The sequence below is a fragment of the Plectropomus leopardus genome, chromosome 16 (genome assembly GCF_008729295.1).
Source record: "Plectropomus leopardus isolate mb chromosome 16, YSFRI_Pleo_2.0, whole genome shotgun sequence".
Classification (NCBI taxonomy): Eukaryota; Metazoa; Chordata; class Actinopteri; order Perciformes; family Serranidae; genus Plectropomus; species Plectropomus leopardus.
This window is the reverse complement of record NC_056478.1, coordinates 27,570,305-27,814,343: the sequence shown is the minus strand read 5'-3', so window position 1 is coordinate 27,814,343 and position 244,039 is coordinate 27,570,305. Positions and strand designations below refer to the sequence as shown.

Sequence of the window (244,039 nt, the reverse complement as noted above, 5' to 3'; positions counted from 1 at the left end):
TCCCCAACAATGAACTTAAATTACTTTTAATTTCATAGACAACAAATACAGTACATTCAGCAAAGGTAATGACCTCTGTATCACAGAGAATCATGTATTTTCTTACTTATTATCACTGTTAAATGGACTAAAATACACAACATACTGTCATGATGCATAAAACCCTGACATGACTTGTTGCGGTTCAGCTGCTATAGAAGTCAGTTAAAGCTATAACGCAGTTACTTGTAAGAATTGTGAAGATGCTTGCTCTTTAAATCCAGCACTAAATACACTTGTCAATGAACAGAACTGTATCTGCAGAATAATAAGTTAAACATTCAAAATGAATATTATTAGCATTTTCTGGCTTTCCAGAAATACTGTATGAACTAGAAAAATATATATTTAAATATAACCTTGAAACCAAATACCTTCAAAGAATACTTTAGATTAGAATAAATACATTCAGAGACTTGCTTAATCCTGCAAGAAAATGTTCGGCAGCAAAAATGGTGTCAATATATTGCAGTAATTTTAAGAAAAACTACAGTATGTGCATGTATGACATTTTAAAAACATAAGTGTAATAGTCCATTAGCATAGTTTATCACTAATGCCATGTGTCTGCCTGAGGCTGACATTTCCAGCATTTGATATGTAAGACACACCTCCTACATACAGGATATATTTATATATTTAAGTTTTTTATTATTCATTTTTTATTCAAGTGCACGATCAGTCGTTGTGCATGTGGTCAGTCCCAGCATTAGAAATGCTGCAACAAAGTGCCTGTGTTTCTTTCGTGAATGTTAACAAGATCTAATAATCAAGATAAATCAGTTAGCTTTACCAGACAGTTTTTGGTCTTCTTGGTCTCATCTGGAATACCTGATTTAACAAGAATGCTTGTAGCATCAATACAAGCTGCTGTCTCCTCCTCGATTTACTGCATCTCATTCTCAGTTCCCCTAAGCCTTTACAGAGTCACAGTCAGCTTATGATGAGCTTGTTTTCAAAGTCTTTGACTTGAGGCTTGTTACTTCTTCTTGGCTGTTTATTTCAGTGTCAGAATCTTCAATATCTGCATAAGTGCCGTCCTCAGATTCTGCCTTCACTTTATTTAAAGTATCAAGTGTGATTAACGACCTTTTCTCAGCAGCTTTTTTAGCCACCTCTGGATTATGTGTCTTGCAGCAAAATCTCGCTCACCTTGATCAGTTTCCTCCTCTGCTTTGTCTGAATCTTCCTCTGCTCCATCTTCGCCATCAGCTGAGTCTCCGTCGTGTTCTCTATAGTCATCATTGGTTGTCTCAGTCCACTCCTCCTCTTTTTCGTGTCCACATCTTCATCGTTATCGTGGCTTCCATTTGTGATGTTAATGGGCTCACATTAACAGGCTCACAAGCCTCATCTGCCATTTCATGTTCTTCACTCTCATCTCCTGTCGTTGCTGCCCCTGTGCAATCTTCACCTGTTGCTCCACACTCCCGAGCACTTTCATTTTCAGCGGATTCCTCCTCTTCATTTTCAGCCTCTCCTGATTCCCCGCCAGTTTGTTCACCTTATTCCTGTTCCTCATTGTCATCTTCCTTACCTTTTTCTTCTTCTTGAACTAATTCTTCAGCAGCACTGCTCTCTGTGATTTTTTCAGACGATTCTGTGCCATGAATCTCTTCCCCTTATGTTTCTTCAACAGGTTCTGCCTCACTTGAGGTTTCACTTTCATCTTTAGCCACTTTATCATCTTGTGCATTTTCCTCTGAGAACCACTTAGTATAGCCTGTAGAGGCATGTAATAGTATACATTGTTGAAAAAACATCCCAAAACTGCCCCGATCCCTTAAAAATAGCATGTTGAAAAAGTGACCAAAAAATGTCCAAATTTGACATGTCCAAAAAACAGCTGAAAACCACTTAGTATAGCCTGTAGAGGCATGTAATAGTATACAGTGTTGATATAGCATCCCAAAATGGCCTACAAACCCAAAAGACAGCATATTGCAAAAATGACCAAAAAAGCAAGGCTATAGTATGGCGAAAATGTCCAAATTTGACATGTCCAGAAAACAGCAGAAAACCACTTAGTATAGCCTGTAGAAGCATGTTATAGTATACTGTGTTGAAAAAACATCTGAAAACAACCAAAAAAAACCATGAAATAACATGTTGAAAAAATGACCAAAAAACAAAGGCTATAGTATGGCAAAAATGTTAAAATTTGATATGTCCAAAAAACAGCTGAAAACCACTTGCTATTGCCTCTATAGGCATGTTATAGTATACAGTGTTGAAAAAACATCCAAAAGTGGCCTACAAACCCATAAAATAGCATGTTGAAAAAATGACCAAAAAAAGCAGGGCTATAGTATGGCGAAAATGTAAAAATTTGTCATGTTGAAAAAATAGCTGAAAACCACTTAGTATAGCCTGTAGAGGCATGTTATAGTATACAGTGTTGAAAAAACATCCCAAAACCGCCAAAAGACCCATAAAATAGCACATTGAAAAAATGACCAAAAGGCTCAAAAATGTCCAAATCTGACATGTCCAAAAAACAGCTGAAAACACCTTAGCATAGCCTGTCGAGGCATGTTATAGTATACAGTGTTGAAAAAATACTGGACGCTGGCTGCAGGAATATGCTGCTAATCGTAGACTCTGTGCAGGCCAGTCAAGTTCCTTTGTGCCAAACTGGTAAAACCCATTTCTTTATGGACTCAGTTTGGTTAATGTTGGCATAGTCATGTTATAATAGGAAAGGGGTTTTCTAAAACCACTGCTGGAAGCACACTATTATGTAGACCAGGGACACTCAACTTGCTTTGCTTGGGGGCCACTTTTGTAAAATAATAGGAGGCCAGGGGCCAGTCGCAGCAACCCCATACATGTTTTTAGGATTGTAGGACATTTTTAGGATTTTAGGACATTTCAAGGACTTTCGGATGTTTCCAGGATTTTTTAGAACATTTCCACGACTTAAGCATGTTTCTAGGATTTCAGGATGTTTCTAGGATTTTAGGACATTTCTAGGACTTGGGACATTTCTTGGATTTAAGGATGTTTCTAGGATTTTAGGACATTTCTCGGCTTTGTTTACTGTGAATTAAAAAATGGGGGGTTAAACAAAACAACTGTCATAACAAGTGACAGTTACATGACATCTTTTAGCTTTAGGTTTGCTTTTCTTTTCTGAAACTTTAAAAGAGCAAATCTATGATTCAGAGTCTGAGCCAGTATTGTCTGCACATGGTTCTAGTGCCACCATAAAAAAACTGAGAGGAAGCATGTTTTCATTCACTGCTCAAGCCAACATTACCCCACTAAATATTTACATTGCAAATAATTGTGCGTTTCAGTATTAATGTTCTAAATATCAGCTCCTTTCATGTTTAAATGAATTAAGTGATCAAGCTTGTCTTTTTCTGTCGAGAGGTAATCTCTTAAAATTCTATGAAATCCCCTGACCAGCTTCACTTGGCGACATTATAGATGGAGGACTTAGCTAAAGGTTGTCAGAATTATAAATATTCTCCTCACTAAATTATGAACTGAGCTGGTGTCTTTCTCCCGTGGATTTCTCACGTTTTAAACTCAATATCCTTCCATAAAGTGGAGCCTGACATGTGACTGCACCATGTGCCTTGTGGAGGCAGACACACTGTCTGCATCCTGGCAGAAGAAGAGGCTGGTGAGGAGAATATGCATGTGTGAGGTCATCATACACACAAGCACATGCTCCACATTGCCATGGAAACAAGCATCTCCTCACAGAGGCCGCATTCTTTTTTCTTTCTTTTTGCTTGCTGTTTTCCACCGAGGCCTCCGGGTTTGGCAAGTGAGAGATGTCAAATGAGGAATTTAATTCTAAAATGAGAGATTCAAAAACAGAGCCTCCTACTCTCAGAATATGATTCATACTGACACAAAACACTGATGCAAAATTTAAACCAATCAGACTATAGAAAAATAGACAAACAGAGAACATACATAGCTCCGTGTTCTTTTTCCAAAATAGCATATACATATACCAACAAGTCCTCCAACACATACAGTCTCATATGTTGCTTTGTCCAACCCTGTACGATTCACAGGGGCAAATTAGTGCCATTAGAGAAAACACTCATAGGTGGACATCATCACTTTATGTATTTAACATAATGTGAAATACTTCACATACTGTAAAATAACTGTGTTGACTTTTGGTTTCACATGGGACACACAGCAGTCTCCTGTGAGAAAGTCCTGCATGTTTTACCATTGTCACATTACTTAACGTAACTTCACGTACCTAATAACGTGGCAACTGGATTCAACATTAAGTGACATTTAATGTGACGTTACCAACATACATAAAATAACTCAACATTGACCATTGGTCTGCACCTGACAAAAACAGCAGTCTCCAGGGAGAAAGTCCTGTCTGTTTTGTCATGATCTTTATACTTATTTAATGTAACATTATGTACTTAACGTAACTTGGCTGTATAATGTGACACTGTGTTACCTTTAGTACATAATGTAAAGTCACTTAGGTTTATAGCTAAATAACGGTGACCACAGGACACAAACTCACGAACTTTTACCCAGTCTCCTGGGTAAAAGTTCTGTGTTTTCTCATTCTCACACTTTTCTTAACATAATATTGCATACTTACCATAATGTGGCAACTAGATTTGATCGTAAGTGGCATTTAGTACATTATGTAACATGACATTACTTATGTGAGCAAGTTAAAATAACTCAGTGTTGACTTATGGTTTTACACGGGACACAATCTGTTTCATGGGTCAAAGTCCTGTGTGTTTTGTCACTTATTTGTTACTTATTTAACATAAAATGACCTGCTTAACGTAACATTTCATACTTAGCATAATGTGTCTGTATGATGTGACTCCTGACATTAAGTTACCTATGTACAAAACTTAAAACAGCGTTGACCTCTGGTCTGCAAGGGACAAGGACAGCTGTCTCCTGGGTGAAAGACCTGTGTGTTTTCTCATCCACAGATAATCTGATTAATCTGATGTTATTTACTTAATGTAACGTGGCAACTGGACTTGACATAAAGTGATATTTAGTGCATTAAGTATGTGACGTTACCTATGTGTGGAACTAAAAATGTTGACTTTTGATTTTATATGGGACACAAACAGTTGTCTCCTAAGTAAAACATCTGTGTTTTTGACCCATTCATCACCTGACCTCCTCCGTACACAGGCTTTATTGCTCTGACTCTCTTCTTTCTATGTCGCTTACTTCCTCCTTTGCTTCTATCATAACCTAATTACTACACACACTGGAGGTCACCTGCTACACTAAACATAAATATTAATAAGCTGCTTGTATAAGTGACATATGGTGGTTTAAGTGGGTCAAGAAGACCCAATACTGCTGTGTATGAAAATCTGACAGCTGGTAAATACCAGGAGTGTATCAGGCTGATGATGCCACAGGCCACAGCTGTTTCAAGCATGGTGGAGGCATTTAAACTATACATATTAAAGATTATCAGCGTCAGTAGGAACCACTAGGCTTGGGGCTGAGAGACACAGACAGGGTCAGGCAGTCAGAAGATACTGAGGGACAGGCCTACACATCATTGCTTTTGGTCTTTTCATGAGATTTTAATGACAAAAACGGGGAAAAAAAGAATATCACCAGCACATCTCTGAAAATAGAAATGCTCAAATATATAAATGAAATATTGTATACATTTAAGAGTAAATCATTATGTTACCTCTGTATAGAGATGGTTGCTTTAGTGAGAACATGTTAGAATACCACAAATGGGTCCATTTTAATCACATTTGGCCCCCAGTGGGAATCAGCCATTAACGCTAGCATTGTTCATACAGGACCGGGTAAGTGGCTCATACAGGCAATATAATCCATGTTTATCCAGTCAATATAATTGATGTTGTTTATGTGAAAGCCCCTTTTAAAGTCACCTTTGTACACCAGGTACTAGGGATGGTGCATAGCAACAACATTATGTATACAAGTATTTTTAAAATGTTTGTCTTGACAAGCACAGTCCTTCTATTGATTCAAGAGCTAATAGACTATTGTTCAAGCAGTGCAATCTTACATTTTTCTTGACCTCTCAGTACTGCCCTTGCAATTCAGTTTTGAAACTGCATGACTGTCACTACGGGCAACAAGAAGATGCCTCTCCAAACTGATAATATATTCCAAAGCATCTATATTTCATGGCATAAGGACATGAACCCACACTGAGGTTTAAAGATTCCCAAAAGCTACGCTTAAGGTTACCATCACATGCCAGTACTAGTTTCCATTAGAATTCAGAGGACATCAGTTTCACAGCACAGCAGGTGTGAAAGCGACAATCAGCTGCTTTTTGTGACACATCACAGCCTCAAGGGTTTGTTGTTATGTCTCATGTCATGTGGTTAAATTGGCTGTGTGATGGGGGGGGGGGGGGGCAAGAGTCTCAGAAGGACATGAATTCTCTTTGAATGCCTGACTGTTTCTTGTAGAAAAAAAAAGAAAATATTCAGCAGGTAAAGCATATATTTTCTGGTAACAAAGTAATTATACTGTGACATTATTATGACACACAAAATTAAAAAAAATTATAATATATTTTACAATGACTATTTTGTGTGATACTATACTGGGAGTTTTTATATCGTACTGTGCTAACTTTCTTTGATATATTATACTATGGCTTTTTTGTGACAAAATGTGACTTTCCTATTTTAAACTATACTTTGACTTTTTTTTATAGTATACTGTATTTTGACTTTGTTATTGCATTATAGGCTATGACTTTTTTATTGAAATATTATACTGTGAATTTTCTGTTTCATACTTAGCTTTGACATTTAAGTAACATAATGAATTTTATTATGAATTTTTTATGACTTCTTATACTGTGATTTTTTATGACATACTATACTATAACTTTTTGTATAACATGTTATATTATGAGCACTATTAAAAAACTATATTATTACATTATATTACAGATTTTGTATGATGTACTATTGTGTGACTTGATTTATGCTATTTTGGACGAAAAAAAAAAAAAAATTAAGCTGTTTTGAATGACATGCTATACTATGACATTTCTATGCTATTTTGGATGTCAAACTATAGTATGACTTTTTTCTGCAGTAATGGACAGCATGCTATAGTATGATTTTTTTATGCTGTTTTGAACATCATACTATAGTATAAATCTTTATGAGCTGTTTTGGATGACATATTGTAAAATAATGTTTTTATGCTATTTTGAACAACATACCATAGCGTGACTTTTTCACGCAGTTTTGGACCAAATACCATATATGTCGAAATACAGCAAATTTTGACATGTCATATAAATGGCTGAAAACAAAATGTTATAGCATCTAGAGATGCGTCACAGTATGCAAAAATAGGCCAATACATGCCAAAAACCTTGTAATTTAGCCACTTTGGTAAAATGCCAATAGTGAAACACTGTATTCTAGCTGCAAGATCATTTTGCGGGTGACAAAATCGACATCCATTGTGGGAGAAGTAGTTTATGGTCATTGTACACTGTCTTAAAATAAAAGTCTATGCTGTTTTACAGTCATATGCCATTTAAGCTCTGGACCACATACTATACTATGACTTTTTCATGCTATTTTGAACGACACACTATAGTACAACATTTTATGCTATTTTGAACGACCTACTATAGTATGACTTTTTTATGTTATTTTTAGCGACATCCTACAGAAAATTTTTATCTATTTTGAACGACATACTATAGAAGGACTTTTTTATGCAATTTTGGATGACATACTTTTTATCCAGTTCCAGACCACATACTATAGTATGACTTTTTCATGCTTTTTTCAATGACATACTATAATATGACTTTTTTATGCGGTTTTGTATGACATACTGTAGTATGACTTTTGGACAACATTCTATGTTGTGAATTTTTTATGCTATTTTGGACAACATACTATGAAATGACTTTTTTATGCAGTTCTGGAGACATACCATAGTCTGACTTTTTTGCTGTTTTAAACAACATACTACAATATGACTTTTTTATGCAGTTTTGGACAACATACTTTAGTATGACTTCTTTTAGCAGTTTTAGAAGACATACTATGGTATGACTTTAGTATGTCGTCCAAAACGTCATAGTATATAGTATGACTTTTTTATGCTATTTTGGATGTTAAACTATAGTATGATTTTTGTATGCTATTTTGAATGACATACTATTTTGGATCATCCTGGATTTTTTTTTTTTTTTTTTAACATTTTAAGACTTACTGCACTATGACCTTTTTATGGCAGATTCTTTTTTATTCAAACATACCATACTATGATACTTTTACAACATCTTGACTGTGGCATTTTGTAGTTTTTTTGTACATACTATATTATGACTTTTTTAGGACAAAATATACTATATATTTTATATTTTTTTATATTTTCACTCAAAGCAACATAACATAACAACATGATATACATAGCATATTTAGCATACATTCTATAGTGACAGTTGCACTATTTTTTCACTTCATTTGACACACTATACTATGACTTTTTTATGACATACTTATGTATTACATATTTTTTCACTTTTTTCCCCAGTTTTTCCAAAATGCTATACTATGACTTTTTATGATACAGTTTACTGACATTTTTCTCACTTTTTTAAACAACATACTATAGTATTTTTTTCTTCCTTTTTCATGGCATACTATACGATTAGTTTTTTTTATGACATTGTACACAGTCGCATTTTTTTTCACTATTTATGTCATACAACACTGTCTTTTTTTACTTTTTACTAATTACTGTATTTTTATTTTACTTTTCATTTAAAAAAAATACTTTGACTTTTTTTTTTTTACTTTTTTGATATATTACACTATGACTATTTTATTTTAAATGAATGATATTCACATGAATATTAACGATTCATGAGTGGTACACACAGTTGAATAACCACAAGTGCCTCTTTGACTTTGTCTCACCTCCTTAGGTGAACATCACTCCACCCACTGTCACCACACACCCTTCTGAGACATCTGCAAGTTCCTGTTGCTTAGTAATAGTCTTCAGTGCCATGATTAAAGTGAGCTTCAAAGCTCTGGGTACACTCATTACTCAGTGCTGGCTGCATAATGAATCCCAGGGAGGAATCTGATTAAGAACGCCATCCTTAATAATCACTAGTCTGGAGCGAATCAAACTAGACTTGTCATTGGGAGTATCTGTAACTGACCAGCTGCTGAGTGTCACAGAGGTCACTGAAGGTCTCACCAGTCAAAAACCTACTTGAAAAACAACCTGCTGACCTTTTCTGGATGGGCGGTGTTTTCCACATGATGCTACAAGCTGCCAGCAACCTCATTTGCTCCTTTCATGTGTCACAGTCCACGCAGATTAGCGTCTCTTTGATGTGTCTGACATTAAAGGTGGGCTGCTTTGAAAGCTGCTTTACTTCAAATTAAATGTTGACTTACAAATATATTCATTACTCATGCAACATGAGCAGGTAGCTGTGTCTGCAGGTAACCTATTAGACTATGGCACATTTACATTTGTAATTTATAGAGATCAAGTTTTGAAATTTTCATTATATTAAGAATATTTTGACAGCTTTACATTAGACAGCAATTTTAGAAGGTGCACTGAAGCCGTCATATCACTCTTTTCGAAACCAAACAAAAACAGTGATTTACCATCGCAATAACACAAATGAACGAACTGATTGAAGCAGTGGGAGACAAGCAGCTCCCATGTTCACCAATGTAAAATTACTGATTTTGTCAATGGAGTCTGGTGGTTTTGACCAGAGCACAAATGGGAACTAAAGCTATAAGTGGCTTCGTTGTTGGAACAGTCTAACTGTAAAGTGGTGAAAATATTCTCAATATAGTGCACACCAAAACTTTAATATATAAGGTGGGACTTTTTTAAGTGGCTATGGTATGTTTTGTTGCTGGCCCTCATCCACAGCAGTACATTGCTTAGCTTCTGTGTCAGTATTCCAGCCTGCTTCTCCAAACAGGGGGCATGCCAATTGATATGTACTGTAGGTAATACACTGACTATGAATAAATAACCCATTCAACCTCACTTCAAAAATTCCAAACTATCCCTTTAATTATATTATTTTAATATACGTATAAATACATTCAAGGTTTTTTTTTCTTTCCTTTTCTACAAATATCAGTGGATACCAGCTGTGACATTTGCCTCCTGAAACGTTCTAACAAACAAAAGAAAAATTGTGTTTGCTAATGAAGATGCTTTTCTCATTTTTAAAATTAGACTGCACTTTTATTTGAACAAAGAGTGTTTTTTGTGTAGTTCTCCAAGGTTAACTAGAATGTATGTGTACCAGAGTCAAACTCAATGAAGTGAACAGCCATCAATGCCGAATGTAGAGCTCAGTCACAAAGCCTCTGATTGTAGCTTGTGGGTCTGTGGATTATTCACATAGTAACAGGCACAGTGTTTCTGGAAGCACACACTGTTGTTTCAAATGTTGTTTTCAAGGCCTTGAGCTCCACACATAGACTTCCATTTACAATCATCAAACTGAGGCACAAATCTTAGACAGTTTCATTCTCAGTCTAAACAAAAACTAACCTGCACGCCATGGGTACATGATATTAAGGGATGTGTTCTTTTTTTCACAATTACAGTGAACTTACCCTATATACATATACATACATATAAACATACATACACACACACACACACACACACACACACACACACATATATATATATATATATACTGTATATATACTGTATATATAGACATACCTGGTGGCCTTGCACCCATGGGTTCACTTTGCCTGGCTGAAAAAAATATAATACACCTTTAATTTGATTCAATTCTAACTCGGTGATGCAAGACATCGCAAACAAAAATCCAAGCAAACAGAACAGTGAGACTGTAAACAGAGCTGAGGCTGGTTGTCAGGCACAGCAGCTGATACAGCTCCCTGGCATTTCTGTTATCGGCTACATTGCACAACACACCGTTGACTGAAGCATAAGACTGGCAGGCCTGTTCAAAATCAAAGCAGGCTTGGGAAAAAAAAAAAATAAAATAATCGTATGGAAAGAGGAGCAATGCATGAATGCACAACAGGTTTACGTCGCCCCCGCGAATGTACTCAGTAGAGACTATGACAGGAAGTGGAGTCCCTGAGTGGAAAGAATAGACACAGGTGACGCAGTGGAAGAAGGATAATTAACGCAGATCTCGCACCGAGGCATCACATACACACACTGCGCTCCCACACGTGACACTGTACACATCAAATAATGTATTTACATGCACAGAGCATCGCTATTATACCCCAGTCATCATCATAAGCAATGGTATGTTAATGGTATGTGAATCCAACGGTCTCATGTCTTACTGTAACTATGAATTATAAACAGGATGAAGTGTTAGCATGCTTCAGAATCCCTGCTTATAAGCACTAAGTTGCCCACAGATTTACGTATCCAGGATAACGTGATATTGACATTTAGGTAAACACATCCACTGCTGTATGGAAGATGCACTGAGGACACACGCTTATGCAAGATAAACATTTGCCTGTTACATAGTTTGGGTTATGGGTTATTATACTAGCTGAAGGTAGTAGACATTCTTTGTCCTGACCTTGAGGAGCTTTTTCAGCGCTATTATTCACCTGAAAAACCACCACTTCATTCAAGCAAGCTGTAAAAGAAGGTACACAATGTCTATTTAACACAATGAATTGGTGGTAAAAAATATATTAAGTTTTACTTTCTATAAATGTCATATCACAAGATTCTTTGGAAGTAGAAGTCACTGACATATGACGTAAGAAAAGCACAGGTATGAATAATCAAATAAATATATTATTAACTATTACTAATATTTTTAGACAGCAGAGAAAAAACAGAAAAGTTTGCAAGATTACAGAAGGCAATACAAGACATAGAGGGTAGATATGTGTAAGAGAGAAATCAACAATTACAATGACTTGAGAGTTGTAGATTTCTGTAGGCTAAAATGTAATTGTTGCTTAACTTTGTAGAAATGCTAATAGCAAGGGCTGTACATATTCAAGAATCTGAGAAAATGGGTAGTAAACCACAGATCAATGGGTCATTATTTTGGGGGAAAAAAAACAAAACAACAACTCAATTGCATTGAGTGAGTAAAGCTAGTGGAACGGCACCCAACCTTCACCCCATTACCTCAACAAAGAATGACTGATTGATCCACGAACAGATGCACCAAGAAAAGACCCACTTAAGACAGTTTACCAAGGTAAGAAATGTCTATTCCTTTATTACATTCAACAGTACAGTACACTGAAATTGCACATTTTCACCAGATATAGCAGCATTCTGACTGGCAAATGGACTAATTAATAGGCACATCCAAAACATTTAAATAGAAATACACACGTCCAAAATGTGTCCTGGCCACTTTCTGACCATATTCAATTTCCATTTAAGCTATTAATTTACATGCCTCATAAAACAAATTCTACGTAGCTAAAACATACCATCCTTTCCCCGTGACTTGTGATTCCAGTGGCAAGAAAAGACGTACGGTCAAGTCAAACCCAGCAGCGCCTGTCTTTAAAGTACAATATTAAAGGAAAAATTCACCCGTTTATACTCTCACACAGTGTGTGCCATTCAGTGCTTTCCAGGAGTTACAAAAGTGTTGTAAATTCCTTCAGTCAACTACTTCACTTTACTTACTTTTACTTTTTTACCCAGAATGGCATTGCATCACCCTCAAAGAAGTTTGTACTTGTACTGGGTTGAGTAGGTGGACAAAGAGACAGAGCTATAGTGATAGGATAAAAGCAACACACTCCATTTATCCAAGGTTGTACTCTCAGCTAGAAATGTCTCGTTGCTGCACTGCATTCTGGTCGACTGAGTAGAGCCAGTTATCAAATTTAAATACCTTTTTCGAACAAAAGCAATGTCTTTGTAGAACCAGGTATTAAAAAGGATCAAGTATCAAAAGCTGGCACCAGATATTTGGACAGATTTGTATTGTTGTTGACTTGGACCAGATAGTTCCTGACTTCAGTAATAATTTTACCAATTTTTCAGCCCAGTCACCAGAATAAAATGTTGGCATGGGACGTTACATATGTATGTTTCATATGTATCAAACTACCCCATATGTATCATATCAACATTTCTTAAGTGACAAGTCCACCACAACAATCGGTTACGTGTATATGAGCTAACGGCGTAACAGATGGCCAACGGCTGCAACAGAAAGACCACCTTTTGAGACAATCAAACAACAGAAGTGAGTATTATTTAACAACCCTATGGAAAATTTCCAACCCTGCTTGTTACAACAAAACTGGGTATTTTTTAACTACAGGGTGGGACATTTCCAGTTAAGCTTGTTGTAAGAAAACTGGCTATATTTTAACGACATGTCAGAACATTTTCAGCTATGCTTGTTATGACAAAACTGGGTATCTTTTAAATAAATTTTAGGACATTTCCAGCTGTGCTTGTGACGCAACCGGGTATTTCTGAACGACACATTGAGACTTTTTCAGCCATGCTTGTGACAAAATCTGGCATTTTTTGAACGATATCTCCGGACATTTTAATCCAAATTTGTTGCGACAAAACAGGGTTATTTCCAGCCATTTTTGTTGCAGCATCTTTTTTTTGACAAGATAGTGTGGGGGGGGCGACATGCAGAAGAAGGCTACAGGTTGGACTTTAACCCAGGCTGTGCTGCTGCTAAGGACTCAGCCGACATGGGGCACGGGCTTTACCAGGTAAGCTATCAAAATGGCCCAAAACCAGATATTTTTAATGACAAATTTTAAGCCATGTTTGTGGCAACAAAACCGGGTATTTTTAGTCAAATCATGTTTATTTCCCTAAATCTAACTAAGCAGTTTTTGTGCTTAAACCAAACACGCTAACCATAGTGTTGTCAAAACATAGAACAGAAAAATTAAATGTGACGACGGGTTATGTTTCAACATACAGTATATGCCACATAGAAGACTGACAAATTTAACATTTCAAACATACAAATGTAGCATATCCCTGGTTTGCAGAAATGTACAATGCCAACATTTATACTGGCAGCTGGGTTGCAGTTTTTTATTTTATTTGAGCAAAAAACTTGTATGGTTGGTTCTGTTTAGACAACAATTAACATTAAATAATGTTGGTATTAAAAATAAAACATACTTCTAAAGCTGTTGTTGGTGGAGATGAGTGTCTCTGCCTCTTCTGTAAAAAGTGTTTTTTTTTTCTGTATGCTTATTTATCTACAATACCTAAATCAAAGACAAGTGTACCTGTTGTTAAGTCGGTCTGCTATTTGAGACTGAGACACCTCAGCCAACACAGCCTTCCTTCACTTGGTACTTCTTTATATACGATGACCTGAAAAATCTCCAAACACTCGAGGTCAACTGGACTTTCAGTGTAGATACAAGCTCAACATCTGCATCAGAATTCAAGTCTTAAACATATAAACTAACTTTCTAAATGACCTGCTGCCAACTAGAACTCAAATTATATAAAGCATGGTACTTTCGGTACAGCCACTATGTTTTTCCCCTTCAAAATGGGAAGCAAATGCTTATTACAGCTGATCACAATGAGAGAAATGAAAATTGAAGGTTTTAACAGTGATAAAGCCTAACTGATTGGATGCAAAAACATCTTACACACGATGAGTCCAGTTGCCTTGACTTATTTGATATCCCATACCCCGACTGCTGACAAACCTCAGAGCAACTGATAAGTCAGCCAGACATCAGCACTGCATTAAAACACTGCAGGGGCTTCAATGCACAGGAAATACCACCACATCGTGCAAAAAGTATACCTCAACTCAACTCTTCCAATGTCGTCTAGCAATGCACAGGCGAAATCAAGTATGTCACACACTCTGGTAGATTATTCTGTTACGAGAGCAATTTACCATTTACCTCACAGTTGCCAACATAGAGGAAAAAAACTATGGATAAATAAAATTTCCAGAGTAGGGCTAGGTACTTAACTTAAATGCCTTTTAGTACAGACTATACTGTGACTGCCGTACCTTTCTGTCAAGTACCAACAGCTGACACTGAATGACTGGTCAGCCGCCCCAAAAAAATGTAATTTAGAATATCAAAAACATACCAATATACATCATCATTTTGCCAATTTAATGTTGTATTTTACTAACATTTGAGAAATTTGGCTTCTTTTATGAAAAATATTTAAAAAAGGGATGGTAAGAAATCATGTTTATATTCCTAAAGTAAGGTGTCGAGAACATACTTGTTTAGCACTGAAACTCATGTAATGTATCTGTTCATTTTAAACAATAGTGTCGTCAAAAATATTAATTTAGCAATATTGATTCTGCGTATTTGTAGCAGTCCCAAGAACCCAAGAAAAGTTGTTGTTGTCATACCCTAAGTATACTTAACTTATTATTGAAAGATTTATTTGGATGCCCTAAATTTGAATTTTTCTCCTTATGGTGTAAAGAAAGGCATCAAATGGATATTTTTTAAGGAATTTTATAAAAGTTAGAAACTCCAGTAAACTATAAGCAATACAGAGCCCTATTCCAGTTGTTAAATAAGTTATAAAATCCTATCTCATGATATAATTTACTGTGATGCACAGGTGTTTTGTACTGCTGAGCCTTTAAACTCATAGATGTTTAACACAAAGTGGACTTCCTGGTTTACATTTCATTTTTTCACTGGTAACTGTAGCAACACACCCCCGCCACTGCAGCCCCTTTTCTTTTTTTAATGCAGTGCTGTTTTCGTTCTGCCAAGAGAAGTGCACCATCAGACAACCAAGCAGACCCAGAACTGCAAGGTACATTATGTGAAGATGTGTTTCTAACAGTGTTGAAGTGTCTGAGACTTTTACTTCAGACCACAGAGCGATGCTCTCCACACACATACACCGCACTTGGCTGTATGCGCCTCTTAGTGTTGCCTGGCAGCTGAGGAAGAAACTTGAAGTACTTGGGCATCAGATCAAGGCAGGCGTCGCGGAACTTCTTGATCCGCCAGTAGTAAATGAGAGGGTTGAGGGCTGACTTGAGGTAGCACAACCACAGGACCCACGTGCTGATTTGAAAAAAGCTGTCTTTGTGGTAGAAGCCGTCGCTGAAGGTAGCTACCAGACTGTAGGCAGTGAAGGGTGCCCAGCACACTGTAAACACAGAGAAGAGGATGAGGATGGTGGTGAAGGCACGGGTCTTGAAGCTCATGTCTATGTTCATTTGAAAGGGCCTCTGAAGGCTCAGCAGGCCCAGTTTGCTGGCCTGGCTCAGACAGATGCTGTCTGGGTGGCTATGGATGCGGATGGCATTGTGACGAATGGTGTTCAGGATCCCCATAAATGTGTACAGCATGACCATGAAAGGTAGGAAGAAGAAGACTAGCAATAGTATCAATACATAGGTGTGGTATCCAGGCTCAACGCTGTAGCCAAATACGCACTGAGGGGCCCTAGGAGGGATCTGGAGGGGAGGGGAACCAACAGCCAAGGGAAAAGAAAAAATGAAAGAGAGTCCCCACGTGACCACAATGAGCACTTTAGCTCTTTGTGGGCTCAGCTTATCTTGCTTCTGGACGATGATAAGAAAGCGGTCTATGCTTATTATAAGCAGTATAGCCACACCCTCCATCACAAAGAACCAAAAGAGCATGGCCGAAACACGACAGAAAACGTCTCCGAAAATCCAGTGGGTGGTCACGACAGTAACCAGAGCGAAGGGCATGTTCAGGATGGCCAGCATCATATCTGCAAAAGCAAGGCTCGCCAACAGGATGTTGATGGCTGAGCGCATGGCTGATCTCTGGTAGACCATCAGGCACACCACTACATTTCCCAGAAGAGCGAGAAGAAGGATGGCGACCATGACGAAGCAGAAGAAGATCTGCAGAGGTAGGCTGACGCCTTGCGGGCTGTCTGGGGCCTCAGCTGTCGGCGTAACCGGCTCTGAGGGCGACCGGGAGCCCATGGAGATGTTCTCCATCGACGGCCTCTCGGAAAGGTTCAGCAGCCCCGTAACGAGGCAGCAGAGACTGGCGTTAATGTCCCCTGCCACTGGAAGGGGAACTGTAGTGGAGTGAACCATTCTTCCCCAGGGTGAACAGGCATCGTTGCTGGTGAGCTCACGCTGAACATGATGCCACAAGTGCAGATGCTCCAAGCTCGACGCGACATGGCAGCGTCTTCATGGTTGCCAGAACCTAAAATGTACACAAAAATGTAATGAATTCCAAGTAAATCAAAACGGGCACCTTAAACTCAGACTACCCTCCACAGTGGGCACCAAAGATAGGTCTCACCACTTCAGTATCTGACCAAATGTCTCCTCTTCTGTTCCTGAAATATGGCTTTGAGTAATGGCCAGAAAGCTGTTTTTTTTTTTTTTGCTGAACATCGTTGATGTCACAGTAAAGTTGACCTCAGACTTTTTGGAAATGTCATCATCATTTTATCCTATTAGACATCTGTGTGAAATTCTGGAATTTAGCGTACAAATGGTTGAGTTATGGCCAATAACACAGTACGTAAGGTAACAGTGATCTGGACCTTTGACCACAAAATTCTTATCAGTTCATCATTGAGTCCACGTGGGTGTTTGTGCCAAATATAAGGAAATTCTCGCAATGCTTTCTTGTGTTCATGAGAATTAGATTGGTCAGATCACAGTGACCTTGACCTTTGACTTTTGACTACCAAAAGTTCATCCTTGACTCCATATTTATATTTTATTATATTCAATACTTTTTGGGCATTTTTTCACCTTTATTGACAGGACAGCTATAGACAGACAGGAAATGTGGATGACAAGAAAAAGGAATGACATGCAGCAAAGGGGCGCAGGTTGGAATCGAACCCCTGCTGCTGTAGAGACTTCAGCCTATATTGGCCACACACAGTTCTTAAGATCACATGCGAGTGAGAGTCTTCAAAGTGAGAGTCTGTGCAAAATTTGAAAAAAAATGAAAAAATGACAAAATTTGGACAGATGGACAGATGGAGAACCTGAAAACATAATACCTCCTGTCTCGGCTGTTGCTGGCGTGGAGGCATAAAAGTGATTTCCATAGAATTTCCCATGGAGTAGTAATGACAGTAAGCCTGTAATCCATTCAGGGTTCTATGCCTGCATCTTCCCAATTAATTCACACCACCGTGATCACTCTTTAACCTGCAGAGTCTACCAGAAGGAGACAAATTATTCATACTGAAACTAAAAGCAGTATTTGGATGCGAACATAGTTTCAAGGTGTTTGGATTTGCATTACAGCAATTTCCAGCTGATTTATATGCAAACTACTTTCCTTCCTATAACAGAGGCCAATCAAAATTTGTTCAACTTCCAATTTTGTACGACTCACTGCATGACGGATTCAATTACAATGTTGTGATTAAAAATAAAATGAACCGTGGAACTTGCACACCAAAGTCTTCCTTCCTTTCTGCCGAATTCTCCACGAACCCTACATCAGAAAATGTGTGTCGGCTGATATTTTATGACCTTAAAAGTTATACCATGCAGGATTTTCCTACACAAAACAATGTATAGACTCATAGAAAAGTATTCTCTCTCAGCTGTCTCCCTGCACTCAGCCTGTATTTTCTTATTTTGCTGTGTTCTGGATGTTCCTACACACAGTCCTCACCCGAGGCCGGGACTTTATAAAAAGGTGTCGATTAGGTGCTAGACTGTCAATAGCATGCATCCAAGAGGAGATAATGAAAATCTAGGACAAAGCAAGGCCAAATGCTGAGCGAACAAAGCTGGAGTTGGCTTTCACTTTTACTGGCAATACCGTTTATAAACAGCAGCTAGCAATTCCTGCAAAGTATGTCTTTAAATAAAGTTAATCTAAGATTTGGAAATTAATTTAAATGCTACAGTAATGCTAAGAAATAGTTCAACATTGTTGGATACTTTGTAATTGAGTGAGAGTGATAACAATTAGTCCAATCTTATGTCTGTGAACACAAAGATGAACCACAATAAATCATTTTAGAGGGAATTTGTGCAGTGGAACTATTTCTTGGCAAACAACAGCCAGGTCCAACGTCTGTGCATCGCTTCTTGTCATCACTGTGAGGTTGCCAGTTTTGCTACCATGGCGCCTGAACAGAGACCTAATGAGAACCTGTGTTCCCTAGCTATATTGACCCAGAACAGAAATGCTGGTCGGATGAAGACACTGCAGTTCATCAAGAAATAATAACATTCCTGTTTATGTAAATTACTGAGGTACAATGTGATCTTTCGAGGTGTTGGTAACATATTTTTTTACAGCTGAGTATCATTACTCAATGCCTCAAGGTATCGACGCCCAGTACCAACTAGTACTGAAACTTCTCCAGTCAAACTATTCAATACATTTTGTACCAAGATCTAAAAAAAAAAATTAGCATTTTATAGTTCTGTCAGCATTTTGTGATTTTAGATACAACTAGGGCTTGGTACTAGCCCTCAATACCTTTAATGAGGATCACAATGGAAATACCTCAGTGCCAAGTAGTATCAAATATAAATATTATAAATAATAAGTATAAATATTTGATCCTGTTCAAACCTAGATCTGAAAAAAAAGTATTCGTATGGATTTGTTTGCAGCCAGTCCCATGTCCACTAACGCAGGAGCTACAACCCATACAATCTGTGGTGTGGTGACGTCGAGAGGGGTGTATTTCATGGAATTGGAAATTCCAATGGGAATTATGGGTGCCGAGATGCCACCAAAAAGGTAACAAATGAAGAATTCTATTGGTAACAGTATAATTTAAGGGCATTTGTCCTGGTGCTGGGATCATAATTTAAACAATACCCAACTAAACTAGGGCTGGGTATTAGTACTTGATACGTAAGATGTCTACCAAAGTAATCTAGTAAGAGTAGTATTAAACTTCTATGGTCAAACAGCACCTGCTGATCATTTTCTCATTTCTCATTGCTCTTTCTCCCTCCTCCGTTCCAGTCTTTATACAAAGCCAGGCTAACCTTGCCCTGGCAACAGCTCTGTGCTAAACACCCAGATATGACAGTGCTATAAATCTCCATCTCAGAAAGAAAGAGAATAGTGTTTTTTTTTCCCAAAATGCAAACAAACCCTGTTAAAGTGCTTTTTTTTAAACGGTTGCCAGTAACCACCAGCCAGTGTTCAACTGGGGACAAATCAAATACTGCAATAAAAGGCCCTTATCACTTGTATAAACATTGGACGCTGTTATGTCAGACTGCCTGGTATCATTTACAATGGCTAAGCCGCAAGTGTGCTAACGAAAAGAGTCAGTTTGTAAAAAGTAAATTATTCGTTTGCACATAAACTAAGGTTTTTTTCATTCATTTGTAGTCCCGTGCGGGTGTAAACATCAAGCAATTACAGGCAATTACAATGAGAACAGTGCAAGCCTGCCTTTTATGTATCCACATTAAGTTGCTGCATTGATACTGAATATGTGGCCATTCAGCAGAAAGCGTTATCTTATGACAGCAAGACAGTCACAAGAGAAAAGGCTGTAGTACCTTAAAGTAGTAGTTAAACAGGCTTGCGGCAGTGAAGCCGGGAATACTTTGCTTTATTCATATGATGATGACAAGGGCATTATCTGCTGCAATTACCCACCGCTCCATCACAATGAAGACCTGGTGAATGAGGGTGAACAAGAAAGTGATTCAATTTTGGCCTACTTCCTGCTACAATTCACCTCCCAACAATACACAGCATATTTTCTAAAAGGATCTTGTGGATCACAATGCTCAACATCTGCTGCAGCAGTCTACCTCTACAAAGGAAGGTAATATATCATCTCTTTCCCTTCCTTTAGGAGTGTACTGACCTAAAATGTTAAAATAGCCACTTCAGCCTCAAAGCAATCAAGTAAACCTGCAGTAAAAAAACGGATGATCAGGTGCTTGACGTTCATCTAAAAGATATAGAAGTTGTTCAAATATTGTATGTGGCAATTACGTAACGGAGCATTGCAGCGAGTGTGCGCTGAGAGCTTTTCAGCCACATCTTGTTACCTTGAATTGCAAAAGTACAATCAGCAGACAAAAGGTGTGCTGGAAACCTGCCTTGTAAGTCTAAAGTGGTAAGACTTACTAGTTTATGTCAATAACAACCTCTCAGATTATACATTATTATACATTATTATTATGGAAGCAAATAAAGGTCGAGATGAATGGAATTTATAAACAACTACATACCTAATTGTGAATCTAGGAAGACCCCTTTTTTTCACAATTTAATGTATTTCATGAAAAGAAAAGAAAGTCTTGTTTGTCTCTGCCTTAACAATGAACTAGATTACTGATGTTCTGTTGACTAATGCAAAACAGGCAAAACTAAGAGACTGAGCAAAATATCAAATTTAATGCCTTAACCTTTGATACCCGTGCCAACTGGCTTGATGTATCTCAAAAATATAAATAAAAGGCAATGTAGAATGACCCAAAAATTAGCAAAAAAATTGCATAGAATTTGTGAAAAAAGATTATAAGAAAATGACTTGAAGAAAAAGAAAGTAAAATGAAGAAGAAAAAAAAACAAATAAGATAACAGATAATAACAAATAATAATAATTCAGTAAATAATGTTAAATATATTATTATAAATATAGTTTTTGGACATTTTTTTGGACCCCTAGCTTCTCAGAAAAAGATTTTCCAAATCAACTAATATCTTGCGATTTGAGGAGCAGTTCTTGGAAAGTCGCCCGTTGCCTTTTTTCCCGTGTTTTTTTTTTTTTTTTTAAAGGTTTTAGTAGTTGGGAACATGTGGGAAAGCAGGACAAGAAAAATAATGTCAATCGAGGTTTCAAAGGGTTAAAGAAAGGTTAGCTATTCACTCCAGCGAGGCAAGTGAGGCCCTGCGAATGAACAGAATAACGTCATCCCTACAGTCTGGTTTAAGACAGGCTTTATCCATTGTGTTGGAATTTATTTCAACGAATTGCATTAGAATTGCATGTTAGATCAGATTCCTTCACAGATCTTTTTCTCTCAAAGAGTGACAGCCCTTGACTGAATATTTAAAGTTTTACTCATTTAAAATAATACGTTTTCATTCAACTTAATATTTGAAATTGCGCTCTTGATTTTTGCTTTCAGATTTTTAATGAATCAAATATCACTTGAACATTTCAATTCTCTGCTTCACGTGGCTTTTTAGATAGCATCCTAATCATCAGAATAATGTACATTTTCTGCAAACCACAAATATTTTATTATGTAATGGAACATGTTGAACTTTACATTTCAAAAATGCTGTGGTTAACATGTGGCTAGGCTTAGGCACAAAGCCCACTTCCTTCTGGTTAGGAAAACATCATGTTTTGGCTAAAAATGCCCAGTTTTGGGGGCGCAGCCCCCCTATAAGAGCAGTGATGTCTCTGTTTAATCAACTGCTTTTCGTGGCAACTAAAACAGCCGCAAAAAAACAACCCCAAAACATCAACACCAGCGTGGCCTAAAAGTTGCTGGCAATGCAGCCACTGGTCACTTAAAAAAACACTCACATCTGGGAAAAATAAACAAACACTGGAAACACATTAACAAACTATCTTTATAAAATCCAAATTTGGGGACTAAAAAGTTGGAACAAAATGGTGATGGGTCTCTAAAAACACACATCTGGGGGCTAAAGGCCACAAAAAATACAGCCACAAGATGCTTAAATGTACCCACATTTGGGAGCTAAAAAAGCTGTTGCTACAACAAGCTGTTTTGTTGTTTGCTTGTCCGGAAAAGTGGCCTGCAGCATCCCCTCCACCTCCTCATTAAAAAAGGCGGCTCATATTTTACATCACTTTAGAAACATTGACACGATAAGTGGGAAACGTGCAAATGCAACATATTCATGGTGTGCAGAAATGTACAATACCAACATTTTCTTCTGGCAACTTGGACCAAAAATCATCAAATGAATTTGAGCTACTTTTTTCCCGCGAATACTAAACACTCAAAGTACTGAATTTCTGTTAAGATTTACTTAAAGCCGCGTTTTTCCGACTGCAAAACTGCAAAACATTCTGGAAATTTCAAACCAGGTAAATTTAGGGAGAAGATTTTTAAAGTAAATTAAACTTTGAATTTGGTATATAGATGCTATAAGATTCTGATTATAAGATGTGGCAATTAAATGATATTTTGGATAAAACAAGTAACGTAAAACTCCATGTAGGGAAATTTGTTATAAATTGTTATCATTACATTTATTTTGTTGTAATTTGCGTTTGCGCCAAGCTTGGCATTTGTTTGCTTTTTGTACTAAGTTTGGTTTGTATTGTTATTCATAAAACATATAAATCAGTGCATTTTTTTCTGCGTGTAAGAGATTGTCCAGCAAGCGGCCATTTGTTAGACTCATGATGGTGGTGTCACAAGGGGAGAGTTTCAGATTGTATTATATTCACAAGGCAAATCGCACCGAAACATTTCCAACAACTGATCTGTGAGAAAAACTCAAAGCTGTCTGCAAAATTGACTCAGATGTTGGGAAAATCAATGCACCTCATCCACACCAGGGCTTTCACTTCATCGACCTCCAATCAGAGCAATTCAGGCTAACCCCAGCAGCCCGCTGCTCGCCGTTTACAATGAGTGCAATCGCGTATTTTGAAGCGATTCAGGAATTTATACAGCCTCCGCTGTTCCGTTGTTATGCCACCAAAATGGTTGAGACGACAAACAGTGATTCATGGAGAGAGTCCATGGAGAGTTGCATCTCTATGGAGGACGAGAGCAGTGGGTGTTTGTAGCAGAGAGACAACATTTACGCCTTAATTTCGGGATTTAGCCAACACATGTGATGAATAATATATCATTATGTTGTTGACAGACACTGTCTGGTATTACCTGCTTCATTCTCCCATGTTGAAGCTCAGCAGCGGTGAAGTGATCAGCTCAGACCTCCAAATGGTGCATCTCGCCGCCCAAAACGCTTTCTCCTCCGCGCAGAAGACAACACTTTTAACAGCTTTCTGCCAAACGAGTAAGCAAGAGGTGCTTTTTGGGGGGGAAAAAAATATAGGCCCTTTGGCCGTGTTCTTGTTTTTTAGCAAACAGTGCGACAGCCTGTGATGAACGTTTACCTACACAACTGGAGTTCAGAGTAAAATCCGCATTTGGTCAGTCTCGCTTTGTTTGCAGAGGCGCACGAGCGACACCGCATTGACTATCCACGTTTTTATCGCGCGAGGACGTGCGACGCTTCTTTTTTCATCCTTTTTCTTTCATACAGATGTGAGATGTTCGCGGCCCCTCCTCCGGCACCGAGAGTATCAGGCTATGTACTGTATGTAGCCCGAATTATCACCACACTGTTAACAAACTACACTGTCTGCTACATGCGGAAAGACACCGGGAGTAAACAAACACCACTTCCTGTCTGAACTTCCAAAATAAGAAAGCGATATGGTACAACATTTATGTGTAAAATTGCTCTCAAAAAACGTAAATTTGCAATTTCTGCAATTTTTTAAGGCTATAATGTCATTTAAAAAGGTACTAGATATACTTTTACAAGGGCAAGAAACAGGAAAGCAGCCTACTGAAAAGTTGGGATTTAAAGGTCTTGTGTGTTGAATTTAGTGGCATCTAGTGGTGCAGATGCAGAACTGACACTTCCCGCCGTATGCCAGGCATATATGTTAAATGTAATAGATAAATATTTCATTAAATGTTTAATACTCTCCATAGGAATCAGGCTACATATCAGTGTTGAAAAGGGTTTAGCAACATAATGTAGAAAGATTTGTTTCTAATTATTGAAAATGTAGTATATGTATATCATAGGTATCATAGGTATGCATTAGCATTGTGTGTGTGTATATATATATATATATGTTTGTAAAATTCTTGCTACAGTCCTAGCGTGAATCGTTGGCAACGTAATGGTTACTTAAATTAAAGCATTAAGTAGAGTTAAGTATTAGAGTACAAAAACGTCTTCTCAGAGTAACAGTTGCATATGTTCAAAACGAAAGGGACAGTGTAGCAAGGATTTAATACTTCTGACGAAAAGTGCCATTAAAGACTAGACTGGATTATTATCATCATCATCATCATCATCATCATTATTATTATTATTATCTCTTAGAGTGAGAGTGAACATAATTTAGGTTAAATACACTGAAAAAAATAAAACTAAAAATGTACAGCAGAAAGGAGTTCAATCACACTTAAATACTTCTAGCTTTTATTTTTAGAAGTTCTCAACACACACACAACACATTTTTTAAATTATTTGTATCTTTGTTTGTAATTATCTATACGCTGTAGTTTCAGCTTAATTTTGTATTATATGAACTGCCATGATTTCACTCGGCATGTAATTCAGCATTCAAAGCAGTCTTATTTTGAAGACACAGCAGCACAGCTTCCGGTAGCGTTCGTGCCCTCAATAGTTACATTAACGCACTATTGCATGCAGTGATAATTGACACTCACAGAAGCCAGTTGCATGGGCAGAAGTGGACTTTTTTTTATAGTAACGCCCCATTTTTGGCGTCGTCCAATAGAAATATCAAACTATTGAAAATGGGCGCGGCCTGAGTGGTGGAAGTGATTTTTTTGGGCACGTGCGGGTGTGTGTGGTGGGTGGTAGGATGACAAACGGAGGCTGTTACAGCAGAAGTAAGCTGAGTGTTATCAACATTTCAGTTACTGTGTTGACAGTGCGGCTGAGCTCCGACAATTATTGTAATAAGACTTCAAAACTGCACTGACGGTTAGCGGTTACAGCGCAGAAATACGTGGGACTTAACTGCAGTGAAGCTGAGATGTATTGCTAATTCATAACCACTTAAATTAGGGTGAAACACTTGAAATAAACAAATCTTTTATTGTCAAAAGTGTGCGCATTTGCAGCGAATTAGTGCAGTTTCTGACGTCCTAAGGTATACTACATGCTGTTGATACACATTACCTCCTAAGTATGTGTGTATGTTGACACCTGGATCAATCTTTTGTGTGTGCGTGTGTATGTGTGTGCTGCATTCAGATGCTTTCCCCTTGTATTTAAACTTCTGAAATATGAGAAAAGTCGTTTGAGTTCTTTAAAAAAATCGGAAAGGGGAAAAAAGAAAAAAACGGGAACAAAATTAAAGGCAAACTTGGCAACATGTCCTGCAAAAAAAAAAAAAGGCTAATTTTGGGGCCTTTTCGTGTTTAGTTACTTGCCCTCCCATGTTTTTGAAAAAAACAAAACAAAACAAGAAAACAAGAAAACAAAATCAAGTCAGCTCAGGTTTTAAAGGGTTAACTTAAAGTTCCTGCTATTCCAGCACTGGCTGCTATTTGAAACCAATAATAAAATCATTACCAAACATCCTCGTAAATGGCATGAAAACAGTACTATGGGATGCATTTCTTTCTGGCAGCGGTTTGAATGTATGTGTTGTTCTCAGAAACGTGCAGAGCCAATATTTATTTTGGCAACTAAGCTGAAATCTGCCATTGGAAGCCACAGTGGAGCAACAATAACGTCTGTGTCCGCCTTAAAAAGACGTCTCTGCTGGAATGTTGTGTGGGATGGACAGGATGGATGGACATAAACACCTTCCCTCCGCTGGATTCTCATAAATGCCTCGCAAGCGACAGTTTTTTTTTTAGTTTCGGACATACACTCACACACATGGCAAACACCAAAATATTAAAATGGACTGGATCAAACATTTGACAAACCTAACGGATAAACAGCATGCTGATGTTAACTGCTTCAGACAACTGAAATGAATGGCTATGCATTATGCAAAATACTGTTACTATACTGTTAATACAGAACATTTTGGGAAGTAAGCTTATTTTGTTTTGCAACAGTAGAGCTGGAGTTTGGATACAGTTAGCTTAGCTTAGCATAAAGACTTAACCCTCTGAAATCTGGATTGACATCAGTTTTCTAAAAAAAAACAATTCCAGTTCCCTCACATTCATAAAAATAAGATGGATGCAACCTTGTCCTTCGACCTTGAAAATCCAAGTGTACACTTGTGCCAAAACTAAAGAAACTCCCTCGAGGCGTTGTTAAGACATCACGTTCATGATAATGAGGCAGACGCAAAGTCACAATGACCTTGACCTTTGACAACCAGTCTAATCAGGTCATTGTTGAATCCAAATGAACGTTTGTGCCAAATCTGAAAAAAATCCCTTAAGGCGTTCTTGAGATATTGCGTTCACGACAAAGGGACTAACAGACTGGCGACCTAAAAACATAGCGCCTCCAGCCAAGGCATAAAAGAATTATTTTTGGAGGGGAAGTTCTGTGCTGGAATGATTTTTTCCTTACAGTCTTTATGCTAAGCTAGGCTAACCGCATCCTGGCTTCAGCTCCGTACTTAAAAAATCAACATTAGATTTTTTTTCTTGTCACACTCTCAAAAGGAAACTCATAAGTGAATTTTCCCAAATTGAACTGTTTCTTTAAACCAGGGTTTCTCAACCTTTTTTTGGACCTCTTGACAAATTAAAGATCCTTAAAACCTCATGAGAATTTGAGTATGAATAATGTTGTATTCTTTTAAATAAAGAGGAATCTTCCAATGGATTATAAAGACACAATTCTTACAATTAAACATTTTGCATTTATTTATTTTATTTTTTTCCTTTTTCTTTTTTTGCTATATATGTATCAATATATCGACCTCAGACATATCCCATAATTCCAGCCCACACTGGGTCCAAACCCCAAGCTTGAGAAACTCATCGGTTCCACTCCCAATTCAATGTCCTGACGTACATAAATAAATCAGGTCATATTTTGTCTAATGCCTACCATTTAACTACAGTCCAGTCCTAAGAAGCCTTAATCTGCTTGGCCTTTTCAGTCTTGGGTGGTATGATGTGAACCTGGAAGGGGACGAAGAATTCCATGAGAGCTTTTGTGTCTTTCAAGTCTAGAGAATATTCCTGAGCGATCTTTTCTGGCGTCCATGTCTGAGGCTGCCGCTGGTGGCTGCTCAGGGCCTTCAGGGCCTCAGCGATGGTCAGTTTGCCTTTAGGGACGTCTGTGAGCTCCACCAGGCCGTAAGCGTCACCCGGTAAACTGAACTTTAGCGGCCGCCGCGCTGCTTCTTCACCCGCGGGCACTTCCTGTGGTGCCTGTGGGAAGCAGAAATGAGTCTAAAATGTTGCAAACCCGTAGTGTGTTGTGTAGCATGACATTTCTCTATGACCAAAACAAGTCATCTCAAAAACTTTATTATCCATAAAAGTCGGATATTTGTGGTTCCTTCTAACCATTAGGTCAGGTTTAAGCCTTTAAAACCTGGGAAAATTGCCTTGATTTCTTTCAAAATCATGTGAAGGAAGCAAGGAGCAACTTAAAAAGAAATTACACAAAAAATTAGCAAGAAATTAGGGGAAAAAAGAAATAACCTGAAAATTAGCAACAAAAAAAAAAAGAAAAAAAACAGTAAAGTCAAAACACAATCGAGGAACTGACCTGAAAAAAAAAAGTGCTTAAAAATTCAAATAAGTCTGTAAAATAATTTTTAATGCGCAAATATGTTAACTGGAAAAACAGTTTATAGCATTCTGTATAATCTATTTTCAATTAGTCCTGTTTGATAATTGAAAAACCAATAAAAAAATGTTTAAAAAAAAAGAAAAGAAAAAATAAAGTTTCATGGACATTTTTCTAAAGCATTTTAAAAAAATCTTTCTAAATATACTACTTTTTTGTAATATGCGGAACATTTCACGCCAAGTTGCTTTGCCTTTTTACCCCCTATGTTTCTGAAAGAAATCAAAATGATTTGTTTGAGATTCAAAGGTTTACAAACTTGTGGAAGGTTTCTAAATGCAGCACAAGAGAACCAATGTCGATTCCAGGTTTCAAAGGGTTAAATACTGAGTGTGCCAAGCTTTAAGTAAAAGCTTTAAAGCTGCACTTAGCCAGTATTTTTAGATGCACAGAGGGTGAAAAAACAATTTGTAATGTGCTCATAGTGACAAATCCACAGAAAATTATCAGCCAACTTTGCACCTTTTAGCTCATTTCAGCTCCTTGTTTTGGTTTTCTGGCCGACAACTGAACTGTTTTGTTTCATTCTCAACGCTCTCACAATCCTTGTTTCTACCAGACCAGCTGTATCAGTTTTATAAGGTTATATTCCGTCAAATGACTGATTTGAAGCTTAATGTGGAGTTCTGCCCCAAAGTTATTATCACAGCTTTTAATAACATTGTTCGTTACTTATTGCCAAATGTGAGGGTACTGATGTGTTTGCCTCGTCTCTCTCTCTCACACTCACACACTCACACACACACACACACACAGTTAATATCAATGCCTTTAGTTCTAGCATATAGTCACTTTTTCTTTTTATCATTCAAAATGTTTGTCAGTAACCACTTACAGATACAATTAGTCATTATTTTTGACAAAGTATTTCAAAACTAATGAAGAGCTTTGTCAAAAGAATGAATTCTCAAAACAATGACAAAATATCTCAAAATAATTTCAAAGTATCTAAAAACTTTAAGTTATTACATCATAATGCGAAACTCACTCAAAACAAATATTGACCTATCTCGACATAACTACTTGATATGTTTAAAAAAAATTAGACGCTTTCCTTTAATAATAACTCTCAAAATCACAAGTTATATAAAAGTCATTATTTTGAGACACTAACTCATTATTTGGAGAGAGATATTCATTATGAATATGTCAATCTTTTTTTCTTTATCACATTGGCATGAATGGGCTTCCATACAATGGTGTGGCCTATATAATCATACAATTTATTGATCTGTTTACTTCTTACTAATGTAACGGCCATGTCTTGTTAAACTGCTCATCCCCCTCTTCCAATGTTTTTTCTTTCCTTTTTTTTTTTTCTTTTTTATAATCTTTTTGGAAGCTCAGGTAGTCGATGGGGGTACTCACATCGACACAAGTGAAAGAGGTGAGCGACGACACTACACGACACTACACATGACGATGTGCTTGATGTCACTGTAGCCTAATAATCAGACTTATATTGTGATCAGCCTTGGATGAAATCTAGAAAACACCGTCCATCATCATCCGAGTTGTTATCATTGTGTGCACAGTGAGTGTCCCAGCCTGACCTCTGCCGCTGCTGCCGGGTCCTTTGACTCCACATACACGGACTTGAGCAGGTTGAGCAGAGGGTCGTTCTTCTTGTTCACCGAGTCCGCCGCTGAAACACACAACATGCGCGTCAACAACACAGAGTCTGTCCTCCGCCGTCAGCCTGAAGCTTAACGAGCGACGCAACGTCTGAGGCTGGCCGATAAACCGGGCATGTCCCCGGAGGAGACAGAGACACATGTTAGCACCGCGGACGGGTCACGCACTCACCGTCAGAGACGTCGGCCGAGGGCGCGAGCTTGGTCTCGTGCCGGGGTGCAGCTCGCGGCTTTTCCTTGGTCAGTTCTCGGTGTACCCGGTTTTCTAGGTTGATGTTTCGGAACATACGCGCGACCCGCGCACCCATGTTTGACAAGTTACCAAACACTGCTTACAATAAAGGTTATTCAAACTGTCGACGGTGAGCGAGAAAGGTCATTTCACAAAAGAAAGGCGAACACAGAAATCAACAGCGACACCATGTTGTTGGAAGATTTAAAAAATTAAATACATAAATGGATAAAGGTTTTATGTGTCTTGTTTAGAAATGTTAGAAATTATATATATATATATATATATATATATATAGGCATTTTTTGTGGGTTTTTTTCCTGTAATTTTTGGATCTTAATTTGTTAAATTACACACACACACACACACACATATTATCAATATGATTTGAGAAATTATTATTAAATTCCATCACACGGTTTTCAAATTTAAATATTTGTATGCTATAAAATTAGTATTGTTTAAATTTCAATATTAAGAATTCAGTGGCTGCTATAATTCTAATAATTATGTCTCTTATTTGCCTTCCTAATGCAATACTATTTTGTTTTTTGTTGGGTTTTTTTTTTTGTCTGAATTTCTTTGGATTTACTTGATTGTAGAGAAACTGTGATATTAAATAAATGGTATGAACATGTATTTAATTCAGATTTTAAAAGGATAATTACTTAAGAGGTACAAATGGAAACCTTTAAAGTAATACATGATTATTCCTTTGAGTGTTTGACAGTTTCAAAAAAGGATTGGACTTTGCACAGCCAGCAGATGTCAGCATTTCATATCCTAACATACTCATGATGACCCCATCATAAAAAAAAAAAAAAAACAAGAAAAAAAAAACATTTGGCCTCTTTGTGAGGTTCATGTTTTATCAGTACCGGTCTCAAACACAAACCAAACCTCTGCCTGTTTGTCACAATGAGGTTTGATGTGTTTGTGGGACAAAGTAAATAAATCAGCTATCATTTGCGCGCACCCCCCCCCCCCCCCCCCCCCCCCCCCCCCATGTGTTTAAACCAGCTGGACGGCAGAGGTCACTTTTTCTATAAGGGAAGCCATATGGAGCACATCTGGAAGTGATTATCTGCTCAATCATAACAAAACAACCCACAGCATTTTTGTGAGCAGAGGAATGGAAAGAAATTCTTTCATTTCACTCACTATGGTGTACTTCTGACTCCGGAGCTAGGAGAGCTGATGAAAGTCAACAAAAGGCCAGAGCCTCTCAGCCAATGATGCTTCTCAGTTACACCGGAGCTCTGCAGCAGCTTTATATTCTTTTTATACAAAAGAACAAAGGAAAAGTGCTGTGAGAGTGAAGTTTTATCACTGCTGACGATACACAGTCAAGATTCTCAATTGGTTCTTTGCACAGGGGTGTTTTTGATTACTGTTTGTCAACTTTATCTGGTCTTATTTACTGCTTGGATTTACTATGGATTCAGCAACACTTGAATAAGACAGCTCCGAGGCACGTTGATGCACGTGAGGCTTCCAGGGTGAGGAGGAGTCAAGTGTCTAGACTGTGTTGACTTATAGTGTTACAACAAATGTGCATCAGCATCGTCATTAAATAAAGAAAACCATGCACTCTTCAGAAATCCATCGCTGCTCATACAGGCTCAGTGAATTAGTCTGTCAGAAAATAGATTTTATACATTTGGATATCAAATTTTTTTATTCTGCCCTTTAAATCCTGATCAAATGGTTGGATATCTTTCTAAAACATGGGGAGAAGGTGAAGAGCAACAGGAGAAAAATGATCCAAAAAATAGCAAAAAATTAGAAAAAACTACGAGAAAATTACATAAAAATTAACAAAAAAGTAGCTCTTTCCTTCCTCTAGCCATTAGTCCAGGTTTAACCTTTTTAAACCTAGGTAAATTGGCTTGATTTCTTCCAAATTCAAATAAATGACCTAAAAAAATAGCGAGAAATTTGTTTGTTTGTTTGTTTGTTTTTTAAAAAAAATGAAGATGAGCACAAAAAAAAAGTCGGAAAGTCAAAACAAAAACAAGGAAGTGACCTGGAAAAAAAAGCTTAAAATTTGAAATAATTCTGTACAACAATTTAAATATGTAAATATTTTTATATGTGTATATATATATATATATATATATATATATATATGAGGGGGTTAAAGGGACATCTCACCACATAATCAAAAAAATACATATTTCTCTTCTTTGCAAGCTCAGTGGTGCTAGGTAAGCTATCAGTCGATGCACACTTCCTTGTTTGTGGCGGTACAGTTGGCAGGTGTAATTTGGTAGAAGAAAATAGATCCTTCTGCAGTAAGGGGGAGCTTAGTATTTTACCCACATTTTTGAGTTCACACACTTGAAACATTCATTGAAACGACACACAGTGAAAGCATACCAATGCACGTAGTAATTTTATTTACAAATGGTAAAAAAAAAAACACGCCATAAAAATATATCTTGCTTTCACATATATACATTTAAATGCATTACTACGAACTATGTAGACAAGCCAAATGTCAAGTACAGATGTGGCGACTGTATCATAGTGGCGAACCTTGAGATCTTTGATACAAGGCAGGACCTCTGAATACGACAAAGGAAAAAAAACTTCACACAGACTAAAGCTCCACAGAAGCTTATTACATCAGAGGTGGTCTGGTTTCATCTTGGCAATTCATCAATTCCTATTTGGAATCAGTTGTTTTTCCTGAACACCCATTAGGTAGATCTTACAAGTATTTAGGCCAGAGTTTAAATTATAAAAATTAAAAAAATCTGAGATTTCAAGAACACACTCTGGGGCGAAATTCAGTCGTTACAATAATTCTCGAAAAAGTTACAATATTACGAGAATAAAAGTTGTAATTTATAGATTACTATTATTATGCGCTCTGAGGCAAATTTGTAATTTGGGGGTATGAAAATAAAATACAAAAAGTCCTATTAAAAGTGTATATCTAGAAAAAAATCTATTTCTCGAAAAAAAAGATCATATTATAAAATAAAAAAGTCTAAAAAACTATGAATAGTCTAATAAACTAATAATTAATAATAATAATAATAATAATAAATAGTAATAATAAAAGTTAAAATACATTATTTAAAAAATCATATTCAGAAAATCATAATATTTGTATCAAGTCAGAATTTTAAGAAAAAAGTCAGAATATTATTAGAATAAAACCCAGCTGGCCACAAGTGTCATTAGATTATGCTATTTGGTCGAATTTAGGTTGTGCTATCAGGTGACCAGGTACAAACTGCCGCTGAGGAAAAAAGAGAGCTTGTGAAAAGTTCGACTCCACGTTCGCGGGCCCGCAAAAATGCCAGAATTCAGACAGAGGACACAAAATGATAAAAAAAAGGGACACATAAAAACTGTCAGCTACTGCCACACATAGATTACGCTAATAATTTGACATTGGGACAGTATGAAAGCCCAACAGCTTTCTGACATCTGGTGCCAGCTGGAAAAGCCATAATACTGAGTTAATAAAATGCATAATATTATGACAATAAAGACAAATCATAATATTATGAGATAAGATTGTCATTTTAAAATACAAAAATGTAACATCCCGTTATAAGATTCAATTGTTTTTACTTCATTTACTATTCTTCACAGGTGAAACCTAAAACTTCAGCTCACTGGAATCCCTCATTTGACAAGTAAAAGCTGACAGACTGCTTATGACTCCAATATTAAGCAGACTTAAGCATTTAAATAAGTATCTTATAACATTCCAACTTTATTGTTACAATATTGTGACTTTTTCCAGTAAAACTACAACTTCATTCTTACACTGGAATGTTTTTCCAAAAGAAAAAGAAAGAAAATCTTGAAATCTCAGATTTTTTATTTTTCAAAAGTGGCCCCTGGCACTGTGTGATAAGATCTGGCTCAGACTGAGGTGTGGGGTGCATTTAGGTCACCATGAACGACAGGTCGTTGGATCTGCAGTTGGACGACTCCTTGCACACTCATGACGTTAACACTGTGTGTGAGAGCAGGAGGAGTAGAGGTACAGTAAGATGAAGCAGTCTATCAGGAGGATGGTGTAGAAACACCTCTGCGTGTGCAAACTCCGCCCTCTCTGGAAGCGTGTCAGTAACACGGCCAGCAGCAAAAAGAAGGTGGCAGTGTTCAGGAGGAGGAAGACTCTGATGTAGGAGGCAGTGCTGGAGAGACCCTCGCTCCCTGCTGTGGCCACCATGTGAACCTCCTTGAATTTGCGGCCCTTAACAAAGGCCCCCTTTTTACTTTTACGGCCGTCTGTATAATCCATGAAGGCTCGCGTGTCTCCCTCTCCCTCCTCCGGACTGTCCTCATATGTCCTCTTTGAAGTCCTCTGCCTCACCTTTTTCTCATTCACCTCAATCTGTGCAAAAATGTCAGGTAGACTCTCCGAAAGCTTCTCCCCAAGGCTCAGTCTCTTCCCCCCTTTACCCTTGCCCTGTTTCTTCGACATCGCGAACATCTTCTCGATGGCCTCCTCCGTCTTCTTCTTGTCAGAGAACTGGAGGAGACGCTCTGCAGTCTTGCGGAAACTGGCAGTGTTGAGAACCCGTCCCAGGATGTGTCGCTCCATCTGCTGGAAGACGGGCTTGACGTGCTGGAGGTTGTCCTCCATCACGTTGACGTATTCCTCTACTTCCTCTGGTGAGCTGTCCTCCGTGGCGGCGGCTGCCTTCTCGAATACGATCTTCTTGTGGTCCAGCAACACCATGGCGAACAGAGGCTTGCTGGTGACCTCTCCGGTCAGCAGGTAGATGGTATAGGTGTGATCCTTGGTGGCCAGGTAGATATCCACTCTCTGGTCATCGCCACGCAGGCTGAAGCTCTGCACGTCCACGCCTGGGCCAAAGAAAATGTAAGCCACCCTGGTGTGAGGGTACCTCAATGGCATTGTGACGTTCACATAGTTCGAGCCATTATAGGGGTACCCCCGAGGGTAATTCCAGTACCCTACCACTCCTCTGTTACTGTAGCCTGTGTCATCCATCCAGAACATCTTATATTTATCCTCACCGTGTGATACAAATGCTCCGTGAACGCCGTCTATCTTTGTACCCTGGAATGGAAGTTCCGTGTTGTGAAAGAAGGCGCTCATGGACCTGGTTGGGCTGTCCTCCTCCAGATGGATGTGGTCCACGAGGAGCAAGAGCTGTGGGTGAAGAAGAAGCAGGTTTCTTTGGAAGTTCCTAATCTTCAGTTCTGGATTGTAAGCTGAATGCCCCTCGCCACGGATGAAGACCATTCCTTGTCTCTCCATAGCAGCTTCAACTCTACCCTGGGCATCGGCCGCCAGTCCCACCTTGTACTTTAACCATTTGGAATCGCAGGCTTCTGTAACCTGTCCAGCCCACGGCTTAAAGCAACTCCCTGAGAGTACAGAGCCAAACAACACGGCGTTGTTCAACAAAGTGTACTTGGGTCCGTACAGTGCCTCTGTGATGAATGGGACGCCGTTGGGCGCAAAAGTGAAAGTGTTCTGATCAGGGTGCTCGTGGCCGGCGTTAAAGTTCCTCCACCCTTTGATCCACTCTTTGTACTTGTTCTTGTGGACAATGTCGAAGATGGCACGTCCCCCCAGCTTCCCTGACTTGAAGGAGAGAAAGGTACGGTTGGTGTCTGCAGGTAAAGCGCTGCCATACGTCACCACGCCCCAGTCCTCAAAGTAGTGGAGTTGGGATGTTCCAAAATCTGATGGAGGCTTGGAAATTAGTCCCGGGTCATACCTGCAGGACACCAAGAGAGGACGGATATCAGAGGGACATCACTGCAAAACAACAACTGATGGAAATTCTTATCAGTTTAAAGGTTTTCAAGGAGTTACTTTCTAATGACATGTTGCAATTAACATTTTTTGGTGTATTCACTTATTATCAACTGGCCTCATTTACAAACAAGACGTGTTTATTAATGAGCTCTAAATTTGTTGGTAGGAGGATTCTTTTAACTTTGAACGGAGCCATGCTAGCTGTATTCTTCTGCTTTCAAGCCATCAGTTTGTAATTTCAAGAAAAATGCCAAACATTGCTTGGTTTGCTGCTTTTTATCCTCTTTTTTTGCATAAAATGAAGACCTTTGGGTTTTTGACTGTTGAACAGAAGAAATTTCTTTAGTCTCTGGGAAATTGTGATTTCATTTATTTCTGACATTTTCTAGATTAATCAAGATAAATGATCCTCAAATCAATTAATCATAAATTATTTATTAGGTGCAGCCCTAGTTTCAAAGATCATGATCATGATAAATTACCCAATATATTATATGTAGCATAAAATGCAAAACAGAAAAAAACTGTAGCCATACAGTATATTTCCCATCATCCAACAAATTCAGCAGCTCACCAGATGAACTCGGTGTGGAGGGTACACCATCGCTGTCCTTTTCCAGCCTGCCCCGGCCCCTCCATCACCCTGTTTTGATGAATCAGATCTGCCAGCCAGTTTCCACTGCCATTACGTAACACATAGCGGTCCAAGAAGACCAGCTGGCTCTCCGGACCGTAGAACCAGTTGTAGTTGGAATCTGCAATGGCTACAGTCCGCTGAAATCCTAGTGACAGTAAAAAACACAGAGAGAGGACAACTTCAGTGGTGGCTGTTGACAAAATGCTGATGTATTGACTTATGTTGAAGTTTGTTGTGTGGATTCTTAGTAAATTCTAACACCGTACTAAAATAGTGTGCTAGGGCCACTGTAGGTTAAAAAAAAAAAAAATGACTATGGAGCAGGAGCAGCATTAAGTTGGTTAAAGTTGTAAATTTACAAGATAAAAGCTCTATGAGGTTATAAAGTAAAAAAATTGCGAGATGTGACTCAAAAATTCTCTGAAATAAAAGTCACGAATTTACAAGTAAAAAGTCAGAAAAGGTTGGTTTTTTTTGTTGAAACCCTCCAAGCATGAATCTCAGTCCCCTCTGCTGTGACCCAGCTGAGTTCCAAACCAAGTGCAAAGTGTTCACACTGTTTGTCGTCTGTAATTATGAAAGGAAAACCACGCATTCAGGCGGTGAGAAGCGTTCTTAGAAACCAGCTATAGTAACTACAGCATGTAATCACAGTCAATCATTTGTCGACCAAAAACAATCATAAAACAAAAACTGCAACAGTGAAATCTCTCTGCACTATCGTTGTGAGTATGGAACAAATTCTTTAAGATATCTATTACAGGAACTGAGATAATGCTATTGAAGGTTAGCATGGATTATTAGCAAGTCAAAATGAACAGTGCTCCTGATTTTCAATACTGGCTTAGAGCTTTGTTAGATGTACGTATTTCAGCATTTTTAAACTGTATCTAAACACACAAAGACACATGCAGTGAGAGGACAGCAAACATATAACTGACACTTTCACAACATGAGATCAATTTGCTTTCTGATGATGCTTATAATGAGTTATTTCTTTATGAGATCTTTGTGACAGCAAAGAATAAACAAAAACACATCAGAAGTGTTAAAGTGCTGCATAAACTTCTGTCAGTCAGTGGAATTTAAGTTCTTATGATTCAGGAGAGAATCACCTTTCAAGTCAAGAGATACCTGTCAATCTGTATATCTTCATGTTTCCGCATCTTGGTTTGTTAATAAGTCCGCAACACAGTCAGTGAGAAAAGACATGAAAAAAATGCAACAATGTATAATTTTTTCTCCCTTGGCCTGGACCAAATGATCTGAACTACAGGTGTGAAAGCACTCATAAGTGTCACAGTCTGCTCTGCCTCTCTCCTGCTGCTGTGGGATTTTTTCTATTTACTCCCACCCCACCTCTCTCTCCACCCAGCCACTCCCCCTCATCAGCCTCATCACCTCCACCTGGTCTTCCCAGGTGCTCCTCATCTCCAAACAAGCCAGTATTTAAGCAGCCTCACTCCCCTCACTCTTTCGCTTCCATGCCTGACCTTCCAACACTTGCTCTCAAGACTGTTTTACTGGTTTCGACTCAGCTCGCCTCTGACTACCTCTCTACTGCTTCGGCTTCGTCGAGAGAGATCGCCATTCTTCCTGCTGTCTTCAGATCCTCCCGCCAGTAAAACACTTCTGTGTGAGTGCCTCTGGTGTTTATTGTTTTGATGGTACATCAATTCCCTGCCTGTCCTTGTTGATCCCGCTGCCTGCTCCTACTGGATTTGTCTGCTCTGCTGCCTGCCTCACGCCAACTCTGCTTCCACCTGAACCACGAGCCCTGCCTGCCCCTCTCTGGAGTCCCTGCTTTTCCCACAAGCTCCCTGCTGTAAGTTTTCCTTCAATTTACCTGATACATTCACCTGCCAGTCCGCTCCACATTCACAATTTCCCCTCTCGAACTCTGAACTATCTCTGAACTAAACATGAGCTCACCCCAGTCCCTCTATGAACTCTGCTCAACCCATGAACTCTGCTCCACCCCAGAACTGATAACTGTCCCTACTTACCTGTAACCTGATTATACTCACCTTTGCGCCATTCAACCTGCCAAAAGATTTAATCAAGGTCATTACCAACTACTTGCCTTCTCTGTTGTGCTGCAGTTGGGTCCTACCACACCCTGTTACAATTAAGCCTCCTTCCACTGGACAAAAAGCATGCACAATCATCTGGCTTATGTATTTAACACCTGGATCGACATCAGTTTTATTGAGCTAGACACCTTTCTCGAGCATTTAAATCTCTGAAATCTGAGAATATTGGTTTGATTTCTTTCAAAAAACAGCGAAAAAACAGAAATTCCCAAAAGGTGTTTTGGGGGGATAAAAAACAAGCAACCACTGTGGAATTTTCACTTGGCACATACTCCTTTCTACCGATAACTAACCTGTTTTTGGCGCATCTGTGACGCCTAACGTGCCACAGCAGGAAAAAAAACAATAACAAAAAGGCATACTAACCAACCACAGTCATAAGCACAGCTCTGGTCTACTGAGAATGGGAAAGAAGTTAATCAACTATTTTTAGAGGAATTTCCCACATTTAAAAAAACTTGCATTCGTGCGCTAATTTGAATGGAAAACTTGTATTGCTGCCATCTGTATAAAAACACACAGCAACACACGCACGGGCAGTGAGAGGAAACCCTCCAACTGACACTTCAGCTCGTTTAAGTGCTTACTTATCCACTCACATTTTAACTGATTTTAGGGCGGAGGCTTAAACAGTCATTCCAAACTCCTTTTGGGACTTCCATGGCCATTTTCAGTTTCTTTTATCTCTGACACATCAACTGACAGGTGGTTGGTGAACACCCTTATTAGTTTTATCAGTATTGCAAAAACACATGCACATTCACACTCAGGTAATGGAATGAGAGCAATCATCTAATTGATAGTCACCTTCACAAGCAAGACTCCTTCACTTCTTGAAATGCTTGAAAGTCAACTGACATTTTTGTTGTTTGAATTTATTCAATGGGCATTGTGACATCTTTCAGCTCTTAGACTTCAAGCGACACTTCCACTGCTTTCACTTGAGCTGACAGTTACTACTTTAAGAACTTCTACAGAAACTTCCAACTCCTTTTATTACTTACAGCAACTGACGTTTCAGCTTCTTTCAGAACTTAGACTTTAACTGACCCTATATTACACTACGCTGATATTTTACTTTTTTTTTGGTAGTTATGAGGGCATTTTTTAAACTACCTTTTTATCAATTTCTTGCAAGTTTTTGGGCTGTTTCTTCTTAAGTTGCTCATTGCCAAAAAGCCAATTTGCTCAGGTTTTAAAGGGTTAACTTGATCTGATTTAAAACTCTTTCAAACTCGTGTCAGAAGTTCTAGGTACAGATGCAGCACCCTGTCCACTCCCTGCCATTTTTGGAGAGTCCCAATCTGCATGTGAGACTTCACTATTTGAATTCCCATCATGACGAGTTTAAGAAAAGGAATTAAAAATATTTAACATTGATTTAATGAATTTAATGCCTCAAAGACTTCTTAAGAATGTGTGGGAACCCTGATCTCAACATTTGTGTAGCAGTGTCATATACTTAAATTCTTAAAAATGCAAAAAAATGTCTGATTATGGGGGGCATGCGCTGTAACCATTTGGCTACCAAGGCGCTCTGTTTAACTGATGTTAACTTCTTTCAGTAAAGCTTTCACTTGAGACTTTAGCCTCTCTCAGCACATTCATGCTGCTATTGTGACTCGAATCCAAGGCTCTGCCAACTGATGTAATTAGAGGTGTTTTTTTTGAGTGCAGCAGTGCCGCTAAGACACAATACAGAAACTGTTAGCAGGGGGCTGTGAAATGTCCGAGCCTGACCTGGGGGGCCCCTCCTCCGCCGCTGCCCTCCCCCTGACCTTCAGACGAAACTTCCAGGACACCACATTTCCCTGCAGGTCTCAGCTTTGAAAAGCATCCAGGAAGGTAATAACTACACGCATGCATACCCCATATCAGCTCAGAGGAGGGACTACTCTCTGATGTGGCAGCCTGAGGTTATTTTCATGTCTAATCTAATATATCCAACTTTTGGGATGGAGCATTCTGGTAAACTGGATGTGTCAGCCATTCATAGCTAAGTAAACCCTTACTTACGGGTAGTTGACGTGCTTTGTGTTTGGTTGCCTTCATGTATCCAGTGCAGTGAAAAGTGTGTCAATCAATTTCAGCTTTTGAAAAAAAAGTCAAACTGGTCAGAACAGGTTGAGAGACAGTTACCGGGCAAGATGGTCCTGTACAGGAAGGCGAAGTGTTTAAGGAGCCAGGGGTGATCGAAGTGGCTGATGGAGAAGTGGCGCTGCACCAGGAACATGTACTGAAACAGAGAGCGGGTGGTGTAAGTCCCGTAGGCCACGCCTTCATACAGAGAGCCGTCCGTCACATCCTGCAGAAGGACCATGGACTTCTCCATGATGGACAGGACCTGCTTGGTCCACAGGTAGGCCTCCTGGAGGTAACCTGCAACACAGGAAGTTAAGATGATGTGGCAGGTTAAATACAGTCTTGAGATCCACTGCTCTGTTGTTCAGAGGGTTACTCAAGCATTTTTGCATGTTTTTGGTCAGTTTTTGCCCATATACTGCAATCATTGCTGACCAGCATTTTCAAACACATACTAACATGGTTTGGTTGTGGTGTAAAAATGAAGTTCCAGAGAGCAGCATAGGTGTTGGCATGACATTGAGTATGAACTATCCGCCGGGCTGATTATTGGGGTGGATATTTGGCATTTTGACGATTATCTGTATCAGCATGTTATTTTAATGATCGCTGATAAAATTAAATATTAAAAAGTTCAAAGACAATGTCAGCACGGGAGGAACTTTGACTTTGTAAAATCTCAGGGAGCTATTTTTACTTTTTATTTTTTTAAATTTTTCACTTGACTTTATAAAAAAGAAAGTTGCTGGGAACTTTCTGTATATGATGTAGAACGTTTAAATTTTGATGAAACATTTGCTGAAGACATTTTAACAAAGTTTTGGAGTTTGTTATATTCCATATTCTAAATATATTTTCAAAAAGATTTTCTTTTTATTGAAAGTGCATATCGGTTCCAAATAACAGTCATCGCTGTCATTAACTAGTGATAATCGCTATTGGCCCTGAAAAAACAATATTGGTCGACTCCTAGAATGAACAGATTTATATTTTCAAATCAATTATCTAACCGGGTAAATCTTAGCTAAACATCTTTTTTTTTTTGAAGAGAAACATCTTCAGAGCTCTCTGGTGGCAGATTTCTATCAAATTTGACACATTTTTTTAACATCCATGTCTGCACAATATTTTTTCCAGACAGACCTCAGTAACCTTGTGAAATACATTTTGAGGATGATTGTTTGGTTGCCTTTTTTTTAGAATATTTTCACCACTTAACTTTGCCGTAAGACGGCGATTTACGACGGGGAACTGAAGCTGTTAAATCGCTTTCTTAATGTCACAGACTTCACAGAGAAGAACAATTATTTGACACTGTTGAACACAGGAGCTGCTGGTCTACCACTGCCTCGATCATCAGTTCTGATTTATCATTGATTTTGTTCAACACAGAGACATGTCCATGCTGGTGAGGAGAATTCAAGTTTTGTCACAAAGGGGAACCAAACTCATTCTATATGGATACATTTAAATTCATTAAGGAAGCTGTTTTTTACATTTACAAATGTAAATTAAATGTAAATTTGAAATGTTTTGGATGATTTGCTCATCCAAAGTGACCTGGCCATTAATCAGAAAAGCTGCATACCTGACCAATTATAATAGATCTTTAGTGGGGTTTTTTTTTCATTTTTTTACAGAATGTGAGAGCAGTAACCCTCTGTCAAAAACTCTGTGAAAGTGCTTTTCTTATTGAGAGTTGGTGAACACTAAGACGTGTCACAAAATGTGAAATCCTGCATTACAAAGTGACTAAGGCCCTGTGTTTTAAAGTACACGAGTGTGTGTGTTGTGTCACCAGTGGAATTTATGAAAAACAACATTCCAGCCAACAACGTCTCCTCAGTCTGTTACCTAAAGAAACCTTCCACACACAGATTTTTGCTGTGGCTGTGGAAAGCATGACACCACTATGCCACACTCTACACCATGTATACTCTCACACACATACACACATACACACACACACACACACACACACACACACACACACACACACACACACACACACACACAAACAAACACTCACAGGATCACACACATAGACTTTACTATGAGAACAAGCGACCGCATAAACGCCGCGGCCACAGGTCATTGAGGAATCCCGAGGCCATCGGCGGTGTAACCAGCCAGCATCCGCCCCGTAGGCAGGTCCGCCCACTGGAGCCGTCCCCAGCAGTGTTTGGTTTGGGCTTGGGGACCGCTGGCCTACACAGAGCAGGTATTTACCATCAAACAGGAACTCTTGGCACGCACAAAGGCCGTATTTACACAAACAGAGCTTCACCAGCGTCGCACTTCAGAGCAGCTCAGGCTCTGAGCCTCTTCAGTAGTTTCCTCAAAAGTGAAAACATCACAATAAATTCAACTCCCATGACACCTTCCTGGGGAAAAAAAAACATATAAAGGACTTCCATATCCTGAGAAATGCAAACAGTCTAATGCAAATTAATTAAATCATCCATATATATAAAGCTCCACTTATAGTTTTTTTGATAACTTAAAATCAAAGACAGAAATTGAATAAAAAAATTATATTTGCCCCAAGAAGTTTTGGCTTCTTAATTTGGATGACAACAGAAAACAGCAGTGTTAGGAGAGTTACTTTAACATTAACTTTTAACATTAGCCACATTACAAGGTTAAGTTTGATATTCAGTGGTGCCCCAAAGGGGCCTAGGGAAGGTCGTGGCCCCTCTGATATGATTACTGGTGCTTGCATTTTTTTTTTTTGGTTCACTTTGTCATGTTGGGTTTTTTTTCTTTGTTTGTTTTTTGGTTTGGGTTTTTTTTTTTTTTTTTATTTTGTTGTCAAATATTTTAGGTAATTTTCTTGTACTTTTCACAGATTTCTTGCTAACCTCTGGGTCATTTCTTCTTTTGTAGCTCATTACCTTCTTTCCCATGTTTTGTAAAAAATCTGCCCAGGTCTCAAAAAGTGAATAATTTTACTGCATTTCCATCTTGGCTGAGCACGTTTTGTGTGAAAGGAATTAATAGCCCGTCCCATATAGACGCCTTTCCCAAATATAAACCTGCTAAGTTCAGTGATTTCAGCAAATAATAACCTCCGCTTTTAAGTGAAATGTCACTGTAAATGAAAAACAGAAGAGAAACTGGCTGGTAAGCAGAAGTATTAATAGTCACCATGACTGAACAAAGAAAAAGAAGTGCCACGTAATGAAAACCCAACGTCATAAACCCAAAATCCAAGCAAACCGATGACACAGTGCTTATCATACAATTACACCACAGCAATTACTGAAATACCAAAGACGTCAACAAAAAAGGAGGAATTAAAAAAAGTGAATCATCCCGTGAACCCACATTAAACAGAAAACACATACCAGACAAACTACATCACATGCACATCGTGTACAGTGATTCTCTGGGTTCAGCTCTAATTTCCCCTGTTTTCCCACAGTCTAATAATGTGGCTTGCCTAATGACTAGCAGAGGGGATAATGCTGCTGTCAGGCTGAGGGCTTAGGCCTGACCGTCTCCCATGCTGTTAGCCAGGGTGCTCGGTCTGGACACCCAGATCCCTCCCTCAGCGCACATTATGTCCACAGGAATGTGAAAGGTCAAAGGATTTGTTATTTCCAACAACGCTTACTGACTTACTCTCTGCTCCTTCAGTTTGTCAGAACATCACACACAATTAATGGAGAGCAACAGCAAAAGATCAGGAGCTGGTAATTTGTTTTTGGAAGTTATTTTATATTAGAGGCAGGACAGAGCCAGTAATGAAATATAATCTTTCCCACAGTCGGTTGTGGGGGAGGTGCATTCATGTGAGGTGGTATAGGTGGGTAGTCTCCCTTTAAATTAAAAGCACTAATAGAGGAAAGGAAAGGAGCCAAGCGTTTTTGGGGAGGCAATGTTGGTGGCAAAGTGTAGCTGTTGAAGCTAAATGCTACTCTTCACTAGAAGGAGTCACACTACACTTCTGTTCTCTGCCTGTGCTCTTGATCTTATTGCTACCACCTCTTTAAACGTTTCTTCTTTAACTTCTTAACTGTTTTTCAGAGGAAGTCAATCTCCAACCCATTCTGATTAAGAGTTTAGAAAAACATTGTTTTTTTAACAGCGGCATGGTTTTTTTTGTACATATTGCGTATTAGGGCCACTGTAGATTACAAAAAGGGGGGGGGGGGTTCTGAGGGAAAAAAATCAGAATATCTGTGATTCATGTTGTGAATTTCTGAGAAAAAAAGTTGGATGTTCTCTGAGTTTATAAAGGTGCTAATTTGTGAGAAAAAGCCAACACATTTCTGAGAAAAAAAGTTGAAGATTCTCTGAATTTACAAAGTCACAAATTTGTGCAAAAAAATAAAAAATCACAAAATCCTGAGGAAAAACAACAAATATTCTCTGAGTTTATACAGTTGCAAATTTGTGAGAAAAAAAAACCCTCACAAATTCCTGAGGAGTGCTCAGTTTGTTTACATGAAACTGGCCCTGCGTCACACGCATATCAGGTGCATCTATTGATGCAATGACGCTCATAAAATTCCAGAATAGTGAGTGAGCGAGTGAGTGATGCTATGTTCAGGATGCCATTATTCCACTATTTCTTTACATAACAAATTATATGTTAATACAGGATTCCAAGCTGTTTTATGATACACACCTAAGCCCACAGCAGGGACTGCTACATTCATAGTCAGTTAATACATTAGTCTGGCAGACATTAAAGTGTGAGCGGTCAAGGATGTGACACACAGGGGAGTCCGGGTTCACTAAACATGAACTGTGGCCAAACTGTGCACATTTCTAACAAACTAAACATTTGGCTTCAAGGCAGCAGCAAGCAAACACCTGTATCTGGAATGTGCTGCTGCCTTCTTATGTGGTTATCCAAACCAAAGTCTGTCGCGTCCCAAGAACTAAACTCACGGACGGCGTGCATATCTCCAGTTTCACTGAGTGGCACATGAACTGTTCATTGTAAGAGCATGTCGTTTCAGGGAACAAAATAATGAAAAAATAATAACGTAGACCTATATGTCAGCAATGGGCTTACAGCTGTCAGATAACCAATGAAGAAGAAGAGTTTGATCTTCTTTTCTGGTCGAGCTTATTGGAAACTTTCCATCGATTCACAACCATCTTGGCGGAATAATATTTGGATGTAATGTCATCCCTCTGCACAGGAAATGAATGATACATGTACGATAGTGGAATGCAGTCAAACTTCTGTACAATGTTAGAAACACTTCAGCTAAAAGAGTTTTTTTCTAGATCATATCATGTGTTTGCAGTCTTTTAAGAAGCTGTTTTCTCACCCCTGCTAGGTATACAACTCTCATCTCCACATGGAGTCTGCTTTAAAGCACACTTAACAAATACTTTTTCTCATAAACAGAGCATCCAAGCAGCGGCAGAGCTGCACAATCTCTTCCCCAGGTAACAGGCAGGCAGAGCTGCTGGAGCAAACTCACTTTTTCCTCGACGCAAAATAAAGTGAAGCAAAAACAGGTCGCGCTGTAACTCTCCTGAGTGTTCACAGAGCTTTGCGCCTGTTGTTGCTCTCTACAAAAAAGAAAGCCTCAAATAAAACCACTGTGACCACAGCGGCTCTCTGTAAGCCAGCTGTCATTTAGTTCACATCAGGACTGCATCTTTTGTACCAGAAATCAAATCCCTGTAAGCAAAGCAAGCTGCACTGCAGGCGTTTACCTTCCGATGGCCTTTCTCTGCTGCTAAGCTAAGTATTCGGTGCAGGATATTAAGGCAAAAAGATACATTTTAATCATGCCAGCTCTCACAAAGAGAATAAGGACCGAGCCATATTGCACAATGTGGCAGAGTTATGCGGAGAGCCTCATCTGGAGAACAATTACAGAGGATTAAGTGCAGCCATGGCAGATAACCTCGGGCTGACTTGACTGAAATTCCAGTCAAAGTTTCTCTCACAAGCAAACTGAGGTTGGCAAGTCTCACCATGCAAATTAAAAGAAATGAGCCATACCATATAACGTACGTATGTATATGTACTTTAAGTCTGAAAACCAGCTGCTGTGCTGTCATTGAGTATTAAAGCCATTATATAAGAAACGAAGCTTGAAAACAAAGCTAGTATTGCAATTGGGCTTTAAGGGATTACTTAAATTAAGGGGTTTTCTTTTGTCCGTCTATTTACACATCTGCAAAGCTGTAATAATCAGTTTATCTACTGATTAGTTGACAGAAAGTTAATCAACTATTTCGATAAACAATGAATAATTTTAGTAATTTTCCAATTTCCAGCTTCTCAAATTCGAGATTTACTCATCTGACAAAAACACTGATGGCTCTATTAAGAAAAATATTGACAAATTATCGTTAGTTGCAGCATACTAAGCGTAACTGACTCTAACTCTGTGTGTGTTTGTATTTGTCTGTCCACAGCAAATCTCACAAACTACTGAACCCATCAGGCAAACATTTTCCGTTCACTTTCGTGACCGCGTGCTCAACAACCTCTTGTGGCTGTGGTGACTCACAACTATTGAAAACCGTGTTTTATTGATTGTTTTATATCTGCTGACTCATCACTTTTCAATGGCCCCTTCCCTACTTCCTGCCCCCAAAGTTCAGGCCCCTTACTCTAACCGCACCCAACTTCAAACTCAGCCTTCATGGTGATCTCAATTACACACCTGTTAAGTTTTGTGACTGCATCTTGCACGGTTATGACACTATAACATTGACAAAATATGTCAACAGACAGACAGACAGTGAAATAAACACCTGGCAAAATACTCAAAGTGACTTCTGTTGTAGTCCCCACTACTATTGCTGTTACCAGGACCACATTTTGTCACGATCACACACACATATATAGATTAATGAGGTGAAAATAATACCAGTCATCACAAAATTGGTAAAAATAGCAATTAAACATAAATAAGATTGTTAAAAAAGCTACAGTGAGCAAGTATGACTCCACATTTACTGAGCAGTATTAGCAACCCTCTTGAAGGGATACTAATTAATGTGGCCAAAAAAGGCTGCTACATCTGCCACGAAACCACTTTAAATTGTTAAAAATAAATTTGCTAAAGGAATTGTAAAATCTGCTAAAAGAAATCTGATCTCACTGTAACTTGGAGGTACAGTACATGTGATGTGTATTTCTAAAAATAAAGCTCAAAATGATTCTTGTAAACTAATATTCCTACATTCAATATCTCAAAATCTGGTGTTATCTGCTATATCTTTTTTTTTTTTTTTTTTTTTACTGTAATCCTTCTATAGCTGCATCCTTCGCAGGGCTTATACTCTGAATCAGCCTTTAGATCATGTGACTGAACCTCTACAGTGAAAACCCGACTAATGAAATTCCTTAAATCGAGTTGAAGCTTCTTAGTGCTGAGCGAGGCAGGTTTCTAACCCTTAAGCTCCCACACAGAGCAGGAATGAGCTCGCTGGCTGAGTGAACGAGGTCAAAAATCTTAAGTCATATCATATCAGAGACAGCTGAAAGCAGCTACAGTTTAAGGAAGGGGCATACAGAAAAATATCAGAAAACACTGGGAACTTTCCTATGAATATTACAGCCTGCCAAAGGTATGTAAATATGCAATTATGCAGTTATCTTTCAAATACTGTTATCAGCTACTCATGGCAAAGATAACGTGATGAATTCAGGATATTTTATACTTCAACTACCACTGCCTAAACTTTTATTGTCCAAAATTAAATCAGCACACTGAAACAGAAAACTTCACTGGAAATTTGATCATCCTAAATTACTGTAAGCATCTTTTTCTGCATCATGTTCTGTTAAAAATAAACTTTCCAAATCACGCATATCACACAACATTTAAGCCAATGCGCCAAAATATCGGCCGATAACATCCGCTGACCGACACATCGGTCGGGATCTAATGAATATTTGTACCAAACTTCATGACAATCTTAGCCACTGGTTGTGAAGGTTTTGGGCATATTGGACATACTGTACATACTGACCAATGTGATCATCTTTAGGTCCTGCCGCCACAAAAACACACATGACAAACACATGAAGCCTGATCCACTAACCTTGGGTCATGTAAACCAGGCTTCCAGTGAGCAGAGCCACACAGTTGGTGGGCTGGTGGTTGTGCAGGTACTGGAACCCCCAGCCTCGGACGTATGACTTCTCGTACATCAGGCGTGACGCGTTGCCGATCACCTGGAGGAAACGCTCCTGCTGGCCCTTGTTCAAGTACTCATACAGGAAGTCGTAAGCGGTGGCAAAACCAACCAAAGAGTGCGCCAAAGGAACTTCATCCCAGGGGGCATCTTTAACCAACCTGCAACACAAACACCAAACACGAGGCTAAAGGCGAGGCACATGTGGAAAATAAACATTCACTGATAATCAGGTGTGAAATTTTCACTCTTTAACTGAAGCCTTGGCAAATGTTTGACTTTTTTCTCTGCAAATCCTTTTAATTATACTCACCACAGCTGTAAAACGTCAATTCACTTTGAAAGCAAAAATAAAGATGCTAGGTAGCATTTTGCACCGCAACTGCAGCACCATTGCCTGGCAATAAAAAGACTTATAAAGAGACGTTAAAAGTGTAGTGTGTGCAAATTTTCTGCTAGTTAACAGCCGCTAGGATCTAAGAATGCTGACTTCTGTGAGTTTTAGAGGTGCAAAGTGCTGTAAAAGAGTAAAAGGTGTTCTGTAATCATCTTGCCCACTTTAAAGAGAAGGGAACCTTTTATGCTTTTCCTTATTTTCTGTCATATTTAAACATGAACAAAGTTTCATCATGATGCAAACATATGTAAAAGTAATCACTGTGAGCAAAAACCTCAGGCTTCAGATCATTCGGTATACTTTCCCCAACAAGCCAGCAACAACTTGTGATGGATTTCTTGATATGACCATCAGCTCCAAGCACGCTACTGCAAATGTTGACACTGCTACATGCAAACATCAAGTAGTTTTTACTGTCGATGTTCATTTCTCCTTGATTTGTCCGATTGTGAAGATTTTGGTTTAGTGGCTTTTATTGGCAATTTTTTTTTACAGTAGAAGGTGCCGCTATAAGTCCCTTACAATCACTTGCTGCTGCAAATACGCTGCTACAAGTAGCTACATGCTACCATCAGGGAAAAATGAAATCTTGTTTGACAATGTTGTAAATTTTTCCCTGAGTTTAGATCATACTCCTGAAAGAACATGTCTGGTTCTAGAGCTTTTCACTTAGGTTTTTATTGATGATTTTTCCCAATGTAAAGTGCCATTGTACTCTGTAAGAGTCATTCCCTGCTGCAGGTACACGGCTACATGTAGCTACATGCTAACATGAGGGAAACATGTATTCTTGGTTGCAAATGTCTTTACTTTCTCCTTGATTTTGGATCATATTCCTGCTGGAATATGTGAAGTTTTGAGGAGTTTAGTTTAGAAGCTTTTACTGATCAATCAGAGCAGACTGGGCTTTTTTGGAAAGGGGACTTAAGAAAAAAGGAGCATCTTGGGTGAATACAGGTGTCCCAGCACAGACAGTATGAGGAAAATTAAGTGTTTTTTAAAAATAAAAGCATCCAAGCATCTACCAGTAGAAAACCAAAATACAAGAATGAACCCAAGAATGAGCATAACAGTTCCTCTTTAAGCTGTCATGAGTAAACTCAATGAATCATGCTGAGATACTCACATGGATTCTGTTGAAATATAACAGAACACCAAGGTCATGATGTCACCTCTGGTCATTGAGGCTTTCTTCCAAAGAAGTTCATGAAACAGTGACACAAAAACCAGATTGAAAATTATTTTTGAATATGCATCAGCACTTGTTGGCAGTTGAAACCTCCAGGGTTTTTTGAAATTATTTTAGGCTGAGATTCATGGATATACAGTTTTTTGAATTTGACCTGTTCGAGGAGTTTGCCTTTGACATCCCATAAACACATGTTAACATGTTAACAATGACATTTAATGTCATGTTCCTTTACTTAAAGAGCACCACTTTGATGTGCAATACGTGGTTTCCACATGTTAAGTGGCAGCTGAGATTTATTTGAAAATTACTTCCTGCCTGGTCTCACAAATGAACACCAACTGGATTGTTTCTTTATGTTGAAATTTGCCCATATGGCAAAAAAGGAGGACTATCAAAACCATGGATGCTAAGTCACAGTTGGACTGTATACTAAATTATGCCAAAGCACACACAATCTCACTTCTGTATGTTTGCACAGACTGTGTGAAAAGGGGGAAAAAAGGAGCAGGCACCAGTATGCCACAAAGTAGAAGTTCCCTGACGGAACATGGTTCCTGGAGGAGTTGGAGACATAATTGAAGGTCATGAATACCACAGCTGACTGATTCCTGGAGCCACTCTGCACAGGCTCTTCAGAGGTTCAGTGACCATAATAAAAGTGCGGCCAAGGAGAAAACTCGCAGTGTGTTCTTAAGATGTGAAAACACATGCTCAGTGGCTTCTCGTTTCTGCACTGTGGCACACATACTGATATCGTGAAAAATGTCCTGCAAATTGCATTATTACCACACCGTCTAACACCCCCTCCTCCCAGAAACGAACTGAGGGAAAATCCCCTTCCACCTGCTCAATGGCTGGAGGCAACACAGCAGCCATGCAGCAAAATGAGAGGGATTAAGCTGCTGCAGCCCCCCCTGCACACATGCGGGAGGAGGGGGTGCACCTGAAGGAGTTCTGCCAAAAAAGTCAAGTTTAAAGCAATCCTCACCCCCGAAATTATCATTTAGAAACCAGTTATCAACCTTGTGTTAAACTGAAATGGTGACGAAAACTCTATTTTTCTAACATGCCTCTAAGGAGAATGAAGAATCCAAAAACAAAGAAAATTCTTGATGAATTGCAGTAAATGGGGTCCACGTTTAACAACAGCAAAACTTTATCAAAACATCCATTTAAAAACGCTCACACGACCCATGCAGTACAATTCAAGAGCCATAGTTCTATGTCCAGTGCTTCCAAAATGCATGAATTTTCACTAAAACCTTACTATTTATAAAGATTTTGCATAAACAGTCTTAACTAATACACAAGTAAAGCACCTTAGTATTCCAGTGAAATTCCACCTCTTGCATTATACTGCACAACTTGTGTGAGAGTTGATTTGTTACACTTTTGCTGTTGGTAAACCAGGTACCCTTTTACTACAATTTAGGATTTCCTCCCTTTTTTGGATTCTTCATTCAATGCGGAGGCATGACAGAAAAGTTTTTTTTAGCAAATTCAGTGTTACACAGATTGAGTGACTGACAAATGATCATTTTGTACATGCAGTGTTCCTTTTCTTTCTTCAAGATTAACATGGTCATCTACCCAAGTTCAACATTAGAAAAAAATAATGTGTGTTCTGACCAAAATGTGTCATAACAGTAGCACAAGTAAAGACATGTAAAGGCAAGAGCCATAGCTATGTAAAGTCTAATGCTAATCTTAGCTTTTAACAGTCACCATGAGCTATTAGTCACACTAGACTAAGTGAGACTGAGGGGGCAAAACTTGAGTCTACTGAATTTAACATGGTGTGTTACTGTGCCTACAAATTCAACTTTTTATGTGTGAGATGGGAACCATTTAATGTATGAATTGAAGTCTATAGGGCTTTCTGGAGATGCAGTTTTGTCTGTTCTGGGGTTTTTGTCAACTTGTTCTTGTCTGCACTGGTGTTTTTGTGAAATTGTGAAATGTCATTAGTCATAACCCAACTACTGTTCCAATTCAAAGTCCACATCGAGCAAATTACAGTCCAATTCAGAAGTGTTGCTGCTCCACCTGTTTATCCAAGATACTTTGACAGATGACATCTGTGGCCTCAGGGTAGCCAAGTATCCCCGAATGAAATTTCCAACAGTGGCAGAGAAACTAAGCCAAGCTCATAACTGTTATAATTTCTGTCCAACAATGATTACTGAGTCAATATAAATGTGTGTATATGACTCTTTATACTTGGAATATGAGGTCTATTAATCCAAATATTTCACATTTGAAACTTTAGTCCAAGATCAGGGAGAACAGTCTCATCTTGGATAGCCCTTGGTAAATATTTGTTGGTCTTGATGTCTTGGTTGTCTTTTGAATGTACACTGAGATATAACTCCTTTTGGATAAAAACTGCAGATCTGAAATCTAATATCTATTCCTGCCACAACAGTTTGTTTGAAGGTAAAGTCAAGGTTCATGTTTTTATTGGAAAGCTAATTTGAAACTGTCTTTGTGAACCTTTGGCTCCATATCTTAGCAAACTGCAGTAAAAATAACCAACTTATATAAATGAGAATGAACGGAGGCAGTGTGATGTATTGTAATTTTACATTAGTGGAAAGTTACATGTAATTTACAGCATGTATAAGCTTTTTTGTGATTGGATAATTTTGGTTTTGAACTTATAAAAAAAATGGTGAATGTCAATAAATCACCATGGCTACCTACCGAGCACTAATTGCGTGAGATTTTGTGAATGAATGAACAGTAGGTTACCATGGAACCAAACAGTGGCTGCAACCACCTTCTCCAAGCGTCATTTTCAGACCTTCATTCCTTTAGTCTTTGGAATAAAAGCTGTGGAGAGCTGGGAAGTCGTGAATGGCTGTAATCCACTTCTCAGCCACTTTGCACTTTGCTGGCAGAACTAATGTTCATTGAACTTAATCAAATTGTTAGGGAAATAAGGAAGCACTGTGGATGGCTGATGGCTGCGTGACATTCAGCCATTGCTGACTCTGAAAAGCCCGAGGATTGTCCAAAAACAGCTGAATGGATGGATTCAGCTGACTTATCGATTGCACCTCTCACGGTATGAAGTATGGATGGAGGTTTCTTTGCTTCAGGCTCCCGCAAAATCGTATATTTTGTATATATATCAGTGATCACATCCATGGAACTGTTGTGTCTAAACATACTATATTCTTTGCTGTTGACTTTGCAGTCTGTTAAAACAAAATCTGTTTACTTATGTAACAGAATGATCCTTAGTCTGGTAGGTTTGGTATCAGTGATTTCAGAGCTGTTCTTGGTTTAACAGAAGAGGAATTACTCTGACAAAAAGGTCTATCTCTGTAGGGATCCTTTCCATAATGTTGTCTGACACTTAGAATGATAATCTGAGCCTGTCAGTGGCAAAAACAAGAACTTTTCATGGACAAAAGGTGCACGATTGCCACAAGTAGTTATACATCAGCATGTTTTGCCGCTGCCGTCTGCAGCCCTCTCACCCAATAGTGGACCATTTTTTGAATAGGGTCCGAATATAAAGATACCAAACTGACTCTGTATGCTGGGATCTGTTTTTTTTTTTCCAACCTTGATGCCCTGTCTAATGTATCATTATCTCGCTTTAAGATTTTCCTTATTTTAGCACATTTTCTGCTTACATTGTGCACTCTTTCTAAATTAATGTGTGTTTAATTAGATTACCACATACCAGCAATTCTAGGGCCATTCAATTTTGCATCATATTCATACTGTAAACCGTTGGTCCAAAGGCGAACAAAGGTCACTGTTAAGTTTTTTAATTCTAAATCAATTTCAGCTTATTTGATCCTAGCTAAATCTAATGCCTCCCTTGCAAAAAAAAAAAAAAAAAAAAAAAACACCCAGACAACACAGCAGCGTAGAGTCACTCCCTGTCTGCTCACCTGCACCCTGAGCTTCAGCCCCGGCCCCTGCAGTGGCCCATTCAGCTCACATCTGAACATTTCATTTCCTTTCATGTTCGGCAAACAGCTGCTAAACATATTTCCTGGACCACAGACTTTATCGGACCACAATGCATCTTTACCAGATCTCTGCCCACAGAGGAAAATGAGAACACTCTGGAGACGGCGCTGAATAAAAAGCCTCTAAAGGGGGAGGACTTAGCATTAATACCCGCTTGATGCACACATGGGGGCGGAAAGCGATATCAGGTAGCATCTGTAGGAGGGTGGCTCAAATTTCGCAGAATATGTCACAAATAAACACACTGTCGGCCTCACTGTGCCAAATTATAGAGATGATATAATATAAAAAAAAGACAGAAAATCTACCAACTAGGCTGAGCCGCCATCCTCTCCATGTAGTCCTTGGCGAGGTCGAGGGCGCCGGCCCTGTGCGGGTACAGCACACAGAACATGGACAGCACACCCAGGTTGTTTCCGTACACCTCGTTCCAGCGGGCGCTGAACTCTGCAGGGCTCCAGGGGGGCAGGTACATCTCCGGATGCTCCAGCATGGTTTCTCCAGCCTCGCGGATCCTCCTCGCCATATCCTGATGAGTCCCCGCCGCCGCATACTGCAGCTCCTCCACATCCCCGCGGTTGAAGTACAGCATGGGATGACCATTGTAGTTGCCTCCCATGAAGGGGATTCCTCCGCTGGGATCCACCTCCGCCGCCACTAACACCAGGGCGAGCAGGGGCCACAGCAGACTTATGAAAAAGACTGTGGGGGCCCCGCGGGTGTGGGTTCTCATCGTCTCATCCGAGAGGGGACTTGGGCATTGCCGAAGGAGCTCAGCTGAGAGGGAAAAAGTAGGGGGAAGAGAAGGATTTGAGAAAGCCAGCCCATATTCTTCACAAAAGCCCTGCATTCCTTGAATAATTAGATACAGCTGTAGTCCTGATGATGCAGGCTTTCCATAGTAATGTAGACCATTATTGAGGCACAGCTTAGAGCGTATCACACTACTGTCGGACAATGTAGGAGTCATTGTTGTTAAAACTTTTACAAATCCTCCAAATTCCATTTCTTTATAGTGCTCAGTAATACAGTGACACCCCTTTACTTCCAATATCCAAGTTAAAGTCAAATCTGGGAGTCGTATTTCACCTCTGCACACTGTTACCTAATATTCACTTCCCAAGATTTATTCCTGAGTTGGTATGGTCAGACAAGTCTAGCCCTGCACACCCAGATGGCCAGACTAACAGGCCTGGAGGTCATAAAAGCCCCATTACTGCAGTGCTCTGGTCTACCGAAACAACCTCTAAACCCCAACTGCTGTGCTTTACAGAAAGACCAGAGTTGGCCCGGCGTCTCTGCTCCGAACATGAGAGTAAATTCCATGACCTTAGTGGAGCTCTTGGCAAAGGCCTGCTGGAAAACCCTTTGCAAGTGATTTCAACATCGTCTAGACTGTTTGAATGCAGCGAGCTGTCCGCGGTGTGCATGTATTTTGTGTTTGATAAACACGTTGGCAAATAAGAAATGCGGCCTCTCTTGCAGTTAATTTTGACATTTGACCTTATGAGGCATCACATTCCTCTGGGGTGCGCATGAAGATGGTCGAGTTGCAGCCAAGACAAAACCATCAAGACATCTTTGGACTAATTTATCACACTAAAACTGTAACTGAGTCAGGAGCCAGGGACCTATTTTATAAGGAACGCCTGTAAAACTAAATTAGACTGATCTCAAACTTACTTTCTTTGGGCTGTTTCACTAAATTAAATGGATAGTATTTTGGTGGGAGCTGATAGTAGGTCCAGTCTACTTAATAATGATTCTGAAGACACCTCATGCCACTATAAGACATTCTTATCTGCCATAGCACCACTGTAATGTATTAAATAGGTACTTACATTTAAGGTTGTAGCTAGACTTACTGAGGGTCTAAACCCATATTTTTTTATACAGGTATAAGACATTTAAATTGAATGCTTTTTTGAAAACCTTTCCAAGACGATTTTCAACCAAATTAAAGAAATAAATGACTTTTTTCTTTCTTTGTCGAGCAGTGCAGCTAAGTAGTAAGCTATGTAGTATATAAATGGCATTAACGTGAACTTTTCAAGCAGAAGAGCTTGACTCATGTTGATAAAAAAGACATAAAAGATGGATTAATGAAATAGGATAATTGTGCGATTAGCATCCGACAATTCAAATTTAGAATAGTTTAATGACTTTCAAGACCTAACGTTTATCAAATTGATTTTTAGACATTTTAAGACTTTTTAAGGACCTATAGGCACTCTGTGTTTGGCGCTGAAACAAAAATATTTTAATATGCAGTTTCAAGCTTTTCAAATGTGAAATTTGTTGCTATTTGTTGTGTTTCATAACATTGCAAATTAAAAATCTCTGGGTTTCAGACTGTCGATTCAACAAAGAGACAATTTAAGAAATACCCTTGGGCTGTGGAAAGTCGTGATAGTGTCCACCCCTGTTCCCCACCCCCCATTAAAGTATGTTGAGTATATATAAACTAACAGGGTTTCAACACGCTTATGACCAAAATTTCAAAACTTTTCCATGACTTTCCAAAGTGCCATATAATATGCCCCTTACCATTCACAATGTATGATACAAACATTGTTCAATCTCAAAAATGCAGTAGTGGGGCATATTGTAGGTATGGAAACTTTGGGATTCATGGGGTTAAATAACACTGTCACATTATCCTTCTCTTATTAAATCATTTTAGATTCAAACTTTATTCTAACATAAGTTCAGTTAGCTGCCAATGAAGGAGGGGGAGGTGGAACGTGGGAGAAAATAAGAAAGCATACATGATGGTAAACAAAACATCACACCTTGGCAAAAATTGAAATCACGTTCCATCAACAGCAAGAGAACATAAATTTGCTGTTATGTTACATAATATGTAAAGTTTCCACACAAGTTAACAAAAACAATTAATTTTATTACACACGACAAAATTCCCTGACTTATTAAATTCCCTGACTTATTAAAATTCCATGACTTTTCCATGTCTGCGGGATCCGTGGTGGAATCAGCCACGAAAATACCTGATGTAATTTTTTTAATCATTAAATATAAATTCCTCAACTGTTGCTAACACCCCCCGAATCTAAGAAAATATACAGGGCATTAGCTACGGCCCTGCTGAAAGCGTCTGAAGGCATTATTTTTTAAGTTATGGTACTTTGAGTCATTTTGGCAGCATTTGCTAGTTTCTAATTTTGCTGTAATATGTGCCTATAGACGGTACTCTTCTTGAATGAATTGGGTTATCAATAGGTAAGTATGAAAAACATAAAAAAGAAGCTGTGCTATCACTGTAAAAATAGTCCAAATATGCTAAAGGTAACTTCAGTCAAAATGTGTATCTTACAACAGGCCATAGGCTACTAACATTAGCTATTTCCACGTTCAAAGTCACTTATTTTAAAAATGAAGAGATATTCAATATAGTAAATGGTTACGTTAGCTTGAAATCTGTCACCCAACATTATTTTACAGTTGTAAAAAGGTAGAATAGCAGAGGAAAATGAATTGTCAACCACCAGAAAGTGTTTCCCATAAAAAGTAGTCCTCCCTCCCCTGATACTGATGCCTCTTCATAGGGTCCTACTTTTCACTTTTTCAACCTTTTAAGCTAACTTCGTTTCAGTCTTTCAGTTTTGTTTTTAAAAAATCCACCATCGCACGACTGCAAGTAGTCTTTTCTATTGATAGAAATGTCTCTCTGTCAAATAATTAAGTGAATTTTCCCAGTTTTATCAGTTATCGATGGTATCGATAACCCAAATCTACGCACAAAAGTAGCCTTGTTCTGGTCGGCCGCGGTGGAAAGACGGGGCAGCGCTGAAGGAAAAAAGCCGTTTACGTTACCTGTCAGAAGCGGTGCTCACAAAGCCGTGTTCCCGTCGTCATAACACTCATTTCTTCTCGCTACAGCTGACGTGATTTCGTAAAGGTTATCAATATGGGTGAAAAGTTTGTTTTTAGGGACGAAACAGAGTCAGAGAGGGGAGGGAAAGAGAGTGTGAGTGCGGAGGGAGCGTCATGCTAGCGAGTGAGGAGGGGCAGCAGGGGAGAGAGGCTTAAAGGAGACCTAATGAACCAACTGGCTGCTGCCCTCCTCCCTCCAGCTTATGTTGACAGGTACCGGATGAAAAGTGCGATACTAAATGTTGACAATATGATACTACAGTCTGTTTTTTTAATTACACAACTGCTTTTATTGGTTAGATTTTAAGACAGCGTCATAAATTCCCTGGCATTAATATTGGACATGTGGCTGTATGAATAAAAGTTCTTTGCTGGCTGCAGTTTGAGGTGAAATCAGGTAAAGTGGGTCATCAGGTAAAATGGGACAAATAAGGTTTTTACATCTTGCAGGGCTCCCACAGTCATGAAGAACATGGAAAAGTTATGATATATCACGTTTCCAAAAATGCTTGAAAAATGCATGGAATTTGTAAAAATCATTGAAAGTTTGAGAAAAGGCATAAAGGTGTACTGATATCTGTCGCTACTGACGGATAGTAGCTCTAATGTGTCAATGTGTGATGTTTTGTTAACGTCACATTTCTTTATTTTCTCTCTGAAACATCTTCAGCTGAAATTATGTTGGGAAAAAGTTGGAGTCTGATTTGAAAAAGGGGCAAGGAAAAAAAATGTTATTGTAAGTCCTTGAAAAGTCATGGAAAAGTTTTTAACTTTTGTCCATGAAAATGTTAGCAGTTAACCACCTGTCACGTTATTGTTACTATAAATGTAGCGCAGTATAATAAGTAGCGTAAGAGATTTCTAAATAGAAGTAAACACCGTTAAGTTTTCACAGACCTCTGTCCATGCTTCTGTCTACATTTTACCTGTTCTCCAGCCAGTCTGTGAGGTCAGACACACTAAAACAATCCCCCCACACACATGCTTGTCTCTTCCAGAGCAGTATACACAGCTCTGCTTTACCAGCAATGGAAAGGCAATCTATAGCCGAATTTAGCAGGTTTGCCCATGATTAAAAAACCTGCGTGCACACCCTAATTTTGGTCAATTGGAGGTTTTAAGATTAAGACTTGAAGTCAGCAGAGAAACAATTATTTTCATTCAATAAAACTGACCCTCTAACGGGATTTGCTGCTACAGCCAACTGACTGTATAATACAGATATAGAGGCAATAAAAAGTGTAGCTTATAATTAATCTTTAGAGGAAGATGCCCCGGAACCAGCTCACTTTAAGAAGCAAAATTGCTGAAGTTTGCAAAGAAAAGTCAAAAAGAGAGATCTTTATGTAAGAAAATTGTAGAACATTTTATTTAATTGACAGTACTTCAACACTTGAACACAGAAATGAACTTTCCCTGTGTTTTCAAGAACTTAAGACCACAAATGAATCCAACATAAGGCAAATGTGCATGTCAAATTTTCCAGGTTGGATGAGAAAATAAAAATACAATCACCACAGCTGTATGCATAAAACACCTGCACACACAGCAAAAGTAATACTTCACTTTGGATGACCAATCTCACACACATGCTGACAGCTATGTGCTGCTTATTGTCAAAATAATCTCTCTACATTTGTGAGATGATGGTCATCTAAAAGGACATTTGGGAAATCCTCTTGTTTGATGAGCCACTCAAAGCCAGATGGATAGATTGAAAACAGTCTTATCTCGGTGTGATTAATTTAGAGATTGGTGCAGGATGTTTAGCCCTGCTTAGCACAAAGGCTAAAATAAGCTAGCTGAAAAACAAGCTAGCAGCTAGCCAAGAAAAGAAAGTCCATTGTGGTTTTATGAATTTAGAAATAGCGAATTTATTACTAACAACAGCTAGCTGAAATCTTATCTATATTTAAGACATGGAGTAAATGTAGGAATTTGGAATGTGATGATCTCTCTGAAACTAAAATTCACAGTTTATAAGCACAACAGGCCTATCTTGTAATCTGGTGGGGAGTGTTTCTGAATTGCACGGTCACCTGCCGCTTAGCAAACTAGGTTATTGTTCTTCACTAATGCAAAATTTAGCGAACTAGCTAAGTTATCAAGCCATCTGAGACTTTAAGACACGCGTAAACAAGAATTCACGTACAAATTCAAAGCTGACTTTGTTCAAATTATTCAAAATAATTACATATTATTCGTTCAGACTTGACTTTTTGAAAAAATGACAGCCCCAGCATGTAGCATCTCAAATGTTATCTGCCTATCTTGTTACCAGGTTTACACCAGAATCTTGACAACAATTTTGGATCCAATACGAAGCAGAAAACCTACCCAAACTTGATGTGTATGAATGAACTTTCACAATAAGAGAAAAGACATTGCCCAAATGAGTTCAGACTTGATCAGAATAACCCATTTTGAATGTTATCAATTAATTATATGGGTTTTATTGGTGGTTATCAGCCAGCAGGCTGAGAAGCCCATCAGGGTAAATAGGCCTGAGTCTTCTTGGGTCCAATTAGATATTAAAAATAAAGACATGCAGACCCAAGACAAGTAAGTGGGATGTGACTGCACCCAATTTGAACCCAGAATAAAATGTAGACCCTGCACAGCTGGGTTTCTGGCTCCTCTTGACTTTTGCAATGTTGTCAGACCGAATGGATCAAATCCCAATACCAAAACAAGTAATTTCGCGAGGGTAGTGACAATGGGAAAAAGTCAGATTGGGCCCAATAGCATCACATGATGGACCCGAATTTGTAATTCCACAGTATGGCCACTGCAGCCTATTAAATTGGCTTAAATCCCAGTGCTGTTTTTTTTTTCAGCCTTGAGTGCTATGCGAGGCTAACTACCTCCCAGATACCGAGATAAATCTGAAATCAGTCTCCGATGACGTGAGAGAAACAAGCAAACTTAAGAGGATTTTTCCCAAAATTAGTGTTTCTTAAATATTATGGCACAACTTGTCTATGCACACCGACAAAATCACCATTCAGAAGTCGGTAAAGCATATCTCAATGTGGTACTGCATATGAATGAAGCACAAGTAGTCCACGTTTTTACACAATCACTCAAAGAGCACATGTCACTGTTGCACCAAAATAATACAGAGAACATCTAGCATAGTCTTCATCATCCATTATTATTATTATTATTATTATTATTATTTAGTGTTTCTCAAAGTTGTGTTTTTTTGACACAGCCAACATAAAGGACAGCATTGTGCCAGATCTGTAGCAACAATGACCTGAAGATTAACACCGTCTACAAAACTGACACAGGGGAAACAGTAGACCTTAAATCTAATGTTAAGGTTACTTAAATGCATACAGTAAAACTATATTTTTTAAAAAAGAGGACATCACAATAACAGTGTTGTACAGAAATACTGACACAAAGGATTTTTAGGGACAAACACACTGTGTCCATCTGGGTTCTGCTTACAGTAGGTAACGTTCTTGAGGTAATCACTGAGGGGATAAAGATACACTAAAATGTTCACTTTATTTTGGAAAAGTTCAAAGAAGTCAGATTTTTAAACAATCTATACCACTGAAAATAATAAGGGGCAACAATAAAAACACTACATTTCCTATTATTACTGTATGCAGACACACACACGCACACTTATTTTGTCGTATTTCCACGTGTACGGTACACTAAACCACGAAACGACGTTCAAATGTTGGCGTTATTACAGAGAGATACTGTGGCTTACATTCACATGGTTTCTCTGAATGGGTGAGGAGTGTATGCTTCCTGTGCTCCACAGATGGCGGCGGGGTCAGGTGGGAAACTACAGGCAAAAATGGAGGCACATTCCTCTCCTGAGGCAGAGGGGTAAGGGAGGACTTTTTCTTTTTTTTTAAACTTTTTCCCTTTTATTTTTTTTACGAGAGATTTTCGCACCTCTTCAACAAGGAATCCGGGGGCCTGGGGTAGTAGCCCGTGGTGCAGGGCTTGTCCGGAGAAAACCTTGGGAACTTGTAATCCAGAGGGAGATCTACAAAAAGAAAACCAAACAGGAAAGTCATCTTGCAGGTTATCCAGTACATGTGCAGGCCGCCTGTACGTTTAATACAACACTGCTGCTGAAAAGCAACAACAAATGTTGAAAAGCAAGGATTCATTATTCAGTGGAAAAGCACACTTTGTTCTAAACAGCAGGTAGTAATCACTCAGGCCAGAAAAAGCTGGAGTCATTCGTGTTTGATCGTTTGCCTCCCAAGAGACAACTCTGGCTGAAAACAATCATAAATTACAGGCCTGAAAACTCCAGTCGGATGAAAAAGTGACAGGCTGAAATGCAGCCACCCAGGACATGTTTGCACTTTTGATCTATGTCCACTGAAAGTGTTTTTTTTTGCCACTGAAAGGTTTAGATTATTTTAAGTGAGTGATAACATTATGGAAAGGATTTCTACAGAGACAGACCTTTTTGTTATTGGATTAAGATCCTTATAGTTTCATCTAAAAACATCCCTGAAATTACAATCACCAAACACTAGACTCCATTGATATAAACAGTAATTTTAACGTGAACAGTGCCATCTAACTGGGTGAATTAAGAGTTTATTTCAACCAAACCAGTGATTTCTGGAAGAGTGGAAAGATGAACCAAGAACGTTTTTATGAGTTTCATTTTTATTCTATTGCCTTGATTTGCTAGCAGTAGATGCACGCCTCCTTATGCATGTGCATAGTGAATAGTGGGTGTAGTTTGGTAGTACAAAGATAGTTTCTAAAAGAAACTGTTCCCAACAAGGTCTGTGGATTATCTTGAGTAGCCACAACATGATTTCTGGAAAGAGACATTGCTTATGAGTTTTCCAAAAGTATTTTTTTTGGTGCTTTGAGCACCACATGCCAAGTGCCATCTAGTTCCAATATATTGGAAAGAGAGCAGACATCTCTAAGGCCAATAACTGCAACACTCTCCAACTCACGCCAAAATGATCTGGACGGACAAGTAGCACCACTGGTAAGAGGAAAAATATGTATTTTTGAATTTGGAGAGAACTTTCCCTTTAACCCTATCTGTTAAGTGACAGAAGAAGTCAATGTAAGTATGTAGGCAAATGTTTAATGACTTGTTGTGTTGCAGTTGTTTAACACTGAGTTGTGTGATTTTTTTGCATTCCTGCTGACTATTTTTATGATAAAATACTACAATCTTTTTTATATTGGCAGGGCTTTTGGCTGACTTTTGCATAGTGTAAACACTTCTACCTTAAAACTAGTTTGTTTGACGCATAGTCAACCCACAAAGCTGTCTGACAAGAGTTCCTGTTAAACTGCGGTGTGGTTTGTGTGCAGTTAATGCACTCTGTACCCTGCAAGAAGATCATGCGCGCCTGTCATGAAAACATAAATAGTCACAGTTACCAAGAAATCCATCACATCAAAATTGAGGTTGAGGTCATGGCGACCGCGACGTAAACACCTGCAAACAGGGGAGCACAGGGCAAACAGATTGCAACGACTGTTCACAAGCTGGTACCATTTTCCAAAAAATGCTCTGTGGTTGAGGTAGTTCATACTTGCTTCGGGTTTACATCTGCGTCTTTTCAGTCCTTTTTCGATTCTTGTAAATGTTTCTTTCTTAAAATGATGGGGAGGATGTTTGATGTGGCTATAGAGATTTTTTAACCACTTTCACACCAGATTGTTGTTTTCCTGTTTTTAAAACCAAGATTTGATTCTCAGTCGTGTTCCGTCTGTGCACCATATGGAGGCATTTACAGGAAAGCACTGGCAAACATGTTCACTTTGACTGGGAAAGGGAAATAAGTCATGAGTTCTGTTTTTTGGCGTGTTGACTAGCTGAGAAATATCAGTATATGGGAAAGTGTCCTTTATTTACTGAACTGTATTGGAAACTTGACCCTATGAAAGAGCGAGATCTTTATTCCTGATTGGCCCTCTTTTGTAAGTACATTTCTTCAGATGAAAACTTAATTTGCTGTGGGAGCGTCTCTCAATACGTCACTGTCAAATAATTAAGGAGGGACACTCCCACAGGAGATTAATTGTCCCACACTTGTGCACACAAAAATGGGCGGAGGACTAAATAATAAAAATCAGTTATTTAAAAAAAATTGCATACAAATGACAAAAGTTGAATTAAAAGACTAAATTATGATTCTGAGCAAGAGCAGGGTCTGGGATTTTATTTTCATTTAAATTGACAAGAAAGATATTATTAGTCCTGACCCTCGGCCTGTTTCTGCAGAACTATTAAGTCCATTTTAGCCATTACATGATCTGAAATCCGCGGCAATTGCCTCTCAGACACCCGAGAGTCACGCTAAGGACCGGAGGACCAAACCTTTTCTCTCAGGGCCCTTAAACTCTGGAACAATCTCCCTGAGAAGATATGCTCAGCTTAGTCAGTGTTCACTTTTATGATATAGCTCACCCAGTTTTGTAAGGATTACTTCACCCCCAAAATGATTATTTGTATATCAATTGCTCACCCTGTGTTATGTTAAATTTGGGAAAAAAAAATTGTTTTTCTTGCATGCCTTTACTGTGAACGAAGATTCCAAAAACTGAGAAAAATCTTGATGAACTGAAGTAAATGGGGGGCCACATTAAACAACAGCAAAACTACATCAAAACATGTGTTTACAAACTCTCACACAACCAGTGCAGTATAATCCAAGTTTAATTTATCAAGTCTTAAACTCAGTAATTCCCACGTGCATGTTCGCTAACACGTCACTATTTAAAATACTTCAGCATATACAGAATCATGTACGGATGAGTAGCGAGCTGAGAATATGACTGAATAAATAAGATGGGTTGTACTGCACAGGTTGTGTTTTGTAAATGGATGTTTTGTTTTTGTTAAACGTGGACCCCATTTACTTCAGCTCATCAAGATTTTTTTTTCAGTTTTTGGATTCCTTGTTTATCGTGGAGGCTCGTGAGAAAAACAAAGTTTTCTCCAGGAATTCAACATAGCATGTGGTGAGAAATTGATATGCCAACAGTCATTCTGGGGGCGAAGTATTCCTTTAAATTGATTTTATTTTCTCTTATTTTATGATTTGTTAAATTGTAGTTTAAAATGTCATTCGCCTTGATTTAATTTGCCCATTTTTTTCTGTACTCTTACATACATTTTATGTTGTCTCTTTTTTGTCTTGTAAATTGTGAAGCACCTTGTATCATTTGTTTAGACGAGTGCTCTTTGCTGTTAATATTTGAACCTTGTTTTTTTGCTTTCCTGTCTCCATCAAATCACTGCAGAAGTGTAACATTTGCCATAATTTCCACCAGCGCTTTGTCTCCTGCCACATACCTGCTATGTGCTCAACACTAGGGATGGCCATGGTGCTGTATTTGTGAATGCAGTGGCAGCACCAGGTCAGTTTCTGGCACTCCTCGTCGCCTCCTCCGCTTTTATGTACGTCGACAAAATAGGAGCCCCACTGCTTGGACACATCAGAGGGTGACTTCATGCCCTGCTCCTGTTGAGACACAAAGCAAACTATGTAACTGTGTGTATTCGGTTTCAGACGTGTGCAGACCTGATTAAAAGAGGTGGGAATTCCACCCTCAGCACAGGGAATATAGGGAGCCTTTAAGCCTTTGAAACCTGAGCGAAGTGGCTTGATTTCTCCCAAAAACAAAGGAAGGTGATGAGCGACTGAGGAAGAAATTATCTAAACATTTGCAAAAAAAAAGAGATATACCTAAAAATTAACAGAAAAAAACAAATAAATCAAAAAATAAAATCAAAAGGTAAAATAAGTAAATATATAGTTAGTAAAAATATAGTAAATATATAACGGAGACTATTATAAATCTAGGGGGTTTTTTATGGACATTTTTTCCTGGCTTTTGAAAAAACAGATTTCTAATTTGACACTTTCTTTGCAATTTGCAGAAAAAAAACTTTTTCCCAAGCTGCTCATTTCCTCTTTTTTGTTCTGCTTTCAAAAGAAAGAAAGCTAATTTGCTCAGGGCTCAAAGGAATGAAGAACGCAGCTAAACTTAAAGAAAAAAAAAGTCATGTCAATCCAGGTTTCAAAGGGTTACACTGGCTTTAACCCAAGCAGCTTTGAGGGTTATTTTAACTACTATGTGAATCACATTTCTGAGAAATCCCCCGCTCTGTTCATCTTAATCACTCAAACATCAATCCATTTTAACTGATGAACAGCAATCGCCATGACAACAGGATGTGGTGTTTAAAAGGAGTATTTAAAACCGACAAACCAGAGTAATGAATTAGTGCTTTGCGCAATATTAGCAAAGGAAGTTGTTATATAATATTCAGAGAGTTTAAAAAGAAGAGTTCACATTGTCATGGAGATCTGTAGCAAACATTTCTAAATATAATACTTGAGGAGGAACCAAAAAACAGAACAAAGTCAGATTGCCTGGGGTATTTCTGAGGATGGGGGAATTCTGGAGCAAAATCCTCTGACCTAATTTAACACAGATGAGAGGGATCAAGCTCATCAGAAAATATACTGCTGATGTGTCGCTCTACCTGCACCGCTTTCTTTTCAGTATCACAGTGAGAGCGTGCACGGGGATTCGAGCGCTGCAGTGTTATTGCCATGCACTGTCAGATTGGTTTTTGAGATAATTCTGATAAATGGAACTGTGGCCACAGGAAAAGGAAGTCTGTAAATACTTTCATCTTTCATCAGCAAGATTTCATCTGTGTCAATAATGTTGTTCTCATCCGGCTCTATCGACTAAAATAACGTCCAAACTTACACTGTAAAAAGAGACTATTTATTCTAACTTAAAAAAGTGTCTGGGCAGCATTAAAATGTTTTAAGTTGACTGAATTTGAGAAGAAAAGTTGAGATCATTTTGTAATTTTTTAACTTGTCTTCTTATATTTTGTCAACTGAAGAAGCTGTCAGCAGTCCAGACACAAATTCTTAAGCCAAAACAAATAAATTATTTTTATAATGCAGGGGGACTTATTTGCAACATGGCTATCGAGAGCTTTCTTCTTTTGATTAACATCAGCTATATTCAGCGTCAACAATATTTGTATTTCTCGTCTTTTTAACGATTTAAAACCTGACAAATCTGAGTTAAAATCTTCCGAAAACACAGGAAGAAAGGCAGTGAGCAACTTGACAAGACACGCCCCCAGAACTGTAAGAAATTAGTAAAAGGTGACAAGAAAATTACCTGAAAGTTACTTTAAGAAAAGGGAAAATAATAATGTCCAGAAAACCATATTTAGGATTATTATAATTACATATTTAAAATTATGTTACAGAAAAAAACGATTATCATATGAGTCCTTGAGTTTGGCCAAAATCTTTTGACAAATTTTCTCAAGCTGTTGTCGAGCTGTTGTTGAGATATTGCGTTCACAAGAATGAGAAAAAAGAAGTCACAGGAACCTTGACCTTTGACCACCAAAATCTAATCTGTTCATGGTTGTGTACAAGTAGATCGCCAAAACATGATCAGTTCATTCTTGTGTCCATGTGGATGTTTGTGAGATTTGAAGAAAAAAATCCCTCAAGGTGTTCTTAAATTACACAAGAATACTACAGACATGACCTCTGGCCTTTGACCACCAAAATTTAATTAGCTTATTCTGGAGTTCAACTGGATGTTTGTGCCAAATTTGAAGAAGTTCCCTCGAGGTGTTCTTGAGATATAAAAATAAGAAAAATAAGAAAGACGAGGTCACAGTGACCTTGATCTTTGACTACTAAAATCTAATCAGTTCATTCTTGGGTCCAAGTGGATGTTTGTGCCACATTTGAAGAAATCCCCTCAAGGCGTTCCTGAGATATTGGCTTAATAAAAAGACAAGGGCTGGACAAGCCAAAAAAACATAATGCCTCCGGTCACAGCTATCAAAGATTCAGAGGCATAAAGAGGCTCAAAATTGATGCAGCAAAACCAGCGATATCACCTTTTTTTATTTCATACTTTCTTCTTCTTCGTCAAAACCTGGCAGCTAAATAACCCACAATGCAACTTGAGCGCGGACAGTTGGGCTGGAGACTCGGTTTTGTTAGCAGAAATGATGAGCAGGCGTCAGAGATCTGCAAAGCTCACAGCTAAACAGAAACAGCTGCTTCAGTGAACTCACCTCAAACTTTCCCTTTTTCTCCAGCGGCTCCACTTGGGCCTCATTGGACATCGCTGCATCACTTTTCGGGACACCCTCCCCCTCCATTTCCTCCACGATCATCACTGTCTCCCACTTCCCAAAGCTGCTGGCAGGGAACATGTCCGACCTCATGCTGTCTCCAAAATACACTACCTGCAGGGTAAAAAAGAGGGTGACAGAGAGGACAGTTTATTTACTTTCAGTAGTTTAAGTGTTGTGGCAAAGCTGCACTTTAGATAAATTCCTCTCTTTAGCAGGAGTCAAAGTCGGATGGCATATGTCTTACGGCCCCCCAGGGCGCACTAGACCAGACACGACGAGTCTGCAAAACTCATCACAGCCTTCTCTGACCATCACATGTCTTTTGTCCTTCACGTCTGGAAAGAGAAGCAGGCCGAGGCAGGCTTTACAGAGACGCATTCCAGCAGTGAAGTGCAGGCGCACACCGCTCGACGCTTTAAATCCCATTTCAACAGCCATTTATTTCTATTCCCTTTTAAACGGGAGAGGAAATGGAGTGAGGAGTGGGGAACGCTGGAGATTAAAATGACAAGACACAGAGGTCTGCTGACACTCTGAACACAGGAAAAAGGATTTATACGTAGAGAGAAGAAAGTGCAAAGTGAAAGAACAGAGGACAGTTCACAGGAGTACTGAACAATGAAGCCTCGGTTTAGATTTTATAGAGAATGCTAAGAGATGATTCTTTGTGTAAGTGCAACGGATTAGTGAATGAGTTGACTATTGACATACACAATTGCTTTTTCTACCGTATGAATGCGATTAAAGGAACAAGTTTTTGCAAACTTTCCATTCAAAACCCTTTGAAACCTGGACAGACATCACTTTTCATTCACCTTTCACACGTACTTAAACCTTGATTTCTTTCAAAAACATGCGAAAAAAAGGCAATGAGCCACTTGGCAAGAAATGTCCTGCAAATGGCAAAAAATGAGTGATTTAGAAACTTTTTTTTGTTAAAGCTAGGGAGAAAATAATATATTTACAGTTATCATCAAATATATATTTTAATGTATTTTTATAGAATTATTATAAATTTCAAGCAGCTTTTTCAGATCATTTCCTTTTCTTGTTTTCTTTTTTTAACTATCCCTTTTAGTTTGTTGTTTATTTATGTGCTAATTATCTGGTAATTTTGATGTGTTTTTAAAATTTAACCTATTTTAAAAACTTTTTAAAACATTTTTTAAGAAAATTCTTGCTAATTTCTTGGTCAGCTGCTCATTAACCTCTTCTCGATCATTTGAAAGAAATCAAGCCAAAGTTTCAGAGGGTTAAAGCTGCACTTATCTATGATTCATCATGCAACTCTCTCTAACCATCACAAACACACATATACCTGTTTGTGTGTGTATGTGTGTGTGAGATCTCCCTTAATCAGACCTCTCGACGGGTGTCAGAAGGCCGTAAAGAGGATGTGAGGCATTCCAGTAGTTGCGTCTCGTCCCTCCCCCTCACAGAGCAGAGCTGCGTCTGAGGCTGGCCTTTCCACATGTAAACAAACAGACGGGCTAATCGGGGCTGCTGCAGGACGAGGCTGCACGGAGGAGCAGGGGGAAGCTGCAGGAATCACATTTCCAGCAAACTTTCCCAGAACTGCCCACAGCTGGTCTTCGTACCCCCGAAACGCCCTGCGCTCCTCATTGCTCAGCAGTGCTGCTGCCAGAGTCATGGGGTCACTATGATAAATATTTACAGAGGCTGAGGATTCCAGCACAGAGGCTACGTATGATAAAAGAGACTCACTGTGTAATGATACAGTTACATTAGCCTGAGCAGACTGAGCTCTGCATGAGCGAGAGAAGCATGACTGCAGGCTGCGGTTCATCGGCCGCGCAGACGATTCTCTTCCAAACACGTCAACACAATATGACACTGATCACTGGTTGTAAACTCAGCCTTTAACTGAGCATCCAAGCATCATCTGCTGTGCCACGGTGTAGCTTCTACTGGCTTAGACCAAGATGCATAATATCAAAACTTTCCTGAGCAGCTCCATTGCAAAGTGTTATCCATGGATTCCAATCAGTTCCACGAGAACACCCAGTTTAGGGCTTTGATGCACACTAATAAATAATGCATGTAGTGGTAGTTGGTCTATTTAAGCTGCTTCTGCTGTCTTGAATTTCTACTGACAGAGTTGGTGAGTTCGACATCTTCCCAGCACTGATTTATGGCTTTATGGATCATTTTTGGAACTAAGGAGAGTATCTTGGATTAGAGTCACTCAATCTTTTTTCCAAGATTTCTACATTTGATGTATTTCAGGGTTAATTCAAATGATCCAAAAAGGTGTGATAGTTTTCTTTAAGTTAATGCCAGAGCTGTTGATTTTATAAGTCCCCAAAATGGCGTCTATCCACTGCATGGTAAGGTGCACCTCTACTCAACCCGACTTGCTCTTTTTTTGGTTTTCCATTTGCAAAAGTTGTGGATAATACCTGGTACGTTTTTTGCTACCACCTCCATCGCTGCCTTGTGGTCCAGTTGCTGGAGGACTGCTGCATCAGCTCCCCTGTTGTAGCAATGCAGCGGTCTCATTAAATAAATGGTGGCGTTTGTTACACGGTGCTAATGTCGGTGTGAACGCAGCCTTAAGGTCCAAACTAAAGATTTTTCAAATCTTAACAGATGCTGGAAATGAGAGAGACCTGACATCAACACGATGTGATAGATTCAACAGTGTTGTTCCTATTGTGTGTGGAGGGACACAATTTGGTCAAAACAGCAAACAGATTCCATTCACGAACAACCAGAGTCCAAACTCTCACAAACGGAAATCGGTGTGGCCAGGATACAAAAAAGCAAAGGAATGGGTCATCTAACTCTCGGCTTGGCTTACCCCGACATTCTTACCCTAACCAGTCTCACTCCTCTTGCCTAAAACAAACCAATCCCACCAACAAAGCCAACAAGTACTAGCCAGTCAGAGGGAGAGGAGGGCTATTCTGGAATTTGCAAATTTGGGGACAGGGTGGACTTCTGAATACATGGATGTAAGACTATTCATAACATACCTCACACCATGGGAAAATCGAGATGATCTGTCGAACCATCATAAAAATGGGGACTTTGTTGACGATTGTTGGGAGTTGGGGGATGAGGCCTAATATTGGCGTGATTCTCATGTACAGAGCATTAGTCAGTATGGGTGAGTCACAAAGGGTGTCACTGATTCCTCAGTGATATAATGATGAATGGATGGTGAGGACAGTCCAACATCTGGAAAGCCAAATCAGGGATTATTAGTTTAACAGTGAAGAGGACTACAGAGGTACGCCCCCATGCCTCAGTGTGTGATGCATTTCTATGTGGTGATATCTAAGCTCACTGCTCTGAGTGTGTTTGAGTCTCTTTTCCGTCGTCTCGCTGTCAGAAGCAGCAGTCTGCAGCTTTAAGATGACCTGCGGTCAGGGCCCGTGGCCTCGTCTCTTATCAGATCATCACTCAGAGGAGCAGTTAAAGCTGAAGCCAGGCCCAGGTAAACAGAGCTGCAGGCATGCAGAGGGGCCTTACTGAAGCCCATTGTGCTGCACACTGTGTGGGGCCCGGAGCACAGGGAGAGGAGGGGGCCAACAAGACAGCACGGCAAAACCACATTTTGTTATTTAGGCCACGTTTATACGAGAACGGCCAAACTAAAAACGGAAAAGTCTTTCCTTTGTCTTTAAAAAAAAACACATTCATATAATAACATTGTGAAAACAATCCTCGTATACACTGATCTGCAAAAACAACACGGACCGCTGTTGTATGCATGCCAGGCCAGTGGTGTCACTTTATAACGACAGAACACAGAAGAACACCATGTAATTCATGCATCTTAGCTGATCACAGAAGTGGTGCACAAAATCTACACTTTACTGGAGGAGTGTTAATAAACTCAATAGTCAGCAGCACAAACACAGCTTTGTAGAGCGCTGTTGTTGTTATTGTTGTCCTTCTACTGACACCCGGCTATTTGTCTTAAACGTAATTCACGAAGTGCGGCTGTGATGTCACTGTCACAGCATCCAGGCATTGCCAGTTTACACAGCGGCAGAAGGGGCGGTGTTTTCAAAAAAATAAACACAGTTGTTGTGTGAACGAAAGGCCAAACCGCAACAAAAGTATAACATGTAGTTTTAAGAATATAATCTCAATTTTTTTCATTATTATTGAAGTTGTTTGCAATGAAAACAGGAACAAGTAGGTCATCAATTAAATCCAGACTAAAAACAGCACAGACACCTCAGACTGATCCATAGTCAGGCCTGAATCTCCATGACAGTGTCCCATCGGCTCCACCATGACCCCATCTGTGTCAGCACTGCGCTGAGAGGGACTTGTAATCTTTCCTGAATGCTTCCATTCAGCCCACCTGCATTAAGTCCTGTCAGGTGAAAGTGGAGAGAAGTGAAAACACAGAGTGCCTCAGGTCACCCCGAGGAGTGTTTAAAGCAACTATAAGTGCAGGTTGACACTGAATTCCACGAGAGCTTTCTCCACGTGGCGGGGGAACAGAGGGGGCATTGAGCAGAGGGGCTGGGAGGAGGGGGAGAGAAGGTGGGACGTGGACGATGACGAGTGCTGTGGGGGGAACTCTGACGCAGCTCTGCCTGAGCCTCGTCTGTACTGTAGCTGTCTGTAGCCTCATTGCTAGATCATGTACAATATATAGAGAAAGTATATATCATTTAAATTATTAAAAATAACACCAGTCAGAAAAAAGGTTTAGTGAAGAAAAATGGAGGGGAGGGAGAGAATTATGTCTACTTCTCTCTGATATTTGAGAAGTATTATTCCAAAAATCTGTTATCATTTCTGTGGAAAATCTTTCACTTATGTTGAAAAGGCCACATTAACATGCATGTTGTGAAAGCCTGACAGGCGTAACAACAGTGACTAAGGGGGGCTAAGTGAAAGGCCTAATTTCGTTCTCATTTCATAATAAGGGGCTTTGATAAAAGATTTCCAAAACTTATGAAATTATAAAAGCCATGGTTTCAGTACTTGACAGGCAACACATAGAAATGTAGTGCATTTGAAGTCCTACCTTCAAAACAGAGACTGTCTTTATCTATTATTAGCGATACATCGGCGGAGTTCTGCAAGGATCAATTCTCGGACCTCTGAATTTTTATCTTTATATACTCAACTGAAATTACGAAAAAGTTTAATGTTTTATCTCTGACACATGCAGATGATACACAAAAATATATAGCTGTGTCACCAAAAGACAACAGTTAAATTAGAATACCTAGGTCAATGCATTACACAAGTAAGTAGCTTCCAAAAATGTCTCCAGTTAAATGAGGACAAAACTGAACTCATTGTTTTTTGGGCCAATGAAGACAGAGTCACCTCAGCAGTCTGTCTTTGAAGAGTAAAACTCAAGGTAGAGACTTCAGTTATTTGATTGATTTCACATTAATCAATAACAAAATCTGCTTTCTACCACATTAAAAATATTGCAAGAATCAGAGATTTGATGTCAAAACAGAATCTTTAGAAATTTGTACATGCTGTTACCTCTAGCATGTTGGACTACTACTATGGACTTTTCACAGGTCTGTCAATGGCAGCAGCTGATCCAAAATGCAGCTGCCAGCTTTGTAACAAGGACCAGAAAGGCTCAGCATGTAATTCCAGCTCTTAGATTACTACTTTGGCTACCAGTTTCTCACAGAATCAACTTCAAAGTTCTATTGCTTGCCCATATATCATTGAATGGTTTAGGTCCAAGACACTTGTCAGATCTCCTGACCCAGAATGAACCTTGCAGAACTCTTAGATTGGCTAATTTTGGAATACTGATTATTCCCAGAGTCAAAACTACACATGGCCAAACTGCTTTTAGCTTCTGTGCTGCTCAAATGCGGAACAATTTACAAAAAGAGCTCAGACTTTAGACAAGTGAGCACTTTTAAATTCAAATTAAAGCCCTTATTACTATTTCTTTAATTCAATATAATGCAATTTTATTTTATTGTTTTTTATTATATGTACATTTAATTGCTTTGTTTTATTAATTTTATCAGTTGTTTCTTGTGTTTTTGCCTGTTTTTTGGGGTTTTCTTTAGTAATGAAATTTGCAAAACACATAAATTTGCCTCACCCTGCCTAGTAATTCATGTACCTAGAACTTGTGCAATGCAGAAATCTGTTTTATAGAGCCACAGATCAATGGAATAAGCTACCACTTTACCTTAAAATGAAAATGAAACGAAAAGCTTGTTTTAAAAAAAACAACAAAAATTGATTGATTCTTTTATGACAGGTAAAGAAACTGTTATCTGGTATATGTCGCTAGGTCCTTTTGTTAACTTACTGTGAGCCTTTTGCATTTTTTGGTTGCTTTTTTGTGTCTTTTTTAAGTCTATTCTGTTCTGTTTGTTTTATTATGCACTTCTAAGTGCCTTCCTTTTTGCTGGAAATAGAAACCAATTCATTCTATTCTATTTTTTCTCTTTGCAGTTTTCTCCGTTTATTGTATGAGTTTTTAACATTGACATTGTGGGTGTGATTTTCTTGTTCTGCAGAGTTATGGGGGGTGCTTCGGGTGCTGAGTGGGTGTAAGAGAAATCTAAGTGGTTTTCGGAGTTGAGTGTTCATGTGCATTGTACAAATATGTTGGTGTTGTGTTTTTGTGTGGACTCCAGGAACAATAATTGCTACCCTGGTCCCAACCATGTGAATTTTTAACACACATGAACATACAGTAGAGTACTATTACTCTGGACCTCTGCACCATTTGATAGATTTTCCCAAGAGATGAGGCATTCCAGTGAGGGACAGTAAGTCTCCTCTCCCAGAAATAAACCATAAGCCAAAAAGCTTTCACTAGACTGTCTAATGTGAGTTTTTTTGGCTGGCTCAAATTCAGTGCGCAGAGGGATCAGATGACTCAGCATTTTTTCACTATGACATTGTTTGTCCTTCTATTTCTACTCTACTGTTGTGCCCTGTTGCTGCCTGAATAGTTCATTTTATTTGTCTATAAGCAGAAGTTCTCAGGAACTGCCAAGGTTTTTGTGACTTTTTAAGTACTGAATATTACATTTTTTATTATTGTTGTTGCTATATTGGACTGCCATGAACATGAACGATGATGAAACCTAAGCAAATTGCCTTGATTTCTTTTTAAAAACATGGAAAGAGAAAGATGAGCAACTTCACAAATGAGGCCCAAAATTTGCAAGAAATTGCTGAAAAAGTAAAATAAAATAAAATAAAACAAAATAAAATAAAATAAAATAAAAACAAGAATTAAAATGATCTAAAAAAATTGCAATTTTTTTTATTCTGTCACATAATTTCAAATATATAATTAAGAGAATTGTAAATATAATTTTTCTGGACATTTTCCCTCTTCTTGGATAATATCTACTAATCCATCTCCCCAGCTAATTTTCAGATAATTACTTTGTCACCTTTTATTAATCTTTTTTGCAATTTGAGGGATGGTTGCTCCTTATTTTGTGCGTTTTTGAAAGAAATCAAACCAATTTTTTTGAAGTTACAGAGGTTTAAATGTTAAAGTGAAGAAAACTGATGCTGATCCAGGTGTTAGAGGGTTAATAAATTTTATCTTTTGTACTGGTGTGTCTCAAAATAAAAACATGTTAATTTAAAACTTAGCTGCTCATATTATATTTGAACCGGGTAAAAACAAGAGCGAGAAGTACTGAATCAGAACACCGCCGTATGCAAACATAACTGCTGCATCGGGACTCTAGAAAAAGTGAATCCTGCTTTTATGAAGCTGAGTTTTGTGCCATACCTGAGAGGTAAAAAAACCTCTCTGATCTGTATAGAAACTGTCACTAAGAATGGGCAGCATTGTATAGTATGAGAAGAATGAAGGGCTGCACTGTTTGTCCTGTTTCATCAGTGAACTCCCAGCATGCTGGCACACAGCGGCCCTGTCGACAGTCATGCCAAGGGCCACGTTCCTGCCCTCCATCACACCAGTGTGAATCTCCCTGAGCTGATTTATCATGCAGCCCTCATCTCTTTCAGCTTCTGCCAAAACCAAAGTTGGAGTCAATCTCAAAGCGAGCCTGAGATGTTGTTCAGCCAGAGGTCTGACTGCTCTCTCCTGTGATGTACGGTATGAGGTGGCTGGCATACCTTGGGCTCCGCTTTGCCCGTCATGGTCTTGACAAGCTCGTGGAGGTGCGGCCAGTTGCCCTGCGAGTACCAGCCGGGTTTGTCCAGTGACGGCAGCCCCTCGCTCTCCTCCACGTCATTCACTGCAGGAGAGGGAAGAAGATGAGATGCCACAGTTTGACCAGACAGCCAGCTGTAACATGACCGCACCAAACCTCGTCAGCTAAACCTCACCACAGCGCTCAGCAGCAGGCCCACAGGGAGACAGAGTAGCACTGGTGGAGTGTGAATTATACTGTGAGACTGCACCCAATAGTCCCAGTAAAGCAGCGCTTCCCAGTACAGGTCAGGGCCTCACTGTAGGTAAAGCTCAGTGGTTGTGAAGATTAACAAGACAGTGCATTATATATTCAGGTTAAGGGGGTACTTCATATGGACTTTGTGTCATATTTAATTTAAATTGTAGTACTTTTTTTACCATGTATTTTGTTGTTGTCTATTTTTATTTTATTACATGTACTATATGTTTTCTGATTTATACTTTTTCTTTCAAAACATGGGAAGAAAGCAATCAGCAACAAAAAAGATATGACCCAAAAATTAGCAAGGAAGAACCGGGAAAAAAAGTAAAAAAAAAAAAAAAATTAAAATTGATTAAAAATAAATTTTAAAAAAACATTGCAACATAATTTCAGTTATGTTATAGTTATGTTGCTTTTTTTCTTTTTTCCCCAGACATTATTCCCTAGCTTTTTAAAACTTTTCTTATCTACTAATTCCTTTTTTTCCTGCATTTTCAGGATTTCTCACCAAGTTGCTCTCATTTTCACAAAGTTGCAAAATGTCTGAATTAAGACAGGGGACACAATAATAAAGAAGGTACACACGTAAATTAAAAAGAGAGGGGTGTTTGTTGACCACCCTCTTTGATTACATGATTACTATAAGCTTTCAAACATCTAATTCTTTATCGACATGTTTACTTAAAAAATATTACCACATTAAATGTTAACAATGTTTAAGTTCAAAAGACTCTGTGGAATAAAGTTTAAATAAAAAATTACAAACTACATTCATATATGAGAAAATATTAAAATTAAACAGAAAAAATATCAGGTGAAACTGAAGTGACACTGATTCATCTCTTGCGTAATTTTCAGTAGTCATTTTCCGTGCAGATATCTGATATGTTGTGGATGCATACTGTATTCCAGCAGCATCAGCTCAGCTCAGCAGTGGAGAGGGGAGCCATAGTTTAAGTGGAAGCAGAGCAGTGACTAGCGCGTCTCATTCCAAGCCCACAACACACCACGTGTCACACAGGAACACTTCCAAAACCTCAAAATTACCCACAGAAAATGTCGGAGCCATGCGTTCAGCCATGCAAAACACCCAGTCATTCTGAGCTCACAGAGCTCATGAATAATGACTGAGGATTTTCCACTAGTTGGCTTCAGGTTGTATGTTTGCTTAGAAGAAAAAGTGATTCAGTGGAATGAGTCCTTAAAAAGTCCAACTGAGAGTAAAAGTGCAGTTTCTATAAGTCCAACTGCAATTAATGTACAGTGGTAAAACCGCCATATAGTATGATAAAACTCCCGTTTTATCATTTTGCAGCTTGATTTAAAATGGACTTATTTAAATTCACAGTTAAACAAAAGACCCCAAATTACAGAGTTTAAAGATGTCTTCTTGGCAAATAATTTCTATATATTTTTCTATTTAATCTCAATATTCTCCCTCTTTTTAGCTGTAATTTTGGTCTCTAGAAACTCCTGAATTGTTCCACTATGTTCACCAGCTAGTCTCTGACTTTATATGTCTGCCTATACTGGGCAGTTAATAAAGGCTATACTTTCGAAAATGACCTGAATCCACATTAATATTTCTTGGATGTTTTAGTAGCTTGAGACTGTTTACATAAAGGTGTTTCAAATAAAGTTCTAGCATGTGTTCTGGGAAGTTCTGAGCATGCAACTGGATGAAAAAGACATATTATTATTATACTGCAAGAGTATTATGATTATACTGCAAGAGTTGTGCGAGAATTTGTAAATAGATGTTTTGACTTGTTGCTGTGTTGCTGTCCTAACACTTGGACCCCATTCTCTCCAAGTCATTAAAGATTGTATGCATTTTTGGATTCTTCGTTCACTGTGGACACATGCTAGAAACACAAAGTTTTTTTCATTAACTCAACATAACTCGGAGTAAATAATAAATACACAAATTACTGTCTGTGGGTGGAGTCTTCCTTTAAAATAAAGAATCACACAGGAAGTTAGAGGCGACTGACTGTCATGCAAACTTGGTGCTGATTATCTGTAATGAGAAGTGAGCATTTTTACATAACACACCATCGCTTGAAGCATTAGCCACCTTACAAGTATAAGGTTCTATGTGATATTTTTGTAAAATAAAATAATGATATTCTTAATCTGTGACAACTTATTATGTGAGTTTTTTTTTCTTTTAATAAATGCATTTTTGCACTTTTTATGTAGAAAACAAAAGATTCATGCCATTTATGCTATTTGGAAAACAAAACTTTAATAGCTAAATTTTAATTTCTGTGTATGATTCACAATGCATTAACAAAAATACATTCATATTGCCATTGCATGACTTCAGGAAAGTACATGTGTGTACATGAGGAGTGGGTGAAAGATTTAGTGTGAAGTCTGCAGACATCTGTCATCTGTGGTGTGCTGATTCTGTCATACATCAAGAGCAAACAGAGAAGCTGTGAGTAGGATGACTCACCCTTACAGGGAAAAAAAAAGTAGTCAATGCTGAACAGGATGCAGTCAGTTTTCCCTCCCCCTGACCACATGGGACACTCAATATGAATTATTGCAGCTCAAATCCAGAGTTATACAGTCGGCATTGTATTCGCACAACCATGACTTTATATGGCCTCAAATGTCTAAACAGAGAGAGAGAGCCGAGCTGCGTTCTGTCAGGATCTTGATAGGAAAAAAAGCTAATTTATTAACATCCTTCGCCAGGATTATATTAGGCTGTTCAAACAGTGGGTGTGTTTATTTCAATATGATCAAATGGGACACTCCAATATTTATCTGTTTTAATTCAGCTGTTTTAGTTTGTCTTCTCATTTATCTTTTATTTATTGGTTTATTCTGTCTTGATTGTATTTAATTCTATCAATAGTACTATTATTTTCTGGCCATAATTCTGCATAATAGTTTGGCTCTTATTGTTATGTACCCTTTGCAACAAAAAAACCCTCTTGCTTCTGCTTAGCCTTGTTTGTCAAAGCACCTTGTAAACGCTGCTTTTAAAGGTGCTAAATAAAGTTGTTTTTATTATTATCATTATTTTGTACATGAGATAACGACTAAAAAAAAATGCAAAAAGCAAGCTTATCACCGCCTTCAAAAAACAAAATTAATTCCAATAAAATAATTGGAATTTAAAATAACTGGAAAGTCTTTCTGTCATTTTTATTTTTGTTTAAAATTTGTTTATTATGTTTTTAATTTTATGTTTTTAGGGCATGTCTTTTATGTATTGTATGATACAACTGAAGGCAAATTTTCACATTTGTGGACGATAAGGTTTTGTCGTTCGTAATTACAATTACGCTATTAGTCACTCGTGGCTGCACCTCCACTCTTTAATTCCACTCTTTAAATGTTGAAACAAACATTTTGTGGTTATTTTTCCAAACTTCAGGTGAGTCAAGTGATTAAAACCACGCACATGAATGAGTTTCCTGCGAGGCTGGCACAGACATGTCTGCAGGCGCTCCTTATTGTCTGTATTACGACAGTCTTGTTTGCTTTCAGCTTTAACTACAGCTTATTGTAAAGGGCATGTCAAAGAACATTGAGATAAGACAAACACTGACAGTCTGTGATGCATTTACACGTGTAATTACTGTAATTACAGTGGAAACTGTTGACAGAATTTGGTTATGACTTAGCTGGAGCATCGCTTCCAAAAACATAGTGCCTCTATCTTTGTCACTGTGTGAATATGGCTTTATATTGAGTATTTAAAGAGATAAAAGACTCAAATTAAAGGGATAGTTTTGATTTTTAGTTTTGATGCTTTTTGGGAACCGTGAACCGTCCCTTTAAGATCAGGGGCAACAAATAATAAACACAAAGCCTATGCTACCATGCTGAGTTTCAAACATGTGGGCCTATACTGAGCATGGAGGGTCTAACTGGGTACACTTTTAACATACTAGAGCAATGCTATAACCTCCTCTGCAGCTTCCTCTGTGTTTTAATCTATGTCTTGAGAGTTCCCCAAGTTTATGGCATTGTAATACTAAACTGCTGGAATGTCCCTTTAATTCCCCTTTAATTTGGTACTGTGCCTCTATTTCACCCAGTGGTCTCAACAGCAAGAAATTTTTTCTTTTTGAAAGATGATGCTTGTAGATTGAACTGTCTGACGAATAATGACAAACCCCATTTTTAATTGGGCTAAACAGGAAATATAAATATAGTCAACGTTGCCTGCATTTCGCAAGATTATTTATCATCTAAAAACAATGTGGCATCATGACAAAAACCTGGCATTTTAAGAGTTCAGATTCACAAAATAAATGAATATTTGATATTTATGATTAGGACTGATGCAAAAAATAACTTGATGAAAGCAGAAAACAATAATAAAGAATCATTTTTTAAAACTTGATTTTGAAAAGTGCATTTTGTGCGCGGAGCTATACAAATGTGTGTAATATTAAAGTGGGCCCTCAGGGTTAATTAAACTAATGAACAGTATTTTAAATGTAGCAAGCTTTCCTTGGTTGTTATCTGGGGATCAATAGACCAGTCTCTTTGAAGCAGATAATTGCTCCTGTGGGTCAGACTGGTATTTAAGAGCAGCAGCAGGTTCAAAGCAGATCCTCACTCTCACTGTCAAGAAAACAGGGTGTTCCACAGAGTATCAGCCACCACAGGTTCAAACTGAGGTTAAATATGCTATAAATATTGTGACAGGAGAGAGTGAAAGAACAGGGATGAGCACCTGCACATGTGGAACTACACACACACACACACACACACACACACACACACACACACACACACACACACACACACACACACACACTCGTGGTAACAGCTGTGAGGACACTGGACTTTGGGAGAAAAAGGAATGAGTGGTATGTGGTCTGGCGCAAAGTGTGCAGCGGCTTAAAAGACGAGTTGTGGCATTTGACTTAAATAAAGGACGATGATGTAAAGCAGCTCGTTAGAGCCTGAGGTCGTCAGGTGATTTATGTCACACCTCTCTTTGACATGTTATTGGCTGATTGCAGCACATTACAAATAACAGTCTTCAAGGTTTTTCCACAGCTATATTTCTGAGCTCTGAGCTAATCTAAACACCAGGATAAAGAGAGTCAGTGACAAGTTTAAGCTTGATTTACTTTTGCATTTACGCATTGTCTAACGTGCATCAAACGTAGGGGTTAATTTTTCACAATGCATATTTGTAAAGATTTAATTGCACACAGTACATTCTGTTACTTCATCTTTTACCTCGATTTGCTACTTAATCTAAATCTTTGTTTTTTTTAAGGCTGGACTTGCATAACATGCTTCCCATTTTTTGTCCACAAGCCATAAACAGACACCGTCCTGAGACATAAGAGTTTTGTATATTGTGTGTCCAAAATAATGCTGTAATAATACTCTTAATTCTTTGACTTCCTCCCACAGTCCTAAAACATGCACATTGGCTTGATTGCTGACTCTCAACGTCCATAGGTGTTAATGTGACATGAGTGGTTTTCATAACCATTTTTCAAATGCACAAAAAACCTCGCTAACACCCGCTAATCTGGCTTTTTCACGTACATGGATGTTTTAATGTTAAATTTTTAATGGTTAGAAGTAACCTCCGTTTTCACCTCTGGCCTTTCTATGACACACACACACACACAAAAAAAGGCCCCACACACAGAAAGGCATACTCATTTGCTGCAGAGCCATGTACACACCTCTGCTCTACTGGAAATGGGAGAGCAGTCTACAGCCTATTTTTAGCAGGTTTAGACGTTACACGCACGAAAGGTATGTCAAGAACTTATGTTGACACTTAATAGTTTGTAAAGTTCAGAAGCTCGAACAGTTAGTCAATATAATAATATGTGCCCATTATTTCAAAATGCTTTTTTGATTTTTGTTGTGCGCTTGAAATGATAAGCATCCTCAGTGTGAAAGATGTTAAACTCAAAACACATGCGGGAAATTTTTAGCCACCTAACCTACACGTCCTTGGCACGTGGAAGCAGAGAGAGATCATGCAAAGGCTCCAGATAATCATTAAGTGAATCTAAGAAGAGTGAGTAAATGTTATGAGCTGTAGCCTGTCATCGCAACAAATACTTGGGAAGTGTTTAATCCTTTGAAACCTGGATTGTTATCACTTTTCTTGTGTTGCGCTCGGACACCTTCCACTAGGATTTAAACCTCTGGAACCCGAGCAGATTGGTTTGATCTATTTTTGAAAGCATGGCAAAAACGGCAATGAATAACTGTAACTGAATAAGTGCAGGAAATGTCCCACAAAATGCAAGAAATCAATAAAAGGAAAGTTACCTGGAAAAAAATTAAGAAAATTATTAGAAAATTTAGATTTAGAAAAAAAATGTAAAAAAAAAAAATTATTGAAAACAGTATATTATTTTCAAATTGTGTTATGGAGGGAAAAAAATCTTTATTTGGTGCTTCTTTAGGGTCATTTCTTTGTTTTTTTTATTAATATTTCTTTTGTTTTGCAAATTCTCAGGTTTCGAAGGGTTAATCATGAGTCTTAAAACAATAAACTCTCTGTGTCAGATCCCTCTAAATAAACTTTTTTTTCGCTAACAAATAAAAATAAAAATAAAAAAAATTTCAGAGCGCAGAATAACAAGTGATGTTCCCGACTAAAGAAGGAGAGGCCAGTGTGTGCAGAGGCCAGAGGAAGAGCAGATGCTGATGTTTTTTTCTGCCAACGTGGCAAAACGCAGGAAGAGCGAGGGAGAGAGAGAGAGAGAAAAGAGAGAGAGAATATTTCACTGAGTGGATCATCCTGTCTTCACACATAATGCATCCCCAGTGTTATTGCTGGCAGAGAGACAATCCAGATGAGGGGGAGCATTCCAACAGGCTGCCCCTGTCAGTGCACACCTTTTAACATGAGCATCCAGCATCACATGCACGGGCTAATGACAAAAAGGGGGAGACTGCCGAGGAAGGCGACTGGAGTCACGTGGATGGCTGATGATGAGGATCTGAGCCAGCGAAATGTTGGCGAGTGATTTTAATCTCACTAACACAACTTACATCTGTTTGAGATCTTCGCTCTGATTTAGAGTTTGAGGAGGTTACAGCTGGACCGACCTCCGATTCTCTGTGATCTGCTTATAAAATAATACAAAGGATGTATGATATTGCAGCTGTCCAAGAAGCACTGCTATATTAAAGGGACATTTTACCCAATTTATAATAAAATATTGTATTATCTACCTGAAGTGGTATCTAGCTTTGAAGAAAGTTTTGATTTAGTGTCTGCAGGTTTTAACCTTCTCATTTAAAAAAATAAATAAATAGAAGGCAATAAGATACATCAAGAATAATGATGCAAATATTACCAAGAAATTACTAAAAAACAAGAAAATGACCAGAAAATGGGTAAAAAAAAAAGGTCTGCAGTTTATACAAACTGTTTGACTGGAAAGATAATTTTGATGATGGATTAATGGTTTGAGCCTTTTATTAAACAAAATACCAAACATCTTTCTCAAATATGATCTGGTGTGTTTATCTGTCTCAACTGGATATTTTGGAGGTTTTGGACTGTTAGTTGGACAAAACAAGTGATTTGAAGTTGTTTTTTTTGCTTGAGCTGTGGGAACTTGTGATGGGAGGTTTTGTTTAAATGTTGGAGTCTACATGATTTATCAAATGCAGATAATGAAAGCAGCAATTCCAGTACTCACCAAGGGTCCTAAAGGGCCTTTGCTGGGGCACCAGGGAGAAGAAACCGGGCTTCAGGGCGTTTGTGATGATGACGTCAAACAGCTCTTCGAAATCCTTCCTGTAACAGCCGGAGAAACAACATTAACCCCTGTGATAGGGCGCCTGAACGCCGTGTGAGGGACAATGCCTGGACAGCATCCAAATACACTGAGTTACACAAGCACAAACAGCTCAGAGAAGCTAAACAGGCTGTACAGATGATGGAAGACATGGAGCGGTAAACAGCGTTCACATACGGGGGCTGAGGAGGGAATACTGAGATTAATAAACACTCCCACAGAGCCAGTCATGAAGTGATAGTGAGCATGTTGAGAGCTGGACGGTGTCTCCAAGGAGACCCTACAGCACAGAGCTGTATGTAAATGTGCAGTTTATATAACAAGGATATCTATAAAATCTTCCATTTATGGAGGAAAGTCTTAGGAACAGGAAGGACCTCTCACTGGGAATCTAAAAACATGTAAACCAGTCAGTTTGATAGATGGAAGTATGTATATGCAGTGAGCTGTTTTATTATATATATTTATCATATGATTAAACAGTTTGCCGTGCATACTCAGTATCAGAAGTTGACCGATACTGTTTTTTTATGGCCAATACCAATACCGATTTTTAGTCGTTAATGAGACCGATAACCGATTTTTGGAACTGATATGAATTTAAAATAAAAATGTAAATCATTCTGTCAATATTTAGAATTTGGAAAATATTAAAATTCAACACAACACTTTGTTAAAATGCCTTTAACAAATGTTTAATCAAAACAGAAACTTTAAAAAACATATAATGCAACTTCCTTGCAACTTTTTTTAAAATATAAAATCAAGTGAAAATTTAAATTAAAAAAATCAGTAAATAGATATAGCTCCCTGAGGTTTTACAAAGCTAAAAGCTCCTCCCATGCTGACATGTTTTTCACTCATTTTTCAATCATTTAAAAAAAAAAATGCAGATAACGATAAATTGGGAAAATGCCACATATCGGCCACAATAATCAGCCAGCCACGATAATCTATCGACCCCTAACTGAGTACACCTTATATAGGCCACTATTACAATTATTACATCATTAAATGATGCATATTGAACAGCAACTTGTGTAAAAAATATTTAAATAGCCAGGCATCACATATTTACAAGTACCAGCACACTGGAGACCAGCATATGTGAAATACAGGGTGCAGTCATATTTGTATAGATATGCTTTTAGAAACTAGACATAAAAGGTCCTATATTGTAAACACACAGATTTCAGTGTCTTTTTTAATCACAAAGCAAGCACATGACATGGGTTTGAAAATATCTTAAACTTCGGAACGTGAGCAAATTGGTTTCTTTTGCCTTTTGAAAACAACATAGGCATTGAGCAACTTGGCAAGAGATGTCCCACCAATTGTCAGAAATTGGGAAATAAAAAGACCTGAAAATTAGTTTTAAAAGAAAGGAGAGAGAGAAAGTGAGAGAAAAAATATTGTAAGATAATAATAAATAACTAGGGATAAATGTCCAGAAATATAATAATAATTATTATCATTATCATTCATTTTATTATTATTTCATTTTTCATTTTTCCTTACCTTTTTTTATTTATTTTTGTGTTCTTTATGTTTAATATCTTTTTTTTTTATTTCAGGTAATTTTCTTGTTACTCGTCACTTAAAACTTTCCATGTTTTTAAAAGAAATTAAGCCACTTCGCCCTGGTTTTAAAGGGTTGAAACCAATTTTACACTTCAGATTGCAAATGCTGTCATGTTGTGGCTAATTTCACACAGTTGACGATCCTCGGCTCTGTCTGCAGAGTTTTCACTTTATTTCAGCCCGAAAAAAGCAGCTTAAAACACATCAGAGGACTTCACAACAACCAAGAAATCAATTAAGCATGCAGCGCTTCAGCCATAAATGCCTGGATCTGGTCGTGCCAAACAGTGGCAGCAGCCTCTCTGGACCGCTTGTTGGGTGCTGGCCAGCAGCCTCCTGTCAGACAGCTCTGGTCTTGTTGTGCTACATCTGACAGCTGAGTGTCACTGGCCTCCAGCCGGCTCACCACGCTGCAGCGGCTAGAGGCCTGCGGCGGTTTTCTCTACAGAAAGAGGTGCTGCCTTTCACAATAAAGTGCTTACTCCACAGTGAAGTGTTTACACTTACAAGCAATAAGACATAAACGAAAAGAGTTTTTGATGTGTGAATTTTATCTGGATGATTGTGCTTACTTTGTACATTCACATGTACAAACTAAGCACAATCATCCACCATCAAACCTGAAGCTGGCTCAACTTCCTCTTTTTTTCCTAATCACAACATAAATCTGCACCCCCAGACCTTGTAAAGCAAAGATTTGAGCATGATTTTGAACACACACACACACACACACACACACACACACACACATACACACACACACACACTTGTTCACAGCTGGAGCTCTGACTGCTCTCCTCGGGAGGGCGGCACATGCTGCGTGCTGGAGGTCACAGGCACAGGAGAGAAAGGGAGGAGGGGAAGGGGGGGACAGGGAAGCAGCAAAGGAGAAAGGGAGAGAGGTGAGGAACAACAGGAATGACCGGGCTGCTCGCTGCCTTACAGGAAATGGTGAGAGGGGGGAGGGGCACTTTGGCCACAGAGGCCCCTGTGAGACACACTGCTTTACCTCGACCTGCTTTTTTTTGCCTCCGCCGGACTACACAGAACAATCGGCTCTGAGCAGAAGTGAAAAAGCAGACCACCTGAGCAGGCGAGTGCGGCGTAAGATAACAACACCTCACAAAGAACAAGGAGGGCTTATGTTTGTTAAAGCCCAGCAGTGGCGTGGATATTGTGTTTTCTCAAGGCTCTCATGCTGCTAGATCGAGTGTATAACAGGGCTTAGGCTACACAAATAAGCAGAAACCGCACAGTTGTGCACTGAAAACAGAGGGAGGCCAGAAATGCACAGAGCCAGTGTTGAACTTCAAAGAGTCTGCCACAACAAATGATCTCTTTTTCCTGCACGCATTCAATTATGAAATGAAGTCCTGGATGTTAATTGTAGACTGGTAAGTAATAGCTAACTGTGCAAGCATACAGACTCCAGTGATCATAAGCCTTCCCAAATAAGAACATTTGACAGTCGGAGTGGGGAGGCACAAGTTAAAGGTTTTTCATTTTTTTATTTTGCACAATGAATATTTATTGCGTACACTGAGAAGCGTTGTATTTTTCATCTTTATCTGCTGGTGGGCCATTATGATAAGAGTGTGCATAATATGATGCCAATTCCACTACAGGAGATGGCTGATGAGCACTGGAATCAGGTGGGGAAAAAATGTGGTAATATCGATATCGGTATTGGTTATTGGCCAAATGAGTTATTATATATCGGCATATTGGATATCGGCAAAAAAAAAAAAAAAAAAATCAACTATGGTGAATTCTTTATTCAGAGCATTAATATGGCAATTATATCTGGTTTGGCATAGATGGCAATTTTTACATTACATATATGAATCTGATCCATTATATATTATGAACTCATAGTATATATATATATATATATTATATATATATTTAATTATTTAAGTTGTTTCATTAATTATTTTGCAAATAATTATGAAGGTTTTGTTGACTTTGAGGTGACCATACCACAAATTGAGCACTATATTTTTGGATTTTGAGTTCAGTATTGACAGAGAAAATATAAAACTCTGGTTAACATGGTGTCTTTCCTGCTTCTTCCTCCTAAGAATCTACATTTGAGTGATAAACAGTCTTGTTGATGAGAATTTTTTGTACTTTTTGAGAAAGTATAAAAAAACAAAAGAAAAAAAACAAGAAAAGCTTAATGCTGAGGGCTGGCTGCTGGGAGATGTGTGAGGGTAGCACATGTGTGTGATGATGATGATGGAGAGTTCAGGCACGTGAGCCGGCGCAGACTAAAGGAATGACTGATGGCATGTGAGAGCTGTAAGGAATGTGGAGTGGAAACCAAAAACTGCCAGTTCGGACTGAACAGGGGCTTTCAGGTTATTAATCCTGTGGGGGCTGTTAAGGTAAGCACTGCAGACCAGGTCCTGGTCTTGTTAATGAGGGGGCCAGTCTGTGGTCCCTGTGCAGGAAGTCTTACCCCAGGATGTGTTCACAGATGAGCCTGCAGTAGTCGCTATGGGAGCTGGTGATGAGGAGGAGGATTTTCCCGGCATTCTTCATGCTGCGCAGCCAGGTCTTGACGGAGTCGGAGCAGGGCTGCAGGTACCGGCCCGGGTCCCTCTTCACACTGGGGAAGTATGTCCCTGCATCATCTGTACAGAGACACAGACACTGTCAGCCATCCGGCTTTGATTTTAAAAACACAATACAGATGGGACTATCATGGTTAATAACATGTATATCAATAAATCATATCATATGATCCACAGAGTTACCAGATTTCAAACCACTTGAATTATGGGAGATTTTAGACACTCTTCACGACCATCATCAAAACACCAAAGGTTGACTTGAACTGATAATAATAAGATAATAAGATAATAATCTTGATTAATATTGTTGTTGTTGTTGTTGTTGTTATTATTATTATTATAGAAGTAGAAGAATGGAATCTATGAGTCTGCAGTACATAAACTAATAAGATGTTTGTGTTATAGTACATACCATAATTCAAAGCACTGGGAGAAAATTCTCAGAGTCAGAGAAACGCTGTCTAACCAACATTCTTAAGTCATGGGAGGTTTTTCTTTTCTTCCCGTTATGTTTACATTAATAGGAATTATTGATTTATTTGCCAGTTAAAACACAAGTTTTTATCAGTCTCTTTGACAGTTTACACGGGCAAAGGATGAGGGTAACATCCTGAAATATGCAAATAGCATCTGATGTCATCTAGAGATTCATAATTGGGCCTTTTAAAGCCTTTCTGTTAGGTCGGCCCTTTTAGATTAGAATTCTAGATGTTTTTGGATGTTTTTGAAGTTTGTATTGATTGTCCATTAATGAACTTTACTTTAAAAGCCCTGCGATGTTAACCAATCACAGAGAAACTGAATGGTGATTGTGTCTTTTTTTTTACTTACTGGATGTGAGCACAATGCCCTCACATCCTTTGACTTTATCAGCACTGACTTCTTTGGAATTGCAAAATAACAAGCACTCAGTTCCTGTGGATGTGCCAAAAATGTGGAAAAATAAAGCAGCACATGAAGTAGTGAGGGTTATAAAAGTTTGGACATGCTGCCCTCCTGTGGCAGAACACAGGACTAATTTGAGGGAGAAAAAAGGTTAATTTAGGTTCTAAGAATGCAGTACAGGGTTCTAACCAGAAGATGGCGACAAACACAGACAAGCTAAAGCTGAGATCCCAAACCGGGAGCCCAACATTCACACCTTTGAACATGTCTCAGATGTAAACATTCGGTTCTGATTTTCACCAAAGTGTCTCAGAAGAGGAGAGAGGAGACATTTTGATTGTATCCACAGACCATTTCAGCTTTAGTTAAACAGAAAAACCAAATGTCTGACCCTCACAAAGTGGGGCTGTTCCTCTGGGACCCTTCGGTTCAAAGCCTGTCCTGCCTCATTACCCACGGCCAGGAAGGTCAGCTGAGGGAGGTTAGGAGAGCTCCCCTGCCAGCAGAATACCATGTCTCAGTTATGTGTATGAGAGGATAAACAACTGACCTCACCGCAATCTTTAGAGTTATGATCAACAAGTACACTGCAGAGATACAGAGCAGAATTTCCAATGGGAAATGTACCACCCAAGTACACAGACGAAACAAGTTCCTAGGAAAGGGTCCACACATGTTGAACAGCATCAACGCTGAAAGTAGATTTCTAGTAAAATTGCCAAAATACCCAGCCAATGAAGACAAGAAGGATATAGGTTGCACCTTAAAGGGAACCATAGTGTTCAGTCTACTAAAAATCCCACCTAGTCTTTTTAGGTTTTTTGCACTGTGTGTCTTCATGGGAGAACGTGAGTTGGAGAAAACTACTGAGAAGTCAGAAGAGCTCAAATGGCAGGTAACTGAACAACTAGCGTCGGTTAAATACTAAATGGAGCCCACCGACAAGGAAAATGGCGTTTTGCAAGCTAATGTTAGCAGGGAAGATGTTTCTTTGCTTTAAAGAGGATATAAAGAAAGACTCGAAGGAACAGCTATCTGAGGTTGGAGCGACACCCCAACCTTGCCAGGCAATCGACATGGAAGCAAGCAGCACTGTGACTAATGTGTGTTGAAAGAAAAAGGCAGACAAAGTATCCTCCAGCATCTGCTGTTGATGTTTCAGGATGCCACTACTGATGCCAGGATGTCAACAAAAGCACAAGTTTAGGATTTGGAAACAAGGACAAAAATGGTTAGGTTTAGGCAAAAAAAGGGTACATAAGTAGCTGTAGATTAAACAAACAAATCACATTCATACGAGAAGTAAACACCAGACTCACACATTTAAGTCCGGGGTTTGTTGGATCTACTACCACCACTCCCATCCGCCCTATAGGCACCCTCACACCCCTCATATTATGTCTTTACTGGCAGTGTTTTAACCTGACACCATCCAGGGGCGTATCATGCAGACACGACAGGTTTCATCTAGCTGCATTATCAGCTAATGCCACCTGTTGGCGTATCATGCTGCCATGGCAGATGCTGTTTAATGGCATATCATTACACCCTGAGCAGTTCTGCCCAGCCATGTTCTGAGCTGACACTGCCCAGTGGCGAATCATACAGCCGTGAAAGGTGGCTTTTGACTGCAGGATCTTAATCACTTTAAAGGCGGCTATATTTGATGACTTCAGAATGAGAACAGGGCTAAGATAACCCATGTTACGGGGCAAAACATGAAAAACGAGAAGAAAAGACAAGGATTTAAACATGAATTTAACTCTTCGAATGGATCAAAATATACAAGAGGGGTGGGTATACTGACTTCCGGAAGAGTCAGGCGAAGAGACGTGTTAAGAATATTATCAGCCAACTTGATCTTGTTTTGTCTTGTAGGTTCACAGTGATGCCTTCTGGCCGCCGCTATCATGTATCTTCAAGGAGAACTAATAGATACTCCAATTCTTTCATTCCTTCTACTATCAGGTTAGTAAATTCTGACAGTAGTCATTCTAAATGACATTTTTAATGCTATTTATTTTAGTTATTTTCATCTTGTTGTCCCTCATCGACCTCCGCTTGTCTGTTTATTTGTTTGTTGATTTGAGTTTTTGACATGTAACATATTGTGTTGTGTGATTGTGGACGGGGTATGCTGCAAATTAATTGCCCTCTTTGGGACCGATAAAGTTGTCTGAATCTGAATCTGAATTTGAACAAGTCAGCATACATCTACTGTTAAGGATAAAGAAGGCAGATTCATATTGATAAAGGGAAAAGTTGATGAAAATTTGTTTACCATCTTCAATGTATATAATCCTACCAGCTCGAATTTAACATACAAATACCAGTGTGACAAACTGATCCCGTTGTACCCTGCAAATTTTTGTTTTTCTGAAAATAAGGTCCATGGTGGTCTATGGGATGAGGAGGGATTTCACCTCTCTATGGCTGAGTGCATTAAGGTCAGGCTTATACTGTGTGATGGCGCTACATGTGATCAATCTGCAAGTCCTACAGAGGAAGAGTCTATTTAAAGCTCTGCTTGGACCATCACCAGCGCCTGCTTACTACAGCATGTGTGTGCAGCAGAATAAAATATGCCTGTGTAGACTCTGGCTGTGAATGTAGGGCTGAAGTGCCCCGAGGGCCCGCAGGCATGTGGCTGGGCACCGGGCCTGCTCGGCTGGAGAGTTGCCCAACGTCAAGAGAGAGAAAGAACCGCAACCGGCAGCAGCTCAATCTCTCACACACATCAAAGGAGCCTGACAGGATACACAAATCAACAGTTGCAGTGCAAATTAGGGGCCGAGCACGGGAGCGTTACACAAACAGCCACACTAAATGTGATGAGGGGGCAGAATCTAGAGGCACGTTCGTTTTCTTAATGAGCGAGGAAGATACACATAACATATATGAAGGAGATAAACTTACCAATTTTCTCATTATATTTGGGGGTAATCATGCTCTGTATATATAAAACACATGGAGGTGATATCTAAAGGGAAGCTATAATCTCAAGCGTTTTCTCTCAAAAAAGGCATCCAGACAAACTGTGTTTTCCAGCACCTGTTGGAACCACATGGAAAACACTGCCGGGCCATTTTGTCTGTGGACTTTCCATTTTTAGCAGAGTGACCACAAATTGCTGCATCATGTCCCTCGTGGTTCACACAGCTTTTTTTAAGGTCTTTGCTCCGTGACAGAGGACGAGAATCTTGAGATAACAAAAAATGCAATAAAACCAAATATAACTGTGACCAAAGGGGACATTCGAAGTCTATAAACTCCTCATCCTTTGTATATATCCTGTATATATAGTATAGTATATTAATGCGTGTTAAATATATGTAAGATTTGCTTATTCCTTCAACACTGCATAGGTAGAATGTAACATTAAAGTGCGACATCAAGTGTTTAAGGCTAAATTCACATTATGGTCTAGTGTATTTCTGTTTAAGTTGACATTAACCACCAGTACTGAGCTGTGTTGGGAAAGTTATTTTAACCCTTTGAAACCTGAGCAAATTGGCTTGATGTCTTTTAAAAACATAGGAAGAAGGCAATAGCAACTTGAGAAGACATATGCCAAAATTAGCAATAAACTATAGGAAAAAGTGCTTCTGTAGATCTTGATGACTGAAACTGTAGTCTCATTGCCTGTCATATCCCTGCCAAAATGTTTCCAAAGGGATTATTTCTGCCCAGCTGGACAGAAAAAAACCACCATCTACAAAGTGTGCATAATATCTTGCACATTTCAGCTTATCAAAAGCAAAATATCTCAGAATGATGGCTTCGTTTGCTGCAAAATACATGACAACGAAATATATCAACTGAAGAAGCAGGTCCTCATCCAAGAAGCACACCAATTTGCACCGCCATGTTACCACAGTGAATGGACAAACTCATAGAACTGTTCATATTCTTTGTATATATGTTATAGTCTATGCACGTGTTATGTTATGTGTGATTCAAACTTGATTAAGGTAAATATTGGTGCATAAGATCATACAACAGACCGCACACAAACCTGCTGTGTAGAAACTGTATGGCAATAATGGCAAAAACAATTATTGTTCCCCAAAAATTCCTAAAGTTAGCATGTTTCACGGTTAGCATGTTTCAAAATACTTAAATGAACCCAAACAAACTGATAACAAAGATTTTTAAACAGTTAAGTGACAAACCTCCCTCAGTCACACAGTAGTATCACAAAACTTGGGATGATGGGTCCATTTAAACTTGGTCACCTTTCTTTATGTATCTGCCTTTTTTGGTATAAATGGTGTTTTTTCCTGTTTATTTTCCCTTTATTTTAATTATCATTTTATTTCTTGTTTGTTTTTAATCTGATATATCTTTGAGAATGTGGAGAGCACCGTGCTGTTAAGTAAAAAAAAAAAAAAAAACAACAAACAATGAAAATCTATTGAAGAAAAAAAAGCTATACAAGAGACATTTAAGAGACAATTAAATGTCTCTTAGGACCACCTCAGTAAGTGACTCTAAAAACTTTGATTAGTTCACTAATGGCCAGTTTTGTCTAAATGATTTCTAATTCCAAAGGTTTCCTTCCATGAGAAGAAATGCTACTGAGGCAGAACGAAAAGGCGACACATAGGACAAAGGCAGCTGAGAAAAAAAGGGACGGCGGTTTTTGGACATCCGTGTGCACATCACTGTGGGGGACAGTGACGCCAGCCGCACAGTCACCCTCCCCTCAGAGCGAACGTGAGGGACACTGCGATCTGTCATTATACCAAACCAGAGCTATATTTAGACAGAGCTATCTTAAGAAAACCGTGAGGATTCACACATCAAGGTTTGATCTCAGGAGGATTATCTTAAATTATAAATCCTCACATAGCACTCTGCATTTACGTCTGCACCTAAAAGGGACAATTCACTCAAAAAACAAAACAATATATTTTTCCCCTTATTTGTAGTGCTGTTTATCTGTCTAGATTGTTTTGGCGAAGTAGCAAAGTGCCATCTAGTTCCATCATGTTGGAGAGACGGCAACACCAGCGATAACTATAATTGTTGCACTATGTTAATTTGCATTGTCCCAGTCAAATAAACTATATATATATTAATAAATAAATAAATAAATGAGTGTCTTATGGGTGCAAAAGTATCCAAAACATATAGAAAGATTTTTTTTTAAAAACTATCCATGTATATCTGAAACAAAACGTAGATCCAGAAGTTCAATTCTCCTACAGCATCTATATATTTAAGTGTATCCCTCTCGGCTGACTCGTGCTGACTCACAGAAGAACAATAAAAAAAAAAAAAAAGCACAGAAAGCGAAATGTGGAAAACCCAGAGCAAGTCCAGCCAGGTTCCTTTTAATCATAGGGGGGGTTTATGGCACCTCAGTGATGAATGATCCTCTCATCACACAGTGCAATCTCCATAAACAATAGCTTCGGGCCACCAGGAGCATGCTGGGAGTTATCTTTATACAGGACTCTCGGCACTTGGCTCTTGAAACAAGGATTATATTTCTACATCCTGACAGTCCTGTTTTGTTCTTTTTAGCCAGGCTATGTTGGTTAATTCATAATCCCACATTTTCTTTCTTTATCTTGCTTTTTTCATCATTTCTCTGTCCCATTTTTTAGTGTGTGAGTCAAATATATATTTTGGAAAAATGGCTTTGCAAAATAGCACACAAAAACATCCAGATGTACAGTTTTTAGCTCTTGCGTCTCTTTGTGACGTAGCTGTCAGACGTGATGAATGGAGGGTGTGCTCTCATATGTTGACGTGGAGTCACTTATAGAAATTTGAAAAGCCTTATTTATGGTATTGCATTGGTTTGAAGCTGCCACTCCGTGACAGCTAAGGTAAACTGTTTATTTAAAGCTTTTGTTGTATTTCAGCAGCTGTTCAGTAAAGTGACACAGCTTTCATGCTGCATATCCATGTTTTTATAAAGCCAAAACCAAATAGATATCATTATTATTATTGAGTAGGGATGTCCGTATCAAGATTTTTGGCTTTCATCCCAAGCTAAGTCTGTTAAAACGTGGGCAAAATGGCTCGATTTCTCTAAAAATCATGGGACGAACACAATGAGCAACTTAAAGAGAAATGACATGAAAATTAAACAGAAATTAGTCAAACTATTAAAAAGAAATATATGAAAATTTAAAAAAGAAAAAAGAAAAAAGAAAAAAGAAAAAGAGAAAAATGGGATAGAAAAAATGGATTTACCTGAAAAAATGTTTTAAAAATTATAACAATTGTGTAAAAATAATTGTATGTAATTTCATTAATCGAAAGTCTAGTTCTCTGGACGTTTTTCCCCACCTTTTAAAAAACCCCACCTTCCCCCACCTTCTAAATCTACTAATTCCTTGCAATATTCAGGACACTTCATGCTGAGTATCTCATTGCTTTTTATTGCATGTTTCTGAAAGAAAGCAAACCTGAACGAAATCTGGATGCAGCACCAAAAAACTATATTTATCGTTACTAAAATTTTGGTATGGAACAAATATGTACACGTATATTTTTAAAAATTTTATTGCATTTAATGGGTAATTTTCTTTTTTTTTCTTTCAGTTTTTTTTTGTTTGTTTTGGGGGGTTTTTCCACCTATATCTTACTTATTTTATTTATTTATTTATTTATTTTACTTTTTTTGTGGGACAATACATCATTAAACAAAAGTAGTTATTATGACAGACCTTCCTACATTGAATACTTTTTAACACCAGTCTAGAAAAAAGACTATTTGTACGGTTGCAAGCATTCTTTGGTTTTATAAGACATGTGATTGGCCCACTTCTGCAACAGCAATGAACCATAACCCTCTATGATGGGTCAGATTCAGTGTATTTGATGGATTTGGCAGTTGAGCGTGCAGAGATGCCACCAAAAAATGTATAAGTATGGCTATACCGAACACCACTCCATATGACAGCTATCAACTAAGGTACTCTATTGGTATCACGCTAAGGGTACTGGTATTGAAATTTTTTAAACAATACAGAATCCTAGTCATGACACAGTTTTAATGATCAAAGCAGTTTTACTGAAATGAGCTGATTTCAGCCTAAAAGTTTATTGCTATAAATGCTGGTGTGAGCACCTTTAGGGGGCCGAGTCACAAGTGGAGAATGGAAAAAAAGACGGGGAGAATACGACCTTGTTCTTTGGGTTATTTGAGTTTATGTCCTTGGCCTGAATCCATGCGCATCCTTACAGCACAATGTTGCCACGATAGAGTTTAACATGACAACGGCATTAAAAAAAAATCATTGCCTTGTTCACAGCCACAAAACAGTGAGGCGGGCCATTAAATGGCGAATTAAACGGACTGCGACCATTGTCGTCTCAGAATACAAGCACATTAAATTCGGTCTTTGTGTTTCCAGCTTTCATCAGACTCCAAGTGTTACTGCACACAACTCTATGGCAGGGAGATTCCCTGTTGTTGTTATCAGATGACATAATGTCAAAAGTAAAGTTTCAGTCAGTTTTTGCATCTCCCTCTGTAGCCCTAGTTTTTACTCCACATGCAAACCTGATGTAATTTAACCTACCAGTTCATTAGTGTGTTTGTTTACTAGATACTATACACAATGTGCTGTTATTGTTGCATGCAAAACAGGAATTTAGCTTATCTGAGGGCAAACATGGGTCAGATCAAAGCACAAGCATTGCCACGACATAATTTAGCAAGTAAGACATAACAGTATACATCCCCACCCTGATGTGTGACGTCTTCCCATGGAACAGATGTACACATTGGACACTCCAATGCCAAACAGATCATTTTATACATGAAAACAGGTCAAAAACAGCAGAGAACTGGCATTTAATGTCACTTTGTGGATCTGTGGTGTTTACATGTCGCCCTGTCCTCTGAGACACGAGGCCGAGACAGGAGGGGTGAAAGTAAATGTTGCCTTTCCTGAACACTCATACAGTAAACAGACAAACATCTTAACTCTGTCATGTCCCGGCGTTTGTAAAACAGATGGATGGTGTACAAACCGAGGCCTGAGCTGCACTGCTTTTGTTTTACACGTCTCATTTGAGGTACGGAAGCTAAGAAGGCTGTTTATGACTTAAAAAAAGGTTTTGCAAGACTAATCTTTTCATTTCCTACAAAACAATTCAATAAGTCTAACAAAGAAAGTAACAGTGCTATGTATAGCAGTTGAAACCTCCACTCTGGCAGAACTTTGAAAATGTAGCTTATTTCTTGATATATCTTTTGTTATTGTTTTTTTTTTTTTATTTTATTTATTTTTATTTCATCCTAATTTATGATTACTTATTTTATTTTAAATGTCCCTATCCCCCTTTCTTTCCCCTTTTCTTTTCCCTTTATTTTAATTTAACTTTCGTCAGTCACTTTTCTTAGCACTAACTGATATGTGTTATTATGCGGCTGTCATTGGTTGTTATTCCTCAACCTCAGACGAGAAGGGCGGTGGGTGGGGGTAGGTTGGTGCGGGTTCATTGTTGGAATAACAATTAATAACAATTCTTTAAATGTTAATAAAATATGCTCACAAAAGAAAATAACAGTTCTTTCCTATAAAGGATTTTTTCTACAAGTCTGTTATAAATACTTTTCTCTCCCGTGTTTTTGACTTGAAGAGCAGGTGTAATAATCTTGCTGAATTCCTTTTATTTCCATCCATCTGTGTAGACTGCCGTTTCATTGATTTTTGTTCCTCATTAAGAGAAAACTTATCTGATTTCAAAGTCATTGGTGTGAGCATTTCAAAATGACATCAAATTAGCTCAACTGGCACTTTCCAGACCACATAAGGACCAACGACTTGTGGCATGGATGACTTCACCGTCTAACTTAAACCTTTATGAAGCTGTAAAAACATGGATACGGTTGCTAAGTCAACATACGAGTGATGCATGTACATGCTCCCTTTTGACAAGGTCATTTAAGACCACTGTGTGTTTAATGTAGAGAAAAACACTGGCTGTGACAAAAGTAGAATCACTGTAGAGATGTTTCAAAGTAATTAAGCTGAAATAACTGTGACTGGTTTCAATAAAGGACCATAAGGGTATATAATAGTGCAGACTGCTGGTTGGTAACTTGTCTCTCGAAAGAAAAGTTGCCAATTAGACAGAGATTTGAGGAAAACGTTGCAAAATTACAAATGGGATTTTACTGTACAGAATCAAACAACAAACCACAGCTGTGTAGTTAAAAGGAGTCTTCACTGCATCCACAAAGCAGCCGGGCTATCAGACAGGAAGGGCAGGACAATTACTGCGCAGAGCTAAACAAATTCTGCAGTCAATTTAGCAGTGGACGCTGAGGTGAATGAGTGGTCGGAGACGTGGTGGATTTGATGAGAGCATTTTGGTATTTTTTGCAGCTTAATGCCATGTTTGAAACAAAACTGCTGACTTTAAAGCCGTCTTATTTTGGATTCGCTGGATTACCATAAAAACCAGTGCACATGTCCCTTCACCAAGGTTGTCCCCTAGTTTACTGAGAAAATGAGGCATTACTTTTCCTCACTTGCTCCACCTTCAAAGTAACCGCTGAATCACACATGTGCACGTTCCAAAAAAAGAGAGAGAAAATTATAAAAAAAACATTTTATTAGCAAATAAAATGTGGTTATACTTTTAATTTTTTTGCAAAACCAAAACCAAATCCAGCTAAATGTTCAGAATAAAAATCAGTTCCTATTCCATATCACTCCCAGCAGCGGCGGCTACTTCATGTTTTTTCTTCAGGCGTGCGTCACGTTAAATGTGTTGTTGTCCACATTCAAGAAAACCGACAGCCCCAAAAATTCGTTCAGATTTTCTTTCTCAAAAGAGAATGTGGCTTTAATGTCCTCCCAGTAATTACAGTGTAAATGGAGGGTTGGTTTAGGACACCTAACCAGAGGTCATTACTGTTCTGCAGGCAGCCCCCTGTGTGATACATGGGACTCAAAGCCTCCATTTGGGACTGACCAGCTATTCTCCAAATGATGCAGGAATTTTTTTTTCATAAGTGGTAGTTGAATGACCTCTATATCTACTAAAGAAAGTTTTTAAGAATGACAACTTGGCCTGGTCACACAAGCAAAACTCACCTGCATATCCCCGCAAAATACGTTTAGCTGGAAGCTTCTTGACATAATGACTACTGTGGTGAGCTACAGTGCAGGGCTGCTGGATTTTGGGAAACAGATATTGTTCAAATAGTAAAAAAAAAAAAAAAAAAAAATCAAACTAATACAATGCTTAAAATACTACTTGAGTGTTGTTGGGGGTTTTTTCACATATCAGTATCTACGTATCTATTGCTAGCTAGCTGGTAACAGGCTAGCTAGCTGGTAACAGGCTAGCACCAGCCAGTCATAATACCCTGTCAAGCTAGCTGGCTTGCTAGCTGCCAATAAGCAAGCTTGTATGTAAGTTGTACTAGCAAGCTAGTAAGTTGTACGTTGATTTAATGCACTCAAAAGCTCTCTTTTGTCATTCTTCATATAACTTCTTCCATCACTTTTCAGTTAACCAGTTTAAGATCACGAGTGCCTCTGAAGAGTAACTGAAAATGTGCTACCTTACTGTGTTGTGTTTGGGCAGTATCATGGTATTATGGTAAATAAGGGTATTTCAAAATTTCCTTTCAATGCACTTGATGTTCTACTGTGCCATCTCTGCCCTAAGTGTGCTATAAATAACCAAATGGTTAAATATTCCAATAGCGTCTCTAATTAACAGTCCAGCTCCCAAAATGTATTTGTTGTAGCAGATGATTTATTTGTAGCGGCCAGCCACAAATAAATGAATGTGTGGGAAACCCTGATAATAGTGGAGCAGGCCGAGCTGGGGAAGATGGTGATTGTGAATAGAGGGGATAACTTCAGGACTGCAGGACCAGTAAAAGGCCAACCTGCTGCGGCGAGTTCTTGAAGAGAGATTGGAGAGGCAGTGTGATGGAGCCAGGAGGAAGATGTGATGGCTAGCTTTTTGTCTCACCTTGATATGTGGCCATTCTGAAGAGATAAACACCCCCCGCCTCTAGACGTGGTCAGATGACACGTCATACACCCTAGTATGTCTCAGACATACTGAAGCCTTAGTCTACAGCGCCTGTCTCAATTATGCGGCTTGAAAAGTGTCCACTGTTTCGCCTTTTTTTCTCAATCAATCCGTTCTTGCCCTTTTCATCTTGGTTCTTTTTTTAATGTTTTCCACAGAAGCAGCACATAGAATATTGGTGGATTCAGACACAATACCCTGTAAATTACACCACTCAGTGCTGGTGTCGACAGCAGAAGATTTAAGGCCATAAAACTACCCAGAAGTAACTTTTGGAAATATGAAGCCCCCATTTTGGGAAGAGCAGGAACATTGTTGTTTACATGTCTCAGCACAGCTAAAAGACTGCGGTGCCTGAGCTTTGTGTCATTCTTCCACAGCCTCACAGTGTTCTTTCTCAAGTACCACTATAAACAACACACGCTTTGATGTTTTTTCGTTTCTGAACAGATTAACTGACTGCAGCCAAAAGCTACAGAGGGCGTGTGGGACTATTTAAAATATTGCACAACAGTGCTGATAAAATATATCAATCTAGATGTTGATCTAAATCCAAATGTTGCCTTCTTTGTGACGCACAAACTTAAACATAACAAAAAATACTATTCAGCAAATTTTGCACTATGCATATTTACTCCAGGACTGCACATTAAGTCTTATTTAAGCTACTCTAATGGGTATAATAGCTTTTACTACATCCACATTCCTGCCCATTTATACTATCTATTCATCAGCTGTGGTAAAAATCAGACCAGAGATATTTATACTGCTTGTGAGATAAATGCTATTCGTGACTTGCTCCTTATTCATTTCCACTGAGGGATGCAGGGTTTCTTTGGATTGAAGGGGAGAAAAAGAGCCAAGGGCTTCTGAACTTCCTTACGCATTCTTCCCACCGTACTAAGAATGGTTCTCAGGGATCCTTCCCAGCCCAACACCTAAAATAAAATCAAACCGACAAAAACAACAACAGACCTGAGCTAAGAGAGCAACCCGGCGAGGAAAGTCCACACAGATTCCAGTATATTTAGGATGCAGGCCACCGGGGCTGATAAGCACTGGGTTCACAATGCCATAAAGACCTCAAAAAGTAAATACTCGAATGCCAGGACCTGAGTTCATTGGAAGCACATTAATTCAAAACAAACATCCAACAGGTGAAGAGTCCGAGTGAGACTATTTTTGGCTGTGAAAAGGGTCAGTCCTTGCTGCAACGATAAGTGTAATAAGTCAATTTTAGTGAACAAAATCCATGATTATTCTGGGCCTTAAAACCTATGACACCCTGTATCCCTACAACCTACGGCACTCTGTACCCCTACAACCTATGACACAATGTACCCCATCAACCTACAAGCTGAACCCATTTAACCTACAACACCCTGTATGCCTTGAACCTACAACACCCTTAACTCCTACAACCTACGACCCCCGTACCCCTTCAACCTACGACACCCTGAACCCCTACAACCTACGACCCCCGTACCCCTTCAACCTACGACACCCTGTTCCCCTTCACTCTTCATCATCCTGAACCCCTTAAACCCACAACATCCTGTACCACTTCAGCCTACAACATCCTGTACCCCTACAACCAATGACACCTTCTACCCCTCCAACGCATAACACTGTTCTCACTCCCTACGACCTATGACACTCTGTACCCCTACAACCTCCAACACCCTGTACCCCTACAACCTATTACAACCCGTACCCCTTCAACCCTTCAACACTCAGTCCCCCTACAAACCCATGACACCCTTTGCCCCCTCAATCTACAACACTAAGTACCCCTACAACCTTTGACACCCTGTACACCTTAATCTACGACACTCTGTACCCCCTTACCCTAAATTTGTGTGGACAGTGTAAAATTAATATTTTTCAGGCTTTCAATACGTCACCTTGTGCATTGCTACTTGTGCAGATTGGAGGTATAATGTATAGTATAATGTATACAGTTCCCCCACAATCTAGAATCAGATACTATTAACACTCATCTCTGCATAAGTTTACAAAGACGTATAATTCAAGTGTTAAAAGAAACTGACTTGAGACCAAAAAAAACCAAAAAACTTTGGGTCACAGTTATGGGCCTAAAATGCAAGTGAAGTGCAAGCCATTGTACTGCCATTGTAAACTGAATATAATTAAAATGATCTGTTCAGTGATCAGACAGAAATATGACCAAAGAGTGAAAAACATGCTGTCGACAGGGCATGGAAGAGCTTTGTGTACCTACACCTAAACCTATACCTAAACCTTTGGCTTTGCCTCAAAAGACATTAGAAGACCACTAATGTTGATGAAATTAAGTTCATATGTACATTAAAGCTTTCACCAGACGAACATGGCATGACTAAACGTGTCTCTCTGACTTCTGGTCCCACAGTCTCTTCAAAGCATTCTATTTCTGAATGCTCTCAGTGGTTTTACACAATTTTAATCACAACTGTGTCAACTTGCTCCTAAATGATGAGATGGCATTTGTATCTCAGTCTGCATGGAGAAGAAAGCAGAACAAACACTCAGAACTTCTTTGAGCAGAAAAAACCCAATCGGCATATCTGGCCAACAGGTAATCACTAGGTTTGAGACAGTTTGTGAAGTTCATGATATCTTATCTCTGAGTATGGTTGGTGATTTTGTTAGAAACAGTTGGATGCTGAACAAGATATCCATATCTGTTCATTCGGCTTTGATATAAATGGTTTTGATTCTTTCTGAAAAGATGCATGCTCCCATTAGAAAACCAAGAAGCACTTACAGAGAATTATTTTGAAATAGATTTGTGTATTTCAGTGACAGGCTAATGATCTATTGACCTTTAAGTTTCAAAAAGGTTCATGATAGCATTATTTGAGGTTGAATACAGCAGTGGTTTGTGGTTTGTTGTTTGGCCTTTTAGAATCAGTGACAACTGCAGCAAAACATATTATAGGACATTGTGGACCACATAAGCCTGGTTCATGTACCAATCTGTGCATGGATGCACAGATCAGTCGCATCTCATAAAACAAATGTCTTGTCAACTACTCTACTTGCTTCAAAGTTTGAAAAGTACAGATTCCCTCAAAAAAGGGTACGGTTTAGGTTTTTCTTGGAAGAAGAGTAGATCAAATGGGCTTAACCTCCACTTTCTATGTTTTGAAGTTCGGCATATTCCTCCTTCACAAATTCAACAAAAGGGATGTTTCCAATAATGAAAGTCAAATTAAATCAATTTTGAACTGATTTTGTCCTTCAGAGTTAACAATTGCTGTAACTAATACAGCTGCTGCGACATCTGTGATTTCAGTTGCAAGCCATATACACATACAGTACACTGTGGTTGACATTCTTATATGCAATATGGATGTCATAAGTACAACACTTAGGAACCAAGTGCTTGGGAAAATTCCAAAAACGTGGCAGTACTTGTTTTTCTCCAGTGCTGTACGTACTGCAGATGCAGTGGAGAAGAAATATGTTAATGTAGCCTGTATAATTATATGGTTCTTTGCCCCCCAAATCTTATGAACCCACACAGGCTAGTACTTAACATTTGAGGTGTATCATCATGAATTATTATAATTTAAATTCAATTTTAATGTTTTTAATAAAAGACTGTATGTTTCTGTACTTCGGATTTGTTGTTTCCTTTGGGGGGTTACCGTGGTTTTGAATTGGATTTTGAAAATGATGGAATTTCACTATTATAGGTATTGTTGACTAAATTCTGGTACCATGACATGCCTGCAGTAGAGTATATGTGTCTGTTTACATACATTTTGCATTGATTTCCATGAGGTGGGCATATTTGTGGTACATAGCTGATGATCCATTGTCATGTCTGAAGCTGACAACATGTTTTGTAGTTGACAACTCAGATTCAGTCAAAAGAATCAAGGAGGAGTGTGAAAGGAATGTAAAAGGAATTCAAAAACAACAACAGCAATGTCATATGACGATCCCTTCGGTGATGGGTCAGTACTGCTCCACCAGAAACTGGCTACCATCAGATATTCCTCTTCCATGTCTCACTTCAAGTTTCCATAGTGTCATAAAAAAATCAATAAAAACAGTTGTACAGATTACTCCGAAATATGTTTGCCTATGAAGTCTGCAGGAGCTGCCAGCATCCTTCTTTCCATTTTTGTCTTTGTGCACCATAATTATTTTGAGCTCTGCGTAATTTGGTAAGCACCGCCGCTCCTTCCAGAAAAACATAAACATAATAGCACTGGAGCTGTTTAAGACGCTGGGTTTGGCCTCCAACACCTTTCCTCACCACTAACACCACCTCCACAGCCAGTCAGCAGGCCTGACTGAAGGACCAGGGGAAGAAATGTGAAGAAGGACATACTGCGACAACTTCAAATGTCTGATGCAACGGACACAACGGAGTCTAAGAGCAATATCTGAATCCCTGCAGCAGCAAGTAGAGGATGGAATTCCGTACATTGGGTGAGTTCCGAGTATAGAAAGCAAAGAAGCAGATGGTGAAGGCATTACAGTGTCCGTTAACGGATGGTGTGGGCTCTTTCACATAAAGCATGTAGAATACACATTGTAACACAAACTTGTTTCCAATCCCGGAGCAGGCCAACGGGATGCAGCGATTAGCAACCCTTCAGTTTGTGAACGTGTCACTTCTCATTGTAAAACTGCAAGAATATCATAGAGGAAATGTGCCAGTCATCTCAGAATACACAAGCAGGTGTTTTCTGTTGTGGAACCCTAAAACAGCCACACGTAGTAAAAGTACTGCTTCTGTCATTTTATGTTTTAACTTATCCTTAAATGTTCTATTTTTGGGGTGTTTGCACACAGTCTTTTTGTTTTCTGCCCTTTTACCCCATGTAACAGTTGCTTTTCCTCACCACATTACTAATTTTCCAAACACTAATAACAAGATGAGCATGTCAGTTTATGTCCAGGGCAATGACTAAATCAAGCAGCAGAAGTTTTGAATCCACAAATTCTCTATGAAATCGTTGACTATCACCTTCTAGAAATCTCTCATAAGTGGCTGCTCCCTGCATATTACGGGCTTGCCTTTCCATTATCGCTCTCATACCACAGCTATGTCGCCTTTAATTAGAAATAATGACGGCTAGTGCGGTGGCCGCAAAAGAAATAAACCTAATAATGTGTTGATCACCCATCGCCATGCTTTTTTTTTAAAAATAAGCCAAACAGTCCCTAAGGGTTAAAGTGCCCTTTCTCATTATGTTAAAGACACTGAACTCAAAACTCGTAAGTTGCATTAGCTAGCTAAATTTGTTCACATAAGCTTGCTGGCTAAAAGACGTTTTTTTTTTTTTTTTTTTTCGCTTTTTTCATCCAACTTATTAGAGGTTCAAGGAAAAGTATACAGTTTTGTGTGTGTAAGTAATTTTAATTGATGATTTTGAAGACTGAAGTTTTTTATGTATGTAAACAGTTCTATTTTCAACTCATCTAATATTTTGTCACTGCATTTTTTGTAGATTTGCCCTCCACACCATCACCCCTAGGACAAGAACAAACATATGTGCAACACATCACAATGTATCAAAGAGTAAGGTGTGTCAGAGCATTAGAGATCTTTAGCTGCTGGATAGACAGATTGCAACAGCAGCCCTGTAAAAGCTGCTAATTATGAGCTGGTTTGGGAGGTACAGTCAAAATGAAAAGTGCTGGTCATTATAGCACTTACTCAGCTTTGATTAAGATAACTGGCTTTAAAGGAAACCATTACCTGCTACTAAAATAAATCCTGTGAAATCTGATTTGGTAACCAAGAAATTTAGCGTCTCTGGCTTTAATTCCTTTTTCTCATGAGACCAACATTGCCATAATTTCATAATGACTCAGGAAAGACTTTGTCAAGTTAAAACAAAAACAAAAAAGGAGGAAAATCCAAAAGGATGCAGTGAGGGCTTTCAGTTGCTATTCTGAATTACAGTTAGCCTCAGGTTGGTCAAACTTCCAACCATGATTTTTGTCTCTGGGTTTCTGTAATTGTAGCCAACACTAAGCCAGGAGGTCCAGCTTCAGTCCTTCCATTCATAAAGCTCTAAGTGCCTCTTAGTGGCATTTGGTTTATTAAAACGTTAAATCTGAACCACTGTCACTTCCCAGCTCTATCTTTAACTTCAAGTTTCCACTCTTCCCTGCTGGCATAGGCATATCAACCTGTAATTACTTTCTCCTTTCACTCAGGCACAACGGCATCCTCAAATCTCTGGGACCAAATAGGAACAGCCAAGAATACTGAAAGGTGTAAAAAACACAGTTAAGAAAATCTATATCATACATTCCTGCTACAAACAAACCTATGATTGATGATTCTTGGACACCTAATCTTTTAGGGGCTTCTTTAATTATGTTGTAATATAGGTACAATTCAAGTATGGATTCCTAGTTGTATTTAATTAGGAGTTTGTTCCACCATGTGAAGCATGGGCAACAAACAGTAGAGACTTAGAGCCTTAGCCGGGCCCCCTTTGTAGTGAGGAAGCAGTAGAAAGCTGATTGATACTATATAGCAGAGCACTGGGTGCAGGCTGGGATGTATGGTTTGACCATGTCCTTGATCTACAATGGGACTATTTTTTTGAAAATATTCTGCTTCAGTGGATATTTGTTGGCATATAACCTTTCAAAAACATTTTCACTGCTGTCACAAAGCTTTTGGCTTGAATACAGGGAACGCACCTGTATTAACAGAGCAGTTGTAACTGCAGTCTAACAGCACCATAACTAACATTAATTCATTAGAGAAATTTGATTTAACAGCAAACGTTTTATTCATTTATTGTGATGAACCACTTTATTCAATTTATTTTTTTTAGTTCAAGGATTTTAATTTTTTTTTTACGGTGATGACATAATAAAATATGACAATAGACATCAAAGGTTCATTCTGACCCAGTCTCACTCTCATCTTGTCAAATAATGACACTTGGTTAGTGGCCCTTGGAGTTAGATACAAACACACAGAGGCACCCTTTAGCGGCAGTATGAGAAGCATACTGCATTATTTTTTAATGTAATGAGCTGTCATAGGGCAAGAGAGTTCGGATAGAGTGGGTGGGAGGATAGGTGGATGAGTCAAACAAACTCTGGACTTTCAGCCGGGACACCTTTATTCGTTTCCAGACTGAAACCAAAAGTGAGTCAGTGTGTTCTGAACCTTATCATGTACTTTCCCAAAACCTTAGAAAGTAAACCTAAAAACAAGTTTTTTTTGGTTTTTTTTGAAAGGCACTGTATGTTATGAGCATAAACTGACATGCCATCCTTGAATGTCCAAAACCAAAGCTAAAAGGGTACCTGGAGTGTCCTATAGTTTGACGTGTATGGCAACTGATCAAGTGTCGTTATTTGACAAGTTGGGAGTAAAAATGTGTTGTTCATTTGAAAACTTGAAAACCATATCCAGTACAGACCTCAATATTAACCGTTAACGAAAATTTGAAAAATAAAATAATAAAATGCAGTTGAGTTAAAAAAAAACAGTGTGAAAATCAGAAAATAAAAGGTCATGCTTGATTTGTGCATGGATGACCGGGGTGCAAAACACATTTCTTCAGGATCATTTATACACAGAAATATGACAAAATATGACTTAGGTATACGCATTGTTTCAGGATAATGTGGAAAACAGAGGCTGTGCATGTTGGGGGACAACCCCTGTCATCAGCAGAGTTAATTAAAGCCACTGAAGGAGCATTAAGTCACGTCTGGAGTGCAGAGGCACCGTGTTAGGATGTTTGGTGGGGCAAAACAATGGTTACTGCAGACCCTTCCCAGAAATAAAGTACCACCCACCCTGCTGTCAGGAGGTGTCTGAAAACCAGAGTAATGCTCAGTGTGTACTGCTTTCTATACAGTACATCTCCGAGTATAATTACATGTTTATGTACTGTGACTGCTTTTTTGCTATGCATAGCACGAGCTTAACCAGAAATCTAAGTAGCCATTTACATTAAACCTCACGGTGGCTAAATTTAGATAGAGAGGCATTAATTCTGACACACCAAAAAGAAAATAAAAGAGATCCAAATGAAATACAAAAGCAGCCACTTTCATGATGAGATGCAGTGGCATATCTGCAGCTCAGAAAGTTGTTAAATGTCAACTCCACCCCGCCCACACTACTCTGTCATTTAATTCTAAGAGTTTACCAAAGATGCCCACGGCTCACTGAGTGCTCATCTGCGGCCGCTGAGACACTGGCAGTTTAAATGATACGGGGCAGAGGGAAGAAAGGCTTTTCCAAACCCAGAGATATATTACGCTGTGGCTTGACCAATGAGGACTGTTTTGGGGTTGATGGCGATCACCATGTTAAATTTTTTTTTCAGTGCAGCTAACATATGATCTCACAATCACTCTTTAAGACATTTCAGACTACTTTCAACATTCATAGCTTCAAACATTTTTCTTATTTCTTTAATTATTAACTGTTGCTTTGTCTCTGTCTTCTACTGCTGTTAATTCATTTTAGAAATGTAGGATATTCTCATTCTATTAATAGATTTGTTTTTACTTATAGAAAAAGTTAGAATTATTGCCTAGTGCTTGTATGCCTCCGCCAACCAGTCAAGTTGCAGTTACAGTTCACATCCATACCTGTTCAGATTTATATCTAGCTATGACAGTAGACAAAGCTTCAAATATGGATGTTGCTGCTAAGAAGCTGCATATTCTATAACACAGATGCTTGACGCACATTTCCAACCTTCAACCTTCGACAGCACAGACGATCTACATAATCAGCAGAGTTTCAAGGCTGACACCCAAAATTAGTGTCACCAACTCAGTGTCTGAGTTACTGTCTTGATTTATGGTCAGAAAAATGTTTTTGCATAAAGTTATTATGTGACAGTGAAGCTTACCTTTGACTTTTTGAACATAAGCAGCATTTTCTTTATTGGGAATTTGTGTAAAATCCTGTCATAATAAGCATTTGAATTATTGGGTTATGGCCATGTTTGTGCCTTTTACTATCAAAATGTAATCAGTCATTGTTGACATCTGACTTTTGACCACTAACTTCTAAACAGTTCATCATTGAGTACGAGTGGACGTCTGTGCCAAATTTTTGGAAATTCCCTTGTGGCTTTCTTGAGATATTGTTTAAAAGAATGAGAGCTACATGAGCTTACACTCACCTTGACCTTTGACTTCGGACCATCAAAACGTAATCAGTCCTTTGCTGAGTCCAGTAGACGTTTGTGCCAAATTTGAGGAAATTCCCTCAAGGCTGTCTTGAGATATTGTTTACGATAATGAGACGGATGGGATTTCACATGGATCTTACCTTTGACAAATAAAAACTTAGGAGTTCATCCTTGAGTCCATGTAGACGTTTGTGCCAATTTTTGGGAAATTCCCTTATGACCTTTTTGAGACATTGCTCATGAGAATGAGAGTGACGTGAGTTCACATCAACTTTGACCTTTAACTATCAAAATAAACACAAATTCACATTGACCTTTACCTAACTAGTTCTTGTTGAGTCCAAGTAGACATTTATGCCAAATTTGAGGAAATTCCCTCAAGGCTTTCTTGAAATATTAGCCCATAATTTAGGCAATTGTACTTGTGTCACCATTTGGGATGAACACTGAAATAATACACAACCGTGAATGGACAAAAAGATAAAAACAATGTAATTGTGAATTCAGCATAGACCTTTCTAACAAAGCTTGACAAATATCTGGCTCTGCTGCCATGCGACTAGCAGAGATCCTAGAAAGTCACTACTCCCAGCCAAGAAATAGTGGTGGTTTCCCTCGCTTTCCAGTTTTTGTGCTAAGCTAACCAGCTGCTGGCTATGGCCATGTACACTTCACTGCATGTGGGTGAAGCATATGTTCGAATGGTTGTTGGTGGTTTTATGTTACTCCTCTGATTGTCAGTTGGTTGTTATAGCATGCCAAGAAATTCAGCAATATGCCAACAAGGCAAAGAAGAAGAGGACTGCAAGCAAGGAACCATGGAAGTCATGCAGGATCCAAAATGCTCCAAAAGTCCATCCATTCATCCATTTTCTTCCGCTTATCTGGGGTTGGGTTGCGGGGCCAGCAGCCTAAGCAGGGAAGCCCAGCCTCCTACCAGTGGGACGTGCCCTGAACACCTCACCAGGGAGGCATCAGGGAGGCATCCTAATTAGATGCCCAAGCCACCTCATCTGGCTCTTCTCAATGTGGAGGAGCAGCGGCTCTACTCCGAGCTCCTCCCGGATGACTGAGCTTCTCACCCTATCTCTAAGGGAGAGCCCAGCCACCCTACGGAGGTAGCTTATTTCAACCGCTTGTACCCACGATCTTGTTTTTTCGGTCACTACCCAAAGCTCGTGACCATAGGTGAGGGTAGGAATGAAGATCGACCGGTAAATCGAAAGCTTTGCCTTTCAGCTCTGCTCCCTCTTCACCACGACAGATCAGTGCAGAGTCCGCATTACTGCAGACGCTGCACCAATCCGCCTGTCTTCTCACAAAACTTTCTATATGGAGGAAAAAAACATTTCGGATACCCACAAGGATACACAATGTATTTTGCTGAGAAGCTCCACTGGATTAGCAATAAATTAATAGTGTCATAGCTTGTTGCCAAAGTCTGGTAATTAGGCATAAAAGGGGTGCAACAATTAGTCCATAAAATCACTTAAAATCAATTACAAAAACAGTTGGCATGAATGTCATTGATTAGTTGGGTCTATGTTACGATGTGCAGCACACGCCCACGTCTGTTAAGGAGGGGACAGCAAGCCAGCCACTGCCATGCCTTGTGCAGCTCATGATAAATTACAGAAAATGATGCCATGTCTTTTGTATTTTGAGGAAGTTTCTGTTGTAAAGACATAAAGGATTCACTTCAGACTGTAACTAATTTTCATTTAACCTGTGATTGTGCATTCATCCATGAAAACAGACACACATAGCTGGATACAGCAAATATAGCTAATGCTTATTAGCTAAAATTAGGTCAGAGAGCCAGACAGTATATTGTAACATAATTATTAGAATATCAAATGCCTTTAGTCAGAGACAGTTAGAAAATATCCTTTATTTTTTCACAACACAAACTGATCAAGTATTAGTTACAAATATTAGATATATTTATTCATAGCTGCATCCTAACTGTCCATTTATCTAATTTAATTTCTTTTATTTTAGTGGTTTATCTACTTACTCTTAATGTAGCTTTGTTTCCTTTTTAAATTGGCAAGTTGAGAGAGTGGTACAAGAAGACAAAATAGTGTTATTTTTTAATAAAATACAGATTAACTGATTGTCAAAATAGTTGTCAGCTTTAGCCCTATTAGGTATGACACTGAAAGTTGAAAACAGTATGTATTATGATGTGATTTTACTGAAAGACAGTAAATTCTGGTATTGATATCTGAATGTCACAGAGCAATGTCTGTGTCCCATGTAAATACAGTACTATATTTCATTTTTAAATCACAGCTTTATTTACTACTTCAGTGTAACAAGAAATATTTTCTGGAGACTTTTAAAACCCAACCAGTACAACTACAGCTATATTCTAAGTTCCTCAACTGCTGCAGCTCAATGAATCTGAACTACAAAACACAGGCTCCTCGGAGGATGAAGCAGGTAGCAACTCACAGCAAAACCTCACTTCTGCCCCCATGTGTCTTATAGCTGCACTGTGGATCTCTGCAGCAAACCACATTCCTGTTTGTACGAGGCCCAAAGACGATACACAGACATACACCAGCCAGGATCATGCTTCTTGCTTTTGCAGTGGTTAGTTAAATGCATCTAAATTAACACACGAACACAGACTGCTGTCTGTCAAACCCAGAAATTTCTATTAAAAAGAAACCTAAGACTTTCAAACATCCATTAAAAGTTGGGTGCAATTTTAGACTTAAAAAGACAGAAAAAAAGCTGTCTGGTACATGTAGTCTACCACAGCCTCACCAATATAGTGTTCAGACGGGAGGAAAATATTGTCAAACTTGCACAGTCTTTACTTTTCCAGAAAAACACCTTGTCACAAGCCACTTAGTCAATAATACTGTATTTTTAGCACCTGTGTTTGTGCAGTTAAAACTGCAAATCTTGGCTCAAAAAAAGACATCAAGACAGGGAGTTTACCACTCCTGACTCATCTGTCAAAAAGGGCAAACACAGTGATTAATGTTTGACTGAACGAGGATAAGTTCCACACCACCACAAATTTAACTGCAGATCACCCGAGCGAGATAAATCAAGAACTTATGAAAATGTCACCCAAAGGGAATCTGAAAGAACGCTGCTGCTGCTGCTCTGCACGGTCAGAGGGATGGAGAGAGGAGATGGAGGAGAGAGAGAGAGAGGGAGGCCTGTCACTTTGAAGTGACGGTCCTCCCTCCCAGGACATGGCACCCGTCATTAAAGATGACATCAGAGCAGGGAGGGAACTTCCACGCGAGGTAGATCTTCCACGATGCTGGAGACCGGCTCGGTATAAATACCTTGAGCCCAGTGCTGTGGAAAGCAGCAGCCGCCACTCAAGACTGACAGACTCCACAACTAAGGATATAAACAGAGAAGTGCCGGGACAGCAGCCTCCCGACGCCCCCCCCCCCCCCTACTGTTTCACTGGAGCGTAAACCTTCCCGGTAAGGTGGCTTTTATTTTTTTCTGATTTCAGCTTTGTGCACGGTTGTGATTTCTAACTGCAGCTGGGCTCTCACTGAGGAGAGGACGGCTGCTGGAGCGCTGATGGCAAGTGTAATGAGCCATGTGCTGTGGCCAGGAGACAGATTTTGTGCATGTGATGCAACAAGTTTTGATGACATAGTAAAAAAAAAAAGGTTAAAATCAGCCACTTTTCAGTTGCTGCTGACTTTGGGAAAACAAAACTGATAGAAAAGTATCATATGGTTGATTTAGAAAGGAACATTTTGACATTTATTTGCATCCATCTCCTCATTGCAACTGGTAAAGTTGATGCTGAGACAACAAGTGCAGCAACACAGGTGCTGCTCTAAGCTATAGTTAGGGTTAGGGTTATGGTCCATTGTCTTTTGCTAGCTAGTTTTCATTCAACACATACAATTTGATTTCGCTTTTTCTCATCAATGCATTCTGTCTTTCGCAGGTTTAGCTTCCCAAGATGGACCTGAGGGTAACAAGCGTTCTCCTCGTCCTCCTCGCTTTGGTTGAGGCCACTCCTGAGAGGTACTACAGTGTGCCAAAAGTGAGCAAGACTCCTTACCCCGTCAAAAGTCATGGTGAGGAACTCATTTCTATTTTTTTTTTTTTTTTACCTCGGTTGCTCAAAATTTTTACTATAATAACAATCAAGTCAATATAGTGTTAAGGGGATGTGCTGAAATTTACTGTTCGACTGTTAGAACTGTAACTGTTAATAAATATAGAAATAAGCAGGAACAGCATCTATTTGTGTTTAGCATGTTAATTAAACTCCAGTCGAGCCTATTGTTCATTTCAAATCACTGCAGGCTGCGCAGTAAAACTGCCTTCTGACTGAATCAGCTCCATTAGCCAACCGTTTTTATCCAACAATTAAAACGAATGTAGACGAATCTGCAAAACAGATGACACTTCAAGTTACACTTGTGGTGGAATTTATAGGACATATGCTTACAGGCTTTTAATTAAAATTTGAGATGCTAAAAAACAAAAGAGGCAGGCATCAAGAAAGACATTTTACAGCAATCCACACATGAAATGTAGAGTTAGAGAATATGATTGCATGTAACTGCACTTTTGAGCCTAAACCCTACTCTTAATCCTAACCTTAAAACTAGCTCCGCTGTCAAATCCAATCAAGGCTCAACTGAAAGCACTGATCATGATAACCTGATCAGCTTAACCACAGAATCAAGTCATTATGCCAATCATCATTCTCATCAGCACTACTGACCTTTCAGTAAGATCTTCCCTTGTGCAACCTGGCAAACACATGAGTAAATGAAGCTGTAGCCCTCCATCATTAACTATCAAGGTGCACACCCTGCCGCTCCAGGGCAACGTCTCATTGGCTGAGAGCAGAAGGCCGTGGTTGAACTGACTGAACTGCTGTGAATGTGTATAACTGTATCTAACTGTGAGGTGGGGTGTAGCTGTAAAAAGAGCGCTTGTGCTCTGGATAAATAAAAGGTTAAAGAAGGAGAAAGTTGCCTTTTGCATAACAAAAATCAAAGCAGTGGTCATGATGTCACTGCCAGGATGATGTATACCACTATGTTTTATATCCTGACTAAACAATGAATCAAATTCAGCGTTCCGCAGTTTAGAATTTATTTCTCCAGTTTTTGTTTTTTGACGAGGTTCTGATGTGGTTCTAAAGTGCGCCTCCACGTAAAAATAGAACAGAAAGTTGACAATAAGAGCGTAAATTCTGACAAATCTCCAAAACAGATGTTGTTACCACGTTGCAGGCACACCCTAACAAAGTGCTTTGTGGCATGAAATTCACGCCACATAATTGGAGAAAAAAAGAAACACAGACTGTGGACAAATGCTCTCACAAGTTCAAACAGTAAATCTAACAAACCACCAAGGCAATTTTACTCTGCAGCTGAGATTATACATCAAGTTTTTCCAGTATAATGGACCAAAAACTTACAGAATTCCAACTCTGACTAAGATGTTTTTTGAAGGCAACCAAATTGAGAATGTATACAGGTATTCCACTGAATATTTATACTTTGCAGTGTTAACAGGTCATACATGGTTCAGCTACTGTGGCCAGTGTCATCACCTCCAGTTTGTGGTGGCTCTGGCCGCCAAAAAGTCCACTTCTGGCACAAATATCATCTGTGGGGTTTCAGGCACGGACTCATGTGGCTTGAAAATGACAGCCCTGTCAACCATTTCAAAAGAGAAGCCAACACTATTGGATTTGGCTCTTTGACAGGCAATGATGCATCCTGAATTATGGCGTCTAAAGGAATGCAGCTGTATAAGAGATGCTCATGCCTTTTATATTTAAGGCCCTGGATAAGCAATTTTATAATGATTGGAAAAATTACCTTTACAAACCTGAAAGATTTAAGCATAACTGAAATAAAATTCACTTATATGACTTTAAAATTGTAATTGTTTTGAACCATTGTAAAATAACCTCAACTTGTCAATTTAAGTTCAGTTAACTCAGCCGGGACACTAACTTTTCTTTCTTTTCTTTAAAACAAATAGTTTATTTTTACAGTGTCCGTGTAAACCTTGTGGAGATTATGTATATATTTAGATATATTTTTAACTCTTCAGTGTCTCCATTGTGACTTCAATAAGAAATCAAAATTTAAGACATGTTTAACTGGGCTACGCAAATTAGCTTTAAGCTATATGCTTTGTCGATTAGCTTTAAATTTACTAGTTCAATCCATCAATTGCTTTTTTTTGGTTAGCCATTCCTCACATTCAATATAAGATCATATAAAATCCTGAAACAATTTAAAAAGGAGAACAGCTGGGAGCCCTGTTGACAGGAGCTAAGGCACAAGGAGTTCCCTGGAGTCCAGCCAGGGAACTTTGTGGCATCCCAATCTGTCTTTCCCATCATTTTATGTCATCTCTGATTACTGTCAGATTAAATTAAAATAAAAAAACTCGAGAGAAAAACAATGCCATCACTGCCACGATATAGGCGTATTCTTATTCCGTCAGGACATATAAACCAGTGAGCAGTAACCTCCAGTAAAATAACAAACTGACCTAGACCAATATAGTGTATATACATGCACTCAACTGACCTTGCCCATAACCTCTATGCTATGCGGCAGGAAGTGCATCAAGGTGATGTCGACAAGTTGCATACCACTAACTATACATTCACAGCCATGGGCAGTGCAGGAAATTAAGGGGTTGCAGTATAGTGCTGGCAAATTAAACTTAAATGCACAGAAATGGGTGTGTTGGGTCCCATGCCAGCAGACACATGATGAGAACATCACCTCAGACCAGTGGTGCTATAAAGACTATCCTGGGGGAAAAAGAAGGATTGCGTTTCCCACAACCCGCCCTTAAATCATAGGGAGGAGTGTTTTAAGTCAGGTTGTGGTCTTTTGGGGTAGAATGCCAAACCTGGGCTTACTCAATGACTAAGACGGCATCTTACGTAATGCACAGCAAAGGCAAACAATGCTTCAAAATAAAGCCATTTCTTGATCGTATTCACTCTCTTTCAGTGTTTCAGTTTCTTGGGCAAAACTAAGGGTGCTTTTTATGTCTGTATCAACGATTATGTGCTTGTATGTGTATTTTATATCTTCAGCTGCACCATTATGTACAATACTGCTCAGTAGCCCTTTTTATACTGTATTTAAGACCATGACATAGAGCAACAGACCAACAGTACATTAAATCCAGTTATATACATCAAACTGAACCAAACTGATCTAAGAAAGATGCCTGAGACTTCATGATGTGTGGATCAAATCACCTGAACGATTATATCACATGTATCTGTATTTGTGTATTCCCCAGCCGTTGCAGGCCAGCCAGGTCCTCCAGGTCCTCCAGGTGAGCCTGGAGCAATGGGACCAATGGGACCTCCTGGAAAGAGTGGTGTAGGACATACTGGACCACAAGGCCCAGCTGGACCTCCCGGACCCCCTGGCTACTCTGCGCAAGGTAAACCCGGTACCCCAGGTGGCCCTGGAAAACCAGGTACCCCTGGCATCCCTGGTGAGAGAGGTGCAACTGGCGCAACAGGACCAATGGGTCCCAGAGGTGCACCTGGTTCACCTGGTACACCTGGACCTCCTGGAATTCATTCTGTTGGAAAACCTGGACCAGCTGGCATCCATGGAGCAATGGGACCAAGAGGAGAGCCTGGTTTGAAGGGACACCCTGGTATTCCTGGCCTTCCTGGCACTAAAGGAGAGAGAGGTGTTGGAGTTCCTGGGGTTCAAGGACCTCCAGGAGCAGTTGGACCAATGGGCCCAGCTGGAATGCCTGGAAAACCTGGAACTGGTATACCTGGTGCTACTGGCTATCCTGGAGAACCTGGCAAGTCTGGTGCCCCAGGAAGAGATGGTGCTCCTGGGCCAATGGGTATGCCAGGACCAAAGGGTCACACTGGGGCTCCAGGCACAGGAGCGGCAGGGAAACCAGGCCAGAATGGTACCCCGGGTCTGCCTGGACCTATGGGTGCTAAAGGTCCACAGGGTCCAGCAGGTCAGCCAGGCTCCCCTGGCATGCCAGGTGTTGGCAAAACAGGCGAACCTGGAATCCCAGGTAGCAGAGGAGCCCCCGGTACTCCAGGAACCACTGGTCAGAAAGGAGAGCCAGGCCCAACTGGTTATACTGGTCAGCCAGGTGCTCCTGGTCCTATTGGCCCAGCTGGTCCACAGGGTGCAAGAGGATTCCAAGGTGAGGGAGGCCCATCAGGACCCAAAGGCGATATTGGTATGGTAGGTGCACCAGGCCCAAGGGGAACCAAGGGTGAACCAGGAGCTCATGGTCTCACTGGAAAACCAGGTGTCCCAGGGGCAGTAGGTCCTGCAGGACTCCCAGGCCATAATGGTCCTCAGGGTCAGAAGGGTGCACAAGGCCATACCGGTGCCCCTGGAATCCCAGGTGCAAATGGTGCCCCGGGACTAAAAGGGCACACAGGCCCCGCAGGAGGACCAGGGAAAAGTGGTGAGAATGGAAGACCAGGACCCATGGGACCAGCTGGCCCCCCTGGCCCACCAGGTCCTGCTGGATTTAAGGGCCATCCAGGTCTTCCAGGTCCACCTGGCCCAGCTGGCTTGACAGCCAAGGGAGTTTCTGGTCCAATGGGTGCACCTGGAATTCCAGGTGCCAGAGGTAACGATGGTCCACAAGGACCTATGGGTCCTCCTGGTCCACCTGGCCCACCAGGAGAGGTAGTCTACCACCATGAGAAGAGCATGCCAATCAAGACCCATGAGCTTGTGATGTCTCAAGAGATGGTTAAGGCCCCCATGTCCGCCTTCAGTGCTGTGCTGACCAGAGCCTACCCCCCAGCTGCAACCCCTATTCAGTTCAACCAGGTTCTATACAATGGAGAGGGCCACTATGATGAACACCATGGTGTGTTTACCTGCCAGATCCCAGGCCTCTACTATTTCAGCTATCACATGCACGTCAATGGCGCCAATGCATTGGTGGCCCTCTACAAAAACGAGGAGCCAGTTCTCTTCAGCTATGATGAGTACAACAAGGGCTTCCTGGATCAGATGTCAGGCAGTACTGTACTTATGCTGCATTCCGGTGACAGAGTCTATGTCCAGGTCCCTGATGAGGAGAGCAATGGCATATTTGCAGCAGATAATGTTCACTGTGCTTTCTCTGGGTTTTTGATTGTCGCAACGTGATTTCACAAATCCAAATAAACCTCAAAATCTTGCAATCATTGAACTACTCAGAGAAGTACTCAGTTAAAATTCCAAATTGTGATTGTGGATTAGAAAATATAAGGTTGAAATTTTAAAAATATTCAAATCTTTACAAAAAATAAAAAGTCTTTACTTTGCTGACAAATGACTCAACTGACAAAGGTATTAATGCTGAGAAAAATATTAAGTGGGTGGTTCAAATTAGTCCCCTTCCCCAGTTTACCATGTGTGTGCCTTTGCAATTTTAAAAAACATGAAACATTGGAAGATATCTTAAGTGGTGCTTTACAACTACCTGTAACATTTACAGCACGTCTTTTATTTGTGTTTGTTTTTATTAATGTCTGTTGTTTAAGAATTTTCCTGTAATATAGATACAAAAGACACGTAAAACTGTTGTACTATATGTTATTAGAGATCATTCTCACAAGCACTGTGATTAGGAAAACCACACAGAATGAGAAATTCAAAGTGCATTATTTTTTTCAAAATAACTATGTCCCATTGGATGTGTAAGTTATCTACCACTTTCTGACCAAAACACAGAATAAAAGTTCTAGTTTGAAAAAGAAAAGAATGCTGTGTATTGTGTGTGTATGTGTTCTTGCTGTATATACAGTATCATACTGTCAATACCCAAACCATGGGTCATTAACAAGAAGAAGACATTAAAAATAAGCAATAAACTAAATTGTGTGCTGCTATGGAAAAAAAGGCCTACCTTTAAATGCAGATGTGTTGTAATTGTGGTCGATGGCAGCAACCATGTCTTTCCAAAAGTCGGAATTCACCTCATTTCCTCGCTTCACAAAAACACAAAGTTACAATTTAGTGTTTTTCTAAACAATAATCTCAAAAATTAATTTGAAACCAATTAAATATTACCTTGCGCAACATGTCCACAACTCTTCCGCAGAGGAGAGCCCCAGGTAGATCAAAGTAGTTGTCATAGAAATAGTATTTTGCTGCAAAGACCAAAACTAAAGTCAATGAAATCTAGTGACAGTTGAGGTCAAAGAATCCCAGATAATGCACAAGAGCCGATGGCATACAGCTTTGAGGTAATAAGAATAAAAATAAGCATCATACCAGATCTTGTGAAGGATGTATTGAGGCTGTTAAAGTGCTTCCACTCCCTTTTCGGACCATAATGTCTGATGATCTCTTCTGTGCTGAGGTCATTGGTTCCATGTGTCGCTCTAATCAGATAAGAAATAAAACATGTCTATAATAACAAGCCAAAGGTCAGTGAAAGCAGCTTTGACAAACAAACTCAAAGAGGTGTTTTGGGAGGTAGATCGGATAAATCTATCCGATCTACCAAGAGCAACAAGAGCATACCGTAAGACAGTTCCATCTTCAGCCAACTTCACAAGGTTTCCATCCTCCAGATCCACCACAAGTCCTTTAAAACTGGATGCAGAATTCAGCATATTAGCAATTACATATAAAGACAGGAATCCAGATCATCACTGCTGTCCTGAACTCAGTATGAATAACAGTCACAGTTTTAACACAGAGTGCATGTAACAAAGGTCCTGGTGGAACTCTACTGACACTAAATTATCAAAAAATAGAGGCAGCAGGAACACCTCTGGTGTCCCTCAAACCACCGGTGCTCATGGGAGGAAATACTTAAAAAAAAAAAAAAAAGTGTTGTAAAAGGTAGAGATCCAGGCGCTCAGGATGGTTTAAAAAAAGCATAAAGAGCCTTCAAATCATAGGGCTAGAAACATCAATTAATGTTAATAAATTAATGTTTCTAGACCTATGAATTGAAGGCCTTTTATGCTTTTCAAATCATCCTGAGTGCCTGGACTTGGATCTTTTAGACTACAGTTCCTTTGTTTTTTACAAAATTATCAAATTTGTTTCTTTTTGTTGGAAATTCTAGAGAGCTATTTGCCTATATCTTACACATCAAACAATCTGAGAGGCAAAAAAATAGTCTTTATTTGAACTTCTCACAACTCATGTCCTCACGCAGACATTAAACTGGAGCAAGGGAATGGTCAGAATTGATATTGCTTGATTTTACGTGGTCACAAGCCAAAAAGGTTGGGAACCACTGGACCATAAGGTACAGGCGAAGAACAATTTAAGTTAAAAAAACTGAATATAAGAGTGTGAAGAAACATCAAATGCAAATGCCTCTGTGAACCAGGGATCGCCGAATGGTTGGGTGAGTATGAAAATGATGTGAATAAAATGCTTATGCCTTTACAGTCACTACATCTCAACCACGTTTCACACCTACAGAAGATTCTGGACTAATGTTTAAGACAATGCTCTCCACTACCACCTCTGTAAAACCACATCGTACAATATAAACTTTCATATATTTAAATCAAGAGAATACCTGCTTAAATAAAGGTCATTTAGGAGAAAATAATTCAGCTGAATATAAATATGAACTTTATTATTAAATGAAATTGACCATGGGTTCCAAACTTTTGCATGTGAATGTCATTCTGAATTGTTATGTATTAAATGATAATTTGTGGTGATTTATTGAATAGTTACGAAAGGGTTCACTACCGAAATATGTTTATTCATTACCAATATGCTATTTTTCATTACAGTAATGTAGAGTATTTGATGATTTATTGACCCTACATGAATTTCCATAAATGTTTAATCTCTTAATAAAACGTGTCAGACCCTTTATACTGTGTTGAAACAGTGTCAGTTTTTTTTTAAATAATGCTTTAAAACAAAATCACAATAAACATGGATTTGAAAAATGATTCACATGCTATGGTGATGAAATAATTGTTTGCATTAAAATGTATGTATATGTTTGAAAATGCACATTTTGGGTGATACCTACTACCCTTTAGCATATTAATGTGCTTTGAGACTTTTTTGTTGCTTCATATTTTAAATTGAAAACGTGTTACGGTACTGAGTTTATTTACTCACAATATCTCTAAAAATGTCTGAAAACACCTTAAAATGTGCACAAGGATTAGAATTTCAAATTGAATGGTGAAATTGGATTCTATTCTGTATAACAGGAAAAAATAATGTGTTTATATAATGATCTTTGAATGAACTTTTGTTATGAGTTGTACCGTATTCATGAGGGATCTTGTAGAGATATTTTGTGGTCTTCATCCCTCCATTAGAGTTCTGCCAGTTTTTCTGATCAGAGTCTTGTAGATACAGTGTGGTGTGTTTTATGTGTGCATCCAAAGTCGCTATCTGATCAGCTCAGTAAAGTGTGTCTGGCCACTAAAAGCTTTTAAGCAAATAGAGGGAGAAATTTCATGAATGCTGTCAACAGTTTGGATCTGGCAGAGTGACAAATAAAATGTGCATATTGACTTTGCTTTGACTTCGGTTTGGTAGAAACTAGGAGAGAGGAGCAATGGAGTGCAATATCACCGACTGAATCTTGTTTCAGCCATAGTTATTTGATAAATGTCAATGATAAACAGGTGGTTGTTTTACTTGATTATCTACAGTTTCCGTAGAAACTGAGACAACTGCTGCTGTTGCCGACTCACCAGAAATCCCAGGTAGCAGGGGTCAGGTTCAGCAGGTCCTTGTCATAGCCTTTATGCTCCACCAGATACCTGGCGAAGCTCTCATAGATCAGCTGCAAAAACAAAGAGAAATCACTAAATACTTTCGTCACTCACAAAAACTAGAAGCACAGTCATCATGCAAATGACAGCAGCAATGAAATGCAATGTGCCAAAAATAATAAATGAATAGGTTATTATTTTAACTACAGACTGCATGTCTCTGGTTAAAGATGTGATGATCAATGAAAACTTTCCTTCCAACTAACTTGTGTTTTGACACTTGACAGTTCACAATTTCAAGACATAAACTAAATATGCTGTGAGGAAATATGGAAAAACTTTCATTTTTTTGTTTTCTTCTCTGTACAAGACAACACTGGCCTAATATGATTTTATAAACTTGTTATGACACAAAGAATTATTCATTTTGAATCAAGTTTTTGTACATATAATAAATTTAAGTCCAACATTCACTCTTCTATGTAGCTCCGTTTCACCCTTTCGAACTCCCAGGAAAATGTTCTGTTTTTCTGTTTGCTGTCCATTAGATGCTGAACAGGTAGCACATAGTGGGTTTATTAGAAAATTTACACTAAAAAAATGCTGCCTCGGGCTGCTGAACATAGCTTATATGAGACTGTAGGGCCTGGAAAACCAAAAACAATGGGCTAAGGAGCTCCACACGTCTGAGAGTAACTACAGAGTTGTGTGTTAAAGGAATACTTCACCTGCAAAATTTTGATTTGTATAAAAATTACTCATCCCATATTACACTGAATGATCAAAAAAAACCCTTTGTTTTTCTTGCATGCGTCCACAGTGAACAGAGAAACAAAAAAGGCAAAACATTCTTCATGAGTTGAAGGAAATGGGGTCCACGTTAAGCAACAGCAAAACTATATCGAAACATCAGTTTAAAAATTCTTATACAACTTGTGCAGTATAATCCAAGTCACTGTGTAATTCACTGTGGGTTTGTCATAAGTGACATCTTCGATATTATGCATAGTTATTTAATCCACTGTTAGTATCAAAATGATGAATGGAACTTCATGCATCTCATTGCTAAACATTTAGTGTCATGGAAATAATGTATATATTATGCAACATGAATCTATCGTCAATAAACGCTGGACTTAAAGAGACATCAATTACATTTTTTTGGGGGGTGGCAACCCTTTAAAGCCTGGATCGTCATAACTTTTCTTGTGTTGCCCTCGGACACCTTTCACAAGCTTTTAAACCTTTGGAACCCGAGCAGATTGGTTTGATTTATTTTTAAAAACCTGGCAAAAAGGCAATGAAAAACTTGGTAAGTAATGTCCCACAGAAAGCAAAAACATAATTCAAAGGTGAAAAGAAAAATGAGCTGGAAAAAAGTAAGATACAGAGAGAGAAAATTGTTTGAAAATATAAATTAATTTAAGAAAAGAGGGAAAAAATCTCTGAAAACTGTTTTTTTGTGCTTCTTTAGAGGTCAAGTCTTTGTTATTTTACAAATTCCAAGGTAACTTTAGGTAATTTGTTGGCAGTATTTTAGGTCATTTCTTTTTTCCCTCTTCTCACATTCTTGAGAGTAATCAGGTTGATTTTCTAAAATTTTAAAGGGTTACAATTTCCTTTCCATGAGCTAACAGCACTGAAAGGATCAGAAGACACACGTGTGACATAAATGGGGACATGAGAAAGCATTATGGTCTGATAAACCAGGCCATAATGATTGGCTGGCATTCAACAGTCATTTTAGGTTTTGCCTCTCTGTGTCACAGAATCCAGCTGCACTGAGAGGCTGCAGTGATCGTGGCTTCTCATAACAACAAATGCCCCATGATGTGAGAATATGCAACTGCCAATAGGCCTCACAGGGGATTTAAAGACATGTATGAGGATGATCACCGCCGACGTTCAACCTGTGAGTCACGCAGAGTGACTGCAGCATCAGGAGCATCGCATCACCTTCCACACATCTCTCCATCCAACCACAAACAGCACCAACGGGCATTTCCAACACTATGTATCAACACGGGAAAGACAGAATTGATAGGTGGCGGTCACAGAGTGTATTGACGACCCCGTGCTATTTTTAATCCAGATGTGTGTTGCGGATCGAAGCGTCACGGCCACCGTATGGTTATGCGCTGGAGCTAGCTGCACGCGCTGCACACACACACACACACACACACACACACACATACACACACACACACTCACCCTGGAGGTCTCCTTCAGATGGTAGCGACACAGCGTGTGGTCCAGGTCGAAGCCGATAACGTCGCTGTCCGCCAGGCTGAAGTATTCGCTCATGGTGGCAGAAGCTTGCGGGGGGACAAACTGCGGGGAAAAGCGCTCCGGAGCCGAACCTCAGCGAACACACATTAACTTGTGCACAGCAGCACAACACTGCTGATGAGTCAATGTCACTGACTGACGGCGGACACACACACACTGCGGTCCGGGCTCGCGCTGCTCACTCTTCGTGTACGGTACCGCGAAAAATAATTCACCGAAACTGTTTTCCTGGAGCCGACTGGATTACCAGTAAACGGTTAACGTCAGTAAGTTAACCGTATGAAGGCAGGAGTTAAACTCCTGTGAGCCAGAAGAAGGCGGCAGAGAGGCGAGTGCGGGAGACGGCGGGAGAGTGCACTGCTTCCGGGTGTGGGACGTAACCGTAATACACGGTGTGTATGCGCAACATGAATTTGGAAAGCGCATTCATTTATGCAGGGCTGGATAAATCTACTCAGAGACCCTGGGTCAGCATTAGCTGCTGGGCCCCTTTCGACCCCCGTCCAAAGACCTCCACACAAAATGCATCACAACATGCAGGAATTTTAATGCACCCTTGATGCACAATCATTAACTAGGTTACTTTGATGGAAATGTTTTATTTTTGAGGTAGAGCACCCAGTTTATTTCTCGAGAGCACCCACATTTTCTGTGTGTGTGTGTGTGTGTGTGTGTGCTTTTTGTAATTATGACCTTGGTGTCTAATAAATGTGATAATATCATAATGATAATCATAAACAATGATAATAATGATATGAAAGCCCATTTGTGTCAGCAGAAATTGAAAAAAAACGGTACAAATTCTAAAATTTAAAAAATAAAACTGAAGGAGCCAAAATTATGTTGTTTATAAAATACTAACTTACAGAGTTGCAGCCATGGCTACCTTACTAAATGGCCAAAGTGGGTAACTGATATAGAGCCCAAGACACTCACTGTTCCCAAAAGTCCCTCAGGTTGACTGAGCATACCTTTGTCTTTGATAATATGATTAATTGCTAATTAAAGTCACACACTAACACAAACAAACCACAGATTTATGCTGTGGTACAGGCAATGGTAGACCAGAAACTTCCATCTCCAGCGAGGTAAAATTAGTATTTTTGTCATTGAAGTCTGGCATTGATAAGTTTAATTTTTTGCTGAGTTTTAAGGTTTAAGCAAAAATGCACATATTTTGGAAGTACTAAGCAACAAATGAAAATGAGGATAAATGAGACTTGGATTATGCAACATGAGTTGTTTGACATTTGTCAATTTGACGTTTGTAAAGACCTCTTTTGATATAGTTTTGCTGTTGTTAAACATGGACCCCTTTGAAGTCTTCTTTCGGGGGGGGGGGGGGCATGTGAGAAAAACAAAGTTTGCCTCATAAAATCAAAGAAACACAGGGCGAGTGAATAATACAAAAATGATCATTTGGGGGATGAAGCGCCCCTTTAATAAAAAAAAAATGTACTTGCTGTGGCATAATTTTATTAACTATCACATAACTTTTACCCATGATCACATACAATTACCATGATAACTGAAATTTGTGTCAGTTCCTATAATCAATATATATTTTTCCTGGGAGGTGACCTCATATTCATACATCATCATAAAAAGATATAATAATGGAAAATGATGACGCATTTCTTCCGGGTACTAGTCCTCGTGGCCACCAGGGGGGCGCATGACGTCACTCCAGGTGAGCCGCTCCCCATTCCTCAGCAGGTGCAGATCCTGAATCATGAACTCTCTACCAGGAAACTTCATATTTAAGTGGCAGTAACCTCCCTCTCGGTGTTGTGTCAGCTGGGTGCGTGCTGAGGTCAAAGACTGCTGCTGCTGCTGCGATTGGGATTATTAACATGTATTTTATGGAGAAAGGATTCCCCAAACTATTTCCGCTCCTTGCTGCCACAGAATGACTCGCTGTGATTGACGGACCATGGAGATCCAAAAGAGGCTTTCCTCGTGCTGGCAGAGTTTTTTGGCGTGCTTTAAAAAACCGAACCAGTCTGGAGATAATACCAGGCGTGTGGAGAAACCTGCTACGGTTATTTCAAATCCCGGTGCTGTTTTAAACACACAGCCGCACGTTCCTTCCAAGAAACCCTTACCGCGGTCTCCAGCGGGGAAAACAGGAGTTTATTACATCGCCAAGTATGACTACTCCGCTCGGACTGAGGAGGACCTGAGCTTTCACACCGGGGACACTTTAGAGGCTCTGGATAAAAGTGCGGGGGAGTGGTGGTTTGCTAAAGCCCTCACCGGGGTCTCTGCTAATCAGCAGGGGTACATCCCGGCTAATTATGTGGCACCTCTGGAGAGTATCGATGCAGAACCGTGAGTATCATTTTGTCATCAACCTTGCTGTCATAGAGACACCTTTTTTTCGTTTTCATAACAGAATTCTAATCTGTAATGTCTTCATTTGTTATTATTTTTTTTACAATCTGGCGAAGGACCAGGGCCGTAGAACCAAATTCTAGACCCTATGCTGAAGCAGTCTCTGTGCCCCCCACCCCCCACCCCATCACAGACCATTTAAGATCTTTCTTTTTTTCTTGTTTTAATAGAGTCATCTTTCTTTCTTTCTTAACTTTGTTTTTCTTGGAACCTCAATTTTCATTTTGTTGTGTGTGTGTGTGTGGGGGGGGGGGGGGGGGGGCTGTTATATCCCATATTTTATTTGAAATGCCTTATTTGAATTGACACTATAACTATGTAATTTTTATGTCATTCCACTGAGGTAAAACTTTTTTTGTCCTTCTTTAGTGCTGAATAATGTCTCCAGACTAAAGTCTTGTGGTTAACTAGTTAATGATTGGCTGTGACCAGGAAATGTGAGTTTACTGGTTAATAATTGAAGGTCAGTGTCAAAAACACAAGAGCATCAAGGGTGCATTAAAATTCCTTTCCAGACATTTCATGGACAGCTGTATGTCCTGTTGAACAGCCACAGCATCCTGGATAGTTATAGAAACTGGCCTGCAATAAACTTATTTTTGGCTGTGTCTTTAATATGGCACAAAAGGCTATGAACAGTTATTAGGTATCTATTGTTTTCTCAAGTAAAACAAAGGAGTGTGTTTTCCTTGTTGCTGTAGCTGAATTGTTGCACTCATGTCACAGAAACCTGTGTTTGTAATGTGTTCGCGGCCTATTCACCGTCTCACTGAAACCAGTTTCCTCTCAGCTGTATTCTGGTTTGTCCTGTTTTATACATAGATAAAAATAGTTTTGTTTCCCTCCCTTATCAGTCTAGGCATTAGTCAGGTCTTAGTTTCACTAAATAACTTGAAACTAGAAGAATGTGTTCATAGCACATACATATTTTAGGACAGTAACAAGCCCCGGTCAGAGTGAGTGTAGTGTGAGTAATAGATTCTGGTTAAATGTCATTGGCGTCTTTTCTTTGTTTTAATCGGTGCCAGATTAACCTGATACGGAAGCTTAATGCCTTCACAAAAGAAAAAAATACTTCTCCATTTTTTAAATTATATTTATTTATTTATTTTTTACAGTATTATTTTATTTTCAGAATTCCAAGAGAAGTTTTCACAGAAAAAAAAATTGTTCTGATATCTGAAATATTAAAATTATTTTCTATCATCTCAAAATCATTACGTTTTTATGAAAAGAAATTGCTCTTGTTTTTCTAAATTAATAAAATAATAATCTTGTTCATTCAGATAAAGGCTGGTCTTATTCTGTATCTTTTGTGTTGTCAACACATCTCATGAAAAGAACAAACCAACAATCATTAGTTTCTCCACTCTCCGAATTTTCCACCCTGTCTGTGACTCTTAGTCCCAAAACCATAAGTTCTCACCAAAAGTATGGGTCTTCAAAAATGTATCATGAATATAGACAGTTATTTGACAAAAGTAAAGCATTTCTTAATACAGCTGGGCGCTGTAGTTTTTAAAGATTCTCGCTTAAACAGGAGGGACGGTTGGATTTGTTTGGGACTATTTTCAGTAGTGGATTAATCTACATTTTGTGCTCCATTGAGTATTTTGGGCAGCAAGACAGCATATTTAGGATTGAGTCAAGTAAACCACAAAGTGGGCGTTCATTGTGGCTCATTGATGTGTTTTTAATAGTTTTTAAACCAAAGTTGAGTTTTGGCATGGATAACAAAGATATATCAGGCTTTGATACAGATAAAAGACTTGATAGTGGGATCGATATATTGTTCGTTTGGGATATTCATGGGATTTGTTACATTCAAAAATGGCCATAATGTTTTACCAGCTCTGTGTCTTTGCCTAAATTCTTATTTACAGATGGTATTTCCCCAAGACCAAGAGGCTGGATGCAGAGAAGATGCTGTTGGCAGGAGGGAACCAGCACGGCGCCTTCCTCATCAGAAACTGTGAAAGTCAGGAAGGGGAGCTCTCCCTCTCAGGTAAGCTGACATAAAATGTTACAGTAGCAACTCACTCAAGCTTTTAAAGGGCTTCCTCTGTGATACCAAACGAGTCAAGTGAATTATTTACCTTTTGCATATTTGCTTGAAGAACCAGTGCACATTGATATAAATATGAAAGAGGTATTGAAGAATTTTTGGAAAATGAAATTACACAATCATCTTTAAAAAAAAAAAAACATTCAGATTCAAAAGTAAGAAACAACAACCCAGTTGCCAGAAAAATTTTTGGCATTGTATTTTTGTACATTTGGACATTATTGTTTTACCTAGCAGGTACGTTAACACTTAGCATTTCAGCTACACTTTGGTTAACATGTTGTTGGGTATAGGCACAAAAGCCACTTGGTTATGGTTCGGAAAATAATCATGTTTTGTTTTGGTTTTGGGGGCATAATCCCAGCTGGAAAAAACAACTGTTTTTTGTGCCATCATCCTGGTAGGAACAGCAGAGATGTCTTGGTAAAGAACAACTGCTTTTTGTGGCAAATGCTGCTGAAAACTTAGTGATGAGTAGGTACAAAACACCTGCGTTTGATGCCTAAAAAGCTGCGGGAAAACCACAACAGCTCGCTTTAAAGCACCCATGTTTGGGGCAACAAAGCCACTGGAAACACAGCGACTGGTAGCTACAAAACAATCATATTTGGTTTTTAAGCAAACACCAGATAAACAGCAATGAGTCGCAATGTTTAGTGTAAAAAAGCCACTGTAAAAAAAGTGATAGGTCGCCACAAAAACCTCATGTTTGGTGCTTAAAAGCTGATGGTAAAAAATAGCAATGGGCCGCCGCAAAATACTCACCTTTAGTGCTTAAAACAGTAAAAAAAACAGTGATGGGTTACCACAAAACACCCATGTTTAGTGCATAAAAGCAAGTGGAAACACAGCAGCAGGTTGATGCAAAACACCCATGTTTGGTGCCTAAAAAGCCGCTGGGAACACAACCATGACTCGCTAACTGACCACCAGCTATGTTCGAACAGTAGTTTGCAGCCCACCCCCTAAACTCCTTGACTCCTCCCATGACAAAGTCAGCTCATATGCTGTAATCTTATGCCATCACCTTAGAGTTGTTGGTATAATTATGGCAACATTTTCTTCTGGCGATTGGTCTGGAAAGAAAACAATTCACAATTTAACAGTTCAGTTCAGTTCAGCAGCAACATGTAAGGGGTTTAATGGCTTAGGGGGCCCAACATTAGCAAGTTTTATGTAGATAGTAATTGAAAACTAACTTAGCCTGCCACAATATTTGCTGCATATTGCTAGATGAATGTGTATCAGTAGCAATATCTCAAAATGTGTTTTTAGTTTGGACTATGTACTGAAGGAGAGGTCCAGACTCCCAGAAATCCACGCTTTTAGCATTTAACTTATGATGAACATGGTAAATTTAATTCATAAGTAATAAAATACACCCTTGTTAAATACACTCAGGGCTTTTACTGCTACAGGCATGCAAATAAAACACAACTTTGTGGTTTTATAGATCAGAATATTTATTAACCTGTAATGACTTGAGAACCCGTTTGTGCCTCAATGTCTGAATATCATTATTATAACAATCAGACTGCCAACAAGTCTAAATCGCACCAGTGTTATTCCACTGGATAACTGTTATTTGTCAAATGAAGTCATGCTAGTTAGCATTCAGCTGCCTGTGTACTTCTCTGCCGCTAAACACACATTCCCGAACACCTGTAGCATTGTTCAGCGACTGGCTCTGATCCTCAATTGACTGAGATGATTAATGGTTTCAAGGTCCTCAAGTTAAATAAATAGTCTGTGCTCCCATAAAGCAGCATGATAACTTTATCTCTCTTTGCTCTAATCTGTCTTTTCACTCTGGCCTTGCTCTTTCCATTATGATCACATTCTTTCCATGTTCATTCATTGAAGCCGGTTGATGACCTAATTCACTGCCACTAACCCCAGGAGGAGTGTGTGTGAATCAGGTGAATATATAATCAGCCCATGAAAAGTTTTACTCGTCTAATTAGTTGAAATCGAAGGAACAGATGAGAGCAATCTTTGCTTTTTTTTTAGTGTGTGCGCTAACAGAGCAATTATTAGTTTTCTAATGTTGGCTTCTATTCAACAGCTGCCTTTGAATCTGTCTCTGATTAACACATGATAACCCCTGATAGGAACAAAGGTTTAAACAGGTGTGAAAAGAGTTTTAGATTGTAATTAAAGGTTATGGACAATTTTGTCTCCATAAAATATGTGGTATCATCTTTATTCATACTGAAGCACATTTACAGAAACCGTTTCCCTGTAATATATTTTAATGCCTCCAAATATTTTAGAATATTTCATAGCAACAATATACTTCATGACCTCCGTCATATGTGAAAATATAGGAAGGTGCCAACTTTCCCTGTCATATATCTTTATGGATTTATGCATGGGAACTAAATAAACTTTTTATTTGTGATTAACATTCATGGTCAAGGTACTACAAAGAATTATCACTCAACTCTGCTGTTTCCTTCAACTCTTCAAAGCTTTTTAGACTCAGAGGAAGTCCCATAGAGTGCCCTGTGACATTTTTCTATAGGCTGGCACGAAAGCTAACTTCCTCCTGGTTCCCTCATCCAAAAGGCCTATGGGATTTTTCCATTGGATTACTGCAGAAAATAAGTTCTATGGCAAACAAACATTTGTGATACTTACACACTTTATTTGACAAAAAACTTTTATGATTTTGAAGCCGAAATGTAATCACCAGAAGTAAAAAGCTAACATTAGGCTATAAAAAAACTACACCACTGCATGATTTAACATCAGGGCTGTGCAGAGACCTTTGAAGGGGCAGGTGCTCAAAGTTTAAACGGGGCACATGGAGCACGTATTTGAAGCACCAAAGAGAAACATACCTTACAGTATAGCTGGTTAAATGGTAGCAACCTATATTCGTAAAGAATGTAACATGGACTCAACATACATCACTGTCCACACCTCATATTATAGTGTACTGATATGTTTAAACAAGAGGTTGAGGAAATCAAAATTCAAATTCTTCTAATTATTACTATTGTTATTGTTGTATATGTAGGCTACATTGCATAGTTTTACTGAAATAACATACAGTATAGCCTATGCCTCATTGCCTCTACAAACACAGGAAAACCACTGCAACTGACAGTAAAATTATACATCTCTCTAATGCACTCGGCCAAAGACAAAAGAAACATATAGAAACAAAAAGAAGCCTGACTCAGCATGTGTCATTAACTCGGCTATCATTCATGAGAGGTGAGTGTGTGCAGACTCAGTTGCACACACTCACTTGCTCATGCTCACTTTACTTCGTCAGTCATCTTTCAATGAAAGAATACACCAGATGTGCACAAACAAATATCGCTGCACATCCTACTCACCGGAGTCATTGGGCTATCAGCTGTTAAATAATTAGCAGCGCGAAGGAACAGGGCTCCACTGGACACGTCCGGGCACGTCTGGGCGGTGAGTGACGAAGTGTGGGCACGTTTACGTGGATCATGTGACCGACCGAGGGCAACCACATACACACACACATACTCGACAAAAGGGCACTTTGGGCATCGAGAGGAAAAGGGGCAGGTGCTCCAGCACCCTCCGCCCCCCCCCTCTGCACGTGCCAGTTTAACATCCCTACCAAAGCCAGACTGTAAAGGCATTTTCAACTGCCTTTTTTAAGACGCATAAAAGCTTCAGATTTCACGGGGGGATTTACTAACGTATTTTATGTTGTAGAACAAAACTTGAAAGTCACTTAAGCCTGTGGTTCCAAAAAACAAGATTGCAAAGGCTGACATGAAACGTCTCAGTGGCTATGTCCACTTTTTTCCATGTGGCCAAAAAAACATAAACACTGCTTTACCTACAGTTAATGCAGTTATTGCAAACACACTTCTGTCATAATGACATGCTACATCAACAATAGCAAGTCCAAGGAAAATGAAAAATATGATAAACATGCGTTGGGTTGCTTTGAGTAGAGTCCTTATGCCTATGTGCCACAGGGAAACCTTACTTTTACAGTTCTTGACTTGGGTTTATCAGTGATGTTGACTTGTCTTTCAGTGCTGGACGGTGGGAGGGTGAAGCATTACAAGCTGAAAAAACTGGAGAATGGCGACTACTACGTGTCCAGGACCAGAACTTTTCAAACATTGATGGAGTTGGTGGAACATTACTCCAAACAGGCCGATGGCCTCTGTGTCCGTCTGGGTGAACCATGCAAAAAGGTAACTAAACGTATCCTGTGTCATGGATTCCATTATTGCCTTGTTTCTATTCCTTAGGTTAACTTTTTTTTTTTACAGAGTATAAAGTCACATTGTCATTTCAGTAAACAGTGACTCTTTCTGTCCATGTAGATGGAGGCTCCCCAGACTCACGGACTCTCCTACAACACTGTGGACCAATGGGAGATTGACCGAAGCTCCATCAGGTTGCTGAGGAAGCTTGGAGCCGGTCAGTTTGGAGAAGTGTATGAGGGCCTGTGGAACGAAACCACAGCAGTGGCAGTGAAGACCCTCAAACCCGGTAGGCTCAACTAACGCATCCCTCTCTCTCACTACAGGTGCTGAATCAGAAACATACTATGTAGAAATGAGTTAAAACTAGTGAAGTGCAAGTTGATTTGATCATGTCAAAAGCAGATCTTGGTATCAGAGATATCCGAAAACAAATTCGATATCTGAGTAGCATGGTATAGTCTCTATGCCATAGTTAGACTGTAGCTGCAGCATTCTAAACAGTTTTAATTTGAAAGAAACATGTTGAATTGCACTTACTCAGCAATAAAAAGGTGATTTAAAAAAATAATAATTTCTAAGCATAATAACACAAGATTGTACTATTCTCTTGACCTGTTTGACTCAAGCTTTCTGCACACTGGTCAGAGGTTTAGTTTCAGAAGCCAAACTATACAGGTCATTCCTGAGTGACACAAAAAGAAACAGAGATAGTAATTCTGAATTTGATTATTAGTTGGAAATGTTGTGGGAATTGGTCTGTACGATACCTTCCAGAGCTTTTTAAAGGAGAAGACAATTGGACCTACATTAGAGCCCTGAGGGACCTCAGTTACAATTTCCTATTGCCTTTAATAGTGATGTGTTATTAAGATAGGACCTAAACTAACTAAGCACATGTCCCAGGATACCCACCTACTGTTGTGGGCTACCAATTAAACCCAGCCAACATACAACCATAGTCACTAATAATTACAAAACCATTAGCCTATGCTTGTATGTCATAGTTACCACTCCTGATATACCATCATTGAATAAATTCTGGCAGGTACTATGGATGCCGAAGATTTCCTGAGAGAAGCTCAGATTATGAAGCGGCTACGGCATGCCAAACTGATCCAGCTGTACGCTGTGTGCACCATGGAGGAGCCCATTTACATCATCACAGAGCTGATGAAGAACGGCAGCCTGCTGGAATACCTCACGAGTAAGACAACCTCACTTTTGTTACCCATGTGATGAGCTACTGCTATTTTATGACACTTTATGGTCAGAGTCCGCTGCAAGTGTGCAAGGGTCAGGGGACAGTTGAGATTTATCTTAGAGCAGGAGAACCATTTTAGATAATACAGTTTGTAAATCAAAACTAAGGCTGGGTAGTGGTACTCAATACCTTTAAGGTATTGAAAGATAGAACCCAGTGTCTTGTGTCTTTACTTACTTTTACTTGCATTCAATCCTCTGTTCACTAGAAGTCTGATCCTTAACCATCTCAATCCCTGCCAGATCAGCATACATACTGTTGCTGCCATCTCTGAGTTACTCTCCCGGCAAATTGTCAATTTAACATCTGCCTGGTTACAATGAGCTAACACAGTAGCAGCAGCTAACGTCCAAGACCGACCCATTTCACAGTCCTAACAAACTGACATTAAGACAGAAACAGCTAGACTTTGTAGTCAGATCAACTAATAACCATTAGATAACTTTAGCCGGTCGATGCAAACAGTTAGTTAACAATGTGTGTGTAGCCAGGAGGACTCTTCAAACTGTCCCTGGCTGCAGGCTCACACAAAATACAACCAATATAGAACTTAAGTCCCTAAAAAAATGCAATTTTTCTGATTCTCTTGCTAAAAAAGAAATTTCCTAGCCAATGTCTGTCTTTATACTTTAAAGTGCATTAATACGATGTTGCATCCCATACTGTTCATCTTTTTCATCTTTACTTGTGCCAAAGCAGTGGTGAACTGGTTTGCAACATGATGCCAAAATATCTCTTTGCTTTAAGTGTTCTTTTTGATATTATATGTTGAGCTGAAATAATTGGCCAGTTAATCAAATAGTAGATCAAGCAACCATGCTTTGATTTAAATTGATTAATCGATCAATTTATCAATGAAAATCACGAGTTGCGGCACTGTGCCATCAGGAGAGTATAGACATTTATGGATGGACAAACTTAGGGAGGTGGTAGAATTTTCAAATACTGGCCCACTGGACCTCGTTCTCTTTGCAGCATAAACACCTGTAGCAGACAGAGAGTGACCCGAATGCTGATTACTTTGACAAAAGACCTCTGATTTGCTTCTGATTGGACCTTGTACTTGGTTGGACATGTTTAGTGCTCCTGTCTCAGACAGACATGCTGTGCTGTCCTGTGAAAGATGTAGTGTCACTTTTATTTAGGGTGAGTGTCACTCTGAGGAGCGCTCATGTGGAATTGATGTCCGCAGCCCTGAGACAGTCTGTGTGGTGACCCACATCAACCATAACTCACCACACACCCTACTACTGCAATTTGTCACAGCTAGGACATGTTAAAAGTCAAGTTTGAAAGGTGGACAGGTGGACAATGTGTTTGGGCACTTTAAGTATAAAAGGTAAAGCCATGCTCATGAACAGACAAAATAAAAAAAAAAACATTTTGCCAGGATTAGTAATAAACAAAAAAACAAACAAAAAAAGATTTTAATAAGACGCTTGAAACTGGAACTTATATAAAGAATGGGTTGGGAAAAAAAGCATTTTTAGATGTTTATTTTGAGTCAGACTTGAGGCTGAGCAATTTAAGAAAGACAAATATTTGCAATTTTCCTGATTTATATTGGTCTCTCAATTTGAATTGCAACAATAAGAATTCGAGTTATGGTGTGCCAAAGTACTCAATATTAGTTTAATAAAAATAAAACCAGCATGGAATTATCCCCTCATTAAGGCTGAGTTTTTATTAAAAGTGGTGTTCGACTTGATACATTAAGTTGTTTCTGTTATTTAGTCTACCCTCATTGAGTGGGCAAAATAATAAAACACTAGTCAGTGTAACGCAACACAATGAACATGGTTTAATTAACACCTCTCTAAAACCTCTTCAGTTAAAAAATGGAAATAATATAAAGTGATGTTACATTTTCATAGTGCAGACACCTGCATGCAACAACCAAGAGTTGCATTTAATATTGTTACCAGAAGTCAGAATCCTGGTTGATTTGCTACAGTTGAGTATATTTGCTGTTAATGTTGTCATTTTATTTGAAAAAGCTGATTGTTGCTGAATAATTATTTCACCTTTTGCTTGTTAAAGGAATACTTCGACCCCCCATATGATAATTTGTATATCATTTACTTACCCTGTGTTATGTTGAATTCTTGTGTAAAACTTTATTTTTCACACATGCCTCCACAGTGAATGAATAATCCACCCATGGAGAAAATATTGGATGAATTGTTGTAAATAGGGTCCACATTAACAACTGTGAAAATTCTAAAAACATCAGTTTACAAACTCTCACACAGCTCATGCAGTATAATATGAGTCTCATTTATCTAGTTGTATGCTCAGTACTTCCCAAACACATGCATATTTGCTAAAAACCTTCCTAATTAAAACACCAATTTATAAACAGCCTTACAGACAGTTAAAAGCGGACCCAATTTACTCCAGTTCATCAAGCGTTTTCTCCATTTTTGGATCCTCATTCACCGTGGAGAGAAAAATCAAGTGTTCTTAACAAATTCATTGTAACACTGGGTGTTACAACAGTATTTTTTAAAGTGATGAATATGAGTTATTGCCTATCATGCAGTTTAAAAGAATAGAATCTGTTTATATATGTAACTTAATTTGTTAAAGTTCCATGTTTGGGACAAAGAGTCGAAATCACATGCAGGTTAAAATAGCGAGCAAGGTTAAAATACATTTTTTGTGCACAAATGTTGTTAACCACCATGTAATGCAAATTAGGGATTTTACAGTTAAAAAATGTAGCCAGATTAAAATTTAAAAAGCAGAAAAACTTGATTACATTGATTTCCTTGCTAACCATGATACCTTAAATACGGTAGAAATACAACTGATTGTCATCTTGGTTACAGAGGATAAGGGTATCACGCTGGGGATCTCTGACCAGATCGAGATGGCTGCTCAAGTCGCATCCGGAATGGCGTTCCTGGAGTTACAGAACTACATCCACAGAGACCTTGCAGCCAGGAACGTCCTGGTGGGCGAGAACAACATCTGCAAGGTGGCCGACTTTGGCCTTGCCAGGGTCTTCATGGTGGGTTTAAAGTGGTGTTGTATACTGTTTGTTGCAAGTGTCGTTGCTCTATTCATCAAAATAAAAATGTACGCTACACTAAATAATAATCATTATAATGATATAAATAACTTTATTTATATAGCACTTTACAAAGCGCTTTGACTTTTTTTTGCAGAGGCAATATAACTACTACTAGTAAATAAAATTCAAAGAATATTAGAAGTGAACACAGTAATAATAGTACTAATAATAGAATTTCACACAAGGAAGACAGTATAAAAAGTTTAAAAGACAAACTAAAATAGATTACATAAAAGCAAATCTATAAAAATGGGTTCTAAAAAATAATTCAAATGAAGTCATTGATTCTGCCAGCCTATCTCCTACAGAGATACTTTAGTTATGTAACATTTTAGATCAACCTTCTGTGCAGTGAAGTTTGGCAGGTGTTGGATCTGTAGTCATGGTGTGTTTTAAACTGCGTCCTGGAAGTGAAACTAAAGCAAGTTGCATTCTTCACTGATTACACACACTGCCCTCACTGACTGCCATTCATTATACAGCCTCATAAATACTCCACAATCTGGACCACACAGTTTGTTTCACATTAGGTATTGTCACGTCAAGCTTTTGAGTTGACAGTGATTTATTAAACACCCGTCCAAAATCCAGTTTTGTCTGTTCATGTTGTTAAAATAAAGACGGTCTTGTGTCCCCTCTTTTTGTTTCCAGAAAGAGAATGAAAATGTGTACGAAGCCAAAGAAGGAACTAAATTCCCTGTGAAGTGGACCGCTCCGGAGGCCATTCACGACAACAAGTTCAGCATCAAATCAGATGTTTGGTCCTTTGGAATTCTGCTGTATGAGATCATGACGTTTGGACAGATGCCTTACCCAGGTGAGACTTTCATCAACCTCGTCATAAATCATTTCTAACAGGAAGTGCGAGTAATGTATTCAGAATTGTCCGAAAAGTCAAAGGAGTTAAGATTGTTATATGGTTTTAAAAGAGCAGCGTGTAAGATTTTGGGGGGATTTAGTTGCATCTAGTGGTGAAGATTGCAGATTGCAACCAGTTGAAACTTCTCCCTGTTAGAATTCCTTCAGGGTTCAGGAAGTTTTTACCAAGAGCCGAATTATCTGCAGAGGTCTCTTCTGCTCCAAAAAGAAACAGTCCAGGAGATTTAAAACGGTCAAAACAATGAATCAAGCAGATTCACGTTACTAAGTGTTTCTCTGATGCAGTTTGGCGTCTCGGAGACCAGCTGCGAGCCCAGCACCTGCTAAAGTGTGCTTGCATTTTCAGGTTATCCATCCCCATTCTCATAAACATGAAATCTCAAGAACTCTGTCAGGAAACGTTTTTTTTTTAAAAAATGTGGCATGAACGTCCACTTGCATACACTAATAAACTGATCAGATTTTTGTGGTCAAAGGTCAGGGTCACGGTGACCTTGCATCCTACTCTTTCTTGTGAATGTGATATCTCAAGAACACCCTAAGGAAGTTTTCAATTTTGGCACAAACATCCACTTTGACTCAACGATGAGCCGATTACATTTTGGTGGCCAAAGGTCAAGGTAAATGTGACCTTGCATTTGTGTCATTCTTGTGAATACGATATCTCAGTAACACTTGGAGGAAGTGTCCTCAAATGTGGCACTAATGTCCACTTGGACTCGAAGTTTAATGGATTAGGATTTGGTGGTCAAAAGCCAAGGTCACTGTGACCTCACAAAATAGGTTTTTGTCCATAACTCAAGAATTCATATGTAATTTTTAAAAAGTTTCACACAAATGTCAACTAGTATAGTATAGTGTATTAAATAATAGTGTATTATATCGTAGTATATTACATTATTGTGTAGTGTGGTATAGTGTAGTATAGTATATATACACTGAACATTAAATTATTTAAAGTCTCGAAATCTTCCAGGTAAAAATTTGATTAAGACAAGTTATAATGTCCTTCTGTGATTCTTCCAGGCATGACAAACTACCAGGTGGTTCAGAGGGTTCCCCAGGGCTACAGGATGACGAGCCCTCCCAACTGCCCCAAAGTCATGTACGACATTATGATGGACTGCTGGAAGGCGAACGAACAGGACCGGCCCACATTCGAGACCCTGCAGTGGAAGCTGGAGGACTTCTTCGATCTGGACGTGACGTCTTACGACGACGCCGGCCGTTATTAGCACGCTGACCAGGCTGTGAAAGAAAGAGACAAAAAAAAGCTGTCTGCATTGAAGCTAAATCACAATCACCTGCATCCAAACGTTAACATATAACAAGGTTTTATAAAGTAATGCATTGAAATGTGATTTATAATTCCACTCATTGCAGTCAAATGAAGGATCTGAAATGTTTGATCTGCATGACTGTATCTGACATGCAGTGAGGAAGCTTTTTCTGCAGCAACAGTTGCGAGACCCCCGGTCTCGCTTTGTTCGACAACTGAATGCACTTTCAGACAAGCTTTATACGTGTCTTGCTCAACTCCTTCAACGTACTTGACTGGAAGAGGCCTCTCTCAGCAGAGACAGAAAGCTGCTATCTGTCCATCTTGACAAACCGGTTCTTCTGTCTCTCAGCATAGCACACATTCTTTCCATTAGCAGAAGGTACCTGAGAGGATTTATGAGTCACTCACAAGCTCAGTCTGTTTGGCTTTGTCATTCGGAAGACAGAGCGAGTGGCAGGTGCCATCACCTCCGCCCATTCCTGATTGAGTATGTACCCAGTTTTTCAAAGTTTTAACGTTGTTCAAAGGTAGGTGACTGTGTTTGGCTCGAGCAGCCAGACGAACCCACTAAAAGAAAGAACAGTATATTCCCTTGAACAAAATGCTTGCATCAAAATTGTTTCACTCTTAAGTCCACACCCTTTTCCCATTGTGCCACTGTAATGTTTGCTACAAAAGATCTAAAAACAAACACTCACGGTCTGGTATGTGTGGAGGCTCCCAGGTGTCCAGGAAACAAATTTGAAAAATCAGGTTCTCAAATTGCCCAATTTGTGCTTGAAAATGAATGCACATAAATGGCTGGAACAAAACATTAAATTATAATAACATTTTCAACAAATGTGTATTTTTCAAATGATATTTTATTGCATTTTACATTTATTTCACACCCAAAAATGCATGTATTTCAAATAATTAACAAAGTAATAAAATAAGATTTAAAAAGAGAGAATAAAAAACCTCAGATAAGAGAGAAAACAACAATTCAACCAAACGGTGCATCAGTTAAAAACAAGCATGTGTGGTTGAAATAAGTCAGTGTTTGTTTTTGGTTTTGAATGGTACACAAACTCTGCTTTCCAGGGGGAACGTTCCGTTTGTGTTTGATAGCGTTTTAAACCATATCTGTGACTACTGATAATAGCCATATAATGGCTGATAACAGCCAAATAAGTAGGTTTTTTGGGCAACTGCCTGTTGCATCTGAAAGTGGCACTGGTAAAACTGATGAGTTAACCTGTAACGCTGTTTTGATTTTGAACGGAGAATTTTTTTTTTTTTTTAACGCCCATAAAAATATGTTAGTAATTGTATTATCAATGATATCCCTTAAATGTGAGTGTTAATTTGAGCATACAAATGAAGTTGTTTGACAGCACAAGTGATTTTAGGTATTTTTCCATTAGCCTATCCCTGCTGGCCCAATCCTTTTTTTCCCCCAAGGGTCCCAAAATCATCTGGTCTGTCCTTGGTGGCTGCAGTGAATCACATAGAAATCTGCAGTGCGCTCACGTCTTAACAGTGTGCTACATTTACACTAGCTGAATGCATTTTTTGTGTTAGTCTTACTCTTTTGGGACTTACATACAATGGCTTAATGACTGAACAATGTGACAATGGACTAAATTCCTCAATATTTAATTTTTTTTTTAAATGCTGTGGAACTGATCTCAGATCTGTGGCCATATTCTTTCTTATCAGCAACAAAAACATAAAAGAAACGACCCATTCAGATGCTTGACACATACTCAAGTAATCTGAACCTGATGACCCATGAATCTCGATTCTCATGATTTTGTATTAAGTTTTTAGTGTCATGAGCAAAATCTTGTTAATTGTACATTATAACCATGACAGTGTTTATATAATCCAACTGTATTTTAACATAATTATTCTTTATATATGACTTAATTAAATGACGTATATTTACTATGATCTTGTTTTTGTTATTGACTGTTACTCAAGACATTACTGTTCACTCCTGTGTCAATCATGCGTCTCCAGCTTATTACACCACACACGTTCAGATTTCGTTATTGCCTATTGCACTTATTTTTACACTTAACACTGAACTTGGCGTGTACTTTTTTAAGTTTAGTTTTTAGTTTGGCTTAATGTCTCATTTGCTAACATGGAGGGGCGGGCTTTATGACCTATACTGCAGACAGACACCAGGGGGCGATCCAGATTGAAAAGCTTCACTTTGGGGGGACTTTCATGTTGTCCATCCTTCTGTAGGTGAAACAATGGATGATCACGCAACACTTTGTCCAAAGTGTCGTAAAATGCCAAGTTGTCAGCAAAACACCCACCATGTTCTGTATTGATTGTATTTGTTAGGGATGCATCAGGACGCATTGGCGTTTACAAAACATAAGTGGTAAAATATGTCCCAGACCTATTTGGCAAGTTGAGTAATTGCAAATTTAGCACTGTCAACTTAAGAATCAAAGTCTAGGTCAGTCATGCCAAGGAGAGTATCAGCTGCTTTCTGAACAACATTGAATCTATCTGTTTGAGCATGAAGGGCCAATTAGTGTGCCTACCTCTTTCTGTCTTTCTCTCCCTTCTCAATGACTTTTGTCTTTGTCCTCATCCTTGTATGGCATGTCCTCTGTCCATGTCTTTGTGGTACTGGGGAAGTTTTAAAGATCCTGTCCCACCAGTTCTAAGGGGGACCTGAAGGTTGCTCAGTGATTCACAGTCTTTGCACATGTCTAATATTATCACTCCTCCTCACCAAAACTGTGATTACAATTTTTTTCTAGTATTTCCTGTTTTCTATTCTGCTGTACATCTACCACATGCCCGTCTTTCCCTAATCTGCTGCTCTTTCTGAGATTTCTTCCTTTTTTTCTCATTAAAGGTGCTCTTAGTCTTATTTTGTAAAAGCCCTCTAAGACAATTTAATTAATTAGGGATATAAAAAAACTGCCATAAGGTGCAAATTTGACATCACAGCTTGAAAGTGCATGCAAACTGCCATGCGTGTTTCTGAAAATACATTGGCTGTCTTGAAAAATAAGCCTACATGTAATTTCTAAAAGTGGCCACACAGCGGTGCTGATGCTCTCCTCTTAACACTCCTCCGCCTCCTCCTCATATCTGAGTGCAGTCAGCAGAGTCAGTCAGCATTCTCCAAAAATAAAACCTGTCAGCTGTGACAGTTTAACCTGCAACCTTTTGTGCCAACCTTAGATTTTCAGTGTCCCTCTGACACGTATCCCTGTTCCCCTTCTCTGTCAGTGAGGAGTGTGTGAGCAGCATGAATCACAGTCGGTGGCAGGAAGCGGTGATCCCGGTGACCTCAGCGATATTTCCCATGAATATCTTTGTTGATAACTTTCAGCTGTAAACAGATCGGCATGTATTGTACCTTGGATTTTTTTTAGATGAAAAACAGCCAGTCTTAAATGTGCAGGTTATTTCAGATAGTAGAGAAAGTTGAGACATATTTTTGTCATTTAACGCCTTGAAACCTGGAGTGGCATCACTTTTCCTGTGCTCTCTTATGATACCTTTCACAAGTATTTAAACCTTTAAATCCAGAGAAAATTTGTTTAATTTATTTAAAAAATATGGGGAAAAAAGGAACTGCAAATTGTACGAAATGAGTAGATTTAGAATGTTTTTTTCAATTCCAGTGAACTTTTTAAAAAAAAAAATTCTCCTAATAACATATTTAAATTTTTAGGAGACAGTTATCCTAATTTTTAAGGATTTCTTTCAGGTCATCTTCTTGTTTGTCATTTTTTAATTTGTCTTCCACGTAATTGTTTTGGGGGCTTTTTTCTACTAATTTTCTTGACCTCTTTACTCATTTCTAGCTTATTTCTGGTTCATTCATCTTACTCATTGCCTTCTTTACATGTTTTTAAAGGAATCAAGCCAAAAAGGTTTCAAAGGGATAAATACTATTCATTGCTGTAAATAACATTTATAACCTTGAAAAATCACACAGATTAAAACAGAGAAAAGACTGAAGTTATGATGCATATGTCCGCTTATATTCAGACTTTCCTGAGATGAGTCTAAATTAGCAAGAAATTGCCAGAACAATATTTAGTGGACATGCCTCACAGATTGGCTGGCTAAATTAAGAAACCATCTTGATTACTGCACTTCCCTCCAGCAACATGATTACATAAGGAACTGTCCATACAAGCAGATGTTCTCTAAAACAAGGTGCATGTCAAAGACAAACTGTGTGTTTCTCTACCACAAATATTTTCAACAGCTTCTTCAGTGTTTGTCCAACAGGGATCAAGTATGCTATTTCTAGACCTGCACCTGCAGAAATGTACACACACACACACACACACACACACACACACACACACACACACACACACACACACACTTATAGTCACCGAACTGAACAGAGTTTTGAAAATAAAAAATATAAAATCCAGGATATTTCACCAGTATTGTTTGGGCTTTTCTTTGTCCCCATAATACAAAATATAAAATAAAAACATTATTGTTATGCACCAAAAACCTCTCTTATCTGTGTGTACATTAAATTGCCAAGCAAATTTCAAAAAAGTCTTGAAATTCTGCAAAAATGAAAAGTGAATGAGACACATTTCAACTGGTTTGGAGTGTAAAATGTGGGCTCTGCAATGCTTAGTTTCACCAGAGGTTGGTGGTGTTGGCCATGCTTGATGTATGGCAGCAATCCTCCAGTAATCAGAGAAGAAGTAGAAGTAGCTCACAGGTTGCAAACTGGAAAGAAAACAAGTTGCCTTCCCAACAAGAGGAAAACTGAGAGGTCTCCAGGAGTTAGCTTCAAAAGCGCAAGTTTGAATTGTTGTTCCATGTCAGCTAGTGTTTCATGCCGTTAAAGACGAGACAAAGACAAATTAAAGCAATGATTCTAATGCATGCAGCAAGGGCATGTGAATATCTGAGAAGAGAGCAACAGCTCATCAGTCATAAGTTAATGTATGGCATTAACTTTCTCAGCAAAGACAAAAACAACCTGAGGTAGGTGTTAAAACTTTATACGCACAATTGAGGAATTTTTTTTCAAATGCTGCCGTTTCATACAGCTTTTCTGATATGCAATATCAAAATGTGCAAAATAATATATTTATGGAAACATGGCTGTTGTTAAATACATAAAAAAACTGAGGGACAACTTTACCACTAGAGAGGCAAAAGCATTTATTAATTTTTTTAGGACGTTAAAGGAGATTTTTTTTTTTGCCTTGTCCATTTTTTTGTGTCTAGGTGTACTAAAGAGAACATCAGTTTTTTTTAAAATGGTCCAGTATTGAGCAAGATTGCTGCAGCCGGCTGCAGCAAAACCCCATTGGGGGCACACCATTAAAAAAGCTAAAAGTGCTTGTTTTTGCCACTGACAGGCTCAGATTATTATGAATGTCTTAAAGCATTGCAAGGCCAGAAATTGTTTTTTTCTTACTTTTTGCTTTACCTTACCTTTCTCTTTTCTGTTTTTTCTTATGTCCAGGTCTCACTGTGACTTCTGTCAGGAAGAAAACAGCAGCAACTTGAGTGAGTATTGGAAAGAAGAGTATTATTAATAGTTTATTGTGTTGTATAGAAAGCGCATTTAACTCTTACCTAAAAAAAATTCAATTTCAGTGGCTGAATATATTGCTGATTTCAACAATATGAAAAAGTCTGCAAGATTTCAGATAAGACTTCTCCTTGAGCAAGAAAAAGAACCGACTACAGTGAAAAATAAGAAAGATGATTTTCTTTCTTTGTCAGGATCCTTTACTCAATGATATCAGACACTTCTGATAACAACATGAGCCTGTCTGTGGCAAAAACAAGCACTTTTGGTGGATATAAATTAACAGTTTAAACGTAATCCAAGTGGTTACATTACAGCCTGTTTGGCGCTATTGGATGCTGTGTTCTCACTTAATACTTTCAAATATTTTAAAAGTTGTTTGTTTATGGCTACAGTAGGGGCAAAAAGCGAGCTGTTATAGGGAGGAACGAGGCCTGATAAAGTGTACAAATGAGGATAAAAGTGCAACATTCTCATGTCAAAAGGATATCTTCTGTAGAACTTTAAATGTGTGTCTCTGTCATCACTTTGTTTTGCAGTTGAGTATAGTAGTATGTTGCATAGAACTGGAAACCTGTTTTCCTCAGTTAAAAGTTGGTATGAGGAACTTAGATCACAAGGCCTTAACTATGAAAACACACGTATGCTGATGCTTTCCACGTGTTAGTGATGATATCTGTACTGCCCTCTATCATACCAAGACTATCTCTCCACTGTGTTACATATTTTCCATATGCAGGCCACAGAGGAATGATTCCCCGTACACGTGGTATAATTAATAGAGTGGAGAGATAGTCTCTTCACACAGAGAACCAAGGTTACAATGTAACCAAATGTTCTGTTACTGCTAACTTGTTTGGTGCTGCTCCTTTTTGATTTTAACGATTTAATGTTCATGCACGTCTTTGCTGATGTGGGAAGAGCTCTTGCTGTCGGTGAATATGTGTCTCTCTGACTGACACATTCATTCTGAAAGCTTTGCAGGATCCACTTGTTGCCAAGACAGCAAATTTATATGAAAATGTCCCTCCATCAAAAAAGTGACTACACTTGAATTATTTGCAGACACTTCCAAGAACTCAATATTAATTCAGGAGTGGTGCTAACTCCAACATGTTGATAGTGATTGCTGCTACAAGCCTTATTATGTCACAAGGCTAAGCTCATGCAGCACTGTGAGCTCACTAACTTGGTAATCAAGTTGTTCAGAGAGCTGCAGTCTACAACAAACACGAGTCCTGATGCATCTTAATTCAGTGGAGAGGCTGTGCTGGAATGTTCAAAAGCTTTTTTAAAAACATTTCACAGTGATAAACTATTTGCATAATTTGGATAATGAATAAGTAGCAGTGAAAAAAAGAATCCATCTTCCTTTTAGTGTCTCAAAAAACACACTCGGCTGAGGATCCGCCTTGGAAAGCACCTGTCTTTTTCCATTAAAAAGTGTATTTTTCCCCATTTACCGTAATGCTTCGCAATAACAAGAGTGTGTTCTAATGCAACCCTGTAAAACCGCAGCAGATTTGCCCCGTGGTCATAAATTACAAGCAGACAACGGGTGATTGCCTCTCAAAGGGAAAACAAGTGGATGAGACAGGTTTAGTGAGAATTATTCAAATGAATTGCTCTTGTTTGCATAGAGAAAAGGGGATTTTGAAAAGATGGGCTGCCTCGGATGGGATGGGTAATTCCTTCTGCAGCCAACATATTTATGAGCACAGAGTTAATTCCCTTATTTACAGAGACATGTCAAGACTCTGGATGTGCTTCTCTTCCTCTTGTCTGCAGGCATCTATGTATGATTGACTGTGACTAAATCCCAGTCTTTGTATATGGAGAGTGTACAAACACTGCGGGATACACTGTTAAATTCACACTGTGATTTACATGTTGTGTGTCAGCATAATGATGCCTCTATATCATAAAATCTATGTGTAAGAGACAATAAAGCTGTCTTGAGGTTCAGATCCTTTCCATTGGGGTTTTGGGGTTATCAACATTACAAAGTGCTTGTGTTTTCTTTTGCCATTTGCCATTCACTGTTTGAACTCACATTATTCATGTAGTAACCCGTTTAGCCCTGCTTAGAGCTCTGCACAGGCCTGACGCTGCGTCCATTAAAGCGGACTGGTACTGTCAGATTGCAACCCCTCATGAATTCTGTGGATGGGTCCAACAAACCCCAGACTTTCACTTGGGAGCCCGCTGTTTGCTTTACGTATAAATGTAAAGGCAAACCATGATATGTTTTCCTCAGTTAGTTGCCTAATCCTAACTATGTGCTCTGGTTGAAACAGTAGGACCACAGAAACCAGAGACCAGTATCTTGAGTTCTGTATGTGGTTAAGTTTTCTGTCTGTGTCTGAAGTCCCTAATCTGAGTGTGAGCTTTAGCCACTTAGCCAACGATTAGCTTACCATAGCTACTAACACCATTCTGCTGGCTCTGGGAGTATTTTTTATAGACACAGGCTTCTGCTTTTGACTTTTTATCAAAGAACCAGATATTTCCCAACATAGTTTCTCAACTTCTAATGAACAGGTTCAATCGAAACAGACTATTGGTACAGCCAGAGACTGAAGGAGAGAAATTTCTGAATAGATTAAATTTGCCAAGCCCAAAACCAGCCTGAAGCTTTCTGCAGCAAAACACACTGAATTCATCCCACTCCCGAGGATGAGGAACAGATCTCTCACTCAAATTCTAAAGCAGATTTTGCACATTAAGTTGAGGAAAGCATCTAAGAAAGAGAAACACTCAAATCTCAACCTCTCCTTATCAGCAAGCAAAAATGCAGAGACAGGCTATTTGTTCATGCCCCATGTCAAAGGTGCACATTTGAAAGCAAGTGTAGCATCTTAAAAGGTAAACATTGTGATCTATAGCTCTAATACACTCTGAGTAATGTGAAAGCCTACTGACAGAAAGGAAAGCCATCTCTTATCAGTCCAGCATACATTGCATTCTGGTAGAAATCACAGGTGGTGTTGACATACAGTGGAGATCTATCATCATCATGCATCAGAGTCCTCAGCCATCCTACTGAGAGTGTACTCAACAAATGTGCAGGTCAATACCTAATCTGCTCTGGCTGTGCACATCCAGTATTTGATTGAGTTGGAGATAGCTTGGAACAGCCCGACTCCCTCATAACTGTCTCGGGAACAATCAATCAAAGGCGACAAAGCTGCCGGATCATTACAACTGTTTTGTTTATGTCAATTCCCAACCACTTTATACTCCGGGAGGTACTTTTGCAGTTGCCAGGGAGTACTTTGAAATATTTTATGGTTGCTCATCTAATTTAACAAGGTAGAAATTATGATTTGTGGCACAGAATACATCAGTAAATAGCCCACTTTGAATGTTAAAAGTTAGAGATATCTTTAAGGTTTCTAAAAAAGTGGCTAAAAGTCGTGCGACTGTGTACTTTGTTCATAGCCTGATGTTAGATTTTCACCACTGGCAATTGCATTAAGGGTTCAAAAAATACTGCATAAAAGTGGTGTTAATTTGTGAATGTTATCTTGCTGAACAGAATGTGTAAGAGTCACAAACTTTTGTTTGCCACAGAGCTTATTTTCTGCTATAATCCAAAACCCATGGAAAAATCTCATTGGCTTTTTGACAAGGGAATCAGGGCGACGCAAACTTCCGCGTCAGCCTACAAATAAAAGTCATCCTTGCAGCACTATATTGATATTGTTGACCCATAACAATAAATCAAATAGCTTATTTAGTCTTTTAATTTAAAAAAGAAAAATTGTGCAATACATGCAATAAAATGCAATACGAGTGACAACGAGTGACATTACGTTAAAGGACAGAAAAGGTAATAGAGTGAAAAATGATCAGAAATGATAAAAAAAAACAAAAAAAACAAGAGATAAAACAATCCAACAAATTGAAAACAAAAAAGGACACTAACAAAAAAACAGAAAAGAAAAAGGTTGGATGTGATTAAGGTTGGGGATGGGGGCTTTACAGGTGCTTCGGAGGCTTATTAAGTTAGTGTTACATTGGGTTTCAGAGGCTAGAGGAATGTGTTAATTTACAGTGGATTGCACAATGCCATTTAGTAGACCCAGTGTAATTATACACCATGGTTGCACTCTATCATTGAAAAATAGGTTACAGTTTTTATTGCATGCCTGATAATGTTAGTAATATTTTCATGTTAGTCTGAGTAACATCAGTCTGTAAGAATACCAGATGGCATGTAGCAGATGAAAGAACGTTCAGTAGAATTTTAACCCTTTGAAACCGGAGCAAATTGGCTTGATTTCTTTCAAAAATATGGCATGAAGTTACATGTTATGAATTACAAGAACATTACCTATAATTTAGCAACAAAAGAAAAGAAAAAAAGGTTAAAATTTGTCAAATAAATCTTTCTTAAATATATGTATATATATGTGTATATATATATATATATATATATATATATATATATATATATATATATAATTATATAAATATATTGATAGAATAGTTGATAATTATTATAATGATACTTATTAGGAATATAATTTTAGAATTTAATTCCCTGAGCATTTTTACCTTTTCTTTTTAGTTGCTATTAACTTCTCATAATTTCTCTCTTTCTTTTACAGCTACAGGTCATCGTCTTGTCACCTTTTCCAAATTTCTTGCAATTTGTGGGACATCGCTTGCCATACGGCTCCTTGTTGTTCTATCCAAAAGAAATCAAACCACATTTGTTCAGGTTTCAAAGCTTTTATTGCACGTGAAAGGCGTCTGAATAGAGCACAATAACACTGATGTCGTTCCAGGTTCAATATGGTTGAGAGACTTTACTTGGACTTGTGACCAAAGTCTTAAGAATTTACTTTGATTCTTTAGGTCAAAGACTTGATTTGGACTTGCAATAAAGGACTTGTGAGTATCGCTGGCATTCAGTCAAAAAGCACATTTGGTGGATGGAGGGGTATTTAAGTTCATTTGAAAGGACTTTTGGGGGTACACGAGACAAACAGGCACTGATCTGGAGGAGCTTTTTAATTGTTGGAGATGAGCGCACGCGCTACAGCAGAATATTCTTCAGCTCTCTTTCATTCGTCCTTGTGGAGGCAACCTGTGAGCATCCTCAGAGCCCCGCTGGCCCGGAGATGAGGATGTCCTTAGGGTGGGTTTAGCTAAGGAGGCTGAAGCAGACTGTAATTATATTTGTGGTGTGGGGTTAGGTGAGGTTCAGGAAGCCAGCTCCGTTGGGGTTGGAGCGCGCTGCTGTGTGGGTGACATGATGGATGGACTCCTTCCCCGGCCACTCACATTGATCCCTCTAACTCTAATGGCCCAGGGAGTGGGGCCAGTGTGGGAGCATCTTCTCAGAGATGAATGACCCGTATACCCGGAGTCCTGATCCCCTTCTTTCCAGGCCTAGACCGTCACATCTTCATCACGCATCGATTGGCAGCGGCGATAAATGCCTCGCTGCAGTTGCTGTTAGATGAGCGTAGAGAAACTGTGCGGGCGCCGTTCTAGCAGAAAGCTGGGATTCATTAACGAAGCCACAGCAGCCCTGACCTGACATTCATACCTCTATATTTAATTATCTGCACTCTGCAAGGGGGGCAGATTGGCTAGAGCATGTGCTGCATTTTGTTAAGGTAAAACCAGGAGCACAAGACAGGGCGGAGCCTGGGAGGATCAAAAGGGACAAAAAAGGGACTATTAGGCATCTGTGTTTTGATGTTCTGCTCTTGGGTTTGTCTGGAACCCCACAGAGGACATATGTGATGTCATTGCTGAGTCAGTGATGGCAGAAGAACTCAACTAAAGTCAAAGTGGTACCTAAGTTAAAGTCCTACATTTCAAATTTAACTTAAGGCTGAACATGCAATAGTTTTCTATTAACGAATTGTTTGAAGTTTTCGGCCTGTTGTTGCTGGAAGGACAGCCCCTTCTCATTCTGAACTCTTAAAATTGTGCCACTTTGTCAGTGCTTTTGGCATAAGAGAGCAAGCACATGGAACACCGTTGGAAGGCGTCAGATGAGAAAGCAGCCGGACAGGCCGACAGGCAGACGGCACTTGCCACGTCTGTCTGACACGCACAAGGGCGATGTCAGTTAAGAATATGACCCGACGGAGCCTGTCATGTGTGCGGAATATAAGGAGTGTGAGGGTGCCTTTATAGAGGGCAGGAGGGGAGGTGTGTGTGCATGCTTTTTATTTACATAGCACCAATATAAAGAAAGTGCTCTGACAAACAAAGCTAAGCAGAAATGGGTTACATAGACGGCAATACAACAACAAAAAGCCAAGATCCAAGACGAAAAATGTCAATGTAAAAATAATACAAAGAAAAACAGATCAGAGGAAGGAAAGAAGGGAAATAAAACATATATTAAATGGTAAAGTAGAATAAATAGAAGTAAATGAAATTTACATTTCTAATGCTACTGTGATGTCCATATCAGATAAAATATAACTCTAAAGAGTTATTTTCATAAAGGTACGATGAACTACAGCTTTAAGTAATTAACAATGCTTTAAAAAGTACAGTATTACCTTTATTAGTTTTAGCATTATATATATATATATATATATATATGTATATATTACAGTAATCATTTTTATGTATTTTAGCACCAATAGCAGCATTTCATATTGTAGCTTGGATGCTTTACATGTTGTTTGAAATCCTAATTTTAATTAGGCATAAAATAAAACTAGTGGTGTGATCCCGTCTGCAGCTAAAAACTGGAGTGAACTAGGGGTATAAAGTAGGGGTCAATCGGTCCCTTCCCTCCTTTCTAACCTTCCTGCTTCTGGTGCCCTTGCTGGGATACACACGTCTTTGAGGTCTGATTTTAGTTTTAACTTAACAACATACTTGCAAAGTGAATGCATCTTGCATGGTTGAAACGCTACCGTGGTGACATATTCTGTCCACAAACAAATAGGCGAAAGGTGAAAACAATACCAGCCACTGTTAAGTTAAACTCTTAAATCCTAAGTTAGTTCAGTTACTTCAGTTCAGTCTAGTCAGCTGATAGTCACCTGCCGGCACTCCTGCCTCCTGTTGCCACTAATCAGTGTCTCACCTTCACAGCTCGCAGTCCAGCAGCTTCTTGTTTCCCTGCCTGCTCCTTTCTTTGGATTTATTTGTGTCTGGTGTCTGCTTGCCTGTTGCTGACCTCTGCTTGAAATCAAGTCCAAGTAAGCCTCATTTGTATCCCTTCCTGCCCTGTTTTTGAGTCCAACACTGTTGGGTATTTTAGTTTTTAAAATGCATCATTTTTTCATGAGCTGATCAAATGCACTTAAATTTTTCATCTGCAAAGTAGCCAGTAACCATAGATAGATACCGAAAAAAAAACAAGGACAAAGTAAAACATTTGAGAAATGACCAGAAAAAAAAGTATAATAATTCTGTAAAATAATTTAAAACATATAATTAGGTTCATTCTGAATATAGTTTCCTGGATATTTTCCCTTAGCTTTTAAAAAAATGTCTTCTACATCTACTGATCTCTCTTTTTTTCTTCTTTTTTTGTTGCACATCTCTTGTTTAATATGCCGAAAATACAGTCTTCTTTGGCGCTCATCGTTTCAGTAAAATTAACTTAATGACTAAATTGTAGAGAATTGACATGTAGAGAGCTAACACTGTGAGGAGTATGTCCATATTAACAATAACATATACACATATTTTATGCGTGATCTAAGCAGCTAGCCAGCGTTAACTCCAGCAGGTAGCTTAAAAACCCGGTTTTATACATCCAAAGAACTTCTATAGAAATTAGCTGCATGGTAACCAAACCATGCTTTTAATTGAGACAGGCCTGTATTTGTCAAAATGTGTCACCACAGTGGGCCAGAAAAAGGGACAAGGCTTTGATTTTAGGTTTTCCGGTTAAATGCAATGGAATAAGAAATACCTCTAAAATGTAGTGAGACAAAGTATTAAAAAAATTAAGAAGTACAAGCACTTCAAAATTTGTACCTCCACAGACAACTTAAGGAAATGTACTCATTTTCCTCTTCTGAACTTCCTCTGCACTTTTCTTGCACAGCCGTGCTTTGTAATTTAAGCACAGCTTTAAAGATTCATGCTCGTACTGATGAATGCAGATACAGATGTAATAAGCCTATAGTCTCATTTGATTTTTCTTTTTTCAACATGTCCTCCCCCTCACACAATGCCTCTCTACTTAAACATTTACAGCATCCCTTCCTTTCACTCACGTCCTCAATTAAAGATCAAAATCTTTGCATTTTAATTGGAATTATATTAGCCCATTTAATGCCTTGTGTCATTAAAGTTTTATCCATGATTTGAAAAAGGGGATGACGCTCGGGTTGAAATAGGGCCGGTGACATTGGGGCTGAGCAGTGAAGTGTAATTTGTCCAAACCTGTGACACTCGGTCCTGAGAACTGATTCAAGCTGTTAGCTCAGTGTGTGACAGTGGCCACCTGCTCCATTCACAGCCCACTGAACTTTAGCAGGCCAGGCGCCTGGTGAATCGCGATCTCCTGGGAGGTCGTGATTCTGCTCTTCACTTTAGTGTTGTTGTTAAGTCATTATCCACCATGACGGGCATACCACTTTATAAAACAAACTGTCACCTTTTATTGAAAATTCAAAGCAACATTTAAACACAGGAACAAATGTTTGATTTATAATGATCTGTGTGAATCCAAAATGCAAAAAGGCCATGCTTTGTACTCCATTTAACCCTTTGAAACCTTAGCAAATAGACATGATTTCTTTCCAAAGCATGAAGAGAAGGCAATGAGCGATAAAAGAAGAAATTACCCAAATATTAGCAAGAAATACCTAAAAAAGTACAATAAAAACACTTAAATATAAAAATACTTAATACTTCCTAATAAAATTAGCAAAAAAATAATAAATAAATAAATAAGACTTGGAGAAAGTGCTAAAAAATTCTCTTACAAAATTTTAAATATGTAATATAATAACTATAAATAGATTTTTTTTTTTACCAAGACATTTTCCGCTAGCTTTTTTAAAAATAATGTCCTATATTTACAAATGTTTCCAGTTTGTGGAAATGTTCTTACCAAGTTGCTCATTGCTTTTTTTATCCATGTATTTGAAAAAAAAAATCACAGAAATTTGCTCAGGGTTAGGGTTAGGGTGGTTGAAAGCAGCCCAAAAAGTGATGTCGCTCCAGGTCTCAAAGGGTTAAGGAGTCCTACTGTGCATGTGAGTCCTGTGTGTGTATCCCACTTGCTAGCAGCTTGCAGCTTTGTCATGGAAGCGTAGCGCCCTCCAGTTCAAGTTAACAATTTTAACTCTGTCAGCACTGTTGCTATTGTTAGTACTGTAATTGCGTTATTGCTGTGCACTGCTAGTCACCGGCTCTGCTGTCTCCATGTTGAGAGCTGTGTGCAGACGATCCTGCCCTAGACTCTGAATCATAGATAGGCTGTGAGTATCCATTTTTCTTTTCTTTTTTTCAAAAATTATTTTTTGGGCTTTTTGTCTTTATTATTTGATAGGAAAGTGTCAGCATGAAAGGGAGAGAGAGGGGATGACATCTAAGGTGTAGCAATTAAATTTACTAGTACTCCTAATGGTTTGTATGTTTTAAATAATATTTGTATAGTTAGTTACAATTTATAAATCCTTTATAAAGAGTGCTTTATTAGGACATGGTGCCTGGGAAATATTGATCATCTTGTAGGTCAATGAGGCATGCTCTGTGTGTTTACAGATGTCTGCAGTCTTGTAGGACTTGGCTGCTTTGTCAGGGGCCACAGTGTTCAATGACGACCATGTTCGAGTTACACAAGTCTGAGTTCACCTCACCTCTTCTGTCAAAGGCTTCATTCTCATGCAGAGCGATCGTTGTGAAGGGGGCAAAATTACCCAGAATCCCACTGTGTTACCATATGCTTCACCCATTTTGTCGGAGGCTCACGTTGAGGAGCAGTCTGCTGCTAACTGTCTGAGATCAAAGGCAAAAGTCCCGCAGATAAAAGTCGATTAGTGCAGAGAAAGAGACAGAGCAGAGCCGAGCTTTGTTTTGTCAGATACCCAGATTGGGCATAAAGTGGAGAAAATGCTGTAAAGTAATTCTATTTCTCGCCCACCTTCCACTTCAAAGTCAGAGTATTTTTTTTCTGATTTCCATCAAAGTAATTATTAACATTACTGAAACAAATCTTGGCCGAAATCTCACAGCCTGACAGAGCATCCCCACATCCCCCCAGGAGCTCCAACTGCACTCGCTCTCTATAAAGTGCTAATCAGCTTCTACCAATCTGAAAAATGAACTCGACAACAGATGCTTGTGTTTCTCCTAGAAATTAAATGCCTGAACAACAGCCAGAAATGTCCCTTTTCACCTTTGGACAATAAACTATCTGCCTTGCCAAGTACTCTTTGACATTGGTCCAGATGTCCAAGTCTATCAAATGGTGTTCAAGGACTGCCATGACCATTGGCGAAGCTCGCCAAGAAAGCACTCGGATTTTCTAATCTGCCATGAGTCCTTGTGACTTTGAATTTAAAAAAAAGAGCTTGCCCTTCAACTTGGTCGTCCTCTTCTTTTTTTTCTCCTGCTTGAATGAGCAGGACATGACATTGTCAGGGGTAGCTGCTTTTAACTGAGCCGTGACTGCTTCAAATCATGTGTTTGTGCTTTGATGTAAAATTAATAAACCAGTGGCAGCCTGTCATAAAGACTTTTGCATCATGCATCTGCTGCAGGGACACAAGCTGACCTGATCAAAGATACAATCCGATCAAATATTGTAGCTTTCTTTGGATTCGGAGTGAGATGCAACCCAGCATTGCTGAGATGAAAAGCTTGTTTATGACATCTCTTTTTATATGTCTCTGTCTGCATATGAAAAGATTGAACAAGTCAGTTCTGGTAATCTCCCCCCCGAGCATGATTAAAAGAAGAAACATTCAACAATCTGTATTCGGAGTTTGTCTGGGCCTCCGCCTCACCCTGAAAGCAGACAGAGAAATGATCGATTACGTTATGCAGCGGACCTTTGTCTTTCTAGCTCCTAGAAATGAAGATAGGCAATCATCCATCAGACCAGCGCCAGCAACTGCTTCCCAGGGCCTGAATATATGATTACATTGCTTTGACTCCATTTATCTGCATACCTCCTATTCAGCAGTGTGGACTGGAGTGTGCTACCCCACCCCAAAAAAACGGCGGCCCAGAAAATTCCTCACAAGCTGTCCCAAATCCTCTTAATGCTATCAATCCTGCTTTCACTCATTCCACTTCATTGTCTCTTTATTTCGGCACTTTCCTGCATGGGGAAGCTTGATTGATTTGGCTTTCAAGGATGGGAGACAGGAAAGTTGGGGGGCTAGGCAAAGTGTTTGGGAGCATCGTATAAACTCTGACACAGACAAATGGCTTGGGCTGGATCGGATGAATTATTTGACTTTCGGAATATAGCAGAAGCTTCCTTTCAGACGAGTGGCCTCGTCATGCCTTTTCTCCCGCTTGATAATATGGTGACAAGCACATCTGTTTTCCTCTGGCCCATATCACTTAGCTGGAGCACATGATAAGGAAACCCACATGGCTGGTTTTAAAAATGATCAGGAGTAGTGCCAAAGTAAGCCATTATCTAGTGTAGAAAATCATAGATTAACTGTATTAGATTTAAACATTTTAACATTTCTTGGGATTTTTTTTCACTAAGCAGGTTACAGCAATATTTTGGAATAAATGCCAACAAAACACAATTGTAAGATGACTGTGTTTCCATTGAGTGACTTCTCCTCTGGTAATAACATTCCAAGAAGCATGGCGATGGATGTTCAAAACATTAGCAGGTTTATTTCCATTGCAGCCACAGCACTAGTTGTCACTATTTCCAATCGAAGGCAACGTTGGTGTGTTATGCGAGTGATAACGGAAAGGCAAGCCCCTTATATGTGGGAGCGGCCATATATGATGGATTTCTAAGAGGTGATAGTCCACAATTTCACAGAGGGATTGTGAATGCAAACACAATCGAAAACACCTTTTGTAGTGCCTGCTGCATCATGCCCAAGGCAGCCAGCTCCTCCAAAAAGAAGTGTTACCATTGCAGTTTTGCAAAATATGGCTTTATCAAATTGCCGGAAATAACACCTTATGTAAGAGTAAAAACTTTTTGGTGATAAATGGGTTTGTTTTTTTTTAAAAAAAAAATCAGTATGTTTTCATTAGGGGTATTTAATATTCGTGATTTCAGTTTACGCAGTTTGAGGGTTTATGGAAAACCACCAGCTCACAATCAGATAAGACAATCAGTGTCAATACTTTGTGTCCATTACAAATATATTTCCATGTGATCATGGCACAAGGACTGGAGGCGGTTAGAAAATGCCAGCTTGGTCTCCTCCAACTTGGTCACGTCAAAAAATGCTGCTTGGTCAGGAGCCCTGGACATCATTGCCTCCTTTATTTGGGTGTAATATGAGTATAAGATGCACCAGACTTTCAACCAGCTCTAATATAAACCCATCTGCATTGTATGCACAGGACTTTGACCTAGGACACCAGTGTTTGTGTCCCATGTGAAAATGAAGGTTTCACATATTTTGTCCCATAATGTGAAGAAACATCTATGATATTTTCCTAACCAAGTAATTTTGTTGCCCTAATTGTTCTCACTTGTTTTGTTGCCTAAACCACTGATCCCCTGCATCAAGATACAACATAAATGCCTCTGCCCAGTGCATTGAACGCATCCTTTGGAAACAACAAAACACTTTTAGAGACAGTTAGCCTGGCCACTAGGGGTGTGCAACTGCAAAATTGCAACTGCACAAAGACGTTTTGGGTGTATTCGTAAATAGTCATTTAAAATACCAGAGTGCATTCTAACACAGATTCAATTGTTGGAGAACTTGGAGAACTGTTGGAATATATATACAATTTGGTTATTCAGCGCACCACACTCTTAAAGCAGCAATGAGATGCAGTATCAAGCCCAGTGAAAGTGAAACTTAACAGTTCGTACATTTATATAGAAACAGAATGCTCTATTTCATAGAAGAACAGTGCTTCTATTTTGGTTTAGACCATCTGATTGGATTTATGATTACAGCCACTGATGACCATTGACTATCATTTTTTAAATTTACTTCACATGAATCTGGCTGAGCTTCCATTGAAACCATGTACCCGTAAGTCTAGTGTTGAGTCTAACTTTTGGCAGTAACGGCAGCAAGAATTTTGTGCAGAATCTAATTCTTTGAGAAACTCTCACAGATGATAATTCTTCTAATAGTCAATAACAGCATATGTGGTTTTAATGCACTTCATGAAACAGGCTAAGATGTGTTCTGGAGTTGTCAGAAGGCATATTTTCTTTCCACTTTTGATGGAGCTAAGCTGGTACTTTTCGTCTGTTCTTATTTTGGCGAAACAAATTGTATTCTGGATGCACAGAGATGAAATTGATATCGATTTTCCCATCTGTTGCTGATTAAGACCTAAAGACAAGTATATTTCCCAAATTACAGAACTGCTCCTATAAAATTTGTTATTGAGATCTTAAAGTGGATTACAGACCTGTTTCTTACTCTGCAGTCAGGAGTATATTTCCTCTAACTATGGTCCCAAAACACTGGATTTACTTCATTTAGGCTCCTAACTGACAAGATTGAACAACTGCTCCTCTAAAGCCACGGCCCATTTTCAGCCTCAGCCAGAGAATGAAGGAACGGAGCGAATGCAAAAATCCTCTTTGCAAACACAGTTCCAGAGTTTGTTATGGAAATCGCAGTGGCATTGATTAACACCATGTGCAGATTAGTCAGACGGAGCTGAGAGGCAGCCGAGAGCCACACTGTGGGACAGGGACTTGGGGGCAATTAACAGCATTGACACCATTTTGTGCGTTGATCCTGAGCAGCAGGGTTTTTCATCGAGAAGTCCCAGCAGCGCCAAGCAGCTCTCCCTCATAATCCTCTGCAAGATTTCCATTTTTAATGAACTTCATTTATTTTTGTTACAACTGCTTAAACATTTTTTTTTAATTGTTGGCTATTGAAAGAGGCTTAACTTGATGTATTTCAAATAATTGATGGAACGGGGGCTTAACTAAAATAAGCATGAAATCATTTCTGACCCCGTCCAGAAATGAGGCAGACAAAATTGTAATGAAGACATCGTCCAGCTAAATACTTTATACATGACAATGTCAGTGTCTCTGTAGCCAAACTGACTTTTCAATGTCATGTGACCCTGCTGGCCATTATAACTGACAGGTTTTGAGTTTAATGAGCCGAGCTATATCTTAATAGGATGAGACAAGAGCAAGAAGCATAGAATAAGACATACCACCCACATATTTCAGGGAGAAAACTCTGAAATCCATCTATATCAAATGATGGTACATGTTAAGTGTTGCAGGTGGTGGGTCTGTGGGTCACTTCATTAATGCTAAGTATTAGAAATATGCAGCCAGTAGAGTGGGAGGAACACTGATTACCTAAGGTGAAGCTAATGGCTTTAGAAGTAACAATTTTCTAACCTCTGCATCTTGATTAATTTGGCACTTCTGCACTTTGAGACCTTTCTGACACACTTTGAATGACTAATTGCCTGTAGTTAAATGTAAGTTTATTTAGGGGTATCTATTGGCAGAAATGGTGTATATTATATTAATAACTGTGATTTTATTTGTGTATAATCACCTGAATAGAAGACTCATAGTCTCAGCTGGGAGAAGTGGTAATAGAAGAGCAAAATGAACTCACAAAATGTCAAGATAGAATATATTCTTACATCTGTTTTCCTCATTAAACAGAAAAATACACATTTTTTAACGACATCTTGCCGCTCTGTCAGTGACCTTCTGTCTACTTATGATGTTTAGGTTTCCTTTTGAGTCAGCTCTTTATGCTCCAGGATGCTGTTGCTGTGATGTCAACAAATGCACATGATGCACAATGGTGGGATGATGTTGCAAGGTCCTTATATTTACACAACAGCACATGGCAACCAGCATGGACTGTCACATGATTGGGATTTAGGCAACAAAGTCACGGACAGTTAGATTTAGGCAAAAGAGGCACATGTTGCCTCTTGCGTCTGCGTGGTACACCACTGGATGGCGTAAGGTTGAGACACTGTTGGTAACAACATGATATAAGGAGCATGATGGTCCCCATAGGGCAGGCAGGAAGGGCACTCTGTGGGTGGATGAGACCGAAAAACTTTCATCCAGGAGGTCGGTGTTTGCTTCCCGTCTGAATGTCATGTTTTTTTTCCTGCACCTTACCATGTGCCCTTTTTTCCTAAACCAAACCATTCCTGCATTTGTTGCATAATCCTAAGCATGTGCTTTTGTTGACATCCTGGGGTTGGCTGCCATATGCTTTTGTTGCCAAACATAATTGTGTGCTTTTATTGACATCCAGGCTACAGTTGTGGCATCCTGGAAAGTCAACAGCAGACACAGAAGGATACCTAGAGCTTAGACTTTTCCCCATTGACTTACACTGAGAAAGAAATGCCTGTAAATCAGTGGATACCTTTTTTTGAGCATTGAAACCTCCACGAAATAACTTGTTTCACTGTCAGTTTGACAACAATTGGAATGTCGAAAAAGAGCTTCAAGATTAAATTATTTAATCACAATTAACGCATGCTCTATGGGCCCCAAAATGCAGAAGACCCAAGTACTTTCATACTGCGCATATAGAGCGTTTTTTTTTTTTTTTTTTTTGCTTGTGCGTTCCTGAGCAGCTCTCATATGAATGACCCTGCCTCCACACAGTATCCAGGTTTTCTTAACACATCTATGTAACAAACACAGCTAACTGTTTAATCTGTGGAAAAATTAAGGTGTTAAAATAAAACTTTGCCATTTAACAGGGGAGTTATGTGCCAGACTATTTCTTGGCCGGTCCAAGTCCAGTAAGTTCTTGGAGTCTAAATCATAAAGCTCATCTGCTCTGCACTCCCTCTTCAACAAAGTAAAAAACAGAAGTGATGCATTGTATGTTTTTGGCCACAAAACAGTAGTTTATATAGAATTAAGTTGCTGTAGCTGGAGGCAGAAGACAGTGTAACACCTACAAAAGCTCAAACTTCAGCAATAGCCTAAAAAAATATGGAGTAACACATAACAGCTCTGACTGCAATGTTTTACACGTCACTATTGCTAGAAGTGCAAAACTACTACAGCAAAAATTCCTTTCACCAAAGACATCACCCTCAAAAAACATGATTACTCCTTAAACTGACTTCTGCATAAACCTAATAATTCATCACACCAATCTAACAAGAATCATTCCTGTTAACACTGTCTGAAGTGTAGCTTTTAAGATGTACTAACATCTGTTGACTGCCACTGGTGTTTACAACTCACTGTGTTTCTGTTTCAAGGTAGGCCTGCAGTGCAATGCAATATTTATTGAACCTTATGCTCCTCTTGTCTCGTCTTCCTCAAGGACAGAGGCGGAGATGTTTTGATGTGTACGGGCAGAAAAGCATGAGCTTCTCACTAATGATCTGGCCAGCTGATAGAGGCCTCAGGGTGCTCTCTGCTTGCAGGTTGTAGCAGCAAAACGCAAATTAGGAGGGTCACCAGTTAACTAATGAGGCCATATTGTCCAGGGACGACAGAAAGGAGAACAAAAGAGTGAATAAGCATGAAGAAGTGAAAATAGATGATTAAAGATATCAGAGAGAGCGTTGGATTTTATGTGATACAGTTATAGGAACTGATAACCAAGGTAACCAATCAACCAATTTACGCCTTACACATTCAAAGTCCAGCCGAAACCACAGTTGCAAATTGTGTACAGGCAAAAAATTAAGACATAAAAAATTGCAAGCAACTTAAGAAGAAATGGCCCAAAAATCAGCAAAACAAAAATCAGCAAAAAAAGTGAAACTTGAATAGGATATTTTGTTAAAGGTCTCATTCTGCCGCTACAGATTCTGTTCTTTCACTGTATCAGCTGATGCTGCTGGTCCAAGTATCATAGACTTTCTAAAATCAATTTAAACACAAACTAGGTCTGACAACATACAGCTTTGGGCTTGCACAAGGCTGAAAATTCAGGATATTGCAGTCTCTTCTGCTTGGATTTTGACCGATGGGTCAAATCTCTGGGGCGGCCTTACAGTCATTTGCCAGGGAAAGCTGCCAAATATTCCTGTTCCAGTTTGTTAAATGTGAGGATTTGTGGGAATTTCTGTATTCTGTGTCACTGTTAATTGACTTCAGGATATCATTAGATATAGATAATTACTCCAGGAAGCTAAATAATCCTTTCAAACATCTGTAGGTACATTAATCATTTGGGTTTTTTTGAAGGACAGAAAATTCCTTCTAGATTTGATAAATCCTAAAAATCCTGACAGTAGTGTATCTTTCTGTGGTAGAGAATTGTCCAACATGCTGACCCTTAAGCCCGTTCAGTCCTAAACCAACTGCAGCTTGGGGCAGTGCTGCATCACTGTCGGGTCTCAAATGAGAGCAAAAGTAATTGAGCTTGATTAACCTGGCCCTTTGCCACATCATTAGATTGATAGATGGAAGTGGCAGATCAGACAGGAGAAGGCGGGAAGCACTTAAGTCATAAAGCAAGGTCGTTCTCACCATGTGACTGACTCATTTGCAGTGTTTGTTTCCACCTGCCTTGGCGCGGCGCTCGCAATGTCAATTGCACGAACGAGGGGCAGATATTTCACTTTCCTGGGTGACCATCTACTTGACGGCCGCATTGTAAATGCAAATTGAAAACAGGAGACCATGAATCACTATGCATATACGTATATTCACGCTGTATGGATGGCTGCGAACGCTATCTGTTTCAGTGCCAAGAAAGCTACTTCGTCAATCCTTTTATCACATTTATTCTGCGCTATCTGATGAGACGACTATTGAAAGCAAGTAGAATTTATCTGGGAAGTGTTTCAGAATAAAAAAAACAAATAATACAGGCAGATGAAAATATGACATGCAAGTGGAGGAGAGTTGCCACAATTAAGTCATCTTTATCCAAAGACTGCTTCTCTTTATAAATACTATGGTTAACTAAACCATGTTTTAAATATTCAGTTAAGAGCCTGTATTTATAAAACGTTTAAGAGTTCCTGCCATTAGGTACGATGATTCTGTTTCGGCCACTCTGGGGTGAAATGTAACTATGAGGTCCTGAGTTCCTTGTACTCTGAGTATTTCCATTTAATGCTGCTTTATACTTCAGTTATGCCCTTGGAAACTGCATACTCACAATTTATCACAGCTCAAGTTCCTAGATATGTTGCACATTTATATTCTATATACAAAACATGACTGTAGTTTTTATCATTTTAATGCAGGCCATTTACATGGACTCTTCTTTTACTAGTCACTTTATCTTTCAGATCCACTTTGTGCAGATGGTCTGTCCAAAATCTGCAGCAAAAGTTTAAAATTTTACAATGTAGCTTAATCAAGGCAAACTCTGGACTTGGAGAAAAAAAATGGAAAGAGAAGTTTGGTAAAAGACATCTGAGATCATGTAGGTTCTCACGAATTAATATACTTCAGATTGATTTGTATGTACACAGAGCTACGAGGGAACAAGGCAAAGAAGTTGAGGCCATGGCAGGACAGAACCTGTTGTGTGATACGCCACAGAACAGCGTCAGGTTGAAATGCTGCTGGTAACGATGTAATGTAAGGAGCGCAAGGGCGGGTGAGAGGGTTAGGTTTGGGTTTAGGCGCAGTACTCTAAAGAGAGCTACCAGGGGCACGGGCACAAGGAGACCATGGGTGTAAAAACTATAAAAATCCCTCCTTAAAAAAACATTAATAGGTTAAAATCCCTTACAAGTTAAGCCAAAATGTAATCACATGAAAAAAAAAAAATTAAATATAAAATCAGCGATAAAGGTTTGAAACCACAGGCCCATAAAGGGCAGCAAGAGTTACAATATTGATAAAACTCATCAATTGTTCAATTTTGAAATAGTGAAATATGACAAAAAAGGTTGTTGGATGGGTTCAACAAACCTTGACTCTCATGCTGGAGTCTGGTGTTTCCTTCTGATCTGAATGTAGTTGTTGTTTTTTAACCTTACCTTAACCTTATTATCCCAAACCTGATCATCAGTGCCCTTGTTGCCTTATCCTCATCATCGCTGCGAGCATGAGCGCTTATTGATATCCCGGCATTGGTTGCCATGTGCTTTTGTTACCTGAACATAACCACATTCTGGTTCATTCCACTATGTGCTTGTGTTGACAGTTTGGTAGCGCCATCCCAGAACATAAATAGCAGAAGCAGAGGGATACCTAGAGCGTATATGTAGATGTAAGGTCCACTGCAAAGCGGCAATATGTAATGACTAGGGATATAAACGTGCTGGATTTCTGCATGTTTCCTATTCATCCCATCAATCAATCTCTGGATGAATTTGTCAGCCACTTCCAGAAATCCCTAGAAAGTCTCCCGCTAGAGGATAGGTAATCTCTGGAGCTCTTCAAAATATAGGCCAAGCTAGGAGTCACTAATATGCATCACTGAGAATTTTTCTGTCTCTTTGTCCCGTTAGGACTGATCACCTATCCTGAGACACCTGATAAATTTGGGTCCTGGCTTTCAAATCTCGATGCCTGTCAACTAACCCTAATTTTTATGCAAATATCTGGTAAGTAACTGGATCCCTTCCTCTTATGATCTGTGCATTCTTTCTTAACCCTTAGAAACCTGAACAAATGGGGTTTTCTTTCAACAACATTGGAAGAAGCCAATGAGCAATGAAAGAAAAAAATGACTCAGAATTAGCAAAACATTAATTAAAACTACAAGAAAATTAACTGAAAATTAGTGTAAAAAAAGATTTAAAAAATAAAGTTAAATGAAACTTAAAAAAAACACAAAAACCCCCAAGGAAATGCCCCAGAGAAAATCCCTAAAAATTATAATATGAATATAAATAATAAACATAATTTTAAAAATGCAATCATGGTACTTATAAATGTAGTTTTCCCTAGCTTTTGTTTTTGCTTTTTTTCTTTTAATTCTAAATCTACTGATGTCACTCCAGGTTTCAAAGGGTTAAATTCAAACGTCCTTTATATGACGATTTAAGCAGTTTGCAAAATACACATGAAGCTACAGTAAAAGCTTAGCGATACCCTCATTTGAATGTGGATTTGTGTGCAGTACTCAAACTCAAGAGGTGCTTTGGGATGCACTAAGCAGGCTCAGTCTGGAGCTCTGAGTAGAGAATTTAAATTAAAATGCATATGGAGACATCAGGTAATTGGTCTGTGAACATCTCCAGCAGTTGAGAATCCTCCGTGTCCGCCCTCCCTTCATTTAGGGAGAGAGCTTCGTCCGGGGAGTACGCCATTACTGCTTTTCATGATGTGCCGGGGGCCGCGGGCCACGCCGTGCAGTGCTTATGGTTTTTCGTGTGGGTAGATTTTCGGGAGAAGGAGATTACGCTGATCTAATTAATTACCATCGTAAAAACAGCAAACATCATTAAAGTGTAATTCCATTAGAGCTCCTCATTCCACCAGTATTCATTAGCAGACAAGAGTGGGAGACGCGAGACGCAGAGGGAGAGGACGTGCATGTATCCGTGCCCACGCACACACTCACGCACAGGCACACTAACTAAAATGAGGCTGGATGTGAGTGTGCAGAATTCAGATCAATGTTCTGCTTCTGTAGTCGGACATGGAGACAAAATGAGTAAAATTCTTTTTTTTTTTTTTTAATTTTATGAAGGAGACGTACATCAGTATTGTCAGAATTCTGTGGGATCTTTGTGGGGGCTATCCCAGCATGCAATAGATGAGGCAGGGATGTATGCAGCAAAGGTTACTGCTGCGTTGCAGCGATACTATTCACAGAGAATGTGCCTCAACTTGTTGCACTCAATTGTAAATTACATCCAGGACTGGCAACAAAAAAGCAGCATGGGAATTTTCGGGGAATTAGCGGCCCTAATTTGATACACTAAATTCAAATTGGCAAAACATGTTTGTCAATAAGCAAATCACTGAAAAAAACAAAAAAATACATCTGTTATTTTTAGGGCTGTTAAATGATTCAAAATGATAAAATGAAAAATTAAATGATAATCGCAGAATTTCATCAGTAAATTATGATTTATCGTGTTTTTTAATTGCATGTTGACAGTGAGACACATTCTTATTTACAACTATTTGATCAAATCGAAAAATAATAATTTAACCCAATAAAGATCAAAACCAGGCCTTTCTTAACTTAGTTAGCTGCAACCTCTACAGTTTGTCTGGTCAAGTTAGAAATAGTGCTCGCTGCACACTTAATGTTCAATAAACTGAGTGTCAGGATCCTACAATTTTGCCTACATCAACTCTTTTTTTTTAAAGTCTCCGTTTTTCAGTTCGGCAGCTTATAAAATGTAGTTCTGGGTTCTTTACCCTGATGGTAGTGCATCCCACCCTACAACAGCTTTTTGGCATTTTCCTGTTGTTTACTTGCAGACAAAAGTGACAAGGAGGCACCTTCACGCAAAGTCAATAGAGAGCGATGAATTGTTCTCCTCTCCGGTGTGGGCGAGCCTTAATGGCGCTCTGTTTTGTCTCTATGGATTTATTTCAGTCTGTTTAGTTGGCTGACACCAAAGTATTGGCAAGTAAGCTCCTCATTCATATGATGGACCAGCATTCAAACCTTGGCATTTGGTAAGCTATTTGGTGCAAAGTAAAAAGAGAATATTTCTAACCCAACATGAATCAATACCAGTATTGCCTTAGATTTAAGCTTATTTTATGTACAAAATAAAGAAGGTCAGTTTCTTTCTCAGTTGCACATTACTTTCCTAACACATGGGTACAGCTCCAAAGTGAAGACTCTTTGAGGGGGACTGACAATTTTCACACTTCAAATAAAAAGATGACATATTTCCGTGACCCCACAATGTGCTTAACAGTTTGTGCTGCATTTAAGAGCAGCAAAAACCACTTTCACCCAAAAAAAACCTTGCTTCATCGTGTAGAAATCTGCTCTAATTGGCATCTTGACATGCTTTAAGTGCACTTTTGATGGAACAAGCTTTTAAAAAGCTCTTGATCTCAGCGGTAAGAGGCAAGATCTTCGGAGCACAGTGTTCCTGCTCCTTACCTTCGGCTTCGTGCTGTCCTTCACCAGGAGGCAGCACAGAGGAGACTGTGGAGAAGACTGCTATTCGTAGACACTCGCAGAATCAAAAGTCTTATCAGCTGACCTATAAGATAATCTCGTTTGCCTCTGATAAAGTCAGAGTAGGAGAATACTTTGGTTAAGGTCACACTGGATTGGGCTCATTTGGGCGCCTGTCTGTCCTCTTGAGGGACTCCGAAAAGGTCGTGAGGAGACAAGGCCTCCACCCCAGGTATATTGCTTTTGTGTAGTTGACTTCTATCTCATCAGACTTTTATCGCTTAATCCATCTACTTGACCTTTTGGCGGAGTCTCCAAAACTATTTCTTTTAACAGATTTTGCATTGAGCCCCATCGGATCCCCGAGGACAGCGCGAGCTGTTTCTGAATGATTAGTGCCCCGCTTTGTTCTGCTTGAATGGGGGTTGTGAGAAAAGCTTTTTTCAGCCGGAGATCGGTGGAGGGGAGAGACACGGACAATGCCACAGGAATAAATAACATTCTCACATCCAGTAGTCATATCTCAGCGACTACTGACAATAAAAAAAGAAGAGTCTTTCAGGGTATGATTCATTACCGGAGGAGTGGAATGCAGATTGCCTGCAAGGTACTTCTATTTACTTCAGTGAATTGCAAAGCTGGATTCCTTCCACCTTTGTCTTACTTTACATATCAGTGAGACTAATGATCACAAGCTGCACAAGATGTTACAGCTGTATTTCTCTGAATCACAGAAATGGCTATAAAAAACGCTGACACCCTGTCTGAATACAAATACCAGCATCTAAGCGTGACAATGCCCTCCTTAATTCCACTCTTTGCCGTGGTCCATTATGAATCCAATCTGTGGTGATGGAGCAGAGTGGCCACTCCTCATGTCCATCTGGTCAAGTGTTGATTGTCAGAGGAATGAGACTGCCCAAGTGGCAGCGGACACCCTGCCGTTAACGCCAATGGCGCAGGCGGGGGGGGGCTTTCAGACACTGACACCGTGTCTAAGGAGTGGCAAAGGGAAAGGGATCCAAATGTGAAGATTTCGATTCTTCACAAGTGTTTGTTGTGTGCAGTATTCGTGCCAATATAACACTTCAGCAGGGAGAGCGAAGGGAGAATAGAATGAAGAAGCCTGGCTGTGATTCACCCTCATGGAGGAACAAGAGGTCAGGGCATAACTTGGGTTTGTCCCAATTGTAGGATTACAGAAGCAAGATGCCAGGCCCTCATCAATAACATTTTTTGTCAGTAGACTTAAGATGAAGTACTGTATTGTCAGTGTCTTAAAGCCCCATCACAACAGCTTTGTGGCGTTCGAAATAGTGTTGTAGTACTCGAGCTTGGTCTTGGTCTTGAGATCAGTCTTGGTCTCGAGAACACTTTTAGAGGATCTCAGTCTTGTTTCGGAATCAAACGCGTTTTGACTCAGCCTTGTCTCAGTCTTGGACATAGCAGACCCCGGATTTTTAATCGTGACCGGTCAAGAGCACAACCAATTTATTTGCTAACAGAATTACCATGATTGGATGTAAAACTTCCTTCTTCAGATCCTGCCAATCAGAGGAAAAGTCTTGGTCTTGGTCTTGGTCTTGTTTTGGTCTCCTAACACTCTGGTCTCAGTCAAGTCTTGGTCTCGGTTAGTAGGTCATGACTACAACACTAGTCAGAACTCTAGGATCCACCTCTGACCATGTCGGTTACTTTTCAAAGCCGACAATTACAACCTCAGCCACCCCACCTGCAGTGAGCCAGGTGTGTTGAGGTGAGAAGTAGGCTGAGAACTGCACTGCTCATACAACTACTTTGGGGCATTTTTTGTGAACAACAAAGGGCAACACCACAAAGGCCTGTGAGGGATGCTTGTCCAAAATTTTGAGCTGTTATCCGCATTGGTGCCATTCATTGTTCCTCCCTCTGTGACAGCAGGCTTTTCACACCATTTTTGAGTGTGGCTATTTGAAGCACTTTTGACTTTAGATGTGATCAGTTTGAAGCACACTGCTGTCTTTGTCCTGAATCTGTTACTCATTTCCCTAATGTGTTGTATGAGTGTTTCAAGTCACATTTGGCAAACTCTCTTAAACTGGACATGAATTTCAATTGGATTAATCCTCCCCATACATGGGTAGATGTGTTTTGTGAAAACTGGTGAAATCGATTTGACCTGAATGCTATGTTCTCTGTTCAGTTCTGTTTGTGGGCACGTCTTATTTTCAAAACTGTCACCAAGCTAAGCGAGCTAAGAGAGCAGCTTTGCAGTTCAGAAATTAGTAAACAGAAAACAACATTTCATCCTTAAAACGAAAACCCAATTATCAAACTTGATCAAGCTCAGCAAATTGGCAAAGCCATGGTGCAAATCACACTGAATTTTTATGGTGAACTGTCATCAATTTTATATTGTTATAATTCAGACATATTTTTCTTATTAGTTTATTTCAGCAGCCATAAAGGAATTTTACTTGTGTGTGTGTGTGTGTGTTACATAAAACTGCATTAAAAAATTAGGATAGTGTTTATTATTAATATGATTATGATAAAATCTGTATCTTTTTCCCCTTCGGCCTGTAAGGGGCAATGGAACAAGCTGTAATGTTATTACAAGAAATTTGCAACATCTGCAACCAAGATTATATGTTTCCTTGATGTTAGTATGTAGCTACATGTAGCTGTGTAATTATAGCAGAGGAATGACTGTAACAGAGTGTAGGAGCACTTTCTATTGTGAAAAATCCCAATAAAAGCCTCTCAATCAAAATATTCAGAATGGACATGTTCAAGCAGGAATATGATTCAAAATTGGGGCAAAATAAACAATTTTCAGTAATCAGCAATTATCAGTAACCAAGAATGTATTGCTTAGGTAGCTACATGTAGCAGTGCAACATAAATCCTTGCAGTAATGTGCCAGAAGCAGATGACTATTTATTTATTTTATTGTGTGTTTGTGTGTGTCCCTTTTGTCATTATTCTGTGGCCCCTCTCTAAATTTGGGCATGTTTGTGGATCTGTGAATGTAGCCTAGGCGGAATTCCTCATTAGTTACATTTTTCATCAGCAAAAATGTGTGAAGTTTGAATCGCGGTATGGACCATTGATCTGTCAGATCAGATCAATGGATGAGGGGAGGAGCTACTGATACAATTAACGATTAAGTTTCACTTTTACTGCACCTGCCATTCTGCTGCTCCATTTGTGCCCTAAGTATGCTCTGTGCTCCAGGAGTGTGATGTAATGCATATTTGAACAGTATAAATATATTTTTATGACACTCCAAAAAAAAAAAGGTCCACCTCCAAAAATATAATAACAATACGTGGTGGAAGATGTTTTTATTTTGGCAGTTAGCAAGTGTGTAAGAAACCCTGGGTCTGAAGCCTGAGGTGTTTGCTCAAAGGGACTACTTTTACATACCTTTACCTAATTATTTGAAACTTTGGCCTCATTTGATATGAAAATCTGACACTGTAACATTATATATCTGACAGATTAACAAGAAAAAGCATAATAGACCCTCTTTAATATGAAAACACTGGGAATTGCAGCTTTGTGTGGTTTTTTTTTCCATTTTGCGAAAGGGAAAAATAACTGATTCCATAGTTGTTGTCCACTACTAAATTTTGTTCATGTTGAAGTAAAGATTTAAAATCTGAGAAAAATTAGTGAATGCAACACTTTTTCTTAAACGACTTACTGTTCGCAGGCCTATTGTCTTTGGCGAGAAAAATGAACACCCCCCCCCCCCACCCCCAAGATATCAGACCCCCTACTGTCTCACTCTCTGCACATCTCTGCTGGCCAAGCTAGTCAAAGTCGTCTCTCATTAGTCAGCCAGCTGAGGTGTGCAATATCTTTAGCAGGAAGTGTGTGTGGACAGTGAACAGGCTGGAGTGTCCGAGCGCACTGGGCTGCTGCCAGTGCAACAGTCCATTTGGCACAGGCTGACGGAGTTGATAAGGCGTGCTGACTTCACTTCTTCATATTCTTATGTAAATGCCAGCGGAATATTTTATATGCTGCAAAATTGCTGGCATAGTGATTGCATATAGAGGTGTTAATTCAGTGTTTTAAGACATTATTAGAGGCCAAATTGACAGCACGGAGAGTGCAGAGTCCGATTAATTGTGACGCTCAGATATGAAAAAACTGGCAGGTCTGTCATCAAGTTGATTGAAAAATGAGTCATATGCAGCCTCCTGTCCCTGGATTTTTTGTTTTAAATCTGTGCTTTTTTATTTCTATTTTTCTGAGCTTGTATTCTTTATTTTTGTGTTGGAATGTTCAATACTTATGACAGGAAATGTTGAATTATTCCTACCCAAAGTGAGGACAATAGTTTTTATCAAAGACAGTTCCCCTATGGCATCAAATGATAGATCAAAGTCACTTCCTTTAATTCAGTTTTGTCTCCTTTAGCAAGATTCTTACCAATGCTTTTCAAAGTTTTCAAGCACTCTGAAGTCTGTGATGTGTAATCGGATAAAGGCGTTAATCAAAAGGAAGTGGTTCTACACTAGAATGTGGTATTTCTGGATTATCTAGCTAACTGGGTTTTAAATCAGCTGTTTTCTGAGATGTATCAAAATATGTAACCATCACCAGAGAAGGCTGTACATGAGAAGAATTTTTCATTTGTCATCTAATCACTCAGTCAGTATGCTGTGGTTAATATGTGGTTAAGTTTAGTCACAAGAACTACTTGGTTACTCAGCTTTAGGGGCACAACCCGAGCAGTAGACATACATACATGATACATGATATCTCAGTCGAAAAAAAATGCTCTGGAGTTATCTACCCAATATTGAAGCCTAAAAAAAACAACCAGAAAAAACACAATCAGTCACTACAAAGCACCCACGTTTGGAACCTAAAAAACAGATGGAAACACACTGACGGGTCGCTCCTTTTCGTGTCTCCTTTAAGTCACTTTGACTTTCTTTGTGATCATTTATCTTTTTGTAGTCATCTTAAGTCTTAAGTTTGTGATCATTTTGTGTCTCCTCTTAGTCATTTTGAGTGTCTTTATGGCCATTTTGTCCTTTTCTAGTTATTTTAAATCTATTTGCAGAAAGCAAACATCTTTTTGTTGTCAGTAAGGACATGTTTACTTGAACTCTGTGCTTTTATATGTAAAAAATATTGATTCAGTTCAACTGACAGCTCTGGCCTGGGTCAGAGCCTTCTTACTCTTTGGACTCTCCTGGGTACAGGTTTTCCTGTTACCTGTTCTGGATTTACCTGGATTTTGACCTGCTGTCTGTTTATTACCTTCCAGCCCCTCAGATTTCAGATTTGTCAGATTTCTTTGCCTGTTTGGACTGATTTTATAGTGTTGACCCTTGCTTGCCTCACAGGTCTATAAGCCCATTGTCTCAATAGTTCATTTTATTTTACCAGTGAGCCTGCATTGTCTGCATTTGGGCGAACACCAACCATGACATATGCAGCTTTAAGCCCCCCTATGTGCAACCTTAGTGCAACCTCAGAGAAGTGGCAATATATAAAGACTTTTACTTGATGTCTGAAAACACTTTCTTTTTAGTATACAATACTCTTTATTTACCCTCTGCCAATCTTTGTTATCAACGGACCCAGCGGACCTTGCTTTCATCTTACAGTGCTGAGCCTTGGCTGACAGAAAGTTTTCATGAAACCAACATGAAGCACTGTTGTTCTGTTCAGTCACGGTGAATGTCTGGTTTAAACCTGCAAAAAGATGCAATGTGGGTTTGTGATCTGGCATAAAAATAGTGCAATTTAAAACACATGGAGAACAGACGTGTGGAAAATCCATCCTGACAGAGCCATATGTTAACGGAAACTGCTGTAATTGGGCATCTGGGGGGGCAGGGCTGGATTGTAAGTATACTAAATCAAGGTTCCCTACCTTCATATTCAGGTTTGATTGACATATTAGAACCAGTGGGGAGGTACTGTCGCACTGGACGAGAGAAAATGGCAGGTGGGAGAAGATCTATATATATATATATATATATATCTGGATAAATGTCACCTGATTAAAAAGAGTTCAGCTGTGACAAAGCAATCTCGTTCTATTTTCATCTTTTCCCATGTACCCCGTGCTGTCAAAAGGGAACACATTAAGCCACACATACACCAGGATGACATTTCTTCATTTGCAATTAATCCGATGAATGGATTATGAGACTATGAACTCTTGGGAACAGAACTATAAAAGGCTCCCAAACCCTACATAGGAACAAGACCCCCCCCCCACCACACACACACACACACACACACACACACACACACACACACACTCTTTGTAGTCGTTTTAAGACTCTACATGCTCATTTTGTCTCTTTTTATTAATTTTAAGTGTCTTTGCAGTCACTGTAATGGTGTGTGTGTTCTCTTACTTTTGCGCTCTTTTCATGTACCACCTGTCACCAGTCTGACCACCAGGCATCAAGTTGAAACATTGCTGGTGACATGTTATTAAAGTGGCTGCGGGAGGGTTGGTGGACTGGTCCAACAAGCCCTGGACTTAACCCATATGTATGTTGAGCAAAACCATGATGGGTATTTTTTTTTTAAACCTAACAACTTGCTTTTATTGACATCCTGGCGTTGGTTGCCACATGTTTGTGTTGCCTAAACCCAACAATGTGCTATTGCTAACATCCCAGCATCAACAGCAGATGCAGGAGGTTACCTAGCGCGCAATATGTAGACGTGAAAGTCCACTTTCAAAGCGGCAATATGTGACAATTTGGTATGAAAACATCTTAAAAATGCCAACCGTCCCAAAGGCATACCTAACACATTCTCTATCATCCCTGGATCAATGCTGTGACACTAGTCTCGAGCCCAGGTGAACCAATGATGAATATTGTTTGCTGGTTTTGTAGAATGTTAAACTAAAGGGAGCAAATGACTTCAGGTATTATTGGGATTTTTATTTAACTAATCTTTATTTGGACGATCTCATTAAGACAGTCTCAATCTCAAAAGACACTTGATAAAGCATAATGGCCACCTACTGGCAATATCTGGTGGCCACAGAGTTAACTTTTTGTGGCTCTGGTCAAACTTGTCAATTCAGAGAGTCCTACTTCTAACTAAGCTCCATGATTTTTATACATAGAAATATGAAGTCACTTCAAACAGAGTCTCTGGCCCAGGAGCCCCCTTACCCTTTGGGCTCCTGGACTTGTGCCCAGTAGGCTCGTTCAGTAATCCATCCATGATTAATCCCATCTGTCTGCCAGCTTCATTTGCTCTGTATGTCGTGATGAGCTAAATGTCAGGGAAGGAGGAGCATACAGCGAATCATGTCACTGTACTTAATCTAAACAGCCACCTATTAGTCCTCCCCCCTGCTCACGAGAGAGTCATTGAGCCCACCATGCAAAAAGGACACTCGAGCCATTCCAGACATATGAACTCTGGCGGACAAGATGGAGGAGAGCGTTTGACCTTGACAGTGCTCTCCCTCCCCTTCAGTGAAATTGCCCTGCCTCCTCCTCTGAGAGTTTATGCAGGGGGTCACTTGCCCGTGCATCTTTGAAATGACACATAAGTCGGGGCCGGGAAAGAAATAAATTCAGCTCATTTACACAAAAAGCTAGAGGTGAGACCCACTTTCAATCATAGCAGCTGGCAGCACCATGCATCTCTGCACCATTTCAGAAATCTGCAAAACTTGTGCCCCTCCCGGAGCAGCGGGGTCATGTCTGTCAGCTCCATCTTCTCATGTCCAACCTTGGAGGAGGCCTCGACCCTCCCTCCCAGAGGGCAGGCGCAGACTGACAAATACAGAGGAGACAGACAGAGAGGCAGACCCAGAGAGGAACCTGTCGCTATGCTAATGTGGCAGCGGCTATCAGGCGCCACAGTGACACTACCCTCCCTGCTCGGCTCAGCGTGCTCAGGGGACAGCAAGCGGATTTTTCTCACTTCCACAGGCAGCCTTCATTTTCCACACTACTGGAAACTGGACACTGTCATCTGTTATTGAGTTTCTGGGCTGTGGAGCCTATCTCAGGATGGGAAATTCAATGCAGGGCTTTCTGTTTCTGCAGCTGGATTACAGTGGTCTGTGATGGACCACTGAGTCACACCTGAAGACTAGCTGTTAGCAAATGAAAGCACTCATTCATCCCTTTTCATCACATCAGTTGTTTTAATGGAAAGAGGCTGAAAAAAAGGTCCCCATAATAATAATTGTAATGTCTTAAAACCTCAAGTGGCGATCTTTGGACAAGAAGGGCTGAGCTAACCCTAATGCTATCTCAGTTAGCACAGTGCATTTACAGTCATGGTTAACTGTAATAATGCGAATGCTAATTTTCTTTAGTAAAACACTTAAAACCATTAAAAAAAGTACACTTAACGTAAAAATGGAATATTAAAACGACTTATTTCACTATCTATATTTAAGCCAAATGTAGATAGTTGAATGAATCATTTCACGGGGGGTTTTGACGCTGACAAAAAAATAATTTACTAATTTACAGATGTCTCTTTACCAATTTAAGACAATGGGAAACTCTTTATGGGCCAGAGGGCATCACATGACCGACCCACACGGTGTAATTCCACTTTTGGCCACTATTTAAATTTTGCATTAGATTCTGGCGCACTTTCTGGGGGCTTGTACAACATGCTTGGGGGAAAAGAAAATGTGTAAGAAATTGAAATTGGGAAGACCTGGAGACATTGACCAATCAGAGCAGACTGGGCTTTTTCAGGAGGGGGTCTTATAAAAAGAGGCACTAAAATGGTGCCTTTTCAGACAGAAGATGAATACAGGTTTTCCAACACAGACAGTATTATAAAAGTAATTGTCTTTTTTTTACATTCAAGTACGTCAACTTGTTCTATAGAACCTCAAATTTATGCATTACCCGAAAAACACCATTATATGTGTTAAATGAATACTCTTTATAATCATTTATAGGACTCCTAAAAACCTGTCAGCTGAACCAGTAATGATTTATGTGTATCCCATCAAATGAGGTCAGTACCTGCAAACATGCATTTTGTTTATTAAATTTGTAATTAATTTAAATCATTTTGTAGAGAACTACTACTTTAACAACAACAACAACAACAAAGAATCTTGCTCTGTTAATCAATTTGGGAAAAGGCCACATTAAACCTACTTTTATTAAATAGGGTAAATCAAGAAAAAAATAAAGCAAATAGTAAATAAAACGTTTTTCTAGTCTCATTTAACTCACAAATATCACATGCTTTGCAAAGAATCAACAACAATCCAACTTCAGCAGTTCCCTCCCAAAATGCATTTCCTCCAAGCATTGATTAAAGCCACTAAAAAGATCATTGCAACTCAAAGTGGCCATGATGGAGCATTATAAAAAGAAGCCTTGACAGACGTTTGAGATGCAGTGGATGAATCAACATAACAAAAGAGCAAGACATCCATCATCCACCTAATTACCTCTCACGCCAAATTAGAGGGTGTCAACAAAAAGGTCAAGGTTGCTTTAGCGCCGATGTTAATCCTTGCTAAAATGTATCGGGCGGTCACCTATTTTTGATGCTTTCTTTCCTTGTGCCTCTCCTTCCGCAGTTACTTTTCTCACATTCAGTGCTGTCTGTGGCAAGAAGCCAGAATGCCTTTAGAGTAAATCATAACCTAAAGAAGCACACCTGTGACAGCCTTCAAAACATGCAAGAGAATAAATATGCTTCTCAGGGCCTTTTTAATAATACTCAAGAGATTGCATCTTGGCAAGCAATGATTGTGTTCTGCATAAATAGTAAATGTCACACGACGTACAGGTGTGGTAAATCAACAGAACACCTTTGCTTGCCAGGGATATGACATGCTCACCCATCACGATTGAAAGTTTTAACTCTGTGATTAATGTTACCTGAGTGTTATCAAGTTGCTTTTGTATAATGTCAAGGGCGGATTACACATAATTTCTTAATTTGATTGGAAAAGTGGGAAATTTATGGGCCTTAATTATTCATTTGCCAGACTTTTTCATTGATTATTAACATTATTCTGCTCTGACAACAGTGTTGCTTTCATCACTGCTACCACTGAACTAGTACTCTTTATCTTCTAGTTAGTTTCCTGACCCAAATATCACAATACAAATACACTCAACAAAGATATAAAGATTCTGTTCCTATTTTTATGCGTCTGTGCCAGCGATAGCCATTGATGTAGACATTATATTTTCGGATGGTCCATCTGTCCATGTTTCTGCCCATCTGTTTATCTGTCCATCCATCCCATTTTTGTGAATGCAATATCTCAAGATCACCCCTAGGGAAGTTCTTCAAATTTGGCACAAACGCACACTTGGACTCAACGATGAACTGACTGGAATTTGATGGTGAAAGGTCACCAAGACTTCCTGTTTGTCTCATTCCCGTGAAAAAGAATAACTCAAGAAGGCCTTAAAGGCACTTATTCAAAGTTTGATTCAAATGTCCACTTGGACTCAACAAGATTTTGGTGATTAAAGTTCAAAAGTCAAGGTCACTGTGACTTTCCGTTAGTCTCATTCTAATTCACACAATGTCTCATGAAGGCCTTGAATGAATTTCTTCTTTGGCACAAACATCCACTTGGACTCAAGAATGAACTGATTGGAATTTGGGGGTCAAAGGTCACTGTGACCTCCTGTTTTATTCTCGTTAAAAGAATGCTTCAAGAAGGCCTTGAAGGAATTTCTTAAAATTTGGCACTAACGTCTACTTGGAGTCAACCATGAAGTAACTAGATTTTGGTGATAATAGGGTGAAAGTTACTGTCAGTAGGACCTTGCATGCATCTCATTTTTGTGAACACAATTTCCAAATAAGGCCTTGCCAGAACTTCCGCAAATTTGGCAAAAATGTCCATGAGGCATTCATTGATGAACTGAGTAAAATTTGGTGATCAAAAGTCACTGTGACTTCACAAAAAACTTTTTGGCCATATGTCAAGACTTTATGTAATGATGTATCAAATTTCACCTAATGTCTACCAGAAAAAAATGATGAGGTGATAAAATTTCATAATCCAAAAGTCAAAGGTCAATGCTCAACTTTACAACTTATTTGGCTATTCAAACATCACAACTCAGGATAGAAGGAGAGACATTTGATCAGATACTGAATTGTGGACACTAATCTTGGGTGTCCACCTTGAAACTCGGCCTTTACCATCAACTATGGGACTGTCAAGATTGCTAGCATTGATACAGATTCTATGTGTTTGTAACTGCTCTTTACTTCATTTTGGACCTGATTTCTTCTCTTTTTGAAACAACTCATTGTTTGTAATTCCACCGTGGCTGCAGACGGATCTCTGTGCACAATGCTTTTCGTGAAAACAGAATGAGCGCTGCTTGATTTTTACCTTGCTAAGCTCCTTATTCAACCCTTGAGAACAAGAAAAGATGTTGAGAAGCAGAACACTACAGAAGTAAGATCTCGTCGTCTCTCAGCATGATTCCACCAAGTCGAGATTCCCCAAAATACCTTCTTTCTCTTTTCCTTACCCCTGTTTCTTCCCTCATCCCACCCTCTCCTGACTTTTTGCCATCTGTCTGCTTTGCTCCCGGCCAGCCTCCTCCACTTGACTCCTCTACCTTGCTCTGTTCTCTACATCATTGAATTGTGCACAAGCAGAGAGCAAGGAGCTCGAGCTGTGTGTGATGGGAGAAACCAAATCATCTAGAGTCTGTAGTCTCTGCACACTGCATATAGATTATTAATGAAGAGGAAACTTAAAAGCTCAGTTCTTGAATTTTTTATTTATTTTTCCAAAATGAGCTTGGCTGGTCACATTTTGTCACTATTATTTTTGACTTTTAAATTATATTTACTTCTGAACTGTCAAACACAACATGTACTCATCATCATCAAAACAGATGGACTTGTTTGGCTAAATACAAACTTAGAAATTGAAAAAAGAAACCTTAAAAATCGAAAATTTGGATTTGATTGGCACAGTTTGAAACATATGACAATGCGCTACAAATTATTAATATTAAAATCATAACAACAACTATAACAAAAAGACATTTCATTAAATGTCTCACATTGAACCTACAGAAGATAACTTTTATTTTATTTTTATTTTTTTGTCATAACTACTTAAACTTTGACTTCATCCAGTCACTTCAAGATGCCTTAAATACCATTTCATGCAAACGTAAAAACTTTTTTGCAATAAATGTGAGTTGTTGTTTTTATAATTGACCTGTTTCCACAAAGTGTTTTATATTTGCAATTTTAATTGCGCAATTTTTGGAATTTTTTAATGGAAACCTGCTTGGTGACAACGTAATATATGAGTGTGAGGGCACCCATAGTGCGAGTGGGTGGGAGTGGCAGTGGATAGGTCCAACAAACCCTGGACTTTCATGTGGGAGTCAGGTGTTCACTTGTGAATGTGATGTTTTTTTCTGCACCTTAACATGTGCCTCTTTTTTGCCTACTACTAACCATCTGTGCCAGCATGTGCATTTTTTGACATCCCAGCATTGGTTGCCATGTGCTTTTGTTGTCTACACATAACCACATGCAGCATAATCCCACCATGTGCTTGTGTTGACATCATGCAGCGGCATCCTGGAACATAGAGAGCAGACGCAGAATGATAACTAGAGCATAATATATAAATGCGTAAGTCCACTGCAAAGTGACAACATGTGATGACCTGGGATGAGAACATGTTGGCATAATAACTAGCACAGTTCCAATGACAGGAAGTTTGATTCCTACGCTGCTAAAGGGCTGATGGCAGGGCACAGAGAAAATTTCCGATAATGAATGTGATCTCATGCAGACAATAAAACCTTATTGTCTCCCCTGTAAAACAAAGGCATTTATTGCAGCGAGCATCACCTCCCTCGGCGAGGGGAAGGAAGAAATGGCATGTCAGCCGTGGAGATGGAGATTAATGGCTGTTTGAAATGTTTCTGAAGAATGTGAGCGGAGTGAGAGAGGAGGACATCTGGGCTATGATTTGATCATGGCACCTCGCCCTGTGAGTGCATTCCCATGTCCAACACCTTGGATTACAGTCCATTAGCAGAGCTACTGCGGGAGTGTTTGAATTGGAAATCTATTCATCTGCTTTTCTCATATTGATTTGTGGTGGCTGCCCCCCTTCGCTCGCTCTCCTTCTCTTTCAGCAGCAGAATACTGTTACTGATCAGTAACAGTACAGGAAGCAACCTGGCAAGCTTCAACAGTGCTTTGTAAGCTCCTTTAGCTCCCATGAACTCCCTCTCTTTCTCCACTTGTGCGGCAACTGAACTTCACACACGGAGAGAACAAAGCGCCGTCATTCGTCTGCGTCAACACATCCCGGCGCTGGCAGTCGGCTGCTCCGCCATGCCTCAGTGCACAGTGAGTGTAGAGAGGCTGGGAGCCATTTCCAGGCCATCTCAGAGAGCCTAACAGAGACTCACTCCCAGTAATGAGACTATAAATGGAGCTGCCTGGCTTCTCCTCACCACTGCATTCAGCTGCTCTTGAACACAGTTCTTCTCTAATATCTCAGGATGATGATAGTAGGACTGTCTGCTGGCGGCCAGCTCTACAGTATTAAAGGCTGTCTCGGAGGCTGATGCTGCTATTTGACCTGATGCATTTACTTATAGGCGCAATCACGTTGTCTGCCACTATAATAGGCTGTTGCTTACTATTTTACTTCTATGGTAAAGCAACAGGTGAATTGTGGTGACACATGGAAATTCTCAGTAACCGACGGGATCTCTCAGAAATATGGGAAATCATTATGACCTTTTAACCCTGTAAAGCCTGAACTGTAAAATTCTAGCCTGAAAATTCTTTCTTTTTTTTTTTAAATTGATGTGCTTATGGGGCTTTTTGACAAAATATAATAAAAATAAATTTGAAAAAATGGTTTTCATTTCTAGAAATCATTTCTCATATTTGGTATGTCTTTTTTAGACAGAATAAATTCAGAATATTATGAGACAAAAGTTGTCAAATTACGAAATTAAAGTTGTAGTTTTACAAGAAAAAAGCTGTAATTTTATGATGATAAACTTGTAGTATAGAAAAGAGTTGTAATGTTATGACAAAAAAATTGTTATTTTATGAGAATAAATTACAAAAATAAAGTCAGAATTCTGCGAGAAAAAAAGTTGTAAACTCGTAATATTACAAGAATAAAGTCTTAATTTTATGAGAAAAAAAATTGTAATTTTACAAAAATTAAGATTGAGATTAATTAAGATTTTTTTCTCGTAAAACTACAACTTCATTCTTGTAATATATTACAACGTTATTCTTGTAATATTATGACCTTATTCTTGAAATCGAACATTTCATCTCTTTATCATGGCCCTAATTCTCTGTCATAGGCTAGAGCTGGTGCTTTTGGGGGGGTCGGGCTTGGTCAGGCTCAAGCTCAGACAGGCCAGGTTTGGGCTTCTACTCACATGGGTGGTTTTGATTTGGGTTGTATTTTTTTCGGCCACGTATTTACATTGGAATGAGTTGAAATCCCATGAATCCCACCATTGTTGACATCATGATAGCAGCATCCTGGAACAAAGCAGAAGGATTCGTAGAACGTAATATGTGGACGCTGAAGTTCACAACAAAGTGGCAACATGTGATGACTAGGGATAAGAAAGCCTTGGTGTCTCTTAATGATATTAATGGCTGTGTTCAGCATTGGAATCACACCCTGAGCGGTGTGACAAAGCGTCAGTATTGGATGACATGACAATGAGAACAGTCTGTCTAGATCTGTACTCAAACTAAACAGGGAGAGGATCAGTGGAGTGCTGATCATTATGTTCAGTGAAGCTGAATAATCTCCTTCCTCTCCATCATTTTCTTGTTTATTTCTGATTTACACGTCTCATTTTCCTACATGATAATTTCAGCCATTATTGCTCATAACAAACGCTGCCGTTGCCATTATAATACTTTTAATATCCCCTCGCTCTGTTCATGACACTTCGCTGTTGTGGGAGAAACTAATAGCTATTTAATGTTGCTGTATTTTGTTGCTAATTGCTGCTCTTTGCTTCTGATTTCACTGACAAATAAAATTGCCCAGATATGATGATGTACATGGTTAATTTATTAGCACAGTATAAAGAGGTTTGGGGAGAATCAGTAGGTGAAATAATCACCAGCTGCACGGCGGTTGCCCCTCCGCTCACGGCAGATGAGACTTAAATCAGCCCGAGTGTGATTCTGTGCAGACGTCCTGCCGTGACGCGTCCTCCTGCTGCTGATGATAATGGGACGTCGGGCCCTTATTGGCCTGTCAGCTGTTACAGATGTGCTATTCCCTCCTGTAGGTCACCCCTAGGCTGCAGCAGCTGCCTACGTCTGCTCCTTGCACACCTCCTCCCCCAAACAATGGTGGCACTGAACACCAGCCAAACCAGAAACCTCCTGGTCAGTCGCTTCCGCATCGCCTCAGGCAGGAGATGGGCGCTCATTTACAACTGTCACACATCACAGGGGGAGCGTCTTGACTGCAAAGCGTTTGCTAATCAAAGTCCCATTTTGCCGTTGATTTCCCCAAAGTCTCCCTTCAGACTGGAGGTTTTCAGTAGCAGAGACTGATCGGGTGTGGCAGGAAGCTGCTGGCAGCAGGTGATGAATCAAGGGGATGTACGAGCCTGTGTGAGCTGTAATTTTATTAACTGCAACCCATGATGGATCATCCTTCCCTCACGCCACCACCCCAAAATAAATGTGTGCTGCATAAACAAGTCTTAAAAAAACACACACACACCAGAGCAAGGTGATGTGGTTGTTAACATTGTGCTCAATTCCACCCTCCGTCTAATGAACAAACAACGGCGATGTGATCCATTTCCACGAGCCGCGGCCTTGATTTCCAGGGGAATTATGAGCCTTGGTGGGACCGCGGGGAGAGTGTGAACTGATACTTAAGCTTTGGCTTCGTCTGTATTCCACTCTCACTCTGCCTTAATGCGCCCCTTCATACATTCAACCTGTCAGCGTATGCAGACCTGTCCATTCCTCTCTCCCCTTTCCAAAATATAATGCATTATTCCATCATCTCCGCGTTCCTCTTGGATCGGCAGCAAGATTACCGCCATAAGTATTCCACCAAGGTACATGGCTCATACATCGACTGCAAGGAGCTCTCAGCTACTCTTTTTTTCCCCTTTATTTTACAACTTCTTTTTTTATGCATTTAAAATGTCTGTGTACTTTGTTCTCCAGTGTGCTAAAGTCGGTCTTTCTGACAAGTGCAAATGTCAAAACCAAATACAAATACTTTGCTTCAAAGCACAGCTATCATTATATTGCCCAGGGGTGTTTTTTCTACAAAATCCCACTGAAATGAAAGTTAAAGTATTAACTTTGGTTGGCGCAGCAATTCACAGGACAATAGTCTCGGTCAAGTAATATCTTGAAAGCAGAATTATGACTGTCTGTGTGCACACAGTGGGACTGTGCTCTCCGGAGCAGCTGCACACTGCCCTGATTTTCCACCACATTTGCAGCTCTAAATTGAACTTAGATGCTCAAATTTTATGAGCTAATATTCTGACAGACAAGTTATGACAAGAAAAACATGTCACTGTGTCAATAATAATAATAAAAAAAATATAAAAAATATAAAAATAACAATCCTGGAATTGCACAAATTGAAATTGCAAATTTAAAATACAAAAAAACTCCCTTTTATCGCAAAAAAAGTTTTTACATTCGCATGAGGTGCTTTTTCAGATGATTCAAAAACGGCATATTTTGCAACACTGCATTGTAAACACTTTTTTGGCTCTTCTAGGTTTCTTGATGCTATGGCTATGCGCTAATCAGTAGGAGCTAGCTTCCTCGGGCATGATGCAAAAGGCGCTACAAAAGGTGTTTTTGCATTGCATTACTCTTCAAAAGTTGAGCATAAGTTTTGAATCCACAATTCCTCTGTGAAATCGTGGACTATCACCTCCCCAAAAATCTTTGATGTCAGTTTGGTGTGTCAGGGCTGCTAGAGGATTGTGGGTCAGAATAGCCAGCAAAGCGTTCTGGCTTACAAACTGCACAAATGACCAGATACAATAGAACATCCTGGTATTTTTGGCAAGCTGAATTTGACACTATGCATACTATATGTACTGTGAATTATATGATATATTTGGATGTGCTAAATCTTTATCTTGCATTCTAAATATTATGATGTTGGAATAAGAACCCACCATATTTCTTGACCATCAGTAGAGTAGAGGTGTTGCACCTCCTGGATTGAAAAAAAAAGTCTTGCCAGTGAAGATATTAGAAGCAGTAATAATGTCTCCTCCAAAATGCCTCAGGGGGTTTCCCAACCATATCATACCACATATGCCACTCCATATCTTATACCCTACCACATTACTTACATATCATATACAACATGACATCATATACATAATATATCATATAGCAGACCACAGGGAATGAGCCCCTCGGTCCAGCTGCAGAGCGATAATGATGCTGATTACTGGATGAGGCAGCAGATGATAAATGATGCACTGATGGCCTTTGAGACAATGGTCGTTTGTGTTGATCAACATTTACAGTACAATTAATTTTCCGAACTGCACTGGAGTTAACGACAAGCCTTGATGGATTTTCATGAGGCTTTACTACGTGCACGGTAAACCTTGAATTGTAATGCATTTGAAGGTGTAAACCTTTTGCACATCCAATAACTGATACTAAATCACCTTCTGAGTGGTTTTTGTTCTGATATCATATCATCTCCAAGTATTTCTATGTCATCAGCAGTGCTGTCTGAGAAGAACCTTATATCTATATTCTGTTCACTGCAGGTCTATCCACTGCAATCGATACTGAACCTTTGCCTCTTTTGTTTCTCTTTTTTTCTTTGAATATTGTGTCCTGCACACCTCTCCGGCCCGGTGACTGATGCAGTTGGGATGGGGTGGCAAGGGCTGTAGGGAAGTTGTTAAAAAGGTTTCACCAGAGGCCGGTGAATTACGGCTGCAGCCGACGCCGTGGCAGGGAGGGAGAAGAAGGAGAGCCATCGCTTTATCTCTCCTGGGCCGGGGTCACAGGAGTCATGGGGCTATCATGCATGTCAGGAGCTCCAGTCTTTAATCACACAGGAGACATTCTCCTACTTTTTCCTCGGTCGCCTCATTGCTTACCCCCCCTCCCCAGATCAACCGACCAATCTGCCAGCTTCCTGTCCAAACGGTTGCTGAGTCAGCTAACAAATGGGTGTCTGAAGATTTGCCCGTTGGACCCTCTGTGATTACAGAGGTGCCACTGCCAGGACGACTGCCACCACACTCATGAGATATCAGCCCAAATTTACAGTACAAGTGGGTGACAGAGAACAGTGGAAGGTTCATGGGCTGAATTATTAATGCTCGCTTCTTCTAGTTGTTTTAGAGCTTGATGTGTCTGAAAGCTTGTGGAAAATCTATGAGTTTGACCTCATGTTAAGACATTTTTTTAAAGCTATTCAAGTCTGTTTGTAAGCTTGACATCAGTAATAAAGCAGGAAGGATTTTTTATTAATTTCAGGAAGTGTGTTGTAGGATATCCAGACTTTTCTCATTCTGAACTCGTCAGATACGTCCACTCTGTCTGTGCTTTTGGCATACGAGCATGACGCCAAAAGCCACCTTCTGGATGGCATCAGATGAAATCTGCTCCGTGTGAAATGTATATTGTTCATCAGTGATTAAACAGAGCTTTCTTCGCATCTACAGTGACATTCATACAGTAAAACAGCCATTACATCCTCTTTTTGTGAATTTCTCTTTTCTTTTTATGCCTCTGTGCAGGCAATAGCCATGTGCTGGAAGAAGGCCGTGAGGGAATTTCTTCAAATTTAAAAAAAATTTTTTTTCAGCTTTTGTCTTTATTATAATAGGACAGCATTAGAGTGAAAGGGTGAGAGAGAGGGGATGACACACAGCAAATGGCCAAGGCCAGAATCGAATCCATGGCCACTGTATCAAGGACTCAGCCTCTGCACATGGGGCACCAGCTTCACCAACTGAGTCACTGGGCACCCTGGAATTTGTTTTATTTTAAAAGGGAAACAGGGAAGTTGGAGTAAAACAGACATCTTTGTGTTTCCTCATCTCTGTGACAGAAAGAGACATTTAAACTGCAGTAAAAGGTGGTCTAGAGTCAGTTTAACCATTAAAAAAACAACAGTTTCACTGTTCTGTTTCTGCTGACAAACGCATGTGTGAAAAATCAGCTATGCCACCGTTTCTGTAGATGTGCTGCAGCTGACACACAGCTGAGATGCTCCGGACAGCGCTGCTCAGACGGGCAGTGCGGATGTTCTCATGTGACGGGTGCCAAAATAAAAAACAACACTTACGCACTGCTGACATGTGCTGTGTGAAACGGGCCTAGTTGTCTGTTCTTTTCACAGAGTTACATCTAACAAACCTACTGAATATCAGAAAGTAATAAATTACATTACTCGTTACTCCGTTCCTTAGTAACTAAGTTACTCCAAACACTGGTTAGGACGATGGCTCACTTTTTAGCCCACCTTTCAGTGTGGTCTTTTAGAAAATCTTACCTCAGAAAATAGTTTTTTGAAGCACACTGAGGCCGTCAGTTTACAAGACAAGGCAAATGCACAGAACCGTCTACAAACACACATTGTGCATTACAGTGAGGAGGAACAGCCTGTTCTTATTCCCAACTTTTAAAATACTGTTGCTTTGAGCGCTTCTGGAGAAAGATTGCAACGCCAAAAGCCCGCTTTCGTGTGCCCATCAAATACAGTATGATGGGGACAAGTGTGAATGCTGCCTGACAGAACCGTTGGTGGTGTTATTATATGCCAGTGGACGGCCAGACAGCACCTGCTCTGTCTGCATGAATCATGGCAGGATGATGTCATTTTAATGTCTGTAGCACGAAGGCACCAATAGAGCAGGTGGGAGGTATGGTGGATAGATCTAACAAACCCAGGACTTTAATGTGACAGCTCAGTGTTTGTTTCCCGTCTGAATGTAAAGTTTGCTGTCATGTGCTGTTGTTGCCTAAACGTCACCACATGCCATGTCATGTCACCATGTGTATTGGTTGGTAAACAGCAGATGCAGAAGGATACCTAAAAAACAATATGTGGATGGTGAAAGCAAAGTAAGACAGCAACATGTGACAACTTGTGATAGGAAGGTTTTGGGAGGAACCATGATTTTTCAACAAAACTGAGAAGTATTTCAAACTGAACACCCTATAATACCAAAAAGTCCTCTAAACCATACGACCATGTAGGTCATTTGTTCCTTCATACCCTCTAACCAGAGGTGCAGTGGTAGTTAGGTAGAAGGTAGATTTATTAATCATTTCTTAAACAAGTTCATCAAATGAAATTACAATTTGTCCTTGATCTTTCTACATCTCTAAAGTTGAAGGATGAGTTTAGGTTTTGAACCGCTCTTAGTCTGGCCCCTCCCCTGGGACTACTTTGCCTTGGGAGTCCCAACCAGGGTCTTATAAGACCTGGACAACACAGCTCCCAGGATCACAGCGACACGCAACCCCTCCACCATGTTAAGGTAGCGATTCTCAGAGGGGATATTGTATTACATTATATTATGTTATACATTACATTAAATTATTTTTATTACATTATATTTCATTATATTATATTATATTATTATATTATATTATATTATATTATATTATATTATATTATATATTTATATTATATAGATTTACATTATATTATAGTATATTACATTATATTATATTACTTTTCTTTATATTATATTGTATTATATTTCATTACATTATATTATATTAATAGTAGTAGTAGTAGTGGTAGTATTGTGTAGGTATATATATATTATAAATGTATTGTTTATCATTTTAAAAGTAAAGCATTTGGTACTTAAATACTAAATGCTTTACATTCTGCAAATTGCTGTTATACTTCTATGAACATTATTATATTATATATTAATTTAACTAACTATATTATATTATATTATAACATAGTACATTGTATTATATTATATTAGTTGTAGTAATATTAGCATTATTTGTTTATGTTATTATTATTATTTCTATTTGTATTAACATTCTGTAGAAAAAAAATACTGTATATCATAAATGCATTTGTTTATCATTTTAAATATGGCTTTACATTCTGTAAACTGCTGTTAATACTTCTTAAACATTATTATATTACATTACATTGTTATATTATATTACATTATATTACATGGATGGAGGGAGAACGAGAGAGAGCACGCAGAGAGAGTGTGCTGTGTTGGGTGAGGGGGGGTCCTTCATCAGGTTCTGGTGGATGCTAGCAGCAGCGGTCTGCCACTATTTGCAGGTGGAGGCAGCAGTTGCAGTTTGTTAGCTGAGGCTGGAGGTGGAGGTTTTAAGGTAGCACTTGAAAAAAAAAAACCAAAGATGGCTGCAAGAGGCTCTTGGTTTTCGGATGGAACAGTACACTTCAGAGGTGGTAGATGGAGTTTTGGCAGCAGTGGTCTGCCAGAATCTGCAGGTGTAGCTTGCAGCACACAGCTACTACTTAACTTAACACTTAACACACATACTTAACACTACAATGTTTAACTTAACACAATAATACTTAACTTAACATTATAAAACTTAACTTACTTGGACTAAGTGATAAACTGATTAGATTTTGGTGGTCAAAGGTCAATGATTCATGTGCTAAAATTCCACATGAATATCTTACAGGGTAAAATAATGAAAAAATGACATTTTACATCCAAAAAGTCAAAAGTCAACTTCACTGTGACATCATAATGTTCTGCAAAAACTCCTCTTGCCATTGCTCAAAACATCATGTTTCAGAAACAGAGAGCCATTTTTTTCAGATACCGAATTGTTAACATTTATCTTGAGTGTCAAACTTGATAGTATGATTGCTGATTCTATAGATCTTCCATGGCTCTAGGGGGAAGATGTGTTTTTCACAGACACGTATGTTCAGTGTAAATGCTACTTGACTGGTACGTGGATGCATGAAACCATGTGGCGGTAATTCTAGTTTTTCACATGAACACAGGCAGTGGTAGCAGTCTGGCTTCCTTCCAGTTTGCAGCCTTCTGTGATGTATTAATCATGTTTCATAAGGACCCAGAAGTATCAAAATATAAGAGAAAATTAATAAAAGAACAAATGCTCCGGGGTTGAATCGTGGAGCCCCACCTTGCCACCGCACAGATATCACTATCACTGCGCCCTGAGTCTCAGCTGTAATTGTTTTCAGGTGTTGTTGCTCTGCACGGCTCATTTATTTCCTGAATAAATCACACACACAGTCTTCAAGTTTTTAATTGTATACCACAGCCCGGGGGCAACAGATTTGATGGATTTCTCTCATGCCAGGCAGCGTGAACAATGAGACAGCGGTGCCTCTGAGGGAGGAGATAACACCGTCTCACTCTGTAAGGATCCTCATTAGGAGCATTTAAATGTACAATGCAGGACATTTGAAAACCAGAGGCGGCATTTAACGATGAGCTTCTCCTTGACCAGGCCTGATCCGACCATGCCTGCCCGCTGTTAAGACTAATCTCGCTCATCATCAACCCCATCCAAGCCATTACACCTCCGGGTCTCATTCAGCACCAAAATGCCAATTTATGCATTAGTCAAAGATGAGCACTCAGGCTAAAGGTGTTTAATTTCACATTATTGCATTAATTGTGTAAGACTCCTTCTCACGGAGCGGCAGTGCGAGTGAAGGCTGATGTGAAGGACGAATAAAGAGGGATTCCTCTGCACTCTGTTGTTTTTGGAGCAAGCTATGTCTTGATTTATTCATTGGAACATAGTGTAATAATGTGAGGGTGAGTCACTGTCCTGATATTTCACTTACGTTCACTCACTTCTCTCTGTTTCCCTCCCCCGTTGTCTCTCGTCTCCAGTCTGTGGTCCAGTGGTGATTACGGGTCGCATTAAATCAAACACAAGGCCAAACAGTAAAAGGTGGATGCAAGGAAAGATGAAAACCTCTCCAGGCTGTCTTCTGTTAACAGAAAATGAACAGGGAATTAACCCTTATAAAACTGCACTGACATCAGTTTTCTTGCTTAAATTGAAATTTCGATTTCTTTTGAAAACAAAAGAAACAAAAACTTGTCAAGAAATGTGTCACAAATTGCAAGGATTTAGTAAAAGTTGCTTATTAGAAAAGCAACAAAAAAAGGAAATAAAAAAAGTTCAGAAAACTATATTTAGAATAATTATATTTTAATATTTTAAATTATATTACAAAAGAATTGATAAAATAAATACATTCTAATAGCGCCTTTTTAGATAATTTTCAAGATAATTTTACCCTTTAAATGGCAGGGGTTTTTTTTTAAAAAAAAAAACAAAACAGAAATTGAATTATTTTGAATATTCGTCATTCATTTTTTAATTATTATGATGATCATAGCCTGGGATATTTCAGTGATTAGCAGCAGCCTTGATTGTGACAGTAAACCCACTGGAAATAGCATGTATCATCTCCATATGGTCAATATGGTTAAAAACAAGAAAAACAAAAAGTCCAGAATGACACACCAGAAATAATACAATGCATGCTTTTATGATTCTTTCCAAAAATGTATGCCGTATACTTGAAACGCAACAAAAGTTGGTATATATAGCCAGTACAATTTTACAAGTAATTTTATTGTTATCATATTAGTAAATGTGTGAGGGGACAGCTCACCCACATTAGTAAAATTTTCAACATTGGCCCCTGACAGCTTCTGTACCCCTGTGTGCTGCAGTGGTTGCACCATTGCAACTGTATTTTTTTTTTTTTTTTCAGTTGGCGTAAATAAGTTTGCCATTACAACATCAGAAACTGCCCCTAGTGGCCAAAATAAAAAAATGAAAAAATCAACTGCAGTTTTCAAATAAGTCCATGTATCTTTAGCAGAACAGTGACGATTATCAGATAATAGAAAATACTAAAACATAATGTTACGTAACAACAGCAAAAACTGAGAAGTGCAACAAAGTTAGTGAATTGACTCAGTTGTCTTATTGCCCTCCGACTTTGAGCTGGAGACTGGACTGTGATTCATCCTTAAAAGATTCATCAGTAATCTTGAGGACTTTGTTTTCTGGGTTTTTGGATTTCCTGTTTCTTGAGTTTTTCCTTGTTCTATGTTATTCTATTTTATCTATTTCCTGTTTTATTTTGTAGGATTGTCTGGTTCTGTGTCTTCCTGCCCACTCTTTTTCTACTGTACCTGTGTTCCATGAGTTTATCAGCACCACCTGCTCTCCTCGTGTATTCACTCACGGTGCTCCTCCTGTCTTTTTGTCAGATTGTCTGAGTTGGTGCTCCTTGTTTGATTTCCTGTCTGTCTTCCACATTAACTGGTTAATACCCAGTATAGGTTTTCTCTGACTGAAAGCCCATTTGTTAAAAAAGATTTTTAAACAGATCTTGGATGCTTTTTCATCCACTGAAATAAGCCACTCAAAGCTACTGGTCATAGGTAGAGTGGGTCGTCCTCTAATCAGAAGGTCAGCGGTTTGATCCCCGGCTCCTCCAGTCAACAAGTCGGAGTATCCTTGGGTGAGGTACTGAACCCCAATTGCTCCCGATGCTGCATCAACAAGTGTCAGTGTGTATGAATGATTACTGAGTAGCAGGGGGCACGTTGTACGGTAGCCTCGGTCACCAGTGTGTGAATGTGTGTGTGAATGGGTGAATGTGACACGTAGTGTAAAAGTGCTTCGAGAGGTCAAAAGACTAGAAAAGTGCTATACAAGTGCAGTCCATTTACCATATAGACAAGTGAGGACCTGTGCATGAAAAGACTGGACAGTCACTACTGGTGTCAAAATGTACAGTAGGATCTGTTTAAATAGCCACTAACTAAAAAGATGACAGGCAGTACACATATGACGCAAATTAGTAGTTGATGAAGTGCTAATAAAATAAAATAAGATAAAATACAAATTCTGTGTATGGCTACAATTTTTTACAAGAAGAGAATATATGAATCACTTCAGTCAACCAACAATAAGAAATGATGATTTTATATATTTTTTTAAAAAATAAAAAATTTCCTTTCTTTCCTTCATACCACAGGGAGGCATTGAAGAGGAGTTAAAGAGCCACATATGACCACCTCCTGCATTGAGGTCTGGCAACGGCAGCCTTCTGTAGTAACAGACCGCTCCGACACTACATGGTGAGTAATCTGCATCTGCACAGTACAGTACTTCATGAGAAGATCATAAATGTGTGGGGGAAAAACACATGAATTTGATATGATCGCTCTCACAGCAGTCACATGGCCAGTGATTGGATTAGGAGCCACATCTGAAAGTGACTCAGATCTGACTGGGAAAAATTGTATTTCTGTGTCCACACTTTTCTGAAGAAAATCAAATGTTTTCACAAGAGCGTCATAACCTGAAAATCAGGAGAAAAACATCATAATAATAATAACAATAAGAGAGAGAGAGAATCATTAATGAGGGATATATATCTAGAAAACGATATTTCTAATTATTAAAATGATATATTAAGAATAGAATAGAATATAAAAAAATATATATAGAAAAAAATATTTTAAATTATTTACCTTTTTTGGTTTAGCCCTTTTTCAGTTTAATTTCTATTTTATTTCTGTGAAGTTTTTCTGCTAATTTGAAGTAATGTTCTTGTAACTTTTTTACTAATGTCTTTCTCATTTTTGAATCATTTCTTGTTAGGTTGCCTTCTTTTCATGTTTTTGAAAGAAATCTAGCCAATTTGCGCTAGTTTCAAAGGGTTAAACTAAATTTAAAAATCTAAAACTGGTTGAATATAGAAGCGTTCCTCCACGGTCTCATGTCGGAGCACCAGAGACAAATTAAAAAGTGAAGTCACAGAATAAAAACAGCGTGCAAAACTCATCAGAGTGACAGCCACAGCCACGAGCGCCGTTTTATTCTCATATTATCTGACAACAGACGTGGCATTGAGCTAAGTTTAGAACAAAAAAAACACGTTTTCATTTTCAACGGCTCAATCAGCGGCGCTCTTGTGTTCCGTTTGAGTGTTACACAAGCAAGTCGAGTCAGTCGTCTTATCTGGATTTCGAGCTCTCCTTTTAATATCTTCGCCATGCCAAGATGTCTCTTCATGCAGGGCGAACTGGGACAGATTCACTCGTGGCGCCTAATCTGTTTTGGCAAGATTAGTTTCACAGCGCTCGTATTTTTTTCTGAGGTGGTTCTGACAGCATTTTGGACGAGCTTTAAGATGGGAAACACACCACAGGCTTTGCTGTCATTACTGCGAAGGTTGTGTGGATTAGTGCTACATTGTCACCTCAAACAGGGCGCAGATGCTCGGGCACACATGAGGAAGATCAGCTCAAAGGAGATACACGCTGCTTTAACACTCCTGACCTAAATGAATCATTCAGTGGCCGCGCTTCAAAATGCACCTCTTGCACTTAAGCAGTCGGTGCGGGGCCAATGGCCTGTTTAAAGGAAAGAACCTGCTCCTCAGATTGCATTGTCTGCACGGTAAAGGTCTGGGAAGCGGACGCTGTTGGATCTCATTTCCGTGCTTGTGATGAAACGGGCATGCATGGCTTGCCGGGCGGCAAGGAGGAGGCCCACGGTTCACTTATACCACATTTTGGACCCGCTGAGCACTGCAAATATTTGAAATGTCAATCCATTTGATAATGTCAGTAGGCCTCAAAAAGCAGACTCTGCACTACAGGCCGCTCACATATTAGCAGCTCTCTCCTCCCTCTCCCCTCGTTTCCTCTCTTCTCCCTGTTTACTAATCCGTCTCTGTGGCTGCTTCAGTCCAGATTAGCGGCAGAAAGCGAGGAGCTGACCGGGCAGGCCACAGATGGCTGCTCAGCCCTCTGTAGCCCACAGTGAAGCAGGTAATAGAGGTTTTAATAAGCCACAGCAGGACATTTATCTGGAACTACCATGATGATACATTAATGGGCCCATGCAGAGAAGGTAATTGTTAGATTAAAGGAATCTCTTAATTTTTCTCCTGTGACAGCTGTCAGAGGAGGAAATTCAATAAGACATTCAACTGGTGACTTCAGACGTGTGGATGCATGTAGTGATTAGCCTCAGTGTGTGTTCTCATGCAGGGTGGGCCAGTTTGTGGATTATAGCCTTATGTTCATCCTTGCTTTTATTTCTAACAAAATTAAATAAAATAACATTATTTCATCAGTTTTTGTTTTTTTGACTTTCATTGGTTCTGTCTCAAGGGTCTAGTGCGTGGGATTTAGGGGGATATATTGGTAGAAATGGAATATGCAGCACACTTTTATCCCAGCTTGTTACATATGGTCACTTTGTCAGTGCCTTTCATGTCCATGTGGTGCACTGAGTATCCTCTGCACCTGTTGTTGATGTTCCAGGGCCGCTTGCCAATTTACATGTTAAGCAACATTGACAAAACAGATTAATAGTGTAAAATCTGTGATTTTTTTTTCCATTCTGAGCACCCAGATTCTGTCATAACAGATTCTGCACGCTCAGATTCTGTCCCACTTTATTAGTACTTGATAATTTAAAAAAAAAAGAGTTAATTTTTATTACTCTAAAAAAGTTTACCTATTTGTTTTTTCTTTAAAATGTTTAAGTTATTTTTAAAGAAAACATACCCTCCAAACCTGTGGCCCTACCAATATAAAAATCACCAAAAATGACACACTGTCACTGACAGAAACTATAAAAAATAGAAATTATCATTGGTTTTTCATATTTCTGATGGTCTTTTAACACTTCTTGTGGGATGAACACTTCCTGCGTTTTCCCTAAGTCACTCAGGGAGGCTCGAGGAAAAATATCTGTAGCTTTGAAGATGGTAAAAAAAAAAAAAAGAACATAAATAAATAAAGAACGGTCCCTTAAGGTCTATTCTTACATTTTAAAGGAAAAATACAAAAAAAAACAAAAAAACAGACCAAGAACATAACAATGAAACAGACCTTGCAGTCCATTCAGAGTGGCCCCTTGACCCAGTTTTGGACTGCGACCAACTAGTTGGGAACCACTGGCAAAATGGACATAACCAAGTGACAACTTTGCCCAGTAAAACCACAGCAGCAGCCACTGTGCTTGCTGATGCAAAAAACACCGGCAGCTATCACAGACTCCCCTCAGGACTAAGTGTGACAGGCAGCAGAATGTGACGCGGCGTTGAAACGGCTCGCCGCGGGCTCGGCAGACATGCTGACTCCGGCAACCCGGACGCCGAGCGAGCATCTGCAGTTTGATTGCATTTATGGAAATACCGCTGCATGTTTTTAGAAACAGTACAAATGTTAATGTGTGCCACCTTGCATTCAAGCAAGCAGAGCAATCCATCACTGCGTGTGACTGCCCCCAGACAAACAATCCCTCCCCGATTGAGCACTGAGTGGAAAAAAAAAACAAAAACAGAACTATATAATGATCAGGTTTCTTCATATTTGCAGCATAAAAGAAATCTATATGACATTTGGGTTGAAAAATAGTTCAGAGCACAGTGTTTATGATCTGGGGCAAGATGCTTGAGTGTGTGCGTGTGAATGTTTCGATGAGCCTCATCGCCTTTTAGCTGAACTTCATTTTTTACCTTCAGCCATGAAGACAAACAATATTTATTGTTCTCTTTGCAAACTTTCCAGTCGCTTTTTTAAAAAAAATTCTCCGCTGCTCACATGACTTCAAACTCATGCTCTGTTTGTTTTATCGACATCTTGACAGAAATCAACATAATGTGCTGAAAAAAAGAAGTCTGCAGCCAGCAATCTCAGTCCCTCTAATGCAGTTAATGATAATGATGGCAGACATATTAATCTCTCAATTGCGGCGTGCGAGTGCACCCGAGGCGTTCACAGATCAAAGAGAAATATTGGGCTCCCTTTCCATTTGGTGCATCTCATCTGGCCTCTGACAGAGATATGAACAACTGAGGCCCAATAAGTTTCCCTCGGGCCTATTTCCCTTTTTCATTCATCTCCTTAATAGAGGCAATAACAGCGCATTCAGAGTGACGACACTCTGCATAGAGAGATTAAAGGGGGGGCTGCCATCACTGCTCACAAATGTTCAACATGCCAAAGACTTACAGATAAAATGCAAACATATAAACATCAGCAGTGTTTAGAATGTATTTTATACTATCATCTTTATGACAGACACAAAACGCATCAAAGGTCATTGGATTCTTCAAGTTTAAATTTAAACACCAAATCTTTTATTTAATAGCAATGAACAGTTTTGCTTTGTTAGTGAATTTATATGCTCTGACTTCACTTATTTGAAATTAAAATATTAAATTTTCCAGATTTGCACTTTCAAAAAAGCTGAATTTGACTTTTCTTCAAAAGTTCAATTTTTCTGAATGTTTTTTTTCTGAAAGATTTTTTGGGGGATTTGAATTTTATTTTATTTTTTCAAATATTACCTATACTCTTTAAGCAACCTGAAATCTAATTTTATGCATCCATACCAATGATAGCTGTGGCCAAAGGCTTTATGTTTCTAGTTTATATGTTTCTATGGTGGGTGGTTTTTTTGGTCAAAAGCCAAAGATCAAGGTCACCGTTAGTTTTGAAGAAATTCCCCTAAGGTGTTCGTGAGAAGGAGCATTCACAAGAATTAGGTAAATGCAAGCTGACACAAGAAGTCACTTGTACTCAGTGATGAACTAGTTAGATTTAGATGAGCAAAGGTCAAGGTCAATGTGACCTTGTGTCTATCTTATTCTCATGAACACGAAAGCTGTATTACATTCATCAGTGTCATCCCACATTCTAATTCAATTTCTGTGGTTAAGTACAGTCGGTTGTCCAAAATCTGCCACAAAAGCTTCACTTTTACAACATACTATTGGGAAATTAATTACAAAAAAAAAAAAAAAAAAACTTTTGCAAACACATCTGCGATCTCAAAGGTTCTCATAGGAAAAATGGACTTCACATCAACACACATGCAGAGTGGAAAAAGGTGTCGCCATTAACACTTATTGGACATCTGCATAAAAAGTAGCAAATTTTCTATGTAAAATATAGGCCCCAGTTACAGTTTTTAGATATATGCATATTATTGGTTCAACTTTTTCAATACATACAGTCACTTGTTTGATTTACTTCTTGCTGCTGAAAAGAATTTGTGTTTGGTGCATTAACACTTGTCTGGAAGGAACGTTAGTCTCCCTGCCTGTTAAATTTGCTTTTTGTTGGAGTGGACAGAAAAGAATAGTTTGACCTTTACTGAAATGCAAATAAAGCGCAAAACCAACAAAAAATTAAATACACTGGCTTCACCATTCATGTGTAGGGACTGATGCTTTGTGTAGAAACAAAGTTTTTTCATGTTTTTTGATATTTTCGGTGAGCAGAAGCGACATAGCTTATTGTGTTTTATATTTACCATTAAAGGCTCACACATATAATATTTGGAAAAGACTTAGAAGGCAAGAATTTCAGACTGTATATTATGCATCAACACTGTGGTAAGTGCTGTAGTAAAACACCAGAGTGTCATTCAGCTGTGGGAGGAGGCTGGCAGCAGCAGGCTGGGATGGATCTGCATTAGATTCATGTGGACAGAGAGGCCAGCAGCAGCCGGTCTCCTGGGCGGCTGGTGTTCACAGAGAGCACACACAGACGGCTGCCCTGATTGGATTCAGATCAGGTGTCTCAGGGAGGCTGAGCTCCATGGCAATGAGGGTTTCCTCAGAGACCGTGGGCCGTGTGGATCCATCTCTTCCTGCAGCCGCTGGAGTTTACACAACAGCAGAGCAGACAGAGAGGCTGTCTCTGCGGTGAGCCGCTGACCCCGGAGGTTTATTTCCCGCAATCAGAGTCACCTCTTTGTTTAACGCTGACATTTCAAGGAGCTGCACTACATTTCATCCGTACATCAGACCTGAATAATAGTGATAAAACACTAACTGTGACTGAAAACATAAAAAAAAACTAAGCTGTAATATCTCTTATTCTTCCTTTCCACTTGCCATGATGTTTTTATCATTTTTTAGTCAAAAAACAACCAAATAGACGAAGTGGAAAAACACATGCCGGACAGATGGTGGGTTTCCATTACAGATTTGCGCCAAAATTGCGATATTTCAAATTATCGATAAAACACAATTTCAAGATGACTTTGTTTCCACTGGGTGATGTTCTGTAACTTCTCCTCTTGCGATAACAATATGTAGGATTTCTGGGAGGTGATCGTCCACGATTTCACAGGAATTGTGGATTCAAAACTTCCAGATGATCCGTTCAACTTTTGAGGAATTATGCGATGCAATAACACCTCTTGTGTTTTCTGCTGCATCATTCCTACTGATGAGTGCATCGCCATAGCATAATGTGACCTATAAAAGAAATAAAAAGTTGAAATTGCAGTTTGTGAAATATGACTTTTTCAAATTGGCTGAAATACTACCTGTTGCAAGTGTTTTTCTTTCTTTCTTTTTTTAAATTGTAAATTGTTTTTTCGAAATTGTCTTATTTCCATTATTTTATATACGCACCATTTCAATATGCACAATTTGAGGGTTAATGGAAACCCACCCAGAGAACCAAATAAATGCAGCTAATCTTTCTTCTTCATGGACACACTGTAAGGTTAACCAAGTTGTTTTTGTGCCTTTACCTGACCAAACTGTAACTGGAGCACTCATAAAACAGTGATTAGTCACAGTTTTGAAGGCACAGATAATGTCATCCTGTAAACAGGAGTGTCATATCAGATTGTGTTTGTTGTTCTCGATGGCATGGATAAACAATATATATTGCTCCCAACTCGTTCTATACCGGTCATTGGCCCTCGGCATCAGATACCAAAGCACCGAGACCCCCCTCTTTTAGCGGCAATATGCGATGCACCACATGGCAGTGTTCTGATGCCTCAAGCAAATGCCGTTGTGTAAAGAGCGAGAAAGTTTGTTTAGGTTGGATGGAAGAGGAGGCGGATGGGTCACAAAAACTCTCAGACTTGGACTTTCAGACTTTATGTTAAGATCATCCTTTATCATCTGAAATTTGCATCATTACAGCAGCAAAGGCATATCCAAGCAAGGTATATACAAGATAAATACTAAGAAATACAGAAATAGTCCCAACAAGATGCAAAACTCAACAGCTAAAAATGTATTTTGCATATGGATAACTGCATGTTGTGTGAAATTGCACATTATGATATTGAGATTTCAGAGGTCTAAGTCAATTTTTGTGTGCAGTCTACTGGGAGCAGTGCTGGTTGTTCAGTCTGAAAGTAGCAGGAAGGAAGGACGGGCAGAACCACTCCCTCACACATTTTGGGTGAAGCAGTCTGTCTCTGAAGGAGCTTTCCATTTCAGACAGAGTGTCGCATGGGGTGGGAGTTTCTCCAGCATGGATGACAGCTTAGCATTCATCCTCCCTTCTCCCACCACCTGCACTGGATCGAGCGGGCATCCCAGGACAGAGCTTGCCTTCCTTATCAGTGTAAGTCTCTTCCTGTAGCAGTTGTGATGCTGCTGCTTCACCAGACCACTCTGTGGAAAATGGCTGATGCCACAAAGGTGTCAAAAAAGGTCCTAAGGAGTCCTTAGGACTGCACTCTAAAAAAACTGAGTCTCCTGAGCAGGTAGAGTCTGCTCTGACCTTTCCTGTAGGTTTTATTTGTCCAGTCCAGTTTGTTGTTCAGGTAAACACCCAGGTACCTGTAGGAGTCCACTATCTCAACGTCCATTCCCTGGATCTTCACTGGTGTAAGAGGGGAGTGTCTGCGCCGCATTACAGTAATTCTGGTTTTTCTATGAATGCCACTATATGTGTGGAGAAATGGAATATGTATGGTCATTTTTAATGCTGTACATCAGATCTGAGGGGTTTACAACAGCAAGAATAAATGCTGCATATGCATTTGTGTGTGCCTGCTCATCAGGACCTCTACTTTCAGCTGTTACTGTTCGTTGCACACTGATACTACTTGAATGGTGTTTTAAGTCCAGAAGACATTTGGGCTCGTTTGTCTGTGTTCTGCTCTCTGCACCAGCTGTTTACCTACTTAGTCTGTGCTGTTTGTCCTTCAAACATACCATACCATATTACAATTGTTGCTTGCCTACAGATGCTTCTTAATTATGCTTAAGCTGTGCAGCATCGACTGATGATACTTGATTTACAAAACAGAATTCATTTTCATTTAAAAAAGTCATTTGTTAGCAACCGGTTTGACAAAAAAGTATGTTAAATCATTAAAGTGAAAATTTACTTGCTTAACCCTTTGAGACCTGAGCAAATTGGCTTGATTTCTTTCAAAACAGGTTTATAAGGCAGTGAGTAACTTACAAAGAAATGACCCAAAAATTAGCAAAAAAAAAAAAAAAATGACCTGAAAATTAGAAATAGAACCAAAGAACATAAATTAAAAGGAAAAACAAACAGGAGGGGATTTGACCCAAAAATAATGTTTAAAAAATAATCATCATTCTGTAAAACAATGTTAAATATGTAGTCAAAAATATGTTTTCAAATCTATTTATTTCTTGCAGTTTGCAGAGCATCAAGTTTCTGACAACACAAGAGAAGTGATGTTGCTCCAGGTTTCAAAGGGTTAACAGGATTTTTTAAAAAAATCAAAACTGCCATATTGTGGTTTCTGCTTTTCATTATTGTTAAAAGCCAAGATAAACACAGACAAATCTTTATAGAAGCTGTGATGCCACTTTCTGAGAGAGTTTTCACCTCTCAATTGGCTCACATTAAGTATCTATAGAAGTTTTCCTTTGCTCATTAGTTCTACCTAACTCAAAACTATCCCAAAATCCATTAATCTTGTCCAAAAGTGTTTTGCATTGTTCCTGTTTTTAATTTATTTCTATAACGGGACACAAACAGTGGAAACAATATCCCGATCATTACCAATCTTGTTGTCCAATTAGAAAGATCTTGTGGAGCTGAATCCATAGGTCCTCTCCCCTGTCCCTTAATTAATCCAGCCTGCAGTAGATTGGACTCAATTAGCTTCTGCTGTTCCATCGTTATCATTGATTCTCATTTTCGAGCAAATCCATTCTTTCAGTCTCTCACATTCATTTGCTCTTTGATAACTATGAAGCTACAGAAAGTAAAAGTAGGGAGTTGTTGAGAAGACGTGTGTTTCAAAGAAGAAAACTCCCAGCTTTGTACTGTTCTGTATTTTTCTGCAAGAAGTTTTGTGTTCTGGATGTAAATTTTCAGCGAGATAAATTCCTAATGCCTTTAACAACAGTCTTCAGGTTTACTGTGAACAGAAACTGTCCTACAAGGAGGAAAGGAGGAAGTCGGCATATAGAGGAGGCCAATAGCTCTTGGGAAAGTGATATAATTTGGCACAGACATCAACTTAAAACGCAGTGATGAACTGATTAGATTCTGGTGATTGGGGGTCATGGTAACTGTTGCGTCATGTCTGTCTCATTCTCATGAATGCCATATCTCAGAACACCTTGAGGGAATATATTCAAATTTGGCACAAACATCCACTTTGAGTCAAGGATGAACTGATTAGAATTTAGGTGGTTAAAGGTCACTGTGATCCTGTCCTGCTTATTCTTGTGAATGCAATATCTCAAGAACGCGGTGGGATTTTTTTTTTTTTTAATTTGGCCCAAACATCCACTTGAACTCGATGATGAATTGATTACATTTTGGTGGACAAAGGAGGTCATTGTGACCTTGCATCTATCTCATTCTAATAAACTCTAATATCTTAAGAGGGCCTTAGGGGAATTTCCTCAAATTTGATACAACCGTACACTTGGACTCAAGGATGAACTGATTTTAGTGGTCAAAGGTCACTGTGACCTCACTGTTTTTGGCCATCAAGAATTCATACATTAATTTGGACAAAATTTAACCAAATGTTGAAGAGGATAAAGCGATGACATATCAGCATTTCACATTCAAAAGGTCAGACTTTTCTGTTGCATAATAATGCTCTGCACACTTGTATGGTCATCACACAACATTATATCTCAGGAACAGAGGGGGAGACATTTGGTTCGATATTGAATTGGTGGCAGAAATTTTGAGTGTCTACCTTGAAACTGTGCTGACTGTGTAGTCCTTCTGTGCTGCTGGGTTGAGGACGTGTGCCAAGCATCAATGTTCTGCTTCTTCGCAGTAACATCCATATTTGAAGCATTGTCTGCTGCCATGGCTACATATTAATCTGGAAAGACATGGATGTGAATTGATTGTATAGATCGTCTGTGCTTTGAGGGGAGCGTGTGTGAACGACCATGTGTTCACAGACATGCATGTAAACTATAAGTGCAACTTGACTGGTGCAAGATGCCCACAGGCAGGTGGTGGTAATCCTAGTTTCTTCCCACCTTCTTTCATTTCTTTCTGGCCCCTTTCTGCCTATCAGCTTGATGTGATGTCCGATCACAACACAACATTATCTGGTTTGTAAAATACTTGACGATGTGCACTTTGGTTGATTACCGGCAGCTCGCACACATCCTCACCGAGTCATAATATTTAGACCCAAGTTGGAGAACTCATCAGCATGTTTCCGGAGAGAGCGGTGCTTGTTACGATTTATGGGCCATTCCATGCTCCCATTTCCTTTAGTAGGTAATATGTGTCACTTTTATAACACTGTGAAGTTGAAGTGTTAAGGTGAAATGTTAAGTGATGTTTCAGCGATATGCAAAAGGAAGAGATTGGCTTAGCCTTAAGTGGATATTCCAGCACTCATCCAGCCATCGGAGGGATCACAGCCATTTTCTGACTCCAACATAACAAGGCAGAATGGAGCGTCTGTGTCCTTGACAAGCCCTCACAGTGCTTTACAGCCTGTGGGAGAAGGACATCCCACTGTCCTGTCATACAGTGCAGTATCATGTGAATAGTTGAGTCAAGAACTGACAGTCCTGTGAGCCTTTTTTAGTTTTTATTTTGGCGTTTCAGGGAATTTGCCTGCACATATGCATGAAAGACAGTGAACTCTTGTTTCTTTGAACACAGTCGTTTATGGGCACTGACCAATCACACAGTTTTATCATTTATTTTGATGGTCGTTCTAAGTCAGCAGTAGAAGAATTTAGATTTGCTAATAATAATAATTAGAACACATGATGCAGACTCTAGGCCCAAAGAGAACTTATCAAGCATCTCAGAATCTAAAGCGCCAAAAATTGCAGGCAAAATTGCAAGTAAATTCCCCAAGACTCCCATGTTAAAATTCCATCTTCACAGCTGAAACATGTTTATAGCCCGGTTCAAAATAAAATAAAATAAAATAAAATGAAAGTTGTTTTGATGTGTCAAATCCACCCCTTGCTTCTCAATAGCTCCACCATCTTATTCAAATATGGTCACTTCTGGCACCAAAAAATCCAAGTTAGCAAACTCAGTGCTATAAACAGCAGCCTACAAAACAATGGGTGACATCCCAGTGGCTATGTATATTTTTTAATACAGTCTATGGTTGTGTCACATATTAAATCGACTGAATGATGTACAAGGGTGTAGATTCATAGTTTACAGGATCTGTAACTTCCATATTGGGTACTCACATTAAATTTTAACACACTGTTCGAGCACTTCCAAAAAAACCTGCAAAACAGAAAAGTAGTGTAAATTGTCCAATAACAGAAAATGAGTGCAATTAGAATTTTTTTTTAACAACCATGCCTCAATTAGCCCATTAAACCATGAACTGAAAGTTTACATGAGAAAAATAAACCATCTTTCCGTTGCTGCTGTTAACATTACAAAGTTTAAAGGTCTGAGGGTCTGTCTCGCAAGCTGCTCTCCTTGAGGTCAGTTCAACTTCCTCACTGTAAGCAAAAGTTAAAATCCAACACCAAGCTGTTTTACACTCAGCAAATTTCAAAAAGGTTATGTATACAATGCAAAACATGCAACTGTCCCAACTTTCTTCGAACATGTTGAAGATATCAAATTCAGAATAAATATATTTAACCTAAAACAGTAAAGTTTGTAAATTTTAAAATTAAATGTCTTGTTTTTGCATGTAATTTATTGTATTCTCTTTTCATTAATGTTTAAAAGCGCTATTTTTTGTTAAATCGGGGGTTGTGTATATACAGTATTTGTACGTATTTCAAGATGGTCTGCCCTATTACTTTACTGATGGTAAAAGTAAAGAGTAAAGAGTAAAATAAAATACAATTTTAAAAAGGATAAGAATGAAATTCTGGACCTGCAGGAACAACCCGTTTGCTGCCAATGTCAAGCTATGCAACGTGAGATCCAGGACTTGCGAAAAAGGGTCAAGAATGAAAAAGATTTGCAGGAAAAGAATGATGCGATGGAGGCATCAAAAGAAGACATGTGCCGTCAAAATGACACCCTGCAAGAGGAAATCCTGCAGCTCAAGAAGAGGCTTCGACATGTCAAATATTTGAATGAATCCTACAATGTTGCCAAAGCTGAAAGAGAGACGATTTTTCGCCGGAATGACGCTTTGCAACGTGAGATTCAGTACTTGCACAAAGCGATCCAGGATGAACAAGCTTTGAAGTCAAGGAATAATGAAATTGACATATCCAATGATGCTATGATTTCTGTAAATAATGACCTGCAGATATGTGTCCTGCGTCTCAAGAGCAGGCTTCAGCATTTCAAGGACATGAATGAATGCTACGATATTGTAAAAGCCGAGAAAGAGGTGATCAGCCAGCACCATGAATCCTTGCAACTTGAGATTCGGGAAACCATTGCTGGCAAAGAGAGATGCCATGGAGGCATCAATTGAAGATATGCGTCGCCAAAGGGATGCCCTGCAAAAGGAAATCCTGCCGCTCAAGGAGAGGCTTCAGCATGTCAAAGCTTTGGAAGAATCCCACCGCCATGCAAAAGCTGAGGAAAGAGCGATCAGCCGGCAGAATGACGCTTTGCGGCAGGAACTCCAGGCTCTCAACGAAAACCATGACAAGTCAAAGAGCTGGGGTGATATGTACAAGAAATCACTGGCCCATGTTAACAGTTTAAAGACGGAAAACAACAGTTTGAAGCAGCAAATCCACGAAGTCAAAGAACTGTTATATTTCAAAGAAGAATATGTAAAACTCAAAGTTGTAAAGAAAGACCTTCTGGCACAAAAAAGGACCCTAAAACAAACCCATTCTGAGGTCCAACAGAAGCTACAAGATGAAGAGGATTGGAAGCAAAAGCACGACACACTGAAGGCACAAACAGATGCCTTAAAGCTGCAGAACGATGGAGCGACTGAGCAAATCCAGTCTTTAAACAACAACCTTGATGCTCTTAGTGCTTTGAAGGAAAACTATGAACCAATGAAGAGACAGAAAAAAGTTCTAACCAATCATAAAAACAATCTGGAAAAAGAACTTAAAAAGCTCCAGAAAAGGTTCTCTAAAGAACAAACTGTGGAGGAAAAAAGCAAGATAATAAGGTCAGAGATTGAAGTCCTGAACCAAGACAACTGTTCTCTTCAGCTCCAGATTCAGGAGCTCTGTAACAAGCTCAAAGGTGAAAAAACTTTGACCAACATATGTGATTCCTTGAAAACGAAGAGAAATACCCTCAGCAGGAAGAATGACGACCTTCGTAAAGAACATGCCAAGCTTTGGCCAGTCTTGGCCAGATAAAAAGATCTGGAAGTTTGGACCATGAAGATGAAAGTAGACAGAAACATGATCAGCAGTCTACAGGATGACCTGAGAGAAGACAGAAACTCTGTAAAAGAACAACCAGAGAGCTTTGGAAAGCTGAAATGTGATACTGAGGAGTCATATTTTAGTTTTGAAAAGAAACTTTCCTTCCACACCAAAAAAAAAACTTTCTTGATTTGGCGGTTCATTCATAAAAAGTTGAAAGGGTTCAGCGTCTAGGATATAGGGGCACCTGTTACCATTTGTGTGTGTGCAGGAAAGGTTTCAGTCCTGCAAATACACAACTAGACGTCCCTAAATTCTACATGCTAGACACTTTATTAATTATTATGATTGGGGTGGGGTGTGGGGTTTTTTTTGTGGGTGCTCCAGTTTCCCCCACTTTCTAAATTCGGCTTATTATTTCTGAAAAAGTTTATTGATTCATCACCGGTTTCCTCCCAGATGTTCTTAATTTGACAATTAATTTATTAAAAAAAAAGATCATCAATAAACAGTACTTTGTGTGTTTTATGTAAAAAATACAGTATGTAGAGTTTTTTGTTTTGATATCTCACCTTCTCATGTACTATCAGAGGTTTTTCACAGCTCAAAAAAACATTTCATCATTTTCATACTTTATGACTTTTTTTTCTAAGAACTGCATAAACATGATTTTTTAAAAGTTCCCCATTTGTACTAGAGTACAGGGAAGGCCTACTTTACATGGATTTTAAAGTAGTCATGATTATATTTTTAATGCTTGCGAGACAGTGAAATATCTGTGTTTTTTAAGACATCTTGAGTGTAATCTTCTATTCTCTTTCTGCTTTTGTGCATCAACTGACTTTGCTGATTATCTTGATTGTGAGACAGCTACATGAATAAAAGAAAAAGAAAAAGTGTATTTGTATGAATACATTTACATTTCTAATCATTTTTGTACGTCATTCAAAAAAAAAAAAAAAAAAATCAGATCATTTTCACCGTAATGAGGCCCCTCCATGGTCTTTCCTGTTAAAGGTTTCCTCGAATGACAGCAGCTTAAAGCAAGCCCAATCAGAGCCAGAATTATTTTCAAACACAGTTTTTTTTTTTTTTTTTTTTTGGCCATGTTTGCTCGTCGGCTGTCACACACTGTCGTGAGCTCTTGACTGAGCTGACCTTTCAGGCCCATAAGCAATTAAAGCCTGACATATCTCAGTCTATTTGCTAATTAACATGCAAATAAAGTCATGAATTATGGAAATTAGTTAACTGGAGTAAACTTGAAAGAAATGTTGAGCAGATGCAGCACCTCTCAGACTGTTCTGCTAATATCAAACAGTAGAAATGGCTTTAGCTATACAGCCAACTGCTTAGAGATGTGTTTTGTGTGTGTGTGTGTGTGTGTGTGTGTGCACGTGCGTGCATGTGTGTGCATCACATATCATGTTTTATGGAAGACCTTATTCCATACTCAAGATTTGGACTGATTACCTGTGAGACTGAAATCAAAGGAAATACCAATATTATATTTAAATAGACACAAAACAGTCACAAATAAATACTTTCATCAAACAAAAAGTCATTTTCACAAAACAGCTGGTCAATGTAGTCTTTAGCAAAAATTACTCCAACATGAGTAAATAGTGCATTTGGTAGGGACTATTTTCAGCGGTGGATTAATGTAAATTTGGGGGTCTAATGAGTATTTGGATGTATATTCAGTCAAAATAAACTACACTTTGTGTGTTCATGATTATGATGGAAACCCCATCCAGTCTCACTCTAAACTTGTCTAATAGCAGCATCTCGTCAGTGGCCCTTAGCGTCAGATGCAGATGCACAGAGGCATCCCTAAGCGGCACTATTAGATGCACTGGGTTGCAACTGTTTGTAATGCTATAAAATAAAGCATGGCCACAAGACGATATATATATATATATCATCTTGTGGCCATGCTTTATTGTCTTGTGGCCACAAATTATTATTTTAATTTTTTATTTTTGTTAAATGTCACCAGAGGTGCTCTGTAAAATTATTGTACATGAAACTAAGAATTGCTGTGTTTGTGTTACCTTAGAATGAGGTGTTTATATCTACATAAAAAGCATATCTGCCATATTGTTTCTGCACTAGCCCAGAACTGACAAATCACACACTGGCTCTAGATGGCGACCTTCGCTTCAGCCACCATAGTTCTTCTACATATTTGGCACATGGGAGAAGTTTCAGTTAGTTGCAATCTACAACCTCACCACTAGATGCCACTAAATCATACACACTAGACCTTTAACTCTATGCTGTCATATTACTGGATTTTCTTTGTTTTTTTGCAGACTAGACTAGTCTCTGAGCTGGACTGAAAGAAAGTAGGGTGACAGAAATTCTCATAGAAAAACTATAACTGAACAGCATTCTGAGTCTATTATGTGGTGATGTTGCCACACATTTGATTTAACTTTAACATGAGCAAATGGATTGTGTTTGGTTGTGCATTTTGGAAATGCAAAAAAGTATGGTGTCAAAATACTGAGCATGCAGTTCTCATTGACTGCCACTTCATAATAGAGGAGGTCTCTAATAATTTTACTGGCAAAACCAGCTAAAAGGTGATTTATTTGGCTACCCTCTGTGATTACATTTGGTTTCACTCAGAGAAACCAAATGTCAAATTCACAAAGAAGTCTTTGAACAGAATCTTTAAGTGAAGTTTTTGGGAGAGCTGCTGCTTTTACATGTTCAACACTTTCTTGCCAAGGTCCAAAGAGTCTAGTTACATATCTGCAGCTATACTTTCGTAAAATGTTTATTTGTGCTCCCCTCATCTCTTTGGTGTGTGCCTGGGGCACCATTGCCTTTGGCATCAGGTTTCGACATGTAAACTAATTTCAAACAAAGGTCAGACTCAGCCCGTGAACCTGAAGCTTTGCTCCAAACATCACCTGTTATGAATCATTTTAACGCTTCTTTGAGTTCTCTTTTCTCGGAACAGAAAAAGTATAAATCAGGCACGTTTTGATGTTGGAGAGGCAGAACGATGGACCGCACAAGGCTCATGTTGTCATTTTTCAAGAGGTCACGACTGGGCTCACCAGGTGGTGGTGTGGGTACTTGGTATACAAGGCCATGGTGAAGGGAAATGGATTTTGATTGTCATGCACTGTCGCCCCACTACCAATTTCCTGAGTCGTATTTCTCTCTAATATTGTTAAGACGCCAATAACTCTTGAGAGGCGAGTGACAGGGCCCGCTGGTGTGGAACGTGATGCACCAAATATGACAGCATGCAATCCTGAAGCAATTCATGCCTGTAATTAATTACTATCCTTAATTTCTCTGAAGATAATTATCAGATGGATTACATGCATTGCAGTGACAGATGACCAACAAACAGCACACCTTTTTTTTTCTTCTCTTTTCCCAAATTAAGAGAAATGAGTGCATGCAGGGCTTGGAATTAACTTTTTTTCCACTTAGGAGCAGAGTTTTTAAGTAGAAAAATGCCTCTGAGTGATGGTGATTCTTGTGTGTTTCCACAAATTGAAGTAGTGGTCTACAACTATATTCTGAATTGCTGCCATAGTTTATCCTTACTCACCACCATGACTATTGCCAATTCTTCTTTCGCAACATAATATGCAATATTTAGTTTGATTTTCAGCTCTCTCCTATTTTCCTTTTTAGAGAGGAGCATCTGTAGTCTTGCAGCTGCCTGCACAGCCCCTGAGCCTTTGTTTTTGCTCTCAATAAGAGTATCTCTGTATAGTTGCTTCTGCAATTTATTGTGTTTAGCCATGGTATCTTGTGAGGGTTGCCCGCAGTGTTGGATGAAGTACCTGAAAGTCATATTTGAGTTAAAGTACAGAAATCTTACAAAAATGACTTTGCTAGATGCTAAAAACACTTGAGTAAAAGTTTGAAAGTATCTGATATTTACTGAACTAAAAGTGTCAAAAATAACTTTTTGATATTAAATGTACCTAAATATTGAAAGCAAATGAACAAGTAAATGTTGTCAGTAAAAAAATCAAGCATAAGCAAGATATCAGAATTCTAATTCTAATTCTAGAGCTCTTTTTGGCAACTAAAGGGATTTAAAGAGCAAGATCCAGTTTTTCATCCCTTCTTTCCTGGTTTCCTTACTACCTTCCCTTTTTTGTATAAAGTAACTGAGATGCCCACACGTCATGGTAACGTCAACAAATGGTGGGATGACGCAGCCTGTTACCGTGATGTTGACAAGTGCACATGCGGGGGGATGAAGCAGCAGGGTCCCTATGTTTATAGCAGCGTGCACCTAAGTCACAGCGATTAGGTTTAGGCAAAAGAGGCACATGGAAAGGTGTGGAACACACACACACACACACACACACACACACATCCACATTGGAAGCAACCTTTAAACTCCTGCATCAAGGTCGATTGTCTGTAGGACCCATCCACTACCCCAACCCACCCAACCAGTAAGCGCATACATTACGCTTATAGGTTAGGCACTTAAGGTTACCAGTAGCATTTTTACCTGATGCTGTCCTTCAGCGTTTCGTTATGATAACAACGCCACCAGTTCTGTCCGCCCGCGTTATAATGTGTCCTGTCCGTCAAGTCAAGTCAAATTTATTTATAAAGCCCATTATCACAAAACACAGTTTGCCTCAGAGTGCTTTACAGCATACAACATCCCTCTGTCCTTAGACCCTCACACTGTCTAAGGAAAAACTCTCCCCAAAAAAACCCTAAAACGGGGGGAACAAAATGGTAGAAACCACAGGAGGAGCGACTGAGGAGGGATCACTCTTCTAGGACGGACAGATGTGCAATAGATGTTGTAAATAACAATTAAATTACAGTAATAACATAAAAGAAAGAGAAAGAGAGAGAGAAAGAGAAAAGGGGAGAGATGGACAGCAATAGTTGCAACAATAACATATCATATAACAATAGTGATAGACATCCATGCATGTGGACGCAGAAGGTGTCTTTTAGCGCCACGCGTGTATCCCAAAAATGGTGACAGAGTGGCGATTTTTAAAGGGTTTGACATGATAATGGCTTGAAATTGCTCAGGGAATATTTAGTGGAATAAAATTATACACTTAAGTAAGGAGTAGTAGTGTAGTAAAAGTAAAGGTTAAGTTGTTTGGCAGTGTTTTGCTCCCTACATTGTTTTGATACAGAGCTGGTTGAAAGTTGGCAAGGTACATTTCTGAAGAATGGATTACATGATGATCCCTTTTCCTTTTTGGCTGGCTAGACATCCATTGGGGTAATATGGAGTTTTCTTCGTTTTACAGCAGGATGGTCTGGCCGTCACTCTGCCCTGTACTAAAAACAGAAGCAGAAAAGTTGAAATGGATTTTGAAAAAATCAGCAATGTCATATTTTTTCGTCACGGTCGCATTGTGTGCATTGTGACTGTATGTGCTTTGATCTTTACAGCGATACACTAAAACTTAAAGCTGCGCTCCATCAGAGAAAATCCTCCCCTAGTCTCTGAATCAATCAAGTTAATTGTCCGTCATGCTTACACACCACACAGAGAGGATGAGCTGGCATTAAGTCAGCCCACTTGAAAGATGACTAGAAATACATAATCTCAGTGACTCGTGCTTGCACATCATTTGGCCCTTTGAACGCTGATCCAGAGTAATGAAATCAAATGAAACCCCATCAATCCCCCTGAATGTGTTTCAGCTCTATCAATCCATGTTATGACACCCTCGTCGAACACTAACAGTGTCCAATATGCTATTAAATGAACGTGACAGATATGTTTCTTTTAATATAATTGATTTATTAAGGCCTTTCACGACAGCCCAGTAAAAATGATACAAGTCAGCAAGTTTAAATGGCTTGCTGGCCCTCAAAGCTGCGCTGTTTTCACTCCGTCTGTGTCAGAGTTCAAGTGCGTTCCGCGAGGTTAGTAGTTCACTATCTGGCAGTGAGTGAGCGGTCAGATAGCAGCGCTGCCCCCAGCAGACATGATGACCGACCGCATGCTGTCCCTCTGCTCCTATTGGTCATACTGACATAACTGTCTGCTGACAGTCACAGGGGAAAATGTCAATTCATTTAATTAATTTTAAGTTTTATGGTAGAAGCACGTGAAGCATGATAGAATGATGTCTGAACTCTTAAAGGTCCCGTATTGTAAAAAGTCAGATTTCCATGCCTTGTTAAATATAAAGCAGGTATAGCTGCTTTAATAATACTGTGAAAGTATTGAAATGTTCAAATCCACAGAGAAGTGCACACAGTCCGTATTCAGAAACCATGACTTAAAGCGAACCATCAGGACTTCCCTGAAGTTGTGATGTCACCGCTATAATATATAAACCAACACAGTGTTTGTCCTACATTCATGTCATGTTGGAAGTCGGAGTTTCCGAGTTAGGAAGCTGTTCTTCCAACATCTTCACACTCCTTACATTGCATCGTTACCGGCAGCATTTCATGTGGACGCAACAGGTTCCATTGAGCCATGTTCTCAAGTGACAAGGCCCATGTTCATGTCACGTGTAAGCGGCAGGTGCTGTCCATTGGCATATAATAACACTGCTACCTGTTCTGTCTGGCTGCATTCTCAGCTGATACCATCCAGTAGTGTTTCATGTGAAAGGTGCCTTTTGCCATAAGGCACATTTAGAGCAGCAGTATGTTGTGAGTTAAGAATGAGAATGGGCTGTGAAAACCAGATACTCTAATGAAGACTGGTGTTTATTTGTCAAAATGTGTAGCCACGCAGAGCTAATAAAAAGAACTGTGTTTTATTGGGATGTGGCTGTTTATTGAAGTTTTATGGTAATTGAATGAGTGTCCCTCTTATGTATTGCTCAAAAAATACACATGGTCTGACAGCATAACACCGTCTGGGATGGGACCCTCAGACCTCCCCATAGTCCCCCATAATGTTGTCTCCATGGCTATAGCCTTTCCTAAAACAACATGCCTTAAACAAACACTTGTTGTTTCACTGGTTCTGGTTACAGCTGTATTTTTCATCCTGTATACTCAATCGGGTTACAGAATTCAGTGGTTTGAATTAAAAAAAAAAAAAACTGAACATTTGAAGAAAACACTGAGACTGAATGGGTTGACAACAACAAGGAAGACTTGAGAAAAGAGAGGGACTGCTCTCGAGTGTTTTCACATTCTGCAGAAAGTAGCTCAGCCCACTGAGGAGTGATGAGTTTCAGGGGCTGCGGTGTAGTGTTCCATATGTAATCACAGCCTCAGTTGCTCCCCGGTGCCTGAGGGCCAGGGAGGAAGACCCACCATTATTCTCAGTGTGAGCAGCTTGTCGTTCATAAGATTCCTCCCCGCTATTGATCCACCAGGCCAAGTGTTGGAGGAAAGCTCCTGTCATACATCAACGCTCCGACTCAGAACAGCTGATGAAAAACACCCAGCAGCCCATCTCATCCTTCCCCCTCTGACCCGTCAGTAGGTCCTTCCCTGAAGGCGCAGAACGCTCGAGTCGCCCCAGCAGCCAAGGACATCAGCCTGTCCACCCAGACGTTTCTTTGGCCTCCGTCCACTTGAGGGATGGCGCAGAGCGTCCCCAAAATCAGCCTGTGTTAGTGCTCATCTGTCTTCATTGGACTTGCAGGAGAGATTCTCAGCATGCCAAGATAAGACAAAGATTTCAGCCATCCATCTTGATCTGTCGGGTGCGATGGCTCTCTGCGTCCGGCTGCAGCAGCTGGCGACCAAGGACAGAGCCTCCTCTCTGGCCTTCACGCCTCTCAGAGCGAGTGTGAGGGATGACGCCACCAGTTCAATCTCTCAGATCAGCCTTGATGTCCAGTCTCTGGACTCCGACTTGGCCGTGAGGTTTACCGCTATTCATTTCTTTTAATCAGATCAAAGGTTTGAGATGAGATAGGATTCAGCAGAAACTTACAGAGACATTCTAGTCTGGAGAATTGGGACTTTTTATAACTGAAGCTGCTGGTGTGTAGTAGATCAGACGTGCGTAGCTCTCTGATAAAATGTTAACAAAGAGTATGAAAGAATAAAACAATTCTCAACGTGAATGATAGGACTGCTAAGCACTGACTGAAGTTAAACCCTGGTGGTTTTTTGAAGGCTACACCCTCTCAAAGCTGCCCTTTATCTGACCAGTACCTAAATACACCCTCCCCCTTCCACCCATGAAGAAGCTTAACCAACATTTCCATGTTGCCCACCACCCATGCCACCACTATGGACACAAAGAGTGCAGTAGTGGATCAAGACACACCCGCCCCTCTCTCTCTTTCAAACTCACACTGAAATACAATCACAAGGTAAAACCACGAAGTGCTGATCAATACTAAATTTGGATTCTATTACTAGACTGCTTATTTCTTGCCTAAAATGTTTTTGAAAACCCTTTTAAAAGCTGTGTTTCACTGTATTAGTGAGATATTGTAAACAGGAAGTGGCTTCCATACTACTTCCAGCACAGTGAGGCTGGAAAAATCAAACCCCCAGGAAGTGCGCTGTGCTCTGATGCAAAATTTACATAGTAGCCGAAAGTGCAATTACAGCGTCCCGTGATGCACACTGGCCCAGAAAGACTTTTCTCCATTTGCTTAACATTGGGAAAGAGACGTCCTTAAATCACTTGATTATTTTTTTTTAGACATATTGACTTTTCCGAACGCATTTTTTAAATAGCCATTATTAAAATCATTAAGTCCTAAAGACGTAGAATGTGCTATTTTCCAAATATAGACATATTTCACTAGACAGAAAATGAACACGCATCAAACCCGCAGGACTCCACCGCGTGCACGTGCATGTAATTCTCTGAGTCCCTGCCACAACACAGGCTTCCTGCCAGCCGTAGTAATGGATGTTTTTGAATCATAATTCATCATTTTTACCATCTTACAACACATCCATACACTGTTGGCTGTAAAACCTATAATATGGACGTCTTACCGTGTCTGTATCAGAGACTGTATATACAGATTACGGTCTGTATTCAAACTACCTGTTATCAGTGAGCAGCGCGGAGCACTAGTGACAGTTACTAAATGGTACTGAACGTAGTATTTACTTAAAGTTGAGCTGTGTAATAATACACGGGGCAATATTACAATGCACCACTTTTTATTACCTTTTTGTGGGCACAACGCTTTTAGATTCTGTTAATTTAATTTCTCTGGTCGTGATCACAATATGATTCCCTGATAAGTTGTATGTATATTTGTGTGTGTATATGTGCATATAGACAGATACATATACCATTATCTGATTATCACGTGAATATTAAAACCGACAGCACCGCTGTCGTTTTACCGTCAATTAGTGGCTGTTGCTAATAAGCTAAGCTACTACGAGAGGAATACTCTTGAACGAGTGCTGTTCGCTTCGAGCACTCGGGTCGTTTGTGCGAGCGATCCAGTGAGTTGGAGTCATTGCTCGGGTACAGTCGGCCACACCACTACACATGCTGTATCCAGATTTATAATAGATCTAAAAAATGGACATTGAATGGTAAAACTAAGCAGGGCTTATGAAATATTAATCAAGATTCTGTCTCTGCATTGCCTTTTTTCCCCTCAAACATGTTTTGGCTGACCGTTAAACTGTAAAAAATAAAAAAAAACTTAAAAAAAACAAGATCCAGCCTGTTGCCATTATTTCACATTCCACATTATGTCACCCATCAGCAGGAGACAGGAGAGTTTATTGCTCTGGTATGGTGCACTGCATTCTGGTAGTTGTAGGTTTTCTACCTCTCGAGCAAAAGTGTCCCTTTTCTCTGTTTTCTCAGGTCATGTAGCACCAATTTCAAAAGTATTTGCATATTTCAACCACAGAAATGTCCTAGTTGTATGTAAGGACCATCTATATATTGGTGGTCTACACAGCTTAAGCCACGTGCAGACAACAAGACTACAACCACAAGACATTTCTTTTCATGTTAATGTGAGGGTGCACAAACCACAAAACCAGTGGTGAGTAGTATCACATTACAAGGAACACACATGAGTAAAAAAAATAGTAGTAGAACAAGTATTTTTCATGTTCATTTTTTAAACTGTACTTCTACTCTTTACTCGTGTAATTTTTAGCCTGTAACCTACTTTTTACTTCACTGTATTTGCAATTTACAACTTGGTTACAACTGGTAGATTACTCAGTAGTAAGTGTCTGTAAATCCAATCTGATGCCCTATACCACAATGAGAGCGATGCTGTTTATTTCTATTTGAATTAATCGATAGTTAAGTTAAGCACATGATTGGTGCTCTGAGAGTGTGGTGCTCCGAATAACGAATGATATCATATTCCAGTCGTGCTTTACTTCATGAACAGTCGCAGAAAATGAAAAAATGTAAAAACCTTTTTGCCTTATATTTAGTGTTACCTGTCTTATAAGTCTTGTATTTTCCATTGAAGATGCACAAAAATCCCTTGTTTGCCTATTTTAGATGTATTTTAAGCACATAACACTTTAGAATATCTATAAGATAATGTGGAAAACTTAGTTGGAAAAAAATAACTTGTATGAGTCAACTTAAAAACTCAAAAAGCTCATAATTGTGGTAATTAATTTATTAATTTAATTACTTAATAAAGTATTAAATTACCATGTTTATGTTGCGTTGATTTCTCTTAAAAATTAAGTATTTCACATTATTTAAAAGGAATTTTTAAATGCTATGTGATATCATCATAATTATAAACACACATTTTTAAGGTAATCCCTGATAAAAATGAAATTGAAAGGAATTCTGAATTGTAAATTACCATAATTATGAACACCATTGATTCCTCATAAAATAATGTTATTGCACATTTTTTTCACATTATTTTAAAGGAATTTTTAAAAGAAGTGTTAAATCAGATATATGATTACCTGACAAGCAAGAGGGTGTTTTTGCTATTAGATGGTGAAATGATATATTAAGGTCAGAATGTTGGTGCGGCGCTGTCCGTGGTACTAAAATAGGAAACAGAAAATTCGGCCCTAATTCCAAAGTTTCCCTCATTGTAGAAACCTGGTTGAAAGGACAAGACAAAGTTACAAGAGAAAGCAAGCGCTACAAACTTTTACTGGAACACTGATTGCGATCCAGATCTTATCACCTAACATCAGTCTTATACCTCGCTTTTGCTCTTGTAGCTGAATGGGCGCAATGCAGCCACATGGAGGTTGTTAGCAACATTTTGATGCACATGTTTTGGGGATGGGCATCCGTCACATATGGGTTGAATGATGGGGTGTATCAGTTTATGGTAAAACCTGGTGTTTTTTTCCGAATTCACATCAAACCAGTTTGCAAATGAATCATTAGAAAATATGACTTTTTGCCAGGAGATGCAGTGTAAAGCCAAACATAAACACTGAATTTGTTTTCTTTTCTTTATCTTTCTTTTATCTTTGCCTCTTAATTGATTTTCTGTCGCCAGCCACACAAGAGGTGTGTTTGATATTGAAATAATAGCCAATAGATGGAGATAATTTCATTTCTGACTTCTTTTCATCTCGATGAAGGCCAAAGAGGGTCACATTTCCGACACAAAGGGGCCTTGCCAAATGATGCTCTTCCCGTATTAGAGGAGAAGACAGAGAGGGTAATTTCATACTTGTTTATGCCCCACATTCCCCAGCTCTTCTCACATCAGAGTAAATTGATTTCACTCCTCATATTGCAGCAATCCTCCAGTTTCCTCCACTCCATGCTGAAATTAATCATGGTAATGTCCCCTCTAAGTGAAAAGAAAATTAATTTTCACTGCCATACTGATCTAACTAATAACGGGGTACAAGTGAGGAGAAAATGGGAAATCATTACTCAGCGAACATTATCTTTATTATTTGTACCCACTTCTGAGCAGAAATGAAGGGGCAGTCGTGGAGGAAGTTAAGGCGGGGGATACCTTGAAGTGTGTCTGACTTTCAACAGGATCCTGGAGAAGGCATTAAAAAGGCAATTGGCCATTGATTGCTTGCTAATAGCAGAAAGAGGAGGGGAAGAAAAAAATCGCTGCAACAAATTTCTGTCTTTAAAAAAATGCCTATCCACTCATGCATGTTATTAAAGCCATTGAGCTGAAATCCCCCGTTGAAAGACACAGAGTGTGGAAGATGGGATCTTGGCAACCCGGTAACTTATTAATGTGTCTTTGACATCCATAAATCAAAATGACACCTTGCTAAAATCCTTATTTGGGATCTAAAGCAAATATCCCTCCAGTCACACGCTGAGCTTCTCCATTTCAACGTTATTTCATTATGGGCCAAAAGTCCTTGTTTCCCTCTCGGGGTGATTGCATCACAATCGTTTTCGTCTTTAAGTGCTACACAGTTTCTGTTGTTTCCATTTAGTGCACATTTACACATTCACAGGATGTAATAAGGTGAAACTTTAATGGTCTTTAATGAGGACAGTTTAGTTTGGCAACTCTAAATTAACAGAAGACAAAAAGTGTAGCAACATAGGGTCAAACTAAATGGTTACTCCGTCTGTTGTAGATTTAGAAATAAAAATAAAAAATGAAGTTAGAAATGATGAATGAAGTTTACTTGTCATGGCCAAAAATTAAAACATTTGTTTAAGGAGCTTTATTTCTGAGAAAATAACTTGAAGATGGCATCTCTTACCTTAGTTTGGGCTTGAAAACAACAACTGTGTTACAAACTTGGAGAGAGTCACAAAAACTGCAGTTCCTCCAATGGCCCCTTGAGGCTGGCTCCCAAAGTGAATCAATCACCTGTAGACCCCCACATTAAAATGTCCAACTTTACAACAGAAATAAACTTGGGCCAATGTGGGTGGTAAGGTTCCATAATGGCCCCATGCCAATTGCCCGCATGGGTGGGTTTACTCTTGAGCCCTGGATAAGATTCACAAAATGTGCCATACCCACTTGTTACCCATCATATTCAGCCCAATCTCATTCTGACTTTGTTAAAGTCACAGCTGCTTTTTAGTGATTTTGGTGTCAGAAATCAACGCCCAAAGCCACCTTTTGTGGGTTTTATCATTACTCTTTGCATAACCTTTTTCTGCTTGCTTTACCTTTAAAACTAGGGACTCCTCAGCATTTTCCTTCCATACTGTCTGTCTTTACTGTCTGTCTATAAGCTCAACAAGGTAGTTACAAAATCCAAAGATTAGGGTGGTCTTACTGCCTCAGTATTTCGCAGGATGATCAAGTGTTCTCAGACCTACAGTCAGTCTTTGCTCAGCCTTTGCTGCTTTAAAAAGTTGTTCAGCACCTGGTGATGTTGCCAGGTGTATTGTCCTTGGGACAGCCTTAGTGTATATGCTGACTAAACATGCAGTAGGAGCTGTAACAGCCTACAGTATATGTACAGGACAAGTCGTGTCCTTAACTGTCTGCTGAGTTTACAAAGATGGATGCATACAGTAGATTCACAAGAATTCAGATCGCCTCTACTCCAGTATCAAGTTTATTTGTATAACCATGAAGCACAGTTACGTAATTACAGCCTTGCCACGGCTCAAATTGACATATCAAAATGCTAATCTTAATCTTTAGACCCTCAAACTTTAGAGATGAGTTAAACTCCCTGAAAAAAAAAAATCTGCACCACAGATTCCCTCAAGCCAAGTTTCTCTCTTCATCCTCTGACCTGGTTTGACTCAAACGGCCTTGGTGCTCCACAGTTTCCTTCTGCTGATGGATTTGCTGCACAGACTTCTCTCTCTCTTCCCTGATGGAGCTGCCCTACCCCATTAAGTTTCTTCGTGCTCAGCTCTGAGCCCTCCTGACATGGTTGTACCTTAAATACCCTTTTTTCTGTTGCTGACTTGAGTGCTGAAATACTTTGATACAAATAAAAATCAGTTTTCAAAGTTAATTACCAAATGTAATAGTACATAGTTTGTTTAAAGGACGAGTCAGATGATAAAGTCATTACCATAAACACACTTACAGAAGTTTATTCTGACTCAATCCCCCTGAAGAACCAAATGCATTATTTCCTCCTGTGTGAGTGACACTTGCCAAAAACTACTGTCCCCAATTTTCCAGAGAACAGGACTTTCAAAAAATTCCAAGTGGCAGCAATTTTTACATACAAATTCCACATTTGGGCGGCACGGTGCCGTCGTGGTTAGCACTGTTGCCTCACAGCAAGAGGGTCCCTAGTTTGATCCCGGGTTGGAACGGGGTTTGGTCTGTTGGCAGGGGCCCTTCTGTGCGGAGTTTGCATGTTCTTCCTGTGTCTGCGTGTGTTCTCCCTGGGTTCTCTGGCTTCCTCCCACATTCCTAAGACATGCAGCTCAGGTTGATTGGTGACTCTAAATTGTCCTCAGGTGTGAGTGTGAGCGTGAAAGGTTGTTAGCCCTGCGATAGTGTGGCGACCTGTCCAGGGTGTATCCCGCCTTCCACCCAATGACAGCTGGGATTGGCTCCATTTCTCTAAATTTTTCTAAATTTGAAGCACTTTTCAGGACATTTTCTTTTCATTTTTGCTTCCTTTTCTTTGTTTTACTAGTTTTATTGGTAATTTTCTTGTGAGTTCTACTAATTTGTTACTAATTTTAGAATCATCTGTTTTTTGTTTCTCATAACTTTCTTCCCATGTTTTTGAAAGAAATATAGCCAATTGGCTGAGGTTTCAGAGGGTTAATATCATGAGAATAAGCAAAGATATTCAAGTAAACTGGATTTCCTGAAAAACCTTCATTTTAATATTGCATCTTTATTTATAGGATCTTTGGTTTAGAGTTTGTCCCTGGAATTTTGTGTCAGCAAATAGGGAACTATTACTACTGCTATTGTGGAACTATCTGCCTCAGGTGGCCGTTAGAAGAACTGAAGTTTTTGGCACTTACAAACTGGCTTAATTTTTCAGTTTTGGAGGATGTTGCTTATTTTTTCCTATGTTTCGATCAAAAGTCAGCCCTATTGCTGAGAGAATACAGTAGAGCTCTTTAGTTTGCACAAGAAAAATGAATGACAGATTCTCACTCAGTCATGGAAACAAGCTAGCTTTGAGTTATACAAGTAGCCTGTATTGTAGACTCCAAGTGGATATTGCAGCATAGATAAATAATGTAATTATTATACAGTATAACATTAAGTTACCTGCTTCTCTAAAATAACAACACCAAGTGGGAAATTGTATTTTAACATTTGTTTCATAAAGAAAAGAAGCTTTTGTGTAAGCCTAGTGAAAGCTGATCGATTCACAGCCCCCGCCACTAATGTTTCCTCTCACTGTCTCTGTTTGGATGAATTCTCGGGGCAATTAACAGTCAGGGCCTGGGCAGCGTGAGAGGAATGGCTCGCAGAGGATAATGACAGATTTCTTCATCCTCTCAGCAAACAGGCCACGGCCCCTGTCTGCCCACCAACCCCCTCGTCTCTAAAATCCACCTGTACATCAGCCAGGGTTCGTGAAGCATGACCAGAACAGGGGCCAGAGGGGACGAAGGAGGAACATCAGGATGTACAAAGTGTCTCGGGCTCTTCTGCTGCATGCTGAATGCAAAAAAAGGTACAGCCATGTGTATCTTAATATCTTTAGCAGAAGTAAATACAGGTTCTCTTCTATCAATGTATTGATTGTTCTGCTGAAGACAGTGAAAGAGTGTATAAAAGTCTTATGAAAGCAATTATGTGGGCCTGCTGCTTTTCGTTGTGGGTGAGTAATTATTACCTGAGAAAAGCAGCAGTGTGGACAGGAAATCAATAATCATAAGCACTGAAATGTAGTTACATACTGTATAGATATTCGAGTCTAAGCTGTGTCTTATTAAAGTGTAAATCAGCAAGAACTCTATGCAAACGTGACCCACAGCAATCACTGTGGATCAGTTCCCCTACAGCTATAAGAAGTGGAAATGTTCAGAAGTACCTCAAGGGTCTGTAAAAAAAGGACATGAAACAGTGACGACTACATCTTGATCAGATTTCCCCGTTTTCCCCTCGGCAACAGCACACTTGTCTTCCTCTTCGTAGCACAAGATTAAAACTGATAATATAAACTGTGCGTGAAAAATCAGAATTAAACATCATACAAGGTGATTTTATTGCCTCGGGTTATCCTGCAGTGATATCAAGTATTACATAAAGGAAGGGTTATGTAAAAAGTGAGGAACAAGTCCGAATCAGCCAACAAAAACTGTAGCACCATAGCACCTTGTATGCCATTTGAAGGAAAACCATGGTTTATTACCATTTGGGTTTTGTTTTTGAAACATCTGTTATCATAATACTGTTCCAGGCAGTAAGGGACCAAAAGTTTAAGGACCCCTCAGGGCCTTCACCTGGAAAATTCAAATGAACAGAAACCAAACAGGAAAAGACTTGCTATAACCACAAAGATGCACAAAAAGACCACAAAGAGATGCAAAGGAACTGCAGAGAAAAAAAATAACTAAACTAAAAAAAATGGGCAAAACCAAAAGGAGAAACAAAAACTTCCAAAAGAAGGCAAAAAATGACCTCAGAGACACAAAACGTCTACAAAGAGAAACAAAACGATCACGAGGACACAAAAAATGACCTGAAAGAGACACAAAATGACCACCAAGACATAAAACCACCACAAGGAAACACAAAAGGACCTCAATGAGACACAAACAATAATGGAGAGGAACAAAATAACTATAAGGAATACCAAAATTACTTCAGAAACACAAAATGACTATAATAAGACTTAAAACAACTGCAAAAAGATACAAAAACAGCCAAATAAGATACAAAGTGCCCACAAAGATAGACAAAACAATCAAGAGGAAGAGCAAAATGGCCTCAAAGAGATACAATAATACTATAAAGAGAAACAAAACAATGACAAAGAAACACAAAATGACTTCAAAGAGACACAATACAACTACTACTAGTGGGAGTGGCAATACTGCAGAGACAAAAAAAGAAGTTGTTAATAAACTTTACATTAAAAAAATAGTCATAAAGATTATATAACATACTCCATGCTGTGTACAGTCAACCTGTTCTCATTCCCATCTCATGCCCCTTAGAGTCTAATACAGGGCACCCTTTACCATCTGTATGCAATTTTACATTGACACTGATATATTTTTAGATGTAATGTAACTTTCTGGTGAAAAATCCTTACAGGACATAAATTATGATAAACGCTTGTTTAAAAATGCTTTATGTGTCACAATGTGTGTCTTAATCTCCTCTCTCTCCATCCCTCCCTTCAGCCACAACCCCTCCCCCAATCATCCCCTTCATCCTCCATCCATCCACCAGATGCCCTCCAAATCTCCCACCTGTCCCAGTCACCTGACTCCCACTTCCCCCTGCTCACCTGTTTCCACTTTACTTCATCAGCCCTGCAGTCTTTATACCAGCCCTTCTCCAGCTGCTTTATGCCAGACTGTCAGTGTCACGTTGCCCATAACCTTTAAATCTTGCCACCTGTTCCTGTTGCCCGTGTCTGACCTGTTCACCAGTCGTGCCCCTCTTGGATTTGTTACGACTGCCAACCTGTTGCCGACCTGTAAGCCTGGTCCTGACCACAGCCTTCAGTAATATCCCTTCACCTGCTTTCCTTGTGAGTATTTCTCTGCATTGTGTCCTCCTTCTGTTGCCTGAATTCTCCATTCCTGACATTATTCGAGGTATGAGTAACATGCTGTACTTTTAGAATAAACTGTAGATGCCCTTTTCAGTTACTGATAAAAGTAGGACCAGACCAACAGCCCATCTAGTTGCTTGGTTACAGTCTAATATGTTTATAGTAGGTCACCATTGATCCAGAGTTGCAAATTTTTGTCATTTTCTAGCTAGGTTTGGTTGAAGCTCCGTTTTTTTATTTTGTAAGGATTATTTTTTGGGGCTTTTATTGCCTTTAACAGACAGGACATTTTAAGCATGAAAATGAGAGAGAGAGAGGGGGTGACATGCAGCAAAGGGTCAAGGCTTGAATCGAACCCGCAGCCGCTGCAGTGAGGATACAACCTCTGTATATGGGGCGCCGCTCTATCCACTGAGCCAACAGGTGCCCCGAAATTTGCTCAGTTTGTCTATTTTACAGCTTCCTTGTTCCTTGTTCTTGTGTTTAGATGGTTAGTCATTGACCTTGAATGGTTAGGGTCAGGACAGCCCATTGGTCAGGTGATAGGACCTGGACTCAACGGGTTTCCGGTACATACTGGGTAGTGACAAGCAGTAGCATATTAGCGTATAACTATTCACAAAGCACCCCAGTGTTACCGACAACCAATTACTACTTTCCAATGTTTGCCTGCCGAACTCCTTCTAATTTTGCTTTGTTCTGAATTATATAATTTAGTATTTAACTGTTTCATTTTTCACTTAATTTACTTATTTACAAGAGTTTATGAGGTTTAAGTCAATCTTGGAACCCATCAGCTGTCGTTTGATTCCTAAAAAGCTGCTAGAACACAGCAATGACTCGCTAGGCATTCTGTGGCATTCTGTGGACAGCAAAGTAAGAATTTCATTGTACAGGGAAACATGTTTCCATACTGTGCATATGACAATTAACACTTTGAATCTTGAATCTTGAATCTAAATCATAGTCACAGGGTTTCAGTTTTGGCGTCAGTTCCTCAGAACCACAAAGCAACCTGTGCGATTCTCCAAAAATGCCTCCTCAATGGCTCATAATGGATTGTAGCCACAATTACCAAAGCACTTTGAGTAAATGATGCAGCTGCAATCACAGACACTCCAATTTTGGCATCCAGCATAATGGCTAGGATTTTTAAATCAAAGTTGCATTTTTTGAACAGAGATTAACCCTTCAATTGGGATTTGTAGGAAATCACTAATTGATGTAAATGGCTCAAGACAGATTTAAGGACATCAAAAACTTGACTCCATAATATCTCTGACTAAGAAAATTTAAGGTTGGATGTAATAGATGGCCCTTGATTCTCCAGTAATAAGATGCTGAGGAGGATGTAAGAGCGAGGGATGTAGGGGATGATCAGCATGCTCCCATCTCATAGAGGAACCGACATCAAGGGGGTGGAAGAAAGGGCACCTCTTCCCACATGATTGAGGTGAGGGAGGGCGGTCATTGGACGTGAATGTCATGTATGAGAGATCAATGGAGTGACAGGAGCCAGCAGAGAGGCACTGCACGCTGACAGCTCTGCCATGAATATTTACAGCCTCGCCTTCCTGTGTGTCTGCGGGAGCCCAGCACACACTCTTCTCTCTTTGAGTTTGACACATACAGCCTCTTATGTATGCCGTTGTTAGAATGTATGCGTTTAACGAGTAGCTTTAAACAACACACTGGTTTATTGTTAGAAGGTTTAGGCAACAAAAGCGCCGTGGTGAGGGTTTGTGAAATAAGATGGTGTTTTCAGTTAAATGTTAATGAATACATCGTGTCTCGTGTCTTAAGTCGCTGCAGATTGTTTGACGATTAAATCAACATCCAAGATGATAGTGTATTGCAAGATCAGATGTTTTGTTGAAAAACAAATGAAATATCTTGTCAGTGAATGTTTGCCTGATATATTCAGTATCGTCATTTTTGTGGCTTGAGATCTGTTAATTTATATTTATATCAGCAGCATGCTGTGTTACCTACCCACCAAACAGACTAAGATAGCAATTAGCTGGTAAATAAGGTGATGTAGACAAAAAGAGAGCTAAAACCAAAGTATATATTCAACTAGTATTTGCCAGGTGGACAGACCTTACTTAGTTAGACCTCTTCTTCCCAAGTGGGAAAAAAGGCTTTGATGATCCAACGCCATTCATCTAGGTCATGGGTTTTCATCATTGAAGTCTTCCTAACAATATATGTTTTAAGGGGTGGAGTTGTTGGCCCCATGCCCAACCCCCAACCTGGGGGACCAGATGCTAGATTTAGCCCGGCATCTACTCTATATACTTTGCTGGCTTGGTAGAACCTGACAGGGGTATGACCCCTGCTGGTATAGCTTTCAAGAGTCACTGAGACATGCAAGGCCCTCAACAACGGTGAGGTACCAACACAGGAGAAGACGTGGACAGAAACATGACTCCACATGATTGCTCACGTTGCTCCATGTCTGCCGGACATATTGACAAATAGTCAACTAAAGCTCACAAGTTCATCGTAACATTTTAAATGAAAACTCCCCCACTTAAGCATTGATCTCCTAACATTCGGCAAGTTTTAATTCTTTACTGACATTTCCAAAATATCACCTTAGTTTTGGGCAAATCTGTCATGGAAACCAGCCAAGGACAACAGTTCAAAATTATAGCAGCAGAAGCAGAGATATTGTTTTGTTTTTGTTTTTTATTCCACACATTCTTCCTTCTTGCAAAACCTGGTGCCAACCCCTGTTTAAAAAACAGCTTAACCATCTTAAGATGGTTAAGCTGGTTGACCAGCTTGTTTAACCACTTTAAGGTATGTTTTGTGTAGTTTCTGATGGTTTAGCTGGTCTTACCAGCTTGTGATGGTCACTCTTGTCAGGCTTGACAGGCTAGACACACCAGCATGTACGGCTCGTGGCCCACCCATCTAAACAATCAAAAACCAGTAAGAACTGGATCATGACTATCCAAGACCATCTTCAACCAGCTAAAACCAACTAAAACCAGCTACCAGCATTAGATGTTTTTAGCAGTTTTTTTCCAGCAGGGAAATTACCCACTATGCAATTCAAATGCTGACAGTTCAGTCTGACAATTTCTGTGTGTTATGTTGGTAAAGGCTATATGCTGAGATATGGGTGCCATACCATTGTTCCAGCGGGCCAAATTTCCGAAGTCCCATTAGTTCAAAAAATGTACCAATGGACCATAAGCCCATTTCTCCAAGAATCATTGGTCCCAAAAACAATCGCCCATTCTCCAAAGTTTTGTTTGTCTGAAAGTACACACTCACTGCAGTTAGTTTCTAGCAGTCGGGTGGTGTAACTGCAGGAGGGGGGGTGCATTTTTGGAGAAACAGGACTTCAGAGCAATGGCCATTTGTTTTAGGGATGATGGGCTGTCAAAAACATGGGCTTGCAGTCCAATGGGAAAATTTTTGGACTAATGGTGCATCTGTATTTTGGGCTGTAGGAACAATGGGCAGTCCCTGAAGAGATGAGCAGGAGGCTACAGAGGTCCCGTAAGCTCAATTCTTTCCAACTCCACATTGTTTTATTTTCACACTTGCAGTGTTGAACTCTATCTGATGCTCGCTCAGGGGACATTACAAACATTCACAAAGCTAAGGAGGTCAGGAGACCCTAAAGGCCTTATACAACTATGCAGAAGTACTCTCCAACACCTGTAACTCCAACACATTAGTTTTCTTGTGCTGAGATTAGATGCCTTTCACAAGCATTGAACCCTCTGAAGAAAATTGATTGGATTTCTTCCGAAAACATTGGGAATTAACATAATGTGCAACTTAGCAAGAAGTGTCCTTCAAGAAACTTGGCAAGAAATTAGTCCAAGGTGACCAAAATCATGACCAGAAAAATTACCAAGGGATGACTATTTGATATTATCCAAAACCAGTTCTTATTTTGTTATTTCTTATTTTTAATTTTTTTGTAACTTTTAAATAATTTCTACAAATATTGTTTGGCTCATTTCAGATAGTTTTCTTGTAAACCTTTATTAATTTCTTGCAATTTTTTTTGGCCATCTCTTGATAAGTTGTTCGTCTCTTCTTCCCCTGTTTTTTTATATACAGAAAAGAAGCCATTTTTCTTAGTTTAAAAGGGTTAAGGTGACCTCAGGTTGCAAGAAAGTACATTAGTGCTTATAATGTTTAAACTTAAAGAATACTTTGCCCTCCCAGTGACTGTAAATCAATTACTCAGTGTCCAAAAATGAAGAATTCTTGATGAATTGAGGTCAAAGGAGTCCACATTTAACAACAACAATACCATATCAAATATCCCTTTACAAACTCTCTCACAACTAGTGCAGTATTATCCAGTTGTTGCTAAGTACTTCCCAAACAGGCAGCTCTTTTTGACGGGAACTAAATCTAAAACATATTTATGCTTTCTGCAAAGCCCGACTCCATTTACAAAAGTAGTAATTTTACATCTCTAAACACAGTAGCTGCTGGTATCACAGCTGCCTTGATCAGTTAGTTTGTGTTGTTGTGTGACTTTGGTGTTTAAAATGATTAGTTCGAATTTAAAGTAAATGAAAGTCCCCCAATAACACAAACAAACAAAATGATCAAGGCAGTGCTAGACCAGCAGCTCCTGTGCTCAGCGAGGTAAAAAAACTGTTTTATTTGTTTGTATTTATATCACCTTAATATTGTGTGAAATTCTAACTCGATGTTCTAATTGATTTAAGAAACAGTTTAGGTCGTAGTAAGGTAAGTTGGAGAAGTTAACGAGATAAAGAAGTTAAATTATCAAGCCAATTTAACTTCTCCATCTCCAGTTCAGGATTTTGAAACTCCTCACCTGACCACTTAAAATGTATGGACAAATTCAGACAGTTAAGACTGTGTTAGGGACCTACAGGCCAAACAACTATGACACAAAGGACATGTCTTACTTAAAAACTGCTTAAAAATGCCTTTGATTATAGAAAAGGAGCTTAACTTGATGTAGTGCGATCATTGCACGTGATTTCGTTCGAAGCTGTCAAACCTCAAAAAGACTGATGCAAACCATTGCGTTAATTTTTTTGTTGAGCTAAATAATTTGTTTTTGGAGTGCAGTATAAGTAATGGATATAAAAAAATGATCATTTAGCAGAAACAAAGAAGCAAAAATATATAACATTATCAACGCTTTGGCCTCACTTTTCAAGTTTCCACCAGAAAATTATGCTTTAAACAATGTTTTAATACTGTAGTCCACCAACACACAGCAGGTTTTAGTCTTACTGTCTGGAATCAACACACACTAAGCAGTATGTACACATATACATTAGTCATATGCAATTAGCAGCCACTTGCAGTAACGACCTTGTGCAATTTCAGTGAAGGGATCTCAGATTGTTGGATTTTTGTCACACAGGTTGTTCCACAGAGTACATAACTACCTTGTTTCCCTCCTGCGAAGAGGCCCCTTATCTGAAATTGGACCACTTATTCGAAAAAGAGCCTCGCATCTAAGCAATGTGTACAAGCGGGCGAACAGACCTCTCGACTGAAGACGTGCTATTAACCCATTTCAACATAAGAAGTCTCCTTTCTGATTCTGAGTGATTCTTAGCAGAGGAGGTTAGCTGGAGAGCTTCGCTGTAGAGCCTCTCAGCCCTCCAGATCAAAGCGCCAACCCCCAACTGGATTAATGGGGGCCGCTCTCAGGGTGATTACGCCACACACACTCAGGTATACACACGGAGCACTCCATGTGAAGTGGATTTCTTCATCTTGTTGTGAAAGGATTAGCCCCCCCCCCACCCCCCCCACCCACACTTTTACAGCAAACAAAAATAGGGATGGGACCACGTCTGTGTCATTCAGATCATCTCAACCTTGACAAAGTGTGGCTGGTTTTAGTTGAAGGCAAATGAGGTAGGTATGAGGAGAAAGTGAAATATGGAACATATATCATCCCTAATGTGGCGATATATTATACGGCAGTATTTTGTAATGGCGTGTATTCATAGTGTCAATGGCTCTGTTAAAGTGACAGGAGTTATCCTGCTAAATTATGACTCTAATCATGATCCCTGCCATCAGTAAAACCTCACTCTAATATCACTAATGGCCAGTATGGTAATTGTAGCACATTAAATGTCTAAGGACCCGCGTGATGTCTTTCAGAAAATTTATGACAATGTTTTGGTTTATGGCTTTTCACACGTTCTTGTCCAACTTTAGTCATTTCCATAATTGTGTTTGACACACTCCGACTTAATGTGATGCATTAGAGAATGGCACAAACAGATACTGTGTATCTATTAAAGAGCTTAACTGCTTGTTTCTAGATGTGCCAGCGCCGCTGTAAGCTCAGCATTCACACATAAAAGCCGGATCAGGTGAATAATTTATGATTCTCATCCCTCTCTGTGAAAGCATAACACACTCCAGAGTCTGATCTGAAAAAACAAAAAAAATCATTCCATCTCTGCAGTAAATTTGTGAGCCAGGCCTAAATTGTGCATTAGTGAAATTTGAATGTGGAGTTGCATAACCTGATAGCGTCTCCACATCCGCTCGGTGTTCCCCGGCACAGGAAGAGGCCAGCCAAGTTGTCTTACGCACGACAGCTTCAATCTGCTGCGGGATGGCTGAATAATTCAAAGTTCTTCCACAGGACCATCTGGCAGCCCCAAAGCAGGCGCGCGAGACACCAGCCTTCCTCAAATAGCATTTGTAAAGCGAGTATGGGGATGAAGCAGCAGGACCCCTGCACAGGCAGATTGAGCTGCTTACCAGCAAACTGAAATGTGCTGTGTCAGACTGATGGCTTATTTGGGAGGATAGAGGCAATCAGAGAGGGAGCTCAAATATTGTTGATATGACATAAAGTCCATTTCAGTCTGAGTTCGGGCGGTATATCAGCTGGAATGCCAAATCTCCTCCTGTCTCTTACACACACACACACACACACACACACACACACACACACACACACACACACTCACACACGCATACACGCACACACATCTGTTTGGTCAGGAGTTTGCAGACTAACAGCAACAAAGATGAATTTTACTCTGACACTTTGACTGTTGACGTGTTAATCTCCTTGCCTTTTCTTTCCTTCTTTTTAGATTAATTCTACATTAAATGTAGAGCCCGACTGATACTGGATTTTTGTGGTTGACACCGATATTGGGAAGTAATAAAATTCAGATATTGATATATAATATAATTTTGCACTGCAGTTATCATTGAGATATGATTCTCAAATACTTATGGAAAGAATACGGATGCATGATATTGGATCTTTTGCTGATATCGGATATACCGATATGTGATAATAACTAATTTGGCCAAAAAACTATCCCAATATCGAAATACCCACTTTTATTTCCCATCATATTATGCATATGCTTATTATGATGGCCCACCAACAGATGACCTAAAACACAGTGCTTTTCAGTCTATTTCACAATCATTCATTTTGCAAAATATGAGAAGTACTTCAACTTCAGGTTGATGTTTTGTACATCTTGACTTTGTCAAAAAAAAAAAAAAATCTGATATCTGATATCAGCAGAAAATCAGTATGATGGCCGATTTCAATGTTTAATATCTGTTTATACAGATGACATGCCAATATTATCGTGCATCCCTAACAAAGATTTGTGAAGACATTGTAAATTCCTAATCAGTATAATTATACATTTAATTGTGGTATACAAAAAAAAAAAAATACAAATAGTTTTTACTTTCTGGCACTTGTGGGGGGGTTATTTTCTTGTTTGTTTTTGTTTCTATGACTTGTTTTTTTTTTTGCTTTTCTTTCAGGTAATTTTCTTATAACTTTTTATAATTTCTCGCTATTTTTTAGGGCCATGTTTTGTTAAGTTGCTCAGTGCCTTCTCGTCATGTTTTTCAAAGAAATCAAACAAATTTTTCTCTGGGTTGAAAGGGTTAAACAGCAGCAGAAAAATATTGTTTACGCTGACCTCCAGTAGTTTAGGTTCAAACTTGTGTAGAGTTGCACTCAAGGTTATTTTTTATCAGCTCATACCAAGAATAAATGGGTTATAAAAATTTTTTTTAAAAAAAGAAAAAGATTTACAGCTCACCCATAAACACTGGAGGCATTCACTCTATATTGTAGGACAGGATAATGTGAAAATAACTGGGGGCCAGCTGCTTTTCATTCATTTTTTTCCTAATAAATGTGGGTGTGTTCATGCAAATATACATATATATATTTTAACTCCTGGTGTTGCATATTTAATGGTTGTTGAAATTGCTGTATTGCAATTCAAGTTTCATAACCAAACAAAACAAAAAAAAGTTACAATAGAAAACTGATAACAAAGAAAGTGTGCACAATTGACTTTCATGATATACCGTGATATGTTTTGCATATTTATAATAATAGCCTGCTGCAGGTTTTCTTTTTTTTCCTTTTTTTTCTTTACCATGAAATCTTATTGTATACAATAAAATAAGGGTCTATAATTTTCTGTCACGGAGTATATCAATTATCTGCTGAAAGAAGACAGAGCACACTCTTTGCCAGTCACAGTGTCTAATTTTGATTTGCAGACTTTGTTCATTTTTTTTTTTTTTTTTTTTTGCCTAAATGAATGTCATTAGTAGTTAAGTGATTTTATATAATTGGATATAAAAATAATTATTCAAAATCAGTTAAATGCAAACGTTATTGCTTTTTTTTCCAGAAAAAAAAAAACGTTTTTACGTCTTCTTGTATTTGTTAACAGGGCAGACCTGTCACATCCAATGTGGCGGAAACACTGATGTCTCGCAACAACGGGCCAACAAAGTCAACACGGGCCCACAGGGACTGCTTGAAAATAGGGCTCAGAATTTGGCGTTACGCCCCTGTCGCTGCTCTCCCTAATGTACTTTTAGAAACTTTTCCCGAGCTTTGTGCATCCGCCCTCCCCCTCCCTCCTCCCCCCTCCTCCTCCGTCTCCCCCTCCTCCCCCCCCTCCTGCTCCTTCAGGACAACGCCCCCGCTCTCCCCGTGCAGCCTCCTCCAGCAGCACTACAGCAGCATTACAGCGAGCTCCACGCGCCACACTGATCCACGGGGTGCTGCGGGAGGGCGCCCCGGTGTGAGTTGACTTCAGACAGGCTTCCTCTTTATCTTGAAACGAGAGAGGAAACAACCTCGTCGCGCCGGGACGCGTGTGTCTCTTTTCGCTTGTTCTTTGCGCACCTGGCTGTCCGAGCGCGCACGCTGCACGCGGAGCGGAACATCCGAATTGGAGCCCTCCTTCTTCACTTCCACACCTGCCGCTGCTTGTCCTGTTTGAGCTGCCTGGAGGACATGTGGACAGGGTTTGTGACCTCCGCTGCGTCCCGGCTGGTCCTCCCGAGCGTCTGGCTGGAAGGGTAGCTGCCGTGTCCCGAGGAGGATGCCGAACAGGTAAGCAGAACCCCAGTCTTTTTTTGTGACTTTTTGTTTGTTTGTTTGTTTGTTTAGTCTAGGCATTTGCACAATAGATTTTGCATACAGATTTCTTGCATATCCACATAGTGTCCCGGCGGTGTCCAGAATGACTTCATAGTGACCTTATGGCACTTAAAATCAGCAGCATTCCTGCAGAGAAACTGGGAATCCTGATGTGATACATCTGCAGTTTTCTTGTCATATCACCATGCAGTAATATTTTAAATTCTTATTTTCTCACCTGCATGATCAAGTTGCATGTTTAGTGCATCAAACTTGCAGGACTGCTGCACTGGTGCAATGATCAGATGCATTTTCCATAGACAAAAAATAAAAAATAAAAATGTGCAGCTCAATCTAAAACACTTGTTTCCTTGGATCATGAACTTCCCTCCACGTCCATAGTTTAATATTATCTCCTGTTTTAACGCTTCTCACTGACACAGCTCCTCATCTCAGTGTTTTAGAGGGTGGAGGTGATTAGTTTCACATTTCTTTCCTCCTTGTGTTGTGTCAGTGCAAGATCAGGTGCTATTTTCAGTGCTTGTCATCATTACTCTGCATTACCTCTCTGTAATTGGGCTTTTGTTAATAGTTAAGTGCCTTGAGCGCCATGGCGGCGTGTGAGAGTGAAGATGAAAAGACAGAGGGCAAACAGTGCAGTAATGAGTGATATTAGGTTTAATAATAACAGCATGATACTGCTGCTTATGTAAGGTACTCAGCAGTACCATATTTAAGGCTTGTACATTGCTTGCACCACTGGACTCCACAGTAGCCACCAGCTCTACAAGCACTCTGTATTAAAGGAATCAACAGGGAATAAAGGCTCAGATAAAGAAAGTAATAGTAGACTTCTGTGCAGCCTGTTCAGAACTGACACTGGTTTGTGTGTCTGCCTGCCACCTTTAAATCCCTGATTTGCTGATTTTGTTTAAACTGAATCTTGGTGTTCTTGTGAGACCACAGCAGGCACTTACCCACTGCTGACATCTGACAGAATGGTGCATTAATGATAGCTTATGTATGTCTAAGATGATTTTTTTCTTCAGTTTTAAGCAAATAAGCAACTATGCAAGTTTAAATACCCTTGATCATATGAATCATATTGATTACATGTGAAAAGATTAAAAGCAGTCATTGTGCATGGTAATTTTTTTTTAATGGATCATGAACTCCCATTCAAACCTACAGTTTAGGTTTGATATCAGCACAATCATTTCCTTTTTTAACACTTTATGGTTCTTCTCAGGCTTCTCACACCCTTATTATGCAAGTTTCAGATTAGGTGCATAACCCTAAGCTACAGTTTGTATCTTTCTATGTCACAAAAACCATTAGCGTTTGATGTGTTTGTAGCGAAAGGGTGCAGGACTGGAAGCTGATAGCAAACTTTTTTTCTTTTAACCCTTAGGGACTGTTTTTATCTTTCTTCATTTTTTGGTGGGATAATTTTGACTGTGTTCATGCATATGGTATAAATTCAGCTTCTACAATAAGTCTAAACTACACTGTGTAAACAAAGTTGTTACATTCATACTGTTAAGTGAAAAACTGCGCCATTGGAACCCATTCAAACTGCAATTTTTTGGTCCCACAGCCATCAAAGCATAAAAACATTGTGGTCTTTTGCCTTGAAATTAATAATTTTTACTATTTTCTACCTGATTATATATATATTTTTTTCCATATTTGGCATATTGAGAAAATACATGCTCTTTCCACTAGGTGTACTATCACAATCAATGTTGCTGTAAATTATTGATATATCTTGGGCTGTGATAATAAAAAAAACCCTTCTTAGCCTGTAGTATATTGAAAATATTCATTTTTGTGTTTTTTAATCCAAAAATGTAGTGGCATCATGACAAAAAAAATCTAAAAACTAATGAATATTTGATATTTATGATTAAGACTAATGTTTGAAAAATTAACTCAATGAAAGTAGAAAATAATATCATGTATAATGTTTTTGAAAGCTTGATTTTGAAAAGCACATTTTGTGTGCAGAGCGTTACGAGCGTGCTGGATATCAAAATGGGCCCTAAGGGTTAAATGTGTGTGCTTTGGTTTTTATCATTCTGTGTCCCCTCTCTAAATACGGAGACTTTTGTGGGTCTGTGAATGCAGCGCAGGCGGAGATGTCAATGGGTTCTTTCTTTTCCAGTAGTAGTTTGTGACTCACAGGATGGATAACTGATAAGTCAATCCGATCAGAGCTGATCACATTGATTAATGAGAGGAGCTGCTGCTACAGTTAAGTTTCACCTTGATGGCGTGTGGTATTCTAGGTCAGCATCCCATGTGTGCTCTGTGCAAGATTGTGTTGCAGTGATAACTGAACGGTATATTTCCAACAGCCCTCCTGATGAAGAGTCCAGTTCCAGAAATAGAAAATCTTTTAGTGGTAGCAGATATTTTAAATGTGGCAGACCACCATAAATAAATGATTGTTTGGGAAACCCTGTATTCCTGTTTTAACACTTCTTACCAGCACAATTACTGTTAGGCTCCCCTTCTTATTAATTATGCAAGTTTTAGATTAGGGGTGTAACTCAAAGGTATTTCTTTTTACTATTTCTGTTTGTATCTGCATTTGGTGGGAATGTACCTGAAGTACACGTGACTTATACTGGAAGTTGTCAGAAATTGTCTTTGTGTTTTCTGTTGTCATTTATACTCATATAGAAAAAAAATAATAATAATAATGAATAATTTAAAGAAAAAGAAACAAGTAAGTCTTAGTGTTGTCAGGATTATGGCTGCAAATAATGATTATTTTCATGTTTATTATTTTTTTCAATTAATCAATTGGTCGTTTGGTTTATGAAATCTCAGACAATGGTGAAAAGTGTGACCTCCCAAACCCCAAGATGACATCCTCAAATGATTTGTTTTGTCCACAACCCAAAGACATAGAGTTTGCTGTCATAGAGGAGATAAGACACCAGAAAACATTAACATTAGTTTTGTTTGTATGTGTGTCCCTTTTAAATAATTCAGTGTCCTTTTCTAAATTAGGACGTTTGCTGGTTGGTAAATGCAGCCCAGGCAGAACTCTATGTGAGTACTCTTTTTTCTCAGCAGCAGTTTGTAGAGTTTGAGTCATGTGGTGTATAATTTATTTGTTGATCCTGTCAGAGTTGATCAGATCAGATTGATGGATAAGAGGAGCAGCTGCTGTGAGTGGATGCAAACTTTTAGATCTAATGCATGGCTAAGTTTCACTGTCACTATGCCTGGTTTTGCTGCTCCATTTGTGCCCAGAGTATACCTTCGCTCCGATAGTGTGGTGCAATGATTAACCCAAAAGTATTTTTTCAATAGCGGTGCTAATGAACTGTCCTGTTCAAATATCTAAAAACAATGTGGCCACAAATGTATTTATCGTGGCAGGCCACAGCAAATAAATGAATGTGGTTTCAGATATTCAGAATCGATACATATGTGATAAATTTATATGTTTTGACAACACTAGCAGGTCTACAATTACATAACTAAATAACTCTGCAACTGTTAGACAAAGTAAAAAAAAAGGATATGACCTGAAAAAACTGCCTAATAATTCTGTAACAATGATTTTAAATACATAAATATGATAATCATAAATACAGGCCTTCTGCCATTTCTTACAATTTGCAGGAAATTTCTTGCAAAGTTGCTCATTGCTTTTTCCCCTTTGCTTTTGAAAGAAATCAAACCAATTTGCTCAGCGCTCAAACATTTACTTTAAATGCAGCACAAGACAAGTGATGTCGATCCAGGTTTTTATAGGATTATAGATCTAGGTGGAAATCAGTTAAAGAAAAATCAAAGAAAAAATAGTCGATTTAAAGAAAAGTGAGAAAGCTATTGACAAAGTTGTCACTATTAGTCCCCTTAGCAATCTCTCACCTCATCCTGAAGCCAACCTCCTCATCACCTCACAATGACACCCATCCATCACAGTCCTTGAGTGCGGATCTCATCATCGGATAACAGTAGGTGTGTTCCTGAAGGTCTAATTTGAGCTATCAGAGGTCATGATAGCACCCAGTTAGCAGCAGCCAGGACAGCATATTGTCCTATTCATCTTAATGACTCCTGTGGGCAGTGCTGCTGCGGACATTGAGGAAGAGCCCGAAAAAATGCTCCCCGGTGACCTTCCGCGACTAACAAATGGAGCGCAGATGAAACGAGCGAGCCCTGCCCGGGAGGCTGCCAACTCCGAGTGAAACTGTGAAAAGAAGAGAGAGCAGGAGAGAGAGAGTTAGTCTATCAGTCTGATTTTTACAACAGCCTTCAATCTGGCTGCTCCCTCACGCCCAGGCCGGTTATTACATTTCCCTCACGTTCGCCTTTGCAGAAGCGCTAATTGAATACATCCAATATTCAGGAAAAGACCTACCTACTGTACCAACATGACCTTGGTTACAGGTCCCTGATAACTTTCGCAAGCAAGACACTTCAGTGGCAGTGAGGCCCTGCAGCACGCTGTGTCATCACTCCAGATTCATGATGGTCAACCTGCTACTTCCAATTTACAAAGACGTGTTTTGGTCGCTCCAACATGGATTAATTTCTGGCTTAGCAAGCAATTATGGAGGCAGGAGGAGGCAGATGCAGAGAGGAGGAGGAGAGTGGCTCTGTGGGACTGAAATCTGAGGATGGTGCAGAAATTTGTCAGCCCTCTGCACTGACACCCTTATCCAAGTCATCTTCTCCCAGGATGGTGATATATGACTAAGGTGACCGTAATCATTATTCACAGACTGGTCTTCTCCTTCTCTGCCTTGGCATGCCTTCCTCCTGGGTCTGATCAAGTGTGTTCTATTATCCTGCAGTAATGATTTGTGGAGGTCTGTGGCACTGTAGCATCTGAAGGACGGCGCGTTGCGGAGCCTTCCAAAACAATATCATAACCCACATCCATTAGCCATATGGGTTCCATTCTCCAGATTTGCTTGATGCAATTTCGGTGTCCTCCCACAGCGGAGCTGCAGCGCAATCCTGGGATTCATTTAATTAGATTCTTTTTTTTTTTGCTCCTTTGGGTTTGTCACCTTTCTCACAGGGCTTGTTTCTATTTTAAATTCATCCTGTGGTTAGAATATAGGCTGATATTTAGAGTAAAGCTGGGCATACACTGTATGATTTTAGAAATGTTGTTGTTTATGCCAAATCACACTGTACGAATAAATCATCTGCGATGTAAAGCCAAAACTCATGATTAATGTGCTCATACTTTATATTCTGATCGTTAAGGCACGACCTGAGCTCACACTGTAGGTTTGAAAACGACCTGTCGGCCCCTGCAGCAAACTGGCTATTGACAGTTACCAACAAGGATTAGTTTGAAAGCTCTGACACAGGTATTAACAGCAATGCAAGCAAGGCAGAAGCGTGTTGCTTTGATAATCTGTGCAAAACTGTGTGGCTTGGAAGACATGCGCAGTATGGCTTGTCCATTTTACAGAAAGAACTGGAGTTAAGATAGCTACTTTTACTGGTTTTTTTTTACGTTTTTGTGATAATACACCAAGGGAAACTTTCTGTTGTCCAGGGCAGATGGGATCCTTTGAAAGAGTTGCAAGGGCAAATTCAGCTTTTCTTGGAAACGCTTGGTTTTTGTCATATCTTTAGACAGATTTTCATTAAGCAATATCACACGAGAGGGAGTGATATTGTACTGTATATCATCACGGCTGTGATTCGGTTGCAGGCACGTGGCCGCAGGCCGACTGTTAGTGTGAGCCTAATTAACAGTTTAGAACAGCTGTAAAGCGGAGTGATACAAGTTAACAGTCCCAGTGATGCACTTGTTGAATGCTTCTCGACCAATCAAATTGCTTGGTCGGAACTAACTGTTGTATAATTATTGTTAAAGGATGAGAAATTTTTGGAATTACTCATTTCTCAGGAGCCTTTGACATAGGCTTGGGTGGTATCATGGTTTAACGGTATACCAGGGTCTCCAATACCGTCATAAACACAGGTGCTCGTCTTTCTAAACTCATTGTATGTAGTGCACAGCACACCCCACCAGAGCTCACTACTGGTGGAACATGCAGCTGAGGTGAGAGACATTGCCACACCTAGTGGTGGAGGGATAATTTACAGGACTGTAAACAGCTGGCGGCCCAAGACATGTTTTATACATCTAACTGAATTAAGGATTTATTTCAATCAAACCGAGGCTGTTGATTATTGGAACAGTGGACTTACTAACTAGATTATTAGCAAGAGTAACCAAGACAGTTTGGATGAGTTTCATTTTGTTTTTTTTTTTTAGTTTGAATAAAGTGTGTTTGAAAATGAGTTTTCAAGGTAATTAAGCCTCATCAGTCCTCTGTGACTATAAAAAAGTTGAATCCAAAAAGTGTACAGTTGTTTTTCTGTGATTAATAAGAAAAACAAGCGTGAGAGCATTTCTTTTCTTACTATTTTGTGGGTTTCTATTGTGTATTTATTATTCTAAATAGCTGAGAGTAAGTTTTGCACTTGCTTTAGAGGTGGGGGTGGGGGATTTTTGGGCGGCACACTTATACCATCATATACTGTTTACCCCAGTGAAATTTCATGAAGGTATGAAGGTATGAACAATTAAATATTGCACGAGCCTACTTTAAAAGCAGCATAAAGATTGACCCATTGCTTCTACATGTATCATGCTCAGCAGACTTGGTGATGTGTATAACTGTTAAGCCATTTTAAAGTCACGGGGTACAACACCAGGGTGTAAAGTTGATAGTGTGTTTTATGTTTTATTTTTGCTTTAGTGCGGAACAATGAAATGCAATCGCTCTCCCTCTGCAGCGCTTGCATTTTAAAGCCTCTGATTGAAGTTGTGCCGCTGCTTTGCATGGATCCATATTTATTGCCGCTGCTGTGTTTGCTGTGTAATTGACTTCTGAACACATAAATAATGACGGCCGTTATGGCTTCCCTTCCCCTCCTACCGTCTGCCCGCTGGATCTCTCATCGACTGTCCGGCCTCTCCTCCGTCTCACCTCTACCTCCCATCACGGCAGCCCTACAAAGAGCAATAAGTTTGAAACATAGAGCAAACAAAGCCGTTGTCCAGGTGGAGGAGGTGTCTGGAAATAAAACATGATCTCCCATCGAGCCGTGAAGATTGTTTATGGGCCTGTGTTGCTCAGTGGGTCGAGGATAGTGCCAACGCGGTCAGGGTGAGGGGTTTAATTCCCATGAGGGCTGCTCATGCTTAAAATGTAAGCACTCATGGTATCTGAGGTGTTCAGTTAGCACGGTTATATCAGCTGCAGCAGGATAGAATTGAAGAAGTATCTTCAATAGAGCCTGACCGTTCTGGGCTTTTGAGGCGGATATAAGTATGACAGTTTTAAGAAATTGAGATAGCAGCATATTTTCCAGCATTTCTTTTTTTAAAATTATAAACACATAATATAATCAACAAAAAATCAGATCCCTTTAAATTTGATTAAGTCTTGACTTGACCAAATTTGTTTTGTTTTGCTTTTTTTAGGGACACAATACTACTACTACAGTAGCAATATTTTCTCTGGTATTTGACTGCGAACGACTTCATCACCATTAAGGATCTGACTCACATTTCAGCTCCTTTATTTCTGCTGGTCGGTGTGTCATGTCAGTGGAAAAGCCCAGTATAGATGTCTAATTTGAAAACAAGCAACTGGAGCGAGGAAAGCGTTGATAGAAACTCAAACTCTGCAGCCCTCTGTCTGTGTGAGCCTTTTCATCCAACTCACTGTGTTGACAAAAAAAGCTGTTGTCTGTCAGCTCCAACTGTCTGCAGACAGACACACAGAGAGGCAGATGCAGTGTTAGCTCATGTTTTTTTCCCTCTCTCCCAACTTTGGCTTCTGTTGAATCATGGCTCAATACTTTGTCTCTCAGCGTTCGCCCTGCTGCTGCTGCTGAAACACGGCCATAAAAAAAGACTTTACCACTCAAGCTTTATTGACATGCGTGGACATAACGCTGCCACAGTAAATGCAAAAATCATTCATAATTATATTTCTAGCAGCAGGCTGATTTACTCAAAATCATTTCAGCAGAGTAATGGCATCTCTAACTAAATGAGAGGCAGGTTCATCAAATTTTGCGGGAAGTGCTTTCCCCTTGGGGCAAGTCAGACTTGGTGGAAAAAAAACACAGAATAGGACTTAATTTCTTTTTTCAGCCTGAAATCTTTTTTTTTTCACAGCAGTAAAATGCAAGCTAAAGAACGGGATAATTAAAAAACATGTTTTCCAACTTGAATGTATTTCAAAAAAAAAAAAAAAAAAAAAGCAATTTTAGCTAAGCTTTTTTGAGGAGTGAACATGGCCTCAAATGTGGGTTATTTAAGGATTTTTCTCAGGATTTTAGGGGCAGATTTGTCCCAGCAGAGCACCCTTACATCTGAAGCCTGGATTGGCCACACATGGCTCTGCACACGGGTTTTTGTCTGGCTGTCAGTGCCTTTGTCTGCTTGTAGCACCAGTGATCCGGGCGCGATGCTTAATTCTCTGCAGCTATCTGCTGCTATCAATTAGAGCTTTTATGGGGAGGTGCTGTCAGAGTTACCATGGCAACCAATGTCTTTGGCAGTGCGTTGCATCCCCTGCAGGGCCGTGGATGGAGCGCTTGCAAGTATAACTGCACAGTACGTTTTAAAGATTCAAAATCTTGAGTGCCCGGGGACAGAAACAATAAGCATGAAACACATAGCGGTGTTGGCAGACTTGTGCTGTTTGTGGAAGCAGTTTCTCCTCGGCTTCTTGGCTTTGTACGAGCTGCTCAGGCTATTTTGAATGTTAACGGATAGCTTTGACAATTTGAGGAAGTTGCAAAAGTGACTAGCAGGCAGAGGCAATAATTTACTGGAAGGGAGCCCAGAGTTGTACAGCATATACTTAGGAATTACCTGCTCACACACTTTTACAAGCTGCTTTAGGATTCTGTCAAATGAAAATGTCTGAGTTAACAACTTACCATTCTTCTATAACACACTTTATGATCAGTCATGCCCGGATTTCTGAAAATATTTGGATTTAGAGGTGAGTTTTACATAAGTGTTAAATTGAAATGTCAAGAGATGTTGACTCTGAGGGATCAGAGCCAGAGCTGAGAGTAAAAATGCATAGGTCATGTTCTCTGTGTTTGGGCTCAGAATTTAGAGCTTTTAGAGACCTAAAGAGAATTTATATCCAACGATTAAAACTTATACATGATGGGAATTTTACAGGATAGCTCCTGTATCTGTGGGCTCAATATATTTGAGTTTGACTACCTTAAGATAAAGAAAGGGTTCAGCAATTTTACTCCTGGCAGTGAGGAGAAGGCTTTAAAAAGGACTTTATATGTACAGTAGATATTGTTTATGATCCATGTTCTGATCCAAAAATGATTCATTTGCTGTTCTATACACTCAAAATCAGAGCCCATGTGAATCAGCTGTCATTAAATATAATTTAAGTACAAATTATATAGAATTAATAATCTTAATTGTCTGTCATGAATGGATTACTGAACAGGCCTACCAGGCACAGGACAAGGGGCCCAAAGACTCGGGGGGGCGGGCCTTCAGCTTCAAAATGTCACCGAAATTAACACAAACTGACGAAAAGAAACAAAATATTACCACAAAGACATGCAAAAGAAAAAACAGAAAAAGAAAAAAGACACACAAAATAACTACAAAACGGGCAAACCAACCACAAACAGACACAAAATTACAACAAAGAGACACCAAACAACCACAAGTAGACATTAAATACAAAAAAGACAAATAAACAGAATTACATCACAGGGAGACCAAATGAAACACTGGAGAAAGAAACTCTAAATAACTACAAAAAGATGAAAATCAACCAAAAAAAAAGAACATAAAATAAGTACAAAGAGACACAAGACAACCACAAGGAAACATAAAAACACACAAAAAATACACAAAATTACCTAAAAAGACATATTTATCTTTATAAGACGAAATCACATCAGAGGCATGGTTTCAAAGAGACACCAAACAACTACAAAAATACACAAAACAACAACAACAACAGGGAGACACAAAATGACTACAAGAAAACACAAAGCAACTTAAAAGACACAAAATTACCTCAAGAAGATAGTACTACACCAAAGAGATACATGTGGCTTCAAAGAAGCACCAAGCAACTACAAAAGACACAAAACTGGGGCTGGTTAATTCACAATTCAATTCAATTTCGAATCTTTGGGTCACGATTTCGATTCGATTCGATATTGATCCAGTTGCTTCAATATTGATTCAGGTATGTGTGTTGATGTCAGAAATACCCAGATAATTCGTTAGAATACCTCCTGATATGTGTCAATAAAGTGTGTATTATCTGCATTGATTTAGAACAAACTGACACCAAAATTTATTTTACCATTACATTATTCTTTATTAAATAAAAATTAAAATTAAAATAAATTTAAAGTACAGAAAAGTGCACATTTTTGCCTGAGCCGAACTAAACAAAAGGAATAAACATTTATGCGGGATTTGTCAACCTGCATCTGTGTGTGATCCACAGCTTTAGCGTTAGCAACAGGTTGCACAACATCTACGTGGTGTCGGCTCAAATGGTTACATACGTTCGTCATATTGTTGCATTGTTTTAACACTGACTCACGAGGCTCACACACCATGTAACTACTATTGACTTGGTGTATCC

At 39.2% G+C, this 244,039-nt stretch overlaps 6 protein-coding genes across 7 annotated transcripts; 2 read left to right on the top strand and 4 right to left on the bottom strand.

Moving 5' to 3' along the window:
* Positions 1 to 15,241: 15,241 nt before the first annotated feature.
* Positions 15,242 to 24,337, bottom strand: gpr63 (G protein-coupled receptor 63). The gene is made up of 2 exons (XM_042503651.1): positions 23,867 to 24,337; positions 15,242 to 17,225 (listed from the first exon to the last, which is right to left on the bottom strand). Exon 2 carries the CDS (start codon positions 17,108 to 17,110, stop codon positions 15,893 to 15,895), a length of 1,218 nt encoding a protein of 405 aa, XP_042359585.1. The 5' UTR covers positions 17,111 to 17,225; positions 23,867 to 24,337; the 3' UTR covers positions 15,242 to 15,892.
* Positions 24,338 to 26,156: 1,819 nt separating this feature from the next.
* Positions 26,157 to 30,526, bottom strand: ndufaf4 (NADH:ubiquinone oxidoreductase complex assembly factor 4). Its single transcript, XM_042503523.1, has 3 exons — positions 30,342 to 30,526; positions 30,089 to 30,180; positions 26,157 to 28,111 (listed from the first exon to the last, which is right to left on the bottom strand). The coding sequence occupies exons 1-3, from the start codon at positions 30,475 to 30,477 to the stop codon at positions 27,806 to 27,808; spliced, it is 534 nt and encodes a 177-aa protein (XP_042359457.1). The 5' UTR covers positions 30,478 to 30,526; the 3' UTR covers positions 26,157 to 27,805.
* Positions 30,527 to 33,494: 2,968 nt separating this feature from the next.
* Positions 33,495 to 58,776, bottom strand: dse (dermatan sulfate epimerase). 2 transcript variants are annotated; one of them, XM_042503030.1, is made up of 6 exons: positions 58,515 to 58,776; positions 54,989 to 55,457; positions 49,009 to 49,262; positions 41,035 to 41,274; positions 36,740 to 36,947; positions 33,495 to 36,124 (listed from the first exon to the last, which is right to left on the bottom strand). In XM_042503030.1, exons 2-6 carry the CDS (start codon positions 55,411 to 55,413, stop codon positions 34,375 to 34,377), a joined length of 2,877 nt encoding a protein of 958 aa, XP_042358964.1. In that variant the 5' UTR covers positions 55,414 to 55,457; positions 58,515 to 58,776; the 3' UTR covers positions 33,495 to 34,374. The 2 variants fall into 2 exon arrangements, with proteins under 2 accessions (XP_042358964.1, XP_042358965.1); XM_042503031.1 differs by lacking the exon at positions 58,515 to 58,776 and having other exon boundaries at positions 54,993 to 55,067.
* A 3,668-nt stretch (positions 58,777 to 62,444) lies between these two features.
* nt5dc1 (5'-nucleotidase domain containing 1) lies at positions 62,445 to 125,382 on the bottom strand. Its single transcript, XM_042503095.1, has 12 exons — positions 125,008 to 125,382; positions 122,776 to 122,867; positions 120,608 to 120,679; positions 120,356 to 120,465; positions 120,152 to 120,231; positions 119,988 to 120,069; positions 88,917 to 89,091; positions 84,776 to 84,873; positions 76,828 to 76,949; positions 68,674 to 68,847; positions 65,893 to 66,061; positions 62,445 to 62,589 (listed from the first exon to the last, which is right to left on the bottom strand). Exons 1-12 carry the CDS (start codon positions 125,098 to 125,100, stop codon positions 62,477 to 62,479), a joined length of 1,380 nt encoding a protein of 459 aa, XP_042359029.1. The 5' UTR covers positions 125,101 to 125,382; the 3' UTR covers positions 62,445 to 62,476.
* Positions 113,411 to 119,840, top strand: col10a1b (collagen, type X, alpha 1b). Its single transcript, XM_042503094.1, has 3 exons — positions 113,411 to 113,551; positions 114,034 to 114,166; positions 117,390 to 119,840. The coding sequence occupies exons 2-3, from the start codon at positions 114,049 to 114,051 to the stop codon at positions 119,243 to 119,245; spliced, it is 1,974 nt and encodes a 657-aa protein (XP_042359028.1). The 5' UTR covers positions 113,411 to 113,551; positions 114,034 to 114,048; the 3' UTR covers positions 119,246 to 119,840.
* Positions 125,383 to 126,815: 1,433 nt separating the features above from the next.
* On the top strand, positions 126,816 to 141,134 carry frk (fyn-related Src family tyrosine kinase). The gene is made up of 8 exons (XM_042503181.1): positions 126,816 to 127,416; positions 129,363 to 129,484; positions 133,577 to 133,740; positions 133,873 to 134,041; positions 134,801 to 134,959; positions 137,848 to 138,029; positions 138,744 to 138,909; positions 139,998 to 141,134. Exons 1-8 carry the CDS (start codon positions 127,019 to 127,021, stop codon positions 140,204 to 140,206), a joined length of 1,569 nt encoding a protein of 522 aa, XP_042359115.1. The 5' UTR covers positions 126,816 to 127,018; the 3' UTR covers positions 140,207 to 141,134.
* The last annotated feature ends 102,905 nt before the right edge of the window (positions 141,135 to 244,039 follow it).

Bases quoted from the DNA above. Each gene is read 5' to 3' on its own strand.
- ndufaf4 (XM_042503523.1), bottom strand. From the start codon at position 30,477: ATGGGTGCGCGGGTCGCGCGTATGTTCCGAAACATCAACCTAGAAAAC. The intron at 30,181-30,341 runs GTGAGTGCGTGA...TGTGTGTTTCAG, and splicing joins CTCGGCCGACGTCTCTGACG to CGGCGGACTCGGTGAACAAG. The intron at 28,112-30,088 runs GTCAGGCTGGGA...TGCTTCCCACAG, and splicing joins ACCCGGCAGCAGCGGCAGAG to GCACCACAGGAAGTGCCCGC.
- frk (XM_042503181.1), top strand. From the start codon at position 127,019: ATGGAGATCCAAAAGAGGCTTTCCTCGTGCTGGCAGAGTTTTTTGGCG. The intron at 129,485-133,576 runs GTAAGCTGACAT...CTTGTCTTTCAG, and splicing joins AGGGGAGCTCTCCCTCTCAG to TGCTGGACGGTGGGAGGGTG. The intron at 138,030-138,743 runs GTGGGTTTAAAG...TTTTGTTTCCAG, and splicing joins GCCTTGCCAGGGTCTTCATG to AAAGAGAATGAAAATGTGTA.
- gpr63 (XM_042503651.1), bottom strand. From the start codon at position 17,110: ATGGTTCACTCCACTACAGTTCCCCTTCCAGTGGCAGGGGACATTAAC.
- col10a1b (XM_042503094.1), top strand. From the start codon at position 114,049: ATGGACCTGAGGGTAACAAGCGTTCTCCTCGTCCTCCTCGCTTTGGTT. The intron at 114,167-117,389 runs GTGAGGAACTCA...TGTATTCCCCAG, and splicing joins TTACCCCGTCAAAAGTCATG to CCGTTGCAGGCCAGCCAGGT.
- nt5dc1 (XM_042503095.1), bottom strand. From the start codon at position 125,100: ATGAGCGAATACTTCAGCCTGGCGGACAGCGACGTTATCGGCTTCGAC. The intron at 122,868-125,007 runs GTGAGTGTGTGT...TTGTTTTTGCAG, and splicing joins ATCTGAAGGAGACCTCCAGG to CTGATCTATGAGAGCTTCGC. The intron at 76,950-84,775 runs GTGAGTACTGGA...CCTCTCCTGCAG, and splicing joins AAGGCCCTTTAGGACCCTTG to TGAATGACGTGGAGGAGAGC.
- dse (XM_042503030.1), bottom strand. From the start codon at position 55,413: ATGAGAACCCACACCCGCGGGGCCCCCACAGTCTTTTTCATAAGTCTG. The intron at 41,275-49,008 runs GTTAGTGGATCA...CCTGTGTTGCAG, and splicing joins CCTGGTTTACATGACCCAAG to GTTACCTCCAGGAGGCCTAC. The intron at 36,948-41,034 runs GTAACTGTCTCT...TACTGTCACTAG, and splicing joins GTACAGGACCATCTTGCCCG to GATTTCAGCGGACTGTAGCC.